The sequence below is a fragment of the Hylobates moloch genome, unplaced genomic scaffold, assembly GCF_009828535.3.
Source record: "Hylobates moloch isolate HMO894 unplaced genomic scaffold, HMol_V3 SCAFFOLD_1, whole genome shotgun sequence".
Classification (NCBI taxonomy): Eukaryota; Metazoa; Chordata; class Mammalia; order Primates; family Hylobatidae; genus Hylobates; species Hylobates moloch.
The window spans coordinates 10,877,801-11,166,158 of record NW_026652276.1 but is presented as its reverse complement, the minus strand read 5'-3'; the positions used below and the strand labels follow the sequence as shown (position 1 = coordinate 11,166,158).

Sequence of the window (288,358 nt, the reverse complement as noted above, 5' to 3'; positions counted from 1 at the left end):
ATGATAAAGGGTTCAATTCAACAAGACTTAATTGTCCTAAATATACATGCACCCAACATTGGAGCACCAGGATTCATAAAACAAGTACTTCTAGCCTACAAAAAGATGTAGACAGCCACACAATAACAGTGAAGTACTTAAACACCCCATTGACAACTTTAAACAGATCATCAAGACAGAAAACTAACAAAGAAATTCTAGACTTAAATTTGACATTTTACCAATTGGACCTAACAGACTTCTACAGAATACACTACCCAGCAACCAGAGTATACATTCTTCTAATCTGCCCAGGGAACATACTCTAAGATTAACCATGGCCAGGCACAGTGGCTCATACCTGTAATCCCAGCACTTTGGGAGACCAAGCCGGGTGGATCACAAGGTCAAGAGTTCAAGACCAGCCTGGACAACATAGTAAAACCCCGTCTCTACTAAAAATACAAAAATTAGCCGGGCATGGTAGTGCATGCCTGTAGTCCCAGCCAGTCAGGAGGCTGAGGCAGGAGAATCACTTGAACCCGGGAGGTGAAGGTTGCAGTGAGCCGAGATCGTGCCACTGCACTCCAGCTTGGACAACAGAGTGAGACTTCATGTCAAAAAAAAAATTAAAAAAGGTTAACCACGTTTGGCCATAAAGTCAGTCTCAATAAATTCAAAAAAATCAAAATCATACCAAGTAGACTCTCAGATCACAGTGGAATAAAAATATAAATCAATACCAAGAAGATATCTCAAAACCACACAATTACATGGCAGTTAAACAACTTGCTTTTGAATGACTTTTGAGTAAACAACAAAACTAAGGCAGAAATCAAAAAAGTATTTGAAATTAATGAAAACCGAGACACAACATACCAAAATCTTTGGAATACAGCAAAAGCAGCATTAAGAAGAAAGTTTATTATGCTAAACACCTACATTAAGAATTTAAAAGGAGCTCACATTAACAATTTCACATTACACCTAGAGGAACTAGAAAAACAAGAACAAAACACCAAAGCTGGCAGAAGAAAAAAAATAACTAAAATCAGGGCAAAATCAAACAAAATTGAGATCCAAAAATTCATACAAAGGATTGATGAAACAAAAAATTGGTTCTTTGAAAGGATACACAAGACAGATAGACTGCTAGCTAGATTAACAAAGAAAAACAGAAGATTCAAATAATCACAATCAGAAATGACAAAGATGACATTACACGCCTGTGGTCCCAGCTACTCAGGAGGCTGAAGCAGGAGGATGGCTGGAGCCTGGGAAGTCGAGGCTGCAGTGAGCTGAGCTTGTGCCACTGTATGGCAGCCTGGGTGAAGAGCAAGACACTGTCTCAAATAAATATTTTTTAAAAATAATAATAATCCCATTAAAGAGTGGGCAAAGGACATGAACAGACACTTCTCAAAAAAAGACAAACAAGTAGCCAACAAACATATGAAAAAATGTTCATCATCACTAATCATCAGAGAAATGCAAATTAAAACCACACTGAGATACCATCTCACACCGGTCAGAATGGCTATCATTCAAAAAAGAAAAATAAGAGATGTTGGCCAGGGCTGCAGAGAAAAGAGAAGGCTTACACATTGTTCTTGGGAATGTAAATTACTTCAGCCACTCTGGAAAGTGGTTTGCAGACTTCTCAAAAAACTAAAAACAGAATTACCATTCAACCCAGCAATCCCATTACTGGGTATACAACCAAAGGAAAATAAATCATTCTACCAAAAAGACACATGCACCCATATGTTCACTGCAGCACTATTTACAATAGCAAAGCCATGGAATCAACCCAGGTGCCCATCAGTGGTGGACTGGATAAAGAAACTGTAGTACACATACACCATGGAATACTACACAGCAATAAGAAATGATTCTCCACATGGTGCAGCTGGAGGTCATTATCCTATGCAAACTAATGCAGAAACAGAAAACCAAATGCTACATGTTCTCACTTATAAGTGGGAGCTAAACATTGGATACATATGGACATAAAGATGGGAACAGTAGACACTCGGAACTAAAGAGAGGGGAGGGAGGAGGGCCAGGGTTAAAAAACCACCAATTGGGTACTAAGCTCACTACCTAGATGACAGGTACAATCGTACTGCAAACCTCAGCATCACACAATAGACCTCTGTAACAAACTTGCACATCTACCTGCCTCCCCCACCGAATCTAAAATAAAATTTGAAAAAGAAAAAATAAAAGTAAAAAATTAGTTGCATTTATATAATATATACTAACAACAAACTGCTTGAAAATGAAATTAAGAAAACACTCCCATTTACGCTGGCATCAAAAAGAATAAAATACTTAAGAATAAGTTTAACCAAGGAGGTAAAATATTTGTACAATAAGAACTATAAAACACAGATGAAAGAAATTGTATAAGACACAAATAGAATAATTAATACCATTAAAATGCTCATACTATACAAAGTGATCTGCAGATTCAGGCAATCCCTATGAAAATTTCAATGATGTATTTCACAGAAATTTTTTTAAAATCCTAAAATTTGTGTGGAGCCAAAAAAGACCCCAAATAGCTTAGGCAATCTTGAGAAAGAAGAATGAAGAGGGAGGCATCACACTTCCTGATTTCAAAGTATATTACAAAGATATGGTAATTAAAACAGTATAGTACTTGTATAAAAAACAGACACATAAGCCGGGCATGGTGGCTCATGCCTGTAATCCCAGCACTTTGGAAGGCTAAGGCAGGTGGATCACCTGAGGTCAGAAGTTCGAGACCAGCCTGGCCAACATGATGAAACCCCATCTCTACTAAAAATACAAAAATTAGCTGAATGTGGTGGTGGGCACCTGTAATCCTAGCTACTTGGAAGGCTGAGGCACAAGAATCGTTTGAACCTGGGAGGCAGAGGTTGCAGTGAGTCAAGATTACACCATTGCACTCCAGCCTGGACAATACAGTGAGACTCCATCCCAAATAAATAAATAAATAAATAAATAAATAAATAAATAAATAAATAAAACAGGCACATAGACCAATGGAACCCAATAGAAAGTTCAGAAATACACCCATATATACATGGTCAACTAGCCTTCAGCAAAGGCACCAAGAATACACAATGAGAAAATGATGGTATCTTCAATAAATCATGTTGGAAAAATGAAATATCCATATGCAAAAGAATGAAATTGGATCTTTATCTTACACAATACACAGAAATTAACTCAAAATAGATTAAAGAGTTAAAGGTAAGATACAAAACTGTAAACTTCTAGAAGAAAAGAAGAGAAAAGCTCCACGTCATTGGTCTTGGCAAAGTTTTTTTGATATGACACCAAAAGCACAGGCAGCAAAAGCAAAAGTAGACAACAGGAATTGCCGCAAACTAAAAGACTTCGGAGCAGCCAAGGAAATAATCAACAAAATGAAAAAGCAACCTACAGAATGGGGAAAATATTTGCGAAGCATATATCTGATAAGTGTTTTTTTCTTTAGTTTTAATATCTTTTTTAAATATACTTATTTTAATTTTTGTGAGTACAGAGTAGGTGTATTTATGTGTATGATAAGGATTAGATACCTAAAATATATAAAGAATTCATGCAACTCAATAGCAAAAAAAAAAAAACACACATAACCCAATTGAAAAATGGGCAAAGGACCTGAATAGACATTTTTCCAAAAAAAGATAAACAAATGGTTAAAGGGTTTATGGAAAGGTGCCCAACATCACTAATCATCGGGGAAATGCTAGTCAAAACCACAGCGAGATATCATCTCACACTTGTTAGATGGCCATCACCAAAAGGTCAAAAGATAACAAGTGTTGGCAAGGATGTAAAAAAAAGAAAACACTTAAATATTGTTGGTGGGAATGTAAATTGGTGCAGCCATTCTGAAAAACGGTGTGAAGGTTCCTCAAAAAATTAAAAACACAGGCGGGGCACTGTGGCTCACGTCTGTCATCCCAGCACTTTGGGAGGCCAAGGCAGCAGTTTCAGACCAGCCTGACCAATATGGTGAAATGCCCATCTGTACTGAAAATATAAAAATTAGCCGGGCGTGATGGCACGCACCTGTAGTCCCACCTACTCAGAAGGCTGAGGTAGGAGAACCATTTGAACCCAGAAGGCAGAGGTTGCAGTGAGCCGAGATCACACCACTGCACTCCAGCCTGGGTGACAGGGCAAGACTCCGTCTCAAAAAAAAAAAAAAAAAACTACCATAGGATCCATCAATTCCCACTACTGGGTATATATCCAAAGTAAATTAAGGACAGGTGCAGTGGCTCACCCCTATAAATCCCAACACTTCTAGTTATACGGTATGGTCATAAAAAGTGAAAGAATTACCTCGGATATTTGCATACCCATGTTTACAAGAGCATTCAGTGGCCATGCACAATGGCGTGGTATTCAGCCATGAAAAGGGAATAAAATGTTGATATGTGCTGCAGTGTAGATGGACCTTGAAAACACTGGACTAAGTGAAATCAGCCAGACACGGAAGGACAAATGTGTGATTCCACTGATCTAAGGTACCTAGAATAAGCAAATTCATAGAAACAGAGAATCGAGGTCACCAGGGGATGGGAGGAGGGGGAAGAAATGTGGTGTTATTTGTATAAAGGGTAGAGAGTTTACGTTGGGAATGACAAAAAAGTTTTGGAAATAGTGGTGACGTTTACACAAATGTATTGTGAATGTATTTAATACCACTGAATTGCACACTTACAAATGACTAAATGAGAAATTGATAATGATAAATAATCATATATATTAACAATGAAATGATAACTATTATGTATACTTTGCTACAATAAATAATAATAATAATGATAATGGGAGAGGACTCATGTTATTTGAATGTGGAGCTTCGTGTTAATTAGTCCAGCTAAGCTATCACATGCTGCTCTCTGGAGCGTGAGGACAGACAATAGCGCTGAGCATAACTGGGGACAGAAAAATAACTTGGCGGGGGCAGGGAGGCTCGGCTTAGTTGAGAGTGAGATTTTATAGAGAATGAATGTCATGACCAATATCAGAAGTTTCTCAGAGCCACAGTTGAGCTGCTTTTTCTGCTGGTTTCAGGCGACTGCAAAACAGCGACACAGGTGTGGGCCTGAAGCCCGCGTAATGGAGCTTTCCCCTCGTCCCTGGATTCAGCCACACCCAGGACGAATGAGGTTTGGCTGCAAAACTTAATAGTTTATGGGGGTTTGGGGGTTTTTGTTTTTTGTTTTTTGAGACCGAGTCTCACTCTGTCTCCCAGGCTGAAGTGCAGTGACGTGATCTTGGCCCACTGCAACCTCCACCTCCCAGGTTCAAGCGATTCTCCTGCCTCAGCCTTCCCAGTAGCTGGAATTACAGGCCCCGCCACCATATCCGGCTAATTTTTGTATTTTAGGAGAGATGGAGTTTTTACCTTGTTGGCCAGGCTGGTCTCAAACTCCTGACCTCAAGTGATCCACCTGACTCGGTCTCCCAAAATGCTGGGATTACAGGCGTGAGCCACCGCACCCATCTAATTTAATGGTTTAAAAGAATTTGAGGCCGGGCACAGTGGCTCATGCCTGTAATCCCAGCACTTTGGGAGGCCGAGGCTAAGTGGATCACTTGAGGTCAGGAGTTCAAGACCAGCCTGACCAACATGGTGAAACCCCATCTCTACTAAAAATACAAAAATTAGCCAGGCGTGGTGGTGCACACCTGTAATCCCAGCTACTCGGGCAGCTGAAGCAGGAAAATCACTTGAACCCGGGAGGCGGAGGTTGCAGTGAGCCAAGATCATGCCACTGCACTCCAGCCTGGGTGACAAGAGCAAAACCCCGTCTCAAAAAAAAAAAAAAAAGAGAAAACAAAACAAAAGTGAGGAAATCCAAGGGAGGGAAATCACTGCTCCAGCTCAGGGTTCTTGCCCCGAGGAAGGAGCTGCACTGCCAGAGTCCCTTTCAGGCACTCTCCAGGAAGCCACCAACCCCCAGCTGCAGTGCCTGCATGACAAATGTCAAGTTCAAGGGCCTGGCTTCCCCTCTGTTCCCCCACACACACCCCCGCACACCCCCAGCAACAGACAGGAAGCAGGGCTCACTCTTCCTGCACCAGTGCACTTACAGGAAGTCAGCTGCTATCACAAGTGCAGCCTCCAGAGAGCCCAGGCCCTCGCCCAGAACCCCACCCATACCTGGTGGGGCTGATGTCCAGCTAGGGTGCTGCACTAAAGCCCTGCACAGTACTGAAGCATTAACACACTTTTAACCTACTTGGGGAAAAGCCACTGCCCTGAGCCCCTTGAAAGAGCTCAGGAAATGCCACCCCAAAATATGCCACTTTGGTGTGCTGGTCACTTTGAGCTGAAGACACTTGAGAAAGACCAAAGGCAGAGAGATGTTTTCCCTGAACTCCCCCGATCGGCCTAAAGACAGATCCCCAGTCCCCTCCCAGGGCGTTTCAGGGAAATGAAAATCAAAACCACAGCAAGATACCATCTCACCCCTGTTAGATGGCTAGCACCAAAAGGTGAAAAGGTAACAGGTGTTGGCAAGGATGTAAAGAAAACACGTATATGTTGTGGGTGGGAATGTGAATTGGTGCTGCCAGTCTGTAAAACAGTGTGGAGTTTCCTCAAAAAATTAAAAATAGGGACTAGGTCGGGGTGGCTGGCAAAATGGCCAAATAAGAACAGTTCCAGTCTGCAGCTCCCAGCAAGATCAATGCAGAAGGCAGGTAATTTCTGCATTTCCAACTGAGGTACCAAGCTCATCTCATTGGGACTGGTTAGACAGTGGGTGCAGCCCACAGAGGGTGAGCCAAAGCAGAGTGGGGCATTGCCTCAACTGGGAAGCCCAAGAGGTCAGGAAATGCCCTCCCCTAGCCAAAGGAAGCCATGAGAGACTGTGCCATGAGAAACAGTGCACTGCAGCCCAGATACTACACTTTTCCCGTGGTCTTTGCAACCTGCAGACCAGGAGATTCCCTCAGGTGCCTACACCACAAGGGCCCTGGGTTTCAAGCACAAAACTGAGCAGCCATTTGGGCAGACACCGAGCTAGCTGCAGGAGTTTGTCTTTCCATAACCCAGTGGTGCCTGGAACACCAGTGAGACAGAACCATTCACTCCTCCGGAAAGGGGGCTGAAGCCAGGGAGCCAAGTGGTCTAGCTCAGCAGATCCCACCCACATGGAGCCCAGCAAGCTAAGATTGACTGGCTTGAAATTCTTGCTGGCAGCACAGCCCTCTGAAGTTGACCTGGGACACTTAAGCTTGGTGGGAGGAGGGGCGTCCACCATTACTAAGGCTCGAGTAGGTGGGTTTTCCCTCACAGTGTAAACAAAGCCACTGGGAAGTTCAGAATAGGTAGAGCCCACTACAGCTCAGCAAAGCTGTTGTAGCCAGATTGCCTGTCTAGATTGCTCCTCTCTGGGCAGGGCATATCTGAAAGAAAGGCAGCAGCCACAGTCAGAGGCTTATAGATAAAACTCCGACCTCCCTGGGACAGAGCACCTGTGGGCGCAGCTTCAGCAGACTTAAACATTCCTGCCTGCTGGCTCTGAAGAGACGAACAGATCTCCCAGAACAGTGCTCAAGCTCTGCTAAGGGACAGATTGCCTCCTCAAGTGAGTCCCTGACCCCTGTGCCTCCTGACTGGGAGATACCCCCCAGCAGGGGTCAACAGACACCTCATATAGGAGAGCCCTGGCTGGCATCTGGCAGGTGCCCCTCTGGGACGAAGCTTCCTGAGGAAGGAACAGGAAGCAATCTTTGCTGTTCTGCAGCCTCTGCTTGTGATACCCAGACAATCAGGGTCTGGAGTGGACCTCCAGCAAACTCAGCAGACCTGCAGAAGAGGGACCTGACTGTTAGAAGGAAAACTAACAAACAGAATGCAATAGCATCAACATCAACAGAAAGGACAACCACACAGAAACCCTGTGTGAAGGTCACCAACATCAAAGACCAAAGGTAGATGAATCCACAAAGATGAGGAAAAACCAGCACAAAAAGGCTGAAAATTCCAAAAACCAGAATGCCTCTTCTCCTCCAAAGGATCACAACTCCTCACCAGCAAGGGCACAAAACTGGAAAAAGAAGGAGTATGACAAATTGACAGAAGTAGGCTCCAGAAGGTGAGTAATAACAAACTCCTCCAAGCTATAGGAGCATGTTCTAACCCAATGCAAGGAAGCTAAGAACCTTGAAAAAAGGTTAGAGGAATTGCTAACTAAAATAACCAGTTTAGAGAACATAAATGACCTGATGGAACTGAAAAACACAGCACGAGAACTTTGTGAAGCATACACAAGCATCAATAGCCAAATTGATCAAGTGTAAGAGAGGATATCAGAGATTGAAGATCAACTTAATGAAATAAAGCATGAAGGCAAAATTAGAGAAAAAAGAATGAAAGGAAATATGGGACTATGTGAAAAGACCAAATCTACATTTGATTAGTGTACCTGAAAGTGACAGGGAGAATGGAAGCAAGTTGGAAAACACTCTTCAAGATATTATCCAGGAGAACTTCCCCCAACCTAGCAAGACAGGCCAACATTCAAATCCAGGAAATACAGAGAACACCACAAAAATACTCCTCGAGAATAGCAACCCCAAGACACGTAATTGTCAGATTCACCAAAGTTGAAATAAAGGAAAAAATGTTAAGGGCAGTCAGAGAGAAAGATCAGGTTACCCACAAAGGGAAGCCCATCAGACTAACGGTGGATCTCTCCGCAGAAACCCTACAAGCCAGAATAGAGTGGGGGCCGATATTCAACATTCTTAAAGAAAAGAATTTTCAACCCAGAATCTCATATCCAGCAAAATTAAGCTTCATCAGTGAAGGAGAAATAAAATCCTTTACAGACAAGCAAATGCTGAGAGATTTTGTCGCCACCAGGCCTGCCTTACAAGAGCTCCTGAAGAAAGCACTAAATATGGAAAGAAAAAACCGGTACCAGCCACTGCAAAAACATACCAAATTGTAAAGACCATTGACACTATGAAGAAACTGCATCACCTAACAGGCAAAATAACCAGCTAGCATCACAATGAAAGAACCAAATTCACACAAAACAATATTAACCTTAAATGTAAATGGGCTAAATGCCCTAATTAAAAGACACAGACCAGCAAATTGGATAGAGAGTCAAGACCCATTGGTGTGCTGTATTCAGGAGACCCATCTCATGTGCAGAGACACACATTGGCTCTAAATAAAGGGATGAAGGAATATTTACCAAGCAAATGGGAAGCAAAAAAAAGCAGGGGTTGCAATCCTAGTCTCTGATAAAACAAACTTTAAACCAACAAAGATCAAAAAAGACAAAGAAGGGCACTACATAATGGTTAAGGGATCAATGCAACAAGAAGAGCTAGCTATCCTAAACATATATGCACCCAAAACAGGAGCACCCAGAATCATAAAGCAAGTTCTTACAGACCTACAAAGAGACTTAGACTCCCACACAATGATAGTGGGAGATCTTAACACCCCACTGTCAATATTAGACGATTAACAAGACAGAAAATTAACAAGGACATTCAGGACTTGAACACAGCTCTGGACCAAGCAGACCTAATAGACATCTACAGAACTCTCCACCCCAAATCAACAGAATATACATTCTTCTCAGCACCACATCACACTTATTCTAAAATTGACCACATAATTGGAAGTAAAACACTCCTCAGCAACTGCAAAAGAAAGGAAATCATAACAAACAGTCTCGCAGACCACAGTGGAATCAAATTAGAACTCAGGATTAAGAAACTCACTGAAAACTGCACAACTACATGGAAACTGGACAACCTGCTCCTGAATGACTACTCGGTAAATAATGAAATTAAAGCAGAAAGAAGTAAGTTCTTTCGAACCAGTGAGAACAAAGACACAATGCACCAGAATCTCTGGGACACAGCTAAAGCAGTGTTTAGAGGGAAGTATAGCACTAAATCCCCACAGGAGAAAGCAGGAAAGATCTAAAACTGATACCCTAACATCACAATTAAAAGAACTAGAGAAGCAAGAGCAAACAAATTCAAAAGCTAGCAGAAGACAAGATATAACTAAGATCACAGCAGAACTGAAGGAGATACAGACACGAAAAATCCTTCAAAAAATCAGTGAATCTAGGAGCTGGTTTTTTGAAAAGATCAACAAAACAGACCACAAGCCAGACTAATAAAGAAGAAAACAGAGAAGAATCAAATAGACACAATAAAAAACAATAAAGGGGATATCACCACCGATCCCACAGAAATACAAACTACCATCAGAAAATACTGTAAACACCTCTACACAAATATAATAGAAAATCGAGAAGAAATGGATAAATTCCTGGACACATACACTCTCCCAGAACTAAACCAGGAAGAAGTCGAATCCCTGAATAGACCAATAACAAGTTCGGAAATTGAGGCAGTAATTAAAAGCCTACCAACCAAAAAAAGCCCAGGACCAGACGGATTCACAGCCGAATTCTACTAGAGGTACAAAGAGGAGCTGGTACCATTATTTCTGAAGCTATTCCAAACAATAGAAAAAGAGGAATTCCTCCCCAACTCATTTTATGAGGGCAGCATCATCCTGATACCAAAGCCTGGCATAGACACAACAAAAAAAAAGGAAATTTCAGGCCAATATCCCTGGTGAACATCGATGCAAAAATCCTCAATAAAATACTGGCAAACCGAATCCAGCAGCACATCAAAAAGCTTATCCACCACAATCAAGTCGGCTTCATCCCTGGGATGCAAGGCTGGTTCAACATACACAAATCAATAAACATAATCCATCACATAAACAGAACCAAAGACAAAAACCACACGACTATCTCAATAGATGCAGAAAAGCCCTTTGGTAAAATTTAACACCACTTCATGCTAAAAACTCTCAATAAAATAGATATCGATGGGACATATCTCAAAACAATAAGAGTTATTTATGACAAACCTACAGCCAATATTATACTGAATGGGCAAAAGCTGGAAGCATTCCCTTTGAAAACCAGCCTAAGACAAGCATGCCCTCTCTCACCACTCCTATTCAACATAGTATTGGAAGTTCTGGCCAGGGCAATCAGACAAGAGAAAGAAATAAAGGGTACTCAGCCGGGCACAGTGGCTCACGCCTGTAATTGACCTGCTATGTGTGTGTCTGTGTAAATGGGGTTTCACTTTGTTGCCCAGGCTGGTCTCAAATTCCCAGCCTCAAGTGATCTTCCAACCTCAGCCTTCCGAAAGTATTAAGTGTTAGGATTGCAGGTATGAGACTGGCAGGTGTTTGCTTGCTTGTTTGTTTGTTTGTTTTTGTTTTTGAGACAAGGTCTTGCTCTGTCACCCGGGCTGGAGTGCAGTGGCACAATCGCAGCTCACTGAAGCCTCAACATCCCAGGATCAGGTGATCCTCCCGGCTCAGCTTCCCAAGTACCTGGGACTACAGCACGCCACCACCATGCCCGGCTGATTTTTTTTATTTTTTTGTTAAAGATGTGATCTTACAATGTTGCCCAGGCTGGTCTCAAACTCCTAGGCTCAAGCGATCCTCTCACCTCAGCCTCCCAAAGTGCTGGGATTATAGGTATGAGTCATTGCCTCCAGCCTATTTTTTAAATTTTTTTTAGAGAAAGGGTCTTGCTTTGTTGCCAAGGCTGGAGTGCAGTGGTGCCATCATAGCTTACTACAGCCTGGAACTCCTGGGCTGAAGTAATCCTCCCACCTCAGCCTCCCAGGTAGTTGGGACTACAGGCATGTACCACCAGCCCACTAATTTTTTTGGTTTTTGTAGAGACAGGGTCTCACGATGTTACCCAAGCCGGTCTCAAACAGCTAGGCTCAAGCCATCCTTCCACCTCAGCCTGCCAAAGTGCTGGGATTACAGGCGTGAGCCACCGTGCAGGGCCTGAGAGTTTATTTCATAGACTCAGCTACCAACTCCTTAGAGTATAGAGGGAAATTCATCTCCACACACCCCCTAAGGTTCTCCCTCCACACTCTGCTGCCCTGGACACCCTCCCCTAGACCTTCCCAGTCAGCAACCCGATGTCAGGAATCCTCCTGGAACCTGCTCCTGACTTCCGCAGGTGTCAGTTCTGATCAGTAGGAGCACATAGAACAGAATGAAAGGCAGGGTCTCCTGCGAAGGTTTGTTTTTTATTCTGATTTTAGCAAGTAAAACTGTACTTGAAATTTGCGTTTGACCACGGGTTCTCTCCCCTAAAATTTCCATACTCGCCCCAACCTGATGCCGCTCTCCAGATTCTCCAGAAAGTCTACACTGCCCTCTGGTGGCAAAATGTTGCTATTGCACAGTCTCCTTTCAAAGCACCCTGTAACATTTCTTCTTGTCAGTCATCCTGCTGTCCATCCTGGAAAAATAGAACTCTTCTCAACCTTCTAAATGAAGATCACAAAATCAAGGTCAGAGTGCCATTATTTACTTCTAAATGACGGTTGAATAACATAAAGAATAGGTGCACGAGATGGTTTTGATATGTGGCAGTTCATGTGCCCACAAATGCGTTTATGGCCTACACAGAGAACCCTTAATTCAAATTGTGAGGTGGACACTGTGTCTTTGATGCTCATCCATCCCCTTTATGATGTTTCCATCCTCCCAGGTCCCTAGGGTGTCTCCAAGAACAATGTACTTCTGCCCACCCTGGATTTCCCCCTAGGCTAGAACGCTCTGAAGCGCAGCCTCCAGAGCAACTCAGACTTCTAAGGGCACGCAGCAGTGATGCAGGGGACACTGAAGTTGCAGAGAAGCAAGGTGGCACCTAGATACCCAACTGTACGGCCTCCACGGGAGCACAGAGCCTGTCAGCTTCCCTGGCCTGCCCTGTAGATTCTCACATTGTGAGGGCATCCTTCCAGGGGAGCCTCAGAGCTGGCCTGAGCAGAGAAGAAAATACTGGGTTATGGAGTGAGCTTAACCACGGCAGACAGTTGTCTTTATGAGGGGAGATGAGAAGTGGGTGGTTGTAAGTGGATGCCATCTCGGGGAGGCGATTCATCCCCACGGCGTGAATTAATGCACGCCATCTGACCATTGCTCTGGAGGTGCTGGCTGTGGAAATGGATCCCAGACAGAGATGGCTTTGAAAGGGACCCCTCACCAATGGGGGCTCTCTCTGGCAGACATAGAACCAAACACCTCAAACGCTTGTGAGGGGTCCCATATACAGAACAAGGTGTGTCTTCTCAGACTGACAGCCATGGCTAAGATGGCCTCACAGCTGCGGCCCTAGGAAATATCTAGCCATAACATCTGCCGGGGCAACTAAGCGTTCGCAGCAAGTACAACAGCACCTGGAGTTGCCCCGTATCCCTGTTTTGTGGAAAGAGAAGCAGCCGCCATAAACAAGAGAACTTCATGTCACAAATCCTGAAAGTTACAAATCCCAAGCGACAAAGAAATCTTACCATGTTTCTCCCCAGCACCAACACAGAATCGTTCATAAATCCTAAATGTTTACTAGATGAAGACTGTGACCTCTTTCAAATGTTTATGGTGAGTACTCTTTTTCATTTGGCCTTTTTGAAGAATGCTGACTGTGGACCACAGTGCTTCACCTTCCCACCGCTGCTGAGTGCCACACGGCATCATCTTCCCTCCCTGCCTGCCATGAGGCCCTTCCTGCCCAGCTGCCCCACAGCAATTCATGGAAGGATCACTAGGTTATATTTATAATTTTCAAAAACTTTAGAAACATACAAATATAAAATGAACATGTCAATGGTTTGATTCAAATCATTCATTAACAAGGGAACCAGAAATAGGCTAAAACTGGTCCAAAGGAGAACTTGAAGAATTGAGATTTACATTGTCAGTCCAGTCAAAGGAATGCTGAAACAAATTTGCTAATATATGCAAAACTGGTTAATATACTACTAGGCAATAAACTATATAAATCATCTTTTCTACAAGACAGTAAATAATTATATCTCTCCAATGCAAAATGCATTTTCATTGCTATGGGCTAGAATCATTTACAAAACTTTCAAATAAGAATCTTTATATTATTATTCCTTTTCTGCAAGTTAACCTCTACCTCTTAGAGTTGTAAAATACCCTGGCTAATAAAAACTTAACCAAAATTACATAGCAACCACTGCATTGAAGGAATACTCAGATTTATTTTATTTTATTTTATTTTATTTTGAGATGGAGTCTCACTCTGTCACCCAGGCCGGAATGCAGTGGTGTGATCTCGGCTCCCTGCAACCTCTGTCTTCCAGGTTCAAGCAATTCTCCTGCCTCAGCCTCCCGAGTAGCTTGGATTACAGGTGCCCACCACCACACCCAGTTAATTTTTGTATTTTCAGTAGAGACTGGGTTTCACCATGTTGGCCAGGCTGGTCTCGAACTAACCTCAGGTGATCTATCCACCTCGGCCTCCCAAAGTGCTGGGATTACAGGCATGTGCCACTGTGCCTGGCCTCTCAGTAATCTCTTAATTGTTCTTGAAAATGAATAGATTAAAGCGTGTGGACTTGATGTGTTAAGGAGCTGGGCCATTGGTCTCTAGCCTTCTCCTCTCTGGAAATGTGGTTTATGTAAATGCCAACGCTCCTTTATAAATTCTGAGCCCGTCAGTAGTTTTTCTCCTGTAACACTGGGTTTGCTCGGGTGCATTTCTGCTAGCTGGGTGGCAGCTTGAAGTCCTGGCAAGCCAGGCTGGCATTCCAGAGAGTTCAGTGTAATCACAACACAGAAGAGTACCTGGGCCTGGCCTTCCTGGAGACACATCAGGGGGGGCCCTTGGAGCAAACTTTTTCTATACAGGACCAGATAGTAAATATTTTAGACTTTGCAGGCCGTAAAGTTTCTGTAGCAACTACTCAACTCTGCCACTGTAGCACAAAAGCAGCCTTAGACCACATATGAACAAATGGGCGTGGCTGTGTTCCAATAAAACTTTATTTACAAAACAGGCCCTGGGCTGGATTTGGCACATGGGCCACAATTTGTCTACCTCTGGTAGAGAGAATACAGGAGTTTTCATTCATTCACACAGTCAATATTAGCTGTGATCCTAAGTGAGCCATACCTAAACGGATCCCATCCCTGCCCTCACGGAGCTCCTGGTGTGGTGGAATGCATAGATTAAATAAAGAATTTTAATACAGTGTAATAGCAGAGATGGCAAGTCAGACAAACCTAGTCCAATGAGAAAACACCACTTAAGTCGAAACATAAATACTTACTAAGATGCTGAATTTGAGGTCCTTGTGACATATCCAAGTAGCAGTGTCATTGGACAGGTGTTTATAAGTCTACAGCTCAGAAAGCCAGCCTGGGTCGGGCATGGTGGCTCACACCTGTAATCCCAGCACTTTGGGAGGACGAGGCGGGCAGATCACCTGAGGTCGGGAGTTTGAGACCAGCCTGACCAATATGAAGAAACCCAGTTTCTATTAAAAATACAAAATTAGCCAGGTGTGGTGGTGCATGCCTGTAATCCCAGCGACTCTGGAGGCTGAGGCGGGAGAATTGCTTGAACCCAGGAGGCGGAGGTTGCAGTCAGCCGAGATCGTGCCATTGCACTCCAGCCTGGGTGACAGAGCAAGACTCCGTCTCAAAAAAAAAAAAAAGAAAGACAGCCTGGGCTGCAGATCAGATCTGGAAGCCACTGAAGCCTCGGGGGTGGCTGATGTTGCCTGGGAGGGTGAGTGGGCAAGAGGAGCTGTGTGAGTGACTACACCCTGTGCTTCTCAAACTTGAGCGCGCAGCTCACTCACCTGGAGGGCTTCTCAAAACACAGATTGTGGGGCCCTGCCCCCAAAGTCTCAGATTCAGTACATCTGGTTCGAGGCCAAAGAATTTGCATTTCTTTCAAGTTCCCAAAGAAGAAGTCACATCTGGAGTCTAGTCAAGTTTTGAGAAAAGGGCTTTTCATTACAAGCAGAGTGTAACCAGGAAAGACGGCTCCTTGTACACACTAGAGGAATAAAAACATCTTTTAAGAAAAGTCCAAGATTCTGACATTTTGGTTGCAAAGTCAAGAAATAATCTCCAACTAAAAAAAAATCATCATCATTGGCTGGGCACAGTGGCTCACGCCTGTAATCCCAGCACTTTGGGAGGCCGAGGCAGGCAGATCACGAGGTCAGGAGATCGAGACGATCCTGGCTAACACAGTGAAACCCCGTCTCTACTAAAAAATAAAAAAATTAGCTGGGCGTGGTGGCGGGCACCTGTAGTCCCAGCTGAGGCTGAGGCAGGAGAATGGCGTGAACCCAGGAGGCGGAACTTGCAGTGAGCAGAGCTTGCGCCACTGCACTCCAGCCTGGGCGACACAGCGAGACTCTGTCTCAAAAAAAAAAAAAAAAAAAATCATCATGAGATGCATCCATTTCACTGGCATTAGTCATCTTAGACTATCTAATGCAGAGCAATAAATTCTTTCCATGATGTTGGATATCTCTTTGACTTCCCTGTAAATATTTTTTTTTTTCTTCTTGAGATGGAGTTTCACTCTATCACCAAGGCTGGAGTACAGTGGCGAGATCTCGGCTCACTGCAACCTCCCCCATCTGGGTTCAAGCAATTCTCCTGCCTCAGCCTCCACAGAGTCGCTGGGATTACAGGCGCCAGTCACCACGCCTGGCTAATTTTTTTTTTGTATTTTTAGTAGAAAGGGGGTTTCTCTACATTGGCCAGGCTGGTCTCGAACTCCTGACCTCAGGTGATCTGCCTGCCTCGGCCTCCCAAAGTGCTGGGATTATAGGCATGAGCCACCGCGCCTGGCCCCTGTAAATAATTTTTTTTTTTTTTTTGAGACGGAGTCTCGCTCTGTCACCCAGGCTAGAGTGCAGTGGCACAGTCTCAGCTCACTGCCAACTCTACCTCCTGGGTTCACGCCATTCTCCTGCCTCAGCCTCCTGAGTAGCTGGGACTACAGGTGCCCGCCACCATGCCCAGCTAATATTTTTTGTATTTTTAGTGGAGACAGGGTTTCACCGTGTTAGCCAGGGTGGTATCGATCACCTGACCTCATTATCCGCCCGCCTCAGCCTCCCAAAGTGCTGGGATTACAGGCATTAGCCACCGCACCCGGCCCCTGTAAATAATTTCAAAGAGGCAACCTCGATGGGCACTGATCAGTGAAACAGAAGTCATTAGAGCACGAGCTATCTGAAGGCAGAAATCCTCCATCCACTGGGCAATGCTAGCCCCTGACTTAATTTCATTACAATGAAGGTGAATGTGGCTCTGGTCACTATCGCTCCAGCCCAGAAAATATTCTGGCTGCAGTAAGCCCTGGAAGAGACAGATCTCAAAATGTACTGAGGTTAGAATCAAGGCACCTTGGAGTCAGGCAGCCATTGGTTGGATTTCTAAAACTGTCATTTGAGTGGCCTAGGGCACATTACTTTCATTTGCGTGTGTGTGTGTGTGTGTGTGTGTGTGTGTGGTTTTTGGGTTTTTTTTGTTTTTTTGTTTTTTTGAAACATTCTCACTCTGTTGCCCAGGCTAGAGTGCCATGGTGCTACCTCAGCTCACTGCAACCTCCACCTCCTGGGTTCAAGCATTTCTCCTGCCTCAGCCTCCCAAGTAGCTGAGATTACAGGCGCACACCACCACGCCCGGCTAATTTTTGTATTTTTAGTAGAAACGGGGTTTCTCCATGTTGGTCAGGCTGGTCTCAAACTCCTGACCTCAGGTGAGCCACCCACCTCAGCCTCCCGAAGTGCTGGGATTAGAGGTGTGAGTCACCGCACCCGGCCTAGGGTACATTACTTTCTGCATGCTTGTTTCCTTATATGAGAATACAAATAACTATAGCATTGTTCTGAAAGATAAATTTTTAAAAATATGTGAAAAAAACAGAATTCTTGGCCTGTGGTAAGTACTCTATAAATGGTAACTATTTTTGCCATTATTTCCATTTTCACTGTTGTTTGGAGAAGAAATGAAAAGTTGAAGAGAGTGTTTAATCAGTTCATAAAGTTGCCAAGGGACTTTAACAGCTCACAAGAGTAAAATGCTAAAAGAGAAAATCTCCTAGCCTTAGGGAAGAAGCTTAAGGGAGTTACACAGGAAGTGTAATGGACTTTATATTTGTGTGTAATAAACACATATCATAAGAAAGGAATGCCCTCAGCCGGGCGCGGTGGTTCACGCCTGTAATACCAGCACTTTGGGAGACCGAGGCGGGCGGATCACCTAAGGTCAGGAGTTCAAGACCAGCCTGGCCAATATGGTGAAACTCACAAAAATTAGCCGGGCGTGATGGCACATGCCTGTAATCCCAGCTACTAAGGATGCTGAGGCAGGAGAATCGCTTGAGCCCGGGTGGTGGAGGTTGCAGTGAGCTGAGATGGCGCCACTGCACTCCAGCCTGGGTGACAGAGTGAGACTCCGTCTGGAAAAAAAAAGAAAAAAGAAAAAAAAATCATTTCATTTCCAAACTTACAAATAACTGGCAACAAGTATTTTTGCAGAAAGCACTAGAGCAAAGTACTCTCCATCACAGCTGAAAAGGGGTTTGATTTCACTTGGAACTGCTGCAGGCACAGAGACTGAAATGTTCCTGCCATTGAACATTGAGTTAGGGAGTTCCCAGCTACACAGGGCAGGGCAGCATCTCTGTAGCACACCTGGAACCAAATGGGCTGAACTGAAACAGAATGAAAGAGAAATCCAGGTGGGACCAGAGAAGTAACAATTCCAAAGCCCCGCTCAGGTGAGTTTTGACTCAAGAAGAATCAGAAATCAGAAGTTCATCTTGGGGCTTCCTACGTCTATTAATTTTCTGTTGTCTTTTTTTTTTTTTTTTTTTTTGAGACAGAGTCTGACTCTGTCACCCAGGCTGGAGTGCATGATCTGAGCTCACCACAACCTCCGCCTCCTGGGTTCAAGCAATCCTCCCACCTCAGCGTCCCAAGTAGCTGAGGCTACAGGCGCCTACCACCATGCCCAGCTAATTTTTGTATTTTAAGTAGAGACAAGGTTTCACCATGTTGGCCAGGATGGTCTTGAACTCCTGGCCTTAAGCGATCTTGCCCACCTCAGCCTCCCAAAGTGCTGGGATTATAGACATGAGCCACTGCGCCTGGCCCTGTTGTTTTAAACTCTTAAGTTAGAGAACTTTCCAGGTAATGGCTAAGACAGACATATTGACCCAGACACCATCAAACACTTGCAGCCCAAACTGTGAAGTAATTTCAATATGAAACCCAGTGACTCCTTTTGCAACTGTCATTCTCAACCCATTTACACTCCTTATAAGAAGAGATTTTTTGGCTGGTTGCAGTGGCTCACACCTGTAATCCCAGCACTTTAGGAGGCCAAGGCAGGCAGGTTGCTTGAGTCCAGGAGCTCAACACCATCCTGGACAGCATGGCAAAACCCTGTCTCTACAAAAAATACAAAAATTAGCTTGGCATTGTGGTTCACAACTGTGGCCCAGCTACTCAGGAGGCTGAGGGGGGAGGATTGCTTGAGGCTGGGAGGCAGTTTTCAGTGAGCTGTGATCATGCCACTGCACTCCAGTCTAGTCAAAAGAGTGAAGCCTGGAAGAAAGAGAAAGAAAAAGAGAAGAAAAGAGAAAGAAGGGAAGGGAAGGGTGGGGAGGGGAGGGGAGAAGGAAGAAAGAAAGAGAGAGATAGAGAGACAGGAAATAAAGAGAGAGAGAAGGGAGGGAGGGAGGGAAGGAAGGAAGGAAGGAAATAAAGACAAAGCAAAGGAAGAAAGAAAGAGAAAGGAAAGGAAGAGAGAGAAAGAAAAAAGAAAGAGAGAAAGGAAAGGGAGGGGAGGGGAGGGGAGAGGAGAGGGTCGCTTCCAAAATGGCCAAATAGGAACAGCTCCAGTCTGCATCCCCCAGCAAGATCAACACAGAAGACAATTGATGTCTGCATTTCCAACTGAGGTACCTGGTTCGTCTCATTGGGACTGGTTGGACAGTGGGTACAGCCCATGGAGGGTGAGCTGAAGCAGGGTGGGGCGTCACCTCACCTGGGAAGTGCAAGGGGTTGGGGGATTTCTCTTTCCTAGCCAAGGGAAGCCGTGACAGACTGTACCTGGAGAAATGGTACACTCCTCACCAAATACTGTGCTATGCCCACAGTCCTAGCAACTGGCAAACCAGCAGATACCCTCCCATGCCTGGCTCGGCGGGTCCCACACCAACAGAGCCTTGCTCACTGCTAGCACGACAGTCTGAGATCAACCTGCGATGCTGCACCTGGACGAGGGGAGGGGCGTCCGTCATTGCTGAGGCTTGAGTAGCTCACAGTATAAACAAAGAGGCCTCAAAGCACGAACTGGGTGGAGCCCACTTCAGCTAAGCAAGGCCTACTGCCTCTATAGATTCCACCTCTGGGGGCATGGCATAATAGAACAAAAGGCAGCAGACAGCTTCTGCAGGCTTAAACGTCCCTGTGTGACAGCTCTGAAGAGAGCAGTGGTTCTCGCAGCATGGCATTTGAGTATCAAGAACGGAGAGACTACCTCCTCAGTTGGGTCCCTGACCCCCATGTAGCCTGACTGGGGAACACCTCCCAGTAGGGGCCAAAAGACACCTCAAACAGGCAGGTGCCCCTCTGGGACAAAGCTTCCAGAGGAAGGATCAGGCAGCAATATTTGCTGTTCTGCAGCCTCTGCTGGTGATACCCAGGCAAACATGGCCTGGAGTGGACCTCCAGCAAACTCCAACAGACCTGCAGCTGAGGGGTCTGATTGTTAGAAGGAAAACTAACAAATGAAAAAAAACAGCATCAACATCAACAAAAAGGACATCCACATCAAAACCCCATCTGTAGGTCACCAACATCAAAGACCAAAGGTAGATAAAACCACAAAGATGGGGAGAATCCAGAGCAGAAAAGCTGAAAACTCCAAAAAACAGAGTGCCTCTTCTCCTCCAAAGGATCGCAGCTCCTCACCAGCAAGGGAACAAAACTGGACAGGGAATGAGTTTGAAGAGTTGACAGAAGTAGGCTTTAGAAGATCAGTAATAACAAACTTCTCCGAGCTAAAGGAGCGTGTTCTAACCCATTGCAAGGAAGCTAAAAACCTTGAAAAAAGGTTAGATGAATGGCTAACTAGAATAAACACTGTAGAGAAGACCTTAAATGACCTGATGGAGCTGAAAACCACGGCACAAGAACTTCGTGATGCATGCGCAAGCTTCAATAGCTGATTCGATCAAGTGAAAGAAAGGATATCAGTGATTGAAGATCAAATTAATGAAATAAAGCAAGAAGACAAGATTAGAGAAAAATGAGTGAAGACAAAGGAATAAAGCCTCCAAGAAATAAGAGACTATCTGAAAAGACCAAATATACATTTGATTGGTGTACTGGAAAGTGACAGGGAGAAGGGAATCAAGTTAGAAAACACTTTTCAGGATATTTTCCAGGAGTGCTTCCCTAACCTAGCAAGGCAGGTCAACATTCAAATTCAGGAAATACAGAGAACACCACAAAGATACTCCTCTAGAAGAGCAACCCCAAGACTCATAATTGTCAGATTCACCAAGGTTGAAATGAAGGAAAAAATGTTAAGGGCAGCCAGAGAGAAAGGTCAGGTTACCCACAAAGGGAAGCCCATCAGACTAACAGCAGATCTCACTGCAGAAACCCTACAAGCCAGAATAGAGTGGGGAGCATTATTCAACATTCTTAAAGAAAAGAATTTTCAACCCAGAATCTCATATCCAGCCAAATTAAGCTTCATAAGTGAAGGAGAAATAAAATTCTTTACAGACAAGCAAATGCTGAGAGATTTTGCCACCACCAGGCCAGCCTTACAAGAGCTTCTGAAGAAAGCACTAAACATGGAAGGCAACAACCGGTACCAGCCACTGCAAAAACATGCCAAATGATAAAGACCATTGACGCTATGAAGAAACTGCATCAATTAACGGGCAAAATAACCAGCTAACATCATAATGACAGGATCAAATTCAAACATAACAATATTAGCCTTAAATGTAAATGGGCTAAATGTCCCAATTAAGAGACACAGACTGGCAAAGTGGATAAAGAGTCAAGACCCATCAGTGTGCTGTATTTAGGAGATCCATCTCACGTGCAGAGATGCACATAGGCTCTACTAAAGGGATGGAGGAAGATCTACCAAGCAAATGGAAAGCAAAAAAAAAAAAAAAAAAAAAGCAGGGGTTGCAATCCTAGTCTCTGATAAAAAAGACTTTAACCATAACCAAAACAAAGATCAAAAGAGACAAAGAAGGCCACTACATAATGGTAAAGGGATCAATTCAACAAGAAGAGCTAACTATCCTAAATATATATGCACCCAATACAGGAGCACCCAGATTCATAAAGCAAGTCCTTAGAGACCTACAAAGAGACTGAGACTCCCACACAATAATAATGGGAGACTTTAACACCCCACTGCCAATATTAGACAGATCAAGGAAACAGAAAGTTAACAAGGATATCCAGGACTTGAACTCAGCTCTGGACCAAGCAGACGTAATAGACATCTACAGAACTCTCCACCCCAAATCAATAGACTATACATTCTTCTCAGCACCACATCACACTTATTCTAAAATTGACCACATAATTGGTAGTAAAATACTCCTCAGCAAATGTAAAAGAACAGAAATCACAACAAACTGTCTCTCAGACCACAGAGCAATCAAATTAGAACTCAGGATTAAGAAATTCAATCCATCAAAACCACACAACTACATGAAAACTGAACAACCTGCTCCTGAATGACTACTGGGTAAATAACGAAATGAAGGCAGAAATAAACATGTTCTTTGAAACCAGTGAGAACAAAGACACAACGTACCAGAATCTCTAGGACACATTTAAGGCAGTGTGTAGAGGGAAATGTATAGCTCTAAATGTCCACAGGAGAAAGCAGGAAAGATCTAAAATTGACACCCTAACATCACAATTAAAAGAACTAGAGAAGCAAGAGCAAACAAATTAAAAAGCTAGCAGAAGGCTAGAAATAACTAAGATCAGAGCAGAACTGCAGGAGACAGAGACACAAAAAACCCTTCAAAAAATCAATGAATCCAGGAGCTTGTTTTTAGAAAAGATCAACAAAAAGATAGACTACTAGCAAGACTAATAAGGAAGAAAAGAGAGAAGAATCAAATAGACACAATAAAAAATGATACAGGGGATATCACCACCAGTCCCACAGAAATACAAACTACCTCATCAGAGAATACTATAAGCACCTCTACGCAAATAAACTAGAAAATATAGAAGAAATGGATAAGTTCCTGGACACATACACTCTCTCAAGACTAAACCAGGAAGAAGTTGAATATCTGAATAGACCAATAACAGGTTCTGAAATTGAAGCAATAATAGCCTACCACAAAAAAAGTCCAGGACCAGACGGATTCACAGCCGAATTCTACCAGAGGTACAAGAAGGAGCTGGTACCATTCCTTCTGAAACTATTTCAATCAATAGAAAAAGAAGGAATCTTCCCTAACTCATTTTATGAGGCTAGCATCATCCTGATACCAAAGCCTGTTAGAGACACAACAAAAAAAAAAAAGAATTTTATGCCAATATCCCTGATGAACATCGACGTGAAAATCCTCAATAAAATACCAGTAAACCAAATCCAGCAGCACATCAAAAAGCTTATCCACCACAATCAAGTTGGCTTCATCCCCGGGATGCAAGGCTGGTTCAACATATGCAAATCAATAAACATAATCCATCACATAAACAGATCCAACGACAAAAACCACATTATTGTCTCAATAGATGCGGAAAAGGCCTTTGACAAAATTCAACAGCCTTTCGTGCTAAAAACTCTCAATAAACTAGGTATTGATGGAACACATCCCAAAATAATAAGAGCTATTTATGACAAACACACAGCCAATATCATATTGAATGGGAAAAAACTGGAAGCATTCCCTTTGAAAACCGGCACAAGACAAGGATGCCCTCTCTCACCACTCCTGTTCAGCATAGTGTTGGAAGTTCTGGCTAGGGCAATCAGGCAAGAGAAAGAAATAAAGCGTATTCAATTAGGAAAAGAGGAAGTCAAATTTTCTCTGTTTGCAGATGACATGATTGTATATTTAGAAAACCCCATCGTTTCAGCCCAAAATCTCCTTAAGCTGTTAAGCAACTTCAGCAAAGTCTCAGGATACAAAATTAATGTGCAAAAGTCACAAGCATTCCTATACACCTATAACAGACAGAGAGCCAAATCATGAGTGAACTCCCATTCACAATTACTACAAAGAGAATAAAATAACTAGGAATTCAACTTACAAGGGATGTGAAGGATCTCTTCAAGGAGAACTACAAACCACTGCTCAACGAAATAGAAGAGGACACAAACAAATGGAAGAACATTCCATGCTCACGGATAGGAAGAATCAGTATCATGAAAATGGCCATACTGCCCAAAGTAATTTATAGATTCAATGCTATCCCCGTCAAGCTACCACTGACTTTCTTCACAGAACTGGAAAAAAACTACTTAAAGTTCATATGGAACCAAAAAAGAGCCCACATAGCCAAGACAATCCTAAGCAAAAAGAACAAACTGGAGGCATCATGCTACCTGACTTCAAACTATACTACAAGGCTACCATAACCAAAACAGCACGGTACTGGTACCAAAACAGATATATAGACCAGTGGAACAGAACAAAGGGCCTCAGAAATAACACCACACATCTACAACCATCTGATCTTTGACAAACCTGACAAAAACAAGAAATGGGGGAAAGGACTGCCTATTTAATAAATGGTGCTGGGAAAACTGGCTAGCTATATGTAGAAAGCTGAAACTGGATCCCTTCCTTACACCTTATCCAAAAATTAACTCAAGATGGATTAAAGACTTAAATGTAAGACCTAACACCATAAAAATCCTAGAAGAAAACCTAGGCAATACCATTCAGGACGTAGGCATGGGCAAAGACTTCATGACTAAAACACTAAAAACAAAGGCAACAAAAGCCAAGATTGACAAATGGGATCTAATTAAACTGAAGAGCTTCTGCACAGCAAAAGAAACTATCATCAGAGTGAACAGGCAACCTACAGAATGGGAGAAAAATTTTTCAATCTATCCATTTGACAAAGGCTAATATCCAGAATCTACAAAGAACATAAACAAATTTACAAGAAAAAAACAAACAACCCCATCAAAAAGTGGGCAAAGGATATGAACACACTTCTCAAAAGAAGACATTTATGCAGCCAACAGACATATGAAAAAAAGCTCATTATCACTGGTCATTAGAGAAATGCAAATCAAAACCACAATGAGATACCATCTCACACCAGCTAGAATGGCGATCATTAAAATGTCAGGAAATAACAGGTGCTGGAGAGGATGTGGAGAAATAGGAATGCTTTTGCACTGTTGTGGGACTGTAAATTAGTTCAACCATTGTGGAAGACAGTGTGGCGATTCCTCAAGGATCTAGAACTAGAAGTACCATTTGATCCAGCAATCCCATTACTGAGTATATACCCAAAGGATTATAAATCATTCTATGATAAAGACACATGCACACGTATGTTTATTGCGGCACTATTCACAATAGCAAAGACTTGGAACCAACCCAAATGTCCATCAATGATAGACTAGATTAAGAAAATGTGGCACATATACACAATGGAATACTATGCAGCCATAAAAAAGGATGAGTTCATGTCCTTTACTGGGACATGGATGAAGCTGGAAACCATCATTCTAAGCAAACTATCACAAGAACAGAAAACCAAACACCACATGTTCTCACTCATAGATGGGAATTGAACAATGAGAATACATGGACACAGGGCAGAGAACATCACACACTGGGGCTGGTCAGGGTTTGGGAAGCTCAGCGAGGGACAGCATTTGGAGAAATAACTAATGTAAATGACGAGTTGATGGGTGCAGCAAACCAACATGGCACATGTATACCTATGTAACAAACCTGCACATTGTGCACATGTACCCTAGAACTTAAAGTGAAAGAAAGAAAGAGAGAAAGAGAGAGAGGGAGAGAGAAAGGAAGGAAAAGGAAAGGGAAGGAAAAGGGGAGGGGAGGGGAGGGGAGGGGGGGAGGGGAGGGAAGGGACATTTTTACAGTGAAGAAAAATAATGTCACTAAAGACTTTTTGTCATCTAAGCTGTGTAAAATTACTGAGGAATAGTGAGGAGTGGGGAACCAGGGAAGCAACCCTGCTGACAAATTTAACCCTACCCAGGACAAAACAAAAAACTGCAGGGTTTCTCCTACTGCACTGTGATGCTATAAGATACTGAATAAAGAGATGCACTTTAGGGTGAAGGGACATATTAAAGGGGTTTTGGTTATGGAAAGATAGGTATCTACGCTTAGTCTGGTGGGCCTGAAGAGAGATGAACTGGAGGAAAACATTTCATTTCTTATGAGGCAGCTGGCAGAGAAGAAAAGGAAAGATCCCAGCCAGCCAGCTGGCACTCTATGCAGAGACAACTGGGAAGATGCTCCCTGGCTCAGGACCCAACAGAACTCCCCTCCACTGCCTCAAACCTTCAGTATAAGTTTGGTACATGCAGCATTATGGGTAGTTTTCAATAAGGCAGTGTGGGAGACAGGCAGAACTTCCTAGGGGAGGAAAAGATAGAGGACTAAGGAGCAACAGGAAAAATATAAACCTTCCAAGAATATCCAGGGGCCTACCATTAGTGGAATAATGGCTCAAGCTAATGACTATTCATTCATCCTTTTATTCAACCAATATTAACTGAGTGCCACCTACATGCTAAGTACAGTCCAGCCAATGTGCACCAGTGCAGGAAAACAAATTGTGCACATTCCTTTCCAACTCCACGTTTAGTCATGTCATGTTGGTAGTTTGAAATCAGCCATGGTGGGAATATTGACACCATAGTAATTGGCAAATGCTACAAATCAGGACTTTTTTCCCCTCAGAGAGTTGGTTTGCCACTAACCACTGGCCAGCCACTATTTTGGATACTGAGAAAAGAGCAATCAACAAAACAGACAAGGTTATAACCCTAGGAGAGCATATGTTATAGAAGGGAAAGATCAAAGAATTGATTGAGTGATTGATTGATTGATTCACAAGCTATTTTCAAATGGTGAGTAGGGCTTGGAAGACAATAAAAAGGGGTGACTGATAGGCTGCAGAGGTTGGGAAGATCTCTTTAAGGAGGTAACACTTGGCTGGATGCAGTGGCTTACACCTGTAATCTCAGCACTTGGGGAGGCCAAGGTGGGAGGATCACTTCAGTCCAGGAATTTGAGACCAGCCTGGGTAACATAGCAAGACCCCATCTCTATAAAAAATTTTTTTTTCAATTAGCCAGGCATGGTAGTGTGCACCTGTAGTTCCAGCTACTCGGGAGGCTAAGGTAAGAGGATCGCTTAAGCCCAGGAATTAAAGGCTGCAGTGAGCTACGATTGTGCCACTGCACTCCAGCCTGAGTGACAGAGTGAGTGAGATAGATAGATAGACAGATAGATAGATAGATAGATAGATAGATAGATAGATAGATAGATAGATAGATAATAGAATGGGTGCAGTGGCTCACACCTGTAATCCCAGCACTCTGGGAGGCCGAGGCAGGCAGATAACCTAAGATCAGGAGTTCAAGACCAGTCTGGCCAACATGGTAAAACCTCGTCTCTACTAAAAATACAAAAAACAGTAGCTGGGCGTGGTGGCACACACCTGTAATCTCTGCTACTCCGGAGGCTTAGGTAGGAAAATAGTTTGAACCTGGGAGGCAGAGGTTGCAGTGAGCCAAAGATTGCGCCACTGAACTCCACCCTGGGCAACACAGTGAGACTCCATCTCAATAAATAAATAAATAACAGAGGTAAGCAACACTTGAGCGGTGAAATGAATTTTTAAAAGAAAATCATTCCAGCAGTTTGGGGTTATCTGTAGAGCAGGCAGCACTGTGTAGGATGCTGTTATAGTCTCCCATCCTAAAAACACCTTCAGGCCGGGTGAGGTGGCTCACGCCTGTAATCCCAGCATTTTGGGAGGCCAAGGAGGGCAGATCACGAGGTCAAGAGATCAAGACTATCCTGGCCAACATGGTGAACCCTCCTCTCTACTAAAAATACAAAAATTAGCTGGGCGTGGTGGCGCGTGCCTGTAGTCCCAACTACTCAGGAGGCTGAAGCAGGAGAATCTCTTGAACCCGGGAGGCGGAGCCTGCAGTGAGCCGAGATGGCGCCACTGCACTCCAGCCTGGCGACAGAGCAAGACTTCATCTCAAAAAAAAAAACAAACAAACAAACCACAAAACTTCCCCTGCTCCTTTGTCCTCTCTAGCCCCTCCCCCTTTTCTCTCCTTGCCTTTATAGCCAGCTGCTCCCAAGAGAAGCCTCTGTTTATTTCCTCCAATTCCTCCTCTCCTTGCTTGCTCCCACCACTCACCAATACCGCTCTTGTCAAGGTCATGAGCAAACTTCATATTGCTGAGTCCTGTGGTTGACTTTCATCCTTTATCTGACTGAAGCTCTTGGCAGCACTTGACAGACCCAGCCACTCCCTCCTCCTCACATATTGTTTGCATTTGGCTTCCAGGACGTCACCCCTCCTTGAATTCCTCCCCTCTCCCCAGCTGGGCTTTTCTTTTCTTCAGTCTCTTTTGCTGGTTCTTCTCTAAACCCCTGACCTCTAAATGCGGAGGTGTCCCGGCCTCACTTTTTGGACCTCTTCCCTTTCCTAACTATACTTCTTTTTCAGAGACCTCATCCAGTCTCACAGCTATAGGTTCCAGCTCTGTGCTGATGAGTCTCAAACCCACGTCAGCTAGCCAGACCGCTCACCTGAACCTCCACTGCTTACTTAACATCTCCACCTGGAGCTAGAGTGATCCTTTAAAGTGTGATTTATATCTCATCACTCCTTTGCTTAAAATCCTCCAATGGCAATACAGTGAGGCAAAGATAGTCTTTTAAACAAATGGTGCTGGAACAATGGTATATCCATGATATAGTTTGGCTCTGTGTCCCCACCCAGATCTCACCTTGAATTGTAATAACCCCCATGTGTCAAGGGTGGGAGCAGGTGGAGGTAATCAAATGATGGGGGAGGTTTCCTCCATGCTGTTCTCCTGATAATGAGTGAGTCTCACAAGATCTGATGGTTTTATAAGCCTCTGGCATTTCCCCTGCTCGCACTCACTCCATCTTGCTGCCCTGTGAAAAAAGTGCCTGCTTCTCCTTTGCCTTCCACCATGATTATAAGTTTCCTAAGGCTTCCCCAGCAATGAGAAACTGTGAGTCAATTAAACCTCTTTCCTTTATAAATTATCCAGTCTCAGGTATTTCCTCATAGCAGTGTGAGAACAGAATAATACAATCCACTTACAAAAAATGAATCCAGACACAGATCTCACAGCCTTCACAAAAATTAGCTCAAAATAGATCACAGCCCTAAATGGAAAATGGAACACTAAAACTTCTTCCTATGATTTAGGTGTTTGCCCCCTCCAAAATTCCTGTTGAAACTGAATCCCCAATGTGGCAGTATTGAGGCCTTTAAGAGGTGATTGGGTCATGAGGGTTCTGCTCTCATGAATGAATTAATCCATTCATGGATTAATGGATTAAAGGGTTAATGAATTAATATGTTACTATGAGAATGAGACTGGTGGCTTTAAAAGGAGGCCGGGTGCGGTGGCTCATGCTTGTAATCCCAGCACTTTGGGAGGCCGAGGCGGGCGGATCACGAGGTCAGGAGATCGAGACCATGGTTAAACCCCGTCTCTACTAAAAATACAAAAAAATTAGCCGGGCATGGTGGCAAGCGCCTGTAGTCCCAGCTACTCGGAGAGGCTGAGGCAGGAGAATGGCGTGAACCCGGGAGGCGGAGCTTGCAGTGAGCCGAGATTGCGCCACTGCACTCCACTCCAGCCTGGGCGACAGAGCGAGACTCCGTCTCAAAAAAAAAAAAAAAAAAAAGGAGAGGAGAGACTTGATCGACTTGATCTAGCACACTCAGGCCCCTCACCATGTGATGCTGTGTACCACCTTGGGACTCTATGGAGAGTCCCCACAGCAAGAAGGCCCTCACCAGATGCAACCCTTCAGGTTATGACTTCTCAGCCTCCATATAAGAAATACATTCCTTTTCTTTATACGTTTCCCAGTTTTAGTTATCCAGTTTTGAGCAACAGAAAGTGAACTAAGACACTCCTAGAAGATAAGAGAAAATCTAGATGACCTAGGGTTTGGCAATTATTTTTTTAGATATATCACAAAAGGCACAATTCATAAAAGAAATAATTGATAAGCTGGATTTCACTAAAATTAGAAGTTTCTGCTCTGTGAAAAACACTGTCAAGAGAATAAAAACAGAAGCCACAGACTGGGAGAAAATATTTGCAAAAGACAGATCTGATAAACGACTGTTTCCAAAATTTATATATATATATATATGTATATATATGTGTGTATATATGTGTATATATATGTATATATGTGTATATATGTATATATGTGTGTATATATGTATATATGTGTATATATGTGTATATGTATATATGTGTGTATATATGTATATATATGTGTATATATGTATATGTGTATATATGTATATATGTGTATATATGTATATATATGTATGTGTATATATGTATATATGTGTGTGTATATATATATTTCTTTTTTTTGAAATGGAGTTTTGCTCTTTTTGCCCAGGCTGGAGTGCAGTGGCGCAATCTTGGCTCACTGCAACCTCTGTCTCCTGCGCTTAAGCAATTCTCATGCCTCAGCCTCCGGAGTAGCTGAGACTACAGGTGCGTGCCACCACACCTGACTAATTTTTTTGTATTTTTAGTAGAGACGGGGTTTCACCATGTTGGCCAGGCTGATCTTGAACTCATGACCTCAGGTGATCTACCCACCTCGGCCTATCAAAGTGCTGGGATTACAGGTGTGAGCCACTGCCCCTGGGTCAAAATTTATATATTTTATATAGAACCCAATTGACAAATGAGCCAAAGACCTTAGCAGACACCTCACCAAAGAAGAGGTGGCAAATAAGTATACAAAAATGGGCTCACATCATATGTCATCAGGAAAATGCAAATTAAAACCATGAGACACCTTTATACAGCTATTAGAATAACCCAGATCCAGAACACTGACAACACCAAATGCAGGCAAGGGTGTGGAGCAATAGGAACTCTCATTCATTACTGGTGGAAATGCAAACTAGTACTATTGCCTTGGAAGACAGTTTGGTGGTTTCTAAACATACTAAACATACTCTTTTACACAAAACTAAACTTACTCTTAACATAAAATCTAGCAATCATGCTCCTTGGTAGTTACCCAAAGGAGTTGAAGACTTATGTCTACACAAAAGTCTGCACACCAATATTTATAGCAGCTTGATTCATAACTGCCAAAACTTGGGAGCAAACAAGATGTCCCTCAGTAGGTAAATGGGTAAATAAAGTGTGGTACATCCAGACACTAAAATACTATTCAGAGCTTAAAAACAAACTGTCAAGCCATGAGAAGACATGGAGGAAACTTAAATGCGTATTACTAAGTGAAAAAAGCCAATCTGGAAAGGCCACATACTGCATGATTCCAACTATATGACATTCTGAGAAAGGCAACACTATGGAGACAGTAAAAAGATCAACAGTGGCCGGGCACGGTGGTTCACGCCTGTAATCCCAGCACTTTGGGAGGCCGAGGCAGGTGGATCACCTGAGGTCGGGAGTTCGAGACCAGCCTGGCCAACATGGTGAAACACCATCTCTACTAAAAACACAAAAAGTAGCTGGGGTGGTGTTGGGTGCCTATAATCCCAGCTACTCAGGAGGCTGAGGTAGGAGAATTGCTTGAACTTGGGAGGCGAAGGTTGCAGTGAGCCGAGATCTTGCCACTCTGCTCTGGCCTGGGCAATAGAGCTAGACTCAGTCTCAAAAAACTAAAACAAAAAAAAAGATTAATGGTTACCAAAGTTCAGAGAGAAGAGAGAGATAAATAGGTGGGGCCCAGAGGATTTGTAGGGCAGTGAAACTAGTCTGTGTGATACTATATAGTGGATACATGTTATCATACATTTGTCTAAGCCCATAAAATGTACACCAAGAGTAAACTCTAATTTAAAACTATGGACTCTAGGTGATTATGACTGTCATTGTAGGTTCATCACTTCTAACAAATATACCCTCCAGTGGAGGATATTGACAGTGGGGGAGGTTGTACATGTGTGAGGCCATGGGGTGTATGAAATATCTCTGCACCTTCTGCTCAATTTTTCTGTGATCCTAAAACTGCTCTAAAAACTAACGTTTATTTGGCCCGGTGTGGTAGCTCATGCCTGTAATCCCAGCACTTTGGGAGGCCGAGTCAAGTGGATCATTTGAGGTCAGGAGTTCAAGACCAGGCTGGCCAACATCATGAGACCCTGTCTCTACTAAAAATAAAAAAATTAGCTGGGCATGGTGGCATGTGCCTGTAATCCCAGCTACTAGGGAGGCTGAAGCATGAGAATCACTTGAACCAAGGAGGTGGAGGTTGCAGTTAGCCAAGATCGCACCACTGCACTCCAGCCTGGGTGTCAGGGTGAGACTCTGTCTTAAATAAATTAATTAATTAAATTTTAAAATAAAAAGTCTATTAAGGCATTTAAAAAAAAAAATCCTCTAACAGCTCCCATCTTGCTCAAAGTCAACACCAAAGTCATCAAAATGATCTACAAGGCCCCCTCCCTGTACTTCTGTGACTCGCTCTGGATTCATTCGAAGACCTGCTTCATTGTAAGAGCTTTAGGAGGAGTGGGAGACTGAGGCTGGCCTAGTTCAGTTTCCCCGCTCCCCAGACAGGCCTGAGCAAGGGCTTGGGAGCCAGGCACTTATGTGAGAGACAAATTCAGGACCCAATTCTGATGGGACTAGGAGAAAAGCCATCAGACGGCCCATTTGTGAGGGGGTGGACACGTGGGGTTCCTCCCACCGGGAACCCTCTGGGTAAGCATCTGGAACCCACCCGTGGTGGGGGAGGCGGGGGTGCAGGCTGCTGGGCCTCTTTGTGCTCTCTCCCATCCTTCCCTGGTTGGGGTTGTTCCGGGGGCCATAACTGTTGGGAGTTTCTCTTTCTCCAGCTTGCAGTCCTGCAAGCCCCCATGGCATCTGAGAAATCTCCCAGGCACAGAAGAGTTGAGCCCAGGCACTTGGGAAGGATGTTGCCGGATGCTGGAGACCTCCACAGCCTCTGGCGGGAAGTGCCCAGGGTCCAGGCCAGGGGGAAGGCCTATCCAAGCCCCACCCGCCTCTGATGGCTGGAGGCTCTGGATATCACCAAAGATTTGAAAACTTGACTGTGTCTACAGCCATTCCACTCTGACAGAATGAAAGTACTGCGTATATTTAATAGTCTTCAGGATAAATATAGAGAGTGGTTAAAAGTATAAAAAAATCCATGAGAATGCTAAATGGTGGATTCAGAAATATTGTTGCCACTGAAAGAAGTGGCAGGAGATGTTGTCTAGGAAGCCTCAGTTATATTAGTAATTTTATTTTTTTTTTTTGAGATGGAGTCTTCCTCTGTCGCCCAGGCTGAAGTGTAATGGCGCAATCTTGGCTCACTGTAACCTCCGCCTCCTGGGCTCGAGCAATTCTCCTGTCTCGGCTTCCCAAGTAGCTGGGACTACAGGCACACGCCATGATGCCCAGCTAATTTTTGTATTTTTAGTAGAGATGGGATTTCACCATATTGGTCAGGCTGGTCTCGAACTCCTGACCTCAGGTGATCCACTCGCCTCAGCCTCCCAAAGTGCTGGGATTACATGTGTGAGCCACAGCGCCCAGCCATTAATGTTGTTTTTTTAAGTGGCTGTTCATTATATTTTTCTCTATACATTTTTATATATTTGATGTATTACATTGTTATTTTATTATTATTGTTATTATTATTATTTGAGACAGAGTCTCACTCTGCTGCCCACATTGAGTGCAATGGCACAATCATGGCTCACTGCAGCCTTGACCTCCTGAGCTCAAGCAATCCTCTCACCTCAGCCTTTCAAGTAGCAGGGACAGCAGGCACATGACACCACACCCAGCTAATTTTTTTTTTTTTTTTTTTTTGAGACAAAGTCTTGCTCTGTTGCCCAGGCTGAAGTGCAGTGGTGTGATCTTAGCTCACTGAAACCTCCACCTCCCAGGTTCAAGCAATTCTCCTGCCTCAGGCTCCCGAGTAGCTGGGACTACAGGTGTGCACCACCACGCCCAGCTGACTTTTTTGTATTTTTAGTAGGGATGGGGTTTCACCACGTTGGCCAGGCTGGTCTTGAACTCCTGACCTCAGTTGATCCACCCACCTCAGCCTCCTAAAGTGTTGGGATTACAGACGTGAGCCACCAGGCACAGCCAGCTAATTTTTTAATTTTTGGTAAAGACAGGGTCTTACTATATTGCCCAAGCTGGTCTTGAACCCCTGGCCTCAAGCAATCTTCCCACCTCAGCCTCCCAAAGTGCTGAGATTACAGGTGTGAGCCACTACACCCAGCCTATATAATTATTTTTCAACAAATATTTAAATTATTCAGAAAATTTTTGAAAAGGCAGAAAAATGGGAAGATTAGACTTGCTATATATAAAAGCACATTATAAAGCACAAGTAATTAAAAGTTTGTCATCAGAGCAAAAATAGACCAATCTATGAAATAAAACAGAAAGTCCAGAAATAGCCACCAAGTGCATATGGGATAAAGAATAAGAGGAAGGTATCATTTTAAATTAGTAGCGTGGGATACATGACTCAATAAATGGTCTCAGGGATATTTTCCTACCCCCAGGATATATTTAAGATAGATTTTTTAATGTAATGCAAAAATTAAGTCATAAAAGAGGAAAACATATGAATTTAGTTATACTCTTGGCACAGAGAAGGGCTTTGTAGCATGATATATTCAGACACCATAAAAGGAAAATTTTGTTTAATTTTTGTCTAAATAAAAACTTTAGACTTCTTCAAGAAAAGGACAAACCAGGAGAAAGTATTTACAGATGTATGGCTACTTTACTTAAATCCAATAAAGTCTTAATAATCAACAATATAAGAGATAAACCAAGTGGAAAAAGAATGGGTAAAGGAATGAATAGTTGATAGGAAACAATAAAAACAGGCATTAAGCATGAAAAAAATACATAATTTTAGTAATTAAAGAAATACACGTGACTATAGTTAATAATTTATTGTGTATTTCAAGATAGCAGGCTGGGTGTGGTGGCTCATGCCTGTAATCCCAGCACTTCGGGAGGCCGAGGCAGGTGGATCACTGAAGTGGATCACCTGAGGCCAGGAGTTCAAGACTAGCCTGGCCAACATGGTGAAACCCTGTCTCTACAAAATATACAAAAATTAGCTGGGGGGTGGTGGCGGGTACCTGTAATCCCAGCTACTCAGGAGGCTGAAGCAGGAGAATTGCTTGAACCTGGGAGGCGGAGGTTGGAGTGAGCCAAAATGGCGCCACTGTCCTCCAGCCTGGATGACAGAGCAAGACTCTGTCTCAAAAAAAAAAAAAAAAAAAAAAAGATAGCTTAGAAGAGATTTGGAATGTTCCCAACACAAAGAAATGGTAAGTGTTTGAGGTGGTTGATATGCTAAGTACCATCATTAGATCATTACACATTGTATGCATGTGTAATGCTTGTAAACATGGTAAGCCAGGCACAGTGGTGCACCTGTACTCCCAGCTGCTCTGAGAGCTAGAGTCACTTGAGGCTAGGAGTTTGAATCCAGCCTGAGCAACATGGTAAGTTTTAAAACTTTTTTTTTTTTTTTTTTTTTTTTTTGGGCAGAGTTTTGCTCTTGTTGCCCAGGCTGGAGTGCAATGGCACAACCTAGGCTCACTGACTGCAATGTCTGCCTCCCGGGTTCAAGGGATTCTCCTGCCTCAGCCTCCCGAGTAGCTGGGATTACATGTGCCCGCCACCACACCCAGCTAACTTTTTGTATTTTGAGTAGTGACGGGTTTCACCATTTTGGTCAGGCTGATCTCGAACTCCTGACCTCAGGTAATCCACCTACATCAGACTCCCAAAGTGCTGAGATTACAGCATGGGTGAGCCACCGCACCCAGCCATTTTAAAACTTTTAAAAACAAAACAGGCCAGATGCAATGGCTCACTTCTATAATCCCAGCACTTTGGGAGGCCGAGGAGGGTGGATCACCTGAGGTCAGGGGTTCAAGACCAGCCTGGTCAACATGTTGAAACACCGTCTCTACTAAAAATACAAAAATTAGCCGGGTGTGGCGGCAGGTGCCTGTAATCCCAGCTACTCAGGAGGCTGAGGCAGGAGAATCACTTGAACCCAGGAGGCAGAGGTTGCAGTGAGCCGAGATCATGCCATTGTACTCCAACCTGGGCAACAAGAGTGAAACTCCTTCTCAAAAATAAAAAATAATAAAAATAAGACAAAATATCATATGTACTCCATAAACATGTACAATGTTTATGTATCAGTTTTTTTAAAGAAATGCAAATGAAAACAGCTAGATACCATTTTTATTAAATCAGGTTAGCAACATTTAAATATTTGATTGGTGAGGCTGTGGGGAAAGAGGCAGTGGGAGACATAAACAAGGCAAACTCTTTAGAGAGCACCTTTGCAATAGCTATGAAAATGTAAGAACGTATCCTTTGATTCACCAGTTCCAGTTCTTCAAGGTGTGCTCACAGGAGCCTGCAGAGAGGTTGTATACAAATGACCACACATCAGTGATTGTGATAGCAAAAATAGAAAGAGCCAACTGCCTATCAATAGGATAATAGGTGATGCTATGCAGCATTATAAAGAATAGGATGGGACAGGTGCAGTGGCTCACACCTGTAATACCAGCACTTTGGGAGGCCGAGGCAGGTGGATCACTTGAGACCAGGAGTTCAAGACCAGCCTGACCAACATGGTGAAACCCCATTTCTACTAAAAATATAAAATTAGCCAGGCATGGTGGCGAGAGCCTGTAATCCCAGCTACTCAGGAGACTGAGGCAGGAGAATCGCTTGAACCCGGGAGGTGGAGAGTGTGGTGAGCCGAGATGGTACCATTGCACTCCAGCCTGGGCAAAAAGAGTGAAACTCCATCTCAAAAAAAAAAAAAAAAAGAATGGATGGGTCTCTATGTGTGGGTATGGAAATTGTCCTAATGTAATTTATTACTTAATATATTAGGCTGGTGCAAAAGTAAGCATAATTACATATGAGTGAAATGAAAGCAAAATATACAGCCGTGCCATTGCATAGTCAAATTTGTGGTTTAAGAGTTTACATGTACTAAAATACACATAACCACTGTGAAAACGCATTTGCTCTTTTGAACTTTTGCAATTCTTATTTTTAACCACATGAATGTTATATTTTTATCTTTAAAAGGCTAGTTTTTTAATGAGAAAAATGATGTAACAGATATAAAATTACTGACTTGGAACAATATTATTATGTGAAAAAAGTTGGGTTTCAAAACAGCATGTATATGATAATCACATTTCTTTCTTTATACATCTGTAATTATTTCCATATATATTTTTGTGCATTGAAAATTGAAAGAATTTAGCCAAAATGTTCACTGTGGAAATCCCCAGTTGTCATTATTTTTCCATCTGCTTCTTTGAACTTTGTATTGTTCTATAGCAGGGTTTCTCAGCCTCAGCACCACTGGCATTTAAGACCAAATAATTTTTTGTCCCGGGGACTGTCCTGTATCTTGTAGGATGTTTTGCAACACCTCTGGCCTCTCCCTAATAGATGCCAGTAGCACCCCCACCTATGACAAATAGCATGTTTCCAGACTGTTACATGTTGCTTCTGGGGTGCAAAAATCACAACCCCCCACAACCACTGGATCTACAGGAAACATGATTTGTTTATGTAATTTAAAAACGTGTTTATGTAATAAAAAATAATAACATTGGATAGAAATACAGATGATGATAGACAAATAGATAAATGATGGCAAGTAGACGGATGGATAGACAGATAGTAAGAAATAATGTAGGCTGGGTGCAGTGTCTCAAGCCCGTAATCCCAACACATTGGGAGGCCAAGGTGGGAAGATTGCTTGAGTCCAGGAGTTCAAGACAAGCCTGGGCAACATAGTGAGACCTCGTCTCTATGTCAAAAAATGAGATGGGAAGGCCAGGTGCAGTGGCTCACACCTGTAATCCCAGCACTTTGGGAGGGCAAGGTGCGTGGATCACTTGAGGTCAGGAGTTTGAGACCAGCCTGGCCAACATGATGAAACCTCATCTCTACTAAAAATACAAAAATTAGCCAGGCGTGGTGGCAGGCACCTGTAATCCCAGCTACTTCAAAGGCCAAGGTGGGAGAATCACTTGAACCTGAGAGGCGGAGGTTGCAGTGAGCTGAGATCTCACCATTGCACTCTGGGCAACAAGAGCAAAACTCCATCTCAAAACAAACAACCAAACAAAAACATGAGATGGGAGAATCGCTTGAGCCCGGGAGGTCAAGACTGCAATGAGCTGTGATCGCACCACTGCACTCCTGCCTAGGTGATGACAGGGAGACCGTGTCCCAAAAAAAGGAGAGGGAGGGAGGGAGGGAAGGGGAGGGGAGGGAAGGAAAGAATAATATATGAGAGAAATACACACAGAGTATCCATCTGGAGACAGCAGGGAAGAAGCAGTTGAAACCACTCTACTGAGATTTTTTTCCTGATTTTTTTTCTAGGTCCTCTTGGAGGAGAATAAGATAAGTGACTATTCCCAAACTCACCAGAAGGTATTCATCCAAATGAGTACCCACCATGCTACCCTTTGGAGGCTTTGCCTGTATTCTAATAATGCTGCAATAATAAAAGTATGTTTTGTTGTTTTTTTTTTTTTGAGATGGAGTCTTGCTCAATCACCCAGGCTGGAGTGCAGTGGTGTGATCTCGGCTCACTGCAACCTCCGCCTCCCGGGTTCAAGCGATTCTTGTGCCTCAGCCTCCTGAGTAGCTGGGATTACAGACGTGTGCCACCATGCCTGACCAGTAAAAATATTTTTGATACTCCTCTTTGAAATTTCTCTTCAGAATAGATAACATACATTTTTTAATAACTTCAGAAATGGTCAGTATTTCTTTTAAGTAAAACTGCTGATGAGAAATAGACAAGATTGGCCAGGCATGGTGGCTCACACTCATTATCTCAGCATTTTGGGAGGCCCAGGTGGGACGATCACTTGAGCCCAGGAATTTGAGATCAGCCTGGGCAACATAGTGAGACCCTTTCTCTACAAAACAAATTTAAAAGTTAGCCAGGTGTGGTGGTACATGCCTGTAGTCCCAACTACTTGAGAGGGTGAGGCGGGAGGATGGAGGATTGCTGGAGCTTAGAAGTTCAAGGCTGCAGCGAGCCATGCTTATGCCACTGCACTCCAGCCTGGGTGAGAGAGCAAGACCCTGTCTCCAAAAAAAAAAGAAACTATTCACATAGTTTATTTTGCACAATATTGTTTTGTTTTTGTTTTTTGTTTTTTGGGGTTTTTTTGTTTGTTTGTTTGTTTTTTGAGATGGAGTTTCACTCTTGTTGCCCAGGCTGGAGTGCAATGGTGCAATCTCAGCTCAACACAACCTCCGCCTCACGGGTTCAAGCAATTCTCCTGCCTCAGCCCACTGAGTAGCTGGGATTACAGGCATGCGCCACCACACCCGGCTAATTTTATATTTTTAGTAGAGATGGGGTTTCTCCATGTTGGTCAAGCTGGTCTCAAACTCCCAATCTCAGGTGATCCACCTGCCTCGGCCTCCTGGGATTATAGGCAGGAGCCACCACGCCCAGTCACAATATTGTTTAATTTAGTCATGTAATTTATTCATCACATTAAATCCAGAATTGCTTTTTTGTTTTTTTGAGACAGCGTATCACTCTGTCGCCCAAGCTAGTGTGCAATAGTGTAATCATGGCCCACTGCAACCTTGAACTTCTAGGTTCAGGCAGTCCTCCCTCCTCAGCCTCCCCAAGTAGCTGGGACTACAGGCATACACCACCACACCTGGCTTTTTTTTTTTTTTTTTTTTTTCCGAGACGGGGGTCTTGTTCTGTCTCCCAGGCTGGAGTGCAATGGCACAATCTTCACTCATTGCAACCTCCGCCTCCTGAGTTAAAGCGATTCCTCTGCCTCAGCCCCACAAGTACCTGGGATTACAGGCATGCACGACCATGCCTGGCTAATTTTTTTGTATTTTTAATAGTAGTAGAGACAGATTTCACCATGTTGGCCAGGCTGATCTCAAACTCCAGACCTCGTGATCCACCCACCTCAGCCTCCCAAAGTGCTAGGATTATAGGCAAAAGCTTTTTTTTTTTTTTTGGTGAGTCAAGGCCTTGCTATGTTGTTGCCCAGGCTGATCCTGAACTCCAGGCCTCAAACCATCCTCCTGCCTTAGCCTCCCAAAGTGCTGGGATTAAAGGCATGAGCCACAGTGCCTGGCTGTGAGAATAGTTTTAAGTAGATGTTTGTTGTTGTCATGAGTTCAGTTGTGTCCCCCAAAAAAGATACATCGAAGCCCTAACTTCCACTACCTCAGAACGTAACCATTTTGGAAACAGGGTCACTGCAGATTAGTTAAGGCAAGGTCATACTTGAATAGGGTGGGCCTCTAATCCAATATGGCGGATGTCCTTATAAGGGAAAACTCTGTGAGCACAGACATGCACAGAGCGAAAATAATGTGAAGACACACGGGGAGAAGATGGCATGAGACTGGAGCAGTACAGCTGCAAGACAAGAAATGCCAAGGGTTGCCAGCTGGGCGCGGTGGCTCACACCTGTAATCACAGCACTTTCGGAGGCCAAGGCGGATGGATCACTTGAAGTCAGGAGTTCGAGACCAGCCTGGCCAACATAGTGAAACCCCGTCTGTACTAAAAATACAAAAATTAGCCGGGCATGGTGGCACATGCCTGTAGTCCAAGCTACTCAGGAGACTGAGGCAGGAGAATCCCTTGAACCCAGGAGGCAGAGGTTGCGGTGAGCTGACATCGCGCCATTGCACTCTAGCCTGGGTGACAGACAGAGACTTGATCTCAAAAAAAAAAAAAAAAAAAATCCCAAGGGTTTCCAGCAACACCAGAAGCTGTGAGAGACAAGGAACTGTTCTCCCCCAGGGAACACCACCTGCTGATGTCTTTATTTCAGACTTCTAGCTTCCAGGACTGGGAAACCATAAATCTCTGTTGTTTTAAGCCACCCAGTTTTGGGTACAGTCTGGTGCCGAGTAACAATGTTTAGGTTAACGATGAATCATATACACAATGCTGGTCCCATAAGATTATAATGAAGCTGAAAAAAATTTTATTGCCTAATGATATCATAACCATTGTACATTGTTGTGCAATTACTTTATTTTTTATAAATTTACCGTAGCCGAATATACCGTGTTTATAAGGTCTACAGCAGTGCACAGTAATGTCCTAGGCCTTCACATTCATTTATCACTCGCTCACCGACTCACCCAGAGCAACTTCCAGTCCTGGAAGCTCCACTCATGGCACGCGCCCTATAGAGGTGTACGAAATTTTATTTTTATTATTTATTTATTTATTTTGAGATGGAGTCTCGCTCTGTCCCCAGGCTGGAGTACAGTGATGTGATCTTGGCTCACTGCAACCTCCGCCTCCCGGGTTCAAGTGATTCTCCTGCCTCAGCTTCCCAAGTAGCTGGGACTAGAGGCGCCTGCCACCACGCCCGGCTAATTTTTTGTATTTTTAGTAGAGACGGGGTTTCACCGTGTTAGCCAGGATGGTCTGGATCCCCTGACCTCGTGATCCACCCACCTCAGCCTCCCAAAGTGCTGCAATTACAGGCGTGAGCCACTGCACCCAGTAGTATTTTGTATATCTAAACATAGAAAATTACAGTAAAAATAGGCTATAAAAATAAAAATTGGGCCGGGCATGGTGGCTCACTCCTGTAATCCCAGCACTTTGGGAGGCTGAGGCAGGCAGATCACAAGGTCAAGAGATCACAACTATCCTGGCCAACACGGTGAAACCCTGTCTCTACTAAAAATACAAAAATTAGCTGGGCGTGGTGGTGCATGCCTGTAGTCCCAGCTACTCGGGAGGCCGAGGCAGGAGAATCACTTGAACCCAGGAGGCGGAGGTTGCAGTGAGCCGAGATAGCGCCACTGCCCTACAGCTTGGGCAACAGAGAGAGACTCCGTCTCAAAAAAAAAAAAAAGAAAGAAACAAAAGAAAACAGATATACAAAATACCATTGTGCTACAATTGCCTGCAGTATTCAATACAGTAACATGCTGTCCAGGTTCATAGCCTGGGAGCAGTAGGCTATACCATGTAGCCTAGGTGTGCTAGGTACCAGAAGTAGGCTACACCATCTAGATTTGTGTAAGTACAACCTATGATGTTCACACAATGATGAAATCTCATGATGCATTTCTCAGAATGTATCCATTGTTAGGCGATGCATGACTGTACTTTGTTATGGCAGCCCCAGGAAACTAATGCGTTCTCAGCATCCATTCCCTAACTACTCAGCATCCATTCCCCTCTTCCTAACAATACCCAAATTTTCGTTCATATATTTACCCCTTCTGCATACAGGAAACCATTGAGATGGCTTAGCCAATCAGCATTTTTTATTTTCTCCTCCATAAGCCGTTGGTTTGGAGGTGGACACATCTTTAACTGGGCCGATCAGAGTGGCTCTCAGCACTCTCCTTTAGAATAGTGGGACAGAGGGCTCCTCGAGAAGGATGTGAGCCAACTAGACATGAACCAGAAAGCATAAGGCTTGGATTACATCTGGCAATAGCCATCTTCAGAAGCAGCCAACAGGGTGAGCAACAGAGCAGAGAGACTCAAAGATCCCAGATTATGGGAGATGTCTTAAAACCACCAGATCAGTCTACCCTGAAACATTGAATGTCTAACAGTCGAAGGCTTTATATTTAAACCAGTTTAACTGAGATTTGGCATTCTTGCAACCCAAAGCTTCCCAGCTGACAAGCTGGCAACAAGGGCAGACTGTACCACCTCAAGCCAAGTAAGGGGCTTTAAAAGAATCCGTTGGAGGCTGGCTGCGGGGGCTCGTGCCTGTAATCCCAGCACTTTAGGAGGCTGAGGCGGGTGGATCACCTGAGGTCAGGAGTTCGAGACCAGCCTAACCAACATGATGAAACCCCATTTCTACTAAAAATACAAAATCAGCCACGCATGGTGGCACACGCCTGTAATCCCAGCTACTTGGGAGGCTGAGGCAGGAGAATCGCTTGAACCTGGGAGGTGGAGGTTGTAGTGAGTCAAGATCACGCCATTGCACTCCACCCTGGGCTACAGAGCGAGACTCCATCTCAAAAAATAAAAATTAATTTAAAAATTAAAAAATAAGGAATCCCTTGGAGAGATAGACATGAAGGACTCGGGACTGAAGCCATACCCAAAGAATCTAAAGCCTGGAGGCCATGGCTGGAACTCACCCTGCTTGGCAAATGCAGGAAGAGACATGATGGTGGTGGTGGGAAGGGCCTGCACTTCCAGAGCCTAGTGGGACAAGGATAGATGTGCATCTCCCAGAGGCCAGAGATGGGCTCAATGAAAGGAGCTGGGCCAGGTGTCCTTGAGAGAGACTCTGCCCAAGAGAACTTGCTGCAAGTAAAGCAGGGGAATGAACCAGAAACAGGGGCCTTGTATTGGTGATCAATTGGGCAGCAGGAGGAGTCATCCAGTTCCATGGAGTTCCCACTTAAAATTACAACAGAGCAGGTCAACCAAAGCCCTTCCTGCCCCTCACCTCTCTTCCCCTGCCCAATCTAGTCCTGCAGAGACCAAAAGAACAGGTGGTGAAGGAGACCAGAGGTTGAGAGTCAGAAAAGCGATCAGAACACTCCCCATAGTTCCTGGACTAAGACAAGCCCCAGCTGAAGCAGGGTAGAGGGCGTTAGTAGGATAAAATATTGACTATTAGAAGAGATAAGACTCTTTTTTATTGTTAAAAGGAGTCTGTTCTTATAACTAAAAGGTCCTGGAAAAACTATGGGCCATCCCCAGATTTTAACCAGGTCTAATGAGCACTGTTGTGCTCCCATCCCAGGCATTCAACCTATGCAGGAAGGCCTTGTATTGCCAATACCCAAGCCTCTGCCCGACAGCTTTTATCTGGCCAGGGAGGGTGCTCAACCCTCGAGCAAGGCAAACAGGAAGTGCTGGAGCGGTCAAGTGCCTGGAAGTAGTCTTCAACCAAGGAGGGACAGGAAGTCATTGGGTAAGTACCACAGCTTCCTGCCCCTCAGTCAGGATAATGCTGTGACCTCTGGTCTGAAAACTCACTCTTTAATGGCCCATTCCCTTTCCTATCTCACTTCCTCACTATTTATACCCAGTTCATGTCTCAGGGTCTGTTTCCAGGGACACCCAAACCAAGACAGCAGAAATAGACAAGATGATGTCAAACAGCAGGTTCGAGTGGGCAGGAGGGCGGGGGACACGGTGGCGGGTGGTGGAATGTTTCCTGTCACTTGTCTATCCAATAAACCAATCACTCAATTATTTTACTCATAATCAAGTTTCCTGCCTAAAACCTGGGGACAAGAGGCAGTGGGAGTTTTTCATTCTCTTCTGCATGTTCACCACATCTTGAAATGAAGCTAAATAGAGTTAGATACTCATCACATGGCTCTTCTGACTTCTTCCTGCCTCTTGAACTTTCCGTTTCCTCCCGTGGTGCCCTTAAGAGTGGGGCGAAGTGCATACAGGGCTCGAGCTCACATGATGTGAGCTTATAGAGCTGGGGTACTTTGGCTGATCAGGGTAGCTAGTTTCCAATAGCCCAAGGGCCTTACTTTGTTTTTTCCTTTTTTAAAAACTAAAGTGTAATTTACCTACAGTAAAATTCAGTCTTTTTTCTTTTTTTTTTTCTTTTTTGAGACAGGGTCTCACTCTGTCACCAAGGCCAGAGTGCAGTGACACCATCCTGGCTCACTGTAGCCTTGACCTCCCTGGGCTCAGGTGATCCTCCCACCTCAGGCTCCTGAGTAGCTGGGACCACAGGAGCTCACCACCACACCCAGCTAATTTTTGTATTTTTAGCAGAGACAGGGTTTCACCATCGTGGCCAGGCTGGTCTCCTAGCCTCAAGTGATCTGCCCACCTCGGCCTCCCAAAGTGCCGGGATTACAGGTATGAGCCATGCTGCCCTTGCGCCCGACCCTTCCTGATAGTTTCTCAAGGGCAGGAGTAGGGTGAGGCAAGAGAAGAGGAGGGTAAATGCCTCCTCACATTTTGTGTCTTAGATACCTCTCTTGCCTCATTCCAGTCCCAGCCCTGGTTGTTCTACACAATACTTCCTTAAAATTTTTTATTTCTGGACCATGCGTGGTGGCTCACACCTATAATCCCAGCACTTTGGGAGGCAGGCAGATTTCTTGAGCCTAGGAGTTTGAAACCAGCCTGGGCAACACAGAGACCTTGTCTCTACAAAAACATTTTAAAAATTAGCCAGGTATGGTGGCACACGCCTATAATCCCAGCTACTCAGGAGGCTGAGGTGGGAGGATCACTTGAGCCCCAGATGTTGAGGCTGTAATGAGCCACGACTGCATGACTCCAAAAAAAAAAAAAAAAATCATTTCTGGCTGGCACAATGGTGCACACCTGTAATCTCAGCTATTCAAGAGGCTGAGGCAGGAAGATTTCTTGAGGCCAAGAGTTCAAGACTGCAGTGTTCTATGATTGTGCCTATAAAGAGCTATTGTACTCCAGCCTAAGTGAAATAGCAAGACCCTGTCTCTAAAATTTAAAAGAAAAACTGGCTAGGTGTGGTGGCTCACTCCTGTAATCCCAGCACTTTGGGAGGCCAAGGCAGGCAGATCACTTGAGGTCAGGAGTTCGAGACCAGCCTGGCTAACATGGTGAAACCCTGTCTCTACTAAAAATATGAAAATTAGCCAGGTGTGGTGGCAGGTGTCTGTAATCCCAGCTACTCAGGAGGCTGAGGCATGAGAATCGCTTGAACCCAGGAGGAGAGAGTTGCAGTGAGACGAGATCATGCCACTGCACTCCAGCCTGGGTGACAGGGCAAGACTGTCTCAAAAAATTTTGAGACGAAGTCTTGCTCTGTTGTCCAGGCTGGAGTGCAGTGGCGTGATCTCGTCTCACTGCAACTCTCTCCTCCTGGGTTCAAGCGATTCTCATGCCTCAGCCTCCCAAGTAGCTGGGATTACAAGCATGCGCCACCACGCCCGGCTTATTTTTGTATTTTTAGTAGAGACGGGGTTTCCCCATGTTGGCCGGGCTGGTCTCGAACTTCCTACCTCAGGTGATCCGCCCACCTCGGCCTCCCAAATTGCTGAGATTATGGTTGTGAACCACTGCGCCCAGCCAAGAAAAATTATTTCTACTGGTTTGTTTCTAGCTTGTAAAAATCCCATTGATTCTTGTATATAGACTTTACATCCAGCAACTTTTGCAGCCAAGTCTTAACTCACAGAATAAAGGGTGGGACGTTCCTGATTCGGTTCCTGCCTAAGAAATCTCAGTGACAGGCAGATTCTGAAAGTGATGTTCCAGACTAGAAAACAATGGAGTGTCTGTGTTTTCAAGGATCTGTGGGCTTTCTCCCAAAGCTTTCTATTGCCTCTGTCCACTCCTGAGTCACTTACCAGGCTCCCAGTGCATCACGGGCAAATGTAAATCTGGGAAATGGAGCTTTAAGTTAGAACCAGACTAGCTGGGGGAAGGGCAGGCATGGGGAGAAGGAGCGGTGGCTCAGCTTCTGTGAGTCCATGGAGGCCAGAAGTCCATCCTCCAGTTCCCTATCTACCCCCCTTTATTTTCTCATGCTTTATTCTCATTCCTCATTACAAAAGGGATGTGAGGTGATGCACAAAACTATCTAATTTGGAAAGATAAAATTAATATAGAAGAAGCCTGAAAAAACACAAACCCCTTCTCTACAAAAACGGTTTTTTAAAAAATTAGCCAGGCATGGTAGCACACGCCTGTAGCCCCAGCTCTCTGGAGGCTGAGGTGGGAGGAGCGCTTGAGTTCAGGAGTTCAGGGCTGCAATGAGCCATGATCTTGCCACTGCACTCCAGCTTGGGTAACAGAACGAGACCCTGTAAAAAAAAAAAAACTAATATATAAGGAAATTGAAGGGAAAATGGGGACACAGACATAAACTGAAATCAGGCTTGGGTGAGTAAAACTATGGATGGAAAAACCCATCAGAGTCTAGGGGTTTGGAGAAGCCAGGGTCAAAGGCAGTGCCAGGGCCAGAAGCAGACCCAGATGTTAAAGCAGACCGAAGGCTGTGCCTCACAACTTAGAGGGTCGAAATGTATTCTGACCACCGTCATCTCTCCTCTAGATGACTGCATTCACTCCTCTCTGTTCACCCGGCTTCTAGCTCTGCTTCCTCTGCACAATCTACTGTCCAACTAGCAGCCAGAGAGATCTTTTTAAAACACAAATCGGCTCCAGAATGGGAGAAAATATCTGCAAGCCACGTGTGATTAAGAGTCTAGCCTAGGCTGGGTGCGGTGGGTCATGCCTGTAATCCCTGTCACGCGCGTTCGTGTAAAGAGACCACCAAACAGGCTTTGTGTGAGCAATAAAGCTTTTTAATCACCTGGGTGCAGGGTGGCTGAGTCCAAAAAGAGTCAGCGAAGGGAGATAGGGGTGGCGCAGTTTTATAGGATTTGGGTAGGTAGTGGAAAATTACAGTCAAAGGGGGTTTTTCTCTAGCGGGCAGGGGCGGGGGTCACAAGGTGCTCAATGGGAGAGCTTCTAAAGAATTTCACAAGGTTTATCGATCAGTTAAGGTGGGGCAGGAACAAATCACAATGGTGGAATGTCATCAGTTAAGGCAGGAACTGGCCATTTTCACCTCTTTTGTGATTCTTCAGTTGCTCCAGGCCATCTGGATGTATACATGCAGGTCACGGGGGATATGATGGCTTAGCTTGGGCTCAGAGGCCTGACATTCCTGTCTTCTTATATTAATAAGAAAAAACAAGATAGTATTGAAGTGTCAGGGCAGTGACAATCCCAGCACTCTGGGAGGCCAAGGTGAGTGGATCACCTTGTCTGAGGGGTTTGAACCAGAGCAACTCCGTCTTGATTAGGAGCTGGGTAAAATAAGGCTGAAACCTACTGGGCTGCATCCCCAGATGGTTAGCCCTTCTAAGTCACTGGATGAGATAGAAGGTCAGCACAAAATACAGGTCATAAAGACCTTGCTGATAAAACAGGTTGCAGTAAAGAAGCCAGCTAAAACCCACCCAAACTAAGATGACCAAGAGAGTGACCTCTGGTGGTCCTCACTGCTACACTCCCACCAGCGCCATGACAGTTTACAGATGCCATGGCAACGTCAGGAAGTTACCCTATCTGGTCTAAAAGGGGAAGCATGAATAACCCACCCATTGTTTGCATATAATCAAGAAATAACCATAAAAAATAAGCAACCAGCAGCCCTCGGGGCTGCTCTGCTATGGAATAGCCATACTTTTATTCCTTTACTTTCCTAATAAACTTGCTTTCACTTTACTTTATGGACTCACCCTGAATTCTTTCTTGCACAAGATCTAAGAACTCTCTCTTGGGGTCTGAATCCTGACCCCTTTCCTGTAACATCCTGAAGTTGGGAGTTCAAGACAAGCCTGGCCAACATAGTGAAACCTCCTCTCTACTAAAATACAAAAAATTAGCCAGGCATCGTGCCATGTGCCTGTAGTCCCAGCTACTTGGGAGGCTGAGACACAAAATCGCTTGAACCCAGGTGGTGGAGGTTGCAGTGAGCTGAGATCGGGACACTGCACTCCAGCCTGGGTGACAGAGTGAGACTCTGTCTCAAAGAAAAAAAAGAGGGAGGGGGGTCTAGCATCCAGAATATTTAAAGAACTACTACAACTCAATAAAAGAAACAAGTAACCCAGTTTTAAAATGGACAAAGGACTTGAATAGACATTTCTCCAAAAAAGACATACAAATGGCCAACAAGCACATGAGAAGATGCTCAACATCATTAGTCATTAGGGAAATGCAAATCAAAAGCACACCCACTAGGATAACTATAATCAAAGACAGACAATAACGCATATTGGTGTGGTTGTGGAGAAATTGAAACCTTCGTATTTTGATGGTAGGAGCTTAAACTGGTGCAGCTACTTTGGAAAACAGTTTGGCAGTTCTTCAAAAGGTTCACAGAGTTACCATGTGGCCCCCAAAATTCTACCCAAGATAATTGGAATACTACGAAGCAATTAAAATGAAAGACTTGGCCGGGCGTGGTGGCTCACGCCTATAATCCCAGCACTTTGGGAGGCCAAGGCGAGTGGATCACGAGGTCGGGAGTTCAAGACCAGCCTGGCCAAGATGGTGAAACCCCGTCTCTACTAAAAATACAAAAAGAGAAAAAAAATAGCTGGGCGCGGTGGTGGGTGCCTGTAATCCCAGCTGCTCAGGAGGCTGAGTCAGGAGAATCGCTTGAACCCAGGAGGCAGAGGTTGCAGTGAGCAAAGATCACACCACTGCACTCTAGCCTGGTCGACAGAGCAAGACTCCTTCTCAAAAAAAAAAAATGAAAGTCTCCTACTATGTGTGACAACTTCGATAAAATCTCATTCACCTACTGTTGAGTGAAAGAAGCTAGGAGAAATGAGTAGAAATTGTATGATTCCATTACATGAAAGTCAAAAATAGACAAAGCTAATTTTTTGACCAATGTCAAGAGGATAGAAAGGAACCAGAAATCGTTGGCCTTGGAGATGGCAAGAATTAGGGCCTCACTCACCACCTGGGCTCTGGAATTTTCTTCGCTTTTTGTCTCAGCTTCTGTTTAGAAGTTAGCTTCAGTCTCTCCTAATGTCTTTTTCTTTCGTTCGTTCGTTCTTTCTTTCTTTTTTTTTCTTTTTTTGAGACAGAGTCTTCCTCTGTTCCCCAGGCTGGAGTGCAGTGGTGCAGTCTTGGCTCACTGCAGCCTCCCCGTTCCAAGTTCAAGCGATTCTCCTGCCTCAGCCACCTGAGTAGCTGGGATTACAGGTGTGCGCCACCATGCCCAGCTAATTCCAAATGTCTTTTTCTACACTCCATGGCCTGTGGCAGACTCTGGACACACGTATTTCCAGTCCCCTCATTTGGAACAAGACCTCTTTTCATTTACTTCCCATTCAAAGATTGCTAAGGAAGGCTTCTTTTTTTTTTTTTTTTTTGAGACGGAGTCTCGCTCTGGGTAGCCAGAGATTATAAATACTGACCCCTGGCTTGTCTGGCCAACAATAGAATAGGCAGCTCCCATGAGGCCCCTGTGGTTGGAGTTGGAGGTGGGGAGAGGTCTCCCAAAGAAGGCCTCTCCAATGGGATGTGCTGTTTCCAAAAGATGGATGGGTGCTAGTCAGACAAGCTCATAGATATCCACACCATTCAGATCCAGCTTCTTGGAATTCATTCAACTGATGCCTTCTTCCTTCCCAGACCAACAGTTCATGCCCCGGTCCTCTCCTAGATTGGTCCACTCACACAAAATCTTACAAGCAGCTGGAGGAAGCCGGGCTTGATGGCTCACCCCTGTAATCCCAGCACTTTGGGAGGCCGAGGCAGGTGGATAACCTGAGATCAGGAGTTTGAGAACAGCCTGGCCAAACATGATGAAACCCTGTCTCTACTAAAAATACAAAAAATTAGCTGGGCATGATGGCGCACGCCTGTACACCCAGCTACTCAGGAGGCTGAGGCAGGAGAATCACTTGAACCCGGGAGGCAGAGGTTGCAGTGAGCCGAGATTGCACCACTGCACTCCAGCCTGGGAAACAAGAGCAAAACTCCATCTCAAAAAAGAAAAAAGAAACACCATCAGATGTACCCAGGGTACACCATGGTTTCTTCTCATTGCTGGTACCAGTTCCTCCTCCAGGTGTCCAGTGGCATTTTCAAGCTTCAAATAATCTACAAGTTGACCCGTAACTATACTTGCCTTGTCAATTTGGCAATGCCTACTGAATTTTTTGTTTTGTTTTGTTTTGCTTTGCTTTGCTTTGTTTTGTTTTGTTTGAGAAGGGGTCTTGCTCGCTCTGTCACCCAGGCTGGAGTGCAGTGGTGCAACCTCAGCTGACTGCAACCCCACCTCCTAGGCTCAAGTGATTCTCCCATCTCAGCCTCCTGAGTAGCTGGGATCACAAGTGTGCACCACTATGCTTGACTAATTTTTGCATTTTTTTGTAGAGATGGGGTCTCACCACGTGGCCCAGGCTGGTCCCCTGAGCTCTGGTGATCTGCCCACCTTGACCTCCCAAAGTACTGGGATTGTAGGCGTGAACCACAGTGCCTGGCCCCTACTAAATTTTAAATATATACCTTTGACCCAATATTTCTGTTTCTAGAAATATATCCTATACCCACAAATATTATCACAAGTATACAAATATATATTCAAGGATATCCATTGCAATATTGTTTACATAAAGGATTATAAAAATTGGGAGGGGGTAGGTGGAATTTCAAATACCGATCAATAGGGAACTCATTAAATAAACACATCTTAATAGACACAATGGAACATTACATAACTGTTAAAAGAATGAGATCCAAGGCTGGGTGTGGTGGCTCAAGCCTGTAATCCCAGCACTTTGGGAGGCTGAGGCAGGCAGATCACCAGGTCAGGAGATCGAGACCATCCTTGCTAACATGGTGAAACCCGTCTCTACTAAAAACATAAAAAATTAGCTGGGCATGCTGGCACATGCCTGTAATCCCAGCTACTCAGGAGGCTGAGGCAGGAGAATCACTTAACTTGGGAGGCGGAGGTTGCAGTGAGCCAAGATCACACCACTGCACTCCAGCCTGGGCAACAGTGCGAGACTCCATCTAAAAAAAAAAAAAAAAAAAAAAAAAAAGAATGAGATCTTAATACTAAAAAAAGTTCAAGATATGTTAAGTCAAAAAGCAAGTTGCAAAACAATATCTATAGTAACATGATAATAAGGATGATGATAATAATAATACTATGTTAGCAGATGCAGATAAAAAAATCCGAGCAATAGACACCAAATTACTAACAATAGTTAATAGGTGCTGGAAGGGCCGGGCATGGTGGCTTATGCCTATAATCCCAGCACTTTGGGAAGCAGAGGTGGGTGGATCATGAGGTCAGGGGTTCGAGACCAGCCTGACCAACATAGTGAAACCCCATTTCTACTAAAAATACAAAAATTAACTGGGCGTGGTGGTGGGCGCCTGTAATCCCAGCTACTCAGGAGGCTGAGGCAGGAGAATTGCTTGAACTCAGGAGGCGGAGGTTGCAGTAGCTGAGATCGCGCTACTGCACTCCAGCCTGGGCGACAGAACGAGACTCCGTCTCAAAAAAAAAAAAAAATAGGTGCTGGAAAAGGGGGTTGAGTGGGGAGATTAATGAGAGACTTTCATATTTCTTTAGGATTGAAAGCATAAAATAATGGTCTATTTTTTAAGAAAGGGATTTAAAAGTTGGGGACAGTGTGACAGATGTTGTTTGATTGCCTTCCAGACAGATGTCTTGTGTCCACAAGGTTATTTAAGAATTCAGACTTATCTCCTTGTTCACTGACCCATAACACAACAAACTAAATGTTTGACATGGGAAAATTCTCGGGGACAAAAGAGCTTATTCAAGCAGACCTAACAGCCATGTGCTATCTCATAATCAGCAGAGAGACAGACATGGTGCCTGTGCTGGGGGTGGGGACAGGCGGAGGAGAGGCTGCAGAGGGCTTACAGGGAACAGTAGCTCTTGTGGCTCAGGCTTTGCTGAAATTGATGCAGCGGTGGCCTGAATGGTGGAGATTCTGGGTGCGAGGCCACAAGGAGGAAAGTCAGGAAGACGGAGAAGCCTATGTGATTCAGAGTGCTTCAAAGCAGGAGCAGACACAATTAATAGAGAAAATGCAGAGGGCAAGATGTACGCATCTTGAAGCAGGTGATAGGGGAATCACATGCTCTTGAAATGAAGGCCTGTTTTAGGGAGATCAGCACAAAACATGCATCCTGAGTTTTTCTTTCTTTGCTTTTTAAAAAGTTTTTTTTTTTTTATTGTGGCAAAATACACAGAACATAAAATGTACCGTCTTAACAATTTTTGAGTGTAATGTTCAGTGGGTGTTAATTACGTTCATCTTGTTGTGCAACTGTGACCAGCGGAGGGTGTCCAAGTTCTTGGCGTCTTGAACAAAGAATCGGACAACACGCCTAAACAAAGCAAGGAAAGAATAAAGCAACAAAAGCAGAGATTTATTGAAAATGAAAGCACACTCCACAGGGTGGGAGCAGCCCAAGCCAGCGGCCTTAAGGCCCAGTTACAGAATTTTCTGGGGTTTAAATACCCTCTAGAGGTTTCCACTGGTTACTGTGTAAATGAAGAGGATGAAGTAAAGTTACAAAGTCATTTACTCGATGTACACCCTTTGTGAACGAAGAAGATATTTGCTGTCATCACTGAAGTGTTTCCAAGTTCCCTGCCTCCAGGCCCTATTCTCCTGCTTCATCACCACCTCCTACTCAGGACTCTGTTTTTTCAGGTAGGATGTTGAGGTTGAGGATTGGCAAAGAAAGGGGGCTCTTTGATATGAATGAAGCTGTCAAAGGCATTTGAACCACAGCAACTCCATCTTGATTAGGAGCTGGCTAAAATGAGGCTGAGACCTACTGGCCTGCATTCCCAGATGGTAAGGCATTCTAAGTCACAGGATGAGATAGGAGGTCAGCACAACATACAGGTCATCATAAAAACTTCGCTGATAAACAGGTTGCAGTAAAGAAGCCAGCTAAAACTCACCAAAACCAAGATGGCCGTAAGAGTGACTTCTGATCGTCCTCACTGCTAGACTCCCACCAGCGCCATGACAGTTTACAAATGCCTTGCCAATGTCAGGAAGTTACCCTACATGGTCTAAAAGGGGAGGCATAAATGATCCACTCCTTGTTTAGTATATCTTCAAGAAATAACCATAAAAATGGGCAACAAGCAGGGCTGCTCTGTTTATGGGGTAGCCATTCTTTTATTCCTTTATTTTTTATTTATTTATTTTTTTTTTTGGAGAGGGAGTCTCACTCTGTCGCCCAAACTGGAGTGCAATGGCGCAATCTCGGTTCACTACAACCTCCGCCTCCTGAGTTCAAGCAATTCTCCCACCTCAGCCTCACGAGTACCTAGGATTACAGGCGCCTGCCACCTCGCCTGGCTAATTTTTGTATTTTTAGTAGAGAGGGGATTTCACCATGTTGACCGGGCTGGTCTCGAACTCCTGACCTCAGGTGATCTACCCTCCTCAGCCTCCCAAAGTGCTGGGGTTACAACCATGAGCCACTGAACTTGGCCCTTTACTTTCTTGATAAACTTGCTTTCATTTTATGGACTCACCCTGAATTCTTTCTTGCATGAGATCCAAGAACCCTCTCTTGGGGTCTGGATTGGGGCCCCTTTCCTGTAATAAAGCCACCTGACCCTGCTCCCAGAGCTTGTCCCCTTTCTTCCTGTGGCAAATGCGTCTCAGCAAAGGCCGCAGGATGGCGCCGACTGCGACACAAAGGAAGGAGCCCAGGCCAGCAAGGCTTGAACACCCCCCAGGATGCCTGGACTCCTCACAGAGGCCCCCCAACTTGGACTCTGCCATAAAAGTGAGGAAAAGGAAAACGGAATAAATCGAGTGTAAAGTGGATTGTGGGGCAGGGGTCTCAGAAGTGGTGGATTAACTGGAACTGACTGTGGGATTCCACCATGAGACAGAAATGGGGCCTTAGATAGAGACTGAGGTGTGGAATAATTAAGGTCTTTTTTGATTCAAAGTCGAATCTGTAGCTTGGAAATAGAACTTGCTGCTACCCGTGCATTCAGCACCTAATATAATTCAGGAACTGTGCTGGGCATTGAGAATTAAATGTTTAAAAATGTGTTCTAAGGAGCATAGGGTCCTGTGGGGGAGGCAGCCATGAGCAACCCCATACACGCCACCTGGTGCTCACCCTTGAGGGCCACCCAGAATAGGGGAGTTGAGGAGGCATCCGGAGCCAGCGATGTTTGAGCTGCAGAATCCTGCATTCCTCCTATAAGCCAGCAAACACGATAGACATTTTTATTTAACACTTAAAAACCTAGATATAAGAAAGTGGGCCAGGCGTGATGGCTCACGCCTGTAATCCCAACACTTTGGGAGGCTGAGGCGGGTGGATCACCTGAGGTCAGGAGTTCGAGACCAGCCTGGCCAAAATGGTGAAACCCCGTCTATACTAAAAATACAAAAAATTGGCCGGGCATGATGTTGGGCTCCTGTAATCCCAGCTACTCTGGAGGCTGAGGCAAGAGAAACATTTGAACCTGAGAGGCGGACGTTGCAGTGAGCAGAGGGCGTGGAAAAAAAAGAAAAAGAAAAAAACTGGCTGGGCGCGGTGGCTCACGCTTATAATCCCAGCACTTTGGGAGGCCGAGGCGGGCGGATCACGAGGTCAGGAGATCGAGACCACGGTGAAACCCCATCTCTACTAAAAAAAAAAATCGTGAACCCGGGAGGCGGAGCTTGCAGTGAGCCGAGATTGCGCCACTGCACTCCAGCCTGGGCGACAGAGCGAGACTCCGTCTCAAAAAAAAAAAAAAAAAAAGAAAGAAAAAAAACTAGATATAAGACAGTGACATCAACATTGAAAATAAAATTAAGGATGAGTAGGAATCCGGGGGATAAAAAGCTTTGGGGTAGGAAGCAGTTCCAGGTAGGGGGAGTGGGCTCAGAGGTGGGGGGCTTCAAGGACTGAGTAGGAGGCAACAACCTGTCTGCAAGAGGAGGGGGCCTTGCTGGCCCAGCCCAGGAAGTTGGGTTTTATCTTGAAGGTAATTGAAAGCCATTAAGGGAAACAAGCCTGTGGGACCTGCATTTCTAAAAGCCTCTTGTGTAGCTCAGTGGGAGTGGCCTGGAGGGGGTTCCTGGAAGGAGCCAGCCAGTGAGGGGCTAAGGCAGTAACTGGTGGGAGCAGGTGAGGGCCCGAGCAGGAGGGAAGACGTGGGAGCATCGGAGTGGACCTGTGGTTGGGGGGACACGCCGTGGGTGGGTGGGGGCAGGAGGGGAGACACGGGAGCATCAGAGTGGACCAGTGGTCAGGAGGATGCCCACGTGGGTGGGTGGGGAGTCACGAAGGTGGTGAGGAGATGAATAACCAATACGGTTATTAATAACTGGTTACCTCCAGATAAGTAACAGGTTTTGAGGCATAGAGATCATTTGAATCAGGTTCCTCCTTCCCTGGATTGGGGATGGGTGGAGTTTCCTCACCTAGGTTCTGGAGCGTTCTCCAAAGTGCCTCAGGGCTGCCCAAAAATAACCGAAAGGACACCCAGGACCCCCTCCTGGACAGCGAAGACATCTCTCCAGAGGCCTCAGCAGAGCCCCGGTGTTTTGGGGAGCCCGTCGTCCCCGACCCTCTCCCGGTACCATAGAACAGCACTCACTTTGCTAATTGTCCCCTGGTAGAAACGGCCCAGTGAACGTGAAGGAACAAGGCATCCTAATCCACTGTGTGGTGTGGCAGAATCCATGACAAGCCACACAGGTGTAGAGCTGCCACACTGTCATGCAGGGTCCCAGTGTGTCCGGAATTGGTGGGTTCTTGGTCTCACTGACTTCAAGAATGAAGCCGCGGACCCTCGCAGTGAGTGTTACAGCTCTAAAGGCGGCGTGTCTGGAGTTTGTTCCTTCTGATGTTCAGATGTGTTCGGAGTTTCTTCCTCCTGGTGGGTTCGTGGTCTCGCTGGCTCAGGAGTGAAGCTGCAGACCTTCCCAGTGAGTGTTACAGCTCTTAAGGCGGCACGTCTGGAGTTGTTCATTCCTCCCGGTGGGCTGTGGTCTCGCTGGCTTCAGGAGTGAAGCTGCAGACCTTCACGGTGAGTGTTATAGCTCATAAAAGCAGTGTGGACCCAGAGTGAGCAGTAGCAAGATTTATGGCCAAAAGTGAAAGAACAAAGCTTCCACAGTGTGGAAGGGGACCCCAGCGGGTTGCCGCTGCTGGCTCAGGCAGCCTGCTTTTATTCTCTTATCTGGCCCCACCCACATCCTGCTGATTGGTAGAGCCCAGTGGTCTGTTTTGACAGGGCGCTGATTGGTGCGTTTACCATCCCTGAGCTAGACATAAAAGTTCTCCACGTCCCCATCAGATCAGTTAGATACAGAGTATGGACACAAAGGTTCTCCAAGGCCCCACTGGAGCAGCTAGATACAGAGTGTCAATTGGTGCATCCACAAACCTCGAGCTAGACACAGGGTGCTGATTGGTGTGTTCACAAACCTTGAGCTAGACACAGAGTGCCGACTGCTGTATTTACAATCCCTGAGCTAGACATAAAGGTTCTCCACATCTCCACCAGACTCAGGAGCCCAGCTGGCTTCACCCAGTGGATCCTGCACCAGAGCTGCAGGTGGAGCTGCCTGCCAGTCCCGCGCCGTGCGCTCGCACTCCTCAGCCCTTGGGTGGTCGATGGGACTGGGCGCCGTGGAGCAGGGGGTGGCGCTCGTCGGGGAGGCTCGGGCGGCACAGGAGCCCATGGAGGGGGTGGGAGGCTCAGGCATGGCGGGCTGCAGGTCCCGAGCCCTGCCCCGCGGGAAGGCAGCTAATGTCCGGTGAGAAATCGAGCACAGTGCCGGTGGGTTGGCACTGCTGGAGGACCCAGTACACCCTCCGCAGCCGCTGGCCTGGGTGCTAAGCTCCTCATTGCCCGGGGCCGGCGGGGCCGGCCGGCTGCTCTGAGTGAGGGGCCTGCCAAGCCCACGCCCACCCGGAACTCCAGCTGGCCCGCAAGCGCAGCATGCAGCCCCGGTTCCCGCTCGCGCCTCTCCCTCCACACTCCCTGCAAGCTGAGGGAGCCGGCTCCCGCCTTGGCCAGCCCAGAAAGGGGCACCCACAGTGCAGCAGTGGGCTCCTCAAGTGCCGCCAAAGTGGGAGCCCAGGCAGAGGAGGCGCCGAGAGCGAGCGAGGGCTGTGAGGACTGCCAGCGTGCTGTCACCTCTCGCCAGCGCTGAAGGACCGGGCAGTGAGGGGGCAGGGAAAGTCAGAAAGGGCACCCAGGGTACAGGGCACAGTGATCAGTTTGCTGTGGCTGCCTGAGTAGAGTCATAATCACAGCTACAACTGCAGGTGCGCTCAGGTGCCAGGCCCTGCGCACTGTCTCGGAGCATCTCATTTTATGCTCATAGAGAAGGAGGTACAAATTTCAACCCCTAATGACCATTAGCTGTCATCATTTTTATTGTGGCTCTGCCTGGCTAGCCCTTGCTCTCCCCACCCCAAGGTCAGTGGCCCACTGAGCCCTCAGAGCCTGGCTCCACAGCCCCAGACCACCCGGATGGCCTCTCCTCCTGATGCTCCCATCTGAGTCTTTGCTGCTCTGAGAAATGCGGGTTCTTCTTCTGTGTTGAGTTGAACACGGGGCTCTGCCTTTCTCTCCTGAGGTGCCCTGCACATGCCAGGGTCCCCGTGGGTGGCTGGAAGGAACTGCTTCATGAAGGGAAGAAACCAGCCATTCGGTGGTATGGGGCTCCCCTGGTCCCTGGAGGAACAGTAGCCTCTGTCTGCGTCCTAAACTGGGGCAGCAGGCCGGGCACGGTGGCTCAAGCTTGTAATCCTAGCACTTTGAGGCACCGAGGCAGGCTGATTACCTGAACTCAGGGGTTTGAGACCAGCCTGGGCAATGTGGTAAAACTCTGTCTCTACTAAAATACAAAAAATTAGCCAGGTGTGGCGACGTGCACCTATAGTCCCAGTTCCTCGGGAGGCTGAGGCGGGAGAACTGCTTTAACCCAGGAGGCGGAGGTTGCAGTAAGCTGAGATCACACCACTGCACTCCAGCCTGGGCAACAGAGCGAGACTCTGTCTCCAAAACAATAAAAATAAGTAAATAAAATAAACAAAATAAATAAACTGGGGCAGCAGTCCCCTCAGTGGTCATCTGTCCACAGGTCTCCATCACAGCCCTGCAGTGAGAGGATGGCTAGATGCCCTGCAGAAATCCTTTCCTGGACATGCTCCCTCCTCCAGCCACCAGCCCCCCACTGGGTACAGTGCTCATCACAGCCTGGGGTGGAGGCATCAGCCCTCTTCAAGCTCTTCCCAAAGAAAGTGCCCCATCCGCCTGCCTCTGGCCCTGCCTGACCTGCACACGAGCCACCTGCTTCCTGCCAGGCCTCTGGTGATCCCTGGAACAGTCTCTAGAGCAGGAGCAGGAGCAGTCAGGGCCTGTACCTTCACTCTGCCTGAGCCCAGGCAGGCTAAGCTATGCCTTCAGGCCCCTTGACCACAATCATGGTGACCACATCCCTGGAACAGTCCCTGCTTTGATAACCTGCCTCACTATCTAGTGCCCGCTGAGCACCGCTCCGCCCACCCTGGTGTGTCCTCCACATCTTCAACCTCTGCAGTCTTCCCAGGGCTGCCCATGCCCTCCCTGGTTTCCAGTCTTTCTTCTACCACTCTCCTCCATCCCCCCAGTCAGGAATACACCAGTGCTCCCCTTCCAGACCCCACTGTTGCCCCTGTGCCACCTGCCTGTCCAGCTTTTCTCCAAGCACCCAAGATGGTCTCAGTGCCCCCCACCCCCACCTAGTGAGTCAATTTCAGTACCTGGGCCCTCTAATTCTGCCCTGTGGAGTCTCAAAGTATGTGCTGCCCACTCGCTGGGGGGAAACAGAAAGCACCTTCTCAGAATACAGCAGGTTTTAATTTCTAGAACTGTGGAGTCATTCAGAAAATGAGAAGCAGAGTGTTGGGCGTCTGATAAGTGAAGATAAGGGCTCAGAGGGATTGCAGGTCGTGGGGCGGGGAGGGGTGGAAGGGAAGACAGTTATGCTACTTTTTCTAAAGAAGAGCCCAGACATCAGCCCATACATAGGATCAGCTGTGGTTAGGAGGCAGCGCCTTACCAAAACCTGCAGGAACAGCCCCCTCCCTGGCGGCCCTCCTCCGTCACTCTGTGCAAGCCCAGCCCCTGTGGCTGCAGCTTGAGAAGCCCCTGATGTGCGCCCAGAGGCGTTTCCCCTGGCGCAGTGGCTGGCGGGCACCTGGAACAGGAGCCCTGCAGCTTCCCCAGACTCAAGCAGGCAGTCGCGGCTTTGTGCAGCCTCGACATGGCCTCTGGCTTCTCAACAAGGCCCCCAGTCCATCTGCCTCTGTGTCCGGCCTGCTGACACACCACTGCCCTCGTTCTATGCCAGGCACCTTCCAGTGTGCCACCCAGGGACCGGTGGCAGGAAGCAGGCTCCTAACAGACACGGATTGGGCTCCCAGGCACACTTACTCTACTTCTTTTTTTTTTTTTTTTTTTTGAGACAGAGTCTCGCTCCGTCACCAGGCCGGAGTGCAGTAGTGTGATCTCAGCCCACTGCAACCTCCGCTTCCCAGGTTCAAGCAATTCTCCTGCCTCAGCCACCCGAGTAGCTGGGATTACAGGCACGTGCTACTGCGCCCAGCTAATTTTTTTGTATTTTTAGTAGAGACGGGGTTTCACCATGTTGGTCAGGCTGGTCTCGATCTCGTGACTTCATGATCCACCGCCTTGGCCTCCCAAAGTGCTGGGATTACAAGCGTGAGCCACCACGCCCGGCCCACTTACTCTACTTCTACAGCCCCCCACCCTGCACATAAGGAGGGCACGTCAGACCCAGAGGATGGCACCCCCCCCAGACTCAGAGGCCACAAGGAAGGGCCTGCGCTGGCCCACCTTCACCTCGATGCTGACTCGCAGAGCTCCGGGAATGTGGACCAGCAGGGAAGGAAGAGGTTCCCAGATAGACTCCGGAAACAGAGCTCACATGACCCCCCTGAGACTCTCTTGTCCCCGCACTGTCCCTGCTAAGGAAAGGACAAGGCCTTGGGCCAGTCTTCTGCAGGAGGTGTCCTGGACAGGCAGTTCCCAACCCATGCGTACAGGCCGTGGCTTCAGATTTGTCTCTGGGCTGTGCTTGTTCCTCTAGGAAGGGCCCCAGCAATTCCAACCCCAGGGAAATTTTCTCTCCTTCCTCTGGTGTGGGTCAGCCAGGGCATTTCACAACCAGCTACAGATGACAAAGAACTGGTAACAGGGCCACCTACTGTGCCCTGGTCTGGGTGTCCCTGTGAAACTGGATGAAATGAACACCAGATGGCCGGGGTCAAACACCAAGTTAAACAGAAGGGGACGGCCGGGCACGGTGGCTCACGCTTGTAATCCCAGCACTTTGGGAGGCCGAGGCGGGCGGATCACGAGGTCAGGAGATCGAGACCATGGTGAAACCCCGTCTCTACTAAAAATACAAAAAATTAGCCGGGCGTGGTGGCGGGCGCCTGTAGTCCCAGCTACTCGGAGAGGCTGAGGCAGGAGAATGGAATGGCGTGAACCCGGGAGGCAGAGCTTGCAGTGAGCCGAGATCGCGCCACTGCACTCCAGCCTGGGTGACAGAGCGAGACTCTGTCTGTCTCCAAAAAAAAAAAAAAAAACAGAAGGGGACAATCTCAGCTCCCAGGCAGAGACAATGAGTGGGGGAGGGAGAGCGGGCAGGAGGTTACAGACCACGTGAATAAGAGTTCAGATCTTTGTGGTACTGGTTGGCAGTTTCCGTTTTCTTACACCCCAGCTTCCTTCCTGATTCTCTGCTCAGCACAAGGGGATTGGGGAACATGTCCAGCCAACTATAGCCAAAGGCAGCCCAGGGCAAGGTATACAGTCAGTGCCAGTTAATGGTTAAGAGCCAGCATATCAGGCATTGCAGTGAGCCGAGATTATGCCACTGTACTCCAGCCTGGGCAACAGAATGAGACTCTGTCACAAAAAAAAAAAAAAAGACAGCCAGCATAGGAGTCAGACAGGATCCCAGCTCCACACTTGAACTCTCTAAGCCTCAGTTTCCTCATCTGTAAAATGGTGATAACATTCATGACCATCTCACAGGGATGCTAAGATAATTAACTGAGAATCTCCATAGAATGCACTTAGGACAGGGCCTGGCACATAGTAGGACCTCAATAAATATTAGCCATACTATCAACTTGACTGAGAATGGTAGTTGAAGAACCAGTGGGCTCCACACAATCTCATATTAGAGAATCTGACTCTCCAGGCAGTCCTGAGAGTCAGTGCATGATGACTAAATCCTTCGAGGCACACGGGGGAAATGTGTCCTGCCCAGGGCTGTCTTCTGTTCCCCACCCCTGTTGGCCTCAGTATCTGGAACTGCACCATAGAGATGAGTTCCTTTGGGTAGTGCTAGGCAGCGACTCAGATCCCAGGGTTCCAAATAGAGACACAGGGGCACTGCTATACTGGGGGCATGGAGGGCTATAGCATGGGCTGGCTTAGGGGTGTGATTTGAGCACCCCAATTCCCCATAGGCCTGATTCCCCACAGAGCTCAGATGTAGAAGGGGCCTGGCAGATCAGGCAACCAAAGCTCCTTTCCCTAACCTCACAAGGTCCAGAACCCCAAGATCTAGCCTTTCTTCCTTTCCCCAGCCCCCTCATCATCACTTCCTGGCACTCAGCTTCTGCATCTCAGAAATGAGTATCGTACTAGGGTTGTGGTTAGGCTCAAACGAGCAACCCATGCAAAACCCTTTGAACCGAGCTAGACATAGGTGTGGTATTAGTTTGATAGGGCTGCCATTACCTAGAACCACAGACCCAGTGCCTTAAACAACAGTATACTTCCTCATGATTCTGGAGGCTGGAAGTCTGAGATCCAGGTGTTGACAGGGTTGACTTCTAAGAGCTCTCTCCTTGGCTTGTAGACTGCCATCTTCCCCTTCTGTCTTCACATGGTCGGCTCTGCATTTGTGTCCTAATCTCCTCTTTTTTTTTTTCTTTTGAAATGGAGTCTCACGCTGTCACCCAGGCTGGAGTACAGTGGTGTGATCTCAGCTCACTGCAACCTCCGCCTCCTGGGTTCAAGCGATTCTCCTGTCTCAGCCTCCCGAGTAGCTGGGCCTACAGGTGCGCGCCACCACGACCAGCTAATTTTTGTATTTTTAGTAGAGGCGGGGTTTCACCATGTTGGCCAGGATGGTGTCGATCTCCTGGCCTTGTGATCTGCCCACCTTAACCTCCCAAAGTGCTGGGATTACAGGCGTGAGCCTCCACACCCAGCCAATCTCCTCTTTTTATAAGGACATCAATCATATTGAATCAGGGTCCATCCTAAAGACCTGATTTTAACTTAATTTTCTCTTTAAGACCTATCTCCAAATACAGTCACGTTGTGAGGTACTGGGGCTAGGATTCCAACATAAGAATTTTAGGGGACACCCTAATGTCCCTAGTGTCACCAAATAGTGGTGGCAGAAAGAAGGTATTTGTTGCACTGAACTAAATAGCAATGTTTCCTGAGCCCCTAATAGTTGGTGCTCAGGAAACATTACTACTTAATTCAGTGCAACAAATAACCTTCTTTCTGCCAGCATTATTCTAGGCCCTTGGAATACATTATGAGCAAAGCAGCCCAATTCTTTGTCCCTGTGGGGTTTACATTTTGGGGGTAGAGGAAGGGGCAAGAGACATCATATGTCAGACATACTAAAAAGTAAGTTATGTAGTGTGCTAAAAGGTGGTATGTTCTATAAAAATAAATAAATAGCAGAGTAGAGTAAGGGGAATCTGGAGCTAGGGCCAGCATTTTGAATAGGGTAGTCAGAGCCGGCCTCATCGAGGCAACATTTGGCAAAGCCTTCAAGGAGATGCTCTATGGTCTATTATGGTTCTTCCTAGGGAATCGTATCAGAATTGTTGGGCTTTGAACTCCCGTTTCCCTGCCCACCTCCACCCACACTGGTATCAGAGAAGAGACAGTGCCTCTGAGACACAAGATCTGACATTGACGTTTGACTCTGCTCTTTATTAGCAGTGCCATGCTGGGCAAGTTACTCAACCTCTCTGAGCCTGTGCCCCACACACTGTACTCCTGTGGGCCATCACCTCTGTGCAGTGGGGTCAGGGTAGAGGCATGGCCCGAGGTCAGCCACCCATGGGCTGGGCTGCCCTAGGCTAGCTGGGGTGGGTGCTGGGCTTTCAGAAGTAGCTACCAGATTTTGCATGAGGTGACCTGGGTATCAATTAGGACTGTGTTCAGCTGCATGTAACTGAAAACGAGAGTAACAGGGATTTGTTTTTTCTTTCATCTCATACAGACAAGGAAGTTTAGAGTTGGCAGTCAAGGGCTGGTGCCATTGCTTAGGGGTCAGCCAACATCAGGACTCCTCCTGTTCTCCTCCACCACACTTAGCAGCTGGCTTTTTCCCCTCATGGTTGAATATGGCTGCTGCACCTCCAGGCGTCCAAACTGTCTTCCAAAAAGTTAGAAGGAGAAAGCGATGAAGTCAAAGATCAAAGAGAAAGGGCTAAAGAGCATGCCAGTTGAATCTGTTTCAAGTAAATTTCCAGCAGCTGACTCCCGCGCTTATTCCATTGGGCAGAACTGGGTCAACATGTCCACCACTACATACAAAGGATCCAAGGAAGTAGTTGAGCTGGACACCTTGCCATCCCACAAAGGCAAGATGCTATTAGTAAGGAAGAAGGGGAAGCTAGATACTGGGTAGGTGCCCAGCATATGCTCTCAGCTGAGCTCAAGTGCAGTGAGGGTGGGTGGTGCATCACAGCCCTGGCCCAGGGCCACCCCCAGGACTGGGAGGAGAGCCCAGAGCTGAGAGGGGCAGAGCCTGGGCTGCAGGTCTCTGAGTCTGCATGGTATGGGTAGTCTAGTGGTGGGAAGATTTTCTCCCTCCTCCTCCCCACTCACTCACGTGCACCTGCATCCACGCAGCCTCCACTTTCACAGGCTGAGGTGCTGTCTTATTTCTCTCACCCTCTGCCACACCGCCCCTTGGGTCTCCCTGACATTGTGCTGCTTTCTCAGGGCTTGGCTGGAGCACAGTGCAGATGGGGTGGGGATGGGGACCACTCCTCATCGCTGCTTCTCAGAGGATCCCCCTCCACTCTTCAAAAGAAGGGATAGGAAGCGGGGTGTGGGGCTGTGTGCTAAGGAAGGCTCTCCTTCCAGCATCCACTGCCTGTGCCCCACCTCAGGATCAGAAGTGGGGGGCTCCGAGGGCCCCTCATTCCAGAGCCCATGAGCTAAAGCAAGTAAAGGTGAGTGAGGATTAAAGCAAAAGGCAAACGTGAGGACACAGAGCCTGCCCTGCCTGTCGCAGCAACCCGGTGAGGATGAACTCAGAGACCGGCCCTAGTGGTGGAAAGTCAAGGAAAGGCTGCCAGAAGATGAATGCCAAAAACCTAGGGCTCCCCCTCTTCCTCCCTTCTTCCTCCCCATATCCAAGCCCTCATCCTCCTTAGACATACATCCAGAGTCTGACCGCTCCTCCAGCCTCCACAGCCACCACCCTGGTCCATCCTTTGTCCCGACTCACGTAGATCATGATATCTCTCTCCTTCCTGCACGTCCAGCCGCCCCATCCATCCTTATCACACAGCCAGACCAGCCCTCTCGTGTTTCCCAGATCTCCATGATGGCTCACAGGGTCCCATGGATTCCTGTGGACTCCCAGGATCACTTCAGCCACAGGGAAGTGTGCTCCTGACTCAGGGCCTTTTCATTTCTGGTACCTTCTGCCTCAGAGGCCCTTCCCCCTGGAGCCCTGGGCTGCCTCCCTTACCCTTCAGAATTTCACTAGCATCTACCAGAGCCTTCCTCTGATCTCCCTGTGTTAATGACAACGGCTCTCCACCCTGCTGCATACCTTAACATGCCAATCAGCTTTCTTTTCTCCACACCACATGTTGCCACCAGACAAAAGTGCTACAAGCTCCTGGAGGGAGGGACCAGGTCTATAGTTCACTGCCATATCCACAGTCCCTCATGTACTCCCTCAGTGCTTTCGGAGTGAGTGAGTGAATGAATGAATGAATGAATGTGCAAACCACAAGAATATTATTTGACCTCAAGAAGACCAGAGGAACTGGCAAGGGGACTATGATCTTCCTGAACACTCTACATGAGATGACTTGGCAGATCCCGCAGACTTGCCTTCTTAAAACCGCCCTGGAGGCCAGGCACGGTAGCTCGTGCCTGTAATCCTAGCACTTTGGGAGGCCAAGGTGGGCTGATCACCTGAAGTCAGGAGTTCAAAACCAGCCTGGCCAACATGGTGAAACCCCATCTCTACTAAAAATACAAAAAAATTTTGCCTCCCAGCTACTTGGGAGTCTGAGGAAGGAGAATTGCTTGAACCCTGGAGACAGAGGTTGCAGTGAGCCAAGACTGCACCACTGCACTCCAGCCTGGGTGACAGAATGAGACTCCATCTCAAAAAAAAAAAAAAAAAAAAAAAACCCCACCCTGGAAACAGGGAGAGAATCAGAGCGAAAGCTTCCAGTTCAAATGCAGGTTGAGAATGAGGTTTGCAGAGCCAGCAGGCAGTGAGTTCTGACCGAGAAGACCCATGATGGCCCACAGGGAGCTGCAGTCGGGGGGCGGCAGTGTGACCTTGTTAAACTAGCCGCTCCAGTGGCCCAAGGCTGGGGGAGATTTGGCTCTGCTACTTTCCAGCACTGTGAGCTTGGGAGCCTTACCTGCTCCAAGCTTCAGTTTCCTTACTTGTATAATGGGGATAAATAACACACTTTTTTTTTTTTTTTTTTTGAGATGGAGTCTCAATCTGTTGCCCAGGCTGGAGTGCAGTGGCACTATCTTGGCAATATCTGCAACCTCCGACTCCCTGGTTCAAGCAATTCCCCCGCCTCAGCCTCCCCAGTAGCTAGGATTACAGACACATGTCACTACGCCCAGCTAATTTTTGTATTTTGGGTAGAGACGGGGTTTCACCATGTTGGCCAGGCTGGTATCGAACTCCTGACCTCAAGTGATCTGCCCACCTCGGCCTCCCAAAGTGCTGGAATTACAGGTGTGAGCCACCACGCCCAGCCCTAACACACTTTCTTTATTGCCCTTGAATCAACCGAATTCCAAGGCCAACGTCATTTGGAAAGGTTGACCTAGATTTCCTTTCCCATCTCCACTGGGACCTCCCCTTTCACCCACCAGAACCCAGGAGGCTTTGATGCCTTGAACACGCAGAAGGGCTCCTAATCTTTTGTACATCAAAGTCGCCCCGGCTTCTTTGCTGCCCAAGCTCACTGGTGTGGTTTCCTCATGTCCCTGACAGTTTGGGAGATCTCTGCCAAGGCTGACCACCTGGTACCAGCCCAGGTGCCCCACCTGTCTCCCACCCCCAGGTCTCTGGTCACCTCCTGGATACTGTGAGTACTGGAGAACTTGCTACTTGAAGACACCAACCCTCTCTCCTCTGAGGGCTGGGGCATATGCTCTCCAGACCCACCTTTCTCCTTCCCTCTCAGGACCCCTGGAGTGATCTCATCAACATCTGGCTTAATTCATCAGGGGATTTTCTACAGGTAAGAAGGCAAATGCCTCTGGGGCCAGGCAGGCCGGGTGAATGTATGACCAAACCGCAGGGCATGGTAGGAGCGTGTACCGGTTTTCTAGGGCGCCGTAACGAAGTACACACAGACTCACAGGTCTGGAAGCCAGAAGCCTGAAATCAAGGTGTTGGCAGCACCATGCTCCCTCCAAAGGCACTGGGAAGGATCCATTCCAGGCCTCTCCCTGAGTTTCTGGGGGTTGCTGGCCGTTTTTGGCATTCCTTGGCTTGAAGACACGTCACCCAGTCTCTGCCTTCGGCATGTGGTATCCTCCCTGTGTATGTCTGTGTTCCCATTTCCCCTTTTTCAAGGACAGAAGTCAGATCAGGGGCCCACCCTACTCCAGTATGACCTCATCTTAACTAATTACATCTGCCATGACCCTCTTTCCAAATAAGGTCACATTCTGAGATACTGGCAGTTAGAACTTCAACATGCATATTTGAAGAGGGTACAATTTAGCCCCTAACAGGGCTGGCGAGCCCTAGAGGGTGAGCGAGTCCACTTCAGTTCACTGTTGCCCTGCAGGGCTCTGGGAGCCTGTCCAGGGCTTCCTGACAAGGTACTTTCTGTGCCCAAACTGGGTGAGTCCCAGGAAACCAGCATGGTTAGTCACCTCAAATGGGGCCCTATCTTCTTATGTTTCAAGAGAAGTCAGAAACTCTGACTTCATGTGAAATCTCCCAGTTTTTGAACGGGCATCTAATTCTACAAATTTTAAAATCTTGTGTGGCCCCATCTGAGGGTGTCTAGCCTGCAAGTGGCCAGTGGTCACCCATTGCCTAGCATGGCAGGGCAAACGGTAAGACTCTGAACACTGCAAATAACAGCAATTGTGGCCATGAGCTCAGGCCGGGCAACTTGTTCTGGGGCCCTGCATCAGCCCCATCTCTTTGGAAGCCTTCCTGGGCCCCTACTACCCATGCTCAGCAATGCTTCTGGCTCCAGAAGCTTCCAGCACTGTTTCAGATGGGGGGCTGGCATTTGCAAACTGTCTTGGAGTTGGTGACCCAGAAGGAGGGACCCCAGACTAGAGGAAGATGACAAGGCAGAGAGTACCAGACAGTGCTTTCTAGGGAGAAGAAACAAGCCATGAATATTTGATACAGGGACGGGACGGACACTACGTGGGAAAGGCCGCCCTGCTGACCAGCCCCCACCACTGCCAGCACCACCAGGCTGGCCATCTCTTTCCCACCTTCCCCACCACCATGCACACGGCGCCATGCACCGCTGCTCCTCACCCACTCAGACCAGCTCCAGCACCTTCGGAGGTGAGATTAGCTTCTCAAGCAACTTCTAAGTCTTGATCATAGCACCTGCTCTGTGGTTTTGCTGACGGTGACTAATGGAGGGAATTTCAGGCTAGATCAGAAAGGAAAGTGGAACAGGGTAAAGTGGGTGAGGATGAGGCTTTCTGGTTGCTCCTCCCCAGTGTCCAGGAAGTTGCCCATCCAAGCCTCTCTCCCCTGGTGGGGCTTGCCGTGCTGTGTCTCTGGTTTGCTGGCCTGGGCAGTGCCACACTGCCAGGCTTTGCAGATCTGGAAGGGGAAGGAACAAGTCAAAGAGGAAGTGGCATCAAGAAGAAGATGGGAAGGGCAGTCTCCCCCTTCCCTCTTGCCAGGCCTGCAGAATTGGGGAACCCGTATAAGAAACAACATCCTGCTGGGAGCTGCACCCTCTGCTCGGCACGGCCCCAGGTGCCCTGATCTGCCTGCCATGACCTGGGCAAAGCATGCCGTTCCTGCACATACTCGGGCTTTCTGAAACCTGAGGAGGCAAGGGGGATGAGGGGGAGTCCCACACAGCCCAGGCCCAGCTGGTCAGGCTAATTTTAGGTTTTTCTCAGCCTGATTGAGGCCTGCTAATCTCCACCATACCAGAGAATGCACATGGACGAGGCCGTCTTCACTCATGATGCCCCCTCATCCCTCCAAAAAGCTCCTTTTTCTGTTCAATTTCAATTTCTCTTTTACCTGCCCCAGGTCCACCCATCCCGGGAAATCTGCCCTGACCACCACCTCACAAAGAGAGCTCTCCCTTTCTCAGTGTGTGGGGTAACTGTGGTTGGAAACCACAGTACAGCCCTGTGTCCCCAGCCCTGGCACAGTGCTTAGCTCAAAATAAGCGCTTGGTAAGTGTGGGTGGAATGAATGAATGAGCATTTTATTACACAGTGAGAGCATGCTACATGGAGGTTAGATCTAAAGTTAGCAAATAAGGTTAAAAGAGTTCAGAGTTTAAATTACCCTTGCAACTCCATCAGGAAGACAGCTTATTGGGATTGACATTAGATCTCCTCAGTAAGTCCAGTACAAATACATTTCCTTTTGTTGAGGAGAGGGACCTGGACCGCTGGCCCAGCTCTCCAGCCCTTGGCCCAACACACGCCCTTGCTCAGGAATTCCCGAGGTTTATGGGACGTGCCTCCAAAAAAACATACATCTAGAACTCTTAGACGTAAGAGCCTTCCCATCCCCCATCAGCCTTCTCAGGGACTCTGCCTCTGTTGTCATGACAGCCAGGACAGAGTCTAGTGGAGCCTCGGAAAGTCCGACAGGCTGAGAATGAAGTCAACCAGAGGCAGAGAGGGGACCCCACGCAGAGAGTGGAAATCAGAGGCCTTTGGTAACAGCCAGAATGACCAAGTTTTGAAGAACTCCCTGAAGTATGCCAATAACAAGAAAAACGGGAAACTCGTCAGCTCCAGGCATAAAACGAGACATGCCCCAGGCTAGAGCCTGAAAAGGCCAGGAGGGGAGGGGGCTTTCGCCTCTTACCCCATTTTCCTCCCTATGTTTCAATGAGTTTTTCCTATTGTTTTATTTGAGAATTTCCAAACATATGGAAAATATGGAAAGAATAGTATAACAAACGCTCACAAGCCCTTCATCTATGTTCAGCGACTGTTTAGATTTTGCCTTGTTCTCTATCTACCTGTATTTGAAACATTTGAGAGTGAGTTACATAAATCATGACACATCAGCCCCAAATATTTCAGCTGCATCTCGTAAGAATTGTCCATTCTCCTGCATAACCACAAGACCAAGTTTAAGGGTAACTGAGTGAAAAAAAAAAACCCAACTTTTTTTTTTTTTTTTTTTTTTAATAAAGAAGCTTTGCATGACTAAAAAAATAAGGGAGGGTCAGGGATTCCAGAGAAAAATTATACCAGACCAAGCTTAGATTTGTTCTGATAAATTTCTAAATTGGGTTCTCAGGCCGGGCGTGGTGTCTCACGCCTGTAATTCCAACACTTTGGGAGGCTGAGGTGGGTGGATCACCTGAGGTCAGGAATTTGAAACCAGCCTGACCAACATGGTGAAGCCCTGTCTCTACTAAAAACACAAAATTAGCCGGGCATGGTGATGCATGCCTGCAATCCCAGCTACTCGGGAGGCTGAGGCAGGAGAATCGCTTGAACCCAGGAGGTAGAGGTTGCAGTGAGCCGAGATGGCACCATTGCACACCAGCCTGGGCAACAAGATCAAAACTCCATCTCAAAAAAGAAAGAAAGAAAACAAAGAAAGAAAAGAAAGAAAGAAAGAAAGAAAGAGAAAAGAAATCTAAATTGGGTTCTCATTACAGAAAAACAAGTAAGCGTTCAGCTCTGCCAAACATCTATGCAAGAAGTCTCTAGATGCATATTTAACAGCAAGTCTCCAAATCATATATTTATACTTCCCAAATGATGTTTTGAGAAACTGGAGCTGTTCTATATTTCTGCTTATCACATAGTAAGTGCTTAATAAGTTCAAATGCAAACTTTGCCTCTGGGGAAGTAGAAAGTCTTCAAAGCCCACCATCTGAGCCTACGTGGGTGATATAGTTTGGTTTTGTGTCCCCACACAAATCTCATCTCGAATTACAATTCCCATGTATTGAGGGAGAGATCTGTGATTGGATCAAGGGGGCAGTTTCCCCCATGCTGTTCTCATGAAAGTGAGTTCTCACGAGATCTGATTGTTTTATACATGTTTAGAAATTCCTCCTTCCTTTGTTCTTTTCTTTCCTGCTGCCTTGTGAAGGTGCCTATTTCCCCTTCTGCCATGATTGTAAGTTTCCTGAGGCCTCCCCAGCTATGCAGAACTGTGAGTCATAAATTAAACCTCCTTTGTTTATAAATTACCCCGTCTCCATTCTCAGTTAGTATCTTTGTGGCAGTGTGAATACTAATACAATGGGGCTGGCTCAAACTGAATGAGCCCTGACTCTGCCTCACAGGAATGGCCTTTAGCTGACCACAAGATGATCTCTCTGATCCCATCAAACACCTGCTTTAGCTGCTCTGAGAAGACCTCCTTAGCCACCCAAGTCCTCCCAGCTTTCCTTATATAAATCTCTAGTTCATTTATGACCACTGTCACAAGTTAGCTGTTAATTTGTCCTCTATTTTTCCCTGTGGGTTAGTCTTATTTCCCTAATACTAGCCTAAGACTGTCTTCCTCTCCACTGTGGCTCAGAACTTGCAGTCAGAGTTTCTTGGTTGACTCCAGCCCACTAAGATTGGGCAGAGAATGCCAGTCCCTGGTGTGTCAGGAACTGAGCTAAGCACCTTCCAAACAAGGTCTCATTTAATCTTCACAAAACTCTATTGTATGAGAACTAGTATAGCTCCTAATTTAGAGATGAGGAAATTAAGACTCTCGGAGATTAACAGAAGTCACACAGCCACCAAGTAGCAGAGGTGATTTGTAGTGACCTGAACTGGTCTCTCAGTAGACAAGTTAACAAGTAAGACAGGTTAATTTTTAACCTGGGTTAAAAATCTCAAGGCACTAAGATGCCAGACTATAGGGCAAGGGCCCTTTGTGGTTTTCCATGCATATTGGGTGGGTGGGGGCCAGGGAGAAGATGCTTCAGGCTCCCATACATGGAGCACATTACATCGGCATTCCTAGAGTTCTATTTCATGCATGAACTTTGTATCCTCCTATGGACTCCCACAGGTTTTTTTTGAGACAGGGTCTCCCTCTGTTGCCCAGGCAAGACCTCAGACTTCAGTGGCGGGCCGGGCTTGGTGGCTCACGCCTGTAATCCCAGCACTTTGGGAGGCTGAGGCGGACGGATCACAAGGTCAGGAGATCGAGACCATCCTGGCTAACATGGTGAAACCCCGTCTCTACTAAAAATACAAAAAAAATCAGCCGGGTGTGGTGGCGGGCACCTGTAGTCCCAGCTACTCGGGAGGCTGAGGCAGGAGAATGGCGTGAACCCAGGAGGCAGAGCTTGCAGTGAGCAGAGATCGAGCCACTGCACTCCAGCCTGGGCGACAGAGCGAGACTCCATCTAAAAAAAAAAAGACTTCAGTGGCACCATCATGGCTCACTGCAGCCTCAACCTCCCCGGTTCAATCACTCTTACTATCTCAGCGTCCGAAGTAGCTGGGATTACAGGCACATGCCACCACGCCTGGAGGATTTTTGTATTTTTTGCAGAGATGGGGTTTCACCATGTTGCCCAGGCTGGTCTCTAACTCCTGAGTTCAAGCTCTCCTACTACCTCGACCTCCCGAAGTGTTGGGATTACAGGTGTGAGCCACAGTGCGTGGCCGAGAGTCTATTTTCTATTCTAGCCTTCTCCTCGGATTTCACACAACAGGTGCTCCATAAATACTCGGTGAATCCAGTCAGGTATGAAGAAATGTAATTTATTTCTCCTTTATCCATCCCCCTGAGCAAATGTCCAGATGGCGGAGTCCAAGGGAATGCTGCGACCCACCCATTTGTATCCCATTGACCTTCCTGCTGCTGACCCGGGAGCAACTGCGCGGAGTGGGCTTGTGCTCTGGGTTGCTCAGGTTGTATCCTGAGATCCTGGCATGGTCTTCGGGGGAATATTTTTTCCACTGCAGACGACCAGAGGAAGATACCCCACATTCTTCCGTAATACGGAGGACAGCTGTGTGGGTTACAGGGAAGGCCAGAAATGAAGCAGGGATGGTGGAACTCGAGACAAAGAAGAAACAAAGGGCTGCCCTTAACAGATGCCTTCATTGTTTGACCGGTTCATTATCCAGAACACATGAAGGAAGGAATAAAGAGGGGATCTCAGTTCTTTTTCTCAAACAGCCAAAGAAGACCTTTTGTCGTTGTTTTTTGAGCAAGAACTTTGTACTCATACATGAAGAATAGATGAGAAAAGTGTGCAGTGAGTTTGAAAAATATTATTGAGATCTTGAACTTCCACCTTAGCCTGGGTTCCATTGGCTTGGGGAAATTTTAGGATTTGTTACAGATGTTAAATTACGAAAAAAATCTAGGTACAACTCAACTTCTATAGGAAAAAACAAACGAACAACAACAACAAAAACAAAAATAAAAACAAACAAAACAGCCTTGCAGGCCAGCCTATTGCCTTGAAAGCAAAAGATAATTAAAGATTACTTAAGGCTGGGCACGGTGGTTCACCCCTGTAATCTCAGCACTTTGGGAGGCCAAGGCGGGTGGATCACCTGAGGTTGGAAGCCCGAGACCAGCCTGACCAACATGGAGAAACCCCATCTCTACTAAAAATACAAAATTAGCTGGGCATGGTGGCACATGCCTGTAATCCGGAGGCAGGAAAAACGTTTGAACCCAGGAGGCGGAGGTTGTGGTGAGCCGAGATCGCGCCATTGCACTCCAGCCTGGGCAACAAGAGTGAAACTTCATCACAAAAAATAAAATATAATAAAGATTACTTTATCCAAACCCCCTCCCAAGTAAGTTTTTCCACAAAATGTGCTCTCCCTGTCCTGCAGGTAAGGGAGGAGACCACCCCTTATATTGCCTTATGCCCAATTTCTACCTCCAAAGAAAGAAAAAGTAAAAACTAAAAGGCAGAAATGAAATCCACAAGCAGACAGCCCGGCGCCACACCCTGGGCCTCGTAGTTAAAGATCGAACCCTGACCTAATCGGTTATCTATAGATTACAGACATCGTATAGAAAATCTCCATCCTGTTTTGTTCCCATCTAATTACCGGTGCATGCAGACCCCAATCATGTACCCCATGCTTGCTCAATCGATCACGAGCCTCTCACGTGCACCCCCTTAGAGTTGTGAGCTCTTAAAAAGGACAGGAATTGCTCTTAGGGAGCTCGGCTCTTGAGACAGAAGTCTTGCCGATGCTCCTGACCGAATAAACCCCTTCCTTCTTTAACTCAGTGTCTGAGGAGTTTTGTCTGTGACTCGTCCTGCTACACGGGGGAAGTTAGAGAAGAGCTGGCCCCTCCAGCCCTGAAAATAGTAGCCAAGACAGAGGAAGGGGGTAGGGGAAGGAAAGCAATGCCAGGTATGTCCCAGTCAGAGGGACAGATAGGATATAAACAAGGTGGAGGGTAGCGGGAACCCCTTCTCTTCCTCACCCCAGCCCACCCTACTCCCTACTCAGGCCTCTGGGAGAAGGTTGCTGAGAGGCTGCCTACACCTGCCTGGGATGCAGCCGCATCAGTGTGTCTTGGTTAGGCAGGATGCTGCCAACAACTGAGCTCTGCTAAGCCACCCTTAGACCTTTGGCAGCATGAGCCAGACTTTGGAGGAGCTGCAAGTCTAAATGGGAAGCTTCCAGAGGGGTCCATCGTAGCAGGACAGTTAGGGTGTAAGCAAACTGCTAAGGTTGGAACCAAGCACAAGCTCCAGGCAGACCTCAGAGGGGTCTCCAGCCCCAGTAGGAGCTGGGGTGGAGTGAGCCGTGGTGCATCCCTGCCGAAGCATCACCAGGGACACAGAATGGACCCCGAGGGTACAACAGCCACAGAGTTCACCTTGCTGTACCCTTGCTCTGCAGAGCTGGCCCTGGGGAAGAAGTGCCACTTTGGCATAGGGGCCAAGAAGTGTCCCAGAACAAAGCAAGCCAGATCATGGCCCCAGGCCTTTTAACCTTTGACATCATAAGAACATCTCTGATTCACTGAGACTGTTGCAGTGATGACTGACGGCAGGAAGGGCCTCAGAAGGAAACTCCTTGTGCGGACTCCTCCCTGCGACAGGACTCCGAGCCAAGGCCCAACACTAGGGCTTAGAAGGTGGGGCTTAGCCCGTGGATGGGCCCAGGGAGTGGCCTTCAGACACCACAGCTGAGCATGAAAATGTAAACCGAGCATTCACGCCTCAGGAAACCGAGGGAGGGGCTCCTCTGCCATCTGCGCTAAAAGTAGAGCAGCCAGGGCCTCATCCCAACAGAGGACAAGAATCTCTTCTTCCACACAGGACCCTTCCCAACACCAACTCCGTGTGGCAGGGGAGGAGCAGAGGCAGCCAAAACCAGGAGTTGGATTGAGGCTTCCATCCGTTCCTTGTCCCCCTGGCTTTTGGAATGCTGTGCCATCTAAGATACTTGCCACCAAGTCCTGGGCCCAGCTCTCCCTCTGCTAACCAAGATCCTAGGCCAAGTGCCACCTGAGTTCTGTGGTCCAGTGTGACTGGCTGCAGAGGGGCTTGGCTGTTCAGTTATAGGAAGAGGCTCCCAGATAGATGCCCTCCTCCTGATCCTATGCTAAGCCCCAACACAGGGATGGGAACCTGTGTGTCACCCAGCCTTAACCACCCAAAGAGGGGATGCCTGTAGCTCAGGCTCTCCTTTCACTCCATTAGCATCTATCCACCTGGGTCCCTTTCCCCCAGTTAATCATGGCTGCAGCCATATCATGAAGCCTTCTGCTCTGAGGACAGCCAGCTGGGACCAGACATATACGCAGCAGGCTGTTCCTTCCCTCTATGCCTTTGTTTGTGCGGCCCTCTTTCCTCTGCCCACCTGGATTCACCTGGCTGAGGCTCAGAGGGCAGTTTAGGCACATTGGCTGCAGAAAGCTGTCTCTGAATCCTCCAGCTTCTCCAGCACCCTGCAAAGACCTTGCTCCTAGTATTTCCTTCATTCATTCAACAAATACTTAAGTATCTACTCTGTACCTGTCCTAGGCACTAGGGATGCCACCATGAATAAAAGAGACGAAAGGAAAAAAAAAAAAAAACCCTGCCCTTATGGGACATAGATCCTACAGTATGTGGGACAGAGACTGATAATACATGAAATAAACAAGCTACATGGCATGTCAAATTCAAAATTCTGTAACAACAAAGAAAGCAGCAACGGGGGTGAGGCACGTGGGATGGTGGGGAGGTCACGTATGTGTGTGCCTCTCTCACAGCTCGGCGTACTCCTTCAGAACAAGCACGGGATTGTGTTTCTCTCTGGGTCCCCACGCCTAGCCAGGCACCCTGCTGAGTAGTCTTCTTCACTAGTGCTGCCACATACTTAACCACTTGCCCTTTACAGCGCAGAGATCCCTGGGCTGTCTGCACCTATTTCACCCCAGAGCACCCAACAGGTCACCAAGGAGGGAGGGTCCAAGAAGGGCAAGGCAGGGCTCGGATAGGCTCCCAGGACTAAGCAAGCAACACCTACCAGCTCAGGCCTTCTTGAAATTAATTCTGGGGGTCAAGCCAATATCATTTGCAGAGCCATAAGCCCTAAGGAAGAACACTTCAGAAAACAAATCAATGAATGCAGCATTCTAATGTTCAACAAATGTGTGAATTGCAACATAGCATTAATGACAGAGGCACTGGAAGACAGCGCTGCCCTGATGGTTTCATAGGAACCACAGTTTACTCAAGGAGGCTGGCTCTGGGCATGAGGAAGAGGGCTCAGCTTTAGTGCTGCTTTATAGAAGTGTACTGGGTTTATTTTTATTTTATTTTATTTTCTCGCTCTGTCGCCTGGGCTGAAGTGCAGTGGCACAATCTCACCTCACTGCAACCTCTGTCTCCCAGGTTCAAGCAATTCTTCTGCCTCAGCCTCCCAAGTAGCTGGGATTACAGGCATGTGCCACCACACCTGGCTAATTCTTGTATTTTTAGTGGAGATGGAGTTTTATCATGTTGGCCAGGCTGGTCTTGAACTCCTGACCTCAGGTGATCCACCTGCCTCAGCCTCCCAAAGTCCTGGGATTACAGGCATGAGCCACCACACCCGGCCTATTTTTTAATCAGTTATACTGGAGGTGGGTATGCTCTCCTCCTTCCTGACTCAGCTTAGATAGGCAACACTGTGTCCCAGAAGATCCCTCAACTGTGCCCATACCCCATCTGCCCGTGGATTAGCCCTGACCCAAAGTGGGCCAGTCACTTTCTTCTTGGGATGTGGAAGTGAGTGCAGTTTGAGAGGCGAAGCTGCTGATGTTTGAAATCCAGCTTGTGGGTGGTGCAGTTAGGAGGTGATGTGGAGTGCAGTCAGCACCGCATGCAGGGCCAAGCTCCCCTGCTGCCAAGAGGAGACTGGGACAAATGCAGGGAGGGAGAGGCTGTGATGCTGCAGGCCAAGAGGCAGAAAGAGAGAGACAGAGAGGGAGGCAAGAGAGAGAGTTGGAAGAGAGAAAGAGAGGCTGGGACTGGCCATAATGTGTCCTGCTTGTGGCTGTCTCAGAGGTGCCTCATCCTTATAACAACCCTTCCTTCTTGTAACTTGAACTAATTTTATGGATTTCTTTTTTTTTCTTTTTCTTTTTCTTTCTTTTTTTTTTTCCAGACGGAGTTTTTTTCTGTTACTCAGGCTGGAATGCCGTGGCGCAATCTTGGCTCACTGTAACCTCTGCCTCCCTGGTCCAGGTGATTCTCCTGCCTCAGCCTCCAAGTAGCTGGGATTACAGGTGCCCGCCACCACCCCAGGCTAATTTTTGTAGTTTTAGTAGAGACAGGGTTTCACCATGTTGCCCAGGCTGGTCTTGAATTCCTGACCTCAGGTGATCCACCAGCCTTGGCCTCCCAGAGTGCTGGGATTACAAGTGTGAGCCACCACGCCTGGCCACATTTTTAATCTTACAGTTTCTGTGGGTCAGAAGACCATACGTGGCCTAGGTGGTCCTCAGTTTCAGGGTGTCTCAGAAGACTGGAATCAAAGTGCAGTGGCTCATGCCTATAATCCCAGCACTTTGAGAGGCTAAGTGGCACCTGGACAACAGAGTGAGACCCTGTTTCAAAAACAACAACAACAACAACAAAAACAAAAAGCAACAACAACAACAACAAACACAAGGTGTCAGTTGGGGTTGTGGTGTCATCGGAAGGTTCAGCTGGGGAAGGAGCTACTTCTAGCCTCACTCACAGGGTTGTTGGCAGGGCTGTTAGGCTGAGGCTGCCCTCAACTTCTTATTACATGGGTCTCTACAGCTCTCTTCATCAGAGCGAGTGTGTGAGAAGAGCCAGAGAGAGTGCAACAAGACAGAAGTCACAATCTTTTATTACCTACTTAGAATTGTTAGCCTATCACCTTTGCCATATTCTATTAATTAAAGCAATTAGCTAGGTCTAGTCCACAAACAAGGGGAAAGTATTTCACAAGGACATGAATACCAGGAGAGGAGAATTACTGGGGGCCGTGTCAGAAGCTGCTGGCCACACCCCTGAACTAGAAAAACCACAAGATTACATGAAAAAGACATTTAAGGAAGGCCCTACCACAGATGGAAACCTAGTCTTGTCCACATTTCCAAGAAGATCCTTTAAGTTCTAAAGTAATCTGGTTTTGTTTTTCTTTCTGTTTTTGTTTTTAGAGAGACTCTTTCTCTGCTACCCAGGCTGCAGTACAGTGGTGCAATTGCAGCTCACTGCAGTGTCAACCTCCTGGGCTCGAAGGATCTTCCCTCCTCAGCCTCCTGAGTAGCTGGGACTACAGGCATGCACCACCATGCCTGTGACCCATAAAGTTCTTAAGCCAATGTAACTTAATTATGTTGGTGTGTCACTAAAAGAATAAAAGAGATGAAAGAAAAAATAAACCCTGCCCTTATGGGACATAGATCCTACAGTATGTGGGACGGACACTGATAATACATGAAATAAACAAGCTACATGGCATGTCTTTCCCTGCAATTCCAGCAATAAAATTCCCAGGAGAGGCTGGGGAGAGAGAAACACACAAGAGTAGGTAGAGACAGTGAGAGAGACAAACGGTGCTTATGAATAAGGAAGAAGGGAGGGAAGGTGGTAGGGAGGGGGAAAGAGGGAGAAAACAAGAAAGTCTAAGGAAACATATTACTTCTTGACAGCAAATACACCAAAAGCTACCATTTCAGTTTTTTTTTTTTTTTTTTGAGACGGAGTTTTGCTCTGTCACCCAGGCTGGAGTGCAACTGCACGATCTTGGCTCACTGCAACCTCCACCTCCTGGGTCCAAGCTATTCTCCTGCCTCAGCCTCCCAAGTAGCTGGGACTACAGGTGCCCGCTACCATGCCTGGCTAATTTTTGTAGCTTTTAGTAGAGACAGGGTTTCACCATGTTGGCCAGGCTGGTCTCTAACTCCTGACCTCAGGTGATCCGCCCACCTCAGCCTCCCAAAGTGCTGGGATTACAGGCATAAGCCACTGTGCCCAGCCAAAAGCTACCATTTCTAATACAGATATAACCCTAATTGACCTGGGACTTAAATTGCAAGAGAAAGAGTTCAGCACGTGACGTGTTAGGCAAAGTATCAGCCTTCAGCCCAAAGTGTTAAGGGGATTATAAGCAGGTGTGTTGGCCTGAGGAGTATCCATTCAACAGGTATTTTTAAGCATCTACCACGTGCCTGACATTGTGCTGGGAATACACAGTGAAAAATTACTTCATTCACAAATATTTATTGAGTGTTTGCTATGTCATATAAATTGTTCTGGGCTCTTAGGGAGTATATCTAAGAAAAAAACAGACCTAAATAAGCAGAACTTACCTTAGAGCAATACCAACAGATGGCATGCAAAGATTAGTTGGTACTTTGTAAAGTGCCCTTACGCTATCCCACTGGAACCTCAATAGGCAGAAGGTTCCAGTATTGTCATCATCTGGAATATGAATAAACCCAGAACACAGAGATCAGCACAGGTCCCAGAGCTCAGAGAGAGTCAGAGGCTCATGGACCTCATCTTTACTTTCTTCTACAAGTGGTTCTCAAATTCGAGTGTTCGCTATAATATCCTAATGTTCTTATAAAAATGCAGAGTACTGGGCCTGGCTCCCAGAGATTCTGACCCATTAATTCTGGGACAGGCCTGGGAATCTGTACTTTTAATATCACCCAGATGATTCGGCAGTAGAAGGTCCTCAGAGCTTCCTTTGAGAACACGCTGTGAGCCCCTCTCCCAACCAAGAGATTTTTGTCAAAGCTCCCAAGGAAGGAGTAGGTTTGACTGCACAGTGAATGCTCAGTTCCTCATGTGAAATGTACAAATTCAATTCAACTTGATCAATATTCATTTGTTCAGTTAAATAAAAATAAAGAGCTTGGGAGGTGGCTGGTGGGGTGCAGACAGGGATGTCTACATGGAGGAATATAAACTCAGAATGCCAGGAAGTTGTCTTCAAATATCTTAAGATGGTGCATAGCTCAGTTTAACTCAAACACCTTTATTAAATGCATCAACTAGGATACTTTTGGTTGTGAGCAATAGAAAACCCTACATAACTGGCTGAGCAACCAGGAGCTGCATCATGTCACCACAAGGAGGAGTCCAGAGGGGTATAGCCCCCGTGCCCCAGGCACTGTGCTAGGTAAGGGCTTGAGGTACCCAGACTTGGTCCCTATGCTCAAGGACAGTATCAGAGGAGAGAAACACATGAATAGATGCCTTGGAGTCAATGTGCTGTGATACGTGCTGTGACACAGGTGTTGCCCAGAAGAGGGGCAGCCGGCTCTGCCCGAGGACAACAGGCAGGTAAAACTTCCTGGCAGAGGTGATACCTGTGCTGGGCACTGAGGCTGAATAAGAATGAGGCAGAGAAGAAAGGAGTGGGAGGGGGTTTCAGGCCGTATGCCTCACAACTCAGAGGGATGAGGCATCGTGGCGTGGCGTGGGAAGTCCTGTGCCTCTGGAGTGAGTAGACTGGGTGTCAGACTGAAACGAGCAGAAGCCAGGACCCGAGGGCACATAAGTCATCCTGAGGAACTTGAACTTGGTGGTCCGCCACATGGCAGTGTTCATGGGGCAGCTAGAGATGCAAGCCACAGTTTGCAGAGCAATTTTTTGAACCTTAGAAGCCATATAAGGGCTGAAGGTATGTATTAGAGTGTTGACAGCATAGAGGTGATAGAAATTCTAACACAGATGAGAAATGACAGGCACAGTGTGAGACAGAGAAGAGCACTAAGCTGAGCGTGGGAGCCTAGGAGCAAGACTCAGGTCTCAAGACCCCGCGTCTCCACCAAGCAGTCTCAGAAGAATTGCTCGACATGTGGGAAGAGCTGCAGGCGAGAGGCTGTCTTGGAAATCAAGGAAGTGGAAAGTTTCCAGGAGGAGAATGTGGTTGCCATTTCAAATGCAACAAAGAGGCCCAGAAAGATAAGGACTGAAATGTATCCCGTGGGTTTGATAATCTGGAAGTCACCGGAGACTTTGGTAAACAGTTACAGTGGCGTGGTAGGGACAGAACCAGGGTACTGTGGCGGGGAATGATAGAGCAATGAGGGCTAGGATTACCCAATGAAGATGGCCCTTATAAGCTCAGGGCAAAAGGAAGGGAAAGAGGGAGTGGCAAGAGGGGAGTATAGGATCAAAGGAAAGTGTTTTCTGGGTGGGGAGAACTTGAGCATGTTTGTACCTTGAGGGTCAGAGGGAGATAGGAGTGAATGCAGCAAGTTGTGAGCAAATTGGAGCAAGAGGGACAAAATTGAGGCAGCATGAGGGGCTGGACCTGACCATGAGGAGGAATACCTCGTCCTCAGAGACAAGGGAGGGTGGGTGGGTGGGTGTGACACACTGGAAAAGCAGGTGGTGGGAGCCGTACAGTGTTCAGTACAGGATGAACACCAGAAAGAAATATTAATGAGAGCTTTCTGCAGATCCTGACCCTTTGTAAAGGGAGTGCACACTAACTTTCCAATTCGCAAAGAATAGCACCCTCTTATAATCACCCTAGGGATAAGGAAGGATCAGAGTGTGAGTCAGAAAATGAGCTGCTTGGCCGGATGCAGTGGCTCACACCTGTAATCCCAGCACTTCGGGAGGCTGAGGCGGGTGGATCGCCTGAGGTCAGGAGTTTGAAACCAGCCTGGCCAACATGGCGAAACCCTGTCTCTACTAAACATACAAAAATTAGCTGGGTGTGGCAGTAGGTGCCTGTAATCCCAGCTACTTGGGAGGCTGAGACAGGAGAATCGCTTGAACCTGGGAGGCAGAGGTTGGAGTGAGCCGAGATCACGCCATTGCACTCCAGCAGTGGGTGACAAGAGTGAAACTCTGTCGAAAGAAAAGAAGGAAGGAAGGGAAATGAGCTGCTCATATCAGATATTTCAGGTGTGGAGTAGCTCTAGGTGATGACAAGGTCCGGGATTTGAATGTGGTACGGAGCTGAAATGGAGCAGAGGTGAGGGTCACTGGGATTAAGGAGATCAGAGAAATCATGCAAGGCTAGGTTCTTGGATAGGTGTATCAGATAGGAACCCAGTTTTGCTGCAAGCAACAGCAACCTGGCTGTAGTGGCTTAAATAAGTAGGGGATGTACAGGATAAGAAGTCTAGAGGCAGACAGATGATGGTGATGGTTCAATAGCCTTTTGAGGACAAGGTGGACTCTGCTAGCCATTTCCTCATGGTTGAAAGATGGCTGTCCCTGCTCCAGCCATTGCATCTACAGTCAAGGAAGGAAGAAAGAGAAAAGGATGTACCAGCTGTGTAACTCCCTTATTACCAGGAAAGCAAATGCTTTTCTGGAAAACAGTCCCTCTCTTCAGCATATTCCCACTGGGTCTTCTTGAGAGAACCATGTCCCTTGGCCTTCCCTTGGCTGCAAGAGAGCTGAGAGAACTGGGAACAGGACTGCCATGGTAGATGAAGTCAGCACCTTCTGCTGGGCACACCGCTGCATGGAACTAAATCAGGGTCCTCGTATGAAGGCAGAAATGGGGCTGGATATTGATTAGGCCAACATGAGATCTGCTGTGATACATCCTCTGTGTGGTGAACAAAGTCTTGTCCTGCTCTAGAGGGTTGATATTCGGGCCAATGAAGGATGGAAATAGTTGTTAGGTCCAGCTGAGGGTAGCACTGGGAAGAGGAGTGATGGGGAGGTAGTCAGACGCCAGAACTGAGTCCCTGGACACCAGCCTGTGTTTGTGCTAAGAGGGGAGCTCTCCGCGGGGTCTTGAGCAGCTGTGAAATAGGCAGAGCTGTCTTCGGGGAGATGGAAGAGGCAGGCCTGGCCAAACTAAGGGGCAGGTGCAGACCACAGCCACAGTTTGGGAGGCAGCAAGTGCCTGCCCAGCCTCCAGCATCCCCTTTGGGCCTCTGGGCACCTCAGAAACGTGAACTAGGCAACCCAGGCTCCGCATTCACAGGCGTAAAGTGTGGCACCCTTTGAGAAGGGGACTCAGGTCAGACTGGCCCTCCAGAAACCTCAAGACTACCGCCCCCAAGTCTCTTCCTTATACCCTGTGGTCCTCATCGTGGTCCTCTCATTTGATCCCAGTCCTCTTGCCCAGCTATCCCCTGGCTCCTCCCACAGCATTCAGGTTCCATCCCCAGCAATGCTGGGTAAGAGCTTCCCAGGACTCCTGGCCCCTCCCCAGGGCCCTCTATTATGAGCAGAACCAGACAGGGCAACACAAGGGCAGATCATGAGCTACACAGGGCCCATTGCTGACTGGTTGTGAGGCGGTAAGAAAGGAGGAGGGCAAAGCTGACTCCCCACGCTAAGCCTAGGTGACCCATCCAGCAGCCTACAGCTGTACAGTGGGACTTGGGCAGCAGTGATGGTTCAATAGCCTTTTGGGGGACAAGGTGGCCTGTGTTAGCCATTTCCTCATGGTTTAAAGATGGCATCCCAGTGTGTGGCCTGGACACCAGGTTTTGTCTCAGATGAGCCAGAGAGTAGAGAAGCCCCTCAGGCTGCACTCCCGCATCTTTCTGCCCTTCGTCCACTCCATCAAGCATGCCCTGCACCCTCAGATCGCAGGGCCTTTGCTCATGCCGTCAGTCTGCCTGGAACGCTCCTCCCCACCCTGCTCTCCAGGTTGACTCCCACTCTTCCTCTGCGCCCCAGCTTAGACATCATTTCTCTGAAGACGCCTTTCTTGGCCTTTTGCCTGGTTCTTTCTTTCCCTGTTTTCCTTCCTAGGAATATGTGATTCTGTATTATTTCAGATCATTACCACCAACCACTGAGTCAAACCTGCAATCCCAGGGAGCAAGCACAACAGAAGCTGATTTCTCCTGACTTCCACGTGGCTTGGGGAGGCCTCCTTCACTTGTAGTTATGCCGGCCACCTGGCAATACACCACGCCCAATGTCACCAATGTGGAGCATGAGAAGGAAGCACACCAGCTCTTAAAGTGCATCCTTGGAGGTGACACAAATCACATCCACTCAAGATCCTTGCCAGAATTGATCACATGCCCCATACTAAACTGTAAAAGGGATTGGGAATAGTGGGGTGTACGCGGAATAGTTAGTTATTTTTAAGAGATGGGGTCTCAGTTGTTGCCCTGGTTGGTCTTAAACTCTTGGGTTCAAGCAATCCTCCTGCCTGCGCCTCCTGAGTAGCTGGGATGACAGGTGTTTGCCACCATGCCCAGCTCATGAATATTTAGGAAGCTCTACTTGTCTCTGCCGCAGCTTTTTGTAAAAGCCTCTTATCACAGTTGTCACTTTACATTTATTTATGAGCTTCTTGGATGGTGTCTGTCTCTCTCCCGAGGGTTGTGAGCTCCAATGAGGACAAGAATTGCATGTGTTGGCTCACAGTTCCCCTTCAGGGTCTAGCCGACTACCTGTGTGTCATCGGTGTCCAGGAAATATTGAGTGAATCACTAAATAAATAAACCGCATAAGTGGGCAGTGGGCTTAGCAATTGAGAGTTCACTCCAGGCCACAAAGAGCATCATTTCAGAGGGAAACAAAACTTCAAAGTCTAAGGAGTGAAATTGAGTTAGGGATCAGAGGGGAGCTAACTTTGACAGAGAAAAGCAAGATCTGATGAGGAGAGGCATGGGGGGATTTTCCCACAGGCCCAGCTCCCTAAATCCGCTTTTATTAAACCACTCCTTGGTACTGTGGCTGTCCCTGGGTGCCACAGACACAAAGAGCTGTGGGGGAGAAGGGGAAGGTTTCGCAGCCATCACTAGCTCCCACTGCTTCCCCTGTGACCCTACCACTGTGAAAAATAATGCAGCAACAGCAGAATGCACAGTTTCTATAATTAGGCTCCGTGAAGAGGGGAAGCCGTCTCAAAAAGCCTGCTGTTTTAGCTCTGGTAGAAGTCTGGGTAGTTTAAAGGGGAGAACGTGTTTTCCAGACAGATGGCTTAACGTCGGTTCCTGACAAAAGGCAGGCAGGAAAGAAGAAACCACTCAGGAAAAGAAAAGCCTTCAAACCTCTGGAGATGCAGTGAGCGGTCTAAAATCTCTGCTTCTTCTTAGCTCTGTGGTTCTGGCCACATTACCCAGCTTCTCTAAGCTCCAGCTTCCTCACCTGTAAAATTCCTCTTCATCAGTTCTAAGACACACCTTTTTTCTTAACATTTTAACATCACTGAAATGAGGATGTAATTAGCAATCAATGGCAGGCTACAATATAGTTGGTAGGGCTTTTCTCTTCATATGGCATAAAATAATGGCAAGTGTTACAATCAATGTATCTTAGATTCGATGAAATACAGCATTTCCCTTTGGTTTTAGGATCAGAAATAATACAGGCGAACCGGTGCCAGATAATATACGGAATTATACATCGTAGATTCTCAGAAAAATCACAATTTTAAGCTTATTACTTCAAGATATAAAAAAAATCTTCAGGCTGAGCACGGTGGCTTACGCCTGTAATCCCAGCACTTTGGGAGGCTGAAGCGGGCAGATCACCTGAGGTCAGGAGTTCAAGCCAACCTGGCCAACATGGCAAAACCCCATCTCTACTAAAAATACAAAAATTAGCTGGGCGTGGTGGCACACGCCTATAATCCCAGGTATTCGGGAGGCTGAGGCAGGAGAACCTCTTGAACCCGGGAGGCAGAAGTTGCAGTGAGCCAAGATCATGCTACTGCACTCCAGCCTGGGTGACAGAGCGAGACTCTGTCTCAAAAACAAAAACAAACCAAACTTCAGTCTCTGTGGATATGTAGCATGAACAAGGTTAGAAATGTCATGTGCAACATCAGAACTAAAGTTGGCCGGGCGCTGTGGCTCACACCTGTAATCCCAGCACTTTGAGAGGCCGAGGCGGGTGGATCATGAGGTCAGGAGATTGAGACCATCCTGGCTAACACAGGGAAACCCCATCTCTACTAAAAATACAAAAAATTAGCCGGGCGTGGTGGCAGGCACCTGTAGTCCCAGCTACTTGGGAGGCTGAGGCAGGAGAATGGTGTGAACCTGGGAGGCGGAGCTTGCAGTGAGCCGAGACTGTGCCACTGCACTCCAGCCTGGGCAACAGAGCAAGACTCTGTCTCAAAACAAAACAAAACAAAACAAAACAAAACTAAAGTTAATAAAACTTTATTGTATTAGAGATTTCTATTAAGTTAGTAGATTTCAGCTGCTCTTGTCACCAAAAAAAGAAAGTAACTATGTGAGATGATGGCTGTGTTAATATGCTTCGCTATGGTAACCACTTTACTATTTATATGTATCCCATAACATTTGTTATAAACCTCAAATACACACAATAAAATTAATTTTTTAAGAAAAGTCTTTGTGACATCATCCTTAGCTAACTAACACAGGAACAGAAAACCAAATACTGCAGCACATCCTCATTTATAAGTGGGGGCTAAATGATGAGAACACATGAACACATAGAGGACGGCAACACGCACTGGGGCCTTTTGGAGGGTGGAGGCTGGGAGGAGGGAGAGGATCAAGAAAAACAACTAATGGGTACCAGGCTTCATACCTGGGGGATGAAATAATCCATACAACAAACCCCATGACACAAGTTTACCTATGAAATAAAGCTGCACGTGCAACCCTGAACTTCAAATAAAAGTTTAAAAAATAAAAATAGGCTGGCTATGGTGGCTCATGCCTGTGAATCTAGCACTTTGGGAGACTGAGGCAAGTGGATCACTTGAAGTCAGGAGTTCGAGACCAGCTCCACTAAAATAACAAAAATTAGCTGGGCTTGGTGGTGTGCGCCTATAATCCCAGCTGCTCAGGAGGCTGAGGCAGGAGAATTGCTTAAACCGGGGTGGGGGCGGAGGTTGCAGTGAGCCGAGATCGTGCCACTGCACTCCAGCCTGAATGAAAGAGCGAGACTCCATTTCAAACGTAAATAAATAAATAAATAAATAAAAATCTTTGTGAGTTGTTTGGTTTCTACCCTCAGATTCTATACAACTGTCATTACAGGATTAGGAGGTGCCCTTGTAAGACTTGGGCAAAGTACACTGACTTTGCAGGTGGGACTGGGGAAAGGCTAGATGACGGAAGAGAGAGAGAGAAGACAGAGAGAGAAAACACAGAGAGAGAGAGACACGGAGAGAACACAGAGGTTAGCAGGAGGAAAAATTAAAGGTGAAATATGAATCCACCGCCTCTTTGGAACTTTACAGTGGTGACTGAAATGTAAGAGACACTGGTTCCAAGCCTGGGAAAAGGGCAAAGTGATCCAGCCTCACGGATGACTCAGCCAGGAGCAAAGAGAGCATTCAGAAGAAGACATAAACATTCCTTAGCCTCAGAGCAGCAGAGACCTGAAAGAATTGATAAATCAGGAATCTCGATTATTGTAAACTTGGAAGTTGTACACGTAAAATGTTTTCTTTTTCCATTGGAAAGATAGAGACTGTCATTTGGTGCAAATCTCTCTACTGATTTTTAAAGAAAGAAACGAATACTGTTAGGCAGGTGGGGGTCTGGAAAGAATTCGTGGATTTAGCTTGGGGCTTAGAATCCAGCCCCTTTCCCTCTTACTGTTCCTCCTCCCCCACCTCCACCACAAGTGATTTGTTCCATTTTAATTGCACCCATTTGACTTTCACAAAACGTGTTAAAATTCTGTTAGTGCATGAATATCTGGGTATGTGTACTTGAGTTTAATATTTGAAGGCTTAATTTGCTTTTTGAAATGCTTTTTATAAAAGTATTTCATTACTTAATGAAGTGAAGTGATTTTTAAAAGTAAAATCGAGGTCCAATCTGTATTGATCTGGAGAAGTTCTGCAGTATATCAAATGTTTATGGTTTTGCAGGTCCCAATTACAAGAATCAGAAGGGCATCAAAAACAAAAAGATAAAAAGCTTATGCAGAGATGGTGTTAGTAGTGACTCAGGGCATTCATTATTTTATGAGAAGGGAATTATTAATAAATTACTTCAGGGGTATAATTGCCAATTTTATGTCACTTTTATGACAAAATAAATCAAATGTGCAAATGCTCAGTTTTGTATATAATTCAGCATATGATTGCATATGTGTGACCAATTCTGCTAAGTATAAAGTCCCATGACAGTTTTATTCAGAAAATACAAATAATGCAAAAATGCAGAACTAATTTTTTGGTCCCAAGATAGCTTGGCAAATAGCCACATGTTTATAAATATTTTCTGTGACATAATTTGTCCTATGACTTAATCAAGATGTCTTTAGAGATAATATTTGTTAAAGTAGTCAGTGAAACAACTTAGCCCATTTATGACTAGTGTTCCATTATTGGAACATTAAATATGTGCGAGTTATTTGTATCCTACTGCTCAAGGTCATTGCCAAGGTCTGATTGCAAAAATTCAAAAAATTGCAACCTCAGGCATAAATGGGTTAATCTGAAATGCCGGTTACAAATTGGGCTGTTTCCACCCCTCCCTCCACCCTCTGAGCTTTGCATGTTCCACTAACCCAGGCGTGTGGCAGGTGGAGGTGTCAGGCTGCTGGCATCTCTTCGAGGGCAGAACACTAACCTGACCATGGGCATCCACCCCAATAAAAGCAATTCCAACCTTAAAATAAATAAAAATAAAATTAAAGAAACTGGGCTGTGGGGTTTTTTTGTTTGTCTGTTTGTTTTGATGGAGTCTCCCTCTGTTGCCCAGGCTGGAGTGCAGTGGTGGGATCTCGGCTCACTGCAGCCTCCACCTCCCAGGTTCAAGTGATTCTCCTGCCTCAGCCTCCCAAGTAGCTGAGATTACAGGTGCCCGCCACCATGCCTGGCTAATTTTTTTTAGTTTTAGTAGAGACAGGGTTTCTCCATGTTGGCCAGGCTGGTCTCGAACTCTTGACCTCAAGTGATCCGCCCACTTCGGCCTCCCAAAGTGCTGGGATTATAAGCGTGAGCCACCACACCCAGCCTGGGCTGTTTTAATGCAGTTTTTATTTCTTTTCTTTTCTTTGTTTTTATTCTTTTGTTTTTTTGTTTGTTTGTTTGTTTGTTTGCTTTTTTTTTTGAAACAGAGTGTTGCTCTGTCATCCAGGCTGGAGTGCAGTGGTGCAATCTTGGCTCACTGCAACCCACGCCTCCCGGGTTCCAGCAATTCTCTTGCCTCACCCTCCCAAGAAAATAGGATTACAGGCTTGTGCCACTGTGCCCGATTAATTTTTGTATTTTTAGTAAAGATGGGGTTTCACCATGTTGGCCAGGTTCATCTCAAACCCCTGGCCTCAAGTGATCCGCCTGCCTTGGCCTCCCAAAGTGCTGGAATCACAGGCATGAGCCACCACACCTGGCCTGTTTCAGTGTAATTTTAATTAGAAACATCCCATGGTGTTAGGGTTAATTTGCTTGGTAATTTTAACCAGGGGCATGCAAATGATTATTGAATTCATTGGGATTTTGTGTTATTAGAGGTATCTCGTCCACCCATAACGTAGCCTTGTGCTTTAGGGTGTGGGGTGGTTTGTGGTATAATCACTGTAAAATACGCCTGGGCCACTGAACACAGATAGTCAATCAGATATGCAGACTACAGACACATTTAATAACATGTTACATTGTTGGTACTTTATACATTGTGAAAGTAATTTTTGTCTCTTTTAATCTGTCATTTGTTTGTTGCATAGTCGGTCTCTGTCTTTGGACTGGGTCCAGAAATGGCCAGAAATGTATTTTAATGGTCCTGGAGGTGGCTAGTAGCATGTGATGTGGAAATGAGGATGTAATTAGCTATCAATGGCAGGCTACAATATAGTTGGTAGGGCTTTTCTCTTCATATGGCATAAAATAATGGCAAGTGTTACAATCAGTGTATCTTAGATTCGATGAAATACAGCATTTCCCTTTGTGGATGTGGAATTGGTATGATTGGATGCACCAGGGTCTGCAGAAGCTGCACCAAGATTGTGACTGTACACAGAGATCTTCAGCCTGAAAGAAATCAAGTTTCAGTTTGATGAATTTGATCTGGGCCATCTCCAACACACTTTATGTACCTTATGTACTGTGATGTACTGTTCCTCAGACACCATGGCAATCTTCTGCATTGGTCCTAAAATAGCTGGAGATATCGCAGCTCCTTCTTGGGGGCCCTGCTGGCAAGTGGAGGCCAGTTGCCAAGCCCATCAGCCGCATCATAGCTGCAGCAGTCCATGCATGGCCACCTAGACCATGCCTGGACCAGAAAGAGCCCATCTTCTGCATCACTCCAGGAGCAGCTGAACAATTCCTTTTGGAAGCAGTGGGACTAAACCAAGTAGCTGGCAGCTTCCCCGGGCTCTCTTCCACTGTAGCAGAATCTTGAGAAGGCTGGCTTCCAGCCATGGCTGCTGCTTGAGTGTATGGGTCTGATGCCTCCATCCCATTTCCTGCATGGCCCTGACCCCTAGATCCTTCTTATCCGAGAAGGTGAGCCAGTGCACACGCTGGCAGAGGTCACTGGTTGTCCTCTAGTGGGGGGTCAGGTGTGTCTGTATTGGTGCTTGTCCCACCCGGCAGACCCAGCCCACTTTTTTTTTTTTTTAATCCGTAGATGAACAGGGCAGAAGATGCCAGGTTAATAGGGCTCTACCTCTTCTTGACTTCCTGACCAGCCCAGCCAGCAGGCACTGCCTGGGGTGGTCAGTAGGCTTCCTATACAAGTGCTCTGGGCCACCTCTCATTGAACCTCCCTCACATTTACACATCATACCCAGTCACACACACCCACACATTCACCTATGTGCACCTCCCCCCAGCACACATACTCACCAGTCAAATGGGCAAATCACCCAAGGGAACCACAGCACATTCCTCTGCTTAATAGATGCTCCTTTCCTATTCCCCTCCCAACCATCAAGAATGATGTCATCCACCAGGAATCCAAACTCAACCCTCTGCCCTAAGACCTAGGGCAGAAAGGATCTGACTACCTATGGAACTGCGAGTTACTGTAATGCTTGTCACATCAGATTACAGGATGTCAGGGAGTCTTCTGAACTCAGGGACACACCAGTATGAACAGACAGCACAGATGAGTCCCTGCTTCTAGGGTGCCCCATTGGTGTCAAGAGCATAACCACAGAGGTCCTTGACTGCTCCTTGTAACCCTTGCTGGACACCCAACTGCTCCTGGGCCCCCTAACTGGAAGGATGAAATTTGGTTTCATCCTTACTTAGGTAGTTGGACATGGAGCTTCATCCAGCTTCTTGCAACCAACACTATCCTAGGTAGGTGTCCTTCATCCAGATTATACCAGAAGCACAGCTAAATGGTTATGTTCCTCTTTTGAAGTGCAGGTCTTCTATCCAGAACAATCTGGAAGATACTCACTATGGGAGTTAGCTGGTATTTGATCACACCCACCAGGGACTGGTGTCTTTGTAAAGAAGGAGAATAGGGAACTCGAGTTAAAACAGGACTGCCTAGAGTGAGGCAGGGGCCAGCAAGACAAGAGAAGTCCGGAAGAGGAACTAGGATCCGCCTGTGTTTCATATCCATGCAAACCCCATGTGAATGCTTTTAGCCATCCAACATGCGTCCCTACTTTTTCTTGCCAGGGCCCAGACCTTGTCTTGGTGGCCCTAATCACGGTCATCACTAGAGACCTTCACTCACTTCTGATCATTTTCAACTCACAGAGCCAACTCAGAGGAGCTGGTGTCCTGACTCATGGTTTTTTCCTGGGCGCTGTCTTTAGCACACATGTGGACTAGTGCCTCACCCATCCTTTGCCCAATATACATATTCAAAATACGTGAGGTTGGGGTTGGGTGCAGTGGCTCATGCCTATAATCCCAGCACTTTGGGAGGTCAAGGTGGGGAGATCATTTGAGGCCAGGAGTCCAGCCTGGCCAACATGGTGAAACCCCATCTCTACTAAAAATACAAAAATACAAAAGAGTAGCTGGGTGTGGTGGCACACACCTATAGTCCCAGCTACTCAGGAGGCTGAGGCACAAGAATCACTTGAATCCAGGAGGCAGAGGTTGCAGTGAGCTGAGATCACACCACTGCACTCCAGCCTGGATGACGGAGGGATACTGTCTTGAAAACAAACAAACAAACAAAAAAAAACAAAAAAACATGTGAGGCTGACTTGGCCAGATATCTGCAGTCAAGTAGCAAACCTTTAGAATGCCAGGGAGAATCAAACTTCTCTAGTCACCATAAATATTCAAAAATGTACTTTTCCATCATCACCTTGTCAATGGGCTTCCTCAAAATAGAAGGAATATACTTTGGACCCCAAAGTGAGCAAAAAATTCCCAGGAAACCAAGGACCTGCTCTCTTTTGCCCTCTTCCAAGCCTACCCTAACCCAGCTCACCCACGCCTGCTGACTTGGGAACCTCTCAGCCATGCACATGGGGCCATGATATTGCTAGAGGACTTTTGTTCTTCTGCTTATTTTTAAAAGACCAGTCCTGTTCAAAGTCAACTCCAAGCACGTGAATTACATAAAAATAGGCTTTAAAGCTTAGAGAGATGAAACTTGTCATCAGAGGTCCCTGAGGAATGGCCACTGCAGCTTGACACCACTTTGAGCCAGGAAAACTTAGTCTTGGCCACTTAGAGTAGGCACTTAACTTTGAACGATTGGAATTTTCAAACAACCAGGTTCTAGGCAACCACTTGGTTAAAACCTTGTTATACAAGCCCAAATAACAGGAGTCAGCCAAGACCACCCTGACTTGAAGAAGATTCTCCATCCTGAAACAGTTATCGCTGAGCAATCTTAAAATCCACCAGCATAACCAGATACCAGCTGCAAGCCAATGCCTACCACATCCGTCCCTAGACAAGGTCCCACACCCATTCTGCAGGGATTCCAAAAGCGCAGAGAACGGGGCGGGGGGCTGGCTCTGCCATTTTGACCCCTCCAGCATGTTCCTTGGGGAAAAAGCCAGAATATGGGTGTGTATTCTGCCATGACATCAACGTAGAGGGACGCAGATGTCAGGTCTTCTGGCAAGACATGCTCAGGTCAAGGTCAGGCCTGGGAAGACAATGAAGGCTCCTTTACTCATTTCTGATGCCAGAGCCTCCGAAAAACTGGACTCTGTAATACTCTTGGTCCCTTGAAATGCTGGTGTTACAGATGACATAAACAAGACAATCCACACCATTTCTTGTACCAGAGCCCCACTTCCAGCCATCATAGCTCTGTTCACCAAGGTTGAGTCCCAAATCCATGAACTACCCACTGGCCACAGTTTGCATCCCAATTCTGGAGACATAGTACAAAGCCTAATGTATGTCAGTCCACCTCTCTATCCTCCATCTTTGTTAAACGTGTGGCCAGACGCAGTGGCTCACACCCGTAATCCTAGCACTTTGGTAGGCCGAGGCAGGTAAATCACTTGAGGTCAGGAGTTTGAAACCAGTCTGGCCAACATGGTAAAGCCCTGCTTCTACAAAAATGCAAAAATTAGCCCCGTGTGGTGGCGGGCACCTGCAGTCCCAGCTACTTAGGAGGCTGAGGCAGGAGAATCACTTGAACCTGGGAGGCAGAGGTTGCAGTGAACCACCGCACTCCAGCCTGGGAAACAGAGCGAGACTTCATCTCAAAACAAAAAACACTAAGTGGGCCAGTCCTCAGAGGCATCCTACCGTTGCTACACACAAGACTGATTTTCAGCTGGAATCCATTGTATTTAGTTGGTGCCTGTATAGTTATACTTACTGAATAATTTTAATATCACCCCTGGCTACATGCCATACAGTCAGCATAACTCATTCTCCTATCTTGCTTCTGATGAGTTTTTCTACTTTGTTATTGTTATTTTTTAGACAGAGTCTCAATCTGTCACCCAGGCTAGAGTGCAGTGGCATGGTCTTGGCTCACTGCAACCTCCACTTCCCAAGTTCAAGCAATTCTCGTGCCTCAGCCTCTGATTAGCTGGGATTACAGGCATGCGCCACCACGTCTGGCTAATTTTTGTATTTTTAGTAGAGACGGGGTTTCGCCATGTTGCCCAAGCTGGTCTTGAACTCCTGGCCTCAAGTGCTCTGCCCGCCTCGGCCTCCCAAAGTGCTGGTATTACAGGTGTGAGCCACCGTGCCCGGCTTACTTTGTTATTCTTTATATGACCCAGAACACACTTTCTGCAGTAAGTAAAGATTCTCAAGCACCATGAATTGCCTCGTCTGTACAGGCACTGGGCTAGGCCTGGGAACATCACAGAGAATACCCAAAGTCCCTAAGAATTCCCAGGGGCTCCCCTGTTATCACTAGCCCCTGGGACCTCGCCACCGATATGCTTGCTTTATCAAGCTGAAGCAGGTATCTGACACATCAAAGGAAAATCAACTACGGACGGTGGAGCCTCAGGCAGCCAAAGAGATGATTACAGAATGGAGACATCATCTGGGTCTCCTCACCCTTCTTGTCACATGCCCTTGCTGAAATCAGGAAGACCACCTTTTGATTCCTGTGAAGTTGCAGAAATGGCAAGTCCTGTCACTTGCTGCCTTCAAACACCCCTGACTACACACTCAACCCAGTGGAGCCATCACTGCCTGCCCTGCTCCCCCACCAAGAAGGGGAATGAAATGAGGTCAGATTGGTTAAAAATGTGCACACCTTTTATTTTTTTGGCCTCCCCTCTCCCCAGATTGTAGGGCTTCCCCTTGGCAGTTTGTTTTTTTGTTTGTTTGGGCTGGAGTGCAATGGCATGATCTTGGCTCACTGCAACCTCCACCTCCCAGGTTCAAGTGATTCTCCTGCCTCAGCCTCCCAAGTAGTGGAGATTACAGGTGTGCACCACCACGCCTGGCTAATTTTGTATTTCTAGTAGAGAACGGGTTTCACCATGTTGGTAAGGCTAGTCTCAAACTTCTGACCTCAGGTGACCCACCCTTCTCAATCTCCCAAAATGCTGGGATTATAGGCGTGAGCCACCACGCCCAGCCTCCCCTTGGCACTTTTAACTTCCAGGCTTACCCTTGGCCTTCATACTGGTCACTAAGCCAGCTCCAAGACCTGAGTGGCACCTGCTCCAGTCCAGCTCTGCCTTGGCCTGGCTTCTGCCCAATGCCTGTCCAGGGTGGGACCTAAGCTGCCTGGATATTATTTCCTCCTTCCGATAAAGGCACACCTGGGTGTGTTTACCACTGTCTCAGCTCAGAAGCATCTCAGACCAATTCCTTTCTATTTCACTCAAGACAGAATGTGGGAGTTTCCCCTCCACAACTGCACCACTGCCTGAAGTGTCCAGGGCCACACTTCCTTCTCTGAACTTGCTCATATCTGAGATGTTGAAAGGGTGGCTGTCCGAGGGGTGAGCCATAGGAGGACTGCAAAGAGGCTCAGCACAGACAGTTGTCACTTCAGCAGGACAGTCAGGGGCGATGTGCTGGCTGCCCTTATGAGAGTTCATCGCTGGCACTGTGACAGACGAAATTCACTTGATGATTAAGGAGATGGTTTTATTCAAGCTAGTGCCATGAAGAGAATGCTCATTAATGAGGAACATCTCAAAGAAAAGGAAGGAGGCCTGGAGTTTTACAGAGGAAGGTAAAAGAGGGAGGCATCGGCCGGGCACGGTGGCTCATGCCTGTAATCCCAGCACTTTGGGAGGCCAAAGTGGGCAGATCACCTGAGGTCAGGAGTTTGAAACTAGCCTGGCCAACATGGTGAAACCAGGCAGAAGAATTGTTAAACAAGAGGCAGGGTGACGTGATTTCCATGACCCCAGCCTGGATGACGAGGTTCTGTTTAAAAAAAAGAGGGAGGCATCCTGGAGTCTATGGGAGTCACAAGGCAGGATGAAGACCGGTCTTCTGGAAGAAACTGGGAGGGCAGTGTGGACTTTTGTGGTCTTCTGCTTTGCCATTTCTGAAACACAGAAAGGTAGAGACATTTCGTAATCATCACTGCTGAGGTTGCACAGTGCTCAGATAAAGTTCAGTACTTGCCAGACGTGGTGGCTCATGCCTGTAATCCAAGCACTTTGGGAGGCCGAGGCAGGCGCATCACTTGAGGTCAAGAGTTCAAAGACCAGCCTGGCCAACATGGTGAAATCCCATCTCTACTAAAAAAATACAAAAGTTAGCCGGGTGTGGTGGCACACGCCTGTAATCCCAGCCACTCGGGAGGCTGAAGCAGGAGAATTGCTTGAACCTGTGAGGCAGAGGCTGCAGTGAGCTACGATCATAAGACTGTACCACTGCACTCCAGCCTGGGCAGCAGCAGAGTAAGATTCTATCAAAAAAAAAAAAAAAAACGTTTAATATTGTCAGTCCCAGCTCCTGTTCAAGATGAATATTCCTGATCACTGAAGAATTCAGACTGAATAATGCAGGCACTGCCTGAGTGGGGTGAAGCAGGGCCTAACGAACAGACCCTCTTACATTCTTGTTGGTGCTGTTCCTGTGAAACCAGTTCAACCATCTGTTAAGAGGTGAGTTGTTTTAGGGTCCAGGAGAACAGGCATCTTTTTTTTTTCATTATTATACTTTAAGTTCTAGAGTATATGTGCACAACGTGCAAGTTTGTTACACAGGTATACATGGTCCATGTTGGTTTGCTGCACCCATCAACCCATCATTTACATTAGGTATTTCTCCTAATCCTATCCCTCCCCCAGCCCTCCACCCCCAGGCATCTTAAAAGAGGGATGTCTAAGCATGGTGAAATCCTGTCTCTATGAAAAATACAAAAATTAGCTGGGTGTGATGGAGGGCGACTGTAGTCCCAGCTATGCAGGAGGCTGAGGCAGGAGAACTATTTGAACCCAGGAGGCAGAGGCTACAGTGGGCCGAGATCGCACCACTGCACTCCAGCCTGGGCGACAGAGCAAGACTCCATCTCAAAAAATAAAAATTAAAATTAAAAATATATATATATAAAGAGGGACGTCTAAAATAATGAAATAATAATATAAAAGTTATATTAAGGTAAAAGCCAGTAGTTGAATCTGAGAATTAGCTGGTTCAGTGCATTCCAAGAGGTCAGCAGAAGAAAATCTTCCAGCACCAGTTTTTGAGTTTCTTAAAGCTATCAATGTCTTGTGATATTGTCCACAATCTTGGCACTTGTCACGCATGGACATACATGGCCTCAGCATTTTGCTGGGCTTCCTTAGTGGTCCAGGCAGCAGCTTGTCCAGGGAGAATTCATGGCATGCTGAGAGGCTGAGTCTTTCAAGGTTTATGCCAAATCACTAAGCCTCGGCTTGTAGAACTCCTTCAGATTCTGGGAGGAAAGTCCAGCTGCAAGGCAACCCACAGTCCTGACAGGGATTTGGACAGTCAGGTGTTAATTCCTGGTGATGCCAATTCAGGCTTGAGGAAGAAAAAATGTGAAAGTTAGTTTGGAGGACTGTAGTCAGATATTGAAGAAAACTGGAGAAATTGAAAACCTGGTAAGGATTGACAATTTGGGCAAGGCAAAAGGATCTAATCAAATTTAAAGGTAGGTTCCCAAACTGGTTTTTCTATGAGGAGTAGGGAAAGGCAGCCAATTAAATCTCATCAGATAAGACAGAGTTTGCATAGTCATCAACTACCTGCAGTGTATAAAGAGGTCCAAGAAGACTCAAAGGCAATGCACGGGGCTGGAGTCTGATAACCAGAAGGGTGTGCTACATATTGAAACATAAAAGTTCTCATGTTAGACACCTGTCTTTTGACGAAGATAATCTGAAAGAAAAATTTTTCATCATCACAAAATAAGGCTGGCCTTATTAGATGTAGTCTCACTATTTACATAGGAGCAGCAAGAATGATAATTTAACAGATAGGCCTCCTTAAACTTGCTTTGCTGGAAGCTTTAATAAGGTATCTCAGATTGGACGTTTGAAAGCCTCTTGAGACTAGGAAGCCACACCAAGAACTTGACATACAAATTACTTCTGGTACCTATAAATATGAGTAAACTCCTCTCTTCTCAAGGACCCCTCAATATCCTACAGTTCACAGGCTTGCAAGGAAGTGACCTTCCTAGCTTACGTGTAAGGCTGACAACTGCATAAGCCAGAGGGCTGGCAAGCATTGGCTCCATAAAGTCAATCCTAGTTACTATAATGTGTCAGGCAATTTTCTGATTAAATGAGCATCGTTCTCAAACATGATATTTCAGGCAAAGTTTTGGGTGCATAATCAATGTTTCCAATTATGTCCTGTTAATAAGGAAGGCAGATTCTCATTGAACCTATGCAAATAATCATATTGCCATAAAATTAAGAATACTTAATGAGAGTTTCTGAATTTTGGAGAGGTCAGGGAGGGAGAATAAGATATTTAAAAATGGTTTGTTTCTGGTTACCAAAGTCTGCCAAACTGTTATGAGTCATAGACAGCTTAAGAGAAGAGAAGGGGGTTCCTTACATATACAGAAAATAGAACATTAAAACCACATCTAAAACATTGCAAACAAAACCCACCATCATCCCTTATCAGTTAATTTAGTCTTAGGTAATAAATTCTTGTTCCACTGGATTTTGAGTTAGTCATCTCATGAACTAACCAGCGTCTCAACTAGAGTTCTAGAAATCCTGACTCAGTCCACTGATGTGGTCTCATAGCTGTTTGAATGATGCCGCCAGAAGCTTGCACTTAAAGTCCCTCGCATAGTCCTTTACTGCATGTCTCTGAGACAGTCCTTCTTTGTTGAAGATGAAGCACTGTGGTCTGTAGCTGATTACAAGGGCTTTCAGGGAAGCATCAGAGTAAAACAAAAAACCCTATCCGTAGATGACAAAATAAAATGGCTGTGCTTAGGCCGGGCACAGTGGCTCGCGCCTGTAATCCCAACACTTTGGGAGGCCGAGGCGGGCAGATCACAAGGTCAGGAGTTCGAGACCAGCCTGGCCAACATGGTGAAACCCCGTCTCTACTAAAAATACAAAAATTAGCTGGGCGTGATGGTGCATACCTATAATCCCAGCTACTAAGGAGGCTGAGGCAGGAGAATAGCTTGTACTCAGGAGGCAGAGGTTGCAGTGAGCCGAGATCACGCCACTGCACTCCAGCCTAGGTGAAAGAGTGAGACTGCATCTCAAAAAAAAATATATATATATATAAAATAAAATAAAATAAAATGGCTGTGCTTAACTATTGACAATTTTCATAAGTGAAAGATCTGCTGGGACTTTATAACAAGAATAATAAAACTGACAGGGATGTTGTTTGTTTCTGTGGCATGCAAACCAAAATAATAAAATCAATCTAAAAACTGTTTTGGATGAAATATTTACAAACATAATGAGTAACTCTATTTCCAAAGAAAAGTGAATGCTATCTCCAATTTATAAAAACAGAGGAACATAATCTTTACCGAGAAAAAATCTTTAGGTGTAACATATAATAATACCAACATAATATACCACTAATATACTAAACATATTGTTAGAATATACTAAGAATATATAAAGAACATAAAGTGAAGAGATTCTGTAAATATGGAATAGGTCCTAAACATCTGCATACTAATAAAACTTCACAGGTAGGTGATGTGAGTCCCCAGTTGAAAACCCCTGGCAGGGCCAGGTACAGTGGCTCATGCTTGTAATCCCAGCACTTTGGGAGGCTGAGGCGGGCAGATCACTTGAGGCCAGGAGTTCGAGACCAGCCTGGCCAACATGGTGAAACTCCATCTCTACTAAATATATGAAAATTAGCCAGGCACGGTGGTGCACGCCTGTAATCCCAGCTACTCAGGAGGCTGAGGCACAAGAATCACTTGAACCCAGGAGGTGGAGGTTGCAGTGAGCTGAGGTTGCCCTCCAGCCTGGGTAACAGAGTAAGACTCTGTCTGAAAGGAAGGAAGGGAGGGAGGGAGGAAGGGAGGAAGGGAGGAAGGAAGGAAGGAAGGAGGCAGGCAGAGAGGGAGGGAGGGAGGGAAGAAAGGAAGGAAAAGAAAGAAAACTGCTGGTATAGGAGATGCTATATTCAAATTAAAGAAGTTACGGCTGGGTGCAGTGTCTCATGCCTGTAATCCCAGCACTTTGGGAGTCTGAGGTGGGGGGATCGCTTGAGTCCAGGAGTTCAGGACCAGATTGGGCAACATAGCAAATCCCTGTCTCTACAAAAAATACAAAAATTAGCTAGGTGTTGTGGTGCACACCTGTAGTTCCAGCTACTTGGGAGGCTGAGGTAGGAGGATTGCTTGAACCTGGGAAGCAGAGGTTGCAATGAGCTGAGATCAAGCCACTACACTCCAGGTTGGGTGACAGAGCAAGACCCTGTCTCAAAAATATAAAAATAAATAAAAATTGAAAAAAAAACAAATTACAGAAGTTACGATTGAGTTACCACCTTAAGAGATAGCTGAAATTATGACTGAAAACGATATTCTGTGGTTGTCCAACACCAGATAAAGCAGCACCAACAAACATATGGACAATAAAGGCATTGATGGATCTCTAGGAATTTTCCACATAGCATACAATTCCTGAAATACCTGTATTTAATAACACTTTGTGATACAAATTTAACCTGGACAAGACTAAGTATTTCTTCTGATTTGAGGACTCTTTCCATGCAACTCATCAATAATATATCAAATAAACCTAATTATTTCTAGTACTTCTCTTTTTACAAGGTGAAAAAAATTATTTGTGGTCTTTTTCTCTGGGAAATTTCAAAGATAGTTTTGGGTGCAGAAGATATTATTTAGGATTAATTTAGGGAAGGCAAAATATTATCAGGAGACTTGAACACCTCATTAAGGTAGGATCATGAGCTACTGTGAAACAATTCTTTACTACTTAAAGTGACAATAAAATATTTTTTAAAATAAACATGGGAAGTAACATGATTATACAGAATCTTACTTTTTCCTAAGTGAGAAAACTTTGCTCTCTTAAATAGTCAAGGACACCAGCTTGACTAACATGGTGCAACCCCATCTCTACTAAATTACAGAATTAGCCAGGTGTGGTGTGCCTCTAATCCCAGCTACTCGGGAGGCTGAGGCAGGAGAATCGCTTGAACCTGGGAGGTGGAGGTTGCAGTAAGCCAAGACCACGCCACTGCACTCCAGCCTGGGCCACAGAGCAAGACTCTGTCTCAAAAAAATAAATAAATAAATAATAAAAAAACCAAGGACATCTTAAAGTCAACATAAACCAGAGAAGGTTCTTCTGGTAAAACACAGAATCTTTGTTTCCCAGGCAAACTACAAAGAAAGTGAAGAATACTCTTTCACAATCCTGTATTCATTTCCTTTTGCTGTGCCAACACATTACCACACACTTAAGGGGTGTTATTTATTGTCTTAGAGTTCTGGAGATCAGAAGTCCCAAATCACTCTCACTGGACTAAAAGTTAGGGTGTCAGCAAAACTGGTTCCTTCTGGAGACTTTGGGAAGTCAACTCACTTCCTTGCCTTTTTCAGCTTCTAGGGTCCCTTTCATTCCTGGCTCAGGGCCCCTCCCCTATCTCAAAGCCAGCAGCAAAGGATCTTCCAATCTCTTTCCCACCACATCCCTTCCCACATCACCTGTTCCTCATTCTGACTCTCCTGCCTACCCCTTATAAACACCATTCTGATTACACTGAGCCCACCAGAGGATCCTGGATAATTTCCCCACCTCAAGGATCTTAATCACATCTACAAAGTTCCCTTTACCACCTTAGGTCACGTATTCACAGGTTCCAGGGATTAGGATGTGGACATCTTGGGGGTGGAGGAGAGGCATTGTTCAGTCTACCACACACTACTTAATAAGGACAGACCAACTTTTCTCATTTTAACAAAGAGAAAAATTCTAGTTTTGTATCAGTATATTTGATAGTAAAGCTCTTTTAAAAAATCATAAATAAGTCCATCAAATCTTAGTAAGCTTTGACCATGACAAAATTCTCTTTTCTAGAACCTTCTGTAGCTTTCTGATGTAGGTGTTTATAGCTACAAACTTTCCTCTTAGTATTGTCTTTGCTGTATCCCTTAAGTTTTTTTATGTTGTGTTTCTATTTTCATTTGTTTCAAGAAATTTTTCACTTTCCTTCTGAATTTCTTCATTGACCCACTGGTCACTCAGTAGCATATTGTTTCATTTCCATGTATTTGTATAGTTTCCAAAATTCCTATGATTATTGATTTCTAGTTTTATTTCATTGTGGTCAGAGAAGATGACTTGACATTATTTCAATTTTTTTGATTTTTTTTTTTTTTTTTTGAGATAGAGTCTTGCTAGGTCACCCAGGCTGGAGTGCAATGGCACGATCTCGGCCCACTGCAACCTCTGCCTCCCGGGTTCAAGTGATTCTCAACCTCCCCTGTAGCTGGGACTACAGGCATGCACCATCACGCCCAGCTAATTTTTGTATGTTTAGTAGAGGCAGGTTTTCATCATGTTGACCAGGCTGGTCTTCAACTCCTGATCTCAAGTGATCTGCCTGCCTCGGCCTCCCAAAGTACTGGGATTATAGGCATGAGCCACTACGCCCGGCCTCCTTCAGCACTTTAAATATGTCATTCCACTCTCTCCCGGCCTGGAAAGAAGACTTGGAAGTCTGCTGCCAGGCATATTGGAGCTCCATCGTATATTATTTGTCTCTTTTCTGTTGGTGCTTTTGGGATCGTTTCTTTATCCTTGACCTTTGGGAGTTTTATTATTAAATGTCTTGAGGTAGTCTTATTTGGGTTAAATCTGCTTGGTGTTCTATAACTATCTTGTACTGGAATATTGATATCTTTCTCTACATTTGAGAGGTTCCCTGTTATTATCCCTTTCATACCTCCCTTTAAAGCCATTAATTTAGATTGTCCTTTGGTGTTACTTTAGTCGTCAGCATGTTTTTTTTTTTTTTTTTTTTTTTTTTTTGTTGCCCAGGCTGGAGTGCAGTGGTGTGATCTTGGCTCACTGCAACCTCCACCTCCCAGGTTCAAGCGATTCTCCAGCCTCAGCCTCCTGGGTAGCACCACCACACCTGCCTATTTTTTTTTTTTTTTTTCCGTATTTTTAGTAGAAACGGGATTTCTCCATGTTGATCAGGCTGATCTCAAACTCCTGACCTCAGGTGATCCAACCACCTCGGCATCCCAAAGTGCTGGGTTTACAGGTGTGACCCACCATGCCCAGCTGGCATGCTTTATTCTTTTTAATTCTTTTTTCTTTTGTCTCCTCTATTTTCAAATGGCCTGTCTCCAAGCTCACTAATTCTTTCTTCTGCTTGATCAATTCTGCTGGTAGGAGACTCTGATGTATTCTTCAGCATGTCAATTGTGTTTTTCAACTCCAGAATTTCTGCTTGATTCTTTTTAATGATTTCAATCTCTTTGTTATATTTATCTGATAGTATTCTGAATTCCTTCTCTGTGTTATCTTGAATTTTACTGAGTTTCCTCAAAATAGCTATTTCGAATTGTCTGTCTGAAAGTTCCATATCTCTGTCTCTCCAGGACTGGTCCCTGGTGTCTTATTTAGTTTGTTTGATGAGATGTTTTCCTGGACGGTCTTGATGCTTGTGGATATTTTCTGGTTTCTGGGCATTGAAGAGTTAGATATTTATTGTAGTCTTTGCAGTCTGGGTTTGTTTGTACCCATCCTTTTTGGGAAAATTTCCAGGTATTTGAAGGGACTTGGGTGTTGTAATCTACGTTTTTGGTCACTGCTACCGTGTCTGTATTAGGGGGCACCCCAAACCCAGCAATGCTGCAACTCATGCAGACTCATAAAGGTACCACCTTGGTGGTCTTGAATAAGAGCTGGAAGAATTATCTGAATTACCAGGCAGAGAATCTTGTTCTCTTCCTTTTCTTTCTCTCTTTCTCCTTTTCTCTCTTTCTGTCTTTCTTCTTTTTTTTTTTTTCCAGACAGAGTCTCACTCTGTTGCCCAGGCTGGAGTGCAGTGGCGTGATCTCAGCTCACCGCAACCTCCACCTTCCAGGTTCAAGCGATTCTCATGCCTCAGCCTCTCGAGTAGGTGGGATTACAAGCATGCGCCACCAGGCCAGGCTAATTTTTGTATGTTTTGTAGAGATGGGGTTTTGCTCCATTGCCCAGGCTGGTCTTGAACTCCTGGGCTCAAGTGATCCTCTCTCCTCAGACTCCCAAAGTGCTGGGATCACAGGTGTGAGCCACTGTGCCTGGCCTCTTTACTTTCTTTCAAACAGAGTCTCTTTCTCTCTCTGTGCTAAGCTGCTTGGAACTGGGGGAGGGGCGACACAAAGCACCACTGTGGCCACCACCACTGGGACTGTGCTGGGTCAGACCCGAAGCCTGCACAGCACTGGGTCATGCCCAAGACCCACAGTAACCATTGCCTGGCTACCACATATGTTCCCTCAAGGCCCGGGGGTTCTACAATCACCAGGTGATAAAACCAGCCAGGCACATGTCCTTCCTTTGAGGGCAGCAAGATCCCCCTGGTCCCAAAGAGGTCCAGAGAGGCCATCCGGGAGGCAGGGCCTGGAGTAGGAAACCTTAAGAGTCTATCTGATGCTCTATTCCACCGTGGCCCACAGTAAGTACTGCCTGGCCACTGCCAATGTTCATTCAAGGCCCAGGAGCTCTTCAATCAGCTTAGCGTGAATGCTGCCAGGCTTAGGACTCACCTTTCAGGGCAGTAGACTCCCCTCTGGTCCAGGGCAGGTCCAGAAATGCCATCCAAGAGCCACGGCCAGGAATCAAGGACTCTAAGAGCCTGTTTGGTGCTCTGCTCCCCTCAGGCTGAGCTGATACGTAAGTTGCCAAAGTCCCCTTGACTCTTCCCACTCCTTTCCTCAAGCAGATAGTTCTCTCCCCATGGCCACCACAGCTGGAAATGCAAAATCCTGCAATCACTGTGCTCTCCCTCACCCAAGAGCACAGATTCTCTTCGTGCCCCATGGTTGCTGCCAGGGGATGGGGGATAGGGGACATCAGCAATTCAAGACTGTCTTTCCTACCCTCTTCAGTGTCTGTTTCAGTGATATGAAGTTAAAACCAGGTGCTATAATCTCTCGCTTCATTTTTGGCTCTCAGGAAGGTGATTTTTGTGGGGATAGTTGCTCAATTTGGTGTTTCTGCAGGGAGGACGATCACTGGAAGCTTCTCTTTTTTTTTTTTTTTGAGATGGAGTCTTGCTCTGTCTTCAGGCTGGAGTACAGTGGTGCGATCTCAGCTCACTGCAACATCCGCCTCCCGACTTCAAGCGATTCTCCTGCCTCAGCTTTCCAAGTAGCTGGGACTACAGACATGCGCCACCACGTCCAGCTAGTTTTTGTATTTTTCGTAGGGATGGGGCTTTACCATGTTGGCCTGGATGGTCTCAATCTTCTGACCTTATGATTTGCCCGCCTCGGCCTCCCAAAGTGCTGGGATTACAGGCATGAGCCACCGCGCCTGGCCTGGTTTTCTTTTTCTCTTTCTTTTTTTTTTAGACGGAGTTTCAATCTTGTTGCCCAGGCTGGAGTGCAATAGTGTGATCTCGGCTCACTGCAACCTCTGGCTCCTGGGTTCAAGTGATTCTCCTGCCTCAGCCTCCCAAGTAGCTGGGATTACAGGCACATGCCACCACCCATGGCTAATTTTGTATTTTTAGTAGAGAGAGGGTTTCACCATGTTGATCAGGCTGGTCTCAAACTCCTGACCTCAGGTGATCCACCCGCCTCAGCCTCCCAAAGTGCTGGGATTGCAGGTGTGAGCCACTGTGCCTGGCGAAGCTTGGTTTTCATCCTAGACTTTTTTTTTTTTTCTGAGAAGGAGTCTCACTCTGTTGCCCAGGCTGGAGTGCAATGGCACGATCTTGACTCACTGCAACCTCTGCCTCCCAGGTTCAACCAATTCTCCCGCCTCAGCCTCCCAAGTAGCTGGGATGACAGGCGCATGCCACCACACCCAGTAAATTTTTGTATTTTTAGTAGAGATGGGGTTTCACTAGGTTGGCCATGTTGGTTTCGAACTCCTGACCTCACATCCTAGACTTCTACATCCATCAGAACACCAAGTACTTACCTCCTAAATATTTTTTTTCTAACGGATTCACTTTTACCTATGCCCATTGCTGCAATCCTAGCTCAGGCCCTCATTACCCCTTCCCAGAATGAGAACAGCTCCCTGCTGGTCTCACGGCCTTCTATCTGGCCTTCCTCTCAGCCACAGCACACACCAGGATCAGAGTGGTGTTTCCAAATCTATAGTACACATTTGAGTGTGTCACTCAATGGCTTAAAGGTTCAATGCCCACCTACCTAACTCACCCCCATTATCTTCATGTTGAAACCCAATCTCCTTAATATGGATGATATGGCTGTTCAAGACTGGCCCTTTGCTTATCGCTCCAACTTTATCGGTGCCAATTCCCTTCCTCAAACTCTAAGCTCTATATAATTAACTACTCATATGAAGTTCCCTAAGTTCACCATGCTTTTGGTGTTATTTGCATGATTTTCCTTGAACATTTAACCTCATCTTCACTTGACTAAATCTTATTCATGTTTCTTATCTCACTCTTTTGCAGTTGCCTATTTTCTTGTGTGTCTTTCCTGGACTATAAGCTCACTGAGAGCAAGGACCACACAGTGTTCAACGTCTCATTCTCACTGTTTGTGCTCAGTAATTTTTACTCTCAATAAGTATTTGCTGAATAAACAAAGTTTCATTGAGATTTAGAGCAGGTTTGGTGAGTCTGAGGGTGTGGGTAGGGCGGGAGGATGGGAGGAGAAAGAGATAACTAGAGTTCACGCTTCAAAGGTAGAGTCCTTCTGGTGCAGTATCCAGGGTGGGGCTAAACAAGTGGTTGTTGAAGTGGAGTGGAAGTGAAGGTCACTGGGGCAGAGAATACAAGGGAACTATGACCCCATAGATGGGATGAGTGACACTTGTGTTGCTCAGGAGAAGTCAGGTCAGGCACCAGGTGGGGTGGGGAGGGAAGCTGTGAGTCAGGCTCCAAAGTTCTTTCAGAGATGGTCTGATTAAGGTAGGGAGGTGCCTTCATCCTAATTCCAAGCTGCACGGGGAGAGGAAGGGAAATGAAAGTGATGGAAGATACACAGAGAGCCAGCAGCGACTCGAGGAGAATCATGTCACTGCCTTATAACCCTGAGATCTGTGGGCCCTCATTAGTGAATGAAGGGCCTCTGTTCAAAAGGGTTTCATGATGAACAGGTGGGAGAATTTTCTAGAAAGTGGTTGTGCCTACAGAGAAGTATTTTAATAGAAAGGTCTTCCCAGAGAGCCCAATAGAAGGGTTTAGAAGATGTCTCCCAGTGTACATTCAGGTGGTCAAATGACATGATTTCTTCCAATTTGGTTTCAGAATTTGTTACAAACCCCTGTATCAGAAATGTCTACTGTCTTGCTGCTACAATTCTCAGCTGTTTCTCCCAGTTAAGACATTAATCTGGAATCTTACTCTGATCCTTAAAGCAAAGCAATTAAAACCCTGTATATGGGATTATCCACCCCTGTGCATTCTTTTTTCCTGTGGGAAATTGGGTCCACACTTGTTTTTGTGAAATGTCGGCACAATAAAAGCCTCTCTTTGGGACGACAGTTACAAAGAATTCTCATCTTAAAAAAAAAAAAAAATCCTAATGAACAAAGTTTCAAAATTCGACATCACTTGCAGTCTGACCTGTCAGGGCTGGTCACCTTCCTTCCACCCTTTCACGGTTAGCAAAGAGGAACCGAGGGACATCGGCAAAATTGCACCTCCTCACTTCCAGGGCTGCAGGATGTTTCCTCAGCTGATTTCTCTCTGAGTCCAGCCCCACAGCCCCTGTGGGCCTCCTTCTCGGCGTAAAGGCTGGTTTTTTTAACAGCGTCCAATATGCTTGAGATGAACTGTGCTTGGTTGGGATGGACTTTAAACGTGCTGACATTTTCCTTACATTTCATATTTTGTAGTTAAGTTTTCCATCTATCTGCCTATCTAGGTTCATGAGCAAGGTTAGTCTAGTTTTCTTTTTTGTGTGTTGCATTTATTGAGGTTTTGGTATCATGCCAATAATCAGAATAACATCAGTATCTGGCAGGGTGCAGTGGCTCACGCCTGTAAACCCAGCACTTTGGGAGACCGAGGTGGGTGGATCACCTGAGGTCAGGAGTTCGAGATCAGCCTAGCCAACATGGTGAAACTCCATCTCTATCAAAAATACAAAAATCAGCCTGGCGTGGTGGCAGGCGCCTGTAATTCCAGCCACTTGGGAGGCTGAGGGAGGACAATCGCGTGAACTCAAAAGGCAGAGGTTGCAGTGAGCCGAGATCGCACCACTGTACTCCAGCCTGGGTGACAGACAGAGACTCCATTTCAAACAAACAAACAAACAAACAAAAAATCAGTATCTTCCTCCACCCCTTCCCATCTCAGCTTGTTAGAAATGCAGAATCAGGGGTCCACTCCAGACCACTAAAACCACTATCTACATATCTTCAAGATCCCCTGGAAATGCACATTATAAACTCACATAGTTCGAGAAGTTGCCCTAGGCCTTATCATTCCTGAAAACCACTCCTTCCATAATCTCAGGAGCAAGCAACCTGGCTCTCCAACCAGCACGTTCTTCCTTCCAGCTCACTCCCTTACCGTGCTGATTCCAACCATCAGTTGATCCTGCCACTTCTACATGGGCCTCTCTCCTCCCACTGCCCACAGCCCTTCCTCACTCCCTCCTGGACAGGCGTGGATTCAATAGTCCACCATAATTATTACTTCCTTATTGTACCTTCACCTTCCTTTCCCGTTTCCCTCCATGGAATTATCTAGCAAAAACAACCCTGGTGGAATAGAATTCCCCACCTTCCCAGCAAAATGTGGCTGCTGAAAAACATGGAATAAGCCTGCCAACTGGTCCTTTACACCTGCTCCTCTCCCCTGGAACTTCCAACACCTCCTCCCTCTCTGCACTGAGCGAATGAATGACTGTTCTTCCTGTTTCCCTGAGGAAATCAAAGGCTTCGGAAGGGACTGTCCACAAGTTCCAGGAACCTTGTCTACCTGGCTCACTGCCGCGTGCCCACATTCTTCCTGCCCTCTTGGTACCGTGACCTCACTGGCCTTGCTCCTATTCAAGGCCAGACCTTCCAGTGCACTCTGCGTCTTTCCCTTCTCACTCAATCAGGCACAGCTATCCAGAAAACACCCCCCAACCCTCATCATCACATCTTCCCTTACGACTGAATCATTCCCACCAGCATTTAAGCACACTGGAAGAGCTCGCAATCTAAAAACAAAACAAAATGAAATAAAACGAAACATTTGCTTGGACCCCACATTCCCCTCCAGCCACCACCACATTTCTCTGCTCCTCATTAGAAACAAAACTTCATGAAAATGTTGTCTAAACCAATGGTCTCTCTTTCTAGGGCCCCCATTCTTTCTAGGGACTCCCCTCCCCACCCCTCCCCTCTCCTCCTCTCCTGCTTTTGAGACGGAGTTTTGCTCTTGTTGCCTAGGCTGGAGTGCAAAGCCACGATCTCGGCTCACTGCAACCTCCGCCTCCTGGGTTCAAGTGATTCTCCTGCCTCAGCCTCTCAAGTAGCTGGGATTACAGGCACATGCCACCATGCCCGGCTAATTTTGTATTTTTAGTAGAGACGGGGTTTCTCCATGTTGGTCAGGTTGGTCTTGAACTCCCGAACTCAGGTGATCCACCCACCTCAGCTTCTCAAACTGCTGGGATTACAGGCGTGAACCACCGTGCCCGGCTTTTTTTTTTTTTTTTTTTTTTGAGACAGAGTTTCACTCTTGTTGCCCAGGCTGGAGTGCAATGGCACAATCTTGGCTCACTGCAACTTCCAGCTCCCAGGTTCAAGCGATTCTCCTGCCTCAGCCTCCCAAGTAGCTGGGATTACAGGCATATGCCACCACACCTGGCTAATTTTTTGTATTTAGTAGAGACAGGATTTCACTATGTTGGTCAGGCTGGTCTCAAACTCCTGATCTCAGGTGATCCACCCACCTCGGCCTCCCAAAGTGTTGGGATTATAGGCGTGAGCCACCGCACCTGATCAGTCTCATTCTTTCTAAAGACTACTCCAATCAGGCCTTGCCACTTACCTCTCCACTGAAACAGCTCTTACCAAGGAGTGGCCTCTGAGTGGCCTCGGTGGAGCTGAGACCAATGACCAATGACCAACAGTAACCTTACTTAACTATAAGCCACATTTGGCAGCAGAGATCCAGCCTCCCCACTGAAAGGTGTCCCTTATCTCCCAGAAGATGATTTTTTTTACTTCTTTTTTCTCTTTTTTTCTTTTCTTTTCTTTCTTTTCCTTCCTCCCTCCCTTCCTTCCTTCCTTTCTTTTCCTTCTTTCCTTATCTTTCTTTTTCTTTTTAAGATAGTCTCGCTCTGTCACCCAGGCTGGAGGGCAGTGGTGTGATCTCAGCTCACTGAAACCTCCACCTCCCGGGTTCAAGCAATTCTCCTGCCTCACTCTCCTGAATAGCTGGGATTACAGCCATGCAACACCATGCCCCGCTAATTTTTGTATTTTTAGTAGAGATGGGGTTTCACCACATTGGCCAGACTAGTCTCGACCTCCTGGCCTCAAGTGATCCGCCTGCCTCCGCCTCTCAAGGTGCCAGGATTATAGGCATGAGCCCCCGCACCTGGCCAGATTTTCCTGGATCTCTTCCTACCAAACCGGCCCCTCCCTCTCAGGGTTCTTTGCTGGTTCCTTACCATTCCCTGACCTGTCATCGTTGGGGGACTAGGCTTAGTAGTAACACTCACATCCTAAAGGATCTCACTGAATCCAGAGGTTTTACCTACTCTGAGAACCACCTAAATTCTGTCTCTGGCCCAGACTTCTCATCTGAAGTCTTTTTTTTTTTTTTTGAGCCGAGTCTCGCTCTGTCACCCAGACTGGAGTGCAGTGGCGCAATCTCAGCTCAATGCAACCTCTGCCTCCCAGGTTCAAGCAATTCTCCTGCCTCAGTCTCCGGAGTAACTCGGACCACAGGCACACGCCGCCACGCCCGGCTAATTTTTGTATTTTTATTAGAGACGGGGTTTCACCATGTTAGTCAGGCTGGTCTCCAACTCCTGACCTCAGGTGATCCGCCCGCCTCAGCCTCCCAAAGTGCTAGGATTACAGGCGTGAGCCACCGCACCAGGCCTTCTCCTCTGAACTCTTAAGTCCAACTTCCAACTTGGGTGTCCAACAGGCAGCTCAAACTTTGTATATCTCTAAATAAATTTCCAAGTTCCTCTCTTCACATCTGTTTCTGCTTAAATTTTCCCCATATCACCAAATTGTATTTTCCAGTTGCTTGAGAAAAAAAAAAAATTAGAAATCAGGAAAATCCTTTTAGCTTTACCCTTTTATTTTTTTTTTCTTGAGTCAAAGTCTCACTCTGTGGCCCAGGCTGGAGTCACAGTGGCACAGTCACAGCTCACCGTAGCCTCGACTCTCCAGGCTTAAGTGATCCTCCCACCTCAGCCTCTGGAGTAGCTGGGACTACAGGCACATACTACTACACCTGGCTAATTTTTTTTTCTAGAGACAGGAGTCTCACTATGTTGCCCAGACTGGTCTCCAACTCCTGGCCTCAAGTGATCCTTCCTCCTCTGCCTCCCAAAGTGTTGGGATTACAAGCGTGAGCCACCTTTTATTATTATTATTATTATTATCATTGAGACTGAGTACCGCTCTATTGCCCAGGCTGGAGTGCAGTGGCACAATCTTGGCTCATTGCAATCTCCCCTTACTGCAACCTTTGCCTCTCCGGTTCAAGAGATTCTCCGGTCTCAGCCTCCCGAATAGCTGGGATTACAGGTGCCCGCCACCATGCCCGGCTAATTTTTGTGTTTTTAGTAGAGACAGGGTTTCACCATGTTGGGCATGGTGATCTCGAACTCCTGACCTCAAATGATCCTCCCACCTTGGACTCCCAAAGTGTTGGGATTACAGGCGTGAGCCACCTTTTAAATGTGTCTACAGGTGACCATTTTACTTTTCTACTGCCACCACCGTGGACAGAGCCTTTTTTTTTTTTTTTTTTGAGATGGAGTCTCCCTCTATCGCCCAGGCTGGAGTGCAGTGGCGCAGTTTCGGCTCACTGCAACCTCCGCCTCCCGGGTTCAAGCAATTCTCCAGCCTCAGCCTCCCAAGTAGCTGGGGTTATTTTTGTATTTTTAGTAGAGACGGGGTTTCACCATACTGGTCAGGCTGGTCTCGAACTCCTGACCTTAGGTGATCCATCCGCTTCGGGCCTTCCAAAGTGCTGGGATTACAGGCGCGAGCCACCACGCCCGGCCAGACAGTCTTATCTTTTGGCTAGCTGATTTCAACAGCCTTCTCGCTGATCCCCCTGCTGAAACCCTCAGGGCTTTCAGTCTGGTCCTCATACCACAGCCACAGGGATCCTTCTGAAATGTCAGTCCACGTCCTTTCTTTGCTCACAACCCTTCAAATAGCTTCCCATCTCCTTGAGAGTAAAAACAGGAAGTCCTAACTTTGGTAAGGCCGCACTCCTTCCTCATCTCCTGCCCCATCTGGGGCCGCTTTCAAGCCAGCACATTCTCGCCTCAGGGCCTTAGTCCTGCTACTCCCTCTGCCTTTCCATGCAGAAAGCTCCCAGGCTCTCTCTCCAGGAAGCCGCTCCCTGAAGGAACGCTGTAAATAACAACACCCTGCTTTCTCTCCCCTCCTCACCCAGTCGTGTTTTTAACTGTACAGTATTTGTTTCTTTGTTGGTTTTTTTTTTTTTTTGAGATAGTCTCGCTGCGTCGCCCAGGCTGAAGTGCAGCGGCGCGATCTCGGCTCACTGCAACCTCCGCCTCCCGGGTTCAAGCGATTCTCCTGCCTCAGCCTCCCAAGTACCTGGGAATACAGACGCCCGCCACCACGCCCGGCTAATTTTTTTTTAATATTTTTAGTAGAGATGGGGTTTCACGGTGTTGGCCAGGCTGGTCTTGAACTCCTGATCTCGTGATCCGCCCACCTTGGCCTCCCAAAGTGCCGGGATTACAGGCGTGAGCCACCGCGCCTGGCCTAATTTTCCAGTATTATACATACCTGTAGGTTTATTAGTCAATTATTTGTCAACCGTTTGTGCTAGGAGCAGGGACTGTTTCGCTCACTGCCCCACCCCTGGCGTACAGGAGGCGCTTAAAAAAATAGTTCAGTTACACATTAAAAACAAAGAAACAAAAATACACACATGCGTTATTTGTATGTGCCAGGCTCCGTTGTCAGAGCTTTGCAATGCACCGTCCCGTTCATCCTCAGAAGCCCGTGGCTGGTACCACTATATTATTACACACTTTTTTTTTTTTTAATGTGTGAGGAAATCCAGGCACAGGGACGTGAAACAGCCCATAGATAGCAAATGATGGAGCAAGATTTAAATCCAGGTTGCTGATTTAAATAGGAATATTCCCATTAATCTGGAACGTTCCGGCACTTTCTATGCTGTGTCCCCCTGGATGCTAAAATGAAGTGATCTGCTCCAAGAAAGTAAGAATCGGTCTGCACAAAGTGGGATCCCGGCCTCTGGCAGAATTAAGCTTGAAGAGTTGAGGAAGTGGTCGTTGAAAGTGGGCGTGCGATTCCCGCAGGAAGAGCGCTCAGGCGGAGGAGCAGGGGCTGAGCCCCGCCTTGGAAGCTGCGGCGGAGGAAGAGGAACTGCGGGGCTTGGTTTCTGCTTTTCTCTGCGGCCCCTCCCGCTTGGGCCTCGCGCCGACACGCGGCGCCCTGAGTCCGCCGGCCGCTCGGGGGCGCCCGAGGCGGAAGGGGGCGTTGCGGCGCCGCCCGACGTCGCGTCCTCGGCGGCTGCGCAGTGCGCACGTCAAAGCCGGGCCGAGCCGCAAGCGGGGCGCGGGGATCGGGGAGCGGCGCGGCCTGGGAGACACAGAGCTTTCAGGCGCCGGGGTGGGGGCACACGCGAAGATTAAGGCGGCGCCGGGCCCCACAGCAGCAGCCGCAGCCCAAGCGAGCGCAGCAGCGCGGCGGCAGCCGCGGGAGCCCCTGGGCAGCCGTCCGCCCGCGCAGCCGCCGCCGCCGCCGCGGGAGCCCGTCGCCGGGAGCAGGAGCGGGCGGAAGACAACGGAGGGGCCGAGCGTCCGAGCCACGCCGCGGGGACCGAACGAGCAGCCTGAAGCGGCGGCGGCCGAGGACGGGGACAGCGACGACGCGGAGGCAGAGAAAGGAACGCCCGGCCCAGCCCCGTAAGTGACCCCCGGCCCGGCCCTGCTTGTGATGCGGACGCCTGCCCTGCTGGGCCCTCACCGGCCCCGGGGTTGCCTCCATTTTCCTGGGTGGCGGCGGCCCCGGCCCAGCTTGGCCCCGCAGCCCCCGGGAGCAGCCGGGCCCGGCCTGCCCTCTCCATCCGGCTCGGCTCCGGCCCCTCGCTGAGACGCTCCCTTTGCCTTCGCCGGCGTGGGGCGCCCAGGGGCCTGCAGTCCAGGCGCTCCTGCCGCCCCCTCCGTGGTTCTCAGGCGGGGCTGGCGGCGCAGGGTGGTCCGGGCCGGAGTCGGGAGGGCGGGGAAGTGCGGGCCGGGTCAACTGTCACCGGCTGCACCCGGGCTCCGGCGCCTCGCTCCCGCCCCTGGTAAACTTCCTGTTGTCGGGAGGCAGATACCAGCTTTGTGATCAATTCAGCAAAATGCCTAACTGATTTCTGGTTAGGAATTGTGCGGTCGGAGCGTTCTGGAGTTCAATGGAACCACCCCAAGCGCAGACTGCGTGCAGGCGCCGTAGTCGGCCCGCACCGGAGGGATTCAAAGGTGAAGCGGACCCCAGTCCCCTCCCCCGAGGAGCTTAGGCTCTGGTGTGGGAGATAAGACGAGTACACAAATAACTGCGATACCGGGAAGGAGGTGATAAGTCCTGTGAAAGAACGACGGAGTGCTAGAAGGGCACCCGGAAAAACCGAAGCGATCACTTCTGTCTAGCAGAAACCTGGAAGGCTTCCTGGGCGGGGGGTGCTGAGCAGAGTCTTGAAGGGCCTGATGGGATTTAGGAGAGGAGGATTGCAGAAGAGGTGTGTGGAAGGGGTAGCAAAACGAGAAGACAAAGCCTAGAAATCATGGATAATTCCGTTTGTTGGCATGGTGCAGGGGACGGGGGGTATTGGGCTAAAGAGGTATTTTGGGGCCAGATCCTTGAATGCTGTAGAGGAGCTATTTGAGCAGCATTCTAAGAGAAACTTAGAGCTCATTTCTCAGTGACTCATGAGCCCGGAAATGTAGGCTAGGGGATATTAAAGGCGCTCTTGTGAAAGAAGAGAGAAGGAGGCCCAGTGAGGAGTTGACATTCTGTGCCTTGAATATAATGCAGTTTCAGATCGATTTTGACAGCTTCCCAGATAATCAAGTAAATCCATGCCCAAGCTAAGCAAAGTACCTTTGCAGAAAGCTTCATTAGATGTCAGGCTCTTAAAAGGTAATGGAAAGGTGTATATAAAATAAGCTTATCTGCACACAGAAGGTGTTTCTATTTGTGTGTTCGCTGCAATGCATAAAAACTTCTTGCACTTTGTATTAGGTGTCTGTACTTTGGAATTACTAAGCTAAACCTACATTCTTTGAGGTGGCATTTGTGTAAAATAACATAAATTGATGATGTTTAAAAAATGGTTAGTAATACTCTGCTGTAGAAAGCCGGATGTAGACCTTTTACAGAAAGGTAAAACTTTATTTGTTTTTATATTTTATTTTATTATGAAATCGTTATAGTAGAGCCAGAAATGAAAGTGTTTAGCTTTATTTTGTAGTTTGTTCAAATTGTTAGGAAGTAATTAGCAGCTGTATTTGAAATCTAGAGTATATGATCTGTGAAAGCAGCTTAGGGCCTAAGTTTTGTAAGCACGCACTTGTTTGCGTGTATGACAAGTGAATGCCACCTTTTGGCAGTTTAAAAATTTTCTGCTTTTCAAAATAATACATGATCTTTGTCAAAGCTTGCAAAATTTAGGGAGTACTAGAAAATCTTTAAAACATTTTCTATACTGTTACCACTTAGATTTGGTTACTGTTAACATTTTTGCGTATTTCCTTTCCAGTCTTTTTCTGTGTATTGTTTCTCTGTATAATGAAATATATGGTATGCATATGTATACACACACATATCTCTTATTAAGCTTTTCTTGTCATTAAATATCTTCATATAAAAAATTTTTACTCAACAATGGAGGTCTTCTAAGTGTGTTATGTTTTCCTGACAAGGTTGTATTATTTACCGCAGGTGAAATGCAGTAGTTAGGTTTAATAACTACTAGTGTGGACAGAACTTTTTCTAAAAGGTTCTTGTTTGAAGTATATTTCTTTCTCTGTAAGACTTAGATCCTCTTGCTTGTTGAATAAAGTTTTTATTGGCAGGATGTGTGTTGTCATGAGGTATGGAAGAGGAAGAAAGCACACAGATCTCTGCTATAGGAGTGAATGGACTTTTAAAGGGATGTTGTCAAAAGATTACTATCATGGCTGGTATACCATCCCCCACAGACGGCGATGCAGTGTCTCTTCCCACTCCCCACTTCGCTCCTGAAAAATAGTCTCTACACTAGGGCCATCCATATAGGTTAACTGTTTTTTGAACATGACATCACGAAGACTCAGGCTGGATATAAGCATAGAGTATTTCATGAAATGGTTTGCTACTATAACAAATGGGTGGTATTTGCTTTTTTGGTTTTGAGACAGGTTCTCACTGGGTCACTCAGGCTGGAGTGCAGTGGTGCGAACATGGCTCACTGCAACCTCAACCTCCTGGGCTCAAGCCATCCTCCCATCTCAGCCTCCGGTAGGTGGGACCACAGGCTCGTACCAACACATCCGGCTAATTTTTGTATTTTCATAGAGACAGGGTCTTGCCATGTTTCCCAGGCTGGTCTTGAACTGCTGGGCTCAAGTAATCTTGCGTTGTCCTCCCAAAGTGCAGGGATTACAGGCGTGAGCCACCACGCCTGCCTGGATATTTGTTTTTTAATTTCAAGGCAGCTTACTTCCCTTCATTAGCATTTTCTACTTCAGGTTCTTGTACTAAGTCAGTTTTTTCCCATGTGTTTTACATTCTAAGGTGTATTAATAAGATCTCTGTTTCTGTTTCATCACATATAAAGTAAGATGCTGAGTAAGGCTGTGTACGTTTCCTAAAGTTAATATAGAAGGACTGCTGAGAAAGTCCAGTGTAAGTATGGGGTTTGGTAACTTGATTTTATTTGAATATTTGTGTATTGCAAATATGTATGCCACACAGAGTCTTTATTACCTTGGAATATTTACTAAAGTTTTCTGTTTGATCAACTTTTGTGGGATTACAGATTTCTTTAGTTACTGCCATACTTTCCTAAGAGCCTTTTTTCCAGATTGATGACTAATCACTCACAGTTTAGCCATCTGCCATGAAAATACACAAATCCAACCTCCCCAACCCCCAAAAATAAAATTCAGTAGTAGGACGAATTTTGTTTCAGGTATTGTCTTTTGTTTACCTTTCTGGCATTGTTTCTATTCCAGCTCTATTTTATTTTTTAATTTAAAAAATGTTTTAATTAAAAGAGTTGGGGGTCTCATTCTGTTGCCCAGGCTGGTCTTGAACTCCTGGGCTTATGCCATCCTCCTGCCCCAGCCTCCCAAAGCACTGGGATTATAGGCATTGACCACACCAGCCTCCAGCCCTATCTTAAAAGTTCAGGGCGAGCGGGGTAGCTCACTCCTATAATCCCAGTGCTTTGGGAGGCCAAGGTGGGAGGATTGCTTGAGCCCAAGAGTTGGAGGCCGACCTGAGCAACATAGCGAGACCCTATATCCACAAAAATAAATAATTAGCTGGGCATGGTGGTGTGTGTGCCTGTTGTCCTAGCTACTCAAGAGGCTGAGGCAGGAGGGATTGCCTGAGCCCAGGAATTTGCAGCCTCAGTGAATTACGATCACTGCATTGCAGCCTGAGGTGACAGAGTGATACCCTATCTCAAAAAACGTATATATAAAATAAAAATAATAAAAATAACTCATTTTCCTCTTTTTCATTGCTCCTTTTAATTGGGCATTTGATTTTATGAAGGTCTTTACATGTTACAGAAATGAGACTGTGGAAGGTGGATTAATTTGGATAACAGAAAAACTTTGGTAAACTTTTTTTACACACTTTGTTGTGTGATAAAATTGTGGGAAACAATATCAAATCTGAATCTCTGGGTTAAGTTATTTGTGACTTGTTATTACTGAGGTGTAAAGATCTGGGATTATTATGAAGTCAAGTAATCTAAATTTGCGTAGCAATTTAGTCATCGGTATCTTTTGGCCATTGTGAGAAGACTTGTATTAGAGCCTTCTTTAATTACAGAAGGAATTGAGCTGTGTGAGAGTTCCTACATTATGTGCCCTTACTGACTTTCTGACCAGATCCCAGCCACTACTTTTTAAAAAATCTCCTGCAACGGTGTCTTGCAATGAGAAAGAGAGACTGGACTCAACTCCCCTCATCTCTACAGTCCGGAATATGGGGGACAGATGAAAGTGAAGCAAATATTTCTGCCGTCACCATTTGTAGAGTAGACCAGTCTGTGATCTACTGTGATCTACCAGTCTGTGTAAAATGATCAGTGTTCTGCCTCTGTTTCTTAGGACCTCCAAGGATTAGGAGAAGAGTTACTGCGGGCCTAGGTGGCAGATCATAGACTGTTGGTGATGAAATCAGGTTAACAGCTTGTTGCCATCTGCATTTTTGGGGGTGTTGTGCCATTTCTGTCTCACTGAGCTTCCCAGTCCCACTGTGCTTTTAACTTTTAAAATAGAAGGGGTGAGGGGACAGCAGAATTGTGGTTTATAGCAGCTGTGATGTTAAGCCTGCAGAGGAAGGGAGAATGGCATGCAGAGAATTGCAAGAGGTCATTCGGGTGTGAAGTGGCTCCAAAGGAGGGAGGTAAATCCTGCCTTGGCCATTTATGTTGACCATATCCAGTGCATACCTATTTGTATGATCTTTAATAGCTTTTGTCTTGGTACTCAGAATATAGTGTTTAAGTTATAGATTGTGTTTGCTTGTTTATGTGTGTATTCATATGCATGTTTCAAAGACGGGGAAAATCTAGCCATTATTTAGTGGCAGTTTGGTTTTATATGGTAATTATTCTTTGGGAGCATTATCCAGCAAAAATTGTTGAGGACCAGGGAAGTATGATACTGTTAAAAGATCACACACTTTATTTTGGTAATATATTTGAGAAACAAAACATACATTGTGTATCTTGATCTTAATTAAGTTCCTACTTTGTGACCTTGTCTCGTGAACTGTGACTTGCTCTTTACAGCATACTGACTATTAACATGCTAGTCACTGTTGTCTCCCTCCACAGTAGATTATATGTCAGCTGTATTGAGGCACTAGAAAGAAATACTTGGACAGGTTTCTGTTTACATGTCTGTAGTTAAGGCCCACTCTTAGATTTGTAGAATTTGGAGAGGTAGTGTTAGCTAGTGGTTAAAAGCCCAGGTGCAGCCAGACTGCCTAGATTTTGAACCCTCATTCCTCTGCTGTGGGCTCTATAACCTTAAGTTCCTTCTGTCTAGCTTGAATTCCTTGGATGGTAATAATAGACCATATCTGAGAGGGTTGTAGGACGATTAAATGAGTTGCTACATCTGATGTGCTGCCATGTATCAGATGCCTAGGCATAAGTTTTGTGGTGCTGATGATAGGTTTTCCAGGTGGGAGAAACTTTAGAACTTCAGAAACAACCTAGGCAGAATGGTTCTTTCTGCAGGTGGGAACACTGAGGCCCACCATAACAAGAGCAGAGTTTGGTTCACTTTGAGCAGTAACAGGTGTAGCTTTCTGCAAAGTGAAGTCTCTTTCCTAGGGTTTTATGGCTTATTAGCCACAGGACTGAATCTGGAGCCTGGTTTTCTTCATTCTTTGTCCCGTTTACTTGAATTAAGTATCATACTTTATGCAATAATGTCTTCTTTTGGACCTTTTCACTAACATTTACAAAGGTTGTATTCAAAATATATTAAATGCTTTTTGTCATATAATTCTTTTTTAAGGTTTAATATACTAATATTCATAATATTTGTGATGTAGCTGGCAAGTTATTTGGGAGGGGCGTATGAAGTTAAAAGTTGAAATAGACAAAGAATCAAGGGAAATTAACAAAAATTAGTTAGCCTGGGGGAACAAATTACCATTTAGGTCCACTAAATGTTGGGCAAACCTCTTAGGTAGTATTGTCCTCAACATCATTATTGATGGGAAACCAAAGTGGAGGGTTTGTCCAGGATAATATAAACATTGCACAGGTGAGTCAGAATTTGAACTCAGGTCTGCCTCACTTCAAAATATGTGCTCCCTGAAATAGGGTATGACTCCCTCATGAAATAATTTTATTTTCCTTGCTGAGCAGTTTTGAATTAGTATTTTAGAATGAAGGTTTATAAATAGATCCTAATTTGGATTTTAATAGGTTTCCAAGCAGTAACCACATTACAATCTAAAAGAGATGGTTTATTATAAATGCTTTAGTTGTATGGTCATAATTTGATTAGTGGCTTATCGTTTAGTTGGGCCAGTAGATAGTATGTAATTTCCACATGATTCTTGTAGAGAAGATGGAGGCCTGTGTTACAGTGGGAAACACAGAAGCCTGGGAATCGAAAGATCTGGGCTGGGTCCTGACTCCATGACTAATTATGTTGTCACTCTGTACAAGAAACTCCATCTCTCTGGGCTTCAGTCATCCCATTATTATACCAAGGGCCCCAGATTTAAAACCCCCAAGTTATCTTGCCCTTATTTTCAGTGATTTGTATGTAGGCTTCTGACTTGCCTTTTTCTCCTGCACTGGTTCCCTCGCCTTTTGCTGGTGGTCTTGCAGTCTGTCTGAGTATTTTATAGCGTGTGATTGTTTTTTAACCTTTTTTCTCCCAGTTGTTCAGATGATAGTGTTATTTCACAGTACTGAAGTTCTCTGCTTAGGGTAATGAGAATAACATCAAAATGTGTATTTTCAAATTTTCTACCTTTGTGCTTATGAATAAATAGTTAAGAACTAAATGTTTTATGGTTGTAAAGTACAAGCTTAGTAAGTCAGTCTGTTTATTAATAAGTCCTCAGGCCTCACATCAGTTTCGTTGTCACAATTGTGTTGTAAAGTTGGGCGAGTTATGTGTTTTAGGGGAAGGAAAAACATTAATCAAAGGCAATGAGAGTGGGAAAGAAAGAACCAAAAATGTAGAATTAAATTTGGGGGTGTAAAGAACATGCTTTGGCTGTGGTTGGTATTAATCCCCTACCTATGTAAAGGTGGCATCCTGGCTTAGATCACAGGGTTCTTTGCGGCTGGGATTCTATCACTGATAAGAGATAAGGGTGATATTCACCACCCATTAGCATTCATACCTCCTCAAATGTCTATTATTAATTTGGTCCACAAGTTGTTTGTTTGTTTCTCAGGACGGAGTCTCGCTCCGTTGCCCAGGCTGGAGTGCAATGGCGTGATCTCTGCTCACTGCAACCTCCGCCTCCCAGGTTCAAGCGATTCTCCCACCTCAGCTTCCCGAGTAGCTGGGATTACAGGTGCACACCACCATGCATGGATAATTTTAGGCGGGGTTTCACCATGTTGGCCAGGCTGGTCTTGAACTCCTGACCTTGTGATCCGCCTGCCTCGGCATCCCAAAGTGCTGGGGTTACAGGCGTGAGCCACCACGCCAGGCTTAAGCAGTTTTTAATGCCCCTTATGCTAGGTACTGTTCTAAAGGCCGGGCCTCAAGGAGCTTGGTAAACAAGTTTTTTCCTGCTTTGATGGCATATTATAAGCCAGCCAGTTCATTTATTTTTGGATTCTATAGCAGGGAGACAGAAACTCAGGCCGTTAACATGACCCATGTAGATACTCTTTTGGCTCCCATCTCTCTAGTTGCAGAATGATTTCATCGCTGTTCAGCATTGGTGAGTTATAAGTTTTTCCTATGTATGTAAGTTTCGTGTCTCTAGATTGTAATTTATTTGAATAGAGGATTTTTGTTTTTTACCTTTTAAAATTTATCTTCTCTCCCCTCTTCCCCACCACATGTTTTCAGAGTATAATAATACGTTCTTTCTATAAATATTAAATGATACAGCTGTGTGGTAGTATGAGAAAACTTTTGCAGCCAGCATGGTGGCTCATGCCTGTAACCCCAGCACTTTGGGAGACCAAGGTGGGCAGATCACTTAAGGTCAGGAGTTCAAGACCTGCCTGGCCAACATGGCGAAAGCATGTCTCTACTAAAAATACAAAAATTAGCTGGGCATGGTGTCAGGTGCCTGTAATCCCAGCTACTTAGAAGGCTGAGGCAGGAGAATCACTTGAGCCCTGGGGGTGGAGGTTGCAGTGAGCCAAGATCGTGCCACTGCACTCCAGCCTGGGCAACAGAGGGAAACTCCATCTCAAAAAAAAAAAGAAGAAAGAAAAAGAAAACTTGCTTAGCAGAGATGAAATACTTAACCAAAATACAATTTTTTTCTGTTTATCTTTTTATCTCAGCTATATTTGTGCTTATTTGAAAGTGATTTACATACTGTGATAATTGAAGGTTATAAGGATCCCCTTTTCCCAGATAAGTTCCACATAAAGCCGTGTTTCCCAAATTGTGTTTTGTAGAATGCCAGTCTTAAGAGAGATTAGTTGTTTGTAGGAGAGAGGTTCCAGGGTGAGATTTTAACTTGGGAAAACACTAGGTTAAACATAGTTAAACAGATTTTTATTTTTGATGGTGATTGTGTTACTGTTTTTCTGCAGAGCTTGTCAGAGTTTTTAGTAGTGTATATTGGCAAATTGAGAAATACTGCACATTATATTTCCTTCCTTCAAGTTTATTTGGTCAAAAGAACACCGCCTCCCCCCCCCGCCCAGGAAATAACCACAAACGTCTTGAAGAAAGATTCTACTGGAACACAGTTTAGGAAACCCTCTTATTTGCATACTTACTAGTATGGCATTCAAAGCATTTACTTGGTAATTGGGATGATAATTTTTTATCAGTTGGAATTCAACTAAGATTGTAGTGGCTTTCACCAAGCCTTTTTTTTTTTTAATTTCAGCCTGCAGTGAGAAATTATATTTTTGATCAGTGACTCAACACGTACACACACTCTCAAAACTGAAAAAGAAATTTCATGAAACAGTACTTAGGTCTTACTACATAGAATGCATTCTAATACTTTCTATTTTATTTCTTAATGCTTTTTATGAACTACTAAAATCAGCATGCAATTTGAGAGACACTACAAGGTTACATGAATTTATAAACTTATGTTAGAGTGAGAATATACCATACAAACTTTCATTTTTCTACTTAAAAAATATTTTTTGTAGAGATGGGGTCTCACTATATTGCCCAGGCTGGCCTCAAACTCCTGGGCTCAAGTGATCCTCCTGCCTCAGCATCCCAGAATGCTGGGATTACAGGCATGAGCCACCTTGCCCAGCCCCAAACTGTTTTATAAGTGAGAAGACTAAAGCTCATTGTAGAGATGAGATGGGAGGGGCTCTGGCCATAAATTCTGGATTTAAATCTTGGTTGTGTGTTGTTGGGCAGGGTGTTTAATGCCTGTTTTTCCTCAGCTTTCTCATTTGTAACATAGCAATAATAGAACCTATACATAAAGTAGTTGAGGATTCAGTAAGAATGCCATGCATAGTGTGTTCAGACACTTAGTGTGCTCTAAGTGTCCAATACATTTTAGCTTTTATGATGGCTGAAGTCTCAAATTCTTTCTGCTGTAGTATACGTACTTTGAAAAATATTTTAAGACTTTAGAAGTGTTTAAGCAACCTCCAAGTAAAGCTAGACTCTTGATCTCTAGTTGGATGTATCATTTGTTGTGATCTCAGCCCTCTGAAATAGTAAGTTTTAAAAATAGCGAGAAGGAGCCACTTAAAGTTGTTTTGTCTCAGTTGCAAATTGACTCTCGGTTGCCGAGCTTTATGCTATATTATTATATAGTTTTAAAACTATTCTTTTTTAACTTTCTTAATTTTCAGTTTTGTTAAAGAATGAATACTTTAGCAGCTTTTCAAGCCTTTTTTTTAGTCTTTATAAGCATGTAATTAAATACAAATATGTTGATACCTGTAACCTATTAATTTAGCTTTCTTGTAGTTTTAATTCATTAAAATTTAAAAAAAAGTTACTGTTTCCTGTTTTATCCACGTTTCTGCAAGTTTGGTGAGTTTGCCCATCCTCAATATTTTATATTGCCATTGGTGGTTTAATTTTGTGTCCTGACCTAAGAAAAGGGACATTTACAGGGGATTTATGATAGTGGGAGCCTGATTTCCCATTATCTTTTTTTTTTCTTTCTGGTTTAGACACTTTAATTTCTCTGCTTTGGGCTTCCTAAACCCACCCCACTTAAATTTTAAGGTTGAACTTCCCCCAAACACAGGAAGACAAGCAAGTCTCTGATTCAACATTCTTGGGGGAGTAAGTTTTACTCTCCAAAGCCACATCAGAGAAATCTTGCTGCCCCTTCTGCAGCAGGTGTGTCTTCATCTGTACGTTCCTGCAGTGTGTTGCCTTTGAGCTGATCCTCCAGTTGTCTCACCTCCCAGACCCTTCTCCTCCTTTTAGTGTCCCACACTGTCCTTGAAGGACCACACTATCACCGTGGCACCCAAAACCCTCTTCCTGCTGGTTGGTCTTTGGTTGGGTTTAGCCAATGGAAGCCCTGGGCAGAAGATTAGAGGGTAGGAGGAGAAAGAACTCAGCGTATGTCTTGCCCTGCCCTCTCCATGCCCTGGTGTCATTGTTTGGCCAAGGGTTCCCATTATCTCAAACATAGCTGGCTACTTCATATATTAATGTCACCACTGAGGCAATTTGAGGTGTTTCTCAGTTTGTTTCTTTTATTCCCCAGTTTGTCTTCAGTGTGACCTGAAGTTGCTGAAATAAGAGGTTCCAATCAGCATCACCGCCACATACCAATTCAGTATGCAAATAGCATAAAGAGGGCCTGGCGTGGTGGCTCACACCTGTAATTCCAGCACTTTGGGAGGCTGAGGTTGGTGGATCCCTTGAGGCCTTTAGGAGTTTGAGACCAGCCTGGGCAACATGGTGAAACCCTGTCTCTACTAAAAATACAAAAATTAGCTGAGTGTGGTAACGCACACCTGTAATCCTAGCTACTTGGGAGGCTGAGGCATGAGAATCGCTTGAACCCGGGAGGTGGAGGTTGCAGTGAGCCAGGATTGCGCCACTGCACTCCAGCCTGGGTGACAGACCGAGACTGTCTCAAAAAAAAAAAAAAAAAAAGAAGAAGATAGCATAAAGATTCTCTACTTGTGTGAACAGGAGGAATGTGGTAAAAAGTGAATAATTGCTAACATAGCACAGGTATGTTAGCTGCTGATATATTGTTTAAGACCCCTGTGGGCCGGGCACGGTGGCTTGCCCCTGTAATCCCAGCACTTTGGGAGGCCGAGGTGGGCGGATCACCCAAGGTTGGGAGTTCGAGACCAGCCTGACCAACATGGAGAAACCCCGCCTCCACTAAAAATACAAAATTAGCTGGGCGTGGTGGCACATGCCTGTAATCCCAGCTACTTGGGAGGCTGAGGCAGGAGAATCACTTGAACCCTGGAGGCGGAGGTTGCAGTGAGTCAAGATCGTGCCATTGCACTCCAGCCTGGGCAACAAAGAGTGAAACTCCGTCTAAAAAAACACACACACACTAACAACAAAAAAAAACCCTCTATGAATAGTTTACCTCGTTTAATCTTTTAACAGCCCTTTTTAATATCAAATTTTGTCCTCATATTTTTAGGTGAGTAACGGAGAAAAACAAGCAAATTGTGTAATTGGCCTGAAGTTATACATGTAGAAAGGGATCCTAGATTTGAAACCCAGATCACAGAGCTTGAACTTGCAACCTACCATGCTGCCTCTACCGCAGGATACTGGAATGTAGGATCATCCTGGAACATAGGACATTTCTGATACAGAAACAGATGAGGTCAAGTCTCCTGGTCAGGATGTTTGATGTCTCAGGACACGGAGAGCTTTCATTTCTCATTACTGAGTTGCTGTCGGTGATCTTTGAGGAGTTGTGATGAAATGGAGCCATGCAAGAAAATTAGGAAAGTTAAAACTACGGTTTTTCGATAAAAGGAAAAGATGGAATCTACACATCATGAGACTGCACTTGATGTTGATTGCCAGAGTCCTAGCTAAGTGTTGATTTCTAGAAGCTACCATCCATTTATTTATTAACTATTTCCTTTTTTAGTAGGATTCTATTAAATGTCTTAGATAAGGATGGGGCAGGATAGGATTGCTGAAAGAATGCATAGTTCTTCCATATTTGAGATTATGTGAAAATATTAAATCGCACAATTTAAATTGGAATATTTTCTAGGACTTGAAAGTCATTTTGATGTTTTTGCTTTTTAATTTAATCAAGTAATTTTTTTTTTAGACGGAGTCTCTCTCTGTTACCTAGGCTGGAGTGCAGTGGCATGATCTCGGCTCACTGCAACCTCTGCCTCCTGGATTCAAGCAATTCTCATGCCTCAGTCTCCTGAGTAGCTGGGATTACAGGTGCATGCTACCATGCCCGGCTAATTTTTTTTTTTTTTTTAAGTAGAGATGGGGTTTCGCTATGTTGGCCAGGCTGGTCTTGAACTCCTGGCCTCAAGTGAGCTGCCCACTTCGGACTCCCAAAGTGCTGAGATTACAGGCATGAGCCACTGCGCCTGGTCTCATTTTGATGTTTTTATAGGATCCTTTTACTTGTGTTCATTATAGCTATCTAATATGCTTTGGCACATAAGTCACATATGGCACATTAGTCACAGGTACAGTGGCCTGCATCCCTGTGCCTTAACCTTCCCATGTAGGCAGGAAGGAACTAGGAACTGTTAGCATCTTCCTGTATGTAAACACAGCAAAGTGTAAATACCTTATGTTTTTGTATTGTTAAAATCATCCATTTCTATTCTTTAAGATTGTTGCTAACCTTTTCGTTTACTCGAAGGCTAGTCTTGGTCTTGTTCACATAGTGATTGGAAACTGGTTGATGGAAAGAGGGCAACCCTTCCCCACAGAAGCTGAAAGGGAAGGGCGGGGAATGTTTTTTCTTTTTTAATCTTATGGAAGCTCTCGGACTTTTTAAATATAGTGAAAGGAAGACAGAAGGAATCAGTGCGCTCAGCATACGAGATTATATGCTGATGCCCTTTGGTGTTTGAAAAGATCAAAAGACTGTCTTTTATGGAGGCTTTTGTTATCATTGAGAAGAGGAAGGAATAATAAGAAACACAGAGAGGGAAGAGGAACAAGACATAGGAGTATATCCAGAAGAAAGTGACCAAGTAACCGTAGACACTGGGTCTAAATTTGTGTGTCATGGCACAACTTTGAAAGAGCTAATAATGGAGGTGGAACTGATTGCTTTTCAGAATTAAGAAGTAGAGCACTTGAATAGATTGTTAACCGTATTTAATAATATATGTAAATATTTAACTATATATAAGTTGGAAGAGGATACCCTTATGGAAGCTAAAAGGGAGGGGTGGGGGATGTTTTAAATGTATGTAAATATTTCAATATGTATGTATTTAAGAAGTAGAGCACTTGAATAGATTGTTAACTGTGTGTGTGTGTGTGTGTGTATATTTTTTTTCTTTTCTTTTTTTTTTGAGACAGGGTCTCGCTCTATCACCCACGCTGAAGTGCAGTGGCACAGTCTTGGCTCACTGTAGCCTCAACCTCCTGGGCTTGAATGATCCTCCCTCCTCAGCTTCCTGAGTGGCTGGGCCTACAGGTGTGCACCACCATGCCCAGCTAATTTTTTTTGTATTTTTTGTAGAGATGGGGTTTCGCTGTGTTGCCCAGGCTGGTCTAGAACTGGGCTTCAGTGATCCATTTGCCTTGGCCTCCCTAAAGTGCTATGATTACCGGTGTAAGCCACTGTGCCTGGCCTTAACTCATGGAATATATTAAATATATATTAAAGGCCATGCCCTCGCAACCAGATAGGGGAAGGAGTGCTCCAAACCCAGTTAGCATAGAAATTATATACTCTTAGATAAATGATATACCTAACATAAATACCCATGTATAAATTATATGTTCTCTTTAAAAGTTTCAAAAAACATAAACTAGATTTATTCTAGATCCTAGAATACCAAAAGATACCAAATTCATGTTACAAAACTAGCCTAGGCCAGGTGCAGTGGCTCACGCCTGGAATCCCAGCACTTTGGGAGGCCGAGGCAGGAAGATCACCTGAGGTCAGGAGTTCAAGAGCAGCCTGGCCAACATGGTGAAACCCAGTCTCTACTAAAAATACAAAAATTAGCTGGGTGTGGTGGCGCACGCCTGTAGTTCCAGCTACTCGGGGGCTGAGACAGGAGAATTGCTTGAACCTGGGAGGCGGAGGTTGCAGTGAGCTGAGATCACACCACTGCACTCCACCATGGACGATAGAGAGAGACTCCGTCTCAAAAATAAATAAATAAAAACTAGCCTAAACTCTTAAAAGCCTAATAAAATATAAAATATAAGAACAGCAACCTGGTAAGACATCACAAAGGATGAAAACTATTCCAATTTATCTTTTTTTTTTTTTTTCTGCTCATTGAAACTCTTCCACCCAAGCTCAAGTGATTCTCCAGCCTCAGCCTCCCAAGTAGCTGGGATTACAGGGGTAAGCCACCATGCCCAGCTAATTTTTGTAGAAATGGTGTTTTGCCATGTTGCCCAGGCTGGTCTTGAACGCCTGAGCTCAAAGCAATCCACCTGCCTCAGCTTCCCAAAGTGCTGGGATTACAGACATGAGCCGTCGCATCATGCCCCAATTTATCTTTTAGGTTTTTTTGAGACAGGGTCTTGCTTTATCACCCATTCTGGAGTGCAGTGGTGCGGTCATAGTTTACTGTAGCCCCGAACCCCTAGGCTTAAGCAATCCTCCTGCCTCGGCCTCCTGAGTAGCTAGGACTACAGGCATGTGCCACCACACCCAGCTATAATTTTTTAAATTTTTCGTGGAGACGGGATCTCATTTTGTTTCCTAGATTGGTCTCGAACTCCTGGGCTCAAGCAGTCCTCCTGCCTTGGCCTCCCAAAATGCTGGAATTACAGGCATGAAGCATTGCACCCGGCCCCAGATGCACATGCAGAAGCCATGAACATTCTAAGTAAAACACCAGCAAAACTAATTAAATATGAAATTGTCAAAGAAGACAAAACCTGGTATTTACTGTGTGCCAAGTAAGTGTTTTAAGCACTTACATTATCTCAATTAATCCCTGCAGCCTGAAGAAATAGATTATGCTTATTTTACACATTATGAAATATAGGCCAAAAGGTTAAATAGTCTGCCCAAAGATTAGTTGCAAATTAGCCACAGAGCCTGGTTTTGAACCCTTGGTAGGTTTGCACCAGCTAGTATTTAACCTCTGGCTATATCACCCCAATATGTGCCAAGATAGCAATGTTAAACAGTTCTTGTTTTATGAACACTTGAAATCAGAAAACAAAACAAGGATGCCCAGTAACACTGATGTTTGATAATGTCTTGGCCAGTGCAAGAATACATCAAATAAAAGACTTAACTATTGGAAAAAATGGTGGAATATAGCAGTATTTGCAGACAGTCACAATTTTAAACCTGGGAAAACCAAGAGAATCAAATCAAGAGTTAAAAATAAGAGTTTAGTTCCTGGTGCGGTGGCTCATACCTGTAATCTCTAGCACTTTGGGAGGCTGAGGTGGGTGGATCACCTGAGGTCAGGAGTTCAAGACCAGCCTGGCCAACATGGTGAAACCCCATCCCTACTAAAAATACAAAAAAATCAACTGGGCGTGGTGGCATGTGCCTGTAATCCCAGCTACTCAGGAGGCTGAGGCAGGAGAATCGATTGAACCCGGGAGGTGGAGGTTGCAGTGAGCCAAGATCTCTAGCTTGGACAAGAGTGAAACTGTCAAGGAAAAAAAAAAGTTTAGTAAGATGGTTTTATACCACATAAAGATATTTAATAATTGGTGCCACTTGGTTATGAAAAATCGTGAGCAAAAACTTCATTCATTATAGCAATAAAAAATGAAATGCCCAAGGTGATGGAATCTATAAATATTTGAGATTTTTACAAAGAAAACTATAAATTTAAGTGAAAAAAGACTTAAATAAGAACAAATGAGAAAATTTTTCCAGGTTGAATCAGTGTAGTATTGGCCAGAGAATACTGTCAGATTTTTTAAAAAGTTGGCTTATGGAACACAGTAAAAGATACATATGAGCCTACTACATAAGCAACATCACACATTAGTGGAAAAAAAGAAAGGATTATTTAGAAAAAAATTTTTTCTTATAATTTTAGACAGAATCTTGCCCTGTCACCCAGGCTAGAGTTCAGTGGCACGATCATGGTTCACTTCAGGCTCAAGTGATCTCCCACCTCAGCCTCTCGAGTAGCTGGGACTACAGGTGCACACCACCACACCCAGTTAATTTTTGTAGTTTTTGCAGGGTTTCACCATGTTGCCCAGGCTAGAGCAAAATATTTTTAGATGATTGGTTATTCTTTGGGACAATGAATTGTGATAATTAAGCTACCCTTTATATGAAAATATATCAGATGGGAGAATGAATAAAAACCATACATTAGAAGAAAACTTTTTTTTTTTTTTTGAGACCAAGTCTCGCTCTTGTGCCCCAGGCTGTAGTGCAATGGTGCGAACTCAGCTCACTGCAGCCTCTGCCTCCTGGGTTCAAGTGATTTCCTGCCTCAGCCTCCTGAGTAGCTGGGATTACAGGCGCCTGCCACCACGCCCGGCTAATTTTTGTATTTTTAGTAGAGACAGGGTTTCACCGTGTTGGCCAGGCAGGTCCCGAACTCCTGACCTCAGGTGATCCACCTGCCTCGGCCTCCCAAAGTGCTGGGATTACAGGCATGAGCCACTGTGCTTGGCCAAGAAAACTTATATGAATATCCATTGGATGAAAAAGCAGGTTTATTTTCATTGCTGTTGAGTGATAGAAGAAAAGAACTAAGAAAAATGTGTGAAAAAAATTTGTGCGATGATGGCCAAAGTGTTGACTTTTACCTCAGTATAGTAAACGCTTATACAAACTGATAACTGCCATTTATTAGTAAGCTCCTTTTGTATTTCAAATGCTGCCCTAGGCATTTTATTCGTGTTAAAATTTTAACAGCCATTTTATAACTAATTGAGATACAGAAGGTCAATGTTTTATCCCCAGGTTTTGGTTCATACCTCTACTAAACAGCAGAGCTGGGATTTAAACTGGGGTCTGATAAGAGATGGTCTTAATCCTTAAAGCATGCTGCCTTTCAAGCAAGTTAAAGGCTAAAACATTGGACAAGTGAACAGCCAGATCAGATAGTGGCTAAATAAAGTAAATGTAAATAAAACAGTGGGGGGTGCTATTAGAGATTTTAACAAGTAATAATGCTTAATGCAAGTAGGGTTGCATTGAGATGCATAAGGCAAGACGATCTCATATACTGCTGGTAGGGCCTTTCTGGGAAAGAGTTTGGTCCCGTATATAGCCAGATTGCTAAGATACTCATGTAAACCAGGAAAAAAATAAAATTCCTTTTTCATTCTTACTGCAAGTCATCTTCGCTGTCTTAAAAAATCTAGCTGTTTTATTGATTATGGTGGTGATTGCTTAACTCTGAATATACCGAAAACTATTGGATTTTATGCTTCAAAATACTTACTTTGAGACAAAGTCTCACTGTCACCGAGGCTATGAGTGCATTAGTGTGATCATAGCTCACTGTAGCCTCAAACATCAGGGCTCAAGTAATCGTCCCTCCTCAGCCTCTCAAGTAGCTAGGACTACAGACGAGCACCTCCACACCTAATTTTTAAATTTCTTGTAGACACGGGGTCTTGCTATGTTGCCCAGCCTGGTCTTGAACTGGCCTCCGGCAGTTCTCCTGCCTCGGCCTCCCAAAGTGCTGGGATTATTACGTGAGCCACCATGCCCAGCTGAATTGTATGCTTTAAATAGGTGAATTGTATGGTGTGTGAATTTTATCTCAATAAAGCTAATATTTAAAATATCTAGCTATTTTAGCTATTGAGTGGAGAAGAAAATAGTTAGCTTTTTGGAACTTTGTGTTGTTAAAAATGTTCCAACAAGTTAGAGCTTTCCAGTTTATCCTGCACTGATTTTATTGGTACACCCCATTTAATGGCGTATCCTAAATCTACAGAAAGTAGAATTAGTTCTAAGACTGCCTTAGTGAGTGGTCAAAGGAGAGAGAGCTGAGAGCTTGGTGAAATTATCTTTCTCTCTTTTTTTTTTTTTTTTTTTTTTTTTGAGACAGTCTCACTCTCACCCAAGCTGGAGTGCAGTGGCGCTATCTCGGCTCACTGCAAGCTCCGCCTCCCGGGTTCCGCCATTCTCCTGCCTCAGCCTACTGCAGGCGCCTGCCACCACGCCCGGCTAATTTTTTTTTTTTTGAGACGGAGTCTTGCTCTGTCGCCCAGGCTGGAGTGCAGTGGTGCGATCTCGGCTCACTGCAAGCTCCGCCTCCCGGGTTCACGCCATTCTCCTGCCTCAGCCTCCCGAGTAGCTGGGATTACAGGCGCCCGCCACCACACCCGGCTAATTTTTTTGTATTTTTAGTAGAGACAGGGTTTCACCATGTTAGCCAGGATGGTAATTTTTTGTATTTTTTAGTAGAGATGGGGTTTCACTGTCTTAGCCAGGATGGTCTCAATCTCCTGACCTTGTGATCCACCCACCTCGGCCTCCCAAAGTGCTAGGATTATAGGCGTGAGCCACCGCGCCCAGCCGAAATTGTCTCTTAACAGGAGAACTCAGTTTCAGGTTTATCAGTCAGTTTTAAGACCCCTTACTTGGGTTTTAGGAAACATCTTCTACCTCATCTTTATTTAAAACTAATGTGTGTATACAAACATAATCTCTTATTTTCGGTTGTATCTCACCTTGTGAGGAGTACATGAAGATGGCCCTTGCTGTCTAGGGGCATGTATGTAAATGTATTTATTGTTGATTTTCAAATATAGGGGTACATGAATCAGGGTAAAATTGCTCAAAGATTCAGTGGGGAGAAAAAAGTCATGTTGAGATGCTTGCCGCTGGGGGAATGAGATCAGTTAGATCAACCTGTTCTGATTATTCAGCAGTGAGAGCAGGATGGGATGAATGATGATGATAATGAAGTGTGTGCCTGTAGGAGAAACGGCAACTAGTTGCCCACATGGCCTGGGTCAGTGTGGTTAGTCGGAGATTGAAAAGTTATTTATTTCATGACATGGGCATAGTCCCCAGTAAATCTCGAGAATTGTAGATATTTACTGATTTGAAGTATTAAATACTGCCAAGAGAGACTTCTTTACGTTATCACTGACAATTAAAAACAAATTTTAAATATGGAATTTTTTTTAACCAGGACTAACAAATATTTATGTGCAGGTTACCCTGCTGCACCCTACTCTAAGTAGAGGGTGCTCTGTCTTTGCTAGATTGAGAAATGGACATGTACGGGAAAGTTGGCTAGTCATAGGGGAATCAAAATAGTCACAGATTAGTAGGGGTGACCAAATGTCCTGACTTCCCAGACAGCACACGTTTATGCCTGTTTTCCTGATGTATTTATTCATCATGCCCCCCCCTTCATTCTTCAATTTGCCCTGGTTTGGATGATAAATTGTCATCTTACCATTCAGCAATTGCAAGACTAGCTGTTTTTTGACCCCCTCCTCTCATTTTTTTGGTGTTAAGGATGTAAGGCTGTTGTATCAGGTCCTCGGATGTCCCCCCACATACCCCCAAGGTAGTTTGATTCTCAGGTGTTGCTTCTGGAGCTGTAGCATTCCTTCCTTGAAACTAAAAGGGTTTTCAGTAGATTGCCTTGACTTTTCTTCCTTCTCAATGAGAGCTATATGCTGTTAGCACTTCTGGCTCTAAAGTATCCGACTTTGTTTGAAAGGAGATTCTACATGTAAACACTGTTTTTGCCCAGATTCTGTCTTCCTTCACTCTGCTATAAGTAGCTTCTCAGGAATTATTGAAAGAGAAATTGGGGAGTTGCAGATTTTAAATGGTCGTTACTGGATGCCTTATAACTCTAAAAAAGGACTGTTTAAGGAGACAGTGTAGCAGTATTCCTATACTTAACATATTTATATAATGTTTAATTCTTTATTTTCCATATCCCTTCCAAGTTTTAGAGCAAATGTTTCCAAGGGAAATACCAGGAGTTTTCACAAGATCGTTTTGGGAGTTGAGTTTAGGACGGCCAGGGGAAAAAGTTACATTTAATTTGCATTTGCTTATATAATCTTGAACTTTGTTCTCAATTTGTGAAAATAGACATACTGTTTTTACACTTTAATTTTTTTCTTTGTTTCTTCCCCTGTTAATGACACATTTCAGATCTCCATCCCCAAAAGTAGATAGCAGAGTATATGGAAGAATAAGACAGTGCCACTCGCAGCCTGCACTAGGCCAGTTTGGCCCTCTAAAAGGTGAAGAGGAGAAAGATCTGACCCCTGCCCTTAGAGGTAGCCCCTTGTATTTATTGGAACTCTTGTTTCTTCCAACAAAACAGGGATTTAGTAAAATTTTATTTTGGGGAAAAGGAAGAGGTGCATCTGGGTCTCAAAAGCTGGAACCAAGAATTCAGGCACCTTTAAGACTGTCCGTTTCCTACTGCATTCCCTCACTTATTCGCCTCTTGATCTCTGTGCAGACTAGTTTTTTACACCTGATAGAAAATCTGGCCACCTGCATTTCCTAAGTATGTATCATGGAACTTCAGCCCTTGGATAGACTGACTTCCTGTTCAGTGTCTAGCTTGCCCCTCCCTAACCTCTTGGTTAGGTTGTTATGGCCAGCAGGGATGTGGTCATGTAAGGCCGTAGTACCACCCACTGGAGCTATGTGAGTGGTATGTGTAAGTGGGGGAGTTGCCAGAAAGAAATGGTGCTGGGGGTGATACGGAGTGACCCTATGACCCTTCCGAGGATTGGTGGAGTCTGTCGTCTTCCCCTCTCATTTGTTTAGGTGTCCAAAATCAAACATCCATAGACTTCTTGGTTATTTGACCCAGACCACATCTTCATTCCTGTTATTTTGTCCTTTATCTCTCATGTTAGTCTTAAATGTAGGCCCTGCTTTAGGGCTTTTGGCCACAGGTATCATGAAGGCCTGAGGGAGTCTACAGAGCTGGCCCACAGGATCCCAGAGGCATTCCACCCCTGACTAAAGAGTCACTGCACTTATATTCTCTCAACTGTGGAGGGAGGAACTGGAATATGTGCCCCACCCAGGTGGAACACTGTTCTGCGTTATTAGTCTTCTGGTCTAAACCACCAATATTTGGTGGCGGTGGTGGGGTTGTGTTTTCTGTTGAATCTTAGGAAAGCATCAAGTGACCAATACTTGTTGATTGGGTAGCATTTTGGCTTATCTCATCGGCTTGTTTTCCATTTACATTGTGCTCTTTGCTGGTCGCCTCCCCTGATACCCCTTGAATTCTTGTTGTTTTCCTTAATTTCCTTAGAGAGTTTGGAGTAGAATGTGGAATCACAGTTTACAAGTAGAGCTCAGCCATTATTTTATTTATTTTTTTATTTTTGAGAGAGAGTTGTCGCTCTGTCACCTGGGCTGGAGTGCAGTGGTGCAATCTCGGCTCACTGCAATCTCTGCCTCCCGGGTTCAAGCAATTCTCCTGCCTCAGCCTCCTGAGCAGCCGGGATTACAGGCACTTGCCACCACGCCTGGCTTATTTTTGTATTTTTAGTAGAGATGGGGTTTCACCATGTTGGCCAGGCTGGTCTTGAACTCCTGGCCTCAAGTGATCCACCCGCCTCGGCCTCCCAAAGTGCTGGGATTATAGGCATGAGCCACTGCTCCCAGCTCAGCCATTATTTTAATTTATAAATGGTTTGTATACCTAGTTAAAAAATAACTTTTTTGGGGAGAGTGGCGGGGGACAGGGTCTCCTTCTGTCACCCAGGCTGGAGTGCAGTGGTGCAGTCATGGCTCACTGCAGCCTTGACCTCACTGGCTCAAGCATTCCTCCTACCCCAGGCTCCCAAGTAGCTGGAACCCTAGGTGCGCACCACCACACTCAGCTAAGTTTTAAATTTTATAGAGACCAGGTCTCACTGTGGTGCCCAGGCTGGTCTTGAACTCCTGTGCTTAACCAGTCCACCTACCTCAGCCTCCCAAAGTGCTGGGATTACAGGCATGAGCTACCATGCCCAACAACAAAAAAATCTTTTTCTATAAAGACCATTTAGACTTTAATATCTATAATGGCTTGCATGTAATAGGGGCTTGAAAAGTATGTTGAAGAAACTTGGAAGTATTTTTATTCATCTTTACTTACCAGAAAGGAGAACGACAGGAACTAAGCAGTTATTGCACACTGCATAGGGGCTCTTTTGAGAGACGGAAGAGTTATGCCGACCATCTCTCATGTTCAAATGGGCTGGTATGCTGTTACTCATGGATAGAAAGTATTTGACTCTCAAGAAAAGTGGTAGATGTCTCCTCTTTTGCTGCACATTGTACATGTTGATGGCTTTAATACATTTTCTCTGTTTGACTTAATGTAGTAATCTCTTCCCAGGCAGGATGTCCCTGTAACATTGTTACCTGTTTCTACCACAGTGAGAATATTGACATGTTAGATCTTACAGTATTTAACAAATTTAGCATGGTGGTAAGGTTAAAAGCTACACCCTCGTGCTAAAATTAGATTTTTTCATGTCCTTTGCCTGTCATTTTAGGGAAATGGAGAAAATTAGGGGTATGTTTCCTTCTCTCTTTCTTTTCTCCCCTTCTGTCTCATCTTCCACATCACCCCAAAGAGTTAGATAAAAAGCAATGGAAAAATAAAGAGACGAAATTATTCTCAGGACAAGGTTAGTATCAAATGCACGTCTTTTACACTAGCTGGATGAAGCCTACACATTTGGCTTTGAGTTTTGAGTAGCCAGAACAAAGAAAGAAAGAGCAAATCCAAGACAGTTTATGAGGTAAAAAGAAAGCCAACCACTTAGGAGAAGCATAATTTTCTGTAATTGAGACCCTGTGGATCCTTTATTAATGTGAGCTCTGGGTCCTTAATATATTTCTCAAATCTCGGTCAGGAGGAGGGGAAGGAGGGGAGTCAAAAAATCTCAAAAATTTGACCCTTCTCTAGTCTCAACAGTGTCTGTAAAAATGAAGTACCTGAGTTCAAGTTTAAGGTATCTTAGTACAAGACATAAAAGATATAGTATTAGGCCAGAGTGCAGTTTAATTAAATCATTTTTCTGATGCTCTGGAGCTATGGAAGTGGCCCTTTATAATGATTCATGCTGCCGACCTTTTAATTAAAATTGAGTACCAGAGAGGTCCAAGGTTAGAGTGTCTGGTAGCTGCTCTGGCTTTAACAGTTGGCTCAAATGGCAACCAACGCTAATATCTGCCTTTCAAAACTTAACCGGGACTTGATTTCAAATCTAGTTACATAAGTTGACTTGGAGGCCAGGTTAGTGTTTTCCTCAGAAACTAGTTCTGCACCCAACATGCAGACATTTTTAATAGACACAGTTTTAAAGTAATTTTTAGAAAAAATTTTTTAAATTGATGACACTGAAACCCAATATATAAAACTGATAAGAGTGAGGTGTTTGGGCTGAAGAGGAGATAGACCCTCACCTGCTGCAGATCTTAGAATAAGGCTTAAAAGCCACTATCAGAATCATGGCTACTGTCATTTTAGTTTGACAAAACTTCAGCGCCTGGATCGCTGTTCTCCCACTGTTATGGAACAAGCTCACCCTGTCTCCCCGCCACCCTCTCAGGACACCTGCAGAAAAACTAATTTTAAACAATGTAACTTCCTTTTCAAGCCACTATGAGTCTGAGAGATTGGCTATATGGTTAACAATAACCTCAGCATTTGGGGAGATCGAAAAATCCAGAGGATAGATTTTTGAGGCCTGCACGGAAATGATCATCTCTGTTTGTTAGAGGTTACAGAATGCTGTCACAAATATTTTGTTTAGTCCTCACATTGACTTGTGTTAGTAATATTCTTCTGCCAAAATAGTAAAGGAAAAGTAAAATCCCATGTTCAAAATTTTTGTAGAGAAAAATAAGTTTTTAATGTAAGTAACTGTATCCATTGTAGCTCTTCCTGAATGGTTTTAGGCCTCTCACTAAAACTTAAATTTTTATGTTCCCTTGGATATAAGATGCTTTTGTTGTGCATTTTAGATACTGCTTTGAGATTAAAAAGCAAGTTTTCCAGTTTGACTATATTATGATGTCAACACTTACCTGCAAAGCACCACTCCATAAAGTGTGGAATGTTCTTTGAGCAATAAAAGAAGGTATGTGGTTATTCTGTAAACGGCACTTGGGTTTTTCACCTTCTGCCTGCTTTTTCACCCGATACTTTATTACCCACCAGAGCTTGACGAAATTACAAAGTCATTTTTCTTGCCTTATCATACTTCAGACTGTTGCATAAAGTCTTCCAGTCAAACATTTTCTGACCCTTATCCAAATTTTTCATTCTACACAGTGCAGTTCAAGAAACGTCTCCGCTGAAGTCTGGGACCTTCAGCACACAGTGCCCTGTCTGTGCCTGTTAGTCTTCCATGGATTTAAGTCTTCTGTATTTGTGCCTTTCTCCCCAGCTGTATTCTAAGTCCTGGAACACCTAACAAATATGTACCACTTATCATTCGTGCCATTTAGCTCTCATCTGTTGGTTTATGAGCTGAGTTTAGGCTGTATGATTGGGAACTTTTTTCCTCCAGAAACACAAGCAAGAGCTTTTATATTTGATCATACCAGTCAGTTGGCAAATGAGGTTTGGTTACTTCCTCTGAAGTTCAGTGTTGTTTAGCCTCATTATTTCATCAGGATCAAGGCTTCATATGCCAGTTAGTGTGTTGATGTGGAGGAGTGGAGTGGAAAGAATATGTTGATTGGTTAGGAAAATTCTCAACAGAAATTATCCTTGGGTAGAATGTTCTATGTGGTCATCTACAGGGCTATGTACTTGTGCATTCTGTGACTCTAAATACTGCTGCTGGAAAAAGTCTGTTTACACTAAATACCACCATACGACAGCTTTTGAGCAGTTTAAAAAGAAACCTTCCAATCTCCTACTATGGTGGTTTAGCTCAGGCTGGTTTTGTGGCATGTTTGTGCTTTTGTGGGCATTTGGCCAGAACAGAAATAGCAATGCTTAGACCTTGAAGGAGAGTGATTTTCCAGGTTTATATCTGATGCTGTAGAAATAAGTTTAAGGTTATAAATTTTGCAAATAAAACTTTTTTTCAAAATAGTTATTCATTGGAATGACTAAAAGGAAAAACTAAAAATCATTTCACCACTCTCAGGTATGGCTTTAGAACCATAGCGTTTCTAATCTACCTTAATTCTTTGACACAAAAATAATTTTATGGAAGGCCTTTCCCCCATACTTGAACTTTCAAGTTTTCTCATTTGTTTAGGTATTCTTTTAAAGGAATTATCTCTATAAAAGAGCAGGATTCACCGTTTGCTTTTCTTATTTACCAAAACGTGGGTGAGGCTGTGATGTTTGCCCATGATCATATGGACTATGTTTACACAGCCTTTGTAGCAAGTGAGAGTAAATTTAACCAGAAGGAAAATAGATATTTTTAAAATACAGACATTGATTAACCTTTTGTATTTTAAAATACAGTGCTAATTTGTCTAGAAATAGCTGAAGTTCCCGTTTTCTGAAACTAGTTCTAAAGATATGATAATTTAACTCTTAATTTGTTAGGGTATCTGTGAATAAATCATTGTAGGTAAAACTAAAGATGGCAGATCTATATTGATAAAAGACCTTTAACATATTCAGAGAAATCAGTCATGTATTACAGATGTTTCTAAATAATGCTTTGTAATATGAAACTATAATTTGAAGTCTTTTTTTTTTTTTTTTGAGACAGAGTTTCGCCCTGTTGCCCAGGCTGGAGTGGAACGGCGCGATCTCTGCTCACCACAACCTCCGCCTCCCGGGTTCAAGCAATTCTCCTGCTTCAGCCTCCCGAGTGGCTAGGATTACAGGCATGCGCCACCACGCCTGGCTAATTTTGTATTTTTAGTAGAGACGGGGTTTCTGCACGTTGGTCAGGCTGGTCTTGAACTCCCGACCTCGGGTGATCCGCCCACCTCGGCCTCCCAAAGTGCTGGGATTACAGGTATGAGTCACCACGTCCAGCCTCTAATTTGAAGTCTTAAATCATGATAAAGTCTTTGTGCTTTGCCATAATTGGAGAAGTTCAGCATTGTGAATATGGTTGCTATCATTAGTATAAAAGAGCTATTCAGATTGATTTTAAATCTTCTACTAACTGCAGGTTCGATCTTATCAGTGAGTTATAAAATCACCTTAGTGGGTTATGACTAGCATTTACAAGGAAGGGAAGGAGTAGGGCTAGGATAGAACAAAATAGAATAAAGAATGTCAGTATAATTTTACATAGTAAGTATAAGTGCTATTTGGTGACTCTTGTTTTCTTTGTATGAATATGTGTGCATCATGGGTCATGAGGTCAAAGTAGTCTGTACGCCACCAATGATACTATAATGCAGTTGGGTGGCCTCGTGGTTATTTAATGACTGTACACAAAATACAGATTGATGAGAGGCTTTATTGGAAAGCTCCAGTACTCTCTTCGCTGACCTATTCATACTTTTAATAGGAAGTAAAGGAAAACCTGTGTGACTTGCTAATCAGATTTGTAGGTGACAGGAATCTGGTAGGGGAAGCTAATGTATACTGGATAACAGCATTAAGATCCAAGAAAAAAAATTTAAATGCCATACTACATACTGAGTCTAAATCAGAAGGAATTGAATAGGAATAATTGTTCAATCCTGCTGGCATGTCCCAAAATGCAGTAATACAGCAGACCCCAAACTTTCTGGCATGAGGGACCAGTTTTGTGGAAGACAGTTTTTCCACGGACTAGGCCTGGTGGGGCGTGCAGGGCGGGGGATGGTTTCAGGATGAAACTGTGCCACCTCAGATCATCAGGCATTAGGTTCTCATAAGGAGCAGACAACCTAGATCCCTCGAATGTGCAGTTCACAATAGGGTTCACGCTCCTGTGAGATCCAATGCTGCTGCTGATCTGACAGTAGGCAGAGCTCAGGCAGTAATGCTCTCTCACCCACTGCTCACCTCCTGCTGTTACTAGCAGGCCACTGGACCCGTACCACTCCGCAGCCCAGGAGTTGGGGACCCCTGCAGTAGTATACAATGGATGAAGATGGGGCTTCCTATGCAACATATACAAAAGACTTGGGTCAATTAAATTGCTCAGTAGAAAGTGTTTTAGCTGTGTGGTGTGACTATTAAAACTTAACATAATTTAAGATCACATTTATGAAATATATGGAAAGATAGTCTTGCCTGGTTAGCTGACACATGGGGAGTACGGGATCCAGTTTGGAGCACCACACTCTGAGAGGAGCAGTGACAAATAGGAATGCCTGGAGAATAACTCAGGCGGTTCCCTGATTGAGTTAATTCCCCCAAGGTTTATTTCCCTCTGACAAAACCACAGCTGGATAAATTTTATAGGAATTTGGTTGCTGACTATGCTAATTGTGGTGCAGATTCAATATGAATATATGGTTCTCGTTCCCAGACACCGCACAGGCTAGTGTGGAGATGGTTATTTACATATTAACATGTCTTATTAGACTGTTGAAAATGCTTTCAGCTCTTTCTTCATGACATCTCTTTCATTTTATCCCAATCCTGGATGCCTCCATGCTTAAGACACAAGGATACAGGTCTACTTCAGAATATTCCTACCTGATACCCATGGAAATGGTTGCTCAGATTTGATATTTTGTCAATTTACTTCTAGTACGTGCCCCTGGCTTGGCTTGGACTGGGATAAGGTCTAGGAATGGGAATTTATTTTCTCTTTTTTCTTAAAAGATGGAGTCTCACTTTTTTGCCTAGGCTGGTCTCTAATTCCTAGCCTCAAGCAGTCCTCCTGCCTCAGCCTCCTGAGTAGCTGGGATTACAGGCATACATGCCCAACTCTAGGAATGGGAATTTGATCACATCATAAGTTGGAATCCAATTCTAAGAGGCATGTGTATACATTCAGTTTTTAAAATATCCTCAAATCATAGAGCTATAATTTTGAACGCTATGTCAAATTTAAATAAGTTTATGTAATGTTATACTTATTCAACGTGTATTTAGATATAGTTACTATATAAAGAATATATTATGCCTCCCCCAAAATAACTTAGTTGCTGGCTAACTGGAGAAAAGTCACAAATTCTTACAGTGGATTTCTTGATTTACTTTTTTGTCTATAACTAAGCAGTGCCATAATGAAAGCAGCCATCCTTTCTCAAACTGGATAGTAGTGAGATTCATTAAATGAGATTCTACTAGAATGGCTTATTTCAGAAAGATACCATTGCTTGACCATAAATGTTTGATATCTATAAATATGAAATTTTGGATTCATATTCAGCATGCAGTTCCAAGCCAAGCAGGAAATCCAGAATTCCTAAATAAAAAGATTTACAGATAAGTCTTTTTTTTTTTTTTGAGACGGTGTCTCGCTCTGTCAACTGGAGTGCAGTGGCGCGATCTCGGCTCACTGCAAGCTCCGTCTCCTGGGTTCACGCCATTCTCCTGCCTCAGCCTCCTGAGTAGCTGGGACTGCAGGTGCCTGCCACCACGCCCGGCTAATTTTTTTGTATTTTTAGTAGAGAGGGGGTTTCACCGTGTTAGCCAGGATGGTCTCAATCTCCTGACCTTGTGATCCACCCGCCTCGGCCTCCCACAGTGCTGGGATTACAGGCGTGAGCCCCTGTGCCTGGCCGATAAATCTTATAAGAAAATGAAAACAATTTATATTAAGTGACAAAGTTGAAATGCAAATGGCAAACTAGGAGAACATATTTGCAAAAAAATCTAAACAGCCAAAAGGATAATGTTCATAATTATTCAATATCCTACAGGTCAATAAGAAAAGGACTCCAAATCCAGCTGGCTAATGGGCAATAGAGACGTACAATTTCAGTAAGAAGATACAAATGGAAGTATCTTCATTGTCATTAATGATTGGCAATTCAAATTAATTGATCAGAGGGGTGGAAAGAAGAGGAAGTCAAGAAGACAACATTTTTAATCTGGCAAATCGAAAAGGTTAATAGGTCCTAGTGTTGATTAGCTGGCAAAGAAATGGCTGCCCTCATGGACTGTTGACGACTGTGTAAATTGGCCTAAGTTTTTGGGATGAGTTAAGAATCTTTGTGTTTTGACTCTCAGACTGCTGCTGCCTTATCTGAGTCACTCAGAATCTTCCTTGGCTGCATTTTACTCTCATATGTGGTATACATAACTGCACAGAACATTGTGTGGTCTCTTTGTGGCCAGGTCAGCCGTTTGTTTAGCCATTCCTTATGAATAGCTTTCTAAAGTGGGCAGGACAGGTTTAATTACCTCAAGTTTTATAAAGATGTGGAAACTGGCGTTTAAGCTCATTGACTGTCCTAGGTCTGGTTAGTATAGAGGAAGACAAGGAGTTGCAGTTTCTTTCCCTTCACTCACTCTATATGACTTCCACAGACAACTAGGCTGGAACTGTAAGACAAAGTAAGGCCGGCTACATCTGCACAGAAAGGAAGGGACAGATAGAGTAACTCATTAAAAATAAGACCCCCAAAGACGAGTCTTTTTGCTGAAACAGTTACAAAGCAATCTGTCCTTTGGAAAAATGCTATGATGACCCCCTATAACTCCAGAAAGAGTTGTGTTAGTCTGACAGTTTCAAATGTGAAGAAAATATGTATTTGCTTTTATAATTAATCTAAAGGACATTATTAAAGATAGTTTTGTGTGGAGTTATTGATAAAAATATTGAAAGTTTTGCCAAGCTACATTAATATAGAAAATTTAAACATAAGGATATAGACCTTAATTTTTAAACTTGACTTTATTTATGATGTTATTAAGCTAATTTAGAACTTGATATACATTTACTCACAACTAGAAGAAACTCATTTAGAAGAGTACTGGCTTTGATGGCAGCTTGTTTCAGTACTGAGCAAACTACCTTTCTTGTAAACAACAAAAGACATTTGAAAACTGCTAATTGGGGCCAGTATTAAATTAGGGCAAAAAACAAATATTAATATAAAGAAAGAAACCTTTTGTCTGCAGAAATCAGGTAAGTATGTGTATGTGTATGTATATATATGGCTATTAGAACTTAGAAGAATAAAGTCACAGCTCTGATACATGATACTTTTTTTTTTTTTTTTTGAGACGGAGTCTCGCTCTGTCACCCCCGCTGGAGTGCAATGGCACAATCTCAGCTCACTGCAGACGTCGCCTCCTGGGTTCAAGTGATTCTCCTGCCTCAGCCTCCCTAGTAGCTGGGATTACAGGCATCTGCCACCATGCCCAGCTAATTTTTTAAATTTTTAGTAGAAACAGGGGTTCACCATTTTGTCCAGGCTGATCTGGAACTCCTGACCTCAAGTGATCCACCTGCCTTGGCCTTCCAAAGTGCTGGGATTACAGGTGTGAGCCACCGTGCCCAGCCCCATGATACATTCTTAACTTCGAAGAGCTACTTAGTTATGGTCAGTTTGGTTAAAACACTTCTAGCCATATATATATTTTTTTCTTTTTTGGAGACAAAGTCTCACTCTGTTGCCCAGGCTGGAGTGCAGTGGCACAATCTCGGCTCACTGCAGCCTCCACCTCCCAGGTTCAAGCAGTCCTCCTGCCTCAGCCTCCGGAGTAACTGGGACTACAAGCACACGCCACCATGCCTGGCTAATTTTTGTATTTTTAATAAAGATGGGGTTTCACCATGTTGGCCAGGCTGGTCTTGATCTCTTGACCTCGTGATCCGCTCACCTCAGCCTCCCAAAGTGCTGGGATTACAGGCTTGAGCCACCACGCCTGGCCTCCAACCATATTTTGAAGTATATTCTATAACTGTGTTTAGATGTTACAGTGGTTGTTTATACATGTCCTACTTTGTTCCAGAAAGAATTTAAGGGAGCTTGAAATAGTCTGTTGTATTTATCATAACTTTAGTTTTTGAAATTTATAACAACTGCATGGTACACTGAAATCACCACAGTAAAATTTGGCAATAGTAGTATGAGTCTCTCAATAAGTATTTGAGGTTTAACATGAAGTTCCTGTTGGTAAAATTAACACATAGCTTTCTGCAAGAGCTGTTGCTACTTTGTAAAATGACTTTTCTCTAAAAAATTAGCTACTAAAGCAAAGCCCACTCTTTAAGCAAATATATTTTGTTGCTCCAATGAAGAATGAACCTTAGCATTACAGCATATTTCATAAACATTCATAATTTGACATTTCTCATATACTATAAGTGAAATTTGTAAGGATTAACAGAAAGCCTTTTTAAAGAGGAACATAAGTGTTTTTAAACAATACATTCACTAAGCCCATTTCATTAAGTACTCATTCTATAATTCATTCATTCATTGAAGATAGGTTAGCGTAAGAATTATTTAATACTTTAGATTACCAAAATGGAATTAATGGTCTACTCGATGTATATAATAGGTATGTCTAGTTTTAGGATCATGGAGAATGTTCTGCTAACAATGGTCTGCCTTTACCCTTGCCTCTCTATTCTGGAAAGGTTAAAAAAATTTGAAGTCTTTGAAAAATCTTTTTTTGTAAATGTGCTGAGAAAAATGTAGGCATGTGCCTAAAGGAACTTTGTTTTAGTTAAGATGCTATTTCCCCAAAGGATGATGAGTATGTAGAGAAGCTCATGGTCCTCAGACCTATGCTTGCACTCCGGAGACTTGGTTGGTACTGGAAGGTACTCTGTATGAAGCATATATCTGAGATTTAATAGAAAAGGAACTTTATCAATGAAGAGCAATAATCCTCTTAAAAGCAGATGAAGCTGGGGTATGGGTCAAGCTTTTTAAAATTTTTTTCTTTTTTCTTTTTCTTTTTTTTGGGGGTGGGGGGGCGGGGCCAGATTTTTGAGCTTGTTGCCCAGGCTGGAATGCAGTGGTGCCATCTCGGCTCACGGCAACCTCCACCTCCCATGTTAAAGCGATTCTCCTGCCTCAGCCTCCAGAGTAGCTGGGACTACAGGCACATGCCACCACGTCCAGCTAATTTTTGTACTTTTAGTAGAGACAGGGTTTCACCATGTTGGCCAAGATGTTCTTGATCTCCTGACCTTGTGATCTGCCCACTTCGGCCTCCCAAAGTGCTGGGATTACAGGCATGAGCCACCGCACCTGGACAAAATCTTTAAATTTAAAAAAAAAAAATTTTTTTTAAGGATGGGGCATTCAGGGGTATCCTTTTCATGTTTATTTGACTCATAATCTTAGAAATTGCCCTTTGCCTATTTGGTCGGGATTTGACAAAATCACTCAGCAAACATTTATTTGTGATTACTGTGTTTAAAATTATATTTTTATGTTTTACATTTTTTTGTAATACTTGATTTATGTGTAAGATGACAGAACAAGTAAGTACAAAAAAGTAGAATCTGGAATCAGAAGACTTGCCTTGAATCCTGACACCTACATTCAGTGTGTAATGTCACGGCTAGCCTTTTATGTGACTTTAAAGATATATAGGAATTAGTTACCATGGGAGCTAGAGAAAGGGTGCAGGGTGGTTTCATGGATGGAAAGTGATCGCAGACATTGGGTTAGGGAGTGCACATCACAGTATATAACATGCCTTAATCAATGACTCATTCCAGTTTAACACTGATAAAAACAGTCAATCCAAAAAAGCTGTGACGCTGCATAACAGGATGGCTGTATAAATAGCATTGCACTCTTAGGAACCCAGATCAACCCTTTGAATATTCCATCTTGGATATTACGTGAAGCCATCACACTTTAGTCACAATATTGCCAGGCTTATATTCATGGCATAAACAGTATTCAGACAGACAAGAGTTGCTCAGCAAAGGTGTGAGTCCAGCTTTGTGTGTAGCAATAGAGAAATTATAGGCATTTTGCTAGATTTCCTGCTCACCCTCCAAGAGCATCTTGGTTCTGGCCTCTAGCTCCTTTCTGCATGGGTTTCAGGTGAAAATTTTCTAGTCAACTCTTGGTTATTTATGTATCATTTCTGTGGGATTTTTTTTTGTTGGTGTGATTTTTGTTTTCAGAAATGTTCTTCAGTCCCACTCGGCAAGTGTATCTGGGGTCTTATGCAAAGCAGCATGCCAAATGTTATAAGAATATAAAATGACTGTTAATATACAACTTTGCTATCAAGAGGCTTCCAGATTAGTTGGGAGTGATACATACATACATAACACATTATAATCAAGATTTTAAAAATCTTACGGGTATAAGGAGAGTCTTACACTTTTACTGTGGAGATCTTTATGGAGAAGCTGATGTTTGAAAGTGGTCTAGAGGCCTGGCGTGGTAGCTCATGCCTGTAAATGCCAGCACTTTGGGGAGGCCGAGGCAGGTGCAGGAGAATCGCTTAAACCTGGGAGGCAGAAGTTGCAGTGAGCTGAGATCACATCACTGCACTCCAGCCTGGGCAACAGAGTGAGACTCTGTCTCAAAAAGAGAAAGAAAAAAGTGATCTGGAGATGGGCAGCATTTTGACAAGTAGAGGAGTGAGGGCATTTCTGAGGAGGGGTTACACACATTGGCATTGCTGTAGTTTCCAAAAATTATTTCACGGAGAGAAGGGGAAAGGAGCACTATGAACCACTTGTTGACAGCATTGCCCATGGAACTGTTTCCTCTATAGATATTCTTCCTCTTACCTGCCATCAACAAGGTGAGTTGAATTGAATTGCAGTGGACAAAATGAAAACACATGTAGATTGGAACAGTTCAGTAAGAAAGCTTTGAGACTCTATATAAGGAAAAGGTAGTGTTTATGTCTGAAACATGGATTACAGTGGTCATTTGGCAGTTACGTATAAATCTAACTTTGAACTTCTTGTCAAATAAGGGGGAAAATTAGTGCAAAATACAATGGATTTTATAGTTTGCCTTCCAGTGATTTGAGACATACCAGTTCTTCAAATAGAAACTTTTGCCTTATTACTATGTTATAAATTATGAAATATGTAAGTGTATACATATAGGCTGTAGTATAATGAATTTCCAGCTTCAACAGTTAATACTTTGCTAGCTATTTCATCTGTCCGCCACCTTGTTCTCTGAGAGAGGTGGAACTAAAGTATTTTAAAGGAAATCCCATATCACTCATACTTTCACATGTATGTCTAACTGATAAGGATATTTTTTACATACGTCATAATACCTAACAAAATTAACAGTAATTCCTTAATTGTCATACCCAGTATATAATTTCCCTGATTGCCAAAATATCTTTTTTTCAGTTGGTTTATTTGAATCAGGATCCAGAGAGGGCCTATGCATTGTATTTGACTATATGAGGCTCTTATTATTTAAGTCTCTGCTGTCTTTTTTTTCCCCATTTTCTCATGTTTGGTTTTTTGGAGAAGCCTAACATCTGTCCTGTGAAGCGTCCCATTTTCTGGGTTTGATTTACTGCTTCCCTATGGTGATGTTAAACTTGTTCCTCCCTCTTGTTGCCTGTAGACCAACCGCTAGATCCAGAAGCTTGATTTGATTCAGAATTGTAGTTGGGCGGGGCGGGGGAGGGAGAGTCAAATTTTGATAGATGATGCTTTGTACTTCCTATTGTGTTGTATCATGAGGCACACTGGTGTGTGGTTGTCCTAATAGATTAGTGTTGTCCATGTAGTTAGCCTGTGTATTCTCTATGAAATTCCCCATCAGCCTTTCACCTAATGGTTAAGGCCGTTGGTGATTGTTGCCTAGTTCCATTATTTCATCAAGAACTACAAAATGGGCTGGGTGCGGTGGCTCATGCCTGTAATCCCCGCACTTTGGGAGACCAAGGCGGGTCAATCACTTGAGGCCAGGAGTTCGAGACCAGCCTGGCCAGCATGGTGAAACCCCATCTCTACTAAGAATACAAAAATTAGCTGGGCGTGGTGGCGCCCACCTGTAGTCCCAGCTACATAGGGAGGCTGAGGCACAAGAATGGTTTGAACCTGGGAGGCAGAGTTTACAGTGAGCTGAGATCATGCCACTGCGCTCCAGCCTGGGCAATAGAGTGAGACTCTGTTTCCAAAAAGAAAAAAAAAATACATATATATATATATATATATGTATATATATTTCCCTTGTCATCTTGTTTCCAAAAAGAAAAAAAAAATACATATATATATATATATGTATATATATTTCCCTTGTCATCTATATGGTTATCCTGAAATATAGTCTGTACAGAAAAAGTCAGGATAAATGTGCGTCCCCGCCCCCGTTTTGTTTTTTTTTTTAACTAATTGTTGGAGTGTTGCATTGTTGCCTTCACAACCTCCAAGGTAACCAAAGAAAATTATTTTTAGTATTATTATAATTTTAATGGGCACTAATGTTTTACATATATTCTTATATATACGTATGTTACTATTAAATACACAATACTTTAATGTATGCAGATACTTGATTTCCATGTTAATGCATTGTAATCATTATTTTTTGTGCTCAAATTCTGCCATCTTAGGCCTTTGCAGCACTTTTCAACTTAGCTCCTGTGCCTTTTTTAGCATGACCTCATAAGTACAGTATTTGCTTTCTGGAGTAACATGTCCCTGGCTCATCTTGGGTATTTCCTACTCTTTCATGAAGTCTTGGTTTCTTTTAGTAGGAAATGATCATGTATTGATTTTTTTAAAATACACTTTTTATATTTAGAAAAAAGTATTATATAAACATTGTAAATACTTAACCTTAAGAAAAATATAAATATCAAGTGATGTTCTCACTACCCATTATTAACCTTTGATATTTTTTCTCTTACAAATCCCTCTGCATGTATAGATAAAGGTGGGATTATATGTATGCAAACTTATATTTAAAGTGTTTTTCACTTAAGAGGAGTTGTGGATATTTTTTCATATCAGTAGAAATCCTCAGACGCATTGATTTTAAATGACTTCTGAATGTTCAGTTCTATTTACTGAGAATTCTGATTGGTTTTCCTTTTCCTACTATATTAAATAACTATTCAGTGGCCATCTTTGTATGTAAATCTTAGAGAAGCAATAGATTATGAGGATACACTCCTAGAAGTGTAATTGCGGGCTTAGAAACATTTTTAAGTTTACTGATACGTATGAATATATTGATTGTAGTATGAAAGATACTGGACAACCTGATAGACACTGCATAAGAGTTGCTAAAAACCTGCTTTGAAGTCCCAGCTTTTTCGCTTTACTAGCTAGCTTCATGATATTTGAACAAACTAGCCAATAATTTTGAGCCTTAGGTTACTCATCTATAGAATAGAAATAATAGAACTTCTTGTAGGAACGAACGAATGGAGAATCCCACTGTTACTTTGAGGATCAAAATAAATAATAGTTCATTCTACAAATATTCTACAAATATGTACCAGCTGTGGTTTGAATGTTATTTCCATCAAAACTTACGCTGAGGCTTGGCCCCTAATGTGGCAGTGTTGGGAGGAGACATCTTTAAGAGGTGATTAGGTCGTTGAGAGGGATTAATGCCTTTCTCCCAGGATTGAGTTCTCACTGTTTGGGGACTGGATTAGTTAATGCCAAAGCAGGTTTTTATAAAGTGAGGCCACCTCTGCTGTTTGGTCTCTTTACATATGTCTACCTCCTCTTCACCATGTTAAGATACAGCACAAAACCCTCACCAGAAGCTGACCAGATGCTGCCACCTGATCTTGTACCTCTCAGCCTCCAGAATCGTGAGCTAAATAAACCTCTTCCCTTTATAAATTACCCCAAATTTCAACTGCTTCTTAAAGCTACTCTTGATTTATTTTAATGGAACCTAAGTTACCACATCTGTTTTTTCTTTTTTTTACTTCTCCATATGTAGTTCTCAATTTTGTTTTTATTTTAAAAATTTTTACGTTATCACAACTTAGTTGCAGCTAAGAAAGGCTTGCTTCCCATTCATCCAAAAGCTGAATCAAGACTTTAGATGTAGACTTAAATAGAACAATAAGGTCATTCATTTTATTCCATTTTATATTGCTATCCAGTTTATGTAATAGATATGCAGATACAGTGCTAAGCACTTTTTAATTCTTATACCATATCGTGAAGTAGCTATTGCTTTTCCCATTTTAGAGATAAGGAAAAGGGTGCTTAGAAATGTCTAAGTCAGTTGAGGCATAACAAAGTCAGGATTTGAACCCAGGCTATCTTTAAAGCCCGTGTAATTAACTACTGTGCTTTAAATAATTGTTCTGTACTACCAGATAGATAGTCTAGCACCTAACACAGTATCTGTAAATAGTTACTGTTTTAATTAAGTAACATTAACGCTGGAAGCAAGGGATTACGTCTTAGAGCCAGTTATCTAAAAAGAATGTGTTCATGCCTGTGCTACATTTCACACTCCATGACTGCTTAAGAACCTTAATAATCCTTGTAGGCAACTGTCTTACGGTGTGTGGGTTTTTTTCTTTGTTTGTGCTTTTTGTATTTGACCACGAAGTTCGTGAGTCAGATCTAACACATATGTTAGTGTAGAGTCTTGTGAGCTCAGCTGTCTAGGAATGTGTTGTCATTCAGCAGCTTTTCATTATTGTCTCTAAACACATACGCCCACATCCATACACACCAGAATGTTGTCTTGAGAGCAGGCACTCTTGATGCCTTTAAGTCTGTGACATCTTAGTAAACACACAGTTAGAATTGGAGTGAATGAATGTTCTACTGACTGGCGTATGGACCTTTTGACTTATGGACCTTTTGAGTTCTTTTCAGTATTTGTCAATACATAGGTGAAGAGGAGTGTGTCACATAACCCAAAAGCAGTCAGATCTCCAAAGATGGGCAGTACCTAACAGGCTTAACTTTAATGGTGTGGGCTTTTATTTTCCTAGTGGGTATCCTGTATATTCTCTAGCACTTTCTTGGGATGTTGCTTTGTACTCTTGAAAATATTCTTGAGAATATTAATGTACTAGAGCAGTGATTTGATGTCTTTGTTCTTTGTAAGATAGAAGTGGCCATTTCTAGTGTCATCTGATCTCCATCTGTTTTGGAGAAGAGAGTAGACTTCAGTACCAAAACCCCCCACAAATACAAAGCAAGTAATAAAAAGGAGAATATATACCAAACTACTAATAATGGCTGTCTCTTACAGGCTTTTCAGGTGACTTTCACTTTTCTACCTTATGTAATCCTTTAATGTTTGAATTTTGCATAATGAACAGTATAACCGTTTTTTAAAAGCTCGAATTTTAACTCTCTGTGACGGACTTAGATGCAGGAGTAGATGGAAAGACTTTCATATTCTGACCCCCACCCCAACACACACCCCCAACCTCAAAGGATATAGAAACTAGCAGAAGGATATGCTTATGTGCTTTTAAAAAACAATGCCTTTTTAAAAGTGATGATTTCGGTGCTTGCTTTGGCAGCACATACCCTAAAACTGGAATGTTACAGAGAAGATTAGCATGGCCCCTGCACAAGGATGACACACAAACTTTTGTGAAACGTTATATATTTACAAAAAAAAAAAAAAAGATTTCAATGGTCAGTAAATGTCCCAATCATAGACAACCAGATCTCCCACAACATCTCTGTCTTAGTCCATTTGTGCTGCTATAACAAAATATACGAGTCTGGGTAATTTATAAAAAACAGAAATTTATTTCTCACAGTTCTGAAGACTAAGTCCAAGATCAGGTGCTGGCATTCAGAGTCCGAAGAGGGCTGCATTTCACATGGTGAAAGGTGGAAGGTCAAAATAGGGACAAATGCTATGTCTTTACAATGGCAGAAGAGAGCAATCCACTCCTGTAAGCCCTCGTTATAGTGACAGGAGGGCAGAGTCCTCATGACCTAAAAACCTCCCATTAGTTTCCACTTCCCAACACTTGCATTGGGAATTAAATTTCCAACCCATGGATTTTAAGGTATATTCAGACCATAGTAATCCCCTAGAGGTGATACTGACCCCATTGACAACTCCTGGCCTTTGTGGAGAATGGTGAGGGTCTACCCTTAATGTCTGTAAAGATAGATTTAGAAAACAGAATTGACTGAAATTATGAACTGAATATACATGGAATAGTTGAGTAGAGTTTGCTATGACAACCAAGTTTAGTGATGGGGTGAACAATGGATCCATTCACTGTAAAGGGGAACATTGAGAAAGAAGCAGGACTTAGATGAGATTTGGATTGCCTAGAGGACATCTATAGGGAGCAGCAGTTGGAAAGGTAGGCCATTGGTCGGGCCGGAAATGGATTTCAGATTGTTGAAACCATAGATGATATCACCCAGAGGGAATATAGGGTGAGGTGACAGCCAAGAGTGGAACCAGGACATCGACATTGGAGTAGAGTCATTGAATTAAATGCAGAAAGGAAAATAAATAGATAGATAGATAGATAGATAGATAGATAGATAGATAGATAGATAATAGATAGATAGATAGATAGATAGATAGATAGATAGATAGATAGATAGATGGATGGATGGATGCAGGAAAGGAAAGGGCATTGGGAAAGAGAAGAAAACAACTAGTGGAGAGCAGTGCATGAATGCGAAAGGGGGAAGCTAAATGTCCATGCGGATTCAGCTTGCAGTGTTGTAACTGTTCGTTTTATATGAAAGTAATATGTTAACAGCCCCCCACACACCACCACTTTGGGATTCAAGTATACACCAATAATTACCATCAGAAGGAAGCCTATCCCCATAGTAGGTATGGATTGCCACAACCCACTTTAGAATCCTGTCAGTGTCTGGCTTTGTCTCAGTCACATTAATACTTTTGGCTTAGCCCAAGGAATCCTGCTGAGGTTTATTATAAACCATTTTTTGGCCGGGTGTGGTAGCTCACGCCTGTAATCTCAGCACTTTGGGAGGCTGAGGTGGGTAGATCACGAGGTCAGGAGTTCGAGGCCAGCCTGGCCAACGTGGTGAAACCCCGTCTCTACAACAAAAATTAGCCAGGCGTGGTGGCATGCGCCTCTAGTCCCAGCTACTGGGGAGGCTGAGGCAGAATTGCTTGAACCCAGGAGGTGGAGGTTATAGTGAGCCGAGATCGCACCACTGCACTCCATCCTGGGTGACAGAGCAAGACTCCATCTCAAAAAAAAAATTTTTTAATGGACAAGGGAATTGTATTTGAAAGCCAAATGAATTTTTTTATTAAAATCTCTATTGCTGTTCATTTTCTTCGTGAACTTCAGTTATGTCCAAAACATAGTTAAGGCTGTTTTAAAACAATATTAAGAAAAACTTAGAACATACAGAAAAGTTAACCAACAATGAAAACCCACACACCCACCAACCATCTAAATTTTAAAATTACAATTTTACCATATTTGCAAATGTGATACTCTGGCTTAGAAGTAGTTTGGAGAGCAGAAAGGACATCAGTGTGTCTGGACCTCTACGATCAAGGCCAGAGGCTGTGCTGTGAGTTGGAGATAGGTAAAACCTAGAGGGCCATGGTAAGGAATTTGGATTTTATTTATTTTTAAATTTTTTCCCCATAGGTTATTGGGATACAGATAGTATTTGGTTACATAAGTTCTTTAGTGGTTTGTGAGGTTTTGGTGCACCCATCACCCAAGCGGTATAGACTGTACCATATTTGTAGTCTTCTTCTTTCTTTCTTCTTCCTTCTTCTTTCTTCCCCTCCTTCTTCCCCTTCCCCTCCTTCTTCCCCTTCCCCTCCTTCTTCCCCTTCCCCCCTTCTTCCCCTCCGCCTCCTTCCCCTCCTCCTCCTCCCTCCTCCTCTTCTTTGTCTTGCTCTGATGCTCAGCTGGAGTGCAGTGGCACGATCTCAGCTCACTGCAACCTCCGCCTCCCAGGTTTAAGCAATCCTCCTGCCTCAGTCCCCCTAGTAGCTGGGATTACAAGCACGTGCCACCATGCACAGCTAATTTTTGTATTTTTAGTAGAGACAGGGTTTTGCCATGTTGGCCAGGCTGGTCTCAAACTCCTGATCTCAGGTGATCCACCTGCCTTGGCCTCCCAAAATGGTGGGATTACAGGCATGAGCCACTGCGCCTGGCCTATTTGTAGTCTATCGCTCGCCCCCTTCCCCACAAGTCCCCAAAGTCCGTTGTATCATTCTTACGACTTTGCATCCTCAAAGCTTAGCTCCCACATATCGGTGAGAACATATGATGTTTGGTTTTCCATTCTTGAGTTACTTCACTTGGAATAATAGTCTCCAGTTTCATACAGGTTGCTGCAAATGCTGTTAATTCATTCCTTTTTGTGGCTGAGTAGTAGTCCATCACATATATACATACACACACACACACCCCCACAGTTTCTTTATCCACTCGTTGATTGATGGGCATTTGGATTGGTTCTGTGATTTTCCTCTGGGTAGATACCCAGTAGTGAGATTGCTGGATTAAGTGGTAGCTCTACTTTTAATTCTTTAAGGAATCTCCACATTGTTTTCCATAGTGGCTGTACTAGTTTACATTCCTACCAGGAGTGTAGAAGTGTTCTCTGATTACCGCATCCATGCCAACATGTACTGTTTATTGATTTTCTGATTATGGCCATTCTTGCAGGAGTAAGGTGGGTATTGCACTGTGGTTTTGGTTTGCATTTCCCTGATCATTAGTGATCCTGAGCATTTTTTTCGTATGTTCATTGGCCATTTGTATATCTTCTTTTGAGAATTGTCTGTTTATGTCCTTAGCCCACTTTTTGATGGGATTGTTTGTTTTATTCTTACTGATTTGTTTGAGTTTGTTGTAGATTCTGGGTGTTAGTCCTTTGTCAGATGTATAGATTGTGAAGATTTTCTCCCACTCTGTGGGTTGTCTGTTTACTCTGCTAACTGTTCTTTTGCCATGCAAAAGCACTTTAATTAAGCCCCAGATATTTATCTTTGCTTTTATTACATTTGCTTTTGGGTTTTTGGTCAAGGAACTTGGGTTTTATTCTAAGGGCAGTGAAAAATTATTGAAGACCTTAATCAGTGGATTTGTGTTATTCCCTTAAATTCCTCCAAATATATATAAAAGGAAATACTGCTGATGATAAAGGGGAGATGAGAAAGGTAGGTGGATTGTTATGGTGAAATATATCTTTAAACCACTGGAACCCTTCTCGAACCATTGCTGCTTCCAACTTGGGCATCTCCGTACTCTAGGGATTGTCAGTTTCAAAACTCAGACATGTGCCCGTGTGCTTCACACCCTTCAGGGTCACAGAGCACTCTAAATGGCTTGATGGTGGACCAGGCCCTTTGGAAGGCAGCGTCCCCCCCGGGAGAAAGCAGTACCAGCTGAGGAGTCCACTCTTAAAGGTGCCTTTGCTATCACTTGAGCATTGTGTGAAAGTCACACATGATCCTATGAAGGAATTAACTCCTGTGTTACTTCAACAACTGGGATGGATTCTAAGAAATGCATCAGGCAGTTTTGTTGTTGTGCAAACATCATAGAGGGTACAGTACTTACACAAACCTAGATAGTATAGTCAACTACATAGTAATCTATGTGATGTAGCCTATTGCTCCTAGGCTATAAACCTGTACAGCATGTTACTGTGTTGAATACAGTAGGTATTTGTAACACAAAGCACTAAGTGATAAGAATTTTTCAGCTCTTAGGGGACCACTGTCATATAATGCAGTCAATCATTAACTGAAACCTCATCAGGCAGCTACATGACTGTGTAAGATATTTAAGCTTAATACTTAGCAAACCTGAACATAAGAAACAAATTCTGTAATGCAGAAGTTTTGGGGAGTGTTATTTCCTTGTTTTTGCCTACCAAAATCTTGGGTAATTGTATTAAGAGTTGATAAGCCTAAGAAAATAAATGATGTTTGAGAATTATTACACTCATACTTTAAAAATAAAGAGGATAGTTTCTAACCATTTTATTTATTTATTTATTTATTTATGAATGAGACGGAGTTTTGCTCTGTCGCCCAGGCTGGAGTGCAGTGGCATGATCTCAGCTCACTGCAACCTCCCCCTTCCGGGTTCAAACCATTCTCCTGCCTCAGCCTCCTGAGTAGCTGGGATTACAGGCGCACGCCACCACGCCCAGCTGATTTTTGTATTTTTAATAGAGATGGGGTTTCACCATGTTGGTCAGGCTGGTCTCGAACTCCTGACCTCGTGATCTGCTGGCCTCGTCTTCCCAAAGTGCTGGGATTACAGGCGTGAGCCACCATGCCCAGCCTTTAACTGTATTTTTAAAACTAAATCATGAGTAACGATTTATTAACTTTACCAATGTATTTGGATCCTACTGAGGAATGTCACTTCTTATTTTGGGTAGTTGTTACTGTGTTTCTTTTCCTCCTTATTTAAATTTAAGTCAGGGTCTTACTCTGTCACTCAGGCTGGAGTGCAGTGGTACAGTCACCACCTCTTAGGCTCAAGTGATGCTCCAACCTCAGTCTTCCAAGTAGCTGGCTAGGACCACAGGCATGCACCACCATGTCCAGCTAATTTTAAAATTTTTTGTAGAGACAGGGTCTCACTATGTTGCCGAGGCTGATCTCAAACTCCTGACCTCAAGCAATTCACCCCACCTCAGACTCCCGAAGTGCTGAGGTTACAGACGTGAGCCGCCTCACCTGGCCTGTATTTCTATAGAATACAGTCTTACTAGTTCATATGTTCTGTAAAATCTTAGCTGACTGGTATATTAATTAACAGAAATGATTTATGTCATGTCTCCCCTTTATATATGTGTTCTTTTTGGTGGCTGTACTCTTTCTGCTGTAACCAACTTTTGGTGTGTGGTAGGACTTGTAAACCTCTGTTACCCTGGAAAGTCACATCTTTCACCATTGAGCCAGAGCTGAAAATATCTCTGTTGCATAGCACCGTAACACTTCCTGCAAAATACCATTAAACATTCCCACCCTCCACATCACTGCTATTATTTGCAGAGTTACAGATAGGAAAGATAATACTTTCAGAGGACATATTGTGAGTGTTGATACACTGTTTATGGAGAAGCAACTTGCATGCTTCCCCCTCCCCGCCCCCGGCCCGCCCTGCCCACTCCCCTGCCCAAAGGAAAAAGTAATGATCCAGGAAAAGGAAAAGAATGATCCAGGCTTTGTGTCCCGTCTGGCTTGTAGAGCGATCATATGACAGCTAGTTAAGAGTGACTCCCCTAACGTCAGTTCAAACTTTTAGGCATAGAAAAGTTATTTAGTAGTGGACTTAAACATCCTTGGATTTTATGGCTGGGCATGGTGGCTCACACCTGTAATCCCAGCACTTTGGGAGGCCAAGGTGGGTGGATCCCTTGAGGCCAGGAGTTGAGACCAGCCTAGCCAACATGGTGAAAACCCATCTCTACTAAAAATACAAAAATTAGCTGGGTTGGTGGCACACACCTGTAGTCCCAGCTGCCTGGGAGGCTAACGCTGAGGCACAAGAATCACTTGAACCTGGGAGGTGGAGGTTACAGTGAGCCAAGATTGCGCTGCTGCACTCCAACCTGGGTGACACAGCAAGACTCCAAAAAAAAAAAAAAAAATCCTTGGATATTTAAGAACCTATGACAGAGGATATGCATTAAACTATTTCTCTTTGGTTAATGAAAATGTGGTTTTAATTTTATCGAAAAAGGATTTACAAGGTGACAGAGGGTAAGATAGGCAATATTTGGGGTTAGAGATTGGTCGGAACAGTTCACATCAGAACATGTTGAGAAATAACATACTTGTTTATGATTTAGTTGTAGGCTTGACATTAGCATTCATTTGGCATGTTTTAAACATTCTTTATAAACAAATATGTAAGTCACTATTTCAAACTTAAGGGAAAAACACTCAAGTTTGTTCATCAAATGAAATCTTAGGCAGAGCTCAAAAGAAGTGTTACGATACTACGCAATGGACTTATTTTTGTGTTTATATAGAAGGGAAAACAAAGTAGGGTTGGGGTGTCTGAGAGCCACCTTGTCTTACTTGGGTGTGTGTGGGGAACACCTTGGGCAGTTAAATATAGGATGTTGAAACTTACAGTCAGAAAACCACTGATCTAAGTGATCCATAAGGTTTTTCTAAAAAGTGTCATCTTTTGGTGTCTGATATGAGACTGTTTAGTGCCTGTGAGTTTAACTTCTTCTAGTTTTTTTACTGAAAAATGTTAACTTCCAACATGTTCCCAAGTCACTTCCATTGTTTGTCGTGTTAACTTTGTTTCTTCATAGTGCCTTCTTGGAATAGTTGCATGTCCTCCTTTTGGATGATGTAATACTGTGGTTTATGTGGTTGAAATGTTGTTTTCTACTACCCACAAAAAATTAAGAACTTCTAGAAGTTCATCATCCCCAGGGTTTTAACCAGCAAGTTCTTTCATAGGAGATGGTCAAATCCAGGCAAAAAGAGTACAGCTTGACAACTGTCACATAGGGGATTAGAGGATCTAATGGGAGATTTTTTCCCCCATCCAGGCTTCTCTGTAGCTCTGAGACCCTGTGACTGCCTGAATAAGATGAGTGTGCTGAGGAAGTGTGTGCCATATTCAGGGCAGCCCACTGGGATGCTTAGGAGGAGCAGCGTGAACACCGGGAAAAGAGCATCTGGAGAGACCTAGAAAGTAGGCTGTTGCTAGTGCTGTTTGGCTAAACACTCCACCTAACTTTTGGCCTCAGTTGCCTCAGCTGTAAAATAGATACTATCCATTTGATGTACAGTGTGGTGATTAAGGACACTTTGGATCAAGACAGATTTGAGCTTGTTTGACCACTTAGTACCTTGAGCCTCTCAACCTTGCTAAACTTCACCAGTAAATAGGAGCAGGAGATTGTTAGAAAGGGTTTCATGAGATGAATTCTAGTGCTCAGCATCAGGCCTGACAGTAGCAGTTGCCCTGTGAGTGGGAGCTGCTGCTCTCTACCTCAGCAGCATCAGTCAGCATGTTCGTCCCCATTTGGGTGGTTAGGAGAGCAATTGATTTGAAGGAAAGAAAAACAAAGTGTTTTGAAAAATACAGCGTTCTGTAATTCTAAGACATCTGTGTATTATCATTTCTTGCATATATTTGTGGATTTTCCGGTTCCTACTGAATTTGAAAGTTATGTAAAATGACTTTCCTAAACACGGGTTTTCTTCCCAGATTAGGATTTAGAAAGTCTGTCTTCCGTTGATGCCAGTGTTTGCTCACATGAACCTTGTGCTGTGTTCCAGGTAGCACAGGCGGAGTGCAGCGGAGGCCCCTGCCGCTGCCGTCATGCCGTTCCCGTTTGGGAAGTCTCACAAATCTCCAGCAGACATTGTGAAGAATCTGAAGGAGAGCATGGCTGTTCTGGAAAAGCAAGACATTTCTGATAAAAAAGCAGAAAAGGTATGGATTTGGCTTTATTTATATTTGAAATATGTTAATTAACAAATGCAAGACACCTTATGTGAGGAATCAGTAAGTCCCAACTTGGGTTTATTTTGGATTTTAAAAATAACATCCAAAAGCAACATATGCTGCTGTTGCAACATACTTTTTCTTCTGTATTTTCATCTAACAAATGGATTTCTAACTGTTCTGTCAGGTTTTCCAGTTTATTTAAATTGTGTTTATTTCATCTTGAAGTGTTTGATTCTTATTTATTTATTTATTATTACTAATTATTTTTGTAGAGACAGGGTTGTGTTATGTTGCGCAGGCTAGTCTCAAACGCCAAACCTCAAGCGATCTTTCCGCCTCTGCCTCCCAAAGTGCTAGGATTACAGTTAGCAGTTATCTGCTTGGTTTGTTGGTTTGTAAAAGTTTTAGAGCAAGAACGAAAGGAAGTAAAGTATACTTGAAAGAAGGCCAAGCAGGCAACTTGAGAGATGTAAGTGCCACAGTTACCTGATCTTGAAATCAGTTCTTCCCCCACAATCTTCCTAGGAGGACACCCCTCCTGGTTTTCTTCCCGTATTCAGTGTATCCGTGCCAAATGCCTCCATCTACCCAATCACCACAGTCTAAAACCCAACTTTCATCCCACTTGTGACTTGCCCTCTCTTCCCTAAAATATAATTTTTCACTAAATCTGGTTCAACTCCGTAAATTGTTTATGATTCAATTCTGACTTCCATTCCTTCTTGAAGAAGTTACTCGTACTCTTTGTGATTTTAGCAGTAGTCGTCTTACTGCACTTTCTAAAAATCTCTGCTTTACATCTTCAGTGTAGCTTCTTCTTGTAACACACAAGACCTTCGTGATCTGATCTTTGTTTCTGTAAGTAAATTGTAGAGGTTTAGTGTCACTTATCCAAAATGCCTGGGATCAGAAGTGTTTCAGAGTTTGGATTTTTTTTTTTAACTTTGGAATATTTGCATGTACATAATGAGATCTTGGGGATGGGACTCATGTCTAAATATGAAATTCATTTATGTTTTATATACACCTCATATACATAGACTGAAGGTAATTTTATACAATATTTTAAATTTGCATTAAATGAAGTTTGTGTACATTGAAGTATCAAAAGGCAAAGATGTTGCTATCTCAGCCACCAATGTCACAGTCTCTGGTTCTGTGGCATCATCATCATTCCTGACTCTGAATTTATATGCTACTGATAAGCAGCCATTTTCTTACACTTATTCACATGTAAGTACTTAACAGTAAAAAATATGACATACCATTAATAATACCAGGCTGGAGTGTGATGGTACTGGAACTAAGGTGGCACCTTGGTTCAGGGTAACTAAGCAGCATAGTTGTTGTATCACTTGTATCTGTTGTAACCTCTTAGATAGAATGTCATAATCATTATTTGATCTGGGATTTCTATCATAAGGATTATACTGCAGCGTAGTATGGATGCTTTCAGGTGAGTTTGAGGAGTATACAACTAATTATTCCTACTCTAAATGGTCGTAGCTTTGGTACCTATGAGTTATCATTTCTGTTCTGTCTGTATTTTCCTTTATTGCTTATTATCTTTTGGTATGTGCTGCTGGCTGATCTTAAGCTTACCCAGCTTCCTTTCATTTTCTCATTCTGTTCAATGTTTCTAATGCCCTTTGGACTGGGAAAGTAGATTAATTGAAACAATTTATAAAAGAATATAGATTCTAAGAGAACTTCCTTGGGTAAGGTAAGTGGTATTGTTTTTTGTTTGTTTTTTCTTTTTTGTTTTTGTTGTTGTTGTTGTTGTTTTTGAGATGGAGTCTCGCTCTGTCGGCCAGGCTGGAGTGTAGTGGCACGATCTTAGCTCACTGTAACCTCTACCTCCCAGGTTCAAGCAGTTCTCCTGTCTCAGCCTCCAGAGTAGCTGGGACTACAGGTGCCTACCACCATGTCCGGCTAATTTTTGTAGTTTTAGTAGAGACGGGGTTTCACTATATTGGTCAGGCTGGTCTTGAACTCCGTACCTCAGGTGATCCACCCGCCTCAGCCTCCCAAAGTGCTGGGATTACAGGCGTGAACCACCATGCCTGGTTGGTAAGTGGTATTGTAAACACAGGATTCAAGCATTTCTCATTTTATTGGTCAATGGGGATATAAAAATATGAAAAGTTTAGCTCCAGAAACTAGAAACAAAGTGACCTGAAGAAGTTAGAGGGGAATTTTGACTGAACCACATTAACATCTACTGACTCAGAGGGTAATAGCACATAACTTGGCCTCCCTCTCACAGTTGGACATCTTCAACTTCAGGAAGCACTCAGCAGTTCTGAAAGCCCTACAGGCTTTGCACCAGGTGGAGGCAGCTAACAGCCAGCAAAGAGCAGAGGTGTTACCCATGACTGGGCTCTAGAGGCGGTCGGGAGAGAGCAGACCCCACAGAGTAGACATGATACATGTCTGCTGGAACTGCCCTCAGTGGCTATTCCTTAATCCTTATCCTAAAACTGCAAATTGATGAAAGGATAATGTGTATGTCCCATAAATTAAAAATGGTTCATCTTTTGTCTGTGGCTAAATATGTTGTCTACTCATTACATTCATTCTGTTCATCAGAATCATACTGAACACCTAAATGCTGGGTCAGATTTTAGGCACTGGGGATATAATACTCAATAAGATGAACAAGGTCTCTGCTCTTTCGTAGCTTCCGTTCTAATTAAGAAAGCTGGACAGTAAATAAGTAAACATAACTGAAAAAGAATTTCAGTTGGCAGCAAGTGCCACAAAAGCAATAGAATGTACTGATGTGATGATAGAGCACGTTTCTTAAACTTTTGGGTCTCAGGACCCCTTTTATACTCTTAAATTGTTGAGGACTCAAAAAGAGATTCGTCTAAGTATAGGTATCTATTGATGCTACCCTATTATAAATTAAAACTGAAAAATTTAACAATATTTATTAATACATTTAAAAGTAATAAGCTCATTACAAGTTATAAATAATGTGTTTTAATGAAAAATAACCATATTGTCCAAAACAAAAAATTTAGTGAGAAGTGTAGCATTGTTTTAAGTTTTGAAAATCTGTGTCTGGCTTAATAGAAAACAGCTGGCTTATCTTAGCTATGTTTCTAATCAAACTGCTCAAACATTATTTTGCTTTAAGTATATAAAGAAAATGTATACTTAAAGTTGGGAGTGGTGGCTCACGCCTGTAATTCTGACACCCTAGGAGGCTGAGGTGGGTGGATCACTTGAGGCCAGGAGTTCGAGACTAGCCTGGCCAACATGGCAAAACCCTGTCTCTACTAGAAATACAAAAATTAGCCAGGCACGGTGGCACACGCCTGTAGTCCCAGCTACTCAAGAAACTGAGGCACAAGAACCACTTAAACCTGGGAGGCAGAGGTTGCAGTGAGCCGAGATGACGCCACTGCACTCCAGCCTGGGTGGCAAGCGAGATTCTGTCTCAAAAAAAAAAAAAAAAAAGGACAAGAAAAAGAAAACCTGGTCTCATAGCTGTGTAGTTAGAAAAAAGAGCAGTATTTTAATAGCCTTTCAGATAATGTAAAATATTTAATATCATGCATTTGGTGGTTTCTTGATTACATTACAGAACATTAAACTACATAAATGAACTTTTTTATACTCTGAACGAAACTTTTACCAGTACATGATTTTATAACATGTTTTGGTCATTTAGAAAGTACAAATGGTGGCTGGGCATGGTGGCTCACACCTGTAATCCCAGCACTTTGGGAGGCCTAGTCGAGTGGATCACTTGAGTTCAGGAGTTCGAGACTAGCATGACCAACATAGTGAAACCCCGTCTCTACTAAAAATACAAAAATTAGCCAGGTGTGGTGGCACGCACCTGTAGTCCCAGCTACTCAGGAGGCTGAGGCAGGAGAATTGCTTGAACGGGGGAGGCAGAGGTTGCAGGGAGCCAAGATCGTGCCTCTGTACTCCAGCCTGGGTGACAGAGTAAGACTCTGTCTCAAAAACAAACGAACAAACAAACAAAAAAAAGTACAAATGGTTCCTGACTTAAGATTTTTCAACTTTACAATGTTGCAAAATAGGTATACATTCAGTAGAAACCATACTTTGAGTACCCAACCATTCTGTTTTTCACTTTCATAACAATATTCAATAAATTACATGAGATATTCCACACTTTATTATAAAATAGGCTTTGGGTAAGAGGATTTTGCCCAATGATAGGCTGTTGTGTTCCAAGCACATTTTAAGTAAGCTATGCTAAGCTGTGATGTTCTGTGAGTTGGGTGTATAGTACATGCACTTTTGACTTAACAATATTTTCAACTTTTGACGGGTATATCCGCATGTAGCTCCATCATCAGTTTATGAGGAGCATCTGTGTTGGATCACTGACATATACAGATCTCCCAGATGTTGACACATTATACAGATTATAAAGATTAACATTTTTAAATAACACCACTGATCTCATTAGAAGAATCTTAAGTATTGGGATGTGGTCAAGCTTATTCATGATCTATTCAAATTTCAGAATTCAGATTTGGCAACAAATATAGTTGGTCGTTTTCCTTGAAATGATGGGTTCATTTTATTCATTTTAGAGAAAATAACTGCCAGATAATTCAAGTCTGAATAGTTTGTCTTTCTTCCAATAACAAAAGCAGTTAGTTGAACTTACAGCTGAAATAATCACACAAGGGCTTTTCTTTAAGATAACCCGTCATTCTATAAGGAGCCAAAGGTACTTTATATGTACATCCCATTTGTTAACTCCAAGTGTTAAAAATATTGTATGTATATTCAAAGGTCAAGATTTAATACAATTAAGTTTTTACTGCTTCATGAACATTCTTAAGTTGGACTTTTTTTTTTCTTTTTTGAGACGGAGTCTCGCTCTGTTGGCAGGCTGGAGTGCAGTGGCGCAATCTTGGCTCACTGCAACCTCTGCCTCCTGGGTTCAAGAGATTGTCCTGCCTCAGCCTCCCAAGTAGCTGGGGCTACAGGCATGCACCACCATACTCAGCTAATTTTTTGTGTGTTTTTAGTAGAGAACACGGTTTCACCATGTTGGCCAGGATGGTCTCGATCTCCTGACCTCGTGATCCGCCCGCCTTGGCCTCCCAATGGACTGACTTTTTTTAACTGAGTGCACGGTGATGAAGACTGCAATAACTGCTATTATAGTTTGGCGTCACTGCATTGGTTCATGCCAAGGTGTCAGCACCATCAGTATAAATAGCAATACAGAGGGAGGAAGCGCATGTCTTATATGAAAACAGCCTTGACTTTACAGACCCTTTGAAAGGGTCTTGAGGACCTCAAGGGTCCGCACTTTGAAAGGTAATATGATAGTTAAAAGACTGTATATGAGAGTGGCTGCAGGTAGGGAGAATGTCCTAATTTAGGTAGGTTATGTAGGGAAAGTCTTGTTGAGAAGATGACATTGAAAATGAGTCTTCAGTGATAGAAGGCAAATTTCGTCTCTGATGGAATCCCTATCATCTGCTTGACTAAATGAGTGATTTTCAACCAGGGGCAATTTTGCCCTGAAGGGGACACTTGTAATGTCAGGAGACATTACAAGTTGTAACACTAGGGGAATACTACTACTGTCATCTAGTTAGTACAGGCTAGAGATGCTGCTAAACAGGGAATGAATAGCCCCCCACAACAAAGGGTTTTCTGGCCAAAAAAATGTTAACAATGCTGAGATTGAGAACTCCTGCCCTAAACCAGCATTGAACAAGAATAGACTTTTCGCCATTAGGATAAACAAAACAAAGAAAAACGTTTGAATTTATTAAAAATAAACTTTAGTTCAAAGGAAGGAGGCATTTCTGAAGAGCAGTCCATGCAAATTACTTATGCTGAAATAGTTTAAGACTAGGAGGGAAAAACCCTGGAATTTCCAGTTCACTTTCTTATCAGGATTCAAAAGGAAGTAGCAACTAATGCAAATGACGAAGAGAGTACTGAGACCTGAAAACAATGGAAAGATGAAAATTGAATCGCTAATTGAAAACAGTGAAAAACAACTGATGTCATACTGAAAATCTGATGACTATAAACCCAGGTGCTTGCGACCTGTTGAACATTGTTCTGGAAATTCTAATCAGTGCATAAAGAAGTGGTTTAGAAATAAAGAATATACCTATTGCAAGTAAAGAGGGGAAATTAGTGTAGAGGTATTTATAAACATTTACAAAATACAAGATAATTAATGAGAATAACGAGAGTTTATTAGGAGAGAGAGAGAGACTAGGAAGTACTACAGTCTTCAACTAGATCTTGCATGAACTCACAGCGAGAACTCTGTCATTACCATGGGGAGGGCACCAGGCTATTCATGAGGGATCCACTTCCATGATCCAAACACCTCCCACCAGGCCCTACTTCCAGCACTAGGGTTATGTGTTTTCTTGGGACAGGGTCTCACTCTGTCACTTAGGCTGGAGTGCAGTGGCACGATCATAGCTTGCTGCAGCCTCCACCTCCCGGGCTCTGTCAATCCTCAGCCTGCCAAGTAGCTGGGACTACAAGCATGTGCCACCATGTTTGGCAAATTTTTCTATTTTTTGTAGAGACTGAGTCTCACAATGTTGCCCAAGCTGGCCTTGAACTCCCGGGCTTAAGCTTCACCCAAATTGGCCTCCCAAATTGCTGGGATTGCAGGTATGAGCTGCATGCCTGGCCTGGGGGTTACATTTCAGCATGAGATTTGTAGGGGACAGATATCCCAATCATATCACCAACCATATCTAGAAAATGTAATTTTACAAAAAAGTAGCTCATTCACTATAGCAGCAAAAAAATAAGTATAAGATGTCCAGGAACATTTTCATCAGGAAGTACACTGAACCTGTATGAAGAAAGCTCAAGGATCTTGTTCAGAGGTACAAGAATTACCTGGTCTATGTTATTAGATGTAAATATGGAATATAGTTAAAATGCCATTTCTTCCCAAATCATGCTTAAAGCAATTCTATTCAGATCACAGCAGGATAATTTTGAAACTTTACAGATATAAGTTCCACTCTGTTTTGAAGCAAAATGCATACTTCAAAACCTGTTCCATTCACATGCTTCACGCTCATCATTAGCAGAACTCTGTCCTTTCCGTTTTTCAGGTCAAAAGTCTTAAGAGGGTCACCCACGACTACTTTCTCACTCCCCAAATCTATCCACTTTATCTGGAAAAAAAAAGTCCAGAATCTAATCCCTTCTCCCCATTTTGCTTGTTCCCACTGAGCTGTCCTTTTCTCTGCCCTGGATTACTGTAGTGTCCTGCTCACTGCCTCAGTGGTCTCCCTTGGTTTCCCTACAACCATGGTGATTCTTTCAAAACATGAGTCAAATAATATATTCCTTAGAGTAAAAGTCAAAGTCCTAACAGGGGCCTAAAGTAAGTTCTGCAGGCAAATCTTGTAAGGCCTATTTTTATCCATCTCGTGAGCTAAGAATGGTTTTTACATTTACAGAGTTGGTTAAAAAAGCAAAGTATATGAGGCAGAGACCTTATATGGCCTGCAAAGTCTAAAATATTTACTGTCTGTTCCTTTACAGAAGAATAAATGCCAACTCCTGCCCTGAGCAATGAGTCCCATGACTTTATGATCTTGTCTCCTAATACTCTTCACCACATTGATCTCTTTTCCTCATGCACTCCAGTCATATTCCTGCCTGTTGGAGACCTTTGCATTTGGCTTTTTCCTTTGCCTGGAAGGTTCTTTGCCTAGTGCTGTATTTGGCTTACCTCCTATCTTTTTCAAGTCTTTGCTCAAGTGCCATTTTTCACCCAGTCCTCTATTTAAAATGCAACCCTACCGTGTGGCATTCCTCTTCCCCCTTATCTTGCTCTGTTTTCCTGTGCACTATGCATAATGATATATGCTTACTATTTTCCCCTTGTTAGACCATCAGCCTTTCAAAGATAGAGCTCAACAAATAGTTGTATTTATTGAAAATGAAATCAAAAACAGAGTTACTAGTAACATGAAACACGGTCATCTTGTTCTCTTCTGAATTCTTAATCTTATCTGAATTAGTTAAAACAAATATTGCTAAGACAAGAGTTTATATATTGAATTTGTGACTGAGGAGAGAGTACCATAGCTAGGTATGTTCTCTGGATTCTGTGATGGTGTCCAGCTACTGTATTACATTTCTTTTCAGTGCTACTGCCCACAGAAGTAGTAAGATAAATGTCCTTTCTCAAGAGATCTTTACTGGTGGTCCTGGTATTGTCCATATAGGTTTATGTTCATCATCTTCCCTGTAGTTAAGGATGATCAGGGGACATTTTTCCCTGTTAGATAAATAATCATACCTAATGGATGTGATGATTGAATCACTGTGAGCTTGTTGGCAGGGTTTTGGTGATCTATGACAGTTCTCAAGTCTAAGCTGACATTCATTGTGATTAACTTATATGAAGAGAATTAAAGGGTTTAATTAGCCAAGTTTGTGAAAGACAAAAATTGGAGGAGAATAGCACATTCTATGGGTGACTGAATTAGGCACCAAAAAAGGGTCAATTAGGTGGAGGTGGTGGGTCAGTGGTTAGAGGGAATGGTTAATATTAATTGACAAAACACAGTACAAATAAAAGTATGACTCTGTATGTAAAAAAACAGACCATGTGTCAAAAAGAAAATAAAACAGAATCATTAAAAACGCTTGATTAATTTAAAAAGGCAGAAAAGGGATGAAGGGAATTAAATAACAGATGTGGTATAGAAAACAAATAGATGATAGACTCAGATGTACTGTATCAGTAATCACATTAAATATAAATGGTCTGAATAACCCATTTAAAAAACAGAGATTGTCAGAGTGGATGAAAGAATCCCTACTATATGATGCCTATTAAAAAATGTACTTTACAGTTAGCAACTTAAATAGGTTAAAAGTAAAAAGAATGGAAAAAAGATAAACTTTGTTGACACTCATCAAAAGAAAGCTGGAGGGGCTGTACTAATAGCAGACAAAATAGACTTCAGAGCAAAGAATATTACCAAGGGTAAAGAAAGTCATTTTATGATAAAGTAGGGGTGAAATGTTCCAACAGATATAATAATTCTAAACATTTATGCACTTAATAACAGAGTTTCAAATTAAAGCAAAATAAAACCTGATAGAACTGCAAGAAGTAGTCAAATACACAATTAATAGTTGGAGATTTCAGTACCCCACTATCAGTAATTGATAGAACAAGCAAGCAGAAAATCAGCAAGGATTTTCTAGGTAGACCAGAATGATACTGTCAACCAACTTGACCTGATTGACATTTATAGAACACTCAACAACTGTGGAACACACCTACACATTCTTTTGAAGTTCACATGGAAGATCTACCAAGGTAGACCATATTCTGGGTCAAAGAAAAAGGTCTCAGTGCATTTTAAAGGATAAAGTTATACAATGGATGTTCCAAGACTGCAATAGAATTAAATTAGAAATGAATAACAGAAAAATCCTTAGAAAATCCCAAAATATTTAAGAACTAAATATCATACTTCTAGATAACTCATGGATCAAAGAAGATATTAGAAAGTAGTTTGAGGCTGGACATGGTGGCTCATGCCTGTAATCCTGGCACTTTGCGAGACTGAGGCAGGCAAATCACTTGAGCTCAGGAGTTGGAGACCAGCCTGGCCAACATGACAAAACCTTGTCTCTACTAAAAATACAAAAAAAAAAAATGAAAAAGCCAGGACTTGGGAGGCTGAGGTGGGAGACTCGCTTGAGCCCAGGGGTGGAGGCTGCAGTGAGCTGAGATCACACTACTGCACTCCAGCCTGGCTGACAGAGTGAGACCCTGTCTCAAAAAAAAGACCCTGTCTCAAAAAAAAGTGGAATAAAAGCAAAAATGCATCTCAGAATTAGTGGGATGCTGCTAAGCTTTACTCAGGGAAATTTCTAGCACTAAATATGTTAAAATATATTTAAAAAGAAGAAAGGTCTGAGTTTCTACCCTAAAAACTAGAAAAAGAAGAGCAAATTAAATACAAAGTAAGCAGGAGAAAGGAAATAGCTATCAAAACAAATCAGTTAAATAGAAAAAAAAAATTAAAAGATCAAGAAAATTGATAAACTCTAGCTAAGACTGACCAGGAGGAAGAAAACACAAATGCCCATTACCTGGAGTGAGAGATTCCTGTAGTGACATTACCACAGATTGTACAAGTTAATAAGGAATATATGAACAACTGCATGCGATTAAACTCAACAGCTTAGATTAAATGGACAAACTCCAAAGACACAAATTGCCAAAAGTAACGCAAGAAAAAATAGATAACCTGATAGTCCTATATAGTTAATACCCTTCCTTACCACAGTGAAAACTCTAGGCCCAGATGGCGTCGTTAGAGATTTCTACCAAATGTTTAAGGAAGAAATAATACAATTTCTATGTAAACCTTTCCAGAAAACTTAAGAGAAATCATTCTTAACTCATTCTATGAGGTCAGAATTATAATAATCGCCAAATCAAAGGTATTACAGTAAAATAAAACCTACAGACTAATATGTCTCACGAACATAGATGCAGAATTTCTCTATTTTAGCAAATTGAATAATAGACCAAGTGGGGTTTATTCCTAGAATGCAGAGCTAGTATGACATTACAAAGTTAATATACTGAAAAAGTACATGTCAATTGATGAAAAGGGGGAAAAAAACCCAGCATCTATTCCTGATTAAAAAAAAAATCTTAGCAAACTAGAAATAGAGGAAGGGAACTTTCTCAAGCTGATAAAGGGCATCTGCAAAAATCCTACAGCTAGCATTGTACGTATGGTGAAAGGCTAAATCATGTTATCTCTGAGATCAAGAAGACGACAGGGATATCTACTTTCACCACAACTATTCAGCTTTGTACTTGGAGGTTCTAGCCTATGCAGTCAGGCAATAAAGATAAATTAAAGGCATTCAGATTGAAAAGAAAGCAGTAAAACTTTTAATTTGTAAATGACATGATCATCTACATAGAAAAACTGAAGGAATCTACACAACTAGTAGACTAGTAAATGAGTTTAGCAAGTCACAGGTTATAAGGTCAACATACAGAAATCAGTTGTATTTCTGTATAGTAGCAATGAACAGTCCAAAATTGAAATTTAAAAATACCTTGTATTCAAGAGTGTTAGGTGTAATTGGGAAAAAAGAATGGAAAAAAAGAAAAAGAAAAAAAACTAGCATTTAGAATAGCATCAAAAAATACGAAATGCTAAAAATACCATTTAGAATAGCATTAAAAACATGAAATAGGGTTAAATCTGACAAAGGAAGTGAAAGAGTTGTACGCTGAAACCTGCAAGATACTGCTATGAGAAATTGACCCAAATAAGCGGGAGATACATGTTGTTCATGGGTTGGAAAACTCAATATTGTTAAAATGTCACTTCTCTCCAGATGTATCTAGAAATTCTGTGCAATTCCAGCAGGATTTTTAAATCAAAGAGTTTGTTCTGAAATTTGAATGGAAGTGCAAAAGACCTGGAGTAATCAAAATAACCAATTAAAACAAAGTTGGAGGGCTCACACTGTCTGATTTCTAGACTTAAAAAGCTACAGTTGTTAAAACAGTGTGGTGTCAGTGCAAAGATAGATATTAATGGAACAGACTGGAGTGCAGAAATAGACCTACACATGTGTGGAACATTGATTTTTGACAAAGGCATAGATGCAGTTGTGCAGAAAGAAGGTAGTTGTTTCAACAGTTGGTGCTGAAACTATTTAGTAGGCAGAAAGATAGGACTCAGACCTCATACCATATTTAAAAATTAACTCAAAGTGGATCACATAGCCAAATGTAAGACCTAAAGTTATAAAGTTGCCAGAATAAAATCTTCGTGATCTTGGATTAGGCAAATAATTTTTGGATGTTATGCGAAAAGCACAATTCATTTAAAAAAATGATAAATTGGAATTCATAAAAATTAAAACCTGCTCTTCAGAAGACACTGTTAGAAGAATGAAAAAGACAAACCACAAACTGGAAGAAAGTCTGCAAAGCATATATCTGATAAAAGACTGCATCTAGAATATATAAAGAATTCTCAGAATTTAACAGTAAGAAACAATCCAGTTAAGAGTGGGCAAGATATTTGTGTATGCATTTCACCAAAGGAGGTAGGCAGATGTCAAATAAGCCCTTGAAAAGATGTTAATCATTAGGAAATTGTATAGTAAAACCCTGAAGAGATTCCACTACACAGCTATTAGAGTGGCTAAAATGGAAAATATTGACTATACCAAATGTTGGCAAGGATACAGAGCAGCTGGAACTGCTTGTGGGAATATAAGATGGTAGGACTACTTTGGAAAATAGTTTGGCAGTTTTTTTTGTTTTTTGTTTTTTGTTTTTGAGACAAAATCTCACTCTGTTGCCCAGGCTGGAGTGCAGTGGCACAATCTCGGCTCACTGCAAGCTCCACCTCCCTGGTTCACACCATTCTCCTGCCTCAGCCTCCCAAGTAGCTGGGACTACAGGTGCCTGCCACCACGCCTGGCTAATTTTTTGTATTTTTTAGTAGAGACGGGGTTTCACCGTGTTAGCCAGGATGGTCTCGATCTCTTGACCTCATGATCTGCCCGCCTCGGCCTCCCAAAGTGCTGGGATTACAGGCGTGAGACACCGCCCCTGGCCTAGTTTGGCAGCTTTTTAAACCAAACTCGAACCAACCATATGATCTAGCCATTTAAGTATTTACCCAAGAAAACAAGAAATAGATGTTCATGAAAAGACTTTTGCCTAAACATTCATAGCGGCCTTATTTGTAAATAGCCCGGACATGTGGATAAACCAACTGTAGTACATCTATGTAACAGAATACTACTCAGCAATAAAAAAAAAAAAAAACTATTGCTGTACACAACAGCATGGATGAATCTCAAAGTGATTATGTTGAGCAAAAGAAGCCAGACTATAAAGAGCACATAGTATATGATTCTATTTGCACAAAACTCTAGAAAACAAAGCTAATCCATAATTACAGAAAGCAGATCAGTGGTTGCTTTAGCTTTGATAAAGATGTGTAGGGGAGGGGTTGCATGGTAGCGGGAGGGAACCACAAAGGGGCATAAAGCTTTTGGTGGTTACGGTTTTGGTGGTTATGGATATGTTCACTATCTTGATGGTTTCATGGGTGTGTGTATATATATATATGTGTGTGTGTGTGTTACATTAGGTACTTTAAATATGTGGAGTTCACTGTATGTCATTTATAACTCAGTAGTGAATAAAAAAAGACTGTTCATGTACCAACTGGGGCAGATGTGGCTTAGAAACCGTAAAGCACCCAGAAAGGCCATTGGAAGGCTAGATTGCAATACTTGAAATACACTATTGAAATTCAGTGATTATCTTCTACTCTGTGTGGGCAAGGCTACACTTGAGGGTGTAGAGAAACTGCAGTGTGCTGAGAGAGAAGTGACCAGGCTGACATAGAAATTCAAAACTATACTGTGAGGAACAGTTGAATGACCTGAAGATGTGAGGTACAGCCTAGGGAGAAGATGTGAGCAGAGTAATGTTTTAGGGCGGAGTAGCTCTTAGTAAAATGTATTTGGGAGACCATATAATGTAACAAAAGGATTCAAACTGATCGTGGCAGGAGGTAGAATTCAGACCCGTGAGTGGAAATAAAACAAGAAGTCCAATTTTGTCTTGATATTAGGAAAAACAGTAAGTGGAAGCTGACTTTTTCAGAAGATAGCACATTCTCTGTTTCTGGAGAGGTATTGGCATGGACTAGGTGACCACTTAGTTAAGTGTTCTAGAAGGAATTCAAGCTTTGCACTTTTGACATATCCTGACATCGATATACCACCATACTTTGCAAGGTGCCTTTGTATAGAGTCCCCCATCTTATTTTGAGATAGAATTGATTCTGGTTTCCCATGATCCAGATGAAGAAAGCTGTTGTTTGCTAGGCTCATTACTTTGACTCATTATATTAGAGTCAAAGACAGAATTCACACCTAGCTCTGCCAAACCCATGGTAAAATTATGCCTTTTTCCACTTTATTCATTATGTCCCTGGGCTTTTTCCATCCATTTCTTGTGATCTCACAGAAAAAATGATAAATATAACATTTGAGTGTTTATTCCTTTATTTGTTATATGTTGGTATTTGTATTTGTTTTATATGGTACATAGTTACCACATTAACAATTGTGTATGATACAAATACATTAGTCTCTTAGGAGACTAATTCTTTTAAAAGAATTCATACAAAACTAATTTTCTTACATTTTAAGAAAGTGGTTAATCTTACCATCCTTATTTTTAGGTAACTGGGGGACAGGGGTGGGGTGGGACTTAGTCTTTCACTGCCAACAACCAAACAGATGTGGTGTGTGTGTGATGACTATTTACACACTCTTTGCCCACCACATGCTGTATAAAGGAGGTATGGCTGCCTTGCTCAGCTTATAGGTGATTCCCTCCCTCACGATGAATGCTTGTGTTCACAGGGTTGAATAGCTATATTCACTCATTTCATGAGAGGAGTAAGTTTGCTGACATGTTTTAAGAGGGGGGAAAGGGAGTAGCCTCTTCATAGCATGGCCATTTAACAGTGACTCATGGTTACTAAACTTGTTTACAGTAATCTTGGACACCAGAAGGTTATTAATAGACTTTCCTTAGTCCATGATCATTCAGCTTAGAGTACGCAGACATTTTCTTTAGTAAAGAGGTGGGGGTGGGGGGAGGTAGAAAGCATTTATCACGGGAATTAATGTGATAATAGAATTGTTCTTATTATCAAATACTTGGCACCAACAGTATCTGTCAGTTCACTTTTAGATTCCATTTCACATCTTGGTCTTCATTTACTTTGATATAGAACTTTCTTTTTTCAACAAGGTCATTTAATCTCTTCTTTTAGAATGAATTGATATTTCAGGCAGTAAATATAAATGGGTAAATATTTAGAGGACTCTTGCTTAAAATGATTCTTTTGCTAAAGATTGGGTTTAAAGAAACTCAAAAGAAACAAAAAATAATAATTTAAGCCTCATCATTCCCCCCCAAATCTGAGCTCTTTAAGGCATTTCTTTTTTTCTTTTTTCTTTTTTCTTTTTTTTATTGAGACAGACTCTAGCTCTGTTGTGAGGCTGGAGTGCAGTGGTGTTATCCACCTCTCGGGATCAAGTGGTTCTCCTGCCTCAGCCTCCTGAGTTGCTGGGATTACAGGCACGCGTTGCCATGCCCGGCTAATTTTTGTGTTTTTAGTAGAGACATAGTTTCCCCATGTTGGCCAGGATGGTCTTGATCTCCTGACCTGGTGATCCTCCCACCTCGGCCTCCCAAAGTGCTGGGATTACAGGCATGAGCCACCACACCTGGCCTCTTTGAGGCATTTCTTAATAATAACTAGTTATATATAAGTTAGAATCAATTCAGTTATGTAAACTAATGAACACAGGCATGGAAAATTTTGCTACATAGATCCCTTCAAAATTATTTCTAAAAAGATGACTTAACAATGGTGTGCACTGGAGTTAACGTTTTCCTCATGCATGGTTGCCTTTGATGTTGTCTACTGTCTTTACTTGCATCAGTATCTCTTGCAAGAGATCCCCAGTTTGATTGAATCCACAGACATTTTAGTGCCTCTCTGTGTGGGCAGATAGGCATAGGAGTCAAACTTTGTCCCCGTTCTTAAAACAGTATATAATCTAGTAGAGGAAATACACATGTAAATAATATAATATAGAGGGACTTGGGGGCGCAGATAAAATTCTGTAGGAACCAAGAGGATAAAGCAGTTCCTACGTCTGTCAGAGACAGATACAGAGATGACAGGTTTGAAGTGACATTTAAGCTGGTTTTTGGCAGGCAAAGTGCGAAAGGGAACAGAATTTGAAACAACCTATGGCATGTTCAGAAAACAGTGACAAGTTCAGTGTGACTTTTAAGAGGTGGAGATAAAGAGGAATGGTAGGAAGTAAGACTAGAGAAACAAGCTTTGGTAGAATGAAAAGGGCCTTATAGACAACCTAAGGGTATACTGAGGGGGAGTGCAAGAAGTCTTACGCTATAGAAGTCTTATGTTGCCTTACTTTGTTTTGTTTATTTTGAAATTAATTAATTCACAGGAAGTTGCAGAAATGAGTACAGGAGAACCCATGTACCTTTCACCCGTATCCCCAGTGGTAACCTCTCAAATAACTATATACGGTATCAAAACCAGAGCATTGACATTGGTATAATCCACAGGGCTTGTTCAGATTTCACCAGTTTTACAGTTTGTGTGGATGTGCATATAGCTCTATGCGATTGCATCACACTTTTGTAGCCACCGTTAATACTCATGATATAGAACTGTTTCATCACCACCTCTCTTGCTACCCCTCTATAGCCAGACCCATCTCCTACCCCTTTATAGCCAGACCCATCTCCCCTATTCCTAACCCCTGCTGGCAACCACTAATCTGTTCTCCAAGTCTATACATTTTATTACTTCAAGAATGTTCAATAAATAGAATCATATAGTGTGTAAACTTTTGAGATGGGCTTTCTTCCACTCAGCATCATTCTCATGAGATCCACACAAGTGGTTGTGAGTGTCACTAGTTCTTTGCTCTGGAGAAGCAAGTAGGTCATGGTTCCAGGTGCTCTTTCTCACTTTATCCACTTTTTTGTTGTTGTTTGTTTTGTTTTGAGATGGAGTCTTGCTCTGTCACCCAGGCTGGCATGCGGTGGTGCGATCTCGGCTCGCTGCAAGCTCCGCCTCCTGGGTTCATGCCATTCTACTGCCTCAGCCTCCCGAGTAGCTGGGACTACAGGCACCCGCCACGCCTGGCTAATTTTTTGTATTTTTAGTTGAGACGGGGTTTCACCATATTAGCCAGGATGGTCTTGATCTCCTGACTTCGTGATCCGCCCGCCTCGGCCTCTTAAAGTGCTGGGATTACAGGCATGAGCCACCGCGCCCAGCCTTTCATCCACTTTTTTAGTTTTACTTTATTCTAACTAGTATATTGGAATTCTACATTGGGTAGTAGGGAAGTGTGTATGAGTGTGTGCGAGAAATCTTTGTTTCCTTCATAGATTCTAATTTATAGAAAGTCATGCTCTAATGATGTATGTTCATTCCCCCAAAAGGCAGAAAATACAAGACTATAAAGAAAAAAATGAAGTTTATCCTTAATTCAGTACCACATGAAATGACTACTGTTAACTTGGTGGGGATTCTCTTTCATATTCTTGCTTGTTGTCTCCCTCTCTCTGGGGCAGATAAGTAAATGAGTATGGGGTCATGCTGCTCCGTAGCCTGTTGGATTTTTTGTTTTTGTTTTTTTTAAATTTTAAATTTTAACATCTTTTCATATGCCTATAGATCTCAATTTTTTTTTTTTTTCTAAATACAGAGTCTTGCTCTGTCACCCAGGCTGGAGTGCAGTGGCATAATCTCAGCTCACTGCAACTTCTGCCTCCCAGGTTCAAGCAGTTCTTGTGCCCCAGCCTCCCAAGTAGCTGGGATTATAGGTACCTGGCTGATTTTCATATTTTTAGTAGAGATGGGTTTCACCATGTTGGCCAGGCTGGTCTTGAACTCCTGACCTCAAGTGATCGCCACCTTGACCACCTCCCAAAGTGCTGGGATTACAGGTGTGAGCCACCACCCCTGGCCCTCAATTATTTTTAAAGCCTGCCATGGTTCTTCCATTTTATGGGTACATCATGATTAAACTAGTTCAGTGGGATAACTTTTACTTCTAGTTCTTTGCTGTTGTAAGTAACACTGCATGTACTTACCTTTGTGTACTTGTCTGTTTCCGTAGGATAAATTCCTGGAAGTATAATTCACAGGAAGTGGCAGAAATGAGTCAGAGGCCTTGCACCTTTTAAAACTCTTCAATAACATTTTGCCAAATTGCCCTCCAGTAAAGTTGTACCAATTTATTTTCCTACCAGCAGTGTATCTAAAAGCCTTTGCCTCTGATAAGAAGGAAGAATATTTTATCCTTTTAAGATTCTTACTATTACTATGAAATAGAATCTTTTATAAGGTTTTTAATGTCTGACTTAGCCATTTCTATACTTCAGCATGTTACCATGTTTGTCTTTAAATGTGCTTTCTATATTGAGGTTAGTCGTGCTACTAACTACTAAAAATTGGGGACAGTGAATAGGGCAGCCCAGTCTTGTATCTCACCAAGTAAAGTCCTGTCCCTTCATCTGGAAGTAGCCTTCTTGTCACCTTGTTTCCTAACGTAAGGCCGGTTTGGATCTACTGAGTGCTTGGGTCCAGAGAAGGAGTGTTGATAAGGGCTGTGAGTACTTCAAGGACATGGCATAGAAGCACTAATGGGTATGTGAGCTGTCTTCTGAAATTGTACTTTTGTATCACTACTTTTTATCAGCAGCTGCCTCTAGTGACAGTAAAATAGTGCAGTGATAGGTACCATGGGAATATTGGATTTAAATCAAGAGAGTTAATACGAAACCTCCTGAGGTTTTGGTGATCTCTAAAAAGGCCATTTGTACTAATGTTTAGCTTACTAATTGCTTATTTTCCCACCCTGTTTTATTTTTTAATGGGAAAGCAGGCAGTGAAAAATCTCATAACCTTAGTGCTACTTGAAGAGGTTATTATGGACTCTATCCTTAAAAATTTGAAGTCCTATTACACGTTACTTAACAACAGGGATACATTCCGAAAAATGCATCATTAGGTGATTTCTTCCAGCCTGTTGCTCCTAGGCTACAAATCTGTGTAGCATGTTACTATAGTGAATACTGTAGGCAGTTGGAACACAATGGCAAGTAGTTGTTTATCTAAACATAGAAAAGGTACAGCAAAAATATGGTATTATATTTATGGGACCACAGTTGTCTCTGTGGTCTGCTGTTGACCAAGACATTATGTGGTGCGTGAGTATAGTTACCTATGTCCTCACCCTGGGAGGGAAAGGAGTTTAGTTTCTGATACTGTTACTAGTGAGGTGAGCATTAGGTGTGAACTTTGGGATATTGGTTACTACTTAAGTTGATCCTAACACTTAAATATTTTAATTTTAAAAAATTATTAAATGTAATTAAAGATGAAGTTATCATTTGACCATATGTGGAAGTCAGGCTCCATAGTTTAGAATTAATATGCCTGGCCCCATGGGACATAGGGACTTCACCTCTCAACTCAGAGCCTTGATCTGAGAAGCTCTGCCAAGCCCCAGACCCTTTTCCAAACTCTGTGCTGTGCTCTTTTGGAGCCTCCACACTCCCACCACATAAGGCTGCTCTGTACAGCCACACAGGATGAAGCACTTCTCAGAAGCCATAAGGAAACAGCTAAGAACTGAAACAAAACTCTGTACCTCCCTCCTAGACGAGTCAGCAGTAAGGGATGATCTGCATCTCTTTCTAGGCAAGTGAGTGGGCTTGTTGTAAAGGGGGGCTGTTTTCTCGTGCCTTTCTTTTTGACCATGATCTATAAAACAGTTGGCTACTTTTAATAAGGCAGTCTGCCCATGAAAAGTAATATGAGGCTAACTGGTCCATAGAAATGTAGCATCTGTGTCTTGGAACACCATGTTCAACTGAGGAAACTTCCCAGACAATTCAGTCAGTTAACAAAATCATCAAGTCATTCCATGTGTAAATTGCCATCATAAGCGCTTTCCAAAGCCCTTGAATGTGTTAGGGAGATGAGAGGTACGTGTGAAAGGTTATAGCACTTACAATGTCAGCAACTGAAATAAGGTCACAGCTGCTGTAGGCATCAGAGGAGGAGAGAGTCATGGGAGGGAGGAGAGTCTTCCTGGATGTAGGCGCTCTTAAGAGTGGAAAGAAGGAGTGTGAGCATTCAGGCTTTTATGTTAGCTTGAGTAGAGACAGAGATGTCCAGGGTGAGAGAAGGAATGTAGATGACAGGGCAAAAGAGAATTGAAGACCTTTATTTGGAATTTGAGATCTTAAAGAAATGGAATGGGTCTCAGGGGTCATCTGGTCCAGTTCCCTTAATTATTGGATGGTCCAGTAAGACCCAACAGGTTTTCATGACGCCACACAACTGGCACAATTGCACAGGGGGGTACTTGAGTCAAAGCTAACCTCCTTTTTGTTTAGGAGCCCTTTCTCCAGTGCACAGAGAGAGCCATCAGCCTTGGAACTAAGTAGGATGCCCCTTACCTGTGAAGAAAAGGCAAAAAGATTATTGATGAACTTATCAGACTTACAAAATGGTTTAGAAGAGTGCCTTTCACCCAGCCTCCCTAAATGTTAACGTCTTTTATAACCACAGGGCAATGATCAAAATCCAAAAAATAACATTGGTATAATACTATTAACTAATGCACAGGCCTTTTTCACGTTTCATCAGTTGTCCTACTAATGTCCTTTTTCTGAACCAACATCTAATTCGGGGTCACATATTACATTTAAGGAGTCGTAACATCTCCCTAGGTCTCCTTTAATCTGAAATAGTTCCTCAGTCTTACGACTTTTATGACCTTGGTACTTCTGAGAAATACTAGTCAGCTATTTTATAGAGTGTCCCTTGATTTAGGTTTGCCTGATGTTTCTTCATGATTCAATGTCGATTATGCATTTGCAAGAATACCACAGAAGTGAAGTACCCTTTTCATTGCATCAGCTCAGGAGGCATGTCAATAGTTTCATTACAGATGATGATCAGTAACATCGGTTGGTTAAGATGGTGTCTACTGGAAAATTACTATTTTTCTTTTTGTCATTAATAAGTATCTTGGAGCCAGGCTCAGTGGCTCATGCCTGTAATCCCAACACTTTGAGAGGCTGAGGTGGGCTGATAACTCGAGCTCAGGAGTTTGAGACCAGCCTGACCAACATGATGAGACCCCATTGCTACAGAAAATTTAAAACTTGGCCAGACATGGTGGTGCATACCTGTAGTCCCAGCTACTCGGGAGGCTGAGGTGGGAGGATCACTTGAGCCTGGGAGGTCAAGGCTGCAGTGAGACATAATTGCACCACTGCATTCTGCCTGGGCGACAGAGCTGGACCCGATCTCAAAAAAAAAAAAAATTATCTCGGGGGAACTGAGCATCTCTTCTAAAAGTTTCTCAAGTGATTCTGAGTGTGTTGACAAGTTTGAGATAGGATGCAGAAATACATCAAGATGTAGTGAAGAAGTTGAGAATGTTTTAATTAGAAAGTTTTATGTTAATATAGGAGGAGTGAAGCTAGATGTTCAGATAAAGGAATAAAGAGAGACTAATGGCTCTTGAGGAAAGTGGAGCCGTCTTGAAATATGTGCTGCTGGGAGTTACTGGTTGGAAATCAGCCCAGTTTAAAGGATTGTTTCCGAGCTGCTTTGAAGTCGGATGGCATGGTGTATTGGTGAACCGAATGTGCACAAGTTCCATCACTTTTTCTACAGTGCTTAGAAATTTGGGAGCTCAAGTAGAGAAAGATTTGAATAAAGCACATTTAAGATTGTGTAGGGGAGCCAAGAGACCTTGAGCTGCTCGCATGAGTGGCGCTGAAATGTGCAGGCTTGGCAGGACCTGGAATGTGGTCATTAAGGGGTCAGTGGATTAGGTGACATGATGATTCAGCAGCTTGAAAAGAATACAGTGTTTGGAGGAGCTGTAAGTGTGAATACCTTAACTCAGTAGGTGTGAGGGGACAGACGGGGAGGTGGGAGATGAGAAGGATGTGGTTAGAAGGGCAGAGAACATATTGACATAATGCCTGCAGGCCAGAGGTGGGGCCCTAGGCATAGTCCCTAATGCAAGCTGCTATGAAGGGAACCAAGTCAAAACTGAACAAGAACAACCAAGGTTTTGTGTTTTGTTTTATTTTTTCCTTCTTCAAACACAGTCTCGCTCTGTCACCCAGGCTGGAGTGCAGTGGCTCAATCTCGGCTCACTGCAACCTCTGCCTCCGAGGTTCAAGATATTCTCATGACTCAGCCTCGCAAGTAGCCAGGGCTGCAGGCTCATGCCACTGCACCCAGCTAATTTTTGCATTTTTTAGTAGAGACAGGGTTTCGCCAAGTTGACCTGGTTGGTCTCGAACTCCTGACCTCAGGTGATCCGCCCGCCTCGGCCTCTCAAAGTGCTGGGATTACAGGCATGAGCCATCACTCCCGGCCACAACCAAGTTTATTTGTTTTGTGTGTGGCATCTTTAGTTAGTAAATACTTGCTGAATTGCCTTCTCTTGTGAAACAGTTATTAAAATTTTCTGATCATCTTTTGGTAATATTTGGATATATTTTTCAAGCTTTTTGTTTAATCAGCTTATAATTGTCCATGGTTATTTGGTTATTTGTTAGAAATCTTTAAAATATGGGGGGGATGTCTCTTGGGGAGGGCTGAAAAAGGAGAAATGGAAGAAGAAATCAATGAGTACCAACATAATGATCATTTTGATCTATATAATTTACCTCATCTTTTTTTCTTTTTAAAATAAAAGTAGAATGTGAATTGTGAGAAAAAATACTCAAGCAAGTCTGAAATGGAACAAATACTCTTCTTACTCCACCCCACAGGTAGACGGCTATACTGAGTTTGATGTGTATTCTCCCAGAGTATTTTCTCTGTGAGACCATAGGGAGTTACATTGTAAATTGAGCACAAGGCGAATCACAACCAAACTTACCTTTGAAAACCCCTTAATTGTCCATACAGAGCAGTAAACAGTGTGGCCGTACTGTGACTCAAGATTTCCAACACCTCGTTGGTTTCAAAGAACATCTTTATTTCTGCCTTCATTTCATTATGTACCCAATAGTCATTCAGGAGCAGGTTGTTCAGTTTCCAAGTAGTTGAGCGGTTTTGAGTGGGTTTCTTAATCCTGAGTTCTAGTTTGATTGCACTGTGGTCAAAGACACAACATACCAGAATCTCTGGGACACGTTCAAAGCAGTGTGTAGAGGGAAATTTATAGCACTAAATGCCCACAAGAGAAAGCAGGAAAGATCCAAAATTGACACCCTAACATCACAATTAAAAGAACTAGAAAAGCAAGAGCAAACACATTCAAAAGCTAGCAGAAGGCTAGAAATAACTAAAATCAGAGCAGAACTGAAGGAAATAGAGACACAAAAAACCCTTCAAAAAATTAATGAATCCAGGAGCTGGTTTTTTGAAAAGATCAACACAATTGATAGACTGCTAGCAAGACTAATAGAGAAGAAAAGAGAGAAGAATCAAATAGATGCAATAAAAAACGAAAAAGGGGATATCACCACTGATCCCACAGAAATACAATCTACCATCAGAGAATACTACAAACACCTCTATGCAAATAAACTAGAAAATCTAGAAGAAATGGATAAATTCCTCGACAAATACACCCTCCCAAGACTAAACCAGGAAGAAGTTGAATCTCTGAATAGACCAATAACAGCTTCTGAAATTGTGGCAATAATCAATAGCTTACCAACCAAAAAGAGTCCAGGACCTGATGGATTCACAGCTGAATTCTACCAGAGGTACAAGGAGGAACTGGTACCATTCCTTCTGAAACTATTCCAATCGATAGAAAAAGAGGGAATCCTCCGTAACACATTTTATGAAGCCAGCATCGTCCTGATACCAAAGCCTGGCAGAGACATAACCAAAAAAGAGAATTTCAGACCAATATCCTCGATGAACATTGATGCAAAAATCCTCAATAAAATACTGGCAAACCGAATCCAGCAGTACATCAAAAAGCTTATCCACCATAATCAAGTGGGCTTCATCCCTGGGATGCAAGGCTGGTTCAACATACGCAAATCAATAAATGTAATCCAGCATATAAACAGAACCAAAGACAAAAACCACATGATTATCTCAATAGATGCAGAAAAGGCCTTTGACAAAATTCAACAACCCTTCATGCTAAAAACTCTCAATAAATTAGGTATTGATGGGACGTATCTCAAAATAATAAGAGCTATCTACGACAAACCCACAGCCAATATCATACTGAATGGGCAAAAACTGGAAGCATTCCCTCTGAAAACTGGCACAAGACAGGGATGCCCTCTCTCACCGCTCCTATTCGACATAGTGCTGGAAGTTCTGGCCAAAGCAATCAGGCAGGAGAAGGAAATAAAGGGTATTCAATTAGGAAAAGAGGAAGTCAAATTGTCCCTGTTTGCAGATGACATGATTGTGTATCTAGAAAACCCCATTGTCTCAGCCCAAAATCTCCTTAAGCTGATTAGCAACTTCAGCAAAGTCTCAGGATACAAAATTAATGTACAAAAATCACAAGCATTCTTGTACACCAATCACAGACAAACAGAGAGCCAAATCATGAGTGAACCCCCATTCACAATTGCTTCAAAGAGAATAAAATACCTAGGAATCCAACTTACAAGGGATGTGAAGGACCTCTTCAAGGAGAACTACAAACCACTACTCAGTGAAATCAAAGAGGATACAAACAAATGGAAGAACATTCCATGCTCATGGGTTGGAAGAATCAATATCGTGAAAATGGCCATACTGCCCAAGGTAATTTATAGATTCAATGCCATCCCCATCAAGCTACCAATGACTTTCTTCACAGAATTGGAAAAAACTACTTTAAAGTTCATATGGAACCAAAAAAGAGCCCGCATCGCCAAGTCAATCCTAAGCCAAAAGAACAAAGCTGGAGGTATCACGCTACCTGACTTCAAACTATACTACAAGGCTACAGTAACCAAAACAGCATGGTACTGGTACCACAACAGAGACATAGATCAATGGAACAGAACAGAGCCCTCAGAAATGATGCCACATATCTACAACTATCTGATCTTTGACAAATCTGACAAAAACAAGAAATGGGGAAAGGATTCCCTATTTAATAAATGGTGCTGGGAAAACTGACTAGCCATATGTAGAAAGCTGAAACTGGATCCCTTCCTTACACCTTATACAAAAATTAATTCAAGATGGATTAAAGACTTACATGTTAGCCCTAAAACCATTAAAATCCTACAAGAAAACCTAGGCAATACCATTCAGGACATAGGCGTGGGCAAGGACTTCATGTCTAAAACACCAAAAGCAATGGCAACAAAAGCCAAAATTGACAAATGGGATCTAATTAAACTAAAGAGCTTCTGCACAGCAAAAGAAACTACCATCAGAGTGAACAGGCAACCTACAGAATGGGAGAAAATTTTCTCAACCTACTCATCTGACAAAGGGCTAATATCCAGAATCTACAATGAACTCAAACAAATTTACAAGAAAAAAACAAACAACCCCATCAAAAAGTGGGCAAAGGACATGAACAGACACTTCTCAAAAGAAGACATTTATGCAGCCAAAAAACACATGAAGAAATGCTCATCATCACTGGCCATCAGAGAAATGCAAATCAAAACCACAGTGAGATACCATCTCACACCAGTTAGAATGGCCATCATTAAAAAATCAGGAAACAACAGGTGCTGGAGAGGATGTGGAGAAATAGGAACACTTTTACACTGTTGGTGGGACTGTGAACTAGTTCAACCATTGTGGAAGTCAGTGTGGCGATTCCTCAGGGATCTAGAACTAGAAATACCATTTGACCCAGCCATCCCATTACTGGGTATATACCCAAAGGACTATAAATCATGCTGCTATAAAGACACATGCACACGTATGTTTATTGCGGCACTATTCACAATAGCAAAGACTTGGAACCAAGCCAAGTGTCCAACAACGACAGACTGGATTAAGAAAATGTGGCACATATACACCATGGAATACTATGCAGCCATAAAAAATGATGAGTTCGTGTCCTTTGTAGGGACATGGATGAAACTGGAAAACATCATTCTCAGTAAACTATCGCAAGGACAAAAAACCAAACACTGCATGTTCTCACTCATAGGTGGGAATTGAACAATGAGAACTCATGGACACAGGAAGGAGAACATCACACTCCGGGGACTGTTGTGGGGTGGAGGGAGGGGGGAGGGACAGCATTGGGAGATATACCTAATGCTAAATGACGAGTTAATGGGTGCAGGAAATCAACATGGCGCATGGATACATATGTAACAAACCTGCACATTGTGCACATGTACCCTAAAACCTAAAGTATAATAAAAAAAAAAAAAAAAGATTTCCAACACTGCAAGTATTTCCTCCAACATTGAAACAGACTGCTCTTTCTTTCTTTCTTTCTTTTTTTTTTTGTTTTGAGACGGAAGGAGTCTCCCTCTGTCACCCAGGCTGGAGTGCAGTGGCGGCTCACTGCAAGCTCCACCTCCCGGGTTCACGCCATTCTCGTGCCTCAGCCTGCTGAGTAGCTGGGACTACAGGCGCCCGCCACCACGCCCGGCTAATTTTTTGTATTTTTTTTTTAGTAGAGACAGGGTTTCACCGTGTTAGCCAGGATGGTCTCGATCTCCTGACCTCGTGATTTGCCCACGTTGGCCTCCCAAAGTGTTGGGATTACAGGCGTGAGCCACTGCGCCCGGCCCAGACTGCTCTTTCTTTAGTGGAGCACCAGATGCAGTAGTTGGCTTTCATTGGGCTCAGCTTGGGGACATGTCCACACTATGAGCTGTGCGTGCACACTGAGACCCAGGCTCTGGGCATATGCTCATTAAGTGAAATGGCGAGCATTGGATCACTCAGCCGGTCTCTTTCCTTGCTCACTGCTGTAACTCTTTGTTAGGAAGACATCTGCTTGTAAGTCTTTAGCTGGCTCCATTCCTTTGAACTGCAGTTATTTTTTCACATCTCAGGTGATTGATTTCTTTGCCCGTTCTTAGAGGGAAGTCTGTTCTTGTCCAGTTTTTTTTTTGTTTGTTTTGAGACAGGGTCTTGCTCTCGCTTTGCCATCCAGGCAGTGGATGGAGTGCAGTGGCACCATCTCGGCTCAGTTCAGCCTCTGCACTACTCCCCACCCCTACCCCCCAGGCTCAAGCAATCCTCCCACCTCAGCCTCCCAAGTAGCTGGGACCATAGGCATGCACCACCATGCCCAGCTAAGTTTTTGTATTTTTAGTAGAGATAGGGTCTCTCACGATGTTTTCCAAGCTGGTCTCGAACTCCTGAGCTCAAGCTATCCATCCGCCTTGGCCTCCCAAAGTGCTGGGATTACAGGCATGAGCCACTGTGGCCTGCCTCAATTCAGCACTTTTAAGGAATCCCTTGACTTTATGGTATGATAACGTCATATTTCTCTACGTCCATTTGTAATCTGGATTTTAAACCCTGTGATCAGGAATGCTGATTTTCAGCCATTCATCAATAATGTATGAAGCATTTTAAGCAATGGCAATGTCTTAATCATATTTATGTTATGAAAAGATAATTCTAGGTGTGATGTGGAGAATGCATCCCCATTAGGCCCCCTGCAATCCAAAGAAACCAGTCAGTACACGACGTATTAATCTAGGCAAGAGTTACGGAAACTTTGATTTGGGTGGTGATGGTAGACAGGGAGATAAATGGATGGATTTGGGAGTCGGTGATGAGTTAGATATTGGGGCAAAGTGAAGAGGGGAGAGTTGAAGATGACCCCTAAGTTTCTGACATGTAATGACATCATCAGTGGTATCGTTACACGAAACGGAACAAGGCGGGGATATCAGGCACTAGGGCAAGATCTTGAGTTCTATTTTAGATGTATTCGATTTGAGGTACCTTGAGACATTACGAGTGGAGACATTTTGAGAAGGCTACCCAGTGGTACTGATAAGGCCTAGGAGAAAAGAACTGGATTAGAGTTAGGAATCTGTGAGGCATCTGCATTTAACTGTTAATTAAAGCAGCGGGTGTGGATGAGATCACTGAAGAGTCTAGAGAATAAGAAGAGGAAGCCCTAGTACCCTGCCTTAGGGATTCCCTGTGTTTAAATGGCCTAGCCAAGGTGAATGAGGCAAAAAGGAGACAGAGAAGGAGGAACCAGGGAGTTAGGAGAGAAAATAAGGATGGTGGTGAGTCACAGAGGACCAGAAGAATGGTTTTCAGAGGAGGGTGTAATCGGCAATTCTGAATCCTGTGGAAAGTTCAGGTGTAATTGTTGGGAATGAAGTTTTTGGTGTCGCATAAAAAAAAGAAAAAAAGGATTAACGTGGGAACAAATGATCTCTCAGCAAAGAGAGCTTTACTTTCTGCAGAAAGGGTGCTACTCAATAGTTGTCTGGCCACGAGAGCACACCGAACAAAGGAGACAGAGTTATTTATAACCTGACATGTTTACCCTACTGCTGTGTCCAGTTTCCATTGGCTGGGATAGGACCTCACATTTTACACTTTATCCTATTGGCTATTAGTTTAAAACTTTCTTAATTAGGTAAGGGGAACAGAACAAAGAAAAGGAAGTTGTCCAGGGCTAGTTAAGGAAGCATCTCCAAATAAGGAATGGCATGCACTGTGGGCTCCGGTGTGCCTAGTTCTGTCCAGGCATGCTGGAGCAAGCTAGGAGAGCTGATTTGGAATACATACATATACTCACTAATAGTGCATAGCAATCTTATAGTAAGAAATTGTGACTTTTCATAATCTTTGAAAAAGAACTTTCCCATTTCTCACAGTAATAAAGACACAAAATTGTATTTAATGACATGCAGGTCAGTGACTAGCCAAAGGATTGGGCTGAAGAGTGAGTGAGGAAAAAGACTTGGACTATGGTAAATACAGGCAAATGTTTTGAGAGGTTTAATTATGAGGTGTGGGTAGTAGCAGGGCAGGGGCACGGGGGCAGGGGGGCAGGGGGCAGTCGTGGAATTTAAGGAGGGCCTATTCGATTTTGTTAAGTGGAGTCTTAATCAGGTTTAAAACTGATAGGAAGAAATTAGGGGAGGGGAGATTGACTCTGTGAGGAGGAGATGAGGTAACAGGCAGGGTGAGTTCCTAAGAAGGCATGGGGTGGGGAGATCCAAAAGCAGGTGAGGATTAATGTAGGTGGCAGGTGCAGTATCAGCTGGTGAGGGAATTCCTTCTGAAAGAGAAGGGGGCTTTATACAGAGTCCACAGTGCCATTCAATTCAGAAGTACAACAAATAGCTTTCTTTCTCTCTCTCTCTCTCTCTTTTTTTTTTTTTTTGAGACAGGGTCTCGCTCTGTCACCCAGGCTGGAGTGTAGTGGTGCGATCATAGCTCACTGCAGCCTCAGCCTCCTGAGTAGCTGAGACTATAGGTGCATGCCACCACACTCAGCTAACTAACTTTTGTTTTTTTTTTTTAAGAGATGGAGTCTCGGCCGGGCACGGTGGCTCACACCTGTAATTCCAGCACTTTGGGAGGCCGAGGCAGGCAGATCACAAGGTCAGGAGATCGAGACCATCCTGGCTAACACAGTGAAACCCCGTCTCTACTAAAAATACAAAAAATTAGCCGGGTGTGGTGGTGGGCACCTGTAGTCCGAGCTACTCGGGAGGCTGAGGCAGGAGAATGGCGTGAACCCAGGAGGCGGAACTTGCAGTGAGCCGAGATTGCACCACTGCACTCCAGCCTGGGTGAGACAGAGCGATACTCTGTCTCAAAAAAAAAAAAAAACAAAAAAAGAGATGGAGTCTCACAGTGTTGCCCAGGCTGGTCTCAAATTCCTGGGCTCAAGTGATCCACCTGCTGCAGCCTCCCAGAGTGGGCGTGGGCCACTGCACCCAGCCATAAATAGCTTTCTAATTATGTTCTGCCTCTCTCTTTCCTTCCTTTTTTTGGGGGGGGAGGGGGGTGGGGATGGGGGCAACAGCTTTTTTGAGATATAGTTTACATGCCGTATAGTTCACCCATTTGAAGGGTACAATTCAGTGGTTTTGGTTTATTCACAAATATGTGTAACCATAACCACAGTCAATTTTAGGACATTTTGTCACCTCACAAACCTGTACCCTTTAGTTATTCACCTCCCTTCTTTCTTATTCATCTTTTGCTGTCAGAATAGAATATGGTCTGAATTCAAATTTAAAAATCATAAAATGATTTCAAAGAAAAGTATAAACTGAGGTACATGAAAAATTGTTAAAAGCTTTAAAACTTTGATCTAACCAGAGAAGCAAAGGAGGCTGAGGCCTCCTACTTAGGGTCCCTGGCGTAGAATCAATAGATAATGCATTCACAAAACCTATTAGGTATCAGATTCTTCCTGTCAAAAAGAATTATCTGAAGAATAGAGATAGTAAAATGGAGTGGAAAACGCAGTACATGCAGATACATTGTAAGAGAACACCTACTATTGCTAAATGATTTTCTCTTGGCCCAGAAAAATTACATTCTGGGTTACTGAATTTGCATATGGGATGATGAACTACCATCAGAGATCTCCAAGGCATTACCAATAATGAAGTAGTAACAGCAGGCTGGAAAAGGTAGACTCGGCTTAGCATTGATACTGAGTATGGTTTCATAATGGGATTATTAGGAGGATGACTTACAAGCATTTAGAAAAGAACGTCGTAGTCAGTAGATATTAGTGTAGGTATAGTAAAAAGGTCAGACCAAATAACTTCATTTTCTCATGGTCAGGAAATAGGGAAGAAATAGTATAATTTAATTTTATCAAGGTATTTGACAAAAAAAACCTTTTGAATATAACTTGGAAATTGTTGCATATGTACATGACTGAGCAGCCCTGCTCCAAGATTTGTAGTAGATCATTACTGAAAGGAGCATGATGATTCAAAGACATGATGGGCTCTATTCATGCGTCATTCCTTTCCAGCATTTTAGTCAATGATTGAGGCAGGTCATGGGAGACACACATACGAGATTTTCATATGTATGTGAGAGCATTTAGCTAATACATTGGATGTCCATCAGAATCCAGAGTTACTGCCATAATCTTGAATGATGGGCTGATGAGATTAAATTAAATAGAAAAATTAAAGTCTTCATTGCAGTGTCATTCGCCTCAGTTTAAGAATAACATTTGGAAAGACCTGTCTTTACCAAGCAGTACCTGTGAAAGCCAGAGACGTTTTGTTCACTGTAAGCTCTGTCTGAGTCAATTATGCAATATAATTGCAAAAATTCTTAGAAGGCAGCCTTCGGCTGCACTAACATTTGTAAGGGAGAAGTGATGGTCTGGTGTCTTCTGCATTGTACCATTCTGGATAGGGCTGAATGTTAGCTCTGCCTTTCTTAGGAGGTTAATCAAAGAACCTGACGGGGGGTTTTCTGGAGAAGATGACAATTTAGGGAAGATACGCAGGCTGCCCTCAAGAGATTTATGTGGAAGAGAAGTTAAAATATTGCCTGATCTGCACTACAAACCCAGGGCCAGTAGACAGTGTAATGAAGCAATGTTTGTCTCATAAATTTGTCTAACAGCTATCTGATTCTGAATTCAGCTAATCCTGCATTACTGGACACTGGAAATATTTAAGGTAAAGTCATGTGATTGGTAGGAAGGTTAGAAGTTTACATAACTGAATACCATGAGACTCTATGATCCTCTAAGTACTGCTAAATGCTGAGGTTTTGTGAATCTGTGCAAAGTAATCTCCTTGAAGTATACTTCTGATCATAAATGCTTCACTTTATGTAAGTGTTTATAGCCTTTATGTTATGTCTCTTTAATACTCTACTTGGGTCTCCTTTGTTGGTTTATTAGCTATAAATCTTTGATTTTGTTTTTGGGTTGTTCTTTTTGTTTTAAGTGGTTGCTTTAGGGCTTATAGTATACACCTTTAACTTACTATAGTCTATCTTCAGGAAATATACTACTTCAGTTATTATAAGAACCTGACAACAGTATACCTATATACCTCCATTACACCTCTTTGAGCTATTGTTGCTGTATTTTTTGTTCTACATATGTTATAACCCCAGAATACATTGTTATTTTTGCTTTAAAGAGCCAATTCTCTTTTAAATAAAAGGGAAAGTTTTGTTTAATACTATCTTCGTTGCTTTTCATTCCTTTGTGAAGAATCCTTTTTCTTCGGCTAGTAGGACTTCCTTAAATATTTCACAAAGTACAAGTCTTCTGGTGGTGAAATATTTCTACTTTTCTGTGTCTCAAAAACGATTCTGCCTTTGTTTTTGAAAGGTATTTTTGCTGTGGTATAAAATTTTAGAATGACAGTTTGGTTGTGTTTTTCAGTATTTTAACAATGTTCCTCCACTATCTTTTGACTTGCATCATTCCTGTCAAGAAGTCTGTTGTCATTCTTTGATTCTTTGTCCATAATATTTTTTCCCTCTGGCTACTTTTAAGATTCTTTCTTTATCACTGAATTTAAGCAATTTGATTACTCTATGCCTTGATATTGTCTTCTTGTTTCTCATGCTTGGGATTTTTCAATGTTTTGGCTTTATGGAATTACAGTTTTTATTAAATTTGGAAAACATTCGTCCCTTATGTCTTCAAATATTTTGTCTGCCCTTCCACCTCCTTTGGGGGCTGCAGTTACACATCTGTGAGATTGCTTAAAGTTATCCCCTAGCTCACTAATGAGATGTCCCTTTTTTCCCCCTAAGTTTCATTTTAGATAGTTTTTAGGCTGTCTGTGTTTACTAACCTATTCTTATCTACTGTCTAATCTGCTGTTAATCCCATCTGGTATAATTTTTATCTTAGACCTTGTAGTTTTATTTCTAAGTGTTTCATTCAGGTGTTTTTTATGCCTTTCATTCCTCTACTTAACATGGTACGTGTTAGTGATAGATAACTATTTGTAGTTGTAGTGACTATTTTAAGGTCCTTACTGAGTAACTATCTTAATGTCCTTGTTAATTCTGCCAGCTGTGCCATTTCCACAGCTGTTTCTGTTGATTAGTTCTTATTATTAGTCGTGTTTTCCGGTTTTGGTCCTTTCCAGGATTGCTGTTAAGCTTTGTTGGGCAGGACCAGATCAGAGTTTGGCCTAGGATTAATTTTGTATGCCTACTGAGGCAAAACCCCCTGAGTACTTTGCTTGATGACTAGTGAATATGAGGTTTTCCATTAGGCTGGTAGGAAACGGGAGCTATTTCCAGCCCCATGTGAGCTCCAAAGTTCTGGTTCCTAGCCTTGGCTACTTTCCTTACCCACGTGTGGTTATCAGTACTCAGTTGAAGACATGAGTGGGCTCTACAGGTCTCTGCCATGCTCTTTCTGGGCAGCTCTTTCCTCTCTGCCACTCTGCCCTGTTGTAAACTCTAGTCTTCTTGGCCTCCCTGGGTTGCCAGCTCTGCCTCTTCAACTAATGGAGAACACCTCTTCTGGCTGGCTCCCCCCTCCTTGTGCTGTGGCTAGCAAGAAGGTAGGGTAATTATGAAGTTCCCCTTATTTGTTTCCTTCTCTCAGGGATCACTGTCCTGTACTGCCTGAAGTCCACTGTTTAAAAGTCATTGTTTTGGCCAGGCACAGTGGCTCACACCTGTAATCCCAGCACAAGTTGGGCAGATCGCTTGAGCCCAGGAGTTTGAGACCAGCCTGAGCAAGATGGCAAAACCCCATCTCTACTAAAAATACAAAAATCGGCCTGGCATGGTGGCACACACCTGTGGGAAACCCAGCTACCCAGGAGGCTAAGACAGGAGGATCGCTTAAATCCAGGAAGTTGAGTCTGCAGTGAGCTGTGATCCCACCACTGCACTCCAGGCCTGGGCGACAGCACAAGACCCTGTCTGATAAAAAAAAAAAAAGTCGTTTCATGTATCTTATCCTACTCATTAGTCTTTTTCATGGGGAAAGGTAAATCTGGCCCTTCTCTATCTCGAGCAGTAGAAGCTCTTTAGTGACTTTATATGTATTACTAACACCTTAGCTTTGCACTCACCCATTTTCTGCTCTCTCATTTCCTCCACACCTTTTCTGTAATAGGACTTGTACTTTCCCTTCTCCCTCATCCCTAGCTCATGCCATTCCTTATCCTCCATACTTGCTTGTCAGAATCTCTTCATTCTTGGGGATCAGCCCAGTTGCCTCTTTGGTGATGTTTCCCTTTCACTTGAGGAAGTGAACCCTTCTCCCTGTTTTGTTTCTGCCATGCATAAACGTGGTTTTCAGTGTTTGGGTGTCTGTGTTGTGCACATGCTGGCCTTCCTGTGGTGTATGCATGTTGGTCCCCATGTGCACGCATACATAGCGCCCAGCTCCTGAGGGCAAGGATGGAGCTTGCCCACTTTGCTTCTTGTTCATAGGTCCATGGGTCTGTAATATAGAGAGGTGATTTGACAAATTTTGACGTGTTAGATGTTTGTTAAAATGAATTGTTTTTTCTCCTCTTCCCCAACTCCTCTCTCTAAAATTAGGCTACAGAAGAAGTTTCCAAAAATCTGGTTGCCATGAAAGAAATTCTGTATGGCACAAATGAAAAAGAGCCTCAGACAGAAGCAGTAGCTCAACTTGCTCAAGAACTCTATAATAGTGGGCTCCTTAGCACCCTGGTAGCTGATTTACAGCTCATTGACTTTGAGGTAAGAAATCAGTTTCTTATTTTTAAAAAACTATACCCTGTGCATTCTTTTCCATACGTTCTCTCTTTTGGAACATCGTGAGATTCCTGTTGGGCTCTTGGCTCAGGGTTACTGACCTCTGTCAGTATGCCTGGGCTGCCTGCCTGATGAGCAGAGCAAAGGCAGGAACCCAGGAGTGTTTCAGGCTTGGGACAGGGTTCTTCCCTGTTTCATCACATTGGACATGGAGTTTCTTACATATTCATTGCCCTTTCATTTAGGTTGTTTTAAAAAACAACTGCTCATTAGAGCACTCTAGTGCTCTAATAATTCACTGGCCCTTGACTTTCAAGGAATAAACAATCTAAAGACGGCTATAGAATGTTAGAATTTCAGAGGAAGATACAGTCTTAAGAGAACATCCAGTTATGTCTTCGTTACCTGTTAATTCATTACAGTCAGAGACCATGTGTTTTGTTTGCTTAGCACTGCTTTCAAATTTTAAATTAGTATAACATTTAAGTGACAGGACATTTATACACGGTCTGAATTTCTGGCTTCTCTTGAAAAACTTGATTCTAGCAATATTGGGTATATAGTCCTACTTGGCCCTTCAGCTAGAGCAGAGTAGCATCACAGGGCATCTACACCTGGGTTTGCTGTAGATGGCACAGCTTGCTCCTCCTGTCTCAGGGCCCATTTGCATCTCCTGCCCAGCCCTGGTAGGCATTTGACATTGTTGCCCAAGTTAATACAGTTGGATCATGCTATGTTAAATATTTAGTGGATTTAACACTGAGAATAATAATCCTAGATACCATCTGAATATTTGTGATGCATATATGGTAATGAAGCTAATGAAGCGCTATGGCGTGGCCATGCCTCTTTAACTCTTTGTCATCAGTGTGCTTTGTTTTAAGCCCCAGTGTTTGTCAGCCTGAGTGAGTGGATATCTGTACAGGTGCTTGAAAGACAGGTACATGTTCCAGAGGAGAAAATGACAGACGTGTAGCCAGATTAAATTTTGGAAAAGGATGAGAGGGTATGGTTCATAAGTTGAGTATAATACTGATAATAAAATAAAGTAAAATTTTATTTCTGCCCTACTGTAGAGCAGATAGAACTGCAATGTTTCCATTTTATAGCTGATTTCATGTATTTTTAATAATGTATCAAATTCCAACAGCAACAATTTTTGTTTCCTTTGCAAAGTTGGGGATGTAGTGGAACATCTAGGTTCCTTCTCCTTTGTCTGCCTCCACCCGACCTGGACACTGAATTTAATATTTATGTGGATCTTTGAAGACATCAACTTAAAAGAAAAGTGTGCCCTTAAGGCTGGTTCTTAGAGATTGCCATTACTGCTCCTGAGCTAGTGCGGGGCCCAGGATAATCTCTCTGTTTGCGCTTTAGGTATACCCTGGAAAGCTAGCATTTCACTCACTCTCCTATGGGCTTGTTAGCCTTGTAACAAGTGGCTGTTCAGAAATGCCACTTGGAGTCCAGTTCTCCATTTGTTGATTTCTTGTGCAGCTTTCTGATTGTAAGATTCACTGGAAAGATCTGTTTTGTACAGTAGTGTAATGAAGTTCTAATCTCTGAACTACTGTATCATGTGATACTTAGTACCTTCATTATTAATCTATATAAAGTCTTCCCTAAACAGGCCTAGTTTAATTGAAAGATAGTTCTACTTTCCATTAAAGCCCAGCTTCATACAGAATTACTCCATTTTTAATATAGCGGCAGAGTATATTTTCCTCTCCTTCCATCACTGTGAAAGGAAAGCACATATAGTGTTCCCAATGTAAGCATCTTATTTGAAGCTGCTTGTTCCATTTGGGTGGAATTCAGATCCCTTAGATTGTTAACATATTGCAGGCTTTTGTTTCTCATGTCAGAGTCAGCATGATCCTGAGACTTAGAAATGGTGGAAATTATATGTGGAATATAGTCAACCCATTGTTGTTTTTGTCAACACATTGTTCATGTTAAAAATAGTACACTAGTAAACTTACAATTTGGAATTACAAATGAAGAGATAATTTAATGTCTATGAATGTGTTGAAGTCAGATATTCAGTCATAACAATAAGTACAATGGCCTTATTTGAGTTCATTTGGGAGGGTGAATGGGCATTTTGATGTTTAGTCAGGAAAATATGTTAATGATTGTATTCCTAATAGGGCAAAAAAGACGTGGCTCAAATTTTCAACAATATTCTCAGAAGACAAATTGGTACGAGAACTCCTACTGTTGAATACATCTGCACCCAACAGAATATTTTGTTCATGTTATTGAAAGGGTATGTACAATGTAATAAAATTTGTATTCTCAGTTGAACATAAAGGAAAGGTTGCCTTGGGGAAAAAAACAGGATGCTGAATGTGGGAAGCATTTTCTCTGTAGTTAGATAATTTTTCCATAGATTTTGAACACATTTCCCTCCTTGAAATTCAACCTGTGAGCTAAATTGAATTTGAAAATGCGCTACAGGTGGGAATTTAAAATTAGGTGAATTCTGAGCTTTTAAATTCACAAATCCAGCATGACTGAAGGAAAAAATAATAACTCTCTGTGGTCTTATTTCTGTTCTCTAGGATTTAAAAAAGTTGAATTTCATTTAAGTATCAGTTAAGTTATATATTGAAAGACATCTCCTTTGGACATAATACGCACGCTGTAAGGCAGTAAAAGCTGCCTCTTAAATGGAGCATGGATTCTCCACAGCTTTACTTTGTTGAGTCAGCAAAGTACATGTTTATGAAGTAGTGTCCTTTGATTTTTACCTCTCTGTGTCCACTTACTAATCCATATAATTTGGTAATTCACAGTGCATCTTCCTGAAATTACTACTGGTCTAAGCAGGCATTAATGTTTGGGTAGTCTTGTCAGTTTAAAAAAGCCTGAAAACCGAACCATAGAACCAAATGCCCTTCTCCCTCATCCCCGAGCCTCATTGACTGGCAAGGTAACCTCCTGCAGTTTCACACCAGAGTTGTGTGCCAGCCCCGGGTATGGTGTGCATCTGTTTGTCCCAGCATTGGTGGTGGTCTGTTCTATTAAGTTGCTGGGCAGGCATGTTCCTGGCATGACTGTTGGTGTGAATCAGCTTGCTCTACTCCTCCTGGCTTTATAGCTTGCCTCAGTCTGATTCACGTCTCTGCGGTTTAACACTTCCCCCAAGTTCAAACTTGTTTAGACAAAGTGTGAGTCAGTGCCTGTGTTGCACGCCAGCATTCTGTTTCCCTCTTTCTATTTCTAACCATCTGCGTTACTTCTTCAGATTTGGGATACAGAACTTTTGGCATCTAATTTTTTGTTGTATCAATTCAGAGTTGTATGTATAAACATGTAGTGAGCAGTGTGAAATTTTGGTGATCTTAGAGCAGCTTTCAGGTGCCTTTGTGTGTTTTTAAAGCCCATATTTCCTTTTCCATAGAAACCAAGGATTATTAAAATCAATACATTAGTTAACTCTGCTGACATTTTTCACATCAGAGGCATGATATGAATGTTGTTAAATGGCATGTAAAGAAAGACTTTTGAGATACAATTTACAGTTTAGAGCTCTCACCTGTGCTGGCCAGAGCAGACACTTCCAGCCAGGAAGTAGCGTGGAGAATGCAACTGGTGGATCCACCAGAAGCCCCCGCCCACCTCCTTTGTTGTGAAAAATGTACGTACAACTAGAGGGAATATGTAACATACCGGTTCCTACCCTAAACCCAGCTTCAACAGTTATGAATATTCTGTCATTCTTGTTCCTCTAGTCCTTGCCCCCTTTTTCCTCTGACACATGACATCACCTCAATATGCATCCCTAGTACACAGTACAAGACACAGTATAACACAGTTATGATACCATTTGCAAACCTAATGGCTAATGCCCAATTTGCAGTTTTCCTCAATTTTCACAAAAATGGCATCTTACAGTTAGTTTATTTAATATTACTTCCAGGCCGGACATGGTGGCTCACACCTGTAATACCAGCATTTGGGAGGCCAAGGCGGGTGGATCACTTGAGTCCAGGAGTTTGAGACCAGCCTGGGCAACATGGTGAAACCTCGCCTCTACTAAAAATAAAAAATTAGCCAGGTGTGGTGGCACACACCTGTAATCCCAGCTATTCGGGAGGCTGAGGCACAAGAATAGCTTGAACCCAGGAGGTAGAGGTCGCAGTGAGCCAAGATTACGCCACTGCACTTTAGCCTGGGTGACGGGGCAAGACTTGGTCTCCAAAAAAAAAAAAAAAAGTTCCAAACAAGGCCCACAAACTGAATTTGGTTAATATAACTCTGAGCTCTCTTTTAATCTATAATAGTTAATATTATGCCATTTCTTTGTTGAAGCCTGGATTGTTTGTTTTGTAGAAAAATCATATATCTTAGAGTTGGCATTCCTGTTGCTTCTGTAACATGTTCCACTATCCACTAGTGATTTAAGTGGTGGATAGTTAGATCTGGCTTTTTTTTATTAGATTCAGATTCACTTTGAGGGGGACAAAAGTTCATGGATGGTGCTGTGTGCTTCATACTGAGTGGCACTGGTTATCTCATTTCTGGTGATGTTCGGATTGACCGGTGGATGCAGGTGTTCTCAGTCTGTAATCTGTCCATTACAAAATTCTCATTGACCTTTCACCTCCTGGTTTTAGTTTCCATTGAGAATCATTGCCTAGATTCAGAATGGCAGTTTCCTGATTCTGTTATTTCTTCTTCATATAATTAAATTGTTTCTGTAAAGAAGAACCCTTCTTCCTTGATGACTTAGTTATCCCAAAATAGTCTCATTTTTAAGTATGATCAGGTATTATTTTTTAGTATAATCAGTTGGTGACCTGACCACTTCCTTAGATAAGTATTGAGTTGTTTTAAGGATCATTATAAACTCACGTTTTTGTCTTTTTAAAGATTATATTTGATATGTCTCAGTCCATTCCAGTCATTACTCTCTTGTGTCCAAATTACCCCATCTTTGGCCCTTGGGAGCTCCTTCAAGTTGCCTTCTGTGTTCTTTTGGCAAGACCCCATCAGTCTGTGATTGCTTCCTTGCTTTCTTGCGTAGGATGACCATCTTACTCATTTTGTACGAGTCCTGCCAGACCTGGAAACAGCCGTTTCTTCAAGGAGCGCTGTGAACTGCATTTTAAGATTTTTGTACTTTTGTTAATTAATTTAGACTGCTTCCATACAGTGTGATTATCTTCTTAGGCTGTAAGTACTTCTATGTTAGATATTTATTTGGGGGGCCATGCTGCTAATATTAGCATGCATTTGAAGTTGTATTGCTAGTGTTAGACTACATTTGGAGGCAATTTTTTTTACTGGCAATTTACATGTTAATATGCTGTTCACTCTAGTGCTCACAGGTTATACAGCATAACTGTTTGCCTTGTATTTACTGGTTTATGGTTTAATCATTTAGACAAGCTTGACAAGCCTCCATCAAAACCTGTTCAACTTGTACCAAACTGTCTTACCCTTGTCTTTCCTGCCTACTAAAGCTCAGCAAAGATGAATTGTATGATGAGCCATTTTGTGAGCAGATATTTCCATCAAGTAAGAGCCGGTCAACATTCTAGCTGCATGTCTCCACTGATGCCAAGGAGTGTGGTTTTATCTTGTTGAGGATCTATGATGTGTAAGAGGACACCACTATTAGATAACAAATGAGTACTACAGGATCTCAGAGGATAAAATGTGGTTTGGGTTAATAAGGCAAGGGTTGATAAAAGGAATAGGACTTAAGATGGGAGTTCCTAGTAGTTTAGAATTTACATAGACAGAAAAGAGAGAGAAGGCATCCTAATGGCATATGACTGGGAACAAAGGTATAGGGGCAGGAATGAACATAACATGATTGGCAGCAATAAGGAGAGAATTTGAAAGTTGTATGGCCGGGTGGGAGGTGACATTGTGCTAGAACAGGAGATCTAATGAGGGGAAGACTGGACAGTTAAGTCCAGAAGTTTGTCTTTATTTGATTAGCTAGAAGAAATCATTTTAAGCTCCCAAGCTGGAAATGCTGCTGATACACTTGTGTGTTGGGTAGATTTATTATGACAGAGCTTGAACAAAGGTGCTGGCTAGGAATCATTTCCAATTGTCCAGGTATGAATTAATGTAGCAGTGGGAATGGATAAAAGGAAATGAAACTAAGATAATCAGAGAAATATTTTTAAAAGCCTTTGAAGGCTTTTAAAGCCTGACATTGAAGGTGGGAAGATTTGGAGTAAAGAAGGAAAGGTTCAGAACTGGGCTGTCCAATATAGTAGCTGCTAACCACATGTAATTAATTGAAATTAAGTAATATTTACGATTCAACCCCACAGTCACACTAGACAAATTTCAGGTGCTCAGTAGCTATATCTGGCCAATCTCACCATAATGAACAGCACAGATACAGAACATGGAAATTTCTGTTAGACCTGGTTTAGAACTGGGTAACTGAAACAAAATAATGATGCCAAATTATAGAAATGAGGAAGCAGGGGGTGGGGGTGATTTTATGGAGGGGGATGAGATTTGATTTGAGACATGTTGAGTTTATGGTAGCCCTTTAACGGAACTTGTCTAGAGGCAACAGAAAATGCCTAACTAATTCAGGAGTAGACGTGGAGGTGGGGTTAGTAGTCATGGTGGGAGCCATGAGATTGTATGGGCTTTCATTAGCAGGTTGTAGGCAACAGGTAAAGACCTCAGCCAGGCAAGAAATAGGAACAGTCAGAGAGATAGAAAGGAGAACGTGAAAGGTTTTATTTTGGTTTGGTTTTTTATAGCACTGTCAGGACACTTGAGTAGAAGACTATTTAGCCAAGAGGGAATCTTTGCTGGCCCGTTATTTCACTAGTGTGTTGGGAAATGGAATATGACTAGAGAAGAATGTGAAGTGGAAAGAAAGCCAGTGCATGCAGCTTGAGAGGAAATAGAAGAGAGCGATGTGTTTGAGGGGGCAGAAGAATCCAGTCAGAGGGCTTGTGCACATCTGAAGGGGAAATGCCTCTTGCTTGGCTGAGAGGTGTCTCTGTAATGGCGGGGAAGGAAGAATCCAGAGACATGGAGATGAACATAGGGAAGGCTTCGCGTGGAGAGCTGATGGGTGGGGCTGCCTGCTCTGTGGCCTCTGGGCTTTCTGATGGGGACACTTTGTGAAGTCCTCAGGAGGAGGCTTATCAGCTTGGTAGTGTTTACATGTGGCTGAGAGTCTCCAAGTACTATCTTGAGTATTGAATTGAAACAACAAGGTATAAATTCTATATATTTATAGACCTATTTAGATATTCTGAATTTGAAGAAATATTTTGTTTTCTGTTTTTTGATTTATCTTTTGGTTTTTCTGAGTGTCAAGAGCACCATCTGTAAAAGCTAACCCCTGTATGGAGTGGTATGACCCAAAATACTTCTCATGAAATCTTTCAGCTTAAATAATGAACCTTTAGTCACACAGTCACTCGTATGGCTATTTTTCTTTGGTTTAAGGCGGTCATCACCAACTAGTGCATGTTTGCACTCTGGAGTCAGTTTACCTGAGCACATGCTCTGCTCCAACAGAAATACCTTCTGTAATCTGCGATGGTCATTTAGTTAGGATACATGTCTGAAAACTTTCTCTGCCCTGAAAGTTTGAACTGTTCAGTGTTAGAGTTTTGAAAGAACAATCATGTTTGGTTTTTTTGTTTGGTTTTTTGTTTTTGCAGGTATGAATCTCCAGAAATAGCTCTAAATTGTGGAATAATGTTAAGAGAATGCATCAGACATGAACCACTTGCAAAAATCATTTTGTGGTCGGAACAGTTTTATGATTTCTTCAGATATGTCGAAATGTCAACATTTGACATAGCTTCAGATGCATTTGCCACATTCAAGGTAACAAAAACTGGAATTCTAAATATCCTTGAAAGTCAGAGGTGTGCTGCTTTTCTAAACCTTCATTGCCCTCCTAAATCTACACGTGGCTGCCCTCTAGTGGGAAGAGAAAGATATATTTTATATGTGTTTGTGTGATAGAGGTATATGCAGTAAAGTCACAGCTTTAAAAGGGTGGAAAAGTTAGATTCTAAAGTCTATCTAAAAGACAGAAGTCCTGTGTGGTCAAAATTTTACTTTGCTGTTAAATTATAATTAAGTATGGCATACTGTACAGCGTACGTAACAACCGGGTTTTACCTGTGTTGAAACATTGTGCAGCAGTTTCTTTGGTTAAGCACCAGATGAAGTAGTTGGCTTCTGTTCAGGTTTATGTTAATTTGGAATATACACTTCATGAAATATTAGGACCACATTCAGGACAGAGATACTCACATTGTGGACAGGCCCGAGGAAACAGTGGATTCACCTCTCCCATCTCTGCTCACACTGCATCATGTCTATTAAATGTAGAGCATGGACAGAATCACCTACACTATTCAAATCATAATGTATCTTCCCCACTCCCCCATCTACCTTTCCTCCCTTGGTGTATATTTGTATAAATTAAATACATACATGATGTGACAGCACTGTACAACATGCAGATTCTTGTTTTGAGTTACAAGGTTCTGTGCTGTTTACAATCTATGAATAAAGCAGGAGTCTTTTACAATGAGAGCAGGCCTTTGTAAATTACATTCCCTTATATAAATTGCCTAACTTTATGAGTAAATATTTAGAGCTGTTTTAATATAAACCAGTACTTGCCAGGCGCAGTGGCTCGTGCCTGTAATCCCAGCACTTTAGGAGGCTGAGGCAGGCGGATCACCTGAGGTCAGGAGTTCGAGACCAGCCTGACCAACGTGGAGAAACCCCGTCTCTACTAAAAATATAAAATTAGCCGGGCGTGGTGGCACATGCCTGTAATCCCAGCTACTCAGGAGGCTGAGGCAGGAGAATCGCTTGAACCCGGGAGACGGAGGTTGTGGTGAGCCGAGAATCACGCCATTGCACTCCAGCCTGGGCAACAAAAGCGAAACTCCATCTCAAAAAAAAAAAAAAAAAAAAGTGTGTGTATATATATATATACACACACGCACACACACACACACATACACACATATATACATAAACCAAAGAATATATATATATATACACACACCAGTATTTAGCATACTGATATGCAGACAACCATGCTCTGAAACCATGAACACTATCACAGTGAGAAGTGGCCACCTTTCTTGTGAGGGTTCAGTTTCATGATTATGAAAAGCCCCTGAAATAATGAGCACACACTTTGGTCTCTGGGTGAAATATGTCCCACCTCAGAGTGAATGAATGCCCTAAAGATAGGATGAAACCTGGGGACCTGATCATTAGGGTTTTACCTTGAATGAGAATCAGGTCATAAGGCCCCCAGGGATTTATTGAATGAGAATCAGGTCATAGTGTGAGAGCTCCCCAGGAATTTATTTCCCAAAACTCTTAAAGAGGGAGTTGAAAGCCTCAGGTGAGGCCCCAGATATTTGTATGTAGGTGTACAAAGCAAAACAAAATGAATTTGAGATTATAACATAGAGTGGTCAGTATGATGTCTTAGGTTTCGCCACAGTTGGTGGGCTAGGACTCATGCTTATAATGCATTGGTGGAAGGGTATGCCCCATTCAGAAGTAGCAGACCCGCCATGAAGGGCAGTGTAGCAGCACCATGTGTCAAGGAGAGATTCCCCTGTGTGGAAGGACAACCAGGAGCCTGAGGGTGGCAGTACTCTGGACACATGAGGGCGAGGGAAGAGGATTGAGCAGCAGTGGTGTGGGGGAATGCAGCAAGACCCCTGACCCCGTCAGGATGTGGTTGACGTGCTTCTGGCACAGATGGCAAAGGTGGTTCAGAGGTGAGAGAGATGTACTGACTACGTGCTGGAAATGAGATTTGCAGTGAGTCTTGTCTGGCCTGGCTGATAATTTCATTTCAGTTAGGGTTACTTCTTTTGATAATTCTCACCAAGGAGAAAATGGCAGTGATGGATCACCATGGGTAAAGCAGCCCTGTCAGGTCATGGTGGCCAGAGAGGGAGACTGGGCAGCCAAGCAGGTCACCCCTACTTGATAAAGAGGAAGCTTCGTAATACAAGGTAGTGTCCTAAGGGTGAGCTCTGGAAGAGAGAGCACTGGGGAGCTGGCCTGGACTGTGCATCTCAGGTGCTCCTGATTGCATGGAAAGGAAGGAGCTGAGAGGAGAGGCCCCCCAAAAGAGGGTTCTCCAAGAAACAAAATTAAGCAGAGTCTACAGCCAAGACAACACGTGAAAGAGAGGACAGACCTCCCCTCATAATCTCAGGGTGGCTAAACTAGCAGACAGGCGGAAGTCACCTTCCTACTCCTCCCTGAAAAAAACTCCAGTCAGGGAAGAAAGGAAGACCAGCAGAAACAGCCTTACAGCTGCACACCAGAGGCGCTGACAAGGAGGGACACGTTGCTGCTCCTCTCCTATCTTGCTGCTAGTCTCCTGTTTGCAGAGCATATTCTTATAATGGAAAAGGAGAATAGATCTATGGTTCGTGCTTTCCTTTGAGAATGTGGCAAGAGCGCCCTCCCAGAAAACATGCTCTACACACAAAAATTTCCAGACGTGTGGCTAATCCATAGCCCTGGAACAGGTGCTGAGTCTTTAAAGGAAATTAGAACTGCTCTGGGCCAGGTGCAGTGGCTCACGCCTGTAATCTCAGCACTTTGGGAGGCTGAGGTGGGTGGATCACCTGAGGTCAGGAGTTTGAGACCAGCCTGGCCAACATGATGAAACCCCATCTCTACTGAAAATACAAAAAATTAGTCAGTTATGGTGGCGTGTGCCTATAGTCTCAGCTACTCAGGAGGCTGAGGCATAAAAATCCCTTGAACCTGGGAGGCACAGGTTGCAGTGAGCCAAGATCACGCCACTGCACTCCACCCTGGGCAATGGAGTGAGACTCCGTTTAAAAAAAAAAATGCTCTAAATATGTCCAAAATTCATAGCTTGAATAAATGGATACTGAGATAGTAAACCAGATGGCCAAATATTTGTTAATTTTTGTTTTTTGAGGAATTAAGGAGATGGGGAGGGACATTAGAAAGCCAAAAATATGTTTCCAATGTTCTAGAATAAAAGAAGGTCGCTTCCCCAGACTGTGCCTGTATAAGGTTCTAGAAAGTATTTCTAAAGAGATGGTTTCTGCCACTCAAAACCACACAACTACATGGAAACTGAACAACCTGCTCCTGAATTACTACTGGGTAAATAACGAAATGAAGGCAGAAATAAAGATGTTCTTTGAAACCAATGAGAACAAAGACACAACTTACTGGAATCTCTGGGACACATTTAAAGCAATGTGTAGAGGGAAATTTGTAACACTAAATGCCCACATGAGAAAGCAGGAAAGATCTAAAATTGACACCCTAACATCACAAAAGAGCTAGAGAAGCAAGAGCAAACACATTCAAAAGCTAGCAGAAGGCAAGAAATAACTAAGATCAGAGCAGAACTGAAGGAGATAGAGACACAGAAAACCTTTCAAAAAATCAGTGAATCCAGGAACTGGTTTTTTGAAAAGATCAACAAAATTGATAGACCACTAGCAAGACTAATAAGAAAAGAGAGAAGAATCAAATAGACGCAATAAAAAATGATAAAGGGGAGATCACCACTGATCCCACAGAAATACAAACTACCATCAGAGAATACTATAAACACCTCTATGCAAATAAACTAGAAAATCTAGAAGAAATGGATAAATTCCTGGACACGTACACCCTCCCAAGACTAAACCAGGAGAAGTTGAATCGCTGAATAGACCAGAAACAGGCTCTGAAATTGAGGCAATAGTTAATAGCCTGTCGGCCAAAAAAACTCCAGGACCAGACGGATTCACAGCCAAATTCTACCAGAGGTACAAGGAGGAGCTGGTGCCATTCCTTCTGAAACTATTCCAATCAACAGAAAAAGAGGGAATCTTCCCTAACTCATTTTATGAGGCCAGCATCACCTGATACTAAAGCCTGGTAGAGACACACAGAAAAAAAAATTTTAGACCAATATCCCTGATGAACATCGATGTGAAAATCCTCAATGAAATACTGGCAAACTGAATCCAGCAGCACATCAAAAAGCTTAACCACCACGATCAAGTGGGCTTCATCCCTGGGGTGCAAGGCTGGTTCAACATACGAAAATCAATAAACGTAATCCATCACATAAACAGAACCAAAGACAAAAACCATGTGATTATCTCAATAGATGCAGAAAAGGCCTTTGACAAAATTCAACAGCCTTTTATGCTAAAAACTCTCAATAAACCAGGTATTGATGGAATGTATCTCAAAATAATAAGAGCTATTTATGACAAACCCACAGCCAATATCATACTGAATGGGCAAAAACCGGAAGCATTCCCTTTGAAAAGTTGCACAAGACAGGGATGCCCTCTCTCACCACTCCTATTCAACATAGTGATGGAAGTTCTGGCCAGGGCAGTCAGGCAAGAGAAAGAAATAAAGGGTATTCAATTAGGAAAAAAGGAAGTCAAATTGTCCCTGTTTGCAGATGACATGATTATATATTTAGAAAACCCCATCGTCTCAGCCCAAAATCTCCTTAAGCTGATAAGCAACTTCAACAAAGTCTCAGCATACAAAATCAATGTGCAAAAATCACAAGCATTCTTATACACCGATAACAGCCAAATCATGAGTGAATTCCCATTCACAATTGCTACAAAGAGAATAAAATACCTAGGAATCCAACTTACAAGGGATGTGAAGGACCTCTTCAAGGAGAACTACAAACCACTGCTCAACGAAATAAAAGAGGACACAAACGGAAGAATATTCCATGCTCATGGATAGGAAGAATCAATATCATAAAATGCCCATACTGCCCAAGGTAATTTGTAGATTCAGTGCCATTCCCATCAAGCTACCACTGACTTTCTTCACAGAATTGGAAAAATCTTAAAGTTCACATGGAACCAAAAAAGAGCCTGCATTGCCAAGACAATCCTAAGCACAAAGAACAAAGCTGGAGGCATCACGCTACCTGACTTCAAACTATACTACAAGGCTGCAGTAACCAAAACCGCATGGCATTGGTACCAAAACAGAGATATAGACCAGTGGAACAGAACAGAGGCCTTAGAAATAACACTACACACCTACAACCATCTGATCTTTGACAAACCTGACAAAAACAAGAAATGGGGGAAAAGATTCCCTATTTAATAAATGGTGCTGGGAAAACTGGCCAGCCATATGTAGAAAGCTGAAACTGGATCCCTTCCTTACACTTTATACAAAAATTAATTCAAGATGGATTAAAGACTTAAATGTTAGACCTAAAACCATAAAAACCCCTAGAAGACAACCTAGGCAGTACCATTCAGGACATAGGCATGGGCAAGGACTTCATGACTAAAACACCAAAAGCAATGGCAACAAAAGCCAAAATAGATAAATGGGATCTAATTAAACTAAAGAGCTTCTGCACAGGAAAAGAAACTACCATCAGAGTGAACAGGCAACCTACAGAATGGGAGAAAATGTTTGCAATCAACCCATCTGACAAAGGGCTAATATCCAGAATCTACAAAGAACTTAAACAAATTTACAAGAAAAAAATCAAACAACCCCATCAAAAAGTGGGCAAATGATATGAACAGACGCTTTTCAAAAGAAGACATTTATGCAGCCAACAGACACATGAAAAAATGCTCATCATCTCTGGTCATCAGAGAAATGCAAATCAAAACCACAATGAGATACCATCTCACACCAGTTAGAATGGCAATCATTAAAAAGTCAGGAAACAACAGGTGCTGGAGAGGATGTGGAGAAATAGGAACACTTTTACACTGTTGGTGGGCGTGTAAACTAGTTCAACCATTGTGGAAGTCAGTGTGGCAATTCCTCAAGGCTCTAGAAATAGAAATACCATTTGACCCAGTGATCCCATTACTGGGTATATCCCCAAAGGATTATAAATCATGCTACTATAAAGACACATGCACACGTATATTTATTGTTGCACTATTCACAATAGCAAAGACTTGGAACCAAGCCAGATGTCCATCAATGACAGGCTGGATTGAGAAAATGTGGCACATATACACCATGGAATACTATGCAGCCTTTAAAAAGGATGCATTCATGTCCTTTGTAGGGACATGGATGAAGCTTGAAACCATCATTCTGAGCAAACTGTTGCAAGGACAGAAAACCAAACACTGCATGTTCTCACTCATAGGTGCGAATTGAACAATGGGGAACATCAAACACCAAGGCCTGTGGGGTGGGGTGGGGGGGGGGATACATTAGAGAAACCTAATGTAATGATGATTAATGGGTGAACAACAAATATGACATGTATACATATGTAACAAACCTGACATTGTGACAGTACCTAAAATTGAATATAATTTTAAAAAAAATACAAAAAAAAAATGGTTTTGAGAATTGGAAATGTACCCACACCATCATGGATTCATTAAAGAATTTCGTCATTTGGACTCATAGGTATGGGGTTGGGGATAAAAGGCATGGCTGCCTGGGTCACACCAGTCTGCGGCTGTTTAACCTCAACTTTCATCTATGACCATATCAGTTGTTATGCCTTCACACAGTGTCTATGCAGTAAACATTAGCTGTTAGAATTACTCTTTCGTCACAACAAAGGATATGCTAGATATTGTCTAATTCTGCAAATCTGTTTGCATGGAAACAGTAAAACTGAGCTAGATGGAGTTTCAGTATAGTGATTCACAACCAGTTGTATGTTACATCCACATGCTATTGGCAAGTAAATTGCCGTCACCCTGCAGAGAAACTTCTAGTGAATTTCCATGGGGCTTTCCCCACCCAGCTGAACGTTTCTATTAGTGACTGAAATAAAAGGTGACAAGGCATACTTATCAAATGTGTAGATGTTAGCCATGAAGGGAAGGACAGCAGATAACAGAGGATCCTAAAACTTAGAAAGGTCAGAGAGACCAGAATATAGCAGGATGAAGTTAGATACAGGTAACTGAGGTCTTCCACTTGAGGACCTAACTGTATAAAACATGGGATGGAGGAATAACACAATAATAATACAAAATGAGATACTAAGTATAATAATTACTAGAATGGAGATAATTTCATATCATGCTCAACCCTAGGAAGGAAGTGGTGTTATTACTGACTTTACAGATGAGGAAAGTGAAGCCTAGAGATTTTTATTGAAATCAGACAATAAATGGGGAAGTCAGACTGTAGACCCAGGCAGGCAGGCTACCAGAACCCACTTTGACTTAACAATTTTGAATACCCCCAATACAATTAAGCAGTATGATAATGTGTCCCCCAGAGCTCCATGTGACCACGTAGTATGTAACCTAAGGAGCTAACTCATAGTCTCACTCCACTATGAGCTTATCAGGTAACAACACATAAATGTGTTCCATTCCAGGCGCTACACTTTTAAGAGGCACATAGACAAATAGATGACTTTCAGAAGACAGTAGATGGTGAGGGGGACTCAGAACCCTGTCATTCGAGGAGTGGTTAAAGGAACTGGACGTATTTAGCCTGGAGAAGAGAAGACTCGGTAGGGACCTGCCATGAGAGCACTACTTGTATTTGAAGTGGGGTCCCATAGAAAATGGACAAAACATGCATCTGCCAGCTCTGATGGTTCCTGGGAAAGTACTTGGGGATAGGTCTGACCCTAGCACAGGAAGGACTTTCTCACTGTAAGAACTCCAGAGCTGAACCACACAACTGGAAAAATTGAGTTTCTTGTCCTTAGACATAATCAAACATCAAGTAGGAAATGGGGCCAAATGGTTTGCCAAGATGAATGTGAAAATAAGCCCCCTGGGTTAGCAGGATTTCTTCAGGGATCCCAGGGCTGTCTTAGTCACATGATGTTTCAGCCCAAACTCAAGCTTTTAGGAAGCTTTTAAATTCAGCTCACCCTAAAAGTTGGCTGCTTAGTCTGCTGGACTTGGGAAATGATCCCTAGTCTTTCTTCCATTATATGAGGGCATGGCATAGACTGGAATTCAGATAGATGGAAGATCAGGAATCCTTTTATTCTCCCCTCTGCTGACTGACCTAGCAACTCTGCTGGTCTGGGGTCGCATGCACCCTAAGCTTTGCAGGTCTGCATGCCCTTTGCCCATTATGTTCTATTCTGTTGGTCTACACACACCCCCTCCCACCCACACTCACCCCAGTTTGAGCTGTCTGAAGTTTCTGGCTGTAGTCACTAGGCTAAGGTTCCTTCTCATCTCTCAGTAGATAGAGGCACTGCTGATTGTCCTCATCTCCTCCTTTTCCCAGCTTAGTATTCACCTTTTTCTCTGTGCTGGCTCTTAACAGTTGCTCTTTTCCTACTAGTGTTTTACCCCCCCAACCCCATACCCCAGGCCTTTGAATGACCCTTTTTAACAAAGGGGTTTCATCCTGTTACTTACTGGGTCCAACTGCTCCTTGGGCAGACTCTGAGTGCCCCTTTCAATCTCTCCTACCCCAAAGCCATTGAGATTTGATTTCTGGTTGGCAGCAGTTTCCTGAGTTTCCAGATGGTAACACGTAGAATCTCCCCTACATGGGAAGATGTTAGAGGTCCTCCTTTGTGTAGCCCTTCTGTGAGCCTCTGGCTCCTGTTGAGATACCTTACAGAGTGAATACTCGCTTCTCTCAAACCTTCAGTAAAAATCTGTTGTGCAACATGTCAACACCTAGAGGGCCTTTGCTTTATAGAGTAGATACTTTCTTCCTGCCTGTTCCTAAGAATGCAACCCCAGTTGAGAGCCAGTGTCTCTCAGGACCCTCCTGCTTGGCATTCTCTTCATGAGGTTATGACAGAACAGTGAGCAGCAGGTTCCTTCTGCTGTGCTTCCTCACACTGGCCTCCAGAACGATTTAGTTGCAAAAAGGTAGAAGCAACACTGTCTGACAGGGATCCTGACACGTGAATTCCTAAGTTAACATATTCATTTGTTATTCACCAAGAGTGTCAGTGCCTGCTCTGTGCCAGGCACTTTTTTTCTTTTCTTTTCTTTTCTTTTCTTTTCCTTTTTTTAAATTTTTTATTTTTGAGATGAAGTTTCGCTCTTGTTGCCCAGGCTGGAGTGCAATGGTGCGATTTCGGCTCACTGCAACTTCCACCTCCTGGGTTCAAGCGATTCTCCTGCCTCAGCCTCCTGAGTAGCTGGGATTACAGGCATGCACCACCACACCCAGCTAGGTTTTTGTATTTAGTAGAGACAGAGTTTAACCATGTTAGACTGATCTTGAACTCCTGACCTCAGGTGATCCACCCACCTCAGCCAGGCACTATTCTTTAGGTGTGGGGGACTCAGCAGTGAACCCTACAGACAAACCTTGCCCTGTGGCACCTCCACAGCGGAACTCCAGCCATAAACACACCACAATAGCATGTTAAATGGTGCTGTCCATACTTGATATATTCCTCTTCAGGTCCTCATGTTCCTCTCTCTGCATCTGTGACCCCATGGACCACAGTACGAAGATAATAGAAATTCTCTTAACCACTTTGCTCTTCTCCTTCCCCTGGAGGGGAAACGTAGCACTTCTTGCCAAACTCTTGAGGGTACTCAGAATAAACTCCAGGTTTTCTAATACGGCCTGTTGAATCCTCAAGGAGGATTTGGGAAAAATTGGGTAGGTCCTTCCTGGCCATCCTTGTTATAATCAGGAAATATAACACATACCCCATCCAGCAGTTTGAACAACTGTAAATCTTTAGGGTGGGGTTAGAAACCTTCTCAAAAGCATACTTTGAAGATTGCTGAATGTGATGTTTTTCCAGACATGTGCCCTGATTTTATTGGTTCATTCATTGATTTATTAAATATTAAGCTCTTACTATGCTCTGGGCACTGCATAGGTGCTGGGGATTCAAAGGTTAATAAAAACAGACACGATCCTGGTATTTATGGAACTTACAGTGTAGCATAAGAGAGACTTGAATCAAATAATCCCACAAACCAGTGTAAAGTCACAGCTATGTCCAGTGCTTTTGTGCTGGTGACCAGTCAGGAGGAGTTGAGGTCCGAAAGACGAACAGTAGGTAACCACGCAGTGGGGAAAGCCTGTACAGAGGCCGTTTCGGGAAGGACTTTCACAGAAAGTAGATGACAAAAGAGCTCCCTCTGCAGTCTAGGACCTGACATCTGGAGTGAGCTGTGGCACTTCCCTCGTTTGCTTGACCATGGGACATTTCTTAAAGCATTTCTCAGAACCAGTGTTTCATTTCAACATACTTCAGGAAACACTAGTTCTTTGTAACCTGGGCAACCTTCAAACATAAACAGGAACGAAAACTAGGAAAGTTGGTTGGGAGAAAGGCAATGATTGGCACTATCCTCTTTAGCAGAGGTACAAAGGACCTCAATCCGTTAGTTTACCAGCTACTGGCCAGGCCTTCCTGCTGTCACTTGTTCCCATTCTCTTTCCCACCCAGTGAGACCAAGGCTAGTCCTTTGCTAACTTCTAGATCCTTGAAGGCAGGGATCATATCTTTTTATCTTTGAAGCCCTAGCACCTAGAATTTTACCTGGCACATAGTAAATATTTCTGAATGATTGATCCTTGGGAAAGCTACAGGGTGAGGGATAGGGTTCTGTTTCATGGTAATACAAAATCAGACTGGAGGTTCACAGTCATTGTTAATTCTACGTTATCGTACCAACATTCTGCTTACCTAAAACACATTCTGCCTCTAAAAAATTTGCATTAGCTATGAACCTGAATGTGATTGAACTTAGGAGGAAGAAAATAGAGCCTCTAATCCTTTTTCTAATAGAAGAAATTTCCTCTTTCTCCACCAGGAGCGCTAAGTGGGCTGTTTGACAGTTTACCACTACTGTTAGCTTTGTTTTTGTGTTTTTGTTTTTAAATAACCAGCCCACTTGGGGAGCATTAACTTTAATTTCACTACAATTCCTTATTCTTTTCCTTTAGTTTATATTTCCATTGCCTTTATCATTTTTTCTAAGAGCTGTAGATCCATGACTTATCATAATCATTAAAATTGCAGTTCCAAATAATTAATGATTTTATTTTGCTCTTATAGAATCAGTGTTTTTGATACAATTTCATGCTCAAATGTTAAGTATGGTGATTTTTAACAACAGTTTTTATTAGGTAAAATGGTGTGGAATGTTTTAGGATTCTCTTTTTTTGAAAACTTGGAGAACAACTGTAAAAAATTTTTTTTTCTTTTTGTAGGATTTACTTACAAGACATAAATTGCTCAGTGCAGAATTTTTGGAACAGCATTATGATAGAGTAAGTATATGCAATACTATTTTTAAATAATAAGTTGTAACTTTTGTTACCAGAAATGAAAGACTTACATTGGGTTTTTGTACTAGAATATTTATTTTGCATATGTAATGTTTATAAATGGTGCTGTAGTTATTTCTCTACTTAAACAGCTTATAGAATATTACTTGGTCAGAAGTAGATCTTTGTGATTGACATACTGCCCTTTGAAGCTTTTATTGCTTTAAAAGAGGAAAATAGAGCATTTTGCTGCTAAAATGATAGTAAAGATAGTAGGAAAATTATCTGACTTTTTAACTTTTCCTTCCTTTTCCATCAGTTGCCCCACATTTCTGCTGCATACAAATAGAGAGAAAGGGAGGCAGCAGCTGATAGGATGAGAGCAGCACTGGCCAGAGGGGACGGGAGCCCGGCTCTGCTCCTGCTCTACTGCTCACTCCTTTGTGGCCATGGCCAAGGCATTTAACCGCTTGGGGACTTAGAAGTCCGTCCTTATTGTAAAATGAGGACATTGGACTAGCTTGTCGGTAAGGTCCCTTCCAGCACTGAGTCAATGTCAGATGTTCCTGGTAATAGTGTCCCGCAGAGATTTGTCGGTGATTTCCAGAGTGCTTGATAGCTTGACTTCCCTAGACTCGCACAGCTGCCTCTAGGGCTGCCGCGTGAAATGATCTCTTCCACCACTGCCAGTTCTGCCAGCCTCAGGGGGATCTTCCACAACACCCACAAGCACTGTTGTGATGTACTGGTTTAACCACACGTCGTCGAAGATTCTGATAGGTGCCCGTAAAGAGGTTAGAAGAATGACAATCCACTTAAAATTCTTGTCTATCCTGCAAGATTTGGTTTAGATTTTAATTTTTCCAGTACTCATTTAAATTTTTGAAATCCTAAGTCTTATTAATACTTCATTATTCACTTTGCTGTTCAAATACATTACGAGATTCTTAGAGGCAAAAATCTATGCTTTCTTGTTCTTTCGTGTTTTTTTTTTTCCTGTCTTTTCCCCCTGCCCTCCACTCCCAGTAAGAACATAACACAACACTGAGCACACAAGTCCCTCGTAAGTAGCCTCAGAAATGGCTTAAAAATTGCTGGTCTTTTATTTTTATTCCAGCTCATGTATATTTGGATATGGGTGCGTTTCTTCTTGTATATTTATTGCTTTAAAATGGCAGCCCTGTCATCATCATGGCCTTTTTACAGTAGATAGAAGCATGGACTTGAGCCTTGGACTGCCTGGATTCTGGCTACAAGTCTCAGCCCTACCAGGGGCTGGTAAGACTTCAGCAACTGCCTTCATGCACCCTCTGTGCCTTCAGGGTCTTCCACCCTGAAGAAGGCTCTTCATAGTACCTGTCCACTGGGATTATCATGAGGATTAGATAAGAACGTGTATGTGACGTGCATGGCACAGTGCCTGGCACACAGGAAGCATTTAATAAACGTTAGCTCATTTATCATCACCACAAAGATTTTTCAACATACTGGTAATTGAAGACCTACCAAAGACACAGACTAGCTGATTTCCAAGACATTTGCTACAGTGAAATCTATTTAATTTTGCAGTAAAATAGTTTCCTACATGTTGTTAATAGATGACATCAGTTAACAGGATTTTAGAAAAACGTATGTGAGGCAACAAATATATAGAAAGCAGTCAGATCTTACAGAGGGAGAAGGAGTGGGGGATGTGGGTAATTTAAAGCCACCGGTGAGGTTATTACACCAAAATGCATGCTCTAAATTCTGGTCCAGTTTGGCTCTGAGCTTTCTAATAACCAAAGTGTAGAAAGAAATAAAAGCAATTAAAAGATGACAGTGTTTGTAGAGTAAAATACATGCTGGCTGCTCAAAAGAAACGTAGCCTTTCCTAGCACTGGGACCTGAAACAGGTTTCTCTCCTTGGCATTCTTAAAGGAGAGTCAAGTTACAGTGTCATGTAGTGGACAGTCATTGCCGTGGCATTGCAGTAAATAAAATGCTCAACTCTGATGCAGTTCCCTGAAAGCAAGTCTCTGAGGAACCCAGAAGTGGGTGGGAGGACAGGTATCTAGGTTTGTTACTTATTCTTTGTCTGTCCTAATTCAGAGGAAAATCTAACATACTCTGAAGGAAACAGGGACCACATACATGCTCTCTTCAGGCAGTTCTCCATGAAAAGTTTCTTGCAACCAAGCTTATCCAAAGATGCAGCAGAAAATCTTAACTTGCATTTTTTATCAAGAACTTGAGATGTATATATTTTGTTACTGATTAAAAGCAAGTCCAGTTGTTTTGATCATCAGTTTGATGATCATTTGAGAAGGTAGACTTAACAGCTTTTTCTCAAAAGAGAGAAATCTAACTCAAATACTTACCAAATAGATGGCCAGCTCACCTCTGCCAAGAGGCAGACAAAAGGAGTAATGTATATTTCTGTGTTAGCTCTAAACCAAGAAGGCTGGAAAGCAAATTTTTGAGGCTTTGTAAGCCATGTGGTCTCTTTGACTCTCCTGTCTATTGTGCTGTGAAAGCAGCTGTAAATAATACATAAACTTTTCAGTGAATTCATGTTCAGTAAACAAATGAGCATGGATGTGTTCCAGAAGAACTTTTCACAAGCAGGCAGCAGGCCATAGTGCCATCCCCTGCTCTAGACCACAGATGAATGGCTAATGAGGACCCATCATAAAGCATGGACACCAGTAGTTCTCTCATGGACAGATGACAAAGCAGGCATCCCCTGGCACTCGCCATGACCAAAGGAAAGTCTCAGGAAAGCACCAAGATCCAACAGTCATACTAGTGCTGCAGACTTTCAGAATGTTTTAAACCTATCTGTGGTTTAAACAGACAAAAAAGAAAATCTTAAGGCTAACTGGCCTTGTCTACTAGGTTTTTGAAGGATAGCCTTGGCCCCTGAGTGCCTGTCATTTCGGTTTTCTAACTCTCTGCTTTAATGGGCTTCTAGCCCTCACCATTCCAGCAGTGCCACTCTTGCCAGTGACCGCTGTTTTGAAGGTCTAGTGGACCTGTCAGTTCTTAAATTTGTGGCATTTTGTTCTCCCCGGGGCTTCATTCATGCTATGCCCTTCCTTTTTTCTCCGCCCAGATTCTCTTTTCTCCCCTCCATTTCTGAGTGAAATCCCTCCCATCCGCCAGGTCTGAGCCTAAGCCCCACCTTCGGTGTCGGCCTGGTTAACACAATGCTGAATTTCTCCTCTCTTAATTTCTATTCTGAATTACTTTCTTTCTTTGCCTGATACATTGAAAGAGCAGATAACTTTTCTCTTTGTGGTTGTGCTTTGAACAAATTGAATTCTTGTTTATATAAAATACTAGTTTTTCAATCTAACATCAAGATATGAGAGCAGACTCAGCAAGCAGAAGTGTGAGGGGTAGGGGAGTTAGGTTTTGTGCATAGGGAGCTTGGGGTGACAGAGAGGCCTGGATTTAAGCTCTCTCTGTGGGCCTGGCTGGAACTGGGAAGGGGCTCAGTCCCAGGAGCCCTCTTCATGGAAGGGATTGGTGGGATCACCTGACAGTCTCAGAGGAAGACATGAAAGAGAGTGGCAGGGGAGCCAGGGCAGCTGTTGGCCTTCATGGTGTGAGAAGCGTGTCCTTAAAGCTAATTTACAATGTTACCTACCAGTCTTTTTTTTTTTTTTTTTTTTTTTGCAATAACCCTGATATATGTTTTCTTATCTTTTAGTTTTTCAGTGAATATGAGAAGTTACTTCATTCAGAAAATTATGTGACAAAAAGACAGTCACTGAAGGTATGACAGACCATTTTGTATAGCTTATTTCTGCACCTTGTGTTTGAAATGTGGATTTGGGGAAAGGGAGATGTGCAGGATGGGTCATAGACCTTTGGGGGAAATAAATACCTTTGCCGAGGGTCAAGATTTTTGCGGAAAGGAATGGAGTTGGACAGTGATCCATGTGGAGCACCTTCCTGCTTCCTAGTAAGGTGGAGACACAGAAAGGGAATGAACGGCAGTTTGAAGAAGACTTCATCTCCTAGCCGTGCATTCTTTGAGATTTTGAGCCGTAGTCATATCAGCTAGATGAAGGCACTCCAGGTGCTGTGCTCCTGGGCTGTGGCCTGGGTGGCACAGGCAGGTGTGTGAGAGTGGAGGGAGGCGATGTGCGTGTGAGGCTGTGGACCATAGACAGGCGTGGCTGCTTTGTATCAAAATAGGATATCCTTTGCGAGTTTACAATGTTAAATTTAAGATTTAAACTGTAGAACAAGGGTTGGCAAACTACAACCCATGGGCTAAATCCAGCCAGCTGCCTGTTTTTGTAAGTAAAGTTTTACTGGAATAAAGACGCGCTCATTTATTTACATATTGTCTGTGGCTGTTTTGAGCTCCAGCAGCAGAATTAAATAGATGCCCCAGAGACCCTATGGTCTGCAAAGTCTAAAATATGTACTGTTTGGCCCTTGATAGTTTGCTGACCCCTGCTGTAGAAAGTTCTTATAGCAGTTAATAAGTGCATACCCTCCATTCTGTCAGTAAGCAGTCCCGACAGGAAATATAGATGAAGTCACAAAGGATTTGAGGGAAAATCATAATTCCATTCAGTTTTTTGCCAGGTCCATTTAAAATTTGACTCTGCCCAGAGTTCTTCCCCTCATGGGTGTCTGGACCGATAATGACCAAGACTCCATCCACTCATCCCCTTCCTACCGTGGGGAAATTTCCCTTGAAGACCTTATCTTTCTATGGAAAAGACTAAACGACACTAGGAGCATCTGCAATACTTTGTGTCCTTTGATAGGAACACTCCACTGTCCACATTTTCAATCACACTTTCTTTCAGAACAGCATATGCCTTCTTTCCGTGTAAGGCTGTAATTCCTGCAGCAGGGCATCCGTGACAGCCACAGCTGGGGAACAGGCACAGTCCAGCCAGGCCCCTTGCTTTCCATTCATTGCTGTTGCTTGGGCCCCCCCCTCCCCTGGCTAGAGGATCATTTGTTATCCTTTCATCTTTGGGGGATTGGACAGAACTTCCTGGCAGCTGTGGGAGAAGTTTCTCCTCCCTGGACGTCAGTGTGTGAGAGAGTGGAGGTGCCTGGGGCCTCTCCTGCTCTGTGATCCTCAAAGGGCTGAGGTATACTACTCTTGCCAGCGGTTACACAGATGCACACAGTTCACTGGAGTCAGTATCTTCTAAGGCCACAAAGGCCAGACAGGATAGCCTAGGTTAGTAGCTTCTAGGGCCATTGTGGGAGGAAGCGGGGGCCGGGGGAGGTGGGTTATTGGCAAATCCATAAACTTTGACCAAATGTTGGATTCTTGGGCTGTTTGGATAAGGAGAAAGGCCTTCAAGACCCTTCTGCCATTCAGAATTACAACATGAAAAGAAAGGCTGAGACTGCCATTTCCAAGCCCTTAGGAAGATATAAAGCAAGTTGCTGGCTCCTGCAGTTGATGTTAGCGGTGGATCTGTGAGTGCCCCGTGAACACATGGAGCGGCTTCAGCACCAGCCATACTTTAAAGATGGATTTTAATTGTACTTTCTTTTTTGTAGCCACATTGGAATGAATTTATTCCCATATTTATGTTGCCAGCAAATGTATATTCCCTATGCAAGACTCCAAGTTTTTTAGTAAAGGATTGCATGTTTGGGCTGAGTACGGTGGCTCACGCCTGTAATCCCAGCATTTTGGGAGGCCGAGGCAGGTGGATGGATGGAGGTCAGGAGTTCGAGACCAGCCTAGTCAACATGGTGAAACCCTGTCTCTACCCCCAAAAATTAATTAGCCAGGTCTGGTGGCACAAGCCTGTAGTCCCAGCTACTTGGGAGGCTGAGGCCACGAGAATCACTTGAGCTCGGGAGGTGGAGGTTGCAATGAGCCAAGATTGTGCCATTGCACTCCAGCCTGTGTGACAGAGTGAGACTATCTCAAAAATTAAAAAAAAATTACATATTTAAAGTCATCTTCCTTCAGATTTTCTTTGGTTTCTGTGATAGAAAAAGAACACTAAAGCTATAAATCACATAATACTAACTTTTCAGTCTTTGTAAGAGTAGATACTGGTTGCTTCTCACCGCGAGAATAGATTTTGTGATTCACGTTGATATGAAGCCTAGCTTTGAGTTCTTCCTATGAGTTCCTTATAAAGCCTAAGTAAAATAGATTTGTTTTCTTGTACATCAGCTCATTTTTTATTTAATATGATGACAAGTTACTTATCCAGAGATCAGTTATCTGGAAACTTCAAGTATCTAGAACATAGCCAGAAACCCAGAAAGGAAGCAACAAAAGCAATTAAAGCAAAGACACAGAGCCGCTATTTGCGCCTTTTCTTCCCTTAGCCCTCACTCACTCACATCTCTGCAGATGCAGGCCTGATGTGTGCTTTGCACACTGACGCTCGTTTCTCACTGCACTCTCCTGAGATAGAGGCACTGTTCCATTATACAGATGATGGAACCGAGACACAGAGGAGTTCAATAATGTGCTCAAGATTACAGAGCTCACAAGAAGTAGGGAGCCAGGATTGGAACCCAGGCAGGCTGGCACCAGGGAGCAAGCTTTCCACTGCTCTGCCTCTGTCCACAAGGACCGCAGCTTGGCACCTGCCCCACTGCTGGCTCTGCACACGCAGCCTTGGCCAGGTTGTTGGCATGTTGACGACCTGAAGAAGTGACTGCTGGTTTTAGGAAAGAGTAAGCAGTGACAGTTTAAAAGTTATGAGTTTATATGATATAACCAACTCTCCAGAAATTAGTAAACCCTGAAGTAAACAGATGTTTTTTAGCGTAATTGGTATAATTAGTGATGATGAGGGGTCAGTAAGAAAACACTGGATTATTTTCAGGAGACCTAAGAAGGAGCAGAAAAATACTCACTTGTGTAAACCTTTCTGAATTAGCTGTGATAAAATGATACCTGTGGCATGTGCAGGGTACACATATGGAAAACTTTGGACACAAAACCCTTTATCTTGGGAAGTCCCGCTAAATAAAATTTAAAAATAGTTTTTTAAAATTAAGCTAAGGTTTGTGGTTAATTAACAGGAATAATCAGTAACTTTTGACCATTTTCTTGAATAGTTTCTTTTTAGTGAGCTAACACAAATGCATGCTTAAAGGGGAGGCTTTGAGAGTCTCCCACTCGGGGCCAAGGGGGCATCTTGAACATCCTCTGCAGAGAGAAGTGTCAGGCCTCCCATAGATTTCATCTCCTCAGGGAAAGGTAGGAAGGCATTCAGGTGGCAGAGAGAAGGCCCTTGATAGCTTTTAGGTTGTAATTCAGTTCAGTTCTTCGGTCTTTTGAGTGCCTACTAATACTCTATACTTAATGATGATTATAAATTTTTTAAACTTTGATTTTTGTTTAAATTTTAATAACAAGGTAAGAGTAATTGTTTAAATGTCTTCTCAGCTTCTCGGTGAACTACTACTAGATAGACACAACTTCACAATTATGACAAAATACATCAGTAAACCTGAGAACCTCAAATTAATGATGAACCTGCTGCGAGACAAAAGTCGCAACATCCAGTTTGAGGCCTTTCACGTTTTTAAGGTAGAGTACTAGAACCGTCAATGATACCGTCCACTAGAATTGTTCGTCTTCTTTCATTCGCAAATAACGGAAATTATTAGCCTCACTTTGGTAATCCAGGTGACTTAATTAAATTCAGACACTTTTCACATTTGTGTGCTATGACTTTTAAACAGAAACGTAGACCCGGAATCAGGGGTTACTATTTGGATTTGGGAACGAGAAAGTTTATTTATAGAGGAATGTCATTATCTTTGGCCTAGAAGAGTATTAACTACAAAACAAAAGCATTTCTTAATGCTTTCTGTGGAGGTTTCATTCTTAAAATCCAATCTGACCTCTTGTGCTGGGGAATAATTTCTGCCCATTTTATCCTAAAATCAAAGTCTGTATTTAATACTAAACACTGTGTTGCAGGGCTGGCAGAATGAGTTTATCAGTCGTATTTGTGTTAAAACATGTAATTATTAATTTTTTTCCAAATTGTAAAATAAGGCCTTCTAAAGTAAAACCTGATGACCCTGACTTCAGCGCCACCCCAGGAGAGCATAGCTCTGCTTTTCTGCGCTGTGGCCGCAGCTCAGGTGTGGCTGCGTTTTGTTCTTTCTCTGTGCCTCACGTGCATTTCTCTCCATGCAGGTATTTGTAGCCAATCCTAACAAGACACAGCCCATCCTAGACATCCTCCTCAAGAACCAGACCAAACTCATAGAGTTCCTCAGCAAGTTTCAGAATGACAGGACGGAGGACGAGCAGTTTAACGACGAGAAGACCTATTTAGTTAAACAGATCAGGGATTTGAAGAGACCAGCTCAGCAAGAAGCTTAATCTCCAATAAACATCTGTGTTAAATCCAAATTCAGCGTTTGCTGTTAGCTATTCAGCATCAGGCACTCTTATTGATTCATGAGGAACATTACTGCTAATCTGCTGTTAAGTGAACGGTTTTTCATTTTACCCTTTTGTTTTTCAGTCCAGGTTGGAGATCGTAGCTGCTGCTGCTTGCACACTAGGGCACATGTGGGCTTTCTCTTGATCTTTGTGTCATTTCAGAATTCAAAGACTCTGTGCTATGGGAGTTCTGAACATGGCTGGGTTCATGAAGGCAAATGTATGGATGAGAGTGTAGTTTAGGAAAGAGGGCATCGATATCAGATGAGACCTATGTGTTGTGTTTGCACCCATCTTTGTTGGCGATCTGAGTGCAGTGTGGCAAGTGCACACCTGGCATCCCTGCGTCAGATCGCGCACCTTCGCTGAAGGAAGATGACGCAGAGCTTTATCTGAAATCAGAGGGGAGCTATCCAAAATGGGAGTTTGGGGGCAGATAGAGTTGACATGCGAATAAATTGATACTGAAACTTAGCAACTTCTTAAAAGTGTAAAGAAGCCTCATAAGATCATAAGGAAAATGTATATATGCTTTTCACAGCTTTCTAGAATTTTTTGACATTTGATTTTCTTGAGACTTGTAAACCTGGATATGTTGAAGGTATTTGTTAATTTTACTTTTCGAAGATATTTTAAAACAGTAGAGCTAGCAGTGACACCTTGCATTTCATTTCAACACTGCTTAAAGGTTTCTTTTGTATATAATTCTTAGAATGCTCATTTCTTTTAAATGGTTTAATTTGTACAGCAGAGGAATGTTATTGTAGTAGTATGTAACTATTACCTAATACTGAGTTTTTGCAAAAAAACAATGAATGCTCATATGTAATTGAAATACTTCAGATCACATGAAAATGCTGATTTAACATTTAAGTATCACAGCATTAAAAGAAAAAAAAGTAAACCAATCCTTTGTATTCGGTTACCTAATGGGGTGCCATCAATAAGCTGCGATACAGCCCTGGAGCTCAGTCAGCCACACCTTCCTGCATCCTATTGGCCTTATTCATTTAAAATGAGTTAATGAATCTGCCAGATCTGTGAATGATAGAGATTATGCTAAATTAATGCTGATTCTTTGTGTGTGTGGGAAACCTCTATAGAGCACCTTTTCTTTCTTAGACTAAGTAACCCAGTACAATAGTTGTGAACTGAATAATTAAAACTTTGGCTTCTCTTAGGAAAAGATGACTTCCTAGTCATAGGTGTCCTATGGGGAAATTTATTTTTTTTAATGTCCTGTTCCTTAATGCCGCAAATTATCAGTATTTATAAAGTAACTGATTTTGCACCACTTTTCTGTTACTGTGACCACGGCAGAACAATGTCTTCTAGACTATATCTGTGTAAAGTTATTAGAATGGTATCTGTTCATGTTAGTGATATGAAGATCACAACTAACAACTTACAAATCAGTTTGCCAGTTCAAATTCAGCATGGCTGCAGCTGATTAAGAAATTGATATGATTATTCTTTGCTAGCCTCTCTTACTAATGGAATTATATATTGGCCAGTAAAATGGGCCTCCCAATTGCTGTTTCAGCAGGTTTTAAAACCTTCAAGAACACCAGTTAGGAAAATAGCTCCAGAAAATATAGATATATTTTATTTTTATTAAAATGGCAGTCTACATCATAATTGGCATTTCCTGAGACTGTCTTTACCAGAATCTGTGTGAAATAAGGCAATCTAGTCTCCTTGAAAAGGAAATCTCTTGGATGTTTAGGAAGGAAGACTTGGCCGTCATGTGGTGTCCTGGCTTTGTGGTGTAGTGCTGTGTGTATGGAGTTAGTGTAAAAACATGGATTACACCAAGTGGAAGAAATGTCTTCTTGCCAAGCTCATTCTTAGAACCTACACGTATAGAACAGCTTCCACTTTGGCAATGATGTTGTAGCCTTTTAGGTGGAAGACAGTGAGGGGTGCAGCGTGTCAGAGACATTAACGTGTTACTCTTGCGTTGGAATCTGAAGGTGGTTCAGACTTCCTGGGTTTTGTTTTTAAGCAAAACAATGTGAAAACATTTAAGTTTGAAATGTTGCATTTGAAGTTATGATCGTTTAATATATTCATATTACCAAGACTATTATACTGGAAGTGGTTTCTTTTTGTGTTATAAAGGTTTAATTTTACATAAGGCAGTTACTTAATGTGATTTTTAACCCTTAAAAAAGTGGAGATGTATACATTTGTTAACAATGCCATGAAAGCATTTTCTTTCTCCTAAGGAAAAGTGAATTTCTTATCAGAATATCTGGCTGGCCCTGTAATTTAAATTAAAATAAAATTTTGGAGAAACAGCATTATCTGTCTTCATGATGTATTGTAGACAGTTGCATTTGTGTTACTGTGAACAGCTTCATCAGGAGACACACAAGCCCCAATTTTGTCACCAACTGAAAGCGGAGGGACAGTGAATACCCATTCCTGTCTGCCTCTTTCCCTGTTCAGGGGCTTCGCTCCCCCCGCCCCCCCACCACCCCCGTGCTCATATTTTCCTTACCCTTCCTGAGTAAAATTACACCTTTTAATGGCACCATTTCTTAGACCCTAACGTTTGAAGAGTAGATCCTCTCGCTGTTACCAACACTGCGAGGCTAAACTAGAGCACTTGGCCCGGGGTATTCACAGGTTGCTGACGTGAAATGATCATGAAGGCGAGGGGACCGTGGAAGCAGGAACAAGAACTGGCACCATAAAGAATGTACCTCGTCTGTCTTCCAGGGTGCCTCGTAATCCGTAGTTCACAACCCTGCCCTCAAGTTTAACCCCTGTCAGTAAATGAACTCTTATTCTCTGGAGTGAAGGCAAGGGACATGCTCTTGCCAAAAACACGTCATCCGAATAGCAATGTCCTATTTGTTATTCCTGTCAAGTAGTTCAGTCTACTTGTATGGTGTAGTTCCCCAAAGGTGACAAGGGTGCATTAAGTCATAACCTCTGACTTGGCCACTTCCAAGGATCACCAGGCTGAGGACTGGATTCACGCTTCAGCTCAAATTCCACTTCCTACCACAATCACCAATCAAATGCCCTCCTCCCCTTGCCAAAGAAGCCCAGAACATTGCGCTTCAGGCAGCTCAGGAGTAGTGCGGTTCTCACCCAGCCTTCCTAGTTAGGCTCCAACAAGGTCCTGATCAGGAAGTGCTCTGAGGCTGCAGTCTGCCCGGAACCTTGTTCATGCTGGAGGCTAGAGCCACTCACGGTCATGAGAAAGCGCAGCTGCCAATGTGCCAAAGCTGTCCTTCAGGGGAAGAGCGGGCAGCCCAGCACACACCGCCCTTCAGGTACTCCCGGATGTGTCAGGAATCTTCTCCCTGGCCGTGGCTGTGTCCTCACTGACCATCTGGTTTCCAGAAGACGTTAAGTACAGGGTAAGATTCTCCCCAGTCAGCAATCTCAGTCCTGCAGAAAGACCCACTGGAGCTTTTCACTGCGAATACCATCCGCTTTCACCCGCTGACGGTCTGCTTGCGGTCAACCAGCACACCTCCGCCACTGAGCACTTCAGACCCAACAAGTACCTAATAAGGACCTTAGGCTTTCGAACCTCCAGGAATCCTGCCACCAGCATTCACGCTGACTGAAGAGGATGGTGGTGGTTGCACAAGGCTGTGTCACTGCACAGCTATGTGAGGCCTTCATGCTGTGTGTGCCCTTACAGTGTCCTCTAAAACCTTGCTCTTGTCTGAGAACTGGCAGCCAAGTGTCCGTCCCCACTGTGGCTGGAAGGTGGGGCAGGTTCCACCTGAGGGCACGTCTGCTGGGAGCTAAATCTCCAAGGACGGTGCCCCCCTGGTTTTTTTTTTTCTTTTTTTTTTGTTTTTTTGGGGTTTTTTTTTTTTTTTTTTTTTTTGAGACAGAGTCTCGCTGTCGCCCAGGCTGGAGTGCAGTGGCGCGCGATCTTGGCTCACTGCAGGCTCCACCCCCCGGGGTTCACGCCATTCTCCTGCCTCACCCTCCCGAGTAGCTGGGACTACAGGCGCCCGCCACCTCGGCCGGCTAATTTTTTGTATTTTTTTTTTTTTAGTAGAGACGGGGTTTCACCGTGTTAGCCAGGATGGTCTCGATCTCCTGACCTCGTGATCCGCCCGCCTCGGCCCCCCAAAGTGCTGGGATTACAGGCTTGAGCCACCACGCCCGGCCTTTTTTGTTTGAGATGGAATCTTGCTCTGTCGCCCAGGCTGGAGTGCAGTGGCGCGATCTCGGCTCACTGCAAGCTGCGCCTCCTGGTTCACGCTATTCTCCTACGTCAGCCTCCTGAGTAGCTGGGACTACAGGCGCCTGCTAATTTTTTGTATTTTTTAGTAGAGACAGGGTTTCACCGTGTTAGCCAGGCTGGTCTCGATCTCCTGACCTCGTGATCTGCCCGCCTCGGCCTCCCAAAGTGCTGGGATTACAGGCATGAGCCACCGCCCCAGCCAGACCGTTTCTATGCAGAAGACTTCATCCTTTGCAATTTGTTAAATTTTTATTATTTTTTCTAGGTAGCACTTCAGTAGTAAGACAGACCCCAGAGATTTCTGGAAAAGAGTGACATTTTTTCAACATTCTGCACAAGATTGACAGGTTTTACAGATGAGCTTTAGCTCATAAGAGCCCCTTTCCCTTGGTAATAATTTATTATCACCTAAATCTTGGTGTTCCGTGGAAACAGCATGGTCTAGCTCTAAGTGTTGGTAGCTGAGTCTTGTTTCCTTGAGACGCAACTGGCGTGCAAAGGCAGGAAGTGCCTCAGGCCAGCTGGGGAGGCTTCTGCCCAGAGGAAGTTTCCAGGCAAGACTGCACCCCTGGTGGCTCCCTCTTTCTTTCCCATGGACTGCAGCATGAAGACCTCAAGTCCCCTCTAGCCCAAACCAATCCTAGGGAGCAAATACCCCTCCCCAGAAACACTGCTCACACACATTCATGGGGACATTTGCATATATCCCGTCATCTTAACAAAGTCCTCACCTGTGTGGAGAAAAAGGAGGTGAGGGTTCCTCTGCACCAAGTCCCCTCCTAACCCAAGGGGCACCTTTTCACGCTTAGCTGAATCTCTGTGTGGTCCTGGGCTCTCCCTAAGCCATTGAGGACCTCCTGGTTTCTGAGAACTCGTTTCTTTGAAGATCCGGGGTGTGAGGTAGGGTTGGGTGCCAACCTGTGTCATCTGAACACACTAAGAAGGCCCTGTCAGTGCCCCACACCCTGTCCTTGACACCCACTTCTGCTTATTGTGAATACCTGTGACTCTGCCTCGGCACTCTCCTCTGGCCCCAAATGCAGAAATGACTGTCCCCAGAAGCAGCCCTCAGCTGCCAGTGTCTTTGGCCCTCAGCTGGGACAGCTGCACTCCTGCTTTCCAGAGCCCCAGCAGGGCTGAGCTCTGATGCCCACTGCATTAACCAGCTTGCTAGAAACCTTATATCAGATTATTTCCATCCCCGGCTCACATCCCACTCTGTAGTATCTCCTGGGATCAAGTCCCAAATAAATAACCAACACTGGAACCCTTATCCGAGGGTGTGCTTCTGGGGTAACCCAAACTAAGACATGCTCATTTTGTTTCTTCTAACTCAGCCATGCCCCTGGTCAGCCAGGTGAGAGGGCTCTCTCCTGAAAGAAGAGGCCAGTGGGACAGCAAACAGGGTTGCCCGCCTTTCTGGAAGCATCCTTCTTGTCTCTTTTGCCTCAATATTTAAGAGAGGCTGGCCCCTGAGTATGCATCAAAGCCTGACACCAGGTAGGGAGAAGCCCAGCTCAGCAGAGCCGCTCTTGACCACAGTTCCTACTGAAGAAGCTGTTCTGAGACCCCCGACACAGGCTTGCTGTCCCCCAGTCAGCCAGTGCCCCCTGACTCTTATTCTTTCAAAAGCAGCTGGATAGGACACACTATCTGCCCCCAAATAGTTCTTCATGGTCATCAAACATGCTAGCAAAACTGGAAAACTCCAGATTTTCTCATGTTCTGCCCCCTTAAAAAAAAAAAAAAGACTTGAAAGATACAGTCTAGCCCAACAAAATGATTGCACAATTAGGAATTGGAGCCAGAATTTTAGGAAACGTCCAGGCTGAGATAAGAATTTGGATGGGGACAGTGGAGACAGGGCTAGGGTCTGTGTGGAGGCAGAGCCCACCCAATGGTGCTGAGGCAGCTCAAAGACGCCTGAAGGGGCCTCTCTGCCTTGCGGGGTCCCCATGAGCTTTTTCTGCAGTCAACTTGCTTTCATTTTTTAAAAATGTCCACTGGGTGGCAGTAGAGCTCTTCGCTTTTAGCAGGCGCTGAGCTGGAGGGAATGGAGCATTCCTAGGGCAAATCTGGGCAACAGCAGAGAACCTGGGATGTCGTGGACCCAACTGCCCTGGGCTTCCGGGACGCCGTTTTGAGCAAAAAGGCAGGGACAGTCTAAAGGGGTTATGAAAAGAATGACAGAGGCCGGGCGCGGTGTGGTTCAAGCCTGTAATTCCAGCACTTTGGGAGGGCGAGGTGGGCGTATCACCTGAGGTCAGGAGTTCAAGACCAGCATGACCAACATGGAGAAACCCCGTCTCTACTAAAAATACAAAAAATTAGCCGGGCGTGGTGGCACAAGCCTGTAATCCCAGCTACTCGGGAGGCTGAGGCAGGAGAAACGCTCGAACCTGGGATGCGAAGGTTGTGGTGAGCTGAGATCGTGCCATTGCACTGCAGCCTGGGTAACAAGAGCAAAACTCCATCTCAAAAAAAAAAAAAAAAAGAAAGAAAGGAAAAGAAGAAAAGAGTGACAGAGGGCAGGACAGATGCGTGAGAGTAACATGTGAAAGATAGAGTTTAGGTTGTAGATATATGGTTGTCTTGGTTGCTAATAAACTTTGTTTTTTGGAAGAGTTCTAGATTTACAGAAAACGTTGCAAAGATGACACAGAGAGATCCCATATACTCTGCACCCCATCTTCCCTGTTATTAACATCTCACATGACTGTGTTATATTTGTTAAAATTAAGGAACCAATATGGATACACTATTATTAGGTAAAGTCCATACTTTATTCTGAGTTCCTTATGTTTTCCTGATGTCTTTTTCCTGTTCCCAGATCCCATCCAGGTTCCTATGTTCTATTTAGTTGAGAGTTTCTCAGACTTTGGTTTTTGCTGACAGTTTCGAAAAGTACTCATCAGGTATTTGTGGAATCTCCCTCAACTGGGATTTGTCTGCCTTTTTTCTCATGATTAGGATGAGATTATGGAGTTTGGGAGGAAGACCATACAGATTGAGTGCTGTTTTTTCTTTTTCTTTCTTTCTTTTTTTTTTTTTTTGAGACGGAGTCTTGCTCTGTCACCCAGGCTGGAGTGCAGTGGCGCAATCTCGGCTCACTGCAAGCTCCGCCTCCCGGGTTCACGCCATTCTCCTGCCTCAGCCTCTCCGAGTAGCTGGGACTACAGGTGCCCGCCACCACGCCCGGCTAATTTTTTGTATTTTTAGTAGAGACGGGGTTTCACCGTGGTCTCGATCTTTTGACCTCGTGATCCGCCCGCCTCGGCCTCCCAAAGTGCTGGGATTACAAGCGTGAGCCACCGCGCCCGGACTTTTTTTTTTTTTTTTTTTTTTTTTTTGAGATGGGGCCTCACTCTGTCACCCAGGCTGGAATGCAGTGGTGCGATCTCAGCTCACCACAACCTCCACCTCCCAGGCTCAAGCAATCTTCCCACCTCAGCCTCTCGAGTAGCTGGGCCCACAGACATGTGCCACCACGCCAGGCTGATTTGTACTTTTGGTAGAGACAGGGTTTCGCCATGTTGCCCAGGCTGGTCTCAGACTCCTGAGCTCAAGCGATCCACCCGCCTCGGTTTCCCAAAGTGCTGGGATTACAGGCGTGAGCCACCGCGCCCAGCCTAAAGTGCTGTTTTCATCACGTCATATCAGGGGTACACACTATGGACATGACTGCTCCCTGTTGCTGTTGACCTTGATCGCCCGGCTGAGGCTGTGTTTGTCAGGTTTCTCCACAATTGCTTTTTATTTTCCCTCTTTCAGTTCTGTACTCTGAGGAAGGAAGTCACTATGTGCAGCCCACACCTACCAAGTAGGGGGTTATGCTCCACCTTCCTGAGAATGGAGTATCTACATACATTATTTACCATTTTTTTGCATGAAGATTTGTCTCTTTTCCATTATATGTTTTTTTTCCTGTAAAATTCTTTCAATTTTCTGTATGCTTGAAATATTTCATAATGAAAAGGTGGGAAAAAATGGCTGGGGTGGGGACAATGATATACATCCTGCACATGCTACCAAGTACAAGGGCATGGGGGTTTCAGGGGCGTCTGGGGATGCAGCAGCACACGCAGCACCTTCTCCAGAATTCACTTCCCCACTGTCATGGTTTGGCTGTGTCCTTACCCAAATCTCATCCTGAATTGTAGCTTCCATAATTCCCATGTGTTGTGGAAGGGACCTTGTGGGAGGTAATTGAATCATTGGGGTGGGTCTTTTCCATGCTGTTCTCACGAGATCTGATGGTTTTATAAAGGGGAGTTCCCCTACACAAGTTCTCTCTCGTCTGCCGCCATGTAAGACGTGCCTTTTGCCTTTTGCCATGATTGTCAGGCCTCCCCAGCCATGTGGGACTGTGAGTCCACTAAATCTCTTTTCCTTTATAAATTACCCATTCTCAGGTATGTCTTTATTAGCAGCATGAGAACAGACTAATACACCAACTGCCCAGCGGCTGCAGCACACAGATGTCAACAACAATCTCACCCGCACTGTGTCCAAAACAGAACTTGATGGAGGCCCACCCATCAGGACCCCAAAGCTCAGGGCGCCACTGCCTCCTGGTTTCTTAAGCTAGCAATGTGGGAATCACCCTTGCCTGGCCTCCTCCCCCATCCAATCAAAAGCAAATCATGTCCTGCCTTAAAACGCTTTAGTTTCAAGGTTGCAAGTCAAACATCCTTGCAACTATTAGAGCAAGCCTTCTAAAATTACAAGAAAGTTCGTTTCCCTTCTTAGGAAACAGAAATGCAATTTTACGAGGAAGCCATGCAGAATATGTACAGATTTCATTTAAGTGTTCTAGTAACTGATAGGTAAATCTTTGCTAACCTTGTCCTTATTCATCTGAGAAATCCAACTACATCTTCCTAAAGCACCCATGACAGCAGATTCCCCATTCATTCGAGTTCTTCATTAACAGCCAACAATCCTCATTAATGCTTGGAGAGTGATTACCAAGGGCTTTGCGAGGGATAATTCACTCAGTCCTCAGGCCACTCAGAAGCAAAGGTTGCTCTATTCTGATTTTGCAAAGGAGGAAACAGAGGCACAGAGAGATTAAGCCAAGACCAAACAGCAGTAGGTAGCAGAGAGGTGGCTGTGACATCTCTTTTCTTTTTCTTTTTCTTTTTCTTCCTTTCTCTCTCTCTCTTTCTTTTCTTTTCTTTTTCTGAGACAGAGTTTTGCTCTTGTTGCCCAGGCTGGAGTGCAATGGCGCGATCTCAGCTCACCACAACATCCGCCTCCTGGGTTCACTCCTGCCTCAGCCTCCCGAGTAGCTGGGATTACAGGCGTACGTCACCACGCCCGGCTAATTTTGTATTTTTAGTAGAGATGGGGTTTCTCCACGTTGGCCAGGCTGGTCTCGACTCCCTACCTCAGAAGATCCGCCCCCCTCGGTCTCCCAAAGTGCTAGGATTACAGACGTGAGCAACCGCGCCCAGCTGACATTTCTTTTCATTAGTCCAGCCCTCTGTGCCCTCTTCCAAACGCCTGGCTTCCTCCAGGACCTCCAGAGCACGTTGTTGGGGCCTGAGGAGCAGTGCCAAGGGTTCCGGAATCCCATCTGCTCTGATCAACAGTCACAGGACAGCCGACGAGGAAAGGCGATTTGCCACCGTCCCCTGACACGTTAGAACCAGAACGTTCCGCCCTGCTGGGCCCAGGGCCAGGATCGGAGCAGGCTTCTCAAACTGCAGTGTCCACGCCACCCATCGGGGGTCCGGCGGTCTAGGGTGGGGCCCGAGACTCCAGACTAGGCTGCCGTGAGGACCACACCGGGAGGCGCCGTGGGGGGCGGGCGACCTCAGCCGCGGGGAGGAGAAGGGCCAGGCGCGCGCTCCTGGAGGTACGGGGCGCACAGCCCCGAGGTGTGCCCGGGCCGAGGTGGGCGTCTCCCGGGCGCGCCCGGGCGTATGGCGGCGTCGCTGGGATGCCAGGTCCCGGGGAGCTCACGGAGGCCACGCCGATGGCCACCTGGGTGAAGCCTGGGCTGTGGGCTTCGCCTGCGTCCCCGCGGCCTGTCCACGCGTCCTGGCACCCGGAGCTAGGGCGTGACCAGGTCGGAAGCCGGCGTAGCGCGCCTTTCACCCCCGGCCCCACCCAGGGCTCAGCCCAGCGCGCGCGGCCGGCCTGGACTCCCAGGTCTGCGGCTTTCACTGGGCCGCGTCCCTGCAGAGGGCCCCGGCGACTGGGGAGGAGGCCGCCCTTTCCTTCCGGCCCGCGACCGCCCCGGGCTGTCCCTACCCAAGGGAGACCCCCAGCGGCCCGGAGCCTCAGACTCTCCGGGAGCCAGGCGGCGGCGCCCCAGGGCTGGGGCCTTGGAACCTGGGAAAGCAACAGGGGGTCCCTGGGGAGTCCTGAGGGCCGGCGCCCGCCCACAGCCAAGACCGTGGCTCAGCCCTCCTCAGACTTCGCAAGGGGGCCTGTCCCTGCGGCCTGAGAACCTGTCCCTGCTGCCCCGACGTCCAGTCCCTACTGCCCCGAGGTCCTACCCCTGGAGCCCTGCTCTGAGAGCCTGTCCCTGCTGCCCCAGAGCCTGTCCCTGCTGTGTCGAAGGCCTGTGCGGGACTCGAGGCCGTCTCCCACTCAGAGGGCCTGTCCTTGCTGCCCCGAGGGCCTGTCCCTGCTGCAGGGCCTAGGCCTGGAAAGTGGACACTCAAGAGTCCCCAGGTGATGTTTGGTGTCCCTCTGCCAGAAAGCTGTTCTGCTCCTATGGCGGCAGCAGCCTCTGCCTCCCCCACTGAGTGCAGGACTCAGCTCTTCCTGGCTTGGGGTGCAGTGCAGAAGGGGACTCTCCTTGAGCCCTGGAAAGCATGGGAGGCGCTTCTGCAAGAGGCAGCTGCTGGCTGAGCCTGGTGCCCAGGGAGGTGGTGACGAGGACGCACTCTTTCCAGTTCACTGGGCGACTCTAAGGGACACCAGTACAGGGATTGGTGGGCCGGCCCCCCTGAGAGAGTCAAGGGAAGAAGCAATACACGTGGTGTCGCCCTGCTCAGTCCGCCCCAGACCACCACCAGCCAGGGGTGGAGACAGGGCCAGAAGAACAACTGCTGGGGCCTGGGGGTGCTGGGCAGGGCTGAAAGCATCCTAGAGGCTTGGTGCCCACCTGGACACGGCCCGGCCCAGGCGTGGACTCCCCACTTGGGAGTGTTTGTGAAGTCAGGAGAACCCCATGCCACTGCCACATGGCTTCTGTCACCTGCATCGAGGCACAGTTCCTGAGGAAAGGATCCCCAAGACCCCCGTTGGCCATGCTAGGTGCGAGGGAGGAAGCCTGGGCCAGTGGCTGTCCCTATGGACATACATGGGAACGTCGCTGAGGCCAGGAAGACAGCAAATCCTTTATTCCTCATGTAAGAGGTGGGCCTTTGACCCAGACCTGCAGTTGTGAAGGACAAAGTGTTAAAAACTGTCTCAGTGAAAGATCCCGTCAGTTTAAATATTACTACATTTTGAAAATGTGAGAGACGAAATGTCAAGTTCATGCAGGCATTGAAGCCAAGTGCAATGGCAGGACATGTGCTTTCCCCGTCCCCAGCCTGCTTTCCTCAGCTCTGTGCAGGCCGGAGAGAGTAAGAGCTACCTCTTAGGCATTCTGTGAGCACTAAATAAGCCAGAGTTTGTGAGGACCTCGGAGAGTACCCGGCTTAACACATGCTTGCTTGGAAAAAGCACTGGGTGTCACGTGTGTAGCATGACCTTCAGGACACTGCTTGCCTTGACTCTTCACCCCTGTTTGATGGATGAAAGCACAGCCACTCACTGGCATTTACTGTGCTAGAAACATCCTGGTGCCTTCCCTGCTTGGGTCACTGTGCTTTGTAGCCACTGTCACAGCTAGTGCGTGCTGAACCCTGCTGCCAGCCCAGGTGGTGCTGAGTGTGGCTGTGTCTCGGTCCTTCCACCCTCACACAGTGAAGTCAGGACTGCCAGGACAGTGAAGCACAGTGGGTAGGAGCCCAACGGGTTCAGCCTGTCCACTGCCTAGACAGAGCCGATTTACCAAGATAGGGGAATTGCAACAGAGAAAGAGTAATTCACACAAAGCCAGAGTTGTATTGTTACTCAAATCGGTATCCCCGAGCATTCTGGGATCAGAGTTTTAAAGGATAATTTGGTGGGTGGGGAGTTAGTGAGTCAGGATTGCTGATTGGTTGGGTCTGAGATGAAATCATAGAGAGTTGAAGCTGTCCTCTTGCCCTGAGTCAGTTCCTGGGTGGTGGCCACATGATCAGATGAGCCAGCTTATCGATCTGTGTGGTGCCAGCTGATCCATCAGGTGCAAGGTCTGCAAAATATCTCAAGCACTGATCTTAGGTTTTGCAATAGTGATGTTATCCCCAGGAGCGATTTGGGGAGGGTCAGAATCTTGTAGCCTCCAGCTGCATAACGCCTAAACCATAATTTCTATTCTTTTGGCTAATTTGTTAATCCTACAAAGGCAGTCTAGTCCCCAGGCAAGAAAGGGGTTTGTTGGGAAAGGGCTGTTATCATCTTGGTTTTAAACTCTAAACTATAAACTAAGTTCCTCTCAAAGTTAGTTCCACCTACGCCCAGGAATGAACAAGGACAGCTTGGAGGTTAGAAGCAAGATGGAGTTGGTCAGGTCAGATCTCTTTCAGTGTCTCAGTTATAATTTTGCAATGGTGATTTCAAGAACAGTCACCCTGAAGTTCAGGACACGCAAGAAAGCACTCCCGATTTGGCCTCTGCTCCCAGCTAGGATTTAGGTCACAAGAGACTTCAGTCTTGTGGTAACAAGAAGAAAACAAGCAAAATAAGAAACAGTGTGCTTCTTATGAAGCTAGCAAAAAGTGGTAGCAACAAGGAACCTGGAAGAAGTAAATTCCGGAGCATTCTGAGGCTGTTGTAGGTGAATGGGAAGCTGAGGCAGCTTCCATACGGGGAGGTGATGCCTCATTTGGGTGAGAGCAGTTCTGCTGAGGATGGAGAGACTTTTAGGGGAAATCAGTCAGATCTTGGAAAACAGGGCTGTGGAACAGACTGGAGTCTGGACAAGCCTCAAACACAAGAACAGATCACTTGGCCCAGAAATATCCTCCTCTGAGTTTTGCTAAGAAAACAGCAATAGGGCAAAGGATGATAACTAGAAAGAAACTGTGTAATCCGAAACATTCTTGCAGTGATTGGATCCTGGGGCTCTGCCTGCGTTGAATCCAAAGGTGAACCAAAAATAGCTGAAATCGAAGACAATCAGCTCCTTGTCTATAAGATCAAAAGGCAGTGGCTCAGTAGATTAGGGACTGGGCTCCCCATAGAGAATGCCCCCGATTAAAGCTGCAGCCCAGTCAAACTCATCTTGCTCTAGAAGGAATCTGAAAGATCCATCCCTGCACCAGATGGGGGGAAAGGCTTACCATCAACAACTATGATTGCATGTGAAATAACATCATCCCACACATCCAAGAAACTCAACGAACCCCAAGTATGATCAATGCAAAGAGATCCACATGGTAGGTCCTCAAATATGTTGAACCTACCAAGAGTTGTTGCTGTTGTTGTTGCTGTTTTTTGAGACGGAGTTTTGCTTTTGTTGCCCAGGCTGGAGTGCAATGGCACGATCTTGGCTCACTGCAACCTCCGCCTCCCAGGTTTAAGTGATTCTCCTGCCTCAGCCTCACAAGTAGCTGGGATTACAGGCACGTGCCACCATGCCCGGCTAATTCTTGTATTTTTAGGAGAGACGGGGTTTCACCATGTTGGCCAGGCTGGTCTTGAACTCCTGACCTCATGATCTACCTGCCTCGGCCTCCGAAAGTGCTGGGATTACATGTGTGAGCCACCGCGCCCGGCCATACCAAGAATTGTTAAAGCAAACTAACTATGGCCTGAGAAGGACTCCATACTTCCATGTTTGAGTCCTTGTGGATGAACTGCAACCTAACTTAATAGGTAGACAAGATTGAAAACCTAACTTAGGAGTATGCACCTGTAACAATAGCTGAGTCTTGGCCAATCCTAGTGGCCCTACTTCAACCACTCATACATGGCTGTGTTCAGACTGTGTTGAAATAAGGCAAATGCTGAGCTGTAACCAGTCCAGTTGTTTCTGTACCCCACTTCCGATTTCTGTATGTCACTTTACTTTTTTTTGGTCTATAAATTTGTTCTGACCATGAGACACTCCTGGAGTCTCTCTGAATCTGCTGTGATTCTGGGGGCTGCCCAATTCATGAATCATTCATTGTTCAATTAAACTCCTTTCAGTTTAATTCGGCCGAAGTTTTTCTTTTAACAGAGGAAATCTTGAAAGCAGTAAGAGAAAAACACCCATCCATCGGGGAACAACAATACAATTACTGGCTGGCTTCTCTCATCTGCAACTATAGAAGCCAGAAGGCAGTGGAATGGCATATTCTGAGTGCTAAGGAAAAAACTGTCAGTCAACTATTCTATATCCAGCAGAACTGCACTTCAAAAATGAAGGCTGAATAAAGATATTTTCAGATAAATGAAGACTGAGAGACTTGATTGCTAGCTGGTCTGACTCATAAGAAATACTAGAGAAAGTCCTTTAGGGTGAAAGGAGAGGACACCAGATGTTTTAAGCTGAATCCGCAGGGTAAATCCAAGTAAATAGTACCAGAAATCATACATATATACATTTATATAACAGATAAACATGTTTTGCTTTTATTTCTTCTTTTAACTTCCAAAAGACGTAAGTTTGTATAAAGCAACAAATATAGCTGTAGTGTTATGTCTATAATATATAGATTTACTATCTATGATAATAATAGCACCAGGCGTGGTGGCTCATGCTTGTAATCCCAGCACTTTGGGAGGCCGAGGCAGGTGGATCACAGGTCAAGAGTTCGAGACCAGCTTGGCCAACATGGTGAAACCCGATCTCTACTAAAAATACAAAAAAATCAGCTGGGTGTGGTGGTGTGCACCTGTAGTCTCAGCTACTTGTGAGGCTGAGGCAGAAGAATTGCTTGAACCCGGGAGGTGGAGGCTGCAGTGAGCCAAGATCTTGCCACTGCATTCCAGCATGGTGACAGAATGAGACTGTCTCAAAAAACAAAACAAAGCAAAACAACCTCCCAAAAAAACTTACCGTATGACCTAGCAATTCCATTCTAAGGAATATTCCCAAGAAAAGTGAAAACTTATGCCACACAGAGCCAGTACCCGAATGTCCAGAGCAGTGTTATTTATTCATAATAACTATAACCTTAAAACCATCCAATGTCCAACAGCTAATGAATGTATAAACAAAGTCTGATAGATTCATACAGTGGAATACTATTCAACAATTAAAAGAAAGAGACTACTGGTCCAACTACAACATGGATGAACCTGAAAAACGTTATGCCAACTGAAAGAATCTAGGCACGAAAGACTTCCTATTAGATGATCCCATTTATATGAACTGTCCCAAGTTTATGAGAACAGAAAGCAGATCTGTGGTTGTTTAGGGCTGAGGATGGAGCAAAAATTAATTGCAAATGGACATGAGGGAACACTTTGGGGTGATTAAAATGTTCTAACACCGGATTATAAAGATAGTTGCTCAATTCCATAAATTTACTAAAAATAATTGAATTGAAAAAAGTAGCAATTAACCAAAATAATGAAAAAGTAGCAGTTAACCAAAATGATGAAAAAAGTATCATTTAACCAAAAAATGATATTTGACAATGTTTTATTTCTATCCAGCTATCTTTTTTTTTTTTTTTTGAGACGGAGTCTCGCTTTGTCGCCCAGGCTGGAGTGCAGTGGTGCCGCCTCGGCTCGCTGCAACCTCCGCCTCCCGGGTTCAAGCGATTCTCCTGCCTCAGCCATCCAGATAGCTGGGACTACAGGTGCGTGCCACCATGCCCGGCTAATTTTTGTATTTTTAGTAGAGACAGGGCTTTTTTTCACTTTATGTTGGCCAGGCTGGTCTCAAACTCCTGACCTCCAGTGATCCGCCCGCCTCGGCCTCCCAAAGTGCTAGGATTACAGGCATGAGCCACCACGCCTGGCCCCAGCTATCGTAAAGTTTAGAAACACTTTATTGTTAAAAAAAAGTTTGTATTTTTTTATTGAATAAGTATGATCTATTGATAAATAAAGTAATAATTGCTAATACATTTTTCTTAGCACAAAGTAGTGGTAAAATATCATTATAATATGGAAATAAATAATAATTTCCAGGCTGGACACAGTAGCCCATTCCTGTAATCCCAGCATGTTGGGAGGCCAAAGCAAGTGGATCGTTTGAGCCTAGGAGTTTGAGACCAGCCTGGGCAACATGGCAAAACCCCATCTCACTAAAAATACAAAAAAACTAGCTAGGCATAGTGGCGTGTGTCTATAGTCCCAGCTACTTGGGAGGCTGAGGTGGTAGAATCACCACCTGAGTCTGGGAGGTCGAGGCTGCAGTGAGCCATGATCACACCACTGCACTCTAGCCTGGGCCATGGGAATGAGATGCTGCAAAAAAAAATAATAATAATAATAATTTCCATCACACCAAAGTTTTAGAAAATTTTTCAATTGAAGGTGAAATAAAGATACTTCTGAAGAAATTGCAGCTGAGAGAATTCATAGCCTATAGACTCACCAGACAAGAGATGCTACAGGGAGCTCATTAGCTGAAGAGAAATGATACAGATGAAAACAGGAAGGTATGAAGAGAGCCAGAAATACAAATTTATGGGTAAATATAAAAGACAATTTTTATCTCTTTTCTTCATTTCTTTAAAAGGGAAAAAAAAATACAGAGTTCATAACAAATGTGAAGCAAAATCTATGACACAGATAGATCAAAGACAACCGAGGAATAATTATACTAATGTAATGTTCTTGTATTATACAGAAGTGGTTTAATATTAATTCAATGTACATTGTGATAAATTAAGGATACATGCTTTATTGACTGCCTGAAGCAACCACTTTAAAAAAATCAAATAACTGGAAACAAAGATGTGTATCTGAAAAACCAACAGAAGAGATAAGATAAAATACCACAACGTACCTGACTAATCCTCAACAAGACAGAAAAACAGAAGCCACAAACAAATAACAGATAGGATAAATCGAAAACAAATAGCAAAATGATGGACTTAAAACTCAACTATATCAATACTTACATTAAATGTAAACAGGGTAACCACTCCATTTCGAAGACAAAAACTGTTAAGATGACAGCAAGAACGAGAGAACAAAAAACATTGTTGAACTGAATAAAAAACAAGCCCCAACTACATACTGTTTACAATAGATGTATCTTAAATGTAAAGATACAGATACAAAGATAAAAAGTAAAAGGATTAAGAAAAACATGCAAACACTAATCACAAGAAAGCTGGCGTAACCATATTAATATCAATAGACTTTGAGGCCAGAGACATTACCAAAGATAAAGAGACATAGTTCTTCATGATAATCGAGTCAATTTATCAGGAAGATAACAACCCTAAATGTGGCTGTATCTAATGGCAGTTTGAAAATACATGAAACAAAAATTGACAGAACTAAATGGAGAAATAGATGAATCTGTAATCATTGTCACATTGTCTCCAAGGATGGCCACCAACAATGTCACCATCATCCAACCACGTACTACACCTCCCAACAAGAGTTATTTTCCTACTCTGTATTTATTTAATTTATTTTTATTATTTTTTTTTTTTGAGACAGAGTCTCGTTCTGTCACCCAGGCTGGAGTGCAGTGGTGTGATCTCGGTTCACTGCAACCTCTGCCTCCTGGGTTCAAGTGATTCTCCTGCCTCAGCCTCCTGAGTAGCTGGGACTACAGGCATGCACCACCACACTTGTCTAATTTCTATATTTTCAGTAGACACGGGGTTTCACTACATTGGCCAGGGTGGTCTCGAACTCCTGACCTCAAGTGATCCACTCCTCTTGGCCTCCCAAAGTGTTGGGATTACAGGCGTGAGCCACCACGCCCAGCTGTATTTTCCTACTCTTTAAATCAACATGGTCCTTATGACTTGCTTTGACTAACAGAATGTAGCAGAAATGATTCTGGGCCAGTTCCAGCCTGGCCCTTAAGAGGCTGGAAGACTCTCTTTCACTCTTTTGGAAGCCAGTTGCCATGTAGAATACCTTGGACTAGACTATTGAGAATTGGGAGATCACGTGGAGTTGGAGAATCCACATGGACTGGAACTGATGCATCTTAGCCAAGGCCCCAACACATAAGTGAAGCTAGCAGTAGCTGAGCTTCTGGATGGTTGCAGCTGTTTAAATGACACCAGCTGAGATCTCAGCAAGCAGAATGACCCAGTGGACCCACAGACTCATGGGGAATAATTAATTTTTTTAAGCCATGAAGTTTTGGGGTGGTTTGCTATGCAGCAATCTATCAATGAAACATGCCTTTCTCTGTCATTAATGGAATAAGCAGACAAAATCCAGTGAAGACAGCAGCTTCCTCTGGATACCCCCCTGCACTTTGCTGCCACTGCCCAGCCCAAGGGAGTCAGTCACAGAAGTCCCCAAGGAGCAGGAGGGCCAGTGGCTCTCAGAGGTGGAAATGAGAGATGAAGAGCAAAATGCCAAGTTGACTGAGATTTTGGAGCTCTTGGTTGCAGCTGTTCTTCCAGACCAAGAATTAAAAGCTCATGGCCTTTGAACAAGGCCATAGGAGAAATGACTTGGTGCATCCATATGACATGGATTCTGGCTTATTCTTTCATGAAAACCCTACAGAGGTCGAAACTTAGCTCCATCAGCTCTGCCAAGCATGTACTGTCCACACTAAACGGGGCCCTACCAGACTTGAGATTTTTTTCCATACATTTTCTATTATTCAGTGGCTGGTGAGGTAAAGCCAGCCATAGAAACAAAATAAGCAATGGGTGACTACACCTGCTCCTATTCTATTTCCTGGTTTTGGACACCTACAGCCTTCCTGACAAGGATGACTTCAGGAAGAGAAAGGAAACGGTCATCAAAACAATCGCTGACGTCTCCAAGGAAAGACACATGTGGGGCAGGGCCGAGCACCCCACTAAGCCCAGCCTACATCAACAGACACCCAGCCAACCCTGAGACACAGGAGCGCACCCAGCCAAGATCACCAATGTCCCCCACAGTCCAATCTCAGAATTCGTCAACCCCCAGCAGCCCCTGAGACATATGAGCAAGTCAGGCAGAGGGCTGTCAAGCTCAGCCAACTTTCAGCTGACCCTGAGACACTGGAGTGAGCTCAGCTGAGGTCAGCAGAACTTCCCAGCCATGCCCAGCCCAAATCAGCCAACCTCCAGCTGACCTGCAGCCTCATCATTAACACCCGGCTGCTCATTAAGCTAGACAAGGCTGGTCTGCCCCATAGCCCAGGGACCAGATTCTACATTGCAGAAGCGCTCAGGTGGCCCAAACCTCCTGCCACACATTCTATCCAGCATCTAATACCTTCTAAGGGCTTCTGATTCATCAAACACTTCACTCCTATAAGAAGAGTTGAATGTCATGTCTTCCTTGCTCATGTTGGCCAGCTTATTTCTTGAACTATTGAAACCACCTTTGCAAAATTATGACTGAGACAGTGAAAGAGATCTAACTTCATAGACTCCATCTTGCTTCTAACCTCCAAGCTCTCCTTGTTCATTCCTGGGTGTAGGCTGAACTCACTTTGGGAGAAACTTAATTTATAGTTTATAGCTTAAAACAAAGATGATAACAGCCCTTTCCCAAAGTAGACCTCCTTCTTGCCTGGGGACTAAATTGCCTTGTAGGACTAATGTTAGCCACAAGATTAGAAATTATGGTTTGGGAGTCACGCAGCTGGAGGCCACAAGATTCTGACCCTCCCTAAACTGCTCCTAAGATCAGTGCTTGAGATATTTTACAGACCCTGCACTTGATGGACCAGCTGGCACCACCCAGACTGATAAACTGATTCATCTGATCTTGCATCCCCCACCTAGGAACTGACTCCGCGCAAGAAGACAACTCCGACTCCCTATGATTTCATCTCTGACCAATCAGCACTCCTGGCTCACTGGCTTCCCCCCACCCACCAAGTTGTCCTTAAAAACTCTACTCCCCGAATGCTGGAGTAGACTGATTTGAGTAATGATAAAACTCTGGTCTCCTGCACAGCCAGCTCTATGTGAATTACCCTTTCTCTACTGCAATTCCTCTGTCTTGATAAATTGGCTCTGTCTAGGCGGCAGGCAAGGTGAACCCCTTGGGCAGTTATAGTATTAGGACAAAAAATCCCACTTACTTCCTCCTCCTTGTTTAAAGATGAAGTTAGTGAAGTAAGCCAAACCTCATTGCAGGACCCCCAGTAACCCCTCCTGAACCCCTCCCTATACACATTCAAGGGTGGCCAGACCCAGACCAAGGAGGGACTGAGCATCAGGAGTTTTGTGTAACTTTTTATGGGCAAGATGAAGCCTTCAGGGCCTCAGAAGGAAAGGTTTACAAGAAAGAACTTCATCCAGGTCTACTAACTTGTCCCCTGCCCCACCTCCACTGGAGTCTGCCCTGGTTGCCAAGGCTGGTTTGGTTCAATCTGTGTGTTTTCCTCAGTTTGGTGTAACTGGCAGGGTCCTGACAACCTGAGGGACTTCACAGTGGCGTCAGGGCCGTGTAGGGTCTGCTATGGCCATGATGCTCTGTGTCACACTGGTGCTAGAGATCCCACGCCAGGTAGTGGGAGCAATGCCCAGGACCAAGCCCAGCTCCCCAAGGACTGTTGGGCAAGAGGGCGGTTTTGGTCATAGAGTTTAGTTGAGAGCCTACTTTATGCAAGTAGAGACAGATTGGCTACTGTCCTTCTAGGGGGAAAACATCACATTTTTGGAAACTCAGCCACATGGAAATATAAAAACTGGAGGCCATTAATCAAGAGTTGGAAAGTGCCAACTCTTTATTTGGGCTTAAAATAGAGGCTTTTAGAAGAGGACGTAAAGAGAAATCTAAACATTCAGAACAAGTTGAGTTGACGGCTGGCATTGCAAGAAACATTCAGTCTTTAGAAGATGCACTAAAATATATCCGATATCAAGTATCTGCAACCAAAACAGCCTTCAGAATACATCAAAGGAAACAGAGTACCTTTAGACAGCATGAAGCATGACCTGGATGACCATGGTGGTCTTCAGGGGTGTGTGAGGCTGCTTTCGCAAGAAACCGGAGAAGAGAAGGAAGAGTGAGTGAGCATATTAAGCAGAATGAAATATAGAAAACTCTAAAGGAGATCAGATCAAGCCTCTAGGTGGCCACTTGCTTAAAGAGGAGTGATTGGGCAGCCTTCCTGGGAGAAGGCAGTGTGGATGGTAGGAGCTCAGAACTGGGTAGAACAACTGCATTCGAAAACCAACGGCTCCTAGATTATTCAAAAGGAGTTTTGAAGAAGTGAAGGCAACTCAAAGGATTCTTATAAAACACTTTTTTTTTATGTATGTATGTATGTATGTATGTATTTATTTATTTATTTATTTTTTTGAGACAGGGTCGCCCAGGCTGCAGTGCAGTGCCACATACATGGCTCACTGAAGCCTGGACCTCCTGGGCTTGAGCAATCCTCCCACCTCAGCCTCCCAAGTAGCTGGGACTACAGGTGCACACCACCACACCTGGCTAATTTTGTATTTTTTGTAGAGACAGGGTCTTTTTAGCTTGCCCATGCTGGTCTCCAACTCCTGGGCTCAAGTAATCCACTCACCTCAGCCTCCCAAAGTGTTGGGGTTACAGCAATGAGCCACTGAGCCCAGCTAAAACACCTTAAAAGAAATCAAATGTACACTAAATTAGCTGAAGGAGATGAAATGATCGATGCCTTCAGATTTAAAATCTACAAACTGAGACAGCCTCATTGAAGTCAGACGAACACAGAAAGGGGAGGCGACAGCTCCAGCAGGAACTCCAAGTCCTTCCTGAATTGCATCAAGAAAAAGAAATCAGTGTGCACCAAATAGCCAATTTAGAGAGAATTTGCCCTTTAATGATAGAGGAGACTATTTCCGAAGCAGATGGCAAGACCAAGCATGCTGGAGACTTATAAAGTACAAGCCCAAATTCTGTCAGAAAAATGCAGAAGAATCATAAGCTGTTACTCAAGCTAGCCTATTTCCTGTGAGAGAAAAAACCCACGATAATGGGCTGAGAGCTCTGTTGGCTGAAAAAAAAAAAAAAAAAACCTTAGAAACTTAAGAAAAATTATACTTCAGTAAAAATATTGGAGAAGAGGTCGGGCGCGGTGGCTCACGCCTGTAATCCCAGCACTTTGGGAGGCCGAGGCGGGCGGATCACGAGGTCAGGAGATCGAGACCATCCTGGTTAACACGGTGAAACCCCGTCTCTACTAAAAATACAAAAAATTAGCCGGGTGCAGTGGCGGGCGCCTGTAGTCCCAGCTACTCGGGAGGCTGAGGCAGGAGAATGGCATGAACCCGGGAGGCGGAGCTTGCAGTGAGCCAAGATTGCGCCACTGCACTCCGGGCTGGGCGAAAGAGCGAGACCCCGTCTCAAAAAAAAAAAAAAAAAAATATTGGAGAAGAATGTCAATGCTTTCAAGAGTATGCCTGCAACCCTCATGTTCCAAATGGGCATATGGCCAAGGCCAAGAGAAGCACCAGGCAGGGCTGCCACATTAAACACAGGACACCCAGCTAAATTTGACAGACTCATACTACACAAATTATCATTATTATTTTATTCTCTGAGACAGGGTCTCATTCTGTCACCCAGGCTGGAGTGCTGTGGTGCGATCACAGCTCACTGCAGCCTCAACTTCCTGGGCTCAAGCCATCCTCCTGCCTCAGCCTCCTGAGTAGCTGGGACTACAGGCGGGCACCATCACGCTCAGCTAATTTTTTAATTTTTTTTGTAGAGATGGGGTCTCGCTTTGTGGTACAGGCTGGTGTCAAACTCCTGGGCTCAAGCGATCCTCCTGCCTGAGCCTCCCAAAGTGCTGGGGTTACAGGTGTAAGCCACTGCACTGGGCTATTTCTGATCTTTATTGAAAAAAATCTAACTATCTTTTAAAGCTGTCTTTAAAGACTTATCCATATTTGGATTTTAGTTATCTCTGCCCAACTTACTTTTCTTTCTTTTCTTTTCTTTTCTTTTTTTTTTTCTTTCTTTCTTTCTTTCTTTCTTCCTTCCTTCCTTCCTTCCTTCCTTCCTTCCTTTCTTCCTTTCTTCCTTTCTAGAGGGAGTTTCACTCTTGTTGACCAGGCTGGAGTGCAATGGCAGGATCTCAGTTCACCACAACCTCTGCCTCCCAGGTTCAAGTGATTCTTCTGCCTCAGCCTCCCGAGTAGTTGGGATTACAGGCATTCGCCACCACACCCAGCTAAATATATATATATATAATTTTTAAAAAATTTTTTAGTAGAGATAGGGTTTCTCCATGTTGGTCAGGCTGGTCTCGAACTCCCAACCTCAGGTGATCCGCCCGCCTCGACCTCCCAAAGTGCTGGGATTACAGGCATGAGCCACCGCGCCCAGCCATCTCTGCCCAACTTTCTACCTCCCTTCATTTTAATTGTCCTCCACAGCTCCTTTCCCACAGTCCTTGCCTGCACAGTAAGAGCTCCAGGCTATGCATCCAGACAGACTGATCTGCTAAATGTGTGACCTCAAGCAAGTACCTTAACGGTGTGTGTGTGTGTTTGTGTGTGTGTGTGTGTTTGAGACACAGTATTACTCTGTCCCACAGGCTAGAGTGCAGTGACGTGATCTCAGCTCAACACAACCTCTACCTCCTGGGTTCAAGTGATTCTAATGCCTCAGCCTCCCAAGTAGCTGGGACTACAGGTGCGTGCCACCATGCCCCGCTAATTTTTATGTTTTTAGTAGAGATGGGGTTTCACCATGTTGGCCAGGCTGGTCTCAAACTCCTGACCTCAGGTGATCCACCTGCCTCGGCCTCCCAAAGTACTGGGATTATAGGCGTGAGCCAATTTGCCCGGCCACCTTAACCTTTTGTATGTCAGTTTCCTTGTCTGTAAAACCAGGATAAAAATGGTACCTTTACATAAGGGATACGTTCAAATTAAGAGAAATAATATGTCAAACACTTGGAAGTATTTTTACACTTGCTGCATGAAACTTGCTGTATATACCTGTTTTATTCAACTGAATTTAGTAAGCACTAAAGATGATAAAGCACAATAACCTACTATTAGCAGTTACTGAACAACTGTTTCTTGAGTTAGGCATTGTAACAACCACTGGGTGTATGGAGATAATGAAGACAAAGTTGCTGTCACTGGGGTCTCTACATGCAGAAAGGAAGATAAGAAAACAGTAAGCAATGGGATGGAATGGAACATCATATCATAAAGTAAGAGTTCATCAGCAACTGCTCTCCCCAGGGTCCAGTAAGGGACCCCTGACCCAGTCATTCATGAAGAGAAGGAGGCCATTATGGCAGAAGTAACAGAGGAAAGACAGGCTCAATTTTCCAACAAGCCAGATGCCCATGGAACTGAAGCTTGAGAAACTTCCATTTGTACAGTGAGTCACACCTGCTGCCTGTTGACCAGCTCCTCTTCCTCACCCCTCCCTAACTCCTGTTCTCCTGCACGTGGTTATGAGACAGACGCTAGACCCCTCATCTAACCACCTGCTGAGCGACTCTTCTTCCTTGCCTCACCTGTTTTCCATCCCCTGCTATAATATAAACCCCTAACTTTAGTTAGCGAGGGAAAGACATATTTGAGGCTTGCCTCCCATCCCTCCAGCTGACGTCACCTGTAATAAAGCCATTTTCCCTGGCAATACTCATTGTTTCAGTGACTGGCTTTCTGTGTGGCAAGCAGCGGGACCTAGGCTGAACCCCTCCAGCCCAGCCTCCTCCCAGGATCCACGTATCAAACTGCTACTTAATGTCTCCTGGATGCTTAAGGGACATCTCAAACCCAACACAACTGAGATAATTCTCCCCCATTCCCCTCTCCACGGGCTTCCATTTCACAACCATCTACCCTGTTCTTTAGACCAAAAGCCTGGGAGTCATCCTGGAGTCCTCTCTTTCCTTCCTACCTCCCCACACATCCAATTATTCTCCAAGTTCTTCTGACTCTATTTACAAACATAGCGCAACTCCACCCACTTCTCTCTATATCCCAGAATATAAAGCCTCCCTAAAAGCAGGGACCCGGTCAATCCCTCACTGTTATCTCTAGTGCCTGGCACACAGTAGGTGCTCATTAAGTGAAACTTCAGGTGGGTGGTGAACACCCCTCTCCTAAGTCATGCGAAATTAGAAACCAAAAGGTTCTCTAGTAGGCATCCGACAGGGCAGCAGGCAGGACAGTGGAGGGGGTGACTCAAGGACTATTTCAGCAGATGACGGAAATACGCAATGACTTTCCCCAGACCTGCAGACTTGATTTATTGTTTAGTTCGCTCTGAACTTCACGTGTCCCTTCCTTGGGCTTGATTCACCTCCACCCCTTAGCAAGCAGCTGGTGCTTATTCACTGCTGGTTGAATGAATGAATTTTTGAAAGCTTTCAAGTCCCTATCCTTTGAGCTCCCTGTTCCACCTCCTTCTCTGAACACATTCTTTCCTCACATCAGGTACAGCATGACTAGTTAGGCCTCAGCTTGCCTAAGGCCTATTTACAAATAATGTCTTAGAGTAGGCCATTCCTTTCAACCATTATACTTTGATTTTTCTTAATTTCATTCTAAGGATCACATTATCTAAATGTGTTAGTTTGCTAAGGTTGCCATAACAAAGTACCGTGGACTGGGTGGCTGGAAGTCCAAGACCAAGGTGTCTGCAGGATTGATTCCTCCAGAGGCCTCTCTCCCTGGCTTGTAGATGCCCTCTTCTCCCAAGGGGTCTCGTGGTCCCCCTTTTGTGTGTGTCTGTGTCCGAATCTCGTCTTCTTATAAGGACAGTGATGTAAAAGGAATAGAGGGAGGGGGGTGGCCAGCACTGGATTAGGACCCACTCTAATGACCTCATTTTAATTTAATTACCTCTTGAAAGACCCTATCTCCAAATACAGTCCCATTCTGAGGTATTGGAGATTAAGACTTCAACATATGAATTGAGGATAGGGGTACAATTTAGCCCATTAAACTGTCACCAATTCCTAGACTTACACTTTTTTATTGACAACAATAATTACAGACGAAAAAATGTCCTTAAGCATAGCCCAAAAGACAGCTCAAGTTCTAAAAAGAAATGCCTCCCATACCCAGGCCAAAGATGTCCACACTCCCTAAACAAGTACAAACTGCTAGGGGGCCCCACATGCCCTTATCCGTGTGGACAAACCTGAACTTTAATCCTGTGGGTGAAACACAACTGCGTTGTGAAACATGAATATGAAAGAACAGAAAGGCAACCAGATGCACATGCTACAGTTTTTCCTGATTGAATTTTCACTTCTACAACAAATAGACTCTGGATTTGAGAAGAGTGGGTGATCTCTAGTAGACCCATCTTGCCCCAGCTGACTCCTGTTCATCAGCTCATCACTTCAATGATGTCTCCCCAGAAAAGCCCACCCTGACTACCCTAGCCAATGCTGGCCACCCCCCACCCTTCATTCCTCTTACGTCACTGTTTTATTTTCTTCAAAGCACTTACTCTTGGAAATAATCACACTTATTTACTTGCTTATTGCCTGTCTCCTTTCATTACAACATAGATGAAAGGGAATAGTAGGGCCCTTGTCTGTCTTGGTTCAAGTCTGAATCCCCACGGCCTGGTGCATGAGACACCTCGCTCAATCAATAGGCATTGAATGAATGAATAAGACACTGCTGCACTTTTAAGAGTAAGTTTGACTTTCAGGTGACTTTTTTTTGTTTTGTTTTGTTTTTTTTGAGACAGGGTCTTACTCTGCCACCCAGGCTGGAGTGCAGTGGTGAGATCTCAGCTCATTGCAACCTCTGCCTCCCAGGTTTGAGTGATCCTCTCACCTCAGCCTCCTGAGTAGCTGGGATTACAGGCATGCACCACCATACCCGGCTAATTTTTGTATTTTTAGTGGAGACGAGGTTTCACCATATTGGCCAGGCTGGTCTCGAACTGCTGACCTCAAGTGATCTGCCCGCCTCAGCCTCCCAAAGTGCTGGGATTACCTCCCAGAGTGCTGAGCCACCGCGCCCGGCCTCAAGTGACTTTTTCATATTCACCTTCCAAACTGTATTTGTCTTTTTCTGAGTCTAAAGTGGTTAAAAATCATTTGCCTTCCTTCCGGGCGGTGACTCAAACTTGTAGCCCGGAAGGAAGGCGGAGGAGGGGAGTTCGGGGTGGAACTCAACAGTAGCAGAAGCGCGGCCCTGCAGACTGCCACAAGGGGGCGCCGCCGGAATCCAGTTTCTCTCGGGGTCTTCGCCCCGAGCGAGGCCCGGCGGGGACTCCAGGAGGCCTTAAGGGCCCTCAGCTAGGCGCCACCACCTCCAGGCCTGCGGTCCGCGAACGTGCCTCTTGCCCTCTGCAGGTTCCTCCAACCGCGGGAAGAGAGGCCCGGCCCGCGACGGCGTTCACAGGAAGAAGGCTGGCTGCAAAAACATTCCCTTCGCAGCAACTACAAATACAGAATTCCTAGGAAGAAATTTATAATCTACCTAAAGAAAGGCACAAAGCTTTACTGCGGACCATAAAGCTTAAAGTAAATGGAGAGACAAACCATATTCTTGGATGGGAAGATTATGAAAATGCTGATTCTCCCCAAAATTAAAGCAAATCCACTTTAAATCCCAATAGGTTTTTGCAAACAAGTAGCAAAACCATTCTAAAATTTGTCTGGAAAAGCCAACACATTACAATAGTCAAGATCATTAAAAAAAAAAAAAGTAACGATGACCAACAATTTTGATGTTTGATTATATGTGTCTATCAGTGCTGGAAGGAAATATTGGTGAATATATAAGGAGGAGAGGAACTTTCTGTATGCACAAGCAAGGAATAAACCATAATAGAAAAGTCTGATAGATTTATGTATCAAAAGAGCCCATGAATGCAATAAAGAGGCAGATGTCAAAATGGGAAAATACCAGTGACTTCTGATGGACACAGGTAATATTCTTAATATACAGAGGGGTCTTCTCTGTTTTTTATGAAGATCAACAGACAAATAGAAAACTGGGAAAGGACACAGGCAGACTATTCAGAAAGAACTATTTGACCAATAAACACACAGGAAAATATTTCAGACCTCCCAGTAATCAGAGAGGTGCAAATTAAAACAACATGATGGCCGGGTGCAGGAGCTCATGCCTGTAATCTCAGCACTCTGGGAGGCCGAAGTGGAAGGATCATTTGAGGCCAGGAGTTCGAGACCAGCCTAGGCAACACGGAGAAACCCGATCTCTACAAAAAATACAAAAAAGGCTGGGGATGGTGGCTCATGCCTGTAATTCCAGCACTTTGGGAGGCCGAGGTGGGCAGATCACTTGAGGTCAGGAGTTCGAGACCAGCCTGGCCAACATGGTGAAACCCTGTGTCTACTAAAAATACAAAAATTAGCTGGGTGTGGTGGAGGCGGGTGCCTGTAATCCCAGCTACCCTGGAGGCTGAGGCAGGAGAATCGCTTGAACTCGGGAGGTGGAGGTTGCATTGAGCTGAGATCGTGCCACTGCACTCCAGCCTGGGCGATAGAGGGATATTTCGTCTCAAAACACAAAAACGAACAAAGAAACAAAAATTAGCCAGGCGTGGTGGCATGCTCCTGTAGTCCCACCTATTCAGGAGGCTGGAGTGGGAGGATTGGTTGAGCCCAGGAGGTCGAGGATGCAGTGAGCCAAGGTTGCACCACTGCACTCCAGCCTAGGCCACAGAGCAAGACCCTGTCTCAAAACAAAACAAAACAACCTCCCGCCCCCGCCAAAAACTCATGACGCTCTCTTCTCCCTCCAAACAGGCAAATATTAACTAAAAAGATGGCCCCAGAACTTGGGAGATCCCTTCCTCCAGCCAGTTTCTACCACGCATCTCCCATGACCAGGCTCGCTCCCAGACGCGGGCAATGCGCAGTGAAAACGCTGAGCAAAGCTCCTGCTGTCCTGGGGCCCACACTCCAGGGACAAAGGTGGGAACGCGGAGATGCGCGACAAAACAGATAATGCGTCACACACTAGCGAGCAATGCGTGCTATAAAGCAAAATCACGCGGTAGGGGCAAAGAGTGAGGGGTGTACCATTCGATGGGGAGGCCAGGGAAGGCAGGAGTGCCGAGGGGCCCCCAGACCTGGATGACGTCAGTCAACCACGCACAGGTGCTGGAAAGGATGTTCCGGGCTACAGGGGCCAAAGCCTGTATGCAGGAGCGGGGCAAGTGTGTTCAAGAGAGGGGAGGAGAGGTGGCAGAGGGGAGACCAGCGCGCCGGCCCGGGCCTGGTAGAGTAGGGTGTGGAGCCCCCTGGCCAGGCTTGGGGTTAATTCGGAATGACAGAGGAAGCCGGGGAGGGTGTTTGGCAGGGGCCTGGCAGGATTGATTTATGTTATCAAGTGCGCCCCCTGGCGGCTGCGGGGAGAACGGCCTTGGCGGGGGCGGTGGAGGCGCCAGGTGAGAGACCAGATGAGATGGTCCCAACGAAAGGATGGCGTGGACCACGGTGGGAGAAACGGTCCCAGCTGGACAGACTTTGGAGGAATAGCCTGGGGACTTCCGCATAGATTCGGTGTAGGGTGTGAAACAAAGAGGGGAGACGAGGATGGCTTCAAGTTTTGGCCTGGGCTGCTGGGACAGAGTTGTCCTGGCTGGAATGGAGAAGGCTGGGAGAGGGGCAGGTTTGGAAGAGAACGTACTGTGATGGCGGGAATGTACAGAGTCACAGCTTTTTAGAAGAGCAGATTGTCAATATTTGTCAAATATTTTGCGAGGTGCAGGCCATTTAAACCAGCTAACCTACTTGTAGCAATTTATCTTAGAAAAACAGCAGGCTAGGAAGCGAAGAAGCACAATGGGCATATAAATATCTTCAAGGCTGCTTTGCTTGCAAAAGCAAACGTTTGGAAAAACATAAATATTTTCAATCAAATAAAATTCAGTGCATCAAAAGATAGAACCCTATATATCCATTAAAATATAATCTGCCCTGGATGACATGGGGAGGTGGTCAGAAAATTCGAGGTGAAAAACAGCAGATCAGAAAATTATACAATCTCACTTTTTACAAAATCAGCTTTGTAGGTGTGCGTATGTAGGTAGAGAAAACCTGGAAAAATATACATTGATTGCACATTGAGCTGGATAACAGCAGTTATCCTAGGAAAGTCTAATTATGGTCAAGGCAGATGTTATGGGCTGAATTGTGTTCTCCTCCACATTCATATGTTGATGCTGGGCACGGTGGCTCACGCCTGTAATCCCAGCACTTTGGGAGGCCAAGACAGGCAGACCACTTGAGGTCAGGAGTTTGAAACCAGCTTGGCCAACATGGTGAAACCCCATCTCTACTAAAAATACAAAAATTAGCCAGGCATGGTGGTACGCACCTGTAATCCCAGCTACTCAGGAGGCTGAGGCATGAGAATCGCTTGAACCCAAAAGGCAGAGGTTGCAGTGAGCCAAGATCGTGCCACTGCACTCCAGCCTGGGCAACAAAGCGAGACTTCATCCCGCCCCCACCCCCAAAAAAAAAAAAGAAAAAGAAAAAAAAATTGTATGTTAAAGTCCTAATCCCCAGTACCTCCGAATGTGTTGGAAATAGAGTGGTTACAGATATCATTAGTTAAGGTGAGGTCGTTAGGGTGGGCCCTATTCCAAGATGACTGATGTCCTCATTAAAAGGGGAAATTTAGATACAGACACACAGGGAGAACATGGTGAGAAAATAAAGGCAGAAATCAGGGCAATACCAAATACACACCAAAGAATGCCTAAGATTGCCAGTAAGCCAACAGAAGCTGGGAGAGAGGCAGGCAGCCAATTCTTCCTCACAGCCCCCAGAGGAAACCAACCCTACTGGCGCTTTGATCTTGCACTTCAGATCCTCCAGTGCCCTGAGACGGTAAATGTTTCTTGTTTGAGCCACTCCACTGGGGTACTTGATTATGGCAGCCTTAGCAAACTAATACAGCTGACTCGCTATCTCATCTGAAATTTCCACACTACGCAATATATTTATCTTCAGAAAACCTAAGTATTTTCATTTTAAATAGAAAATTTAATTAACAATTAAGTTATCTGGGTATAAACAACTTTCAAATTTGTATTCCTGTTGATGGCATTTTCATTTTCTGAGCGGTATTCTGAAAAATTCAGGTAAAACAATGTTATTGTTTTAAAAAATGTTTTAAATTGAAAAAAAAATTCAACACCCTGCTGGGGAGGCTGTCAGAAGGAGGTAGCAGTAGTGGCAGTGCTGTTTGGTTTGACCGAGGAGACCTTTGTGAAGAGCAATGAAGGTATCCATTGCAGTGTTGTTTATAACAGTGAACAACTGGACGCAATCCGAACAACCAGCAGCTGAAAGTTCTCTGGGTTACAGCACCTCCCAGCTGTATGCCATTTACCTCATTTAATCCTAATCTTCTTATTTAGCCATTATTACCTGTGAAATAGATAACGTTTCCCCCAATTTGTAGAAAGAAACATCATGAATATGAGAAAAGGCGTTCATCTTCACTAGCAATGTTTTAAAGTTAGGAAAAGAAGAACAGAACAATATGAATAGAAGAGAAAGAAATTATTTTAAATTAAAGAATTGTTTTAAATGCAGAAATAAAGTAATCAGAAAACAAAAAATATAATAGATACATCCAAAAGCTGGTTCTTTAAATTAAAAAAAAACATAATCAGCAAATATCTGGCACTTCCACTTTTTTTGAATTAAAACAACAACAAAAAAATTACAATATTGAGGTATATGTTCTCATGAAATTAAAGGACATGTTTTAAATGACTTCACTAACTGTTGATAAGAGCATGGTGTCACCAGTTCTCGCAAGTATGGCTGATGATAAATTGAAAAAAATTCTGGAGAGGAATTTAGCAACTTTTATAAAAAGCCTAGTATATGGGGACGAACATTTGTACACAAAGATGTTTACGCAGGCTGGAACTCTTGAGCTCAAGTGCTCCTCCTACCTCAACCTCCCGATTAGCTGGGGCTACAGACACGTGCCACCATGGCCAGCTAATTTTTTATTTTTTATTTTTGTAGAGATGGGCTTCTCACTATGTTGCCCAGGCTGGCCTCAAACTCCTGGTCTTAAGCAATCCTCCTACCACAGCCTCCCAGAGGCACTCGGATTACAGTCAGAAGCCACCTAAACTGGCCCTTTCTCAGCTCTTCAAGGGCACCTGCCTTCCTTGTCACGAGCCCTCCTCCAGCATCTTGAAACCAGGAACACTGCATCGAGACTTTCATTGAGTCCTTCCTATGTTTTTATTTTATTTTATTTTATTGAGACGGAGCCTGGCTCTGTCACACAGGCTGGAGTGCAGTGGCATGATCCTGGCTCACTGCAACCTCTGCCTCCCCGGTTCAAGCAATTCTCCTGCCTCAGCCTCCTGGGTAGCTGGGATTACTGGCACCTGCCACTGTGCCAGGCTAATTTTGGTATTTTTGTAGAGGCGAGGTCATAAACTTAATTACATCTGCAAAGTTCTTTTATCATGTAAGGTAACAGGTTCCAGAGATTAGGATATGGATGTCCTTGAGAGAAGAAGGAGGCATTCTGCCTTCCACAGGAGAAAATGTTGAAATTATCTTCAAGAGAAAAAAAGCAGGATATTAATCAGGGTTTCTCAACCTTGGAGCTATTGGTATTTTAGACTGGATAGTTCTTTGTTGTGGGGACTGTCCTGTGCATTACAGAATGTTCAGCAGCAGCCCTGGCTTCTACCCACTAGAGCCCAGTGACACACACAACCCTCCAGTTGTGACAACTGAAAATATGTCTAAATTTCCCTGTCAAGGAAGGTCAAAATCGCCCCCAACTGGGAACACACACACACACACACACACAGTGTGGTCCTAATTTTGTAAAAAAAACAGCACACACACAAACACACACACGCACATGCGTGCATGCTCGTATATACGTAGAGTACAAACTCTTGAAAAATAACAAAATATGAATAGTGGTTATCATGGGTTTTGTCATAATAGTTGTTTTTTGTTCTTTCTGCTTTTCTTGGCCTTTCAGGTTGGAATAGCTCTTACTTGTAAGCATTATTTCACAAAGCAATTTCGCCCCAAATAGATTTTCAAACACGAAATTTATGTTTTTATTCCTAGGAGAAGTGATACTTGATAGCACTTTGCAGTTCTAATGTACTGTTGGGTTTCTAAAATCTCTATTCATAACTAAGTGATTTTTTTTCTTTTACTTGTCAGATTTTTGTGTCAGAATACAAAATCTATGCTAAAATTAATTGAAGCATCAATGGAATTGGCAGTGCCTTTTGTTTGAAAGAACCATCCAGTTAAATGGTTGGGCTGCTCAGAGCTGTTTTTTGGAGATAATTGCTTGAGAACTTTTTCCAGTAGTTTCCTTGATTACAGGGTATTATCATTTTCTACTTCTTCTTGAGTCCATTTTGGCCATTTATACTTTTTCATAAAATCACCCACATCAGGGCATTTATATTCATTAGATAGGACTGTATAGAAAAATACCTTATAATTTGTCATATCCACTCTATCTATAGTTTTTTCTCTTATTTATTCATTATATTTTCCCGAGATTTGTCTCTTTCTACTGATTTTTTTCAGAAGAACTGCCTCTTCAATATACTTATCAGTTCTTTAGATTTTCTATTTTCTCATTCATTTTCTTCCTTCTGTTTTTTGTTTGTTTGTTGTTTTGTTTTTTTGTTTGTTTGTTTGTTTCTTTTTGAGACAGAGTCTCACTCTGTCACCCAGGCTGGAGTGCAGTGGCGCAGTCTTGGCTCACTGCAATCTCTGCCTCCCGGGTACAAGCAATTCTCCTACCTCAGCCTCCCGAGTGGCTGGGATTACAGGTGCCCACCACCATGCCCGGCTAATTTTTGTATTTTTTGTTGTTGTTGTTTGGAGGGAAGTTTCGCTCTTTTTGCCCAGGCTGAAGCACAATGGCGTGATCTCAGCTCACTGGAACCTCCGCCTCCCAGGTTCAAGCTATTCTCCCACCTTAGCCTCCCGAGTAGCTGGGATTACAGGCGACCACCACCACGCCTGGCTAATTTTTGTATATTTAGTAGAGACGGGGTTTCACTATGTTGACCAGGCTAGTCTCAAATCTTCTGTTTTCCTTAGGTTTGTTTTGTTGTTCCCTCCCTGGGTTTTTGGCTGTCAATACTTAAGTCATTTGCTTTATTTTTATTATTTTAATTATACATTCTTATTTTTTTAATTATGGATTTTCTTTTTCTTTTTCTTTTTTTTTTTTTTTTTCAGACGGAGTTTTGCTCTTGTTGCCCAAACTGGCTGGGGTGCAATGGCATGATCTCAGCTCACTGCAACCTCCACCTCCCAGGTTCAAGCAATTCTCCTGCCTCAGCCTCTCGAGTAGCTGGGATTACAGGCATGCACCACCATACCCAGCTGTTTTTTTGTATTTTTAGTAGAAATGGGTTTTCTCCATGTTAGCCAGCTGGTCTTGAACTCCTGACCTCAGGTAATCTGCCCGCCTTGGCCGCCCAAAGTGCTGGGATTACAGGCGTGAGCCACCGCACCTGGCTAAATTCCGGATTTTCACAAGGATTGCTGAGTCCCATTACCCATTTCCCTTTCTTCTTTAGTAATAGGAACTGATTTAACTGCACTCATTGCTACCTAGTTTAAAAGACTACATTTCTCAATCTTGAGCTCTATAATTTTTCTAGTTTGACATCTGCCCCTTTCTTTCTTTTTGCTTTTTTTTTTTTTTTTTTTTTTTTTTTTGGCAGAGTCTCATGCTGTCGCCCAGGCTGGAGTGCAGTGGCGCAATCATGACTCACGGCAGCCTCATTCTCCCAGGCTCAAGTGATCCTCCCACCTCAGCCTCTCAAGTAGCTGGGACTACAGGTGCACACTACCATGCCCAGCTAATTTGTGTACTTTTTGTAGAAACGGGGTTTTGCCACGTTGCCCAGGCTGGTCTTGAACTTCTGGGCTCCTATCCTTCTGGCTCGGCCTCCCAAACTGCTGGGATTACAGGTGTGAACCACCGCATTTGACCCGCCTCTGTATTTCATTCATGACGTTTTCAGATATGTAAATATATCAAATTTCCATCATGATTTCTTGCCTTTAGAAAGTGCCTGCTTTATATTCACCAATGTTTTCTTCTAGCACTGCTATTTCCATTGCACTGAAATCTTCAGTCATCACTACTTTTATTTTAAAATTCTTGGCAACTGCAAAGTATTGGCTTTTCAAAATAAATTTTAGCATGATTTTTCTACTTGTCCACAAAAGTATATTAGGACTTTGATTGGATTTACTTTAGTTTGAGCAAGAATTGACATTTTCATAATCTTCCTATCCAGAAGTATGGTTTGTCTTCCCACTTACTTAGCTTCTTCCCCTCAGCAGAATTTGTCCCTTCCTTTATATCGTTTACAAACTTGTTCCTAGGAATGCTACATTTGTAGTTGCTCTTGTGAAAGGGCTAATTTACCATCATCGTGCTTCCAGCTGCACTTTGTGATGGTGGGTGTCCCCGCAGCTGGGTGGCTGGGGCTGTTTGCAGACAGCCATTTTAGTAGAGTCCTTGTGGGTCAGCCTCCCCTTCCTGCAGTCCGGGTATCTGGAGAGAGTGAGAATCTCATGTGAAGAAGCCCCTGGGAGTAGGAACTGGTGGGGATAGAGATTCAGTCCCGAGGGTTCTCTCTCCAGAACCAAGCACTAAATCACCTCTCTCCAAAGAAGCTCTTTCCACCAAAGAATTTCAGCATCACATCTAGCTCTGTGGCTCACCCTGAGACCACATGTGCAGCAGGATAATCAACGAAAGGTCTAACAGAAGCTTCTGAGCTGATAATGAAGGACTCTGTTCCTCCTTCTGTCAGCCACACCTATCACCCATGGTAGCTCCTATATGAAATCCGACCTACCATTATGAAAATCTCACCTCCTCATCTGTGAAGCGAACATGACACGTTAAAAATGAGATTCTGGGGACCAGGCACAGTGGCTCACCCCTGTAATCCCAGCACTTTGGTAGGCTGAGGCAGGTGGATTGCTTGAGGCCAGGAGTTCAAGACCAGTCAGGCCAACATGGTGAAACCCCGTCTCCACTAAAAATACAAAAAAATTAGCCAGGCATGGTTGCACACACCTGTAATCCCAGCTACTCCAGAGACTGAAGGACAAGAATAGCTTGAACCTGGGAGGTGGAAGTTGCAATGAGCTGAGATTGTACCACTGCACTCCAGCCTGGGCAACAGAGTGAGACTTGATCCAAAAAAAAAAAGAAAGAAAGAAAAAAAAGAAAATAAGATTCTGAAGGCCAGGTGTGGTGGTTCATGTCTGTAGTCCCAGTACTTTGGAGGCTGAGGCAGGTGGATCGCTTGAGCCCAGGGGTTAGAGACCAGCCTGGGCAACATGGCAAAACCCTATCCCTAAAAAAAGAAAATAAATGAGACTAAGTTCCCAGATAGGTATGTACTCAGCAGTGAGGTGCACATATATTCACTGAGAACACGTGCCAGAATGTTTGTAGCAGCACCGTTGGTTATAGCCCCAAACTGGAAACAATCCAAGTATCTATCCACAGTGGAATGGATAAACAAATTGTAGTACATGAAAGAATACCTACAATCATAGGAATGAACCAACTGCCAATATATTTCAACACAGACTCTCACAACCATAGTGTTAAGGATGCCAGACAGAAGACAGCACATAGCGTGAGACTCATGAATGTGAAGTTTTAAAAAATAGAGAAAGCTCCTCAGTGAACAGGAAATTAGGATAGTGGTTACTCATGGGTAAGAAGTGGTGACAGGAAGAGGAATGAGGGGCCATCGGTGGATCTGTTAACGTTCTGACGCTTGACCTGGGTACCTTGTTACATCAGCCCTAGGAAACTATTAGAAAAGACATCTATGAAAAACTTGCCACTAATTACATTCCTAGTGAAACAGCAAACACTTGCTCTCTAGGATCAGAAACAAGGTAAGGATGTTCACCGTCATCTATACCACATTGTACTGGAGCCCTTACTTGTAAGCCAAGAGAAAGAAAAGGCATAAAGATTGAGGAAAAGAGGTAAAACTGTCTTTGTTCTCAGATGATGTGATTATGTATATAGAAAACCCAACAAACCTATTTAAAATACCATGACTAAAACATCAATATATACAGGTTGTAAAGAATACAAAGTCAGCTGGGCGCGGTGGCTCACGCCTGTAATCCAGCACTTTGGGAGGCCAAGGCGGGTGGATCACGAGGTCAGGAGATCGAGACCATCCTGGCTAACATGGTGAAACCCTGTCTCTACTAAAACTACAAAACAGTAGCCAGGCGTGGTGGCAGGCACTGTAGTCCCAGCTACTTGGGAGGCTGAGGCAGGAGAATGGCATGAACCTGGGAGGCAGAGCTTGCAGTAAGCCAAGATCACGCCACGGCACTCTAGCTTGGGTGACAGAGTGAGACTCCGTCTCAAAAAAAAAAAAAAAAAAAAGACTACAGGGTCGATTTTCCAAATTCCATTGTATGCCTATACATTACCAATAAAGAATTATAAAATGAAACAAATAAATGCAACAGCATGAAAAACATAAAATACTTGGACATAAATTGAACAAAAGATGTTCAAGACCTCTATATTCTCTATACTAAAAAGAACACAACATTTGTGAGAGGAATTAAACAAATGGAGAAATATACCATGTTCATGGATTTAAAATCAAAATTGTTGAGATATCATTTTCCCCAAAATTGGTTTATAGATTTAACATAAGCCCAATTAATACCAACAGGTTTTCTTTTGTAGAATTTGATAAACCAATTCAAATGGTTATTTGGGTATTCAAAGGATATAGAAAAGCTAAACAGTCTTGAAAAAGTCAGAGTACTCATACTGTCTGATGTTAATACTTAGAAATCTAAAGCGATCAAGATAGTGTGAAATTGGCATAAGGATAGAAAAAAATAAAGAATGTAACAGAACAGAGTCTAGAAATAAATCCATTAAACGTTGTCAATTGGTTTTTGACAAAGATGCCAAAACAATTAAATGAGAAAAACAAAATTTCTTACACAAATAGTGCTGGAACACCTGTATAACCATATGGAAAAGAAATAAACCTCAATCCCTACCTCACACTTTAAACAATCAATTAAAAGTGGATCACAGACCTATATATGACACCTAAAACTATAAAGCTTCTGAAAGAAAGAACATGAGAATATCTTCAAAATTTGAACATGGGTGTTTAAAGAATTTTTAGACAGGACATTAAAAGCATTAACAATAAAATTAAAATTTATATATTGAGCTTGATCAAAATTATAAATTTCTACTCACGAAAAGACAAAATTTTAAAAGTGAAATATCACAGTCTGAAAGGAAATATTCACAATGAATATACATGACAAAAGACTTGTATCCACAATATAAGATGAATTCCTACAAATCAATAATTAAAAGACAATCTAAATGACCAAAAGACTTGAGCAGACACTTCACAAAAGAAGATACACAAATGGCCAATACCACACAAAAAGATGTTCAGCATCATTAGTCATCAGAAAAATATAAATTAAAACCACAATAAAATAAAATTTTACTAAATAGAGTTGCTAAAATTAAAATGACTGACAGCACTAAATATTGGTAAGGTTGTGGAGCAACTGAAACTTTCATACATTGCTGGTGGGAGTGTAAAATAGCACAGATAATGTTGGCAGGGCTGTACCGAAATGGGGAGAGAGTCATGTGAATGGTCTGTCCAGATCAGGCAATAAGGGAGTGCAATTTCTGCACAGAATTTAAAAATGATAATAAAACTAACTAAAAGTTGATCTACTTTACATTATCACAATGCATTCACATTTCTAAACAATGTCAGTGATAAAATATGTCTATCTTGTAGGGGGGGCCATTTCTACCTCATCCTCACTGATGCTATTTACTCAAGAGAAATTAAAACAAAAATACATGTAAAGAAATGTCCATGGCAATTTTACAGTGGAAGACTGAAGGCAACCCAAGTGTCCATGTCAGGAGAATGGATAAACAAGTTGTAGTGTGTTTAAAAAATGGAATATTACTCAGCAAGTAAAAAGAACAAACTACTGTGGATGAACCTCATAAACATATTGAGTGAAACTAGACACAAAAGAATACATGTTGTACAGTATATGAAATTCAAGAACATGGCCAGGCACAGTGGCTCACACCTGTAATCCCAGCACTTTGCGAGGCCGAGGTGGGTGGATCACCTGTGGTCAGGAGTTCGAGACCAGCCTGACCAACATGGTGAAACCCCATCTCTACTAAAAACCTCTTTTAAGAAAATTAGCCAGGTGTGGTGGTGCACACCTGTAGTCTCAGCTACTCGGGAGACTGAGGCAGGAAAATTGCTTGAACCCAGGAGGCGGAGGTTGCAGTGAGCCAAGATGGTGCCACTGCACTCCAGCCTCGGTGACAGAACAAGACTCTGTCTCCAAAAAAAAAAAGAAAAGAAATTAAATAACAGATAAAACTTAATCTATAGTGATGGAAACCAGAACAGTGGTTGCCAGTGGTGGTGGGGATTTACTGGAAAAGAATGGGAAGAAACTTTCTGGAATTATGGAAATGTTCTATATCTTGATTGGTTGGTTGGATACATGAATATATATATTTGTAAAATAGTTTTTAATTTTACCTAAAATTTTTTTTTAATTACCTTCAACACTTAGCGCTCAGCTAGCTCCTCAGTGGAAAAGAGGGGCCTCTGAGCGGGGCAGGTGGAGGTAGGGGAGGTGGAGCTGAAGATAGCTGTAGCTCTTGTCAGAAGAACAGGATCTCAAACTCATCCACTCCCTTACTCAGAGCATGTAATTGATGCAGCACACTTCTCCTTGAGAAGAACTCTGAGGACAATGGGCACAGTCTTGTCTGAGCCTGTTACATTTCCAGAAAGCTAATCTACTGACCCTCTATGGATTCATTACAACCATAAGCCTTACAGAACCAGTGCTTTAAATTGTAATAAACTAGGTATCTTTGCAAACAACATTCAACTTCTAAATTTTGAGAAGGAGGCAAATACATGTAAAAGTTCACATTTCTGATTTTATTTTAACTAGAGGCGGGGATCTCGCTATGTTGCCCAGGATGATCTTGAACTCCTGGGCTCAAGCAATCTGCCCACCTTGGCCTCCCAAAGTGCTAGGATTACAGGCAGGAGCCACCATGCACAGCCTGGGATTTTATTTTCAAAGTGAACTGTTGCAGGATTGATTCCAACAGCCCTTCCCACTGGAGCCAATCACACCGGAGTTGATGAGGGAAGGAAAGAGTTAGTGGAGAGGGCTCAGCCAAGAGGCTCAAAATCAACGCAAGGAAGATGAGGACTGAAAAGCCGCTTGGAGATTTCAGCCAGGTGGAGGTGGAGGAATAGAAGCCAGATTGAGCTAGGATAAGTGTGGGGAGGGATAAGGAAATGGAGACCAAATTTTCAAGAAGTTTGGCTAAGAAGAAAGTAAGATAAACAGGGTATCAAGTGGAGGAGGATGTGGGGTCAAAGAAGGGGTTTGTTTTTGTTTTAAGGCTAATATGAGCATGTTTCAGAGCTGATAGGAAAAGCTGGAAGGTTAGGAGGTGGGGGCTGATGGATGTCTCAGGTGTCTGATATGAGGGGAGGGGTGGAATCCTCATCTAGAGAGTGGCTGGAGAGAAAAGACAGACGCCTCTTCCACGGCGAGTGGCAGGAGGAGCAGTGGGCAGAAGGGCAGCTGTGGATGGGGGCGGATGTGCTGGCAGGCAGGAGGGCGTTCTTATGTTGATAGACATAAGCCACCTAAAGCCATGGCTCCCAGATTCTCAGCAGCTCAGCTGCTGAGAGGTGTGCGGCAGTCTGGACAGGGCAAGAGGTGGCCGTCGAGAGTGTGGACAGAGTGACAGAGCAGCAGTTTCCAAACCTGAGTGTGCGTCAGAATCGCTAAGGGCTTGGTGGGCACAGAAGACACCCTGAGTTTCGGAATAGACATAGCAAGGGTTTGCCTTCCTAACAAGTTCCCAGGTGCTGCTGGGGCTGCTGGCCGAGGTCCTTGCTTGGAGAATGACTGGCTAAAGAAGCCACAGCTGTCCACCCCGCAGCTCCAAGGGGACCGCTTTACATGGCTGCCACCATGCCGCTCCAAGAGGAGGTAGCATGGTGGTCCCAAGGGGCATGATGGCATCACTTTCACCAACAGAACTTAGCAGTCCCTGAGCAGAACCTGGAACCAGAGAGGGGGACAGGAGAAGCTCTGCCACTTGGGTAAGATGCAAGAACAGAACAAAGAGGATTCAGGTGCTGGCAAGAATGGCTGTCAGACTGAGCCGAGGGCCCCTGGCCCAGAGTCATTCTCCTCACTCCCAGTGCGGACTCTCATTTCCCTGTCACTTGTCCACACCCTGTGTCTTTCCAGTTCCCACCCAAATCTCCTGTCTTGCATGGAGCCTGGGCTGCACGACGACCCCACTCACCCTGCTGTCCTTCCCTGAGCCCACAAAACTCAGTATGTGACATGGACCTCTGGCAGCCTCCTGGCGCCCCTTGGATTATTGACTGGCTATACTGTACTCCATCAAATATAAGATGCTATCGCTTGTGAAAGACATTACTTAATCACTGCCAATTATAATTGTAAAAGATATCTTGATTCTCAAGATGTTAAAATGTGCAGAAATGCGTTTCTTAGAATCCACGGAATATGGATTCTTGAGCATCTACCAGAGCAGCAGCTCTGAACGGGTGATCTGCAGAGCATGGTGCTCCCCAAGACCCATTCAGGGGGGTCTCCAAGGTCAAAACTATTTTTTGCAACAATATAAGACATTATTTGCCGTTTTCACTCTCATTATCTCATTAGTGTGCAGTGGAGTTTTCCAGAGACTACATGTGTGATGACATAGCTTTGATGCCCAATGGAATATATGTATTCTTGTGTCTTAAAACTTTCTGAGTTTTAGTTTCTAATATGGTAAATGTTGATAGACATAAGCCACCTAAACAAAAGCTCTTGGGGTCCTGAAACCAAAAAATTTAGGAATCACTGCGCTAGGTTGTGCGCCTGGCACTTGGCAGGCACTGAGCCCATGGTCAAGGGTAAGGAGAGGCCCGAGGGTGATGTGCACAGTGCTGAAGGTGCACAGGAAAGGGACTTATCCCAGCCCGTCCTGGAGGGCCTTCCAGGGGAAGTGGGGTGCTCACCTGCCAATCTCAGGCATGTGGATGCTTCACCCAGGTGGCCCTGTCTTGCTGACCAGAGATTTGTGCCAAACCAGCTCTGCGACCCTGGGTTTAGTCATGCTACCTTCTGTCACTATTAACATGAGGCTAATGTGTAGGTCACAGAGGCTGTGATGAAAATTAAACAATTGAATGCACGTGAAAGAATGCCACTCATAGAAGGTTTCACATGACCACATCCTTGGTGGCTGGGCTGTGTCTTGGGCATCTCTGTTTTCTGCCACAGAGCTTAACACAATGCTTGGCACACAGGGGTGCTTGGAAAACACTGAGTGAAGGAATGCATGTTGGGGGTGTGGCCTAAGCAAGACATGGAGCTTGCCTTCTCCAAACACGAGGGTTCACATCGGATCTGGAGCAGGCGATGAAGGGTAGTCCATAACACCTTCCTCTCTGGCTCTGTGCCAAACCAGATTCCTCCTCGTCTCCTCCAAACCGTCTGTCTTCTTCCACCTCCCCATTCCCTCCCCCAGTTCCCCAGGCTGGTGGCCTTAGCATCAGTTAGACTTTCTTCTTTCCCCACCTGTCTGTCCTCAAGGCTGCTAGGTTCATCCAAGATCTGAGCCAAGATGTCCGGGTCTGGGACGTGGGCGCTAAGGGCCCAAGGCAGCTGCAAAAGACCTGAAAGATAAGAAGAGAGATCAGTGGAGGACCCCGGACTGTCCTCAAGAAGCGGGCGGACTCCCCTGCCCTCCACTGGCAGCCCAACAGCAGAACAAAAGCGGACCATTCAGCACAACCTGTGTGTGTTGCTGGGCGCTGTCCCTGGCCCAGTCTGGACCAGGAACAAAGAGGAAAGATTCAGGGCGTTAGTGGCAAGAGCAGCCATCCCAGCAACAGAAGCCCCTGCCTCCCCAGTACCTGTGATACTTGGCAGGAGCAGAGTGTTGAGTGGAACCCGAGCCTCTGACACCCGCCCTGGGGGTCTTCCCACCACTCTCGCCAGGGTCCTCCTGGATGAGTGAGACAAGGGCAGTTCAGGAGGTCACCCAGGAACTGAGGTCGCAGCAGCACGACGGAGCCAGGGAGCAGGGGCGGGCTTCCCTTCTCCACTCCTGGCGGCTCCAGCGTGCACCCCCAGGAAGGTTTTGCAGGAATAAAGAATGAAGGCAGAAGCAAGATGGAGGACGAAGGAGGCGTGGATGGCTTCAGAAGGCAAGAAGGAGGCAGCAGTTAGGCGCCTGTCTCAAAGCCTCCTCCCCGCGCCAAGGACGGGTCGGAGGAGGGGGGCGTGAGGACAGGTACAGCGGCTGCTCCAGCGTTTCTAAAGGGGAAGATCTGAAGTGGGGCAGGAGAGACGGGGGAGTTGTCTGGAAGCTGCATTTGCCTGGCAAACACTGGGTTAACAAAGACTTGCGTTGCGGGGATGCTGGCCTTGGACAGGGAATGCGAAGGGATTATGCTACGGAGAACGGATCCGAGCGTGACGGCCGAATGAATGAGTGAGAGAGTGAGTGAGTGAGTGACTGTGCGAGCGAGCGGCAGAGGGAACTCCGACCCGCCCCAGGTGCGGAGCGGCGCGCCCGGCAGGGGTCACTGCGGGCCCCTCAGGCGGGAAGGGGGCGCAGGCGCGGCGGGCGCCGGGGCCCTCCCGCGGGGACGGGGCGGGGAGGGCTGGGGGTGGGGTTAGAAAGAGGGACTCGAGCGGGATCCAAACTTCCGGTGCCTGCAGAGCTCGGAGCGGCGGAGGCACAGACCGAGGCTGCACCGGCAGAGGCTGCGGGGCGGACGCGCGTGCCGGCGCAGCCATGGTGAAGATTAGCTTCCAGCCCGCCGTGGCTGGCATCAAGGGCGACAAGGCTGACAAGGCGTCGGCGTCGGCTCCTGCGCCGGCCTCGGCCACCGAGATCCTGCTGACGCCGGCTAGGGTGAGAGGGTCTGGGGCTCAGGCGGTGGGGCGGGGGACCCAGGCGCACGACCCAGGCGCGCCCCGTCGGCCCTGGGGACTGCCCGAGGCGCGTCAGGGCCCCAGAACCCGGGGTAGAGCAGGGTTGGGAAGTCTCGAATGGGTTGCTTATCCCAAAATGAGGAGGGGGCTTAAGTCCCGTACTAAAGCGGCAGCCAAAAGCCGACGTCCGAAGAGTGGGAGGCGTCTGGTTCTGCTCTTCAGGTGGAGAAGTGCTCGAGGTCTCTTCCAAAAGTGGGGGCCCCCTCGCCGCCTTATTGGGGGAGAGGGCTGGTCCGAAGAAGTTCGAGGAATGTTGGTGGGGGGTACGCGTCTGGTTCCAATCAACGGGGAAAGCCGCGAGTCGAGTCCCCAGGTGGGGGATGGGAGGAGGGTTAGACGTAGTTTTTCCAAAGTAGGGCGGTGGGACCTGATTGGCTGGGGAATTGGGGGTGGGGGGGGGGGTCTGGTACCAACGAAGAGGGTGGGGCCGTTGATTTCCTCCGAAACTGGGGGCTGCGAGGAACAGAGGATGTGCTGCTGGCCTACACCGGAATTGACAGAACAGAACGTGATGAAATGGAAATCAGCCAGAACCGACGGGGCTGCGGCCTCTGGACGTCGGGGGTCCGAGGCCGGGCGCCCCCTTCCCACCCCACGCCCTGCCGTCTGGGCCTCCCTGCTCCTCTCTCTTTTCTCCATTCCCAGACTCTCGCTGGGCTGTCCCCCGACCCCGCGGGGAGGGCTCCCAACTGCCCCAGTGCCCTTGTATCCTGGGTCCCCGGGCTCTGTGCGCCTTCCCCCACCCCTGCCACCCCCTCCCCCACCCCGGCTTCCTCCGCTTTCCCTCTGGCCGGGGGGAGAGAAGGCATTTCCGCCGTGGAAAACTGAGCTGCGTGCCTTGTGTCCGGGAAGGGCCCGCAGGGGCAGAACGCGTGGCGGGCAGGGACAGGGAGGGAGAGAGAGCTGGCCCAGCCAGGTTTTATTGTGCCCGGTAAAGGTGTCTACGTGGGCGCCGCCCCCAGCGGTCTTGTGGCGCACCAAGCCCATGTCCTCCCCGCCTCCCCACCCCGCATTGAGGCAGGACTGAGAAAGTCTTTGTCCACTGCCTCCCCCCCTTCCCGCTGCAGGCTTCTGAAGAGTCTTCCTGAACGCCTAGCCCCCTCCCCAGGTTTTGTGGCTCAGATTCAGTCTTGCCTGGGGCATTAAGGGGCCTGCAGAGGATGACCTGGACCCTGGAGGAGGGGACGCTGGAGAGGGCCGTCAGAGTTGGGTGTCAGCCTGGGCAGAGACCCTGAGTGAGGAATGCCAGGAGACTGAGAACCCCCTGCCCTTTTATGGTGGTCACTGCAGCAACCAGTGGCTCAGAGCCACAAGAGTTCAACAACCACCTAGGCGAGGTTGGGGGTTGCTGTGCACCCCATCAGAGCAGCTCCCCCCTTCATCTGAAGCTTAGGTGGAGGGGGCGCTCCATATTTGAAGAAGATGGTTCTGCAGCTTTAAAAGTTTGCAAGGGGTTCTTCAAGACTCCTTTTCTTTGGAAGGGACGCTGCCCTCCACTCAGCCTGGGGAGGGGCAGGGATGGGGGCAGGAGGCAGCATGCTTGCCCATCTCTTTTCCTAGCCACCTCTTCCTGGAGATGTTTGAGGAGGGAGGACCAGGTCAGACAGTGGGAGGGTGTCATTCCAATTCCATCAGAAGGTCCCCTAGATTTTGCAGGAGCGGCACATTCTCCAGCCGCAGCCTGCTGATGGCATGGGGTTGGGCAGTCTGACAGAGACCTGCGTCTCGGGGCATAACCGACATCCTAGCTTCTTGCTTCTCATCAGGCTCTGAAATTGAGCGTCGTTTCTTCCCCCTCACCCAGCATGAAATGGAAATATCAACATCTTCCTGCGTGCTGTTGGTAATGGCCTTGAGCCTGCTGAGTACCTCCTCCCACAAACTTTGTTAGTTGAACAGGGTCCCCTCCCTCTCTAATTGGCAAGGGGGAGCTTAGGAGTATGCGATCTGAGGAAAGAATTAGAATCCTGGCACCTTTAGGACAGAACTGCATGTTAGTAAACTTTTACAGCTTCCCGAGGCCCTGGCGTGGTGCAGAGGGACTTTAGGTGTTGCAAGTTGGCTCTGCCCATCACCTGCTAGATTTGGAGCCTTGGAAACAGTTCACTTCTGCGGGCCTCCTGTTGCCCCACTTGGCCAACAGGCACATTTCCTCCTCACCCAGTTTCTGGCAAGGAGCCAGGCCTCCTCTCCTGCCCCCAGCAGTGAGCAGGCAGGAGGCCTATTTCTCAGCTGTAGCTCAGCGCGCCGAAAGAGATGGCAGCCAGGAGGCTGCTTTCTCAGGGCAGGGCGTGTAGATTTTGTCCCGTACTGTTGGGGATGCCCAGGAAAGCTTATTAAAACGTTTCTTCTGTCTAGCAGTGACCCCAGAACCCTCCTTGGTGTCTGGACTGGACTCCAAAACAAGACTTATTTTATCTATTTTATTATTATTATTTTTTTTTTTTTTTTGAGACAGAGTCTTACTCTGTCACCCAGGCTGGAGTTCAGTGGCACGATCTTGGCTCATTGCAACCTTCACTTCCAGGTTCAAGTGATTCTCATGCCTCAGCCCCCCAAGTAGCTGAGATTACAGGCATGCGCCACCATGCCCAGCTAATTTTTGTATTTTTAGTAGAGACAGAGTTTCACCATGTTGGCCAAACTGGTCTCAAATTCCTGACCTCAGGTGATCTTCCCACCTCAGCCTCCCAAATTGTTGGGATTACAGGCGTCAGCCACCACGCCTGGCCCAAAACAAGATTTAAAAAGTGATCTGTGGGAGGAGCACTCGGTGAACAGATGATTGTGCGTTGGGGCAGTTCTTGACCTGTGTCCAGGCCCGGAGTGAGGGCGGGGTGGGGGCAGGGTGAGGCGGCAGGAGCGCCCTCTCCGTGGGCACTGCCCCTGCTTCTGAGCAAAAACTGCAACACAAGGAGGATCTTGTCTGTGGACCTGAGGCTGGAAGGAAGTGCCTCGGTGGGCCAGGGAGGGATGGGGGTGGGGGCCAGCCGGGCTTCCAGCTGCCCAGCCTCCCCATGTGGTGTTTTGACTCTGAGATAATGAGGAACCTGCGCTGATGTGCTGCTGGGACACTGCCAGCTTGGGAAGTAGGCTGGACCGGAAGCACCCCCTGGGACAGCAAAGCACCCCCTCACAGCACCAACTGGATCCCTCTTCCCCTTTGGGGGCCCACTGGCTGGCCGTGCCCCTCTTAGCCCGCCCCTTCTCCTCACACCCTGCCTGTGCCTGCGTTCACACACACACACACACTTATGCACACACATGCACGCACAGATGTGGGCATGTAGAGGCTCACGAGCTGGGGGCTGCAAGGGGAGAAAAACAAGTTAAATACAATCATCTTCTTACCTCTGTAATTTTCTCCTTGGCATTTGCCTTTGATTAATGGTCCTGTGTCACCCCCTCCCCAGCCTGCATACCTGGGGATCAGATTTCACTTTCCTTGTGTGTCCTGGCCTCAGGCCCTTGGCAGGAGGAACCAGGTCTCCTGGAGCGGTTGGGGGAGGGTCCCGTGCCAGCCAGGAGGGCAAATCTGGCCAGCTTGGAGCCCTACCCCAGTGTCCTGATGCCCGCTGGCCAAGAGGGCCTGGCCCAAAAGGACTTTGTGAAGCAGCGGCCCTGCTCCATCCAGTTCCTTCCCTGTGGCAGCGTGGGGACTTTCAGGGCTGTCGTCCATTCCTGGGATTTGGTGCCCCGGCAGGCCCTACGGTGGCTTCTCTGCTTTCCTGCCACTTCTCTCTCCATTCCCTCATTTCTGCTCGCTTTTCTCAGCAGTCCTTGCATGTTTCAAGACCGTCAGCAGATTGCCAGTGAGGATGAGTTTCTCTTAGTGCGGAGAAAAAATGTTTATGGTGAAATCACAGAGGCACAACCTGGCCAGCCCCTCTGTCCCCCAGCCCACTCTCTCCAAGTTCCCTCTCCCCATGAGGGCTCTTCCAGCAATGAGCTTTTGTTGTCTGGAGATGCCTTGACTATCAGGGATGGAAGAGAAGAGGGAATTCGCCTGGCCCAGCCAAGCCAAGAGTGCATCTGCACAGATGCTGCCCGTGGGGCCTGCAGTCTGGAAGGGAGGACAGGAGAGTGATGGGGACCCCTGACCCTGTTGGCAGATGGCATCTGTGCCTCTGGACCACTGGGCTTTGTGTGCTCAGGTGGACAGTGTTTGCCCACTCTCTTCTCCCCCAGCTAGGCTCTGTCTTGAACACATACAAGACACACACACTCAATGGGTACCCCGGCTTCTGTGGTCTGGAGCCTGGGAAAGAAAGCTGCTGAGGACCAGGAGAGATGTGGGAGAGGTGAGATGAGACTGCCTCCCCAAACCCCATCTTCCCTATTCTCAGCCTGGGCCTCAGGAGTGCATTTCTGGCTGCCGAACCCCTCCAGGCAGGCTGCAATCTGCAATCATAGTTAAATCGGCTTGCAGTTAATTTGGACATTGTTACTGGGGGATGGGGCCAGGGAGCGCTCCCCTCCAGCTGTGGTGGTCTGCCGAGTTAATGCTACAGTTGGCTGGTTTCCCCCTGACCATTTTGGCCCTGGCTTTGGTAAATCATTTAAGGAGTGCCCCTGTGGGTCTCCGTTTAAGCCGGCAGGGAGAGGCCCAGGCCTCTCTTGGGTCCCTGGACTTCCGGCTCATGCACCCTTTGCTCAGAGAGCTCTGTTGTCTTGGAAACAATATGCAATATTTTCCTACTTTCTATATGGGAGCCCCCCTCCCCAGATGCCTCGCTGTCAGTAACTGCTTCCTATGGGGAGCAACATTTTTCTGGGTCTCCAGCATGATAGGTGGAGCAGCTGGGGTCTCAGGAAGGCGGGCCATTCGGCCATCTTTTTAGTGAGCTGGGCACCAGGGATCCCAAGGGGCCAGGGCTCTGGGTTGAGCCCAGGCTCCCTGATACCCCACTGTCCCCAGACAGGTGTAAATACCCTGAGATCACAGGCTGCTTTGAGGGCCAAAGGGACAGTGAGGGCTCCAGGGCTTTGGGGTTTGAGCCTCGGTGTTGATTGGGCGCAGTAGGCAGAGGCAGCGCTGGGGCAGGATTTAGGGGTTCTCCCTCTGTGTGGGGCTTTATGGAGGAAATGCCTTCGCTTCCAAGCGGGAACATCTGTGCTTTCCTGTCTACTTCCTGGTAGCCTGTAATGCTGCCTTCTGCACTTCTGATCATCATGGTGCCTCTGAGGGTTTGGCTTTGCAGGCTGGAGGGGAGCTGGGAGGGTGGCAGGGTGGCTGAGCCTGGGTGTGTGCTGGGGGCATCAGCAGGGCCGTGAGAGAGGAATGCCCACCCCCAGTCTAGGTAAGGTGGGGGATCCCCAGCCTTCACAGTGAGGGGTCTTGGCAGGAGCCCCTGCCCTTCTCAGCCACACCTGCCACTGCTGCTCTTCAGCTGGGGCCATGGAAGCCTCACCTTCTCCCTGCTCTGTCTTCTCTAACCTCCCTCTGTGGGGCCTCCGAGCCCAGCCCCTCCCCCAGGACAGGGAGACAGGGGACCCAGCTCGAGTTCTGCAGACCAGCATTAAGGCAGAAAGGCGGAAAGGCCGAAGGCCGAAAGGCGGAAAGGCGAGGCTGCCCTTTGCCATAAAGCTAGCAGGCCTCACCTTGTCGGTGAATTTGATTTGTGGAGCAGGCCCTCGGGCTCTTCCATGTAGCGCTTTGACTTTTTTTTATTTTTTCCTTTTCTGTCTTTCTGGTTGTTAGCAATCTCACAAGCTAGCTTCTCTGATTTTCCAGAATGCAGAAGCAAAAGTCTGGCCACAGTGCAGCCTCAACAGCTGTCCACAGAGGCAGCCCTAAAAAGGAAAGGCTCGGCTGATAAAGATCTGCTATTTTTATCTAGCACTTGATCCTTTACAAAGGGCTTTTAGGTTCTTTGTCTCCTTTAATCCCAGCAAAACCCCTGTCACGCAGAGTCTGTTCACATTTTGTATGGGAGACCCGAGAAGGGGGAGGTTGCAGGGCCCCGCTGGGCCCGTAGCCCCACTTGACCCCTAAATGCAATCTGAGCCCTGGTGTTTGTTGTGTCCTAAGGGCAGATTTCCCAGCTGCTGTAGGCAGCCTGGCCTGTGTCAGGGTCAGCCACCTTTCCTTAAGACCTGCTCAGGAGCACCAGAAGGGCAGGAGGGCATCCCTGGCGCCTGGTTTGCAAGAGCTCCTGGGTGGTTCGATCCCTGGGAGATGCCAGCAGAATGTGTCACCCTGTCTCTTGCTGCTCCCTGGTGTCCATTGGAAAATCAAAGCCATTTAGTCCCGACCCCCTGTGGCCAGCAGCTATCCCTGAGGGCCCTGTGCACTGTGGCCATGCCCGTCACTTGCTGGTGACCTTGGTTAGTGCCCCTGGCTGCTGAGGAGATGACAGTGGGTAGGTGGTCCATATGATCCCTAAAGCAGGGCAAGGTGGGGAGAGGCCCCAGGCCTCCTCATGGGCCAGGCAGTAAGGGCAGTGGTTTGACCTTCCACACCCGCCGAGCAGGCTCCCTTGTGGGCAGACTTGAGTGTCAGGGTGCAGGACAGGCAGGGGCACCCCATGGTGAGGATGCTGGGGGCCTGCTGACTTGCTCACGCATGTCCCCAGTGAAGGGAGGGTCCTCCAGATGTTTTTTGTCCTTTTCCTATGCAGGGCGGGTCAGACCCTCAGCTCCCCAGGGCCCAGGCCCCACACTCCCCTGTGCTCTAAAAGGGTGGGAGGTGAAACCTGAGGAGCACAGCAGGCGCCCCCAGGGCAGGACCCCTGTGCTCTGCCGAGAGATAGGGCCTGTCCTGAGTCACTTAGGCCTGAACCACCCCCTCCGTGGGGAAGGGAGAAAGGAAATCTGTTCCCATCCCAGAACGCCTGGCCGGAAAGGGCCTGAGAGGTCACTTGATCTGACCTGCTCATTTTGCAGATGGGGAAGCCGAGGCCCAGAAAGTGCTAAGCAGGCAGGTAGTGGCAGAGCCACAATGAGAAGCTTCAGGCTCTGGGGCTGGATCCCCTCCCCTCCCCAGTACTGCGGCAGTCCGCAGGGACTGACCTCTAACATCACTCTTGGCCATATCTGGACACCACAGAGGAAGGATTAAATGGTGAACACTGGAGGCAGAGACTGGCCCCGGGGCTTTTGCAGTATCTCCAAGGGTGAGCAAGGGCCCGGGGGAAGGCATGGGAGGTAGGGAGGAGAAGAGACAGGAAATTGACCAAGCTCACCTGGCTGGCTCTCCGTCAGTGCTCTGGGCAAAGCAGTTGCATTGAATTTTATACTCACACACCTACGTCCACCACCCCACACACGTGTGGCCTGGAGATGGGTTAGGCTGGCTTCTTGGCAGCCCTGCAGCTATGATCTTGAACCCAATTCTGGCTCCCAGAGCAGATTTTTCCAGGATCCTTCTATCCTGGCCTTCCGGACAGCCACATTTCTCTCCTGGCAGGAGCTCCCTGGTGTATGGAAGCTTCCAGGCTTCATCCTGTAGCTGTTACACCACTTGTAACAGCCTGCTTGACTGTGCTGGTCGGTGCCTGTGGGGGGCCAGTGTGGATCGCAGGCCTAGAGCTCCCTGGCTGGGGACAAGCACCCATGCCAGACCCCATGGGGCTCCTGGAGCCCCTGCCCCCATCAGTCACAGCCTCCTTGGTGGAGTTGAGCAGTCTTTACGCAGCCTGCCCACCTCCCAGTGTCCTTATTTTAGTCTACCCTCTGCACCTTGATTTTAGAGTGGATCTTTTCACTCCCCAGCTCAAAAGCCTTCCCAGGCTCCCCATCACCCAGAGCAGCAGCTCCCAGCCTGCCTGCTGTGTCTCGATTCCTATAGAGATTTCTAAGTCCTTAAAGTCACCGAGGCCAGGTCGGCACATCCCCTGTCTTCTGTTTGAAAGAATATACCATGGTCACGACTGGTATAAGCAAGAGGCCTAAGAGCTCAGATAACTCAAAATGCACCTGCTGAACCCACTGCATCCCTTTCAGTGGCTTCCAGGTGTGTCTTGGTTTCTCTTTCGAGATGTGTCTCAGTTTCTCTTTCGAGGTTTGTCTCAGTTTCTCTTTAGCCAGGATGAGTCCAGGCAACCCTGGTGGGCCTTCCCTTCCCTTCTAGGTGTCATCTCCTTCCCTCTCTTTCCCCTAAGACTCCCTCCGGGCCCAGCCAGCGGGTGAAGCCTGACTTAGGGAAGGGGGGATTTCCAGGGGAGGGGCCCTGGCCCCCACTGACCCAGCATTGCTGTCCACAGGAGGAGCAGCCCCCACAACATCGATCCAAGAGGGGGGGCTCAGTGGGCGGCGTGTGCTACCTGTCGATGGGCATGGTCGTGCTGCTCATGGGCCTGGTGTTCGCCTCCGTCTACATCTACAGATACTTCTTCCTTGCGCAGGTGAGGGGCCGGGCCAGGTGGGGGCAAGGCCTCGAGAAAGAGTCACGTCTAGAGAGGCGTGGAGGGAAGTGTCTGCAAGGGGCAGCAGGAAGCCCTGGACATGCCCTCAGGTGGGAGCGAGTGCCCAGCCAGCCCACAAGACTGGGGTGCCCCCTCCTCCTTGGGGCCTCCTTGGATGCAGGCCAGTCCTATCTTTAGCCCCCTGTCCTGGGGAGCCAAGCATGAATCCAGGTGACAGCACTGGGCCCGCCTCACAGGGCCACGCTGGGGAATTCTCAGCAGAAACTCAGATCTGGCAGAAACTGGAACTGCGATCCCCCCCACAGCTCAGACCCTGCACCTGCAGGTCACGCTTTAAGGCTGACCCAACTGTGCTTGTGCATGGACATTTGCGTTACCAAACAAGAGAGGGAGAGGGGTGGGTACAGACAGTCTCCACCACCTCCTTCCAGAAGCAGGAGGGTGTCCTTGCTGCCACCTATCACCCCTCTCCCCAGGGGATCTGGGCACAAAGCTGGGCCAACACAGACCTGGGAGGGAGGGAGTGTCGCTGTGTGGTTGGAAATGAAGGTAGGTAAATTAAAAGGATAAAGCTATGTACAACTCACAGAAAACCTCAGGGTGACAAAAAGGTGGGACTTGCCAGTCATTTATGACCCAAGTGATCTCCCACTCCTAAGCATTTAACTTTGTTGTCCCCGTTTTTCCACGATGGAAATTGCTGAAGAGTTTGCATTCATGTGGCTTTCCCCTTGAAAGCTCAGCTCACACACACCTGTCAACTTTCCTTTTTGTGCAGCCTCCCCCTGCCCCGCCCCACTCCCTCCATGGCCTGCGTCCCCCTTGTTCCAGGGTCCTGTGTGGGACTCTCCCCCAGGCCTCTTCCTGTTGTGGCCCTACCCTAGGACCTGGGCCAGCATTTCCTGGTCTCCTCTGTTCCACCCTCAACTCACACCCTTCTCCCCGCACCCCAATTCGGTGTGTGGACACCTCCCAGCTGCCCCTGGGTCTGTGCCCTGGGACAGTATTCAGGGTGTCCAGCCACTGTGGGACGCAGCCCTGGAGCCTCGCCTTCCCTGGGCTCTCATCCCTGCACAGCCCGCAGGAGCCCCCCATGCTGCAATGACGCATCCTCCCTGGAGAACTTGCACTGAATCAAACAGAGACGGTGGAATCCTGCCAATCCCAGGCCAGGCAGTCCCGAGCGTGTATCTACAGGCCCCTCCAGGAGCCCCCTCCAGAAGTAAGAGTGGGCAGACTGGCTCGCCCGGCCGTTCAGTTGACGGGATCGCACCAGGCTGCCCAGCCTCCCTTACTGATGGAGTGACTGGACTGGCCCAGCAGACACAGTGTCTGTCAAGGTTTCTCCAAGACAGGGGTCAGGGATGTCCAGGAAGGGCGATGGCACTTGTCCAAGGCTGGATGTGGAGGTGACCGTGGTAGGGGCACGAGACTCTTAACAGTGTTGCCTCTGGCTCCACCTCCCCACCCGCCGTGTTAGGCCCCTCCAGGTCTGCAGGCCAGGACAGCAGGTGACAGGAAAGGCAGGCGTGCACAGGCCTAGGTGCCCAACGCTAAGGTTCATCCCTGAGGACCCCCTGCCAACCCCAGGCTCTTTCTCTGGTTTCTGCACCTCTGTGGAGGGCACAGAGGTGGCCAGGTCCTACTCCTGCTGGTCCACCCCGTTTCCCAGTCACAGACTCAAGGACTTGGAGGCCAGAAGGGACCTTAGGGATCATCATGCTTTACTGATGGGGAAACTGAGGCCCAGAGAGGTCTGCCACCTAGGACCTGGCAGACCCAGCTCATCCTCCCTTCCATTTGTGAAGCTGGGAAGCGCCTTGCCCAAGACTCAGCTCATCTCCTCACTGGCAGCCCCAGACCCTGACCTGATGCCCCACCGTCTCAGTTTCTCCATCTGCGAAATGGGTCTCACAGTCCCCGCTCTTCTTGCTTCCGCAGGCTTTTGGGGCATGTAGCGGACAGGTAGGCAAGAGGGGGCCTTGTGGAGTGCATGTGTGACCAGCCTCTCTGACTGTCTGTCTGTCTCTCCGCCTTGCTCAGCTGGCCCGAGATAACTTCTTCCGCTGTGGTGTGCTGTATGAGGACTCCCTGTCCCCCCAAGCCCGGACTCAGATGGAGCTGGAAGAGGATGTGAAAATCTACCTCGACGAGAACTACGAGCGCATCAACGTGCCCGTGCCCCAGTTTGGCGGCGGTGACCCTGCAGACATCATCCATGACTTCCAGCGGGTGAGGCTGGCCAGGGCCTGGGGGTGGGGGGTGGGAGGATGTCCCGGGGACCCAGGGCAAGGGGAGCAGGGGTGAAAGGAGACTCCTCAGAGTACAGCAGGTGTCTACGGTTAGGCTTACCAGGGTCTTCAAGATGCCACTTTTCTCCTGTTAGCAACAATGGTTCTCACTGAGTATGAACTAGCCGAGGCCGATTTGCTCCTCAGCCTCCTGCCAGCTGCACGCCGGCTGTCATGGCAGGGCCAGTGTGTTGTGTTGAGGGGTAGTACATACACCGTCGAGTGCATTGTGTGTACAGCTCAGTGGTTCTCTGCAGAGTGGGTCTCATGCATATTCACATAACCCCCACGGGTCCTGAGACGGGGCATCTCTCGCTGGGGTCCAGGCTGTCCCAGGAATGGCTGGTCCTCACAGGTTTCATAAATGCACAGCTGGGATGTTACCATGTTCCCCAAACCTCAGCTCTGTAAACATGAGAAGAAGCTTTATAACAACAGAGGCGTTTAGCAAACAGCTGCTATTTTCCTCTATCATGTGGCACCTTCTACGACAGGCTAAGAGAAGAGCAGGAAAAGGGAGTGCCCACCCAGCTATTCAGGAGTCTGGAGTGGACTCTGCTCCTGAAGGCCCAAGGCCCCAGGAGGGCATGTGGGGTTCCCGCCCCTGCTGGCCAAGCTTCTTTTTTTTTTTTTGGAGACAGAGTCTCGCTCTGTCACCCAGGCTGGAGTGCAGTGGCACAATCTCGGCTCACTGCAAGCTCCGCCTCCTGGGTTCATGCCATTCTCCTGCCTCAGCCTCCCGAGTAGCTGGAACTACAGGCGCCCGCCACCACGCCCGGCTAATTTTTTGTATTTTTAGTAGAGACGGGGTTTCACCGTGTTAGCAAGGATGGTCTCAATCTCCTGACCTTGTGATCCGCCCGCCTCGGCCTCCCAAAGTGCTGGGATTACAGGCGTGAGCCACCGAGCCCGGCTGGCCAAAGCTTCTTGCACCCCTGCCTGGGTCAGCTGTCACCTCCTGCAGAGACTGACCCAAGCCCTTCTCCTGCCAGGGTCTGACTGCGTACCATGACATCTCCCTGGACAAGTGCTACGTCATCGAGCTCAACACCACCATCGTGCTGCCCCCTCGCAACTTCTGGGAGCTCCTCATGAACGTGAAGGTGCGCAGGGGGTTGGGGGGATGTCTGCAGTGTCCTGTCCCTCCCTTGCCCCCTGTCTCATGGAGGCTAGGTCTGAGGTACAGGAAGTTCCTGTGTCAGGGGCTGGGGGAGCGAGAGACATTGCTGGCACCTGGGCCCTGTACCCAGATTGGTCTCGCCTCTGCTATCCCCCTGCTTCCACATCTCCAGAGTCAATGCCCCGAGACCGGCTTCCTTAGCGTTCAAGGTTGTACCCTGGGTACGGACTCGTGCACACGCCATAGCTCCTGGCAGCACAGGCACAGGCACCAGGCACAGGCAGGAAGTGCCTGGCGACATCAGAAGGGGCAGCCCAGGGGCCTTTGGAGGAGGGAGGTGGGCTGGCATTTCGGGCGAGGGGTTGGAGGAGAGCCTGAGGGGCTGACTCACTGCAGCGGCCACCTCGTTTTGCAGAGGGGGACCTACCTCCCGCAGACGTACATCATCCAGGAGGAGATGGTGGTCACGGAGCACGTCAGTGACAAGGAGGCCCTGGGGTCCTTCATCTACCACCTGTGCAACGGGAAAGACACCTACCGGCTCCGGCGCCGGGCAACGCGGAGGCGTGAGTGGCTGGCTTCACCCACAGTAGCCCCTGTCCCGCACCCCAGACCACAGTTATCTTCACGCCTAGCCCAGCTGTCAGAGAGCTCAGCTAGCAGCAGCAGCAATAACAGCTAGCATTAGCAGAGCACTTCCGTGTGCCGGGCAATGCTGTGGGCTCTTTATGACCTCTTAAGAGTGTAAGTCATTCTCATCCTCATTATTATTTTTGCTGCCCATTTGAAAGATGAGGGAACAGGTGCAGAGAGGTTAACACCCCGGAGGACACACAGCAGGGAGGTGGCAGACGTGGGCAGGCTGACTCCAGCTTCCGAGCTCTCCGCATTTCTCACTGTGCTCTTTGGGTGAATCTGGGTGAATAGTGTCACTTCCTGGCCCTCCTGTGGCGCAGGCTGAGCCTGGTGGTCTTTGTGACTCAGCCAGGATGCAGGCCTCACTGGGGCTTTTCTGTTTCCTCCCAGGGATCAACAAGCGTGGGGCCAAGAACTGCAACGCCATCCGCCACTTCGAGAACACCTTCGTGGTGGAGACGCTTATCTGCGGGGTGGTGTGAGGCCCTCCTCCCCCAGAACCCCCTGCCGTCTTCCTCTTTTCTTCTTTCCGGCCGCTCTCTGGCCCTCCTCCTTCCCCCTGCTTAGCTTGTACTTTGGACGCGTTTCTATAGAGGTGACATGTCTCTCCGTTCCTCTCCAACCCTGCCCACCTCCCTGTACCAGAGCTGTGATCTCTCGGCAGTGGGGGGGCCCATCTCTGCTGACCTCCTGGGTGTGGTGGAGGGAGAGGGGATGCTGCAATATGTTTTCTGTGTCCCACTGTCTTGAAGCTGGGCCTGCCAAAGCCTGGGCCCACAGCTGCACTGGCAGCCCAAGGGGAAGGACCAGTTGGGGCAGCCGGGCATGTGAGGCCCTGGGCAAGGGGATAGGGCTGGGGGGGTGCGGCATGGGCTTCAGAAGTATCTGCACAATTAGAAAAGTCCCCAGAAGCTTTTTCTTGGAGGGTACACTTTCTTCACTGTCCCTATTCCTAGACCTGGGGCTTGAGCTGAGGATGGGATGATGTGCCCAGGGAGGGACCCACGAGAGCACAAGGGAAGGTGGCCACCTGGGGGTGTCCCCGGGACTCCTGTCAGTGCCTTCAGCCCACCAGCAGGAGCTTGGAGTTTGGGGAGTGGGGATGAGTCCGTCAAGCACAACTGTTCTCTGAGTGGAACCAAAGAAGCAAGGAGCTAGGACCCCCAGTCCCGCCCCCCAGGAGCACAAGCGGGGTCCCCTCAGTCAAGGCAGTGGGATGGGCCGCTGAGGAACGGGGCAGGCAAGGTCACTGCTCAGTCATGTCCACGGGCGATGAGCTGTGGGTTCTGCTGAGTGGGTGGAGCTCGTTGCTTTCTCCAAGCTTGGAACTGTTTTGAAAGATAACACGGAGGGAAAGGGAGAGCCACCTGGTACTTGTCCACCCTGCCTCCTCTGTTCTGAAATTCCATCCCCCTCAGCTTAGGGGAATGCAACTTTTTCCCTTTCCTTGTCACTTTTGCATGTTTTTACTGATCATTCGATATGCTAACCGTTCTCAGCCCTGAGCCTTGGAGAGGAGGGCTGTAACGCCTTCAGTCAGTCTCTGGGGATGAAACTCTTAAATGCTTTGTATATTTTCTCAATTAGATCTCTTTTCAGAAGTGTCTATAGAACAATAAAAATCTTTTACTTCTGACCTTGACTTGAGTGTGGCTAGAGGGGAGATGGGTGTGGGAGGGGTGCTCCGGGCAGAGTCGAGGAGCTGGACCTCGGGAGCAGCAGGCAGGGAGAAGCCTGCAGACCTTGACATCTGGCCTCTAAAGAGCTGAGCATCCTGGATTCAGCCAAGGAGTGTAGGATATCCCCTTTGTAGCACCCTGGATCTGAGCCAGGTAGAGTTCCCACTTTCCGGGTGAGGAGGGGAACAGGGCTGGGAGAGCTTACCGACGCGCCCAAGGTCATGCTGCTTTAAGTGCTTGTAAACCACCCTGTAATGTTCTACCTGGCAGATGACATCATTATTGCGTGTCCTTAAGCACAAGGGCGGTGTCCTATTCTCCACCACGTCTGGACAATTTGTAACCATTCCTGGAGGATCTGAAGTGAGGTTTGGTGTGACAATCACAGGGTCACATTCTCCAGAGAATTCTGGAAGCGGCAGGAGAGCTGGCCAGAGCCATGTCTAGGTGGACCCCAGAGGTGGGACCTATACCCTGCCCTGGGGACCAGGATGGGTGCCCACTCGCTTGGTACTGTTAAGCCTCAGTACCCAGTGAGGGCCATAAAATACTCAAATTAGTGCAGACACACCTTGTTCCCAGATCCAAAGGCAATCATGCAAAGACATCAGGTTTTTTTTTTTTTTATATTTGCTGATGGAAATGCAATGCAATCACAATTAAAATGCCAACTGAATTTATTTTTTAACTTGACACAATAAATTCTTTCAGGAAAGTAAACAGGGAATAGTCAGGTAGATCCTATAAAGGGTAAAGAACAGCCCTCCGATATAAAGCGTTATACACCACAATAATTAAGGAGTTCGGTGTAGCAAAGGCAAAGCCCAGTGCAACACAACAGAGGCCCAGGCATTGACTTAAATTACACGGAAATTTAATATATGATTATGGTGGCATTTCCAGTTAGTGGGAGACATGTGGGTTTGCTTTTTTGTTGGTGGTGGGTTTTTTTTTTCTTTTTCTTTTTCTTTTTTTTGAGATGGAGTCTTGCTCCTGTCACCCAGGCTGGAATACAGTGGGGCGATGTTGGCTCACTGCAACCTCCCCCTCCCGGGTTCAAGCAATTCTCCTGCCTCAGCCTCCTGAGCATCTGGGATTACAGGCACACACCACCACACCTGGCTAATTTTTGTATTTTTAGTAGAGACGGAGTTTCACCATGTTGGCCAGGCTGGTCTCAAACTCCTGACCTCAGGTGATCCTCCCGCCTCAGCCTCCCAGAGTGCTGGGATTACAGGTGTGAGCCATCACACCTGGCCCATGTGGGTTATTTTTAATGGAACAGCGGGCTAGCCATTTTGACAAAAAATTAACCTGGATTCTACTTCCCTAGAAAAAGATTAATGCTGGATGGATCAGAGATTTTAATTATGAAATGAAACTATGAAAGTACTTGAAGAGATTATTTAAAAGATAATCTGGAGGAGGAATGGCCTTTCTAAGCATGATATCTACCAGGAAAAAATTGGTCTACGGAAAGTTAGAATTTATATACAGCAACGTATACCACAAAGCCAAGAGGTTTATAAGCAGTAAACGGAAATGTCTTTTCAAACACAGGCATAAAAAGGGCTAATTTTTTAATATGCAAAGTTCTTATAAACCATTATGAAAAATGAACAACCCAATAGATAAATGAGCAAATAATGTAAACGGTTCTACAAATCAAAACTAGGGAGATCTTTTTTTTTTTTTTTTTTGAGACAGAATCTTGCTTTGTCACCCAGGCTGAAGTGCAGTGGCACCATCTCGGCTCACTGCATCCTCCACCTCTTGGGTTCAAGTGATTCTTGTGCCTCAGCCTCCCGAGTAGCTGGGACTACAGGCACATGCCACCATGCCAGCTAATTTTTGTATTTTCAGTAGAGATGGGGTTTCACCATGTTTCCCAGGACAGTCTCAAACTCCTGACCCCAGGTGATCCAGCTGCCTCAGCCTCCCAAAGTGCTGGGATTACAGGCGTGAGCCACCGTGCACCTGCCCAAGAGATATGTTTTTACAGGTCAAGTTAGAGTTGGATGTTTGTGAAGCATTTTTTTTTTTCGAGACGGAGTTTCGCTCTTGTCGCCCAGGCTGGAGTGCAATGGCGCGATCCTGGCCCACCGCAACCTCTGCCTCCCAAGTTCAAGCAATTCTTCCGCCTCAGCCTTCCCAGCAGCTGGGACTACAGGCATGCATCACCATGCCCAGCTAATTTTTGCATTTTTAGTAGAGACAGGGTTTCTCCATGTTGGTCAGGCTGGTCTCGAACTCCTAACCTCAGGTAATTCTCCCACCTCAGCCTCCCAAAGTGCTGGGATTACAGGAGTGAGCCACTGCGCCTGTCCATGAAGCATTTATTGTATACAAAACACTACATGTAAGTCAGTGTGTAAGTTATAAAATGTATTAATCAACGTATCTCTGGAAACCCACCAGCCAACTTATGAAACAAAAGACTACCAAATACCACTGACAGTCTCTGCATGCTCTTCTCCTCTTCCTGTTGCATAACAAACCACCCCAAAACTTAGTGACCCAACACAGTGGTTTATTATTTTTCCCGAGTCTGTGAGTTGCCTGAGTTCAGCTGGCTGACCGAGGGGTCCCCGTGGGATAACCGCACCCTCTGCTTTATGTTCATCTGGGAGCTCAGCTGCGGCCCAAGCAACCAAGATGGCCCCTCACCCTCCAAGGGCCTCGCTCCACGTGGCCTCTAATCATTAATGGTCTAGCCCAGCCCTCCTTACATCTTGTCAATTGAGCTCCAAAAGAGGGGAAGCAGAGGCTGACCATCCTTTAAGACCTGGCACCACAAATCCCAGAATGTTACTTCATTGTATTCTGTTGGTCAAAGCAAGTCACGACACCAGCTCAGATTCAAGGGGAGGGAAAGACCCTGCAGATGGGGAGCAGCTTGCATGCTCAGGGATGGCAGGAACTGTTGGAAACTCAGACATCTTCCGAGAACTCCCCTCCATCCCTCTCCCCTCAGTATTTCGTGGGGGACATTAAATGCCTGAATTAGTGCAAAGACACACCTGTTCTTAGAACCAAAGACAATCTTGAAAAGATGTCAATTTTCTGTAAATGAGCCAATCTTAAACTCTACTAATTAGCCAATCCAGGTAATTCCTATCTTGGGTTTCTCTGTTCTGCTTTCTAATTGTATCATACATCCAAGAACCCCTAAGAAAGTTCTGCTTGGATCTGAACCCTATGAAAGTGGTAACAAAATACATATCTTATTCTCTGACTTGCTTCCCCACCCTCCAAACCTTTTAAGCCGTGTCCATATTGAAGCCTATAATAATATTTCATTCATTTTTACTGCTGTATATTAGTTCATTATATGAATATACAGCTTAATTACCTATGAAACAATGACTAACCATGGCTGTTTGGATTTTTTTTCTGATTTTTTTTTTTTACAATCAGAATGCTTTCATGAACATTACTTTGATGGGGTTCCTGAGGCACCTGGGCACTGGGTCATACATTGTGCAAATATTCAACACACAAAATTCTAGCAGATTGTTTTTTGTAAGAAGTTGAACCAATTTACACTTCCAGCTGCACCGCATAGACATTCTACTCGTTCCACATCCTTGTCAACACTTCATGTTAGCAATACATCTTTTGCCAATGGATCGGAAATAAAATGGTATTTCATTATGGTTTTAGTTTTGTCTCCTTGATTACTAGAAAAGTGGGGCCGGTTTCACATGTTTATTGAACCCTCAAATTTCCTTTGCTGTAAAATGCCGACTTGCTTTCTTTGGCCTATTTTTCTATTGGTTGCTTTGTTTTCTTACTAATTTCTAGGAGTTATTTATATATTTATACATTTTATATTTTACATATTTTCACTGATGGGTGGTAAGTATCTTACCCAAGTTAGTTTATGGCTTGCCTTCTCACCTTTTTTTTGTTTGTTTGATTTTTGCAAACAGCATCACGTGTACATAGCTTTCTCACTTTCTTTTGTGGTCACTTTGATGAACAGAAATTATTTTTTAATGTAGTCAAATTTATTCATCTTTTTCCTTGTGGTTAGGGCCTTTTGCATATCATTTCAGAAATCTTTCCCATCCTAAGGTTGAAGAGGCATTATTCTACAATTTCTTCTATTCATTTTAGAGTTTTGTATTTTACATTTTTGAATCCCCAGGAATTTAATCCCTGGTATGGTGTGAGGTAGGAATAACGATTTGTTCTGTTTTTGTTTTTCTTTCCCCACTGAGCTACAGTATATGTCTGCAAGGATCAAGTTTCTCTATGTGTAAGGTCTACTTCTGGGCTTTCTGTTTTGTTCATCAGGTCTATCCCTTAGACCATAACCACACTTAAAGTAAGTCTTGCTACCTGGTACTAAACCTTGATTCTCTCCAGCAGTGCCATGCCTGTTCTTGGCCCTTTGTTCTTCATATGCATTTTAGAAACAACTGCCAAGTTTCATGGAAAATTCTGTTGAGGTTCTTTTTTTTTTTTTTTTTGTGACAAAGTCTTGCTCTGTCACATGCTGGAGTGCAGTGGCATGATCTCTGCTCACTGCAAGCTCCACCTCCCAGGTTCACTCCATTCTCCTGTGTCAGCCTCCCAAGTAGCTGGGACTACAGGCACCTGCCACCATGCCCAGTTAATTTTTTGTATTTTTAGTAGGGATGGGGGTTTCACCGTGTTAGCCAGGATGGTCTTGATGCCCTCATGATCCGCCCACCTCGGCCTCCCAAAGTGCTGGGATTACGGGTGTGAGCCACTGCGCCCGGCCTTCCGTTGAAGTTTTTATTAGACTTATATGAAATCTATCGATCCACTTGGGGAGAATTGAAATCAGGATATTGAGCGCTCTCACCCATGAACATGGTATTTTTAAAATCTGCATCGTTAATGTCTTCCAACATAGTTTTATACTTTCCTCAGTAGAGGTCTTACAAATTTTTCATTACATTGATTTCTATGTCCCTTATATTTGTTGTTATGATATTTAATAATTATACCTTTGTTGCCAATGTGTAGAAGTATAATTTATTTTTGAGTATTGATCCAGCAAACTTGACAGGCTGTCTTTCTTATTCCACAAAGTTCTCTGAGGAAATTTTTTTTTTTTTTTTTTTTTTTTGAGACGGAGTCTCAATCTATCACCCAGGCTGGAGTACAATGGTACAATCTAGGCTCACTGCAACCTCTGCCTCTAGGGTTCAAGCGATTCTCCTGCTTCAGCCTCCTGAGTAGCTGGAATTACAGGCCCATGCCACTACACCTGGCTAATTTTTGTATTTTTAGTACAGACGGGGTTTTGCCATGTTGGCCAGGCTGGTCTCAAACTCCTGACCTCAAGTGATCCACCTGCCTCAGCCTCCCAAAGTGCTGGGATTACAAGCGGGAGCTACGGTGCCCAGCCTTGCGCTTTGTATGCAAGCAATTCTGGTAATTGATTATGAGTAAATTTTGTTTCTTCCATTCAAATAATTAAAACTTTTATTTATTTTTCTTGTCCTATCTTACTGGGTAGGAGCTCTGGCACCATGGTGATAGCCACAAATCTTGTTTTGTTCTTGATTTAAAAGGAAATTCACCTTGAATATAATTTAGCTGTAAATATTAGAAGAATACTCTATGAGATTTAAGAAGTTCTCTATTCTTAGTTTTCAAAGTGTTTTTATTGTTAAGGATTGATGTTAAATTGTTTTATCAAATGTTTTTTCTGCATCTATTCATATGTTTGCATATCTGTTAATGTGGTGAATATTACTAACTGATTTAGTTATGAGGTATTTTCTTATATCTATGCTACTGGATTCCATTTGCTAACATTTTGTTTAGGAATTTTAGATATATGTTTTTTGTAACATTGGCCTGTAATGGGAGTAAATTAGTTTGACAATATCAAATTTTAAAATGCAATGTCTTTGACCCAGAATGTATCCTATGGATGTACTCCATAGGATATGCAAAAGTATATGTACAAGCATATTTATTGTTATAATAGCAAGAAACTGAAGACAAATGTCCTTTAGTTGGAGTCTTGGTTTTTAAAAAGGTACAGTATTTTGTTGCCATTACAAAGAATGAGGTAGATCTATTTGTGCTGATGTGTAAAGTTCTCCGAAATCTATAATTAGGGTAAAGCAGGTGGCAAGAGCAAGAGTATATATTTATCTCTATCCCGTTTGTGAATTTTTTAAGTGATAGCACTATGGATGTGCATATACTATTTCTGGAAGCGCACTCAAAGCTTTGTAACACCAGTTCCCTCTGGAGAGCAGGGATGGCAGGAAGCTGTAGGACTATGTCTCTTTCCACACCTTTTTATAATTCATGAGCATGAGCACGTATTGATCTCTATACACCTGCCCCTGGTCTGGAGGAGGCCCTGCTGGCTGCAATGTCTCACTTTCACCTAAATGCACAGAGTCTCAGCCACTTCCCTCCAGCCCTTGAGGACTGTCACCCATCCTAGAATGGAGGCCTTGCATTGGCCCGGGTTTGGCCAGAAGAATAGAGCAGTTGGAAATGTTAAGTTGACATAAATAGGAAGCTCTGTAACCTCGTGCAAATGTTGTCTTGGAAACCAGAGCCTGGGCGGTCTCCATGGAAACCGTGCTCAGCCTTCTGCCTGAAGGAGTTACCACCCACTGGTGCTGCAGTGTTACTTACCAGGGACCTCAGAGCTCCAATAACTGCTTAGGGAATGATGATGGACTGGCCCCTGCCTACCCTGGCCATGTTGGCTGTGAGGCCCTGGGCACCTCCAGCTCTCTGCCTGGGAAAGAAAAAGAGCCCATTTCCATGGGACATGCCCTCATGGGGAGGCACAGCAGACCACCCAAGGCAGTACATGCAGTGTCCCCGAAGTAAGGAGGGAGTCCTGTGTCCGGAGGTCCAGGGGATCTGGACTCTGCCATTGTCCCCTGGTGCAGCTGTACAGCTGTGGTGGGCTAACACCGTCTCCGGGCTCCAACTTGCCCTTCTGTAAAATGGGGAGTTTGGACCAAGTCATTCTGAAGGTCTTTTCCAGCTTTAATGACACGTGTTTTGCATGTGACCTGGCAGCACAGGGTTCAGAGGAGGGAGAGAT

The 288,358-nt window shown here is 44.7% G+C and overlaps 2 protein-coding genes and 1 non-coding gene across 4 annotated transcripts; all 3 read left to right on the top strand.

Moving 5' to 3' along the window:
* Window positions 1-114,269: 114,269 nt before the first annotated feature.
* On the top strand, window positions 114,270-225,059 carry CAB39 (calcium binding protein 39). 2 transcript variants are annotated; one of them, XM_032753950.2, is made up of 9 exons: window positions 114,270-114,661; window positions 160,716-160,872; window positions 194,976-195,140; window positions 197,306-197,424; window positions 202,820-202,988; window positions 214,299-214,358; window positions 218,050-218,115; window positions 221,743-221,886; window positions 222,505-225,059. In XM_032753950.2, exons 2-9 carry the CDS (start codon window positions 160,759-160,761, stop codon window positions 222,691-222,693), a joined length of 1,026 nt encoding a protein of 341 aa, XP_032609841.1. In that variant the 5' UTR covers window positions 114,270-114,661; window positions 160,716-160,758; the 3' UTR covers window positions 222,694-225,059. The 2 variants fall into 2 exon arrangements, with proteins under 2 accessions (XP_032609841.1, XP_058293417.1); XM_058437434.1 differs by lacking the exon at window positions 114,270-114,661 and adding an exon at window positions 159,980-160,125.
* LOC116809768 (U6 spliceosomal RNA) lies at window positions 152,964-153,070 on the top strand. Its single transcript, XR_004369953.1, has one exon. It is a non-coding gene; the product is annotated as a U6 spliceosomal RNA (small nuclear RNA).
* A 41,828-nt stretch (window positions 225,060-266,887) lies between the features above and the next one.
* On the top strand, window positions 266,888-281,261 carry ITM2C (integral membrane protein 2C). Its single transcript, XM_032753946.2, has 6 exons — window positions 266,888-267,126; window positions 275,411-275,551; window positions 277,616-277,804; window positions 278,856-278,966; window positions 279,399-279,549; window positions 280,010-281,261. Exons 1-6 carry the CDS (start codon window positions 267,007-267,009, stop codon window positions 280,099-280,101), a joined length of 804 nt encoding a protein of 267 aa, XP_032609837.1. The 5' UTR covers window positions 266,888-267,006; the 3' UTR covers window positions 280,102-281,261.
* Window positions 281,262-288,358: the final 7,097 nt, after the last annotated feature.

Bases quoted from the DNA above. Each gene is read 5' to 3' on its own strand.
- CAB39 (XM_032753950.2), top strand. From the start codon at position 160,759: ATGCCGTTCCCGTTTGGGAAGTCTCACAAATCTCCAGCAGACATTGTG. The intron at 195,141-197,305 runs GTAAGAAATCAG...TATTCCTAATAG, and splicing joins TACAGCTCATTGACTTTGAG to GGCAAAAAAGACGTGGCTCA. The intron at 202,989-214,298 runs GTAACAAAAACT...TTCTTTTTGTAG, and splicing joins ATGCATTTGCCACATTCAAG to GATTTACTTACAAGACATAA.
- ITM2C (XM_032753946.2), top strand. From the start codon at position 267,007: ATGGTGAAGATTAGCTTCCAGCCCGCCGTGGCTGGCATCAAGGGCGAC. The intron at 267,127-275,410 runs GTGAGAGGGTCT...TGCTGTCCACAG, and splicing joins TCCTGCTGACGCCGGCTAGG to GAGGAGCAGCCCCCACAACA. The intron at 279,550-280,009 runs GTGAGTGGCTGG...GTTTCCTCCCAG, and splicing joins GCGCCGGGCAACGCGGAGGC to GGATCAACAAGCGTGGGGCC.